The sequence below is a fragment of the Ursus americanus genome, chromosome 22 (assembly GCF_024610735.1).
Source record: "Ursus americanus isolate L20-20 chromosome 22, mUrsAme1.1.p, whole genome shotgun sequence".
NCBI lineage: Eukaryota > Metazoa > Chordata > Mammalia > Carnivora > Ursidae > Ursus > Ursus americanus.
The window spans coordinates 47,409,614-47,697,971 of record NC_142148.1 but is presented as its reverse complement, the minus strand read 5'-3'; the positions used below and the strand labels follow the sequence as shown (position 1 = coordinate 47,697,971).

The window sequence follows — 288,358 nt, the reverse complement described above, 5'->3', positions numbered from 1 at the left end:
GTCACTGTTCAGGGATGGTATGATTGTATGCTTAGGAAAGTCAGGAGAATGGGCTGAGAAGCTACTGAAGGTAAAAAACTCAGGTAGGAAAATTACTATACTCCTTTATAACTTTTCCATGTATAAATAACTAGTTAAAATATTGTGAAAAATATTTCACTTCAGATAGCAGTTAGGTGAGGGGCACCTGGGTGGCTCAGTCAGTTAAGCATCTGCCTTTGGCTCAGGTCATGATCCCAGGGTCCTGGGATGGAGCCCAGTGTCGGGCTCTCTGCTTAGCAGGGAGTCTGCTTCTCTTTCTCCCTCTGCTCCTCCCCACTACTCATGCTCTCTTCTCTCTCTCAAATAAATAAAATCTTCATAAAAAGATAGCAATTAGGTGAGACATTAACAAGATATACATTTTTTAAAAAATATTTTATTTATTTATTTGTCAGAGAGAGAGAGAGAGCACAAGCAGGCTGAGTGGCAGGCTGAGGGAGAGGCAGGCTCCCCACTGAGCAAGGAGCCCTATGCGGGACTTGGTCCTAGGACCCTGGGATCATGACCTGAGCTGAAGACAGACACTTAATGAACTGGGCCACCCAGGCACCCCCCGTATATAACTTTAAAAGGCAAATCGTAAGGCCTACAGAAGGAAAACTTGACAATTCTGCTGAAGAGATTAAATCTAGGTCTAAGCAGATGGGAAGAGAGAAATTGCTACCTACTAGAATGGCTCAATATTATAAAGTTGATCACTAACCCTGAATTATTCATAAATCAGTCTAATTTCAATGCAAATACTGATATGATACATGGGGGGAAGTTGACATGGGGAAAGGAACAGGGAAACTGAGGGAAAAGAAGAATAATGAGGAGGAAAGAGCCCTGTTCAGTATAAAATGAATCATAACTTTTCAGTAACTAAGCCAGGTTCATATTGAAGGTTTTCATGGATTAACAGAGGGTTCCAAAATATATACAAACAAATATTCAAATTTAGTCCATGTGGTAGATGGCCTTTCAAATCAGAGATAAAAGAGAGATTATTCAGTAGATGGTTTAGAAACAATTGGCCATTTGGGGGGGGAAAAAAGCTGAATTCTGACCCAGTGCTTTACTGCTCCGAAAGAAATTTCAGATAAAACAAAACTAAAACTAAAACATTCTGAAGGAAAAAAGGTGAATTTGTTCATAATTGTGAATGGGAAATGCCTTTCTAGGCAGGATATGTATCTGGAAGCTTTGATGTGTAATCTTGATCTACTTGGCTTGAAATATTAAAAAAAAAAATCACCGGTGATGGAAAAGTAAACAAACCGAAGAAAACATTTGCAGCCCAACTGGCATAGAGCTTACATGCTTCTTTGAGCAACGCATTTTACAAAGAGTTCTCATCAATCAATAAGAAAAATGTTTACAAATTCAACTGAAAAACAGGAGGTTCACAGAAATATAAATGAAATTGGTCAACAAGCATATAAAAGAGAGGCTTGCTCAATTTCACTCAGAATTAAAGAAATGCAAATAAAAAACAAAGAGATATAACTTCTCTGCAAGGTTGCAAAAGCTAGAGGTGGGATGATACTCCTTGATGGTGTGGGCGCAGCACAAAGGGCAGGCTTCTAAGCTGTCCGTGCGATCGCACACTGGGCAGGGCTACTCTGGGGCGGGGGGGGGGGGGCGCTCTTGGCACTATCCGTCATAGTAATTAATGCCCCTCACCTTTGACTCAGCAGTCCCCCTCCAGGAATTGACCTGGTGCCTGTACTCACACACGTCAGCCAGGAAACAAGTAGAAATATTGTTGTGATGATGAAAACCAGAAAAAAATGAAGCTGGGTGTCCTTAAGAAATCAACTAATGAGACGCTGACAGCTGCGCATACTAGTAGGATCCGCGCACTTTCCTGAGTGCACACCGCAGTAAAAGGTGAAGCAACAGGAGGTGACTCTGTCTCTGCTAATAAGGGAATATTTCCAAGACATATTATTAAGGGAATAGCAAAAAGGGTATGAAAATAGAATAACAAATGAATAATTAAGCCTTTTGGGAACTTTCAGTTCTTTCAGTATTTTCTTTATGTTTTACTTTTGCTTTTGAATTTTCTTCTGCATTGCCAGGTGTGCGCAAGGACTGCCTCAATCCAGGGCTGGGTGGCACACAGCCTGACATCCCTTCCGCTTTTTGCCCTGTTACTTGTTGGGTCCAGCCTACTTCTCCCAAGTTGGTTGACCCATGTGGCTGGAGCATTGTCCTCTGGGGGTTGACTGGAAGAGGCAGCCCCTAGGACAGCCTGCTTTCCTTCTTCCACAGTGAACAGAGGCTCCCTTGATTTCCCTGTTCAGTGCTTCTCCAATTCCAACTCCAGCCCCCCAACCACCACCCCTGGAGGGCCTGTGTGCTGACATGAGGCCACTCCTCAGAGTTTCTGCGTTGGGAGGCCTGGGGATAGGCCAAGAGTGTCATCTCCAAGAAGTTTCCAGGAGACGCTGGTGCTGCTGGCCCTGGGCCCCACTTTGAGAGCCACTGCCAAAGTCAGTTGCCAGAGTCAGGAGGCTGGGCCTTTTCCTGGATTGCTCCAGAGCACGTCTCTTGGCACAGAACTGATAGTCAGTTTCACTGATGGATGAATGCGTTAGGTGATCCCTAAGATCCTGAGCAGTGGAAAGTCATCCAGAAGCCTGTATGTACATCTTGGCCTGACCCTACTGGCAGGAGGAGGGTTTCATGGAGCATCCCACTCCTGGAACCCAGGAGGCCATGTAATGCCATAGACACCCAACCCAAGCCCTGGGCTCCACACACACCCCCTGGCATCACTGTTCTGGGTCTTGCCCGTGGCTTCCCCTGCATGCTCCACCTCAGGGTCTCTCCCAAGTGCTGCAAAACCAGTGCCTCATGAAGGAGGGTGGGTACCAGCCCATCCTCCTAGGTTTCGGGGGAGCATCCCCCAGACATGCCTCAAAATCCCCAGAGTTCCCAGTGGGTCAGAGCCCCAGCTGGCCTCCATGTTACTGATGCTCTATACTCCCTTGTCCACTTCCCTACCCCTTCCTGCTGCCTCCCAGAATTGCCTTCCAAATAAACCAGATCCCTGTGTCAGGGCCTGCTTCTGAGGACAGACCCTTACCCCAGTTTCCAGGTGACCATCTTCTTTTCTGGCCTTCTCAGTTTGACAGTGATACCCAGAGACTCAGTGCAGACTGGGTGAGGCACAGAGCTTCTGAGCCGGCCATCAGGGGTGACAGGCACCTGCTGCTGGTGGTGGTGCAGCAAGCAAATTGGGCCACTAGCAAATTACCCCTCAGGCCACGTGGCATTTGTGCAAGGCCAGAGACAAGTGCTCCAGAGAAACCTGCCATTTGGCCCTGCTCCTGGAGGACATCTATTGAATGTCTGCAAAGAAGGGTAGAAAGGAAGGGGATTCAATTTCAGGGCTTCTGATTTGGCAGGTAATTCTTGCATAAGGGGCAGGTCTATTCTATTACCAGGGGCATCTGAGGGAGTCCCCATCTCCTGTGCATGGCAGCAGCCACCTCCTTTCTTGGGTGGAAGGATTTGCTTCTACATGTGAAGGGTGAAGGGTTAAAACAGTTGTGCTCTCCCCTGCCCGCTGCCCCTCATCCCCCCAGAAGCCTCCTTTTCAAGGGGTCACTTCTCTACTGACTGCATGAAGAACTGGCAGTTTTGGTGGGGAATTGGTGGGTGGCTTGGGTGAGTTCCCCCAGAAACAGACAAGGAGGAACAAGGGGTTTGAGTGTGGTAGTTTCTGTGGGAGGTGAACTCAGGGGCTCTGGGAGGGGAAGAGGAGTGAGATGGGGAAAGCTGTGGGCATAGGGCTCAGCTCACTGGGACCCCCCTGGGTGACAGTGTGTAGTGACTCCAGAGCTGTTCTGGTCAAGACGCTGTGAAGCTGGGCTCTCTCTCTCCAGCCCCCATTTCTAATCAGTTAAGGGCTGCTTCTGGGGCATTAACTCTCTGTCCCTTGTAGCCTGACCCCACCGTGCCAGGAAAAGCCCTTGGGTAGAGTCTCCAGGGCTTGCAGGGAGGCACTGGTAGGTGGGAACTACAAGAACTGCGGTTTTATGGACAGGTCACCCACAGTATAGGCTCTGGTGAAGACCGCAGGCCCACCATTTTTTATTGGAATATTTGGGAATGGGGTAACTAATATAAAACCTTTTGGAATTAACATGGAGCAGAGTCTATTTACATGAGAACAAAAGTGTATTATCTGTGCTCCAGCTGATTGGACGGCTTGGGGACTAGAGGATGGCACACAGCCCCTGTGTGTGGATTTCTGTTTAATAGAACCAGCACAAGCCAGCATCTTGCAAAGTCACTTGGCAGCACTATTATCTTTAATTGCTAAATACATGTGGATGCTGAAAATATAAAATAATATATTATAAACTCTGTATTTAAAGCAATAAAAGACTTGGTGCTACTAGGAGCTGGGAGAAAATTAGCAATCTTTAAAGACTTTGGTAAACAAAGACTGCATTGCAGTTTCTAAGCACCCAAATTGCAAGGCCTTCTTTATTCATGTCAGAGGAGAGAGCACCCCACACTCGACATCGGTGACAAGATTTTAGACACAGTGGCATTGCATCCCTGGGAAGATGAACCACGATCTCCACAGAGAAGCAGTTCTGGGCCTGGCATGTGTGAGGTGGCAGTGTGCCTGGTAGAAAAGAACAGGATTTGCAATCAAAAGATCATTCTTCCCCTCTCATCGTTCTGTGAATTTGCTATTGTTAGTCAGCATCTATCTTCCCGTCCGGCCCACACCCTGATTTCCTTTTAGGGAATGATATTTTCTCCTTTGGGTTGGATTGATGGGACCAGGCTCTCCCCACGCCCAAGGGGCAGGCCTGTGCGCTGACTCAGGCCAAAGCATCTGTGTGTCTGCATCTCAAGGAAAGTGACGGAGTCAACGGTGGTTGCATTTGTTCACTCCGGATGGCAGCCTGGAGTCCCTTTATTATGATTCCCTCTTTTCCGTTCTCTTTGATGGTCTACGGGGGAGCCTGCTTCCAGGCTGGAATGCACGAGCTTCTGATATCCTTCCTTTGAATTCTCTTTTTCATCTTTTTCCAACTTTTTTTTTTTTTTGAGGAAAAATTGGTATATAACATTACATAAGTTTCAGGTGTGTACGATTATAATTTGATTTCTGTATAAACTACAAAGTGATCACCACCAAACGTCTAGTTACCATGTGTCACCCCTCAACTGATTTACTTCATTCACTGCCCACCTTTGACTCCCCTCCCCTCTGGTAACCAACGATCTGTTCTCCATATCTCTGAGTTTGTTTTTGTATTGTTTTGCTTTTTCATTTGTTTTGTTTTTCAGATTCCGAATATGAGTGAAATCATGCAGTATTTGTCTTTCCAGGTCTGACTTATTTCATTTAGCATAATGCCTTTGAGGTCCATCCAAGTTGTCTCAAATGGCAAGACTTCATTCTTCTTCATGGCTGAGTAGTATCCTAGTGTATATGTATACTACATCTTCATTCACTCATGCATCAGTCAATGAACACTTAAGTTTTTCCCTATCTTGGCTATTGTAAGTAATGCTGCAGAGAACCTGGGGGTGCATACATCTTTTAGAACTAGTGTTTTCATATTCTTTGGATAAATACCCAGAAGTGCAATAATTGGGTCTTATGGTAGATCTAGTCTTCCCCCCCCAGATTTTATTAATTAATTACTTAATTTAGAAAGCAAGCGCAAGTGGGGGGAGGGGTACAGGGAGAGGGAGAGAGAATCTCAAGCAGACTCCACGCTGAGTGCGGAGCCAGTCATGGAACCTGATCTCACAACCCTGAGATCATGATCTGAGCCAAAATTGAGAGGTAAACGCCTAACCAACTGAGCCACCCAGGCACCCTGTGGTTCTTAAGGGTTTGAGGAATCCTCATAGTGTTTTCCGCAGTGGTTGCAGCAACTTATATTCTCACCAACTTGCAGGAGGGTTCTTTTTTCTCCACATCCTTTCTAATACTTATTTCTTTTCTTTTTGATAATTGCCATTCTAACAGCTGTGAGGTGATATCTCATGGTGGCTTTGATTTGCATTTCCCTAATAACTAGTGATGTTGGACATCTTTTCATGTGCCTGCTGGCCATCTGTATGTTTTCCTTAGAAAAATGTCTATTCAGATCCTCTTCCTATTTTTTAATTGTTTTTTTTTTAAATGGTTGAGTTCTATGAGTTCTTTATATATTTTGGTTATTAACACCTTGTCAGATATATGATTTACAAGTATCTTCTCCCATTCAGTGGATTGCCTTTTCATTTTGATGATGGTTTTCTTCCTTGAACAGAGCTTTTTAATTTGATGTAGTCCCATTTGTTTATTTTTGCTTTTGTTTCCTTTGCTTTTGGTGTTAGATCCACAAACAGATCACTAAGAGCAATGTCAAGGAATTTGCCACCTGTGTTTTCTTCTAGGACTCTTCTGGCTTCAGGTCTTGCATTCAAGTCTTTACTCCATATTGGGTTAATTTTTGTGTATGGTGTAATGGTCCAGTTTCATTCTTTTGCATATGGCTGTCCAGTTTTCCTAATACCACTTATTGAAGAGACTGTCCTTTCTCTATTGTGGGTTCTTGGCTCCTTTGTCAGAAATTAATTGCCCATATATGTGAGGGTTATTTCTGGACTCTCTATTCTGTTCCATTGATCTGTGTGTCTGTTTTTATGCCAGTACCATAGTGTTTGTATAACTACAGCTGTGTAGTATAGTTTGAAATCAGGGAGCATGATACCTCCAGCTTTGCTCTTCTTTCTCCAAATTGCCTTGGCAATTAAAGACTTTTTTGTGGTTTCATACAAATTTTAGAATTATTTGTTGTAGTTCTATGAAAAATGCCGTTAGAATTTTGAAAAGGATTGCACTGAATCTGTAAATTGCTGTTGGTAGTGTGGACATTTTAATAATATTAATTCTTCCAGTCCATGATCATAGACTATCACTGTCTATTTGTGTCTTCTTCAGTTTCTTTTATCAATGTCTTATCATCTTTTTAATTTTATTTTTTAATTTTTAATTGTTTTACAGCTTTTTAAAAATTATTTTCAGTACATTAAATTTACTCATAAAAATTCTAAAAATGCATAATTTTTCCTTTTTAACAAAGTGTAATAAAACATAAAAACTTTGAAAACAATACTTAACATTTACAATTCAAAATCAAACTGGTAGAATATTAAATATTTACAAAACTTTATCTTTTAAAAATATTTATAAAGTTACATGCACTTTTGTAGAATTGACATAAAAGAATGGCTCAAAAATGGGAGAATTTTCTTTCATTCCTAAAAAGGAAATCTGTCCAATATAAGCTGTGAAAATTCTTGAGTACATGAGGTCTCTGGTTTTAGTGCCAAAGCCTTCGTCTTTGTGCATGCAAGAACTTAATGCATGTGAAGGGCTTGTTACAAGCCCTGGGACTGACTGATGAAACGTGCTGAGCTCCCTTTTCCCCAGAACAGTGTAGTCAAGTTGACTTTTGGCCTCAACCAGCAAGTATGTGGTTTCTCAAATGTTGATCAAAAGATTTTTTCTTTTTTTTTTTGTTTAAAGATTTTATTTATTTGACAGAGAGCGAGCGAGCAAGTGAGTGAGAGCACAAGCAGGGGGAACAGCAGAGGGAGAGGGAGAAGCAGGCTCCCCACAGAGCAGGGAGCCTGATACCAGGCTTGATCCCAGGATCCTGGGATCAAGACCTGAGCCAAAGGCAGATGCTTAACTAACTGAGCCATCCAGGTGCCACTCAATGTCTTACAGTTTTAAGTCTTTCACCTCCTTGGTTAAATTTATTCCTAGGTGTTTTATTCTTTTGGATGAAATTATAAATTGCTTTCTTACTTTCTCTTTCTTATAGTTTATTATTAATATAATAGAAATACCACAGATTTTTGTATATTGATTTTGTATTCTGCAAGCTTATTGAATTTGTTAGTTATAACAGATTTTTTGGTGGAGACTACAGGATTTTCTGTAGTAGTATCATGTCATCTGCAAAGAGTTGTACCTCTTCTTTTCTGATTTGGATGATTTTATTTCTTTTTCTTGACTTATTTCTGTGATTAGAACTTCCAGTACCATGTTGAATAGAAGTGGTTTCATCTTATTTGGAACTCTTGGGCTTCCTGGATCTTGATGTCTATTTGCTTCCCCAGATTAGGGAAGTTTTCGGCCATTATTTCTCCAAATATGTTTTCTGGCCCATTCTCTCTCTTCTCCTTCTGGGACCCCGGTAATATGAATATTATTCTGCTTGATCTTGTGACAGTGTCTAACCTTCCCAGTAGAATGGGTGCAAAGAAGTAGAAGGTGACTGCTGCAGATGTGCCGGTTGTCACCCAGAACCCCTCCCCTGACCACTGCAGTGTTCACAGCCTGACTGTTAATGCACCGTTAGGTAAGGGCCACCTCTGGACGCTGAAGTCTGCCTCTGTTAGGGCACAGAATCGGGAAGCCCCTGTTTCCATGCCTTAGCTGCACTGTCAGGATCCAATGTATCGGTTATAAAGCAGGCATTTGGTTTCTGATGACTTGGATGGATTGGTATGTCTCACTTGGCATTTGATAGATCTCAATTGGTTTTGAAATTGGTAACTAGCATGTCTCTATTGGTTCTGAACTTGAATATGAAACAGAGGGGCATGATCTATAGACCGCCCCCTCAAAACAACCCATGAGAACTATGGCTTCTTTTCCAGCTTTTCTTGTGGCTAATGGCATGTGGTGTTGGCCTGGGTGGCTTCTGAGACAGGCCAGCCTGTGACTGGAAAACAGAGCAGAGCAGATGATGTCAGCCCAGCAGCTGCGACCTTCGTTTCCACTGGCAAAGTGCACAGAGACAGAAACTAGTAGAAGTATGTCCAGCTCTGCCAAGGCCAAGGCTCCTGGGACTATCACCCAACGACTAGGCTCTGCCCCTCCAGAAGCCACAGGAACCTCTATTCCACAGGCCTGCAGGGAAAGCAGGGCCTTACCGACTTCTTGGAAACTTTTCTAAGAAAGTTCTCTAGGGAATGGATGATTTTTCCTATTCAAGGTGGATAGAGCAGCCCCCAGCCAGCTGGTAGATGGTGCACGAGACGTAAGTCACCAGTGGCATCCTTGTCTCACCCAGCTCACCTGAGATTGTACTGTAAAAACAGGGCCAGAGTTTCGCAAAAAGCAACCAAAATTTTGATGTAAGTGCCATTTTGGAGAACTGATTAATATGTCAAAATATTCAGTTCCCAAGGTATGATAAAAATAACCTGGGTTCTCTCTAATTTTATGATTTAACATTCAAGTGACTGATCTAAATTCCTTTTCATAAAAACCAATTTAAACCTGTCCCCTTCAACCGGGGTTTTGGATGGCTTCTTTGCTGAGCCCTGAATTTGCATGGGCCAGAATTCATGGCAGGAAGCCACAGGTTTTGGAAGACTGGAGGCTCATGGGCTATCCTTATAATGGCACTTGCATCTGTGTAGCTCCTGTTGTTTTTATAACATCAAAGAAAGCAGGCAGCCAGGGACATGATTGCTGGGCAGTCACAGTCTCTGCTGTCCGCTTTAAGGGAAGTGCACTTCCCACACCCAGGCAGAAGTGCTTAGTTAGGTACACTATTGCTCATTTCTTCTGTCCCATGATGGTGAACTTCGGTGTGAATTCATCCTCGCAATTCTGATATTGCTTCTACTCAGCTCTCTGTGGAATTTAGCCTAGCCTGGGCTCCCCAGAAAACAGAGCCCGAGATATACAGAGTACATGTGCTCACCTTTTATTGTGAGTGCAATTCTTAGGAAGGGAGGGGGTGGGGGGGAAGCAAGAAAGTGGGGGGAGTGAATAGGACGTATGCCAGCTGATTTCCGGGTGTGCATGGCATGTTCAGAGAGGCCTTAAGAAGTCTCTGTGCCTCTGCACTGTTGACTCTGGAGAGGGATAGGAGAGGAATGCACCTGTACTTCCCATCATCCATGGGTCAAAGTACCCCTGCCCAGCCCTGACCCTCCTATGTATTTTCATTCCAAACTTTCAAAGAGCCTTGTATGAATCAGATGCCCTAATGCTTCATCAACAACTGGGAAATCCTGGGGTGAGTGTGGAGGGACAAGCTGCGGGTGGAGGTGGGATGCTGCCCTTTTGTGTACCCAGGCAAAGAAGGGACAGAAGCCATTGCTGCAGCCTGTAGCAGCTATGGCAGCAGGTACCCAGCTCTAGACCCAGGGGTTCCACAAGCTAGGGCCAGTTCCTGAGACTGGGTCTGGAGGGGGGTGGTCTGGCTCAGTGTTGTTTTGACACAGGGCTTTGTAAAGACAACACTGAGGACTAGTTGGAAGTACTCAACCCACACAATGGAATAAACCACTAAAAAATTAATTATTAATGGATATGCAAACAAAAGCATCAAGCAGATCTAGTTAATATGGTCCTGATGTGAACTTGACCAATCCCTGAACATGGAGATACTGGAACTGTGAGTGTGGGGCAGGTAAGGGAAGTGTCTTCACTGTGGCCCTTTTATTTTTATTTTTTCATTTCCCCCCAACTTATTAAACAATAATTGAAAAATATAATTGTATATATTTGAAGTGTTCACTGTGGTCCTTTTATGGCTCTGTTTCTGGGAAGTCCATGGGTTACAACACCTCACAGGGTCTATTTCCACTGTATTTGAGATGAGTGATGAGTTGTGAGAATGAGAACATGCAACCTACACATTTCACATACACTCTCTCACACATTCTCACTTATACTCACACACACTCATACACACTCACACAGAAGTGTTAGATTGAATTCCTTGTTTAATTAGCCAAGGAACAACGTTTCATCAGAGGTAAGGCAGCTGTGGGATAGAGGGTGCAGTGCCTCATGCCTCCATTTCGTGGACCTGGCAAACCCCAGAGGGCATACAGCTGCAGGTGATTCTCTGGTCCTGGTAAGGTCTTGCCAGATCTGGACGGCCCAAGTCTTTTTTCTTTTGTAGATTTTAATCTTGACATAATTTCAGACTTACAGAAAAGTTGCAGGTTTAGGATAATGAACTCATATAAAACCGTTTACCCTCATTTACCAATTGTTGACATTTGCCACACCATTTTCTTTGTGCATATCTAATGTTATTTTTTTCTGACACACTTGAGAGAAAGTTGGAATCACTGTGCCCTTTACCCCTAAACATTTCCGTATATGTTCCCAAGAGCAAGAGAATAGACAGTATAATTATGAAAAATCAGTATTAAAATTTTGTTGAAGTATAATTAATATACAGTGTTTTATTAGTATCAGGTATACAACATAACGATTCAACAATTCTATACATTACTCAGATAAGTGTACTCTTAATTCCCTTTGTTTTAACTCACCTCACTGGGTGTTGTGTACTAACATGGGCCAGGAAGAGGAGCTGCTGAGGATTGCCAGAAAGCTGGAGATGATGCGGCCAGGAAGAACATAGAAGGGACCAGAAGAACATCTGAAGAAGCTGAACAGCTGTCAGATGTCCATCCAGCTACTCCAGACAACCAGGATTGGAGTTGCCATTAATGGAGTCTGCAAGTGCTGCTCAGATAAAAAGGTGGTGTGCTTGGCCAAAGTCCTCGTCAAAAACCAAAGCAGCTTTTGAACTCGACTGGGACCCCCAAAGGAGAATGAGGAGAGGAAAGAAAAGGAAAAAGGGCTGACTATTCTGACTGGAAACCAGAGGCAGGCCTTTCTCCACCAAGCCAAAAATAAGGGGTAGAGTCCAAAGACAGGAAACACTCTGTGGACTCCAAGTCTTCAGCCATCTTCTTTCCAAAAAGACCATTGATAGAAAGATCAAACAGCAACAAATCAAAAGCAGAGACTCCCAAAACACCCAGCAGCCCCTCAACCCCCTTTGCCCCCTCCATCTTCCTCCTGGCGCCCTGCTATCTCACAGGGGACTCTGTGTGGGACAAATGTATGGAGATGCTCTCAGCATCCTCGAAGGCCAATGATGGTTACAAGGACTATAGAGTCACCGAGATAAGATGGCTTCAGAAATCGAAGATAATATCTATGAGGAGCTCAAAAGCATGGACATGAAGTACTGGAACTTGGTACACAGCTGAATCAGAAACCTCAAGGACCTAGGAACCCCAGCCTGAGGAGGAATGTGCTCAGTGGGGCCATCTCTGCTGGGCTCATTGCCAAGATGACGGCAGAGGAAATGGCCAGTGATGAGCTGAGGGAATTGAGGAATGCCATGATCTAGGAGGTTACCCATCAGCACCAGATAACCAAGACTGGTGGCACTACCACTGACTTCTTCCAGTGCAGCAAATGCAAGAAGAACTGCACCAATAACCAGGTGCAGTCATGCAGTGCTGATAAGCCCACGACTATGCAATGAATGTGGCAATCACTGGAAGTTCTATTGATAGAAATGCCAGCCAAGATTTCAGTGAACAAAGTGAGGAAGAACAAAGAGAAAGCACTAAGGCATTGTAGTTGAAGGAAACATAAAAATTGAAATGAAGAAAAAAAAATTCCTGTATTTTATCCATCTTCCTACCCATCACCCCTTTGGCAGCCACCAATTTGTTCTCTGTATTTAAGAGTCTGTTTTATTATTCATCTCTTTTTTTCTTTGTTTTGTTTCTTATATTCCACATATGAGTGAAATCATGTGCTATTTTTCTTTCTCTGACCGACTTATTTTACTCAGCATTATAGCCTGTAGGTTGCTGCATGTATTGCAAATGGCAAGAGCTCATCCTCTTTATGGCTGAATAATATTCCATAGTATTTTTATATACCACATCTTCTTTACCCATTCATTTGTCAGTGGGTACATGGGTTGCTTACATATCTTGGCTATTGTAATGATGCTACAATAAACATAGAGGTGATATTGTTTTCAAATTAGAGTTTTTGTTTTCTTTGAGAAAATTCCCAGTAGTACAGCAATTCTAATTTTAATTTATAATTTTTTGAAGAAACTCCATACTGTTTTCTGCAGTGGCTGCACTAGTTTGCATTCCCACCAAGAGTGTAAGAGTGTTCCCCTTTCTTCGCATCCTTGCCAACACTTGGTATTCTTTGGAAAAATGTCTATTACTATCCTCTGTCCATTTTTTTCTTCTGCCCATTTTTAATTGGATTATTTGTTTTTTTTGGTGTTGAGTTGTATAGGTTTTTAAATAATTTTTGGATTTTAACCTCTTATATTGAATGTATCATTTGCAAATATCTTCTCCCATTCAGTAGGTGCCTTTTCTTGTTTTGTTGATGGTTTCCTTCTCTGCAAAAGCCTTTTCTTTTGGTGTAGTCCCCATAGTTTAATTTTGCTTTTGTTTCCCTTGCCTGAGGAGACACATCTAGAAAAATGTTTCTACTGCCAATGTCAAAGAAATTACTGCCTATGTTTTCTTGTAGGGATTTTATGGTTTCCTGTCTCACATTTAGGTCTTTAATCCATTTTGAAGTTATTTTGTGTCTGGTGTAAGAAAGTGGTCCAGTTTCATTCTTTTATATGTAACTGTCCAGTTTTTCCAGCAACATTTGTTAAGGAGACATATTCCCCCTTGTATATTCTTGCCTCCTTTGCCATGGATTAATTGACCATATATGCATGGGTTTACTGGCACAAAATAGATGCATAGATCAATGGAAAATTTTTTAAAAATTACTACTACTGTCTAGTAAATGTCAATGTCTTGGATTATGCTCATTATCAGTCTTTCTTCTCCATCTAGATCCAAGCACAAGGGGCGTGTTGTGTTCGCTTGTCATATTGCTCTCTCCTTTTCTCTAGAGCAGTTTCTCAGTCTTTGACTTTTATCACCCTGACATTTTGGGGGAGAGTAGGCTAGTTATTTGAACAGTGTCCCATATGTTTAGATCACATGTGAATCAGGGACACCCTGGAAGCCCAGCAAATCAGTCCAATGGGTGCAGCGTCCACCAGGAGACTCTATGGTAACTATACATGTAAGAGTTAGGGATTGTTTACCAACTACTCACCCTCACAGTTCCAGAACCACAGTCAATATCTGGAAGATTGTATCCAGTAGGAGGTGGGACTGGGAAGAAAGCACAGCCAGGACAAAGGACCTCTGATGATTATCTCTGCCTCTTGCCTTCCAGCCCTGCACAAGGCCCATCCCTTCACATCATCCCTTCACATTCTGCTTGTCTCAGACTTCATTCCTCTTCTTCTAAGCAGTTCTGAAACAGAATTTGCTCCAATGGCTGCCATGAAAATCTGATCCCTTATAGCATCATGGGTGATCACTTGGGACTGGTTGCTGCCCTGGGTCAGTTCTGACAAACCAAGGATCCCTTTCCACCACTGTTCCTGGTGCAGACTGTAAAACACTGAGCCTTCCGCAGCTATCTGCAGAATTCTAGATATTCACACTCCCATTGCCACTGTAGGGTGCCATGCAAATGCAGACACTTGTGGAGGCAAAGCTACCCTTCATGAGATCTGTGAATCACTTTCCTTTGGAAGGAGAATGACCTTTCCTGGTCTGGATGTTGTCGAAATCTCTCTCTTCTTCATATTTAGATGACCTTCATTTGATGTACACTTTTGTGATATCATGTCCTCTCCCCAATGCCAGGGACACAGGAAGATGAAGACCAGGGCACTGCTACCTCAGCAGGTTTCCTGCTTGACCTCTTAATGCCCATTTGTGTTTCTGACTTTCTTCCCCAAGTCTTGATTTTCTATATTCTAGTTCTGCTTTACTATCTTGTTGACACATCATTAGTTTTAAGTGACCTCAGTCTTTTGTGAAGGATCGTGCATTTTATAATGTTTTCCACTAGTTATGTGCATGGATTTCCTCAGTTCCCCAGGAGACAGACATTCTCACTCTTATTTTCTGAAGAGGAAACAGGTGGGAGAAGACAATATAAGCCCAGTTTTCACAGGGCAGGTTGAAGGGAGAACCAATCTTACCCAAAAGTAGAGTCTTTTCCTCCTCATGCAAGTTATTATGACAAATAAAGTTAAGAGTCTAATGAAGCAAATAGTAAATGACCTTTGAAGTTTGATAGCTGGTGTGCTGACTGATCACCTCTTTGCAGGCTTCCCACTTAGATCATTGCATCTCAGGGAATCAGTTAACGCTTTTGTTTATTCCTCTGTAGGCCACAAGCTTTCTGTCATGCTCACCACAGTATCCCCAGCACATTACAGTCCAGAGCTGTCAAGTGATGTTGGGCAAACATCTGTGATCAGCATTTGTGCTCACTTGCCTTGAACTCTTGGTCAAAGATTCTCCATGATGTAAACCTATCTATACAGGGGACACTGCCCAAGTCAGGTGGAGTGGCTCTCTGGGGTCACATGCTTTTATTTGAATCCATGCACTTCACTGTCTGCATTCTGCTGCAAAGACCAAGAGGCATCGTTTTCATGGTGAAGCCCCAGGTACTTCATGCATCAGAGTTGTGTGAAGGTTCTCACTTGGTAGTGTCTCCTTGTGGCTGGGTCCATTAAGAGCCTCATTCAAACTTCCAGTGGTTTTGGAACAGGAAGGGACCGGGAAAATCATTGCATCCTGGTTGAAAAATATCTCTCTCAGGTTTTCTCTGGTGGCCTGGAATGTTGTTTGGGCGGTTGGTTCAATGAATGCTGTGATTGATTAGTGATGTCTGCCCTGAGCAGGAGTGGGTGGGGGTGGAAAGATGGGTGTAACATAATTGATAGCTCTAACCTGATAGCAAACACTTCATAGTAAAAACTAGAGAATTCTCATCTGGAGAGATGTCTTTCAGAAATACTCAACAGAAATCAATTGCTTGCTACAGAGACAGCATTGAACAAAGCAAAATCCATCATGATGCTTGCATTGTAGTGGGGTGCCCAGTGGTGGTCAACTTCAGATCATCCATGTTTGTTTGTTCCCACGTAGGTGTCTGGGCCACACTGCCCAGACATTCTGACTGAGCTTGTTGTGGACATGTCCCACCATCTTCACTTTTGCAGTAACCTCACGTGCTCTTTAAAGTCTGAGAGGGGCAGCCAGTGGGGCCACACTGTGAGAGGATGTCTGAGGGTTGAATGAGGCCGCAGTTGTGGAGGCTTTAAATTCCAGGATAAAGAGCACTGATCTTGCTCTTTGGACTCAGGCTAGCAGACACCCTCATGCAGGCACCTCACCCAACTCTCAGCGAGAGGATTGCTACTTTATCACTCTATATCCTCTTGCCACACAGCCTGCCTCAGAATCTTTTCCAGGTGCTCCAGGCAGCTGCTTCCAGTTGGCTGGTGTTGGGGTGGGAATGTCATCATGTGCCTGCCCTACTGTCACTCAGGGAGAGCCCTTGTTGGTTTCTCTGCTGAGGAAAAAAAAAATAGAAAAAGCATCCATGAGCCAGAAATAGAAATTGAAGCCATTAAGCAAATGTCCAATTATCTCTCTCGATGGTGCCTAAATGTGCTGTTTGCCTGCTTATCTGCTGCCTTTCTGAGCAGCAGGCTGCCTGCCTTTGGAGGTTCAGTGTATGAGGATGGCCAGTACAGAGTACATGAGGGCTTTACTTTGCTGTCATGAGTCTTTAATTTTTAGTGTGTTAATGTGAATAAAGGGCACTTGCTTCCACATACAGCCAAAGCTGTATTATCAGGCGTCTTTCCTTTCCAGGACAGGAACATCCCCAAGTTTCATGGCATCCCAGCCCTCTGGCCTGAATGTCATTGTGACATGAGCAGAGCTGGGTAGAATTCTGCCTGAAATGCCCAGAACCCTCCCACTGACCTGTCCTCTTCCAGCTGTGATGGCTACTTCTCTCCATTAGATACAGTCATCAAATTGCCATTTCGCAGCAAGGAAGGTCTCTCTCAGGAAGACGAGCAGCAGAAAGTAGGCAGCATTATCCTCACCACATCTGCGAGCTGAGAGATGATGGGGCAGCGTGGGCAGGTGCAGGCAAGAGGGAACAGCCACGTGGCGACTCAGGGAAATCAGCGTGCTTCATTAAAGGACAATGACACTTGGGCGCTGGCCCATGGCTGGCCTTGCAGTGTCAGTGACTTGGGTTCAGCGCCCTCATGGTTAGGGTCATCCATGCTGGCTGTGCTATGTCCTCCCCTGCTCAGTGCACAGCCAGGCCTGTTTTGGCCACCTAGCACTGCAGCCACTGCCCACAGCAACAGACATCACTCTGCAGCACCAGCACCTTGAGGAATGCAGATCTTCAGTGCTCCTCATGCAAACATTGGCACGTGTCTTACAGAGGGCTTTTATGTTGTTTCAAGACAGTTCACAGCCTGTCTGAAAGATGATATTTGGGTCTCAAAATCCTGGGTTAAAATTTCCAGACAGCAAAGGGAATATTTGACTGCTGCACATTTTTAAAAGTCTGAGCTGATTGCTGCTCTAGATGCATGATCCCTGTCATCTTAGTTGCTACAAATAATCGGTCAAGTGAATAGCCAATCTGTATGCGGCACACAGGGGTCAGCTGGGGTCACATAACTGACGGAGGTGACCTCATCTGGCTTCACCAAGTGGCTCTGTGACAAGGCGTGGTACTCCTGCTGCCTGGATGGTGAGGCCGAGGCTCAGAGATGTCAAGCTGCAATTCAAGTTCGACCAGATGAAAGAAGACAACCTGGAATTCAAACCAGGTTTCTGGGGGTGCCCAGCTGGCTCAGTTGGTAGAGCACATGACTCTTGATCTCAGGGCCATGAGTTCAAGTCCCACACTGGTTGTGGAGCCTACTTAAAAAAAATTAAAACAAGTCTCTGGCTCTCATTCCTGCCTCTTACTCAGTTCATTGTGTGCCCCCCCTTCCCTTGCAAGAGCTAACTGCCTACTAAGATCTTTATCTCTGGTTTTCCCTTTGTTCTTTCAGTTCGAGAGTTCTTGTTTTGTTTTGGTTTTGTAAATAATTTAATTGAAAAATAGCCGCTGGATGCTAGAGCCAGCTTGAATCAGCTCCTGAGGCTTGGTTGTTAAATTTTCAGGAATCTTAGGACTGGTTGCTAACACAGCCATTATTAAAAATTAAATTATATAAAATTTACAATTAAATTTTATATTCAAAACAATGGTAATAAACACTCAAACTTGTCACTTCCTATTTGTTTTACTACATTTCATGATATCTGTGCTCTTGAGGGTATTTACATCTGTTGTATCTACCACTCTTCCTAACTCTGTTTGTGAACAACCCATTGGGAGCTTGAAAGTGGCTTTAGTTGGGAATATTTATACCACAGAATTTGTCAAATACTGCAGAGCAGAGCTTTTCTGCCCAGACAGCTGGTTGTTAAACATTTGCCAGCACACCACGGGGCATGACAAACATGAAGTGTGCAGAACTTGAGTGTTGTACCCCCATGAGACCACCATCCAGCTCAAGATATAGAATGTTTGCAGATCTTAGGAGAATTCCTCATGCCCTGTCCCAGCCTACACCACCTACTTCCCTCAAGGTGAATGCTGTTCTGATGTTTCTCACCGTGGTGTAGGTTTTCTGGCTTTGATCTTCATGTAAATAGAATAATACAACATGTTCTCCTTAGTGTACAACTTAGTTTGCTCTACGAGTATCAGTGAGATTCATCATGTTGCAGTGCGTAGAGTGGTTTATTCCTTTTTATTGCTGGACAGTATTCCATTGTATAAATATCCCATAATGTATTTGTCCATTCCCCTGTAGATGGACATTTGAGTTGGTTCCGGTTTGTAGTGCTTACAATTACAACTTCTGCAGAAATTCTCGTCCACGGCTTTTGGCAAACAAAGGCCCTCATTTCTCATGGATACACACTTAGGAGCAGGTGGCTGGGTTTTAGGGTAGTGAACATTACCTGCTAGAGATGTGAGCTGGCAGTTCATTGAATGCTTACTGTATTAAGGTTCTGGGATTGAGACTGTAGTTGATAGAAGACAACGATTTAGAGACATACCCTCTCCTCAAGGCCTATCACTGTCTGGGGAAGATAGACATGTGTGTGCATGATCTGTAGCCTAATAAGATTTTGAGAGTTCAGTGAAGAAAGAAAATGCTTCTTTTGGGGGATGAGAGGGTGGGAGTGGGGGGAGAAGTTTGAGGAAATGTACCAGGACAGGGATTATGAAGAAGTGTATTTGAGCGGGTCTGTGTTGGGACAGGCTAGGCTTGGAGAACATGGGGGTACCGTGATTGAAGCCTCAGGGCCACTGTTGGTGGCACCACAGTGAGTGTTATATCCATTCATACTTGGGGTCTGTGTCTGGGCTAATGTGCTTTGGTCACTATCCCTTGGGAAAGAAAGGAGATGATGTTTCTCAGGACAGTGGGCAGCATGTTTGAATTGGTATGCAAAAGCCACCAAATGAAATTCTGATTCAAAACTTGCTTCACTGAGAGAATCTTTGGCCAAAGCTAATGCACAATCTGGCAAACCTAAGTGACAACAAGCTAGACTCATTTCCCTAGTAAATCCTCCTCTCCTTATCCTCTAGTTGCTTCCCTATATCCAATTCCCTCTCTACCTCCCATCCTTCCGATCTCTGTCCCTCTGTACTTCTACTGCTAGTCCCTCCACTTCCTTTGCCCAGACTCCCTACTTTCTTTTTTTAAGATTTTATTTATTTATTTGACAGAGAGAGAGACAGCCAGTGAGAGAGGGAACACAAGCAGGGGGAGTGGGAGAGGAAGAAGCAGGCTCCCAGCAGAGGAGCCTGATGTGGGGCTTGATCCCAGAACACCAGGATCACACTCTGAGCCTAAGGCAGATGCTTAAAGACTGAGCCACCCAGGCGCCCCAAACCCTACATTTTCTAGACAACTGTCCTAAGACCTCAGAATGCCTGTTGCCTCTAAAGATCCATCCCTCCCATAAGCCAGGTATGCAGACAGCTGCAGAGTTTAAACTTTGGACCCAGGCTGAATTAAGAGCTAAAATTAAGGATTTCCATAAACCCAGGCAAGGCTAGTTATTCAATGAAGAATTTAGGATTCTTTTGGGTATATATGACCCAGGGTTACTGTGATTTTGTCAACCTGACTGGCCTGAGTTGCCCACATATGTGGTTAAACATTACTCTGGATGTGTCTACGAGGGCGTTTATAGGTGAGCTTAACATTTAAATTGGTGGACGTTAAATAAAGCAGATTGCTGATTGCTCCCCATAATGAGCCTAACACAATCAGTTGAAGGCCTGAATAGAACACAAAATCCCTCCCAGCAGGAGGGACTGCTACAGAAGATGACCTTGAAGTGCAACATTAGTTCTTCCTTGGCTCTCCAGCCTGCTGGCCCACCCTGCAGGTTTTGGGACTTGCCAGCCTCCATTATCGTATGAACAGATCCCTTAAGATAAATTTCTTTACACACACACACACACACACACACACACACACACACCACTATTGGTTCTGTTTTCCTAAAGAGGACTGACTAATACAGTTATTTGACCAATACAAATGTGAACACATATTGATCAGAACCTCAGATGCTAAACCCTGGATGTCAAAAGCTGATTGGATTAACCTGGAAAGAGACCCACAAAAATCCCTCTTTCCGCAACAAACCAGAAGGTCAAGAAAAAGCCTATAAATTAGGGCAAATCCTCCTAAAAGCCATGCCTGAAACATTTTCAGTAAAAATCTATTGGACCATAACTGTATAATGCAAACAGAGAAAAGATAAAACGTACAAGAAATTTTAAGGATAGACTAGAAGACACACCGCATCAACATTTGAGACTTAAAGAAGGTGCCAACATGTAAGGATGAGACTTTCGCCTCATTTTGTCAGTGGAGTTAAACTGAAATTGGAGACCTAATTCAAAAACAGAAAATAGAATAGGAAGCAGCCCTTTACCTGAGCTCCAGCACCTGGCCAACCATGTGGGAAGGACTTCAGAACAAACACAACAGAACCCAGAATAGACGTATGCCCCTAGGACCCAACAGCCAGTTCCCAACCAACCACCTGCTGATGAGGACACCGTAGACACTGTAAACAGAAGGGACATTGGAATAATGATTGTCCCATTTTATAAAAGAAACGTATGCCCCTAGGACCCAACAGCCCAGTTCCCAACCAACCACCTGCTGATGAGGACACCGTAGACACTGTAAACAGAAGGGACATTGGAATAATGATTGTCCCATTTTATAAAAGAAAAGCGGAGACAAAGAAAAATCATCAAAATCAAAGCACCCAATATCCTGCCATACCCTTAAACACGCAAGGTGGATAACTGTAAGTATACACGGTCCGCCTCATTGTTCCTGGTAGATAGGGATGCTATTCCTTCTGCGTTCAACCCTGCTGCCTTTCTTCAACCTCCTTCTCGGAGTAAACATAACACCAGGTGGTCACAGATCTTCCCCATTTCCCAGTCTTTAACTGTAACCCTTGGGCATCTGACTGACAAAGGTTTCTTTCTGCTCCGTGATTCTGCTCCCGGCAACTTAACAAAAAGAGACTTTCTGTGCTGTGGAATTGTAATATTAAATCCACTCCAGAGGGACTATTTCTTGAGGTCCCAGAAGACTCCTTTATTCATAGTCAAGTGTCTTCTCTGAATACAACTTTGCCTCCTCTATCATGTTTGATGCATGACCCTGATAAAGATCTTGTCACTGTTTGTGATACTCTATGGGCTATAAGTTCCACTGACAGAGATAAATTAATTTGAGTAGAACCTACCAAAATTCAGATATATTTTATAGAATGTTTACCCAAATTTACCCAATATCACATGAGGCAAGAAACAAAGAAAAGGCTCAAACCTGATTGAAAATCTTATATAGAAAATCTTCTCATACCCTGCACTAGCCCTTAACACTCCTGTCCACCAGTAAACAAACCAAATGGATGAGGATCTCAGTTTGTTCAAGATCTCAGGGCCATCGACAAAGCTCCCCTGTGACACCTAACCCAAATGCCATCCTGCCATCAGTTTCTCCTGAAGCCACTTGCTTCACTGAAGTGGATCTTTGCTCTGCTTTTTTTAGTTGCTTTGAAGCTGGAGGCTGGGAGGACAACAGTGCCTCTGACAGCCATACCCCAGAGACTCACTGAAGCCCCTCCCTACTTCTCTCAGGTCCTCAATCAAGACGTTAAAAGATCTAAATTTTCTTTGTAATTTAGTTCTGATACCATATGTGGGTGATATCTTGTTTTGTTCAGAGAAAGGAAAAGAAGAGAAGCCTATAAAATATTCCACTTACTTGCTCTAGCCATGGCAGAAAACGGACATAAAGTTCCAAAAGATAAATTACAGTTTTGCCAGGACACAGTCCATTATTTAGGGCATGACCTATCTCAAGAGGGAAAAACACTCTGTGATAGACAAAAGGCTATCCAAGCTTATCGTAGACCTGTCACAAAACGGCAGTTGGGAGGATTTCTAGTTTAACTGGACATTGCAGACAATGGGAGACAAATTTTTCTGAGATTGTGATACCTCTTTATCAATTGACTAAGTCTCCCATGAGAGACCCTCTGCTCAGGGACCCTAAACATGAACAGGCTCTGGAACCTGAGGAAGGCTCCTCAACAGCCTCCTTCCCCAGGTATCCTTAACTACAAAAAGCCATTTCATCTACTGTGCATGAGCAACCTGGAGAAACCCTTTGTTGGCTGGAAACCTTGTGAGCTTCCTCGGTGGAATCTGAAATTGACCCCCTCGCACAGAGGGCAGGGAGAGGTGGACGAAAGAGGCAGGTACTCCATAATGGTAGGTGGCTGGTCTAATAAGCAAGGGAACTTACATAAAGGGCTTGTCTTGGGTGGTAGCAAGACAAGTAGATCCCTGCACCTGCCTGCCATAATCTTGAAAGTTTATATTTAAACCTTAACTGAGTTTAGTTATATATACTGTCCAGATGGTCTCAATACCACATCACTATCTCAAGGCTGTGTCCTTTAAGCAGCTCCCATTGTGGAATGCAAAGTGGTGCAGCCACTGTGGAAAAGAGTATGGAAGTTCTTCAACAAATTAAAATAGAATTACCCTATGATCTAGTAATTCCATTACTGGGTATTTACCCAAAGAATTAAAAAACACTAATTCAAAAGGATACATGCACCCCTATGTTTACTGCAGCATTATTTATAATAGCCAAGATATGGAAGCAGCCCAAATGTCCACTGATAGGTGAATGGATATATATATTCCATATATTTATATATTCCACATATATTTATATATTCCACATATATATATGTGGAATGAAAAAGGATTGCACTCGTATGTAGAATTTTTTTTTAAAGATTTTATTTATTTATTTGACAGAGAGACAGCCAGCGAGAGAGTGAACACAGCAGGAGAGTGGGAGAGGAAGAAGCAGGCTCCCAGCAGAGGAGCCCGATGTGGGACTTGATCCTGGAACGCCGGGATCACGCCCTGAGCCGAAGGCAGACGCTTAACGACTGCGCTACCCAGGCGCCCCCACTCGTATGTAGAATTTAAGAAACAAAACAAACAAACCAAAAAAATAGACTCTTAACTATAGAGAGCAAACTGATTGTTATCAGAGGGTAGGTGGGTGGGGGTGTGTGTGAAATATGTGAAGGGAATTGATGGCAGAACATACATTCCAAGGACAGGGGGGGGTGGGGTGGGGCCAGCTCTCAGGTCAACTGGCAGTCATGGCCTCTTGATGACTCCCTTCAACATTCCACCCCTTGTGGCCTTACAATCTCATATGACTCCATCTTCCCCACTGGGCCTGGAGTGGTCAGCAAAGGGTTTCACGAGCATGGAAGTGGCTCCTTTGGCAGCTACCCAGCTGCACCACATACCACAGCAATAGTATAGGTACATGTAAAAGGGAAACAAAGATTTAGATAATGATCCCAAAATAAATAGCAGTTTTTTTCCACCAAGAGCCCTGTAATCTGAACCATGGGGCTCTGGGTGATTTCTTAAGTCCCCTAGCCTAGATGTCGGATCACTCAGGGTATTCAATTATGTCCTCATGTGATTTCATAACGATGACCCATTATCAGAATCATCAGGTATGAACACACAACATTTGGTTGATAATGGCACAGGTGCCTCTCTGTGAGTCAGTAATAATGTTCAAGTCCATTCTATTCTGAAGTATGGCTTCTCTCATTAGAGACATTGTAGTGTTCAGTTAAGACAGGCTTTATCAGCTGATTGCTTTATGGCTTGCTGGCTGAATTTTGTAAGAGATTCTCTTTGTGCTATACTGTTCTCCAGGCCAATGGAGGGGACAAACATGGTGGTCAGATGACTGTACCAGTGGAAAACAGAAAGTATCCTTCTGGCTTTGAGGAGAGGGAGGTTGTGCCTTTAGCAACTTAACCTGCTTGTAATACCATGCATGTTGGCTGGCTGGGGAAGGCAACACTGTCAGGTCTGAGGAGATGGAGTGGGGGCAGGATATGCCAGACCAGGACCCCCACCATCTCACCTCTTTCAGTGATGAAAATTCCATTCCAAGAATAGTGCATTTCAACAGGTCTGATTTGCAGCAGGATGATGGGATCTCTGTGGAGACTGAGTAGTTTCCCCTCAGGGTCCGAAGTAACTTACCATCTGGGTGGGATGTTGCACTCCAAATTCTAGTAGATAATTCCTTTCCCAGGTGTGATGGGGCTTGGGGCTCTCAACAGCCTAGCACATTGACCCACAGGGAGAGTTGGGGCAATGGCTGTTTCCTTGTACTTCCATACCTTCTGGCATTGGGTGTTTTGGCAGGGGTCCCCAATCTGGCGTATGGGGCAACAGTCCCTACTGGTTGACCACTGAAATGTGTTAAAGCCTGGGACAGTACTGTAGTCCACCCAGCCCAGGTGCTTTTACCTGTTAGTAATTTAACCACATGCTTTAATCTTCCATTTTTCCTTTCCACTAACCCTGCTGATTGTGGGTTAGAGGGGGTATGGGACCTCCATTCAATGTCATGTTCTTTTGCCCAGTCTTCACATCATGACCTATGATATGTGACCTCCATTCACTGTCTATTTGATGAGGATATCTGTACATAGTACTCAGCCTCTCTAATCCCCTAATGGTGGAGCCTGGTTTGCTTGGGAACAGGGAAAACTTGGTTTAGGACAAATGCAGAGTCCACACAAACCAAGACATATTTAGAATCCTCATTTGGAGGGAGGGGGGCCAATATGAGCAATTTGTCAATCCTTCCTGCTTGGGAACTCCAGTGGATGTCCCCAGATTTCCTTGGCAAAGTCCTTGAGCATTGTTTAAAACACATAGGACATGCTATTACTGCATTCACTGAGTCACTGTATTTCAATGGCAACCCAGCACCCTTGTCAGGAGGCCACCCCACCTGGGCAGTCAACTTGCTGTTTCCACTGATGGATCAGTTGCAAGGGCTTACACCTGAGCTGGGCATCAGCTTCCGTTTGCCAGGGGATATCAGCACATTAGGAACAATTATGTGGAAAACCGTGAGAATTGCCTTAGGCTTTTTGCAGGTGAACCCAAATGTCTTTCCAACTATCCTGACCCCATGAGGATTTAATTATGTTTATTTGTTCCTCAGCTTCTTATTGTCTAAGCCATAGGGGTAATCACTTTAGAACAGCCCAAATGTCAGAACAAAGGTTTGATGGCCAAGACTCATGAGAGGTCACCAACAAAACCTCTCCGAGTTCAGTCTACTAGTGGCTGTGGTTCCTTCCTGTTTCTAGGAATCTATACACCAAGCATCAGTGAGAATTTCCCCTACTCCCTCCCTGTAGGCCACAGGGGTCACCATAGGAATAGGGGCGGAAGTATTTGGAGGATTTACATGCTCTACAGGGTCTAGTAGTACCTGTATTTCTAGAGACAGTGTGCTGGTAGAGAGGGTGTTTCTCTGCTGCAAATAGGCATGCCACTTAATAAAAAATGGGAGTTTGAGCTATGCCAAAGGTGGGTTAATATTCTCACCCACCCCTTGATAGAAGGGAAGTTCTTGCCATTATACACTCTTCCTCCATGAGAGTTTCTACCTGGAGGAGCACTGCTGGGAGCTGTTGTTCTATGGGGGTATACTGGGTTTCATGATCTTCAACCATGAGGTTCTGTATACCAGAAGAGATACCAGAGAAAAACTATTCTTGAATCTCATTGGAAGATACCTTCTCAGGTACTCAGCCAGAAACTCCAGGGAGTCCACCCTTGGGTTCACATTTTACAACTAAAGAAGCAATAAAAAAATTCTACACAATTGGAAAACTACTCCAATAGGGAACCTCAAACCAAAGATTCTTGGAGATTTTCCAGAAGCAATTGATTTTTGGAAGCAGGCAGCTGACCCAAGACCTTTAGAACCAGCTAATAACCTCAGATAATGGACGGCATCTGCCCAAATCATCAGACCAGGGCCTCTGTCTAATTCCTGTTTTTGTGGACAATGCTGCTATGAACATTGGGGTGCATATGGCCCTTCTCTTCACTATGTCTGTATCTTTATTTTCGTGGAAGGAGCCGAGATGCCCTTCAACAGATGACGGGATTAAGAAGATGTGGTCCATATATACAATGGAATATTACTCAGCTATCAAAAAGAATGATTTCTCAACATTTGCTGCAACATGGACAGCACTGGAGGAGATAATGCTAAGTGAAATAAGTGAAGCAGAGAAAGACAATTATCATATGGTTTCTCTCATCTATGGAACATAAGAACTAGGAAGATCGGTAGGAGAAGAAAGGGATAAAGAAAGGGGGGTAATCAGAAGGGGGAATGAAGCATGAGAGACTATGGACTCTGAGAAACAAACTGAGGGCTTCAGAAGGGAGGGGTTTGGGGAATGGGATAGACTGGTGATGGGTAGTAAGGAGGGCACGTATTGCATGGTGCACTGGGTGTTATACGCAACTAATGAATCATGGAACTTTACATCAAAAAAAATTCCTGTTTTTTTTTTTCCTTGCTTATAATCATTCTCATTTTCTATAGATTCCTGGCTGTCATCCATCCATAGTGACCTATTTCTGTTTTCCCCTTCTTGTTAGAATGTTAGGTCAGGACATACTCACTCTAGTACCATTCTTAGGTTATCCCAAACAGTAGTCCAGCCCTCAATCCTACCTGTTGCTGGATATGCCGTCCATCACAGACCCCATGATGAAAACCTTTGGCAATTCTGACCTCATTAAATAAGACTATAGGGAATTACAGCCAATGGTGTTTCCACTTGAACCTATCTGGACAAATGATCTTAACCAAATAAACCTCTGACTTTGCTGTGATCCCTCTCTCCCTTACAATATATGGATCATACCCTAGATAACCCTAAGTCTGAATTCAACAGCCTTCATAGGGTGATGGGCAAATAAATACTTGCCACCTGGAAAAGACATCTAGAAATCCAGATATGCAACCAGATGTCATGAACAGCGGGCCCTCTTTGGAACTAAAAGGTACTGTTTCCTTTTTTGGACAGGATGCCTGGTCCTGTTTGTCTCAGACAGACACTTCATGTGCTTTAGGAACAGCATCCTGATACTTGTCGATACACAGAGACGTTCATTCTGTAAATCCCCAAGCCTAGAAATTCTAACTCAGAAGAAAGCTGGAAAATCAGGTCTCCTTGATTATTCAGGCACTCTACTCATTGCTTATGCAAAAAAATCAGAGCAAAGTTCCCAACCGTGGGGATTATACAAATAGAAAAGACTAAATCACTAACTCTGGGAGCTGTAAATGGTGCCACCTCTGCCCTACTTGGAATAGAGACAGATCAGTCTCAACGTGTAGGCTGGCACAGTGGTAGCAACCACGATCACATTGTTCTAGATTCTTGTTGGCTGTAATGTGGTGATTGCTACTGCTAATACTACTTTCTGTTCTTGAATCAATAAACAAGCATAATGGAACAGCCTATATTGCTTTAAAGAGAAAGCACTTGGCTCTGTAAGGTTGAACCTCAAGGCCTATGGGATTTGTTCTTTTGGCCTGAGTTGGGCAGTTGGGGTTCCTGGTATATTGATCAGGTTTTTAGCTCCTTGATGCTTTAACATGTGTCCTGCTTGCGTATACTGGATACTCCTTGTTCTGAACAACCCCATGGTATACCTTAGTTACTTTGTCTTGGTCTCCTGGCTGCTCCCCACCCCCACTTCCCAAGCATTCTTCTCCCAGGGGTTCACTTTTCAAATACAAACCAATCAATCCAGAGTCTACACCCCCTCCCCAACAACTAATAAAGGTCATGTCTCTTTTCTTATGCTACCTACAGAAACCATAGTAAAGGCTTGTGGCCACACATCCTCTCTCTCTGGCCTTTCTGGCTCTGTGGCCTGACCCTTCGTGATTCCCTATGTGGCCCCTTGTGGTGAGATGTTCACTTCCTGTATTGGAATTGAGTATAATGAACTACTTTTTCTTTTTTAAAAAAAATTAATGTGTTTTATATAATTTATTTTTTATTTTTCTAAAATAATTTTTTATTATGTCATGTTAGTTACCATACAGTACATCCTTAGTTTTTGATGTAATGTTCCATGATTCATTATTTGCATATAACACCCAGTGCTCCATGCAATATGTGCCCTCCTTAATACTCATCACTGGCCTATCCCAATCCCTCCACCCCCCTCAAAGCCCTCAGTGTGTTTCCCAGAGTCCATAGTCTCTCATGGTTCATTCCCCCTTCTGTTTAACCCCCTTCCTGCTTCCCTTCCTTCTCCTACCAATCTTCCTGCTATTTCTTATGCTCCATAAATGAATGAAACCATATGATAATTGTCTTTCTCTGCTTGACGTATTTCACTTAGCATAATCTCCTCCATCCCTGTCCAAGTTGCTGCAAATGTGTAATCGTTCTTTCTGATGGCTTAGTAATATTCCATTGTAGATATGGACCACATCTTCTTAATCTAGTCATCTGTTGAAGGGCATCTCAGCTCCTTCCACAATTTAGCTATTGTGGACAATGCTGTTATGAACATTGGGGTGCATATAGCCCTTCTCTTCACTATGTCCATATCTTTGGGGTAAATACCCAGTAGTACAATTGCTGGATCATAGGGTAGCTCTATTTTAAACTTTTTGAGGGACCTCCACACTGTTTTCCAAAGTGGCTGTATCAACTTGCATTCCCACCATCAGTGTAAAAGGGATCCCCTTTCTCCACATCCTCTCCAACATTTGTTGGTTCTTGTCTTGCCAATTTTTGCCAATCTAACTGGAGTAAGGTGGTATCTCAATGTGGTTTTGATTTGAATTTCCCTGATGGCTAATGATTTTGAACATTTTTTCATGTGTCTGTTAGCCATTTGTATGTCTTCATTGGAAAAGTGTCTGTTCATATATTCTGCCCATTTTTTGATTTGATTATTTGTTTTTTGTGGATTGAGTTTGAGAAGTTCTTTGTAGATCTCGGATAACAGTCTTTTATCTGTAGTGTCATTTGCAAATATATTCTCCCATTCCGTGGGCTGCCTCTTAGTTTTTCTTGACTGTTTCCCTGGCTGTGCAGAAGCTCTTTATCGTGATGAAGTCCCACAAGTTCATTTTTCTTTTCTTTCTCTTGCCTTTGGAGATGTGTCATGAAAGAAGTTACTGTGGCCGATGTCAAAGAGGTTACAGCCTATGTTCTCCTCTCAGATTTTGATGGATTCCTGTCTCACATCGAGGTCTTTCATCCATTTGGAGTTAATCTTTGTGTATGGTGTGAGAGAGTGGTCAAGTTTCATTCTTTTGCATGTAGCCGTCCAATTTTCCCAGCACTATTTATTGAAGAGACTGTCTTTTTTACACTGGAAGTTTTCTCCTGCTTTGTCAAAGATTTGTTGCCCAAAGAGCCGAGGGTCCATTTCTGGGTTCTCTATTCTGTTCCATTGGTCTATGTGTCTGTTTTTGTGCCAGTACCATGCTGCCTTTGTGATCACAGCTTTGTAGTATAGCTTCAAATCTGGAAATATGATGCTCCCAGCTCTGTTTTTCCTTTTCAACAATTCCTTGGCAATTCGGGGCCTTTTCTGGTTCCACACAAATTTAAGGGCTGTTTGTTCCAGTTCGTTGAAAAATGTCATTGGTATTTTGATCGGGATGGCATTAAAAGTGTACATTGCTCTGGATAGCATAGACATTTTAACTATGTTTATTCTTCCGGTCCATGAGCATGGAAAATTTTTCCATCTTTTTGTGTCTTCTTCAATGTATTTCAAGAGTGATTCATAGTTTCTAGAATATAGATCCTTTACCTATCTGGTTAAGTTAATTTCGAGATATCATATGATTCTTGGTGTTATTGTAGATGGAATGGATTCCCTAATTTCTCTTCCTTCAATCTGATTGTTTGTGTATAGAAATGCAACTGATTTCTGAGCATTGATTTTGTAGCCTGCCACATTACTGAATTGCTCTATAAGTTCTAGTAGTTTGGGGGTGGATTCTTTTGGGTTTTCCATATAGAGTATCATGTCATCTGTGAAGAGAGACAGTTTGACTTCTTCTTCGCTGATTTGAATACCTTTTATCCCTTTTTGTTGTCTGATTGCTGTTGCAAGGACTTCTAGTACTATGTTAAATAATAATGGTGAGAGTGGGCATCCTTGTCGTGTTCCTGATCTTAAGGGAAAGGCCTTCAGCTTTTCCCCATTGAGAATGATATTTGCCACAGACTTTTCATAGATGGTTTTTATGAAATTGAGGAATGTGCCCTCTATCCCTACACTCTGAAGGGTTTTAATTGGGAAAGGATGCTGTGTTTTGTCAAATGCTTTTTCTGCATCAATTGGGAGGATCATATGTCTCTTGACTCTTTTCTTGTTGATATGAACTATCACACTGATGGATTTGCAAATGTTGAACGACCCTTGCATCCCAGGGATGAATCCAAATTGGTCGTGATGGATAATCCTTTTAATGTACTGTTGGATCCTATTAGCTAAGATCTTGTGGAGAATTTTGGCGTCCATATTCATCAGGGATATTGGTCCGTAATTCTCCTTTTTGATGGGGTCTTTGCCTGGTTTGGGGATCAAGATAATACTGGCCTCATAGAATGAGTTTGGTAGTTTTCCTTTTGTTTTTATTTTTTGAAACAGCTTCAGGAGAATAGGTATTATCTCTTCTTTGAATGTTTGGTAGAATTCCCCGGGGAATCCGTCAGGCCACGGACTATTGTGCTTCAGGAGGTTTTTGATCACTGCTTCAATCTCTTCATAATTAATTGGTCTGTTTAAAAAATCAATTTCTTCCTGTTTCAGTCTTGGTAGTTTATAGGTTTCCAGGAAGGGATCCATTTCTTCCAGGTTGTTTAATTTATTGGCATAAAGCTGTTGATAATAGTTTCTAATGATCCTCCCTATTTCATTGCTTTTTGTTGTGATCTCTCCCCTTTCATTCATACTTTTATTAATTTGGGTCCTTTCTCTATTCTTTTGAATAAGTCTTGCCAGTGGCTTATGGATCTTATTTATTCTTTCAAAGAACCAGCTTCTAGTTCTGTTGATCTGCTCTACTGTGCTCCTGGTTTCTAATTCATTGATCTCTGCTCTAATCTTGATCACCTGCCTTCTCGTGCATGGGTTATGCCTGTTCTTCTGTTACAACTCCTGTTTCTTTAGGTGAGAATATATAAACTGCATTTTAGATTTTTCTATTCTTTTGAGTGAGGCTTGGATGGCTATGTATTTTCCCCTTAGGACTGCCTTTGCAGTGTCCTGTAGGTTTTGGACCAATGTGTTTTCATTTTTGTTGGTCTCCAAAAATTGTTTAATCCCCTTTTTAATTCCCTGGTTTACCCAATCATTCTTGAGCAGGATGGTTCTTAGTTTCCAAATGTTTGAGTTTCTTCCAAATTTTTCCTTCTGATAGAGTTCCAGTTTCAAAGCATTGTGGTCTGAGAATATGCAGGGAATAATTTCAGCCTTTTGGTATAGATTGAGACCTGTTTTGTGACCCAGTATATGTTCTATACTGAAGAACGTTCCCTGTGCATTCAAAAAGAATGAGTATTCTGTTGTTCTGGGGTGTAGTGTTCTATATATATCTATGAGGTCCATCTGGTCTAGTATGTCATTCAAAGCTCTTCTTTCTTTGTTGATTTTCTGCTTAGGTGATCTGTCTATTGCTGTTAGTGGAGTGTTGAGGTTCCCTACTATTAACGTATTATTATCTATATGTCTCTTTATTCTGGTTAAGAGTTGGCTTGTGTAGCTAGCTGCTCCCCTGTTGGGAGCATAGATATTTATAATTGTCATATCCACTTGTTGGATACATCCTTTAAGAATAATATAGTGTCCTTCTTTATCTCTAACTACACTCTTCAGTTTAAAATCCAATCTGTCTGATATGAGAATTGCTACACCAGCTTTCTTTTGAGGTCCATTGGCATGAAAAATGGTTTTCTATTCCTTCACTTTCAGTCTGGATGTATCTTTAGGTTCAAAATGAGTCTCTTGTAGACAACAAATGGATGGGTCATGCCTTTTTATCCAATCTGCAACCCTGTGGTGTTTTATGGGAGCATTTAGGCCATTCACATTGAGAATGATAATTGAGAGATATGATTTTAATGATGTCATGTTGCCTGTGAAGTCTTTGTTTCTATAGATTGTAAATTTCTGTTCTGTATCACTCTTGTGACCTTTTTACTTTTATTGAACCCCCCTTAATATCTCCTGTAAGGCTGGTTTGGTGGTTATGAATTCCTTCAATTTCTGCCAATCTTGGAAGGTCCTTATCTGTCCATCAATTCTGAATGACAGCCTTGCTGGATAAAGCATCCTTGGCTGCATGTTCTTCTCAGAGAGAGCTTTGAAAATACCCTGCCGACACTTCCTGGCCTTCCAGTTCTCTGTAGACAGGTCTGACATTCTTCTAATATTTTTGCCTCTGTACGTAAGGATTTTCTTCCCTCTGGCCACTTTCAATACTGTATCCTTGGATCTAATATTTGCGAATTGCAAATTGCGAATGACGTGACCTGGTGTAGGCCTATTCTCATTGATCTTGAGAGGTGTCCTCTCTGCCTCTTGGACACAAATGCTTGTTTCTTTTGTCAGATTAGGGAAGTTCTCAGCTACAATTTGTTTAAATATCTCTTCTAGACCTCTCTCTTTCTCCACCCCCTCGGGGATGCCAATGATTCTGACATTGGAACATTTCATTGAGTCAGTAATCTCCTGTAATCTACATTCTTGAGATTGGATTTTTTTGAGCCAAGTTCCCTTTTTAACTTTTTCTTCTACCATTCCATCTTCCAGTTCACTAATCTTTCTTCTGCCTCATTTACCCTGGCCATCAGAGTGTCTAGTTTAGACTGCATTTGATTCATAGCATTTTTAATTTCTGCCAGATTTGCTCTCATTTCCACCCTTAGAGATTCTATATTCTTGTTAATATTTTCGTTAATATTTTTTTCAAGCCTACAGATCATCTTGACCATTCTTACTCTGAACTCCATTTCTGACAATTTGGTTATATCCACATCCATCAGTTCTGTGGCAGAGGCCACAGTGTTTGTGTCCTTTCTTTGCTGAGGGTTTCTCTTCCTCGTGATTCTGAATAGGAGAGGTTGTGGGGATGAACAGAGCCCAAATTATTGACCAGGACCCAGGCAGTGTGCACTTGTTTTATAGGGACCTTAGAGATGTGGGCTTCTTGATTTTTCAGCCTGCCTTCTGGGGGAGGGGCCTGCTGCACTGATATTCAGGCAACCCTGTTTCAGTAGAGTTGCCCCGTCCCCTGTGAGGGGGTATGGGCCTGGGCACACTGTGAGCTGGTATTTCCGGGCTTTATTCTCTGGTGGCTTTCCCTGGTGGTTTGCTGTGCCTCTTCTGAGAGTCAGAGCAGCAGTGGCTGAATCCTAGCCTCTGTCTCAGAACAGAGAGATTGCAGTCCGCTCTCCACTGAGCTCTCTTGTCCTCTTTAACTCTGTTTCTGTCGGTGCTGCTAAAAACCCCACAGCATCCCAGGTTGTGCGCCCCACAGCCACTCTCCCAGCCCTCGCTTCCCAGGGCATGCACATCTCTGTCCTTTGTGCTTCTAATGCCTCCAGCCACCATGGTTCCCATGTGCGTGCTCTCAGGAGCTCTCTGTTTCAGTGTGGTTTGCTCATGCTCTGGGGAGTCAGTTTTCAGTCTGGTCATTCGCGTGCTCCTGAGCTCCCGGTTTCAGTCTAGTTCGAGTGTGCACTCTGGAGCTCTGGTTTTCAGTCTGGTCCCATGCGTTCCCGGGCTCACCGTCTCAGTCTGCTTCCTTGTGGGTGCCGGTCCGCGGGTCCGGCCACTCCCCAGTGCAGATGGCTACTGCTTCCCGGCACCTGAGTGCGTCAGCTCCCTTCCCCTTCTGTTTATCCTGCGATATCTGTGCATGGATTCACAGCTCCCTGTTTCGTACCTCAATACTCAGCACTGGAGATTTTTGTTTGTAGAGATCCAGGTGTATCTTCCTACATCTCAGGCTGATTTCGTGGGTGTTCAGGATGTTCTGGCAGATATCAGCTCGATTCAGAGGACCAGCTGAAAATAGGTCCCCTACTCTGCCATCTTTTTCTCTGAACTACCTTTTCAATAGCAGTCCTCCTGGTCTGTGGCTTTGCCATACTTAAATAATAATAGAGTATTTTAAAACAGCTGGTTCTTAAGCATTTTACAGGGACTATTAATTGTCCTTGGTTTTTAGTGGTCACAGTGCTGACTCATTGTGTTCTACTCAGAGTATTAAGTGCACAGTATGGTTCTTATTAGATGATTGCCATTATAATACAGCAAACAAAAGTTTGAGAAGGTCTTGAAATATGATTTACTATGGAGATGGCTGGACACGTCTGAGCAACACAGCTCTGATCTCCAGCCTCCCAGAATTGGGCAACCATTTGTAAGTGAGAGAACTGCCCAAGGGGGAGCGGGGACTGAGGAACTGGTTATACAAATGGATAATGGCTGGACCATACATGACCATGGAACCTGACTCATGCTCTGCAGCAACCATCTGGGAAGCAAGGGCACCAACCTGAGGCAGCAATCAGCCTGGGCGTTCAGATCTTAGTAAACAACTGTCAGCTTCCCTGCATCTTGTCTCTGCTTCTGACTCATGACCAACCAGAGAAAGCCAAACATGATATGCAAAGGAACTAAAAAGATATCCCATTTCTAATTGGCCAAAGTCCAGCCCTCCCTGAGGCCAACAACCTTTAATCAAACCATGCCTGAAATCTTCCCCTTTTTCCTTCCACAAAGCTTTCCTGCCTACCACCACCTTCCCCCCATCCCTGCTGCCTGCCTTTGAATCTCTGTCAAATGCAAGTGATGCCAAACTCCTGACATTAGAAAGGAGAGATCTTATTTGAAGTGATTATTTCAAGGGAACTATTGTTATAAGGAGAGAAAGACCATGATAATAGGGGGTGAAGGAGGACTGCCATAGAGAGAGCGCTGTGACCTGAGGTTTGCGGTGTGTCCAGGGTTAGACACTAAGGGTCTTCCTTTCGTAGGGCAGACTGGACAAGGCTGGGAAGAACCAGTGGTACAGTGGGGTGAACGGGTGGAGGTGGCGGGGTGCCACTCCAACATCCACCTGTTCTCAGGAGGGACCACGCAGAGGTCCCTGTGCTGGCTCAGGCTGGGGGTGGGCAAAGTTCAGGGCCTGGGGAAAGGAGAGACTGTTAACCTAAGTTTGACTGAGGAGCATTTTGTTCAAATTGATTAGGAGATATGACACAATTCAATGGGGGTCTGGTGGGCCTGTGCTGGCTTCATCACAGGTAAACAGACAGTGTGAGTCTCACCTAAGTTGTACAGGGAAGTAGTCCTTTGTAGTAAGCCCGTTCCACAAAGGGTGGGGGATTCCTATCTTCCCTGTCTTCCAATAGCACTGGGCTCAGGTAAAAGTCAACATCGTCAGTGCTACATAGCAAGTTCTGGGTAAATCATCTCTACTTGCTCTTCTTTTCTTTTACTTCCATAGTTAGGAGAGCTCAGGGCCCAGGACATACCACTGGTTTCTTCTTCTCCTCTGGTTCCATGCCCTGTTTCCTGCCTCTCAATACTTCCTCTGTCTTTGTTCATACACTCATTTTCCTGGAGGCTAAGTTCCAGTAACTTCCCTAGAAACATAATCTAGGAAGCTGGCATTTTTGAGCCTTTGCATGTCACATGTGTTTTTACTCTTCTTTGGTAAATTTTAGTGGTTTCCATGCAGTAGAATTCTAGATTAGATGTAATTTTCCCTCCAGTTCCTCAATCTCTGTTCTTGGTCTTCTCACCTTCTGGAGGTGGCTGCTGAGATTCTAATAACATTCAAGTAGCTGGTCTTCCATACAACAGTGCAGGCCCTGCGAGGACGAGGCCTGCTGATGGGGCTCAGCCACTAGAGGCCTTTATCTGGTTTCTAATGTAATTAAATTATTTTTTAAATTACCAAGTCATGATAAACACCATTTAGAAAGCATTAAAAGTAGGAGACAAAACACCAAAAATCTTGACACAAAGAGCAATGGTGGTTTTCATCCGACCTACTTCTCCCCTCTCTTCCCATCCATTGTTAAATGTTTGCCTCAGAGATAATACTCATCTATGCTACCACGTGTCCTGCTCTGCTTTAAAAACAGGAACAAAAACAAAGAACAAACTTTAAAAACTTTAAACTGAAGTTTTATGAAGTCCACATCATAAATGAACAGCTCAGGAAATGTTTTCAAGCTGAACTCCCCTTGTAAGCAGCGTTTAGGTCAAGATGCAGCATGTCTCCAAGCACCTGCAGCTCCTGCATAGGAGGCTTCCGGCTGCTGCGTCCCTCAGCATCACTGAGTCAGGGCAATGAGAAACGTCTCAAATCTCCTGCGGAAGCAGGGCAATTGGCCAAGTTACTGCCGAAATTTTGGCCGTGTTGTTTTTTCTCTCGTTCTTCATTTTCTATTGTCACCCCTTTGTTGTTGTTCCAGATAAGGTGCTGTCAGCTGAACCTTCCTGACTGACAGAAACATGATTTAATGGGGTTGGCTATAGCGGCAGCCAGCAGGCTTGCGAGTGTAGCATCATAGGACAGGCAGAGCCTGGGCGCTGGCTGGTCCTTAGAAGAGCTTTGAGGTCAGCTTTTATGGTCAGAGCCACCTGGCATGTCTGCCTGCTGCTAGAATTCTGTTTTGCAGACGCTGCTGAATGGCTTGGTGTTCCCTGCAGCCCAGCGCAGGGCCAGGAAGCATCCTGGGGAGAGGGTCTGCATGGGCACCTTCAGTGGGCCCTGTGCACTCTGGCTCCAGCCACATGGCCCAAACCTCACTGGCAGCAGAGACAGAGCTCCTTGGAAGCCTCGGGGACAGGGCAGTCAATCAACCCCCACGTTCCCTGGCCACCCTGAACCGCAGCGTAGAAATAGCACCTCTCAGCTTGGCATAGGTAGACGTTCTGTGGTCGAGACTGCATAAAGTTCTTTAAAACATCACAACAGAAATGGTTTCTCCTCAGAGGTATCATATGAACAAACAGGACGTCGTGCCCAGTGACACATTCTACCTGGCACACAGGTTCTTTCACATGTACACTTGAGCCTGAGTATGACCTGGGCAGGGAGATGCCTCAGGGTATGCGTCTGAGGCCTCCCTCCTACGAGAACAGCAGGTAATGTGAACAAGGCGTGCTGTCACTCAGTACCTCGAGGCTCTATCTGAAGCTGGACCCAATGGCCCAGCATGAATGATGTCAGCACCCCTAGTGACCAGGAGCAGACTTCACCCCGACAGCACCTCTAGGACAGCTGGCTAACCCTCTGTGTACCCACCCTACCTTTCAGTCTTTTCCCATGGATCACAGTGCTGGTGATACCCTGCTAGTGTTCCCTCAGTGCCCTCTGGAAGTGACCCGCACACTGTTGTTCTGAAAGCCATTGGCCCCTGGCCTGTCTGCCTGAAAATGCTTTCTCTCTCCCTGGACATGCACAGGTGGGCCAGGAGAGTGGCTCTCATAGGCAGGAGTGACTCTCATAAGAACTCGTGTATATGCCTTATTTTACTTTCCTGGCTGTAGACATAAAGTTGGGGTCTGCATCCAGCCCATTTTCATGTCGCCAACAGTGGCTAGCATGTAGTCCCGCAGAAGGTAGGTCTTCAGTAAATGCTGACACACAAACACAGATGTCATTATCTGGGAATTGCCCTTAAATCACCAAATCCCGACAGTGCATTTCCTTATCTGCTTTTCCAGACCCTAGAGATATAGTAAAATTAGTCAAAGGGGCACAGTTCATGCTTCCGCAGCTGATGGGAGCATAATGTACAATTTAAGCATCTGAATCAGAGCCAAAAACGTTAACCTCTAATTAACTTATATCCTCCTGACACCTATAATGTTAGGATTATGCTAATGCATAAGGTTATTAATCATGTCTAATTATTCAATTAAGGAAGAGCAAATACCAGTGGAGATGCAAGCTTGTGAATGATTTACTTGCTATATGCAAGTAATGAATCATCAAACTTTACATCAAAAACTTGGGAGGTACTGTATGGTGACTAACATTACATAATAAAAAATTATTATTAAAAAAAAGAAGGATTGGTAAACTTTTCATTTAACATTGATTTAATGGCCATGTCCTTACCATGCCTGGACTGTAGCCAAAGACTGCAATGCTCTTGACAAGGAGTCTTGTGGGAACAAAACAGAGAGAACATCAATAAGAAACACTGAAATCAATTTTTTTCATGAATTTAAAAGCAACAGCTTCCTCCCTAATCTTGGCAATGCTTTTCATCTTGATGTGTCATTTTACCAGGAAGAAAAGTATCTTTGAACGGTCAGAGCAGTGCTTCTTACACCTTAATAACAACTGTGGTTTAAATGTAATTTGAATTTTGGAAGGAATCACCAATTTTTTTTCTCACCAATTTTGTTTGCAAGACATGCAAGCTAAAGGTTTTTTTAAAATTTTTTATTATGATATGTCATCATTAGTTTTTGATGTAATGTTCCATGATTCATTATTTGCGTATAACACCCAGTGCACCATGCAATACGTGCCCTCCTTACTACCCAGCCCCGGCCTATCCCAGTCCCCTACCCCCCTCCCCTCTGAAGCCCTCAGTTTGTTTCCCAGATTAGAATTTTGTATGCCTTATTCCAAAGGAAGTTAAAACCCATTTTATCAAATTGAAGAGTGAAATATTTATTCAAATTACAATCAATCCTCATCTCTATCAAAATAAATATTTACTACTTTCTTATTTTCATTAACAAAAAATTATATGCAACCACCATACCCTTAGGTTTTTAGCACTTTTACCTTCTTTTTTCTTAAATGTAAGACAAACTTTGGTCATTATGTCTCATAAAGCCGATGAGGTCATTTATGATTTTAATATAAGTACTTAATTCTTCCCAAAGCTTTTATCATATATTTTATTTTGTGAATATTTTTTCCTACATATGTTACCATGTTATAACAAGTTCAATAATGAAAAACAGCATTTAGACTTATTTTTGCAATCTGTTATAGCATAAATACGGAATTAACTATATCAATTTTAAGCTTTCTTTGTTTTTTAATGTACTTTAAAGTATTATACATTGTACTTTAAAAATATGCATTCATTTTTTATTGTGGTAAGATGCACATAACACAAAATGTACCATCTTAAACATTTTTTAAAAGATTTTATTTATTTATTTTGAGAGAACAGGAGAGAGTGAGAGTGAGAGAGAGAGAGCGTGCACGCACAGGAGTAAGGGGGAGGGGCAGAGGGAGAGGGAGAAGTAGACTCCCCAGTGAGCAGGGAACTCAATGTGGGGCTCCATCCCAAGACTGCAAGATCATGACCTGAGCCAAAGGCAGACACTTAACTGACTGAGCCACCCAGGCGCCCCCATCTTAAACATTTTTAAAGTATACAGTTCAGTGGCATTAAATCCATTTACACTGTTGTGCAGCCACCATCACTGTCCATCCCCTAACTCTTTTCATCTTATAAATCTGAAACTCTGTTAAACAATAACTCCTTATTCCCCCTCCTCCCAGCCCCTGGAAACCATCCTGTTACTTTCTGTCTCTGTGAATTTGACTATTACAAGTACCCCAGAGAAGAAGAATCACACAGTGTCAATGTTTTTGTGATGGATTTATTTCACTTACTGTTATGTCCTCATTAATGTTGCAGCATATCACAGAGTTTGCTTGCTTTTGAAGGCTGAATAATATTCCATTGTATGGATATGCCACGGTTTGCTTACCTATCCATCCATTGGTGGACACTTGGGTTGCTTCCATACTTCAGCTATTGTGAATAATGTGGATAGGAACAGGGGTGTACAGATATCTCTTAGAGAGTCTGCATTCAATTTGAGGGGGCTATGTCTAGAAGGAGAGTTTCTGGATCATATGGTAATTCTATTTTCAGTTTTTTGAGGACTCGTTATACTGTTTTCTGAAAGCAGCTGTCCATTTGGCATTCTGACCAACAGTATTAATTCCCATTTCTCCACATCCTGACCAACATGTGTTTTCTGTTTTTTGGTTTTGGTTTTTGGGGTGTTTTTAAAAGTAGCCGTTCTGATGGGTGTGTGGTGGTATCTCATTGTAGTTTTGATTTGAATTTTCCTGATGATCAGGGATGTTAAATATCTTCTTCATGTGCTTCTTGGTCATTTGTATGTCTCTTTGGAGAAATGCTTATTCAGTGTCTTTTACCCATTTTTGAATTGGGCTGTTTTTGCGGTTGTTTTTTTTTTTAATATTAATATTATTTTGTTACATTGTGTTAGGTACCATAGAGTGCATCCCTAGTTTTTGATGTAAAGTTCCATGATTCATTAGTTGCGTATAACACCCAGTGTACCATGCAATATGTGCCCTCCTTACTACCCATCACCAGCGTATCCCATTCCCCCCCTCCCCAAGCCCTCAGTTTGTTTCCCAGAGTCCATAGTCTCTCATGGTTCATTCCTTCAGTTTACCCCCCCCTTTCTTCTTCCCTTTCTTCTCCTACCGATCTTCCTAATTTTTTATTCCATAATTGAGTGAAACCATATGATAACTGTCTTTCTCTGCTTGACTTATTTCACTTACATTATCTCCTCCAGTCCTGTCCATATTGCAGCAAATGTTGAGAAATCGTTCTTTTTGATAGCTGAGTAATATTCCATTGTATATATGGACCATATCTTCTTAATCCAGTCATCTGTTGAAGGGAATCTGGAATCCTTCCAGGATTTAGCTATTGTGGACGATGCTGTTATGAACATTGGGGTGCATATGGCCCTTCTCTGCACTACATCTCTACCTTTGGGGTAAATACCCAGTAGTGCAATGGCTGGGTCATAGGGTAGCTCAAGTTTTAACTTTTTAAGGGACCTCCACACTGTTTTCCAGAGTGCTGTACCAACTTGCATTGCCACCAACAATGTAGGAGGGATCCCCTTTCTCCACATCCTCTCCAACATTTGTTGTTTCCTGCCTTGTCCATTTTTGCCATTCTAACTGGCCTAAGGTGGTATCTCAGTGTGGTTTTGATTTTAATTCCCCTGGTGGCTAATGATTTTTAACTTTTTTTCATGTGTCTGTTAGCCATTTGCATGTCTTCATTGGAAAAGTACCTATTCATATCTTCTTCCTATTTTATGATTTGTTTATTTGTTTCTTGTGCATTGAGTTTGAGAAGTTCTTTGTAGATCTTGGACACCAGTCTTTTATCTGTAGTGTCCTTTGCAAATATATTCTCCCATTCTGTGGGCTGCCTCTTAGTTTTTTTGACTGTTTCTTGGCTGTGCAGAAGCTTTTTATCTTGATGAAGTCCCACAAGTTCATTTTTCTTTACTTTCTCTTGCCTTTGGAGATGTGTCACGAAAAAGGTTGGTTTGGCTGATGTCGTAGAGGTTGCTGCCTATGTTCTCCTCTAGGATTTTGATGGATTCCTGTCTCACATTGTGGTCTTTCATCCATTTGGAGTTTATCTTTGTGTACAGTGTGAAAGAGTGGTCAGGTTTCATTCTTTTGCATGCAGCTGTCCAATTTTGCCAGCACCATTTATTGAAGAGACTGTCTTTTTTTCACTGGATGTTTTTTCCTCCTTTATCAAGATTAGTTGCCCAAAGAGCCTAGGGTCCATTTCTGGGTTCTCTATTCTGTTCCATTGGTCTGTGTGTCTGTTTTTGTGCCAGTACCATGCTGCCTTTGTGATTACAGCTTTGTAGTACAGCTTGAAATCTGGCAATGTGATGCCCCCAGCTTTGTTTTTCCTTTTCAACAGTTCCTTGGCGATTTGGGGCCTTTTCTGGTTCCACACAAATTTAAGGGCTGTTTGTTCCAGTTCTTTGAAAAATGTCATTGTTATTTTGATCGGGATGGCATTGAAAGTGTAGATTGCTCTGGGTAGCATGGACATTTTAACTATGTTAATTCTTCTGATCCATGAGCATGGAATACTTTTCCATCTTTTTGTGTCTTCTTCAATGTCTTTCAAGAGTGATTTGTAGTTTCTAGAATATAGGTCCTTTACGTCTCTGGTTAAGTTAATTCCAAGGTAATGTATGATTTTGGTGCTATTGTAAATGGAATGGATTCTTTAATTTCTCTTTCTTCAGTCTCATTGTTTGTGTATAGAAATGCAACTGATTTCTGAGCATTGATTTTGTATCCCACCACATGACTGAATTGCTTTATAAGTTCTAGTAGTTTGGGGGTGGAGTCTTTTGGGTTTTCCATATAGAGTATCATGTCATCGCGAAGAAAGACAGTTTGACTTCTTTGCCAATTTGGATACCTTTTATCCCCTTCTGTTGTCTGATTGCTGTTGCAAGGACTTCTAGTACTATGTTGAATAATAATGGTGAGCGTGGACATCCTTGTCGTGTTCCTGATCTTAAGGGAAAGGCTTCCAGCTTTTCCCCATTGAGAATAATATTTGCTGTAGGCTTTTCATAGATGGCTTTTATGAGATTGAGAAATGTACTCTCTATTCCTGCACTCTGAAGGGTTTTAATCAGGAAAGGATGCTGTATTTTGTCAAATGCTTTTTCCGCATCAATGGAGAGGATCATATGGTTCTTGACCCTTTTCTTCGTTGATATAATCCATCACACTGATAGATTTGTGAATGTTGAACCACCCTTGCATCCCAGGGATGAATACCACTTGGTCATGATGGATAATACTTTTAATGTACTGTTGGATCCTATTAGCTAGGACCTTGTTGAGAATTTTGGCTTCCATATTCATTAGGGAAATCGGTCTGTAATTCTCCTTTTTAATAGGGTCTTTGCCTGGTTTGGGGATGAAGGTAATACTGGCCTCATAGAATGAGTTTGGAAGTTTCCCTTCTGTTTTTATTTTTTGAAACAGCTTCAGGAGAATAGGTATTATCTCTTCTTTGAATGTTTGGTAGAATTCCCCAGGGAATCCATCAGGCCCTGGACTCTTGTGCTTTGGGAGGTTTTTGATCACTGCTTCAATCTTTTCATAATTAATTGGTCTGTTTAAAAAATCAATTTCTTCCTGTTTCAGTCTTGGTAGTTTATAGGTTTCCAGGAAGGGATCCATTTCTTCCAGGTTGTTTAATTTATTGGCATAAAGCTGGTGATAAGAGTTTCTAATAATCCTTCCTATTTCTTTGGTGCTCTTTGTGACCTCTCCCCTCTCATTCATAATTTTATTAATTTGGGTCCTTTCTCTATTCTTTTGGATAAGTCTTGCCAGTGGCTTATGGATCTTATTTATTCTTTCAAAGAACCAGCTTCTAGTTCTGTTGATCTGCTCTAATGTGCTCCTGGTTTCTAATTCATTGATCTCTGCTCTAATCTTGATCAACTGCTTTCTCGTGCATGGGTTAGGCCTGTTCTTCTGTTCCTGTTCCAGCTTTTTGAGGTGAGATTATAAAAACTGCACTTTAGTTTTTTCTATTCTTTTGGGTGAGGCTTGAGTAGCTATGTATTTTCCCCTTAGGACTGCCATTTCAGTGTCCCATAGGTTTTGGACTGTTGTGTTTTCATTCTTATTGGTCTCCATAAATTGTTTAAATTGATTTTTGATTTCCTGGTTTAACCAATCATTCTTGAGCAGGATGATTCTTAGTTTCCAAATGTTTGAGTTTCTTCCAAATTTTTCCTTCAAATTGAGTTCCAATTTCAAAGCACTCTGGTCTGAGAATATGCAGGGAATAATTTCAGCCTTTTGGTATAGATTGAGACCTGTTTTGTGACCCAGTATATGTTCTATACTGGAGAACGTTCCCTGTGTATTCAAAAAGAATGAGTATTCTGTTGTTCTGGGGTGTAGTGTTCTATATATATCTATGAGGTCCATCTGGTCTAGTATGTCATTCAAAGCTCTTCTTTCTTTGTTGATTTTCTGCTTAGGTGATCTATCTATTGCTGATAGTGGAGTGTTGAGGTCCCCTACTATTAACGTATTTTTATCTATATGTCTCTTTATTCTGGTTGAGAGTTGGCTTGTGTATCTAGCTGCTCCCCTGTTGGGAGCATAGATATTTATAATTTTCATATCCACTTGTTGGATACATCCTTTAAGAATAATATAGTGTGCTTCTGTATCTCTAACTACACTCTTTAGTTTAAAATCTAATCTGTCTGATATGAGAATTGCTACCCCAGCTTTCTTTTGAGGTCCATTGGCATGAACAATGGTTTTCCATCCCTTCACTTTCAGTCTGGATGTATCTTTAGGTTCAAAATGAGTCTCTTGTAGACAACAAATGGATGGGTCATGCCTTTTTATCCAATCTGCATCCCTGTGGTGTTTATGGGAGCATTTAGGCCATTCACATTGAGACTGATTATTGAGAGATATGATTTTAATGATGCCATATTGCCTGTAAAGTCTTTGTTTCTATAGAGTGTAACTTTCTGTTCTGTATCACTCTTGGGGCCTTTTAACTTTTATCAATCCCCCCTTAATATCTCCTGTAGGGCTGGTTTTGTGGTTATGAAATTGGTCAGTGTCTGGCAATCCTGGAAGGTCCTTATCTCTCCATCAATTCTGAATGACAGCCTTGCTGGATAAAGGATCCTTGGCTGCATGTTTTTCTCTGAAAGAGCTTTAAAAATGCCCCCCCCCCAACCCTTTCTCTCATTCCAGGTCTGTGTTGACAGGTCTGACATAATCCTGATACTTTTGCCTTGGTACGTGAGAAATTTCTTAGCCCTGGCCACTTTCAATACTGTATCCTTGGATCTAATATTTGTGAAATGCACTATGACATGACATGACGTAGGTTTGTTGTAATTGAATTTGGGAGGGGTCCTCTCTGCCTCTTGGACACGAATGCTTGTTTCCTTTGCTAGATTAGGGAACTTTTCAGCTACATTTTGTTCAAATATCTCTTCTAGACCTCTCTTTTTCTCCACCCCCTCAGGGATGCCGATGATTCTGATATTGGAACGTTTCATTGAGTCAGTAATCTCCTGTAACCTACATTTTTGAGAATGGATTTTTTTCAGCCAAGTTTCTGATTTAGCTTTCTCTTCTACCATCCCATCCTCCAATTTACTAATTCGTTCTTCTGCCTCATTTACCGTGGCCATCAGAGCATGTAGTTTTGACTGCATTTGATTCATAGGATTTTTAATTTCTGCCAGATTTGCTCTCATTTCCGCCCTTAGAGATTCTATATTCTCATTAATATTTTCGTTAATATTTTTTTCAAGTCTACACATCATCTTGACCATTGTTACTCTGAACTCCATTTCTGATATTTTGGTTATATCCATACCCATCAGTTCTGTGGCAGAGGCCACAGAATCATTATCTTTTCTTTGCTGAGGGGGATTTCTCCTTCTCATCATTTTGATGAGGAGAGTTTGTGGGGATGAACAGAGCCCAAATTATTGACCAGAACCCAGGCAGCATGCTCTTGTTTTATAGGGACCTTAGGGATGTAGGCTTCTTGATTTTTCTGCCTGCTTTCTGGCAGAGGGGCCTGCCACGCTGATGTTCAGGCAACCCTGTTTGGGTAGAGTCTCCCTATCCCCTGCGAGGGGTGACGGGGATTGGCACAATGTGAGCTGGTATTACCGGGGTTTTGCTGTCTGACAGCTTTCCCTGGCAGTTTTCTGTGCCTCTTCTGAGAGTCAGAGCAGCAGTGGCCGTATCCTAGCCTCTGTCTCAGAACAGAGAGATCACAGTCTGCTCTCCACTGACCTTTCCTGGCCTCTTTAACTCTGTTTCTGTTGGTGCTGCTAAAAACCCTGTAATGTCCTGGGTTGTGCACCCCACAGCCGGCGTCCCAGCCCTCCCTTCCAGGGGTGGCAATTCTCTGTCCTTTGTGTTTCTAACACCACCAGCCGCCAGCCACCCCTGTGCATGCTCCCAAGCTCCCTGTTTCAGTATGGTTCGGGGGCGCTCTGGAGCGCCAGTTTTTAGTCGGGTCGCATGCGCATTCCTAGGTTCATGGTCTCAGTCCGCTCTCTTGCGGGTGCTGGTCCCTGAGTCCGGCCTGCTCCCCAGTGCAGGTGGCTACTGCTTCCCGGCGCCCTAGCTCGGAGGCTCCCTCCACCTTCCATTTATCTTCCGATATCTGTGCATGGATTCTTGGCTCCCCGCTTCATACCTCAATACTCAGCGCTGGAGATGTTCATTTGTAGAGATCCAGATGTATCTTCCTACATCTCAGGCTGATTCTGTGGGTTTTCAGGATGGTCTGGTACATATCCAGCTCGACACAGGGGACCAGCTGAAAAAGGGGACCTTACTCCTCTGCCATCTTAACTCCTCTCCCTGTTTTTGTGGTTGTTATTGCTGAGTTTTAGTTCTCTTTATAATTTGGGTATTGCTCTTTTACTAGATTGAAGGATTATATCTTTATTAGATTAAGATTATCATAATTTTAATCTTGATTACTTTTAGTAATATTTTTTACAAGATACATATCACAATTTATTTGTCAATGATTTTTATACTGTTTCTTGAAACACACATCCACACATTTGCTTGAGCTGAGAAATGGCATATGCCTTCAACCTGGCAGGAAGTCCCAACTGGCAGTTGACTTGAGCCAGTCAAAACAGCCATGCTCAGCTTTCTAAGCACCATCATTTGGGCTGGCTTTGCCTCAACCTCAAGGTCTTGATGAAAATATATTTAAAGCCATATGATAAAATAAGATCTAATTCTTTTTCTTCATGGGTTGAACCCAGTGCCTCTGAATGAAAGCAGACAGGCCTGTCCGATGATTCTCCATGAGTCATGTAATGGGGCCTCAACACTGAGTAATGATGATCTGCACAACTTGGTAACAAAAACCTTACTATGGCAGGTGGTTTCTAATTGTTGGCTTTCAACAAAATCAGAAAGAGATCTAATTGCTATAACTTAGAAGGAGTCCCAATAACTGCGTAAGACTTGCTGGTATAACAAAATCCTCACCTACTCTCAGATGTGAACAAAGTTTCTCCATGTTTACAGATATAAAACAAAAACACAAAAAACAAAAGATGACAATAAAATTGATGCTAAGTCTGTCTTACTGAATTCTAGAAATAAGCAAAGTTCATCCACGGCAAGGCCCCTATTGAAAAGACCCTAGCATGGTGAATTTGTTTCTGTATGAAACATAGGAAGAGGGGCTCCAGTGACCTCTAGACAGGTGGGCAAGTCACGCTGTCCCTCCCTTTTCTTTCCTCACCTAGGGGACAGATACAGGAGACAGATCCCCAGGATACAGAACAACTCCAAAATCATCTCCTTAAGAGAAGCATTCCCAATATGATTTCACTTTTTATATATAATAATTCACCAACATCTCTATTCTATAATCTTGAATTGATCAATTATGTGTCAAGAATAATTGTAATGATAATTCAATCTAGAAAAATGTTTTAAACACCTAGAGCCTTTAGTTCATAGGAAATAAAATAATTTCAATTTATATACATGTTTCTGTTGCAGAATTTTATGAGGATGATAATAAAGCACTTTCAAGCATAAAATTTTATGACATTAGAATAAAATTCTGTGAGGGAAGTGGAGTGAAACTATGCTCAGGAAGAAAAAAAGAAGTAGTAAGATTTCAGACTGCTGAAGTGGATATGAGTAATATGTTATTTTTGTTGTTGTTGTTCATGTATTTTAAGAAATGGATAATGGTGGGTTTTAACTTGCCCTAGTAGGTTTTTGTTTTTGTTGTTCTATTGCATAAATTCGAAAGAAAGACCTTAAAGTTTTATTTTGAAGCACAAGTATTTATAGTATATAAGAAATTATTTGTGTGAAAAAGTTAGATGCGATCTTAAAAATATGTGAGGGGAGGTTCACACTTGCGTTAAAATTCTGTTGAGTGAGTGCAATGGTGGGAGAGCTGCTGAGACAGAGAGGTTGGGCAGGGCCCCCTGTTTCCAGGGAACTGCAGGAAGGTCCATCTATTTAGGTATGGTGGAATGACTGAATGAAGAGAAGGGGAAGTGGTGAGCCTGTGGGTGGGGAAGCATCTAATCACAAAGGTCTTGGGTGAGAAGTCAAGGATTCTGGAGTTTAAATGGGATATTTAAGTAGCAGCCTAGTGGTGGTGAGGGCCATTTTAGAAAGTTTGCTTGGTGCTGTGATAATGCAATCTGGCCTATAAAGAGGTAGAGAGACAGGAAGAAGGGATGTGAGGAATTAGGATCTGAGAAATGAGAAAGGCAGACATTAAGCAGGGGTGGCAGCAGGGAGGAAGTGAAGTGGGAGAACACATATTTGGCAAGTAGAAATGATAGGAGTTTGTGACTCATAGGAATGGGATACAGATAAAGGAAGGGGAGAATTCAATCTCAGATTTCTGACTGATTCTCTGGGCACAGATATTGTGGGGGATATCAGAAGAAACCTGAGGTCATTAGATGATAACGCAAACTTTTTTGGGCTTAAAGAAAAACAAAGTCTCATTCCTGTTGCCATTATTTTTCTCAAGGTGAAAAAAATGTGCTTTTCAGTGTCTCAACTGGCTCTCACTAATGGAACCAGGGGGAGAAGTCTGGAATTGAGCTCCTCCCTGGACAGGTGTGCAGTGTGGCATTGCATGTTGACTGTCAAAAGAATAGTAAAAGTCTGTCTTATTTTATAGATGAGGAAGCTGAGACACAGAGAGGGAATGTGATGGAGAAATTGAATAACTGGTTAGTTGGTAGTTTTCTTCAAGATGCCTTAGCAAGGAGTGGAATGAATAATAGTTTATACTGTGTGGGTAAAAGGTAAAATAAGTGTTTTGCTTCTGTTATCTCTAGTGGTGAAGACAGGTTTCAAGGATCAAACTTTTCAATTAAAAGGCAGAGAATGGGGGGCGCCTGGGTGGCTCAGTCGTTTAAACGTCTGCCTTTGGCTCAGGTCATGATCCCTGGGATCGAGTACTGCATCAGGCTCCCTGCTTGGTGGGGAGCCTGCTTCTCCTTCTCCTATCTCCTTCTCTCTCTATCTCTGTCTCTTTCTCTCAAATAAATAAATAGAATCTTTTAAAAAAGCCTGAGAATGGAAGAGTAGATCAAGAAGCACAATGCAACCATATGATAACTAAGAGGTACACCCAAGATTCGAAGACACAAATAGGTGAAAATAAAAGTATGGGAAAAGAGATTCCATGCAAATCATGACCTAAAGAGAGCTGGAGTGGCTATACTAATATTAGCCAAATTGAATTTTTTAAATGATTTATTTATTTATTTGAAGGAGAGAGAGAGCACACATGTGCAAGTGGGGGAAAGGGCAGAGGGAGAGAACTTTTAATCAGATTCGCAGTTGAGCACAGACCCTGATGTGGGGCTTGATCCCATGACCCATGAGATCACTGTCAGCTAAAACCAAGATTTGGACGCTCAATCAACTGAGCCACCCAGGTACCCCCAGACAAAATGGAATTTAAAACAAGAAAAGATGACTAGAGACAAAGAAGGACATTTTATAATGACAAAATATAAAATCCATCAACAAGCTTTAACAATTATAAACACAACAAGAGTCCCAAAATACATGAAGCAAAACTGACAGAAAGAGAGAAATAGACAATTCAAAGTAATAGTTGGAAACTTCAGTCCCCATTTTCATTAATAAATGGAACAATTAGACAGAAGATCAGCAAATAGTAGAAGACTCCCGACACTACCAAAGCTGATACCTAATTAGATAGTCTAACAGCAGAATACGTTCTTCCCGAGCACACATGGAACATTCTCCAGGATAGACCACATATTAGGCCATGAAATGAATCTTAATAAATTTAAGAAGATTGAAATCATACAAAGCATGTTCTCTGAGCACAGTAGAATAAAGTTAGAAATTAATACCAGAAGGGAATTTGAAAAATTCACATGCATATGGAAACTAAAAAATACACTCTTAAATGATCAGTAAGTCAAAAAGAAATCATGAGAAATTGGAAAATATTTTGAGATAAATGAAAATGAAAACACAACATACCAGAATTTATGGGATGCAGTGAAAGCAGTGCTCAGAGGGAAATTTATAGCTGTAAATACCTACATTTAAAAAGAAGAAATATCTAAAGTCAGTAGCCTAGCTATCTGCCTTAAGAAATTAGACAAAGAAGAGCACAAACACAAAGCAACAGCAGGAAGTAAGTAATACAGACAGAGTGGAAATAAATAAATTATAGAGCAGAAAAACAGCAGAGAAAATATACAAAACAAAAAAAAATGGCTCTTTGAAAAGATGAACAAAATTGACAAAGCTGGGGCGCCTGGGTGGCACAGCGGTTAAGCGTCTGCCTTCGGCTCAGGGCGTGATCCCGGCATTATGGGATCGAGCCCCACATCAGGCTCCTCTGCTATGAGCCTGCTTCTTCCTCTCCAACTCCCCCTGCTTGTGTTCCCTCTCTCGCTGGCTGTCTCTATCTCTGTCGAATAAATAAATAAAATCTTTAAAAAAAAAAAATTGACAAAGCTGTAGTGAGACTGATTAAGGATGAAAGAGAATTGACTGAAATTATTAACCAGGAATAAAAAGGAGGACATTACTCTGTATCATACCGAAGTAAAATAGATTATAAGGGAATACTATGAATGATTGAGCACCAACATTTAGATTATCTATATAAAATGGACAAATTGCTAGAAAGAGACAAATTACCAAAACTTACTCAAAAATAAATAGAACATCTGAATATATCTATAACAAGTAATGAGATTAAATTAGCAATAAAAAAAGCTTCCCACAAATAAAAAACAATAACCCAGATGGATTCACTAATAAATGTTATCAAAATTTAAAGTCAAATTAACACCAATTCCTCACAAACTCTTCCAAAAAGTAAAAGAGGACAAAAGACTTCTCATTTCATTGCAGGAAGCCAGTATTACCCTGATACCAAAACCAAATACATCACAAGAAAAGAAAACTATATACCAATTTTTCTTATGAATATAGGTACAAAATATCCTCAAGAAAATACTAGCAATACTAGCAAAATTAATTAATCATTCACCATGTCAGATTTATCCCAGGAATGCCAGGTTGGTTCAATAGACAAAAATCAATCAAGTAACACATAATATTGATAGAATAAAGGGTTAAAAAAATCACATAGTCATCTCAATAGATACAAACTCTTGACAAAATCCAAACCCTTTCATGATAAAAAAACATTCAACAAACTAGGAGTGGAAGGGAATTTCCTCAAGTTAATAAGAGGCATCTATGAAAAACCCACAGCTAATTCATACTTAAAGGCAAAGGACAGAAAACTTTCCCCTAAGATCAAGGATAAGATAAGGATGTCTCCTTTCACCACTTCTTTTCAACACTGTAATAGAAGTTCTATCCAGGCCAATTCGGCCAGGAAAAGAGATAAAAATAAAAGACGTGCAGACTGGAAAGGAAGACGTAAAAGTACATATATTTTCAGCTGACATGATCTTTTACAAAGAAAATCCTAAAGAATGCACAAATAAACTATTGGAGCTAATGAGGGATAGTTGTAGAATATAAAATCAATATACAAGATCAGTTGTATTTCCATACATTACCAATAAACAATTTGAAAATAAAGTTAAGTAAACAATTTCATTTATGATACCATAAAAACATCATTAGCCATCAGGGAAATTCAAATCAAAATCACATTGAGATACCACCTAACACCAGTTAGAATGGCAAAAATTGACAAGGCAAGAAATAACAAATTTTGGAGAGGATATGGAGAAAGGGAACCTTCTCACACTGTTGTTGGGAATGCAAGTTGGTACAGCCACTTTGGAAAACAGTGTGGAGGTTCTTCAAAAATTTAAAAATAGAGCTACCCAATGACCCAGCAACTGCACTACTGGGTATTTACCCCAAAGATACAAATTCAGTGAAAAGAAAGGCCATATGCACCCCAATGTTCATAGCAGCAATGTCCACAATAGCCAAACTGTGGAAGGAGCCGAGATGTCCCGCAACAGACAAATGGTTAAAGATGTGGTCCTTGTGTATAATGGAATATTACTCAGCCATCAGAAAGGATGATTACCCAACATTTGCATCAACATGGATGGAACTGGAGGAGATTATGCTAAGTGAAATAAGTCAAGCAGAGAAAGACAATTATCATATGGTTTCACTTATTTGTGGAACATAAAGAATAGCAGGCAGATCATTAGGAGAAGGAAGGGAAAAATGAAGTGGGGGGGACAGAAGGGGAGATGAATCATGAAAGACTATGGACTCTGGGAAACAAACTGAAGATTTTAGAGGGGAAGGGTGGGGGGATGGGCTAGCATGGTGAAGGGTATTAAGGAGGGCACTTATTGCATGGAGCACTGGGTGTTATATGCAAACAATGAATCATGGAACACTACATCAAAAGCTAATGATGTACTGTATGGTGACTAACATATCATAATAAAAAAAAACTACTGAAATAATCAGGAATAAATTTGACCACAGAAGTATAATGCTTGTATGCTGAAAACTACAAAAAATTGTTGAGAGAAATTAAAAGAACACCTAAGTAAGTGAAAAGAAATCCCATATTCATGGGTTGGATAAATTTGTTAAGATGGCAATACTCTTCAAATTTATTTGCAAATTCTATGCCCTCCTTATCAAAATTCTTTTTTTCCCAAAATGGGCAAGTTGATCTGAAATATTTATGGAAATGGGACATAGAATAGTCAAAACGGTCTTGAAAAAGAACAAAATTAGAAGACTCACACTTTCTTGATTCAAAACTTACTACAAACCTACAGTAATCAAGGCAATATGGTACTGGCACAAGATAAACTTATAGATCGGTGGAATAAAATTGAGATTTCAGAAATAAAACTATGCCTCTATGATCAATTGGTTTTCAACAAAGGTGCCACAACCATTTAATGAAGAAAGAATAATCTTTGCCACAAATGGTGCTGGGACAATTGGATTTAGGTAAAAGAATAAAGTTGGATCCCACTTCAAACAATATAGAAAAATTAGCTCATAATGAATTAAAAATCTTGATATAAAAGCCAAATCTATAAAATTCTCAGAAGAAAACATAGATATAAATCTTTGTGACTTCATATTATGTAATAGTTTTTTTAGATATGACATAAAAATCATAAAAAAGCAAAGAAAATTAAGCTGGACTTTATAAAAATTAAGATTTATGAGCATCAAAGGACATGATCTAGAAAGTGGAAAGACAACTCATAAAGTGGGAGAAAATACTTGCAAATTATATATCTGGTGAGGCTCTAGTATCTAGAATACAAAAAGAGCAAGTAAAAAGACAACAATTGAAAAAATGGGCAAAGGACTTAAATAGCCATTTCTCCAAAGAAGATCTACAAATGGCCAAGCACATGCAAAGATACTTAATGTCATTAGTCATCAGGGAAATGAAAATCAAAACCATGATGATATACCACTTCTTATACATGGGAATAGCTATAATGAGAAAGACAGTCAGTAACAAGTACTGATAAATATGTAGGGAAATTGGAACTCTTGTACACTGCTGATGGGAATGTAAAATGACGCGACTGCTGTGGAAGACAGTTTGGCAGTCCCTAAAAAGGAGTTTCACTTGAAGGTGTATATCCAAGAGATTTGAGAACACATATTCCTCCAAATACCTTGTAAACAAATGTTTATAACAGCATTATTCACAATATCAAAATGGTAGAAGCAACCCAAATGACCATCAAGTGATAATGGATAATTGGAATATGGTATGTTCATACAATGAAATACTATTTAGCTACAAAAAGGAAGAAAGTACTGATACATGCTACCATGGATGAACCTTGAAAATACTATGCTAAGTTGAATATGGCTGACACAAAAGACCACTATTGCATACCCATGCCATTATGGAAATCCCATGATACCTATGGCGTTTATATAAAATGTCCACAATAGGCAAATCCATAGAGACAGAAAGTAGATGAGTAGTTACCAGAGACTGGGGGTAAGGGAGAACTAGAAGTGACTGGTAATGGGTATGTGGCTTTTTTTGGGGAGAGGGGGTTGAAGAAAATATTCTGGAATTGGATAGAGGCTATAGTTGCAAAATCTTGTGAATATACTGAAACCACCTGAATTTTACACTTAGAGTGAATTTTGTGTTGTGTAAAATTTTATGTGAATTATACATCCAAAAAAAAAAAAATCTCTGCATGTTGTGATGATGCCAAATTACATATTCTGAGTTGCTTTTCCCAGTAAGGATCTTGGCTTGCATAGGCTCCAGGAGGATATACGATAGACAAATTTACGATTACTTTTCCCTTTGACCATATGTCATTTTCTTCTCAAAGGGCTCTAAGCCCAATGCTGGGAAATCATCCCATGCCTCTTTGAGTAAAACACCTTGCCCTAAGCCTGGGAAAATGTTTTTTATCCTGAATAAGGAGGATATGGCCATCTCTAGTTCTCCTTTAAGTACCCTGCATGGTATCTGGCACAGAGTAGGTGCTTAATTGCAGGTAATATACCAGATGTCTTCACAACATTCATTCATTTACTCATTTGCTCTGTTCATCCCTCATCATACATTTCAAGTCTTTAACACACGTTATGTGCCAAGCATTGCCATTTTAATTCAATTCAGCCAACACTTATTGAAGCACCTACTGTATACCAGATGTCACGTGTGGGGGCAGTCAGGGAGTACAAAGAAAAGCAGAAATGAGTCCCTGCAGTGGCTCATAACTAAAGAAGGGTAGGCAGTTATAGACCCAGATAGTTTATACCAAAGTTAAGGTGACTAAAAATAATGGTAGACGTTAAAACAAGTGCCATGGAATCTGGGAAAGTCTAGCTCAGGCACACTGGGCCGGTACAAAGAAGGATTCCAGAAGAACCTCTGGGCCCCTGTTATTGAAGTATACAAATCAACAGTTACCAATTGATTACTGAGGACTCGGATCTCCTGAGTTCAATGCTCTGTTGACTATGACCCCCGTGTAAGGCCTTTTTCCGCTGTGCATAGAGGTGAGGCTTCACATTAAATCTTGAGCACACCAGCAGGGGTGGGAATGGTGGCATTTTCTAACCTAGGGAAAGGACAGGAAATATACACAAGGGCACATCTCCCCACAGCATCCTACGAGGAAGATAGCATTACTCATCCTCACTCTACAAGTGAGGGCCTAGAGACTCAATATGACTTGCAGACTTTCACAAGACCCCCCAGCCACAGGTTTCAGTCCTAGTGCAGCAAGTGACACCGGCTAGTCCTGGCCACGCAGAGGAAAGGATGCAAACTGAAGCTCATCAATGTCACTTTCCCTAGCATCTGGCCCAATCTTTGCCTAAAATACCACTACTGAGAAACCTCTTAATTAGCAGTGGGGGACCCTCTTAGGAAAATGTCTGGAGCATTCTTTCAAAGGCTGCAGCATGATATCTACATCTTAAGTAATTGACCCTACTGAATTTTAAAAATTATCATTTATATATTACCTCCTTGCAGACAGGATTTCAAGTGGCATATAAAAAGACTTCAAATAGATATCTACATTATAAAAAAATCAAAATAAGCATTTTGGAGAGTGAATATAAAAACTAGAGATACTAAAAAATAGAGTTACTAAAATTGACCTTTATATATTGTTTGAGCTTCTTAAAAGTTAAAGGAGTAGAAAGGAAACATAATGAATTGCAGAAGAACAGCAGCCTTTTCTTGTGCTCAAAGTATTTAATTACAATGGACCTTGAACAACTGTGATGGATAATGGCTTCAATACCAATTTAATGGTTTGTAGCTGAAAATATCAATGTAAAGTTATTTATATTCTATTACTTGTGAACAAAAAGAGCCCAAAGAAATGAAAAAATTGAAAAAAATCTCCATGTTCAACTAAACTAGAAAAAAAAAAGCCACCAACTCAAACCACACACCACCAAGAACAGCTGGAAAATAGGTAAATTTGGGACCCAAAAAAAATAAAAAGCACAAAGTAATAATGACTACCCAGGTGGGGTAAAGTGGAAGCATACACAGCCATCAGTGGATCAGATTAGCTTAAGTAAAAGCTAAATGACCACAACATGAAACTATGCACCTGTGTTAGATCTTTTACCAGCCCTGGTAAAACATGTCCTTTCCTTCTTTGACCTCTATCCCTTCCTCAGAATGGACCAGAAACTAATGCAGTGACACTATCCCCAAAAGAGAAAAGAACTTAACAACACTAATGAAGGGCACTTGGCTGAAGACTTGAGCTATAACGTAGAAAGGAATTTTGGACAAACACTTGTCAAGTATGTTTCAGCTGTCTCGTCTTGGCTGTGTGCCCCCCGCCACCCCCCGCCGCTCTTTAATGCTAGGGTTGGGACTCTGTAGCCAGCCACATTCCTGATTCATCAGTGGCTCCTCATTGGGCTCTGCCAAGAAGGGGGTGTTAGAGGGAAACTTTAAGGCTATAGGAGGGACAAGGACCTATTCCTTCCCTCCTGAGCACTTCCTGTTCCAGTCAGCATTACCCCAACAATCCTTCTTCAGTCCAGCTGTGGCAATTCCTTCCCATAGCAGAAGAACAGCTGAATCCTATTTACAGTTTTTTCACATACATAGAACCAGTCACCTCCTGCCATAGAGACACAGGCAGTTCTCAGCTGGGACCCCTCCATTGAGTCTGGGTCATAGTACTAGAAGACCCCTCTTTGAGAGCCTGATGTAGCAGAACCAGCCAAGCACTGCCTCTTCTCTGGTCCTTGGTCTCAGCTCATTGGACCTCTCCCTCTGAGGTAAGAGACATCAGCTCCAGACAGGCAGTACCCGCTCATCGGGAGTCTTGGCCCCAGTACCCTCCTCTCAGTTCCTGATTTACTAGCACTGGTCAACCAGTCCCACCCAAAGATATCTGGGCCATAGGCCCTTAGGAACCTCCCATGGTGCTTGGAGACACTAGCATAACCAAGCAACAACCTCCACTCAAAAGTCTAATTTCCAGCTTGAGGAGGTCCCTTTGCCAAAGTTACGTACTTCAATGTTCCAGCATTTTACTTCAGTTCTCTGGCTTAGGGATGGTAGTGGCTTGCAACAGTCATTATCTTCGTGATATCTCGGTGTTTTCCTTTTCAGTTCTCCAATACTTGGTTGACAATGTTTTATACTAAATCCTTTCTGTCAGGATGCCTGAGGTGGTTTATTTTTCCTTATTGAATACTGACTGATGAAATAAGTTGTAAGGAAGAATAGCACAAAAAAGGTACTAGAAATAAGAGAAGAGGTAAGACAACAGAGGGATAATATTGGTCTGGGTGAGTTAAGGAAAGAAATAGAAGTGGAAAAAATGGTAAAAATGAAGTCTCATTAGAAGCACAAAGTGTTAAAAAAAAAGCCAACATTGAAACTATGGGCAGAGGTATAGATCACACACTTGGAAAATAACAGAGAGATACAAATAATTAGAGAAAAAAATTTAAAAGATCCAATCATATATACATATAAATGATAGTCAAGGACATGAAAATTTAAGAAGTAGAAGAGAAAAAAATATGTTGAAAGTATAATAAAAAAAATAGGGGCACCTGGGTGCTTCAGTTAAGTGGCTGCCTTTGGCTCAGGTCATGATCTCAGGGTCCTGGGTTTGAGCCCCACATGGGGCTCCCTATTCAGCAGGGAGCCTGCTTCTCCCTCTCCTCCCTGCTTGTGCTTTCTCTCTCTCTCAAGTAAATAAATAAAATCTTTAAGAAAAAAAGAAGAAAGAAAATACGCCTGGAATGAAGCAACCTGAGTGAACAGAAAGAGAAGGAATGTCATGACTTAGGAAAAACTGATATAGAAAGAATATCTTCCAAGAAAGATCTTGGTGAACATTTCATAATTTGAAGATAAATAATTCTGCAGGGTCTCACACAAAGTATACAAGTAATAGAAAAAAGAGAATATCAGTTTGGTCCCAGGCTTCCCTATAGGAATAGTGAATGCAAGTAGCTGGCAATTGAATATGTTTGGATTTATTAGAGGAAAAAAAAAACCTCAAGAACTAAATTTTTGGAAAATTATTCTGATATAAATGCAAAAGTAGATATTTCCAAATATACCAGAACTTGAGGAACACCATCTGTACATCAACCATTTCTGAAAAAGAAATGACTTTCAGCTTAAAGTGGAAGCTTTTATAAAAATAATTAAGCATGCAGTGAGACGAGATGACATGAACAATAACAATAATATTCACAAAGCATAATAGGAACAGATCCATAGGGGATTCAGACATTGGAGTTATTAGTTACAGACTTCAAAATAAGATTGTTTTCTATGTTAAAGAAGATAAGAGAACAGCATGAGATTTTAGCCAAAGATCAGAAGCTATAAAAGGAATCAAATGCAAATTTTAGTATTGTAAAATTAAAATAACTAAAATTAAGAACTCAATGAGTTTAATGGCAGACTAGACACAGTTAAAAATAGAATTATGAAAGATAAATTCGAGGAGCATATCTAGATTGACGCATGGAGAGGAAGGAATTAAAAATAGAGAAAAGATTTTAGGAAACATAGGACATATGGAAAAGATTTAACATATGTCTAATTGGAGCCTGGAACAAAGAACAAAAAATAGGATAGAAATAATATTAAAGAGATACTTGTGAAAACTTTGCTGAATTGGTTAGACATCAACCCACAGATCCAAGAAGCATAAACCCTAGGTAAAATATATATAAAGAAGACCACATCTAGGCACATCATAGTAAAACTACTGAAAAATAAAAATGAAGACAAAATTTTTGAAGTAGTCTGAGAAAAAAGATATATTTCAATCTGACTTACCAACAGACATAATGGAAGTCAGAATACAATGCAAACAATAAAATGTAAGGTACTGAAAGAGATACCTTCCAATCTAGAATTCTATGTTTAGTGAAAATATCATTTAAAAATTAATGTGAAATAAAGACACATACAGAAACACACACACACAAATGAGCGAATAAATCAAGCGCAAACCTACAATATGATAAATTCTAAAGGGAAGAGAAAAATAATCGTTGGTGAAGATTTTTAAATTTGTGAGAAATCAACACAAAATAGGTAAATTTATGGAAATTTAAGTAAGTATTGACTGCATAAGAATGTCTTGTGCGATTTAAAGTATATAGTGAATTAATAATATACATAGTGAATATAATTAGAGGTTGAGGTAAATAGAATTAAAATGTCCAAGTTCCTTGAATTGTCTAGGAAGAAGTAGAAACAATAAGAATATAAGACTTTGATAATGATATATAATGTAATTTTTATGGCAATCATTAAATAAACATAGTAAAAGAATCTATAATTACCAAAATAATAAAAATAAGATAGTTGGAATAATAAATATAATCTGAAAAAGGCATGAAATGAACACAGAACAAATAGGAGATACAGAGACTAGAAATGTGGTAGATCACATCCAAACATATCAATTATTTCATTATAAATGGAAAAAAATTCTCTAATGGAAAGATGAATAATTTTAGGTTGCCTAAGGAAAATAAAGCATATGTTGCTTATAATAGATTGACCTTAAATATAAAGATTGAAAACAAAAGGATAGAAAGTATATAAATTAAATCATAACCAGAAGAAATCTATATAGTTAATATTAATATCAGTCAATGTGCACTTTAAGGTACAAAACATTTATTAAAGAGAATCATTTCATAATAATAATGGACACAATAAAGGAATACATAATTATTCTTAATTTATATATTTATGTATATATATATAATATAACATCAAAATATAGGGTAAAATTGATAGAACTAAAAGGAAAAAATACACACCCACAATTTAGTGGGAGAATTCAATATGCTTCTCTCCATTGTTGATAGAAGAAGCAGACAAAAAAAAGCAGTAATGCTAAGTGAAATAAGTCAAGCAGAGAAAGACAATTATCATATGGTTTCTCTCATCTATGGAACACAAGAACTAGGAAGATTGGTAGGAAAAGAAAGGGAAGAAGAAAGGGGGGCTAAACAGAAGGGGGAATGAAACATGAGAGACTATGGACTATGAGAAACAAACTGAGGGCCTCAGAGGGGAGGGGGTGGGGGAATGGGATAGGCTGGTGATGGGTAGTAAGGAGGGCACGTATTGCATGGTGCACTGGGTGTTATACGCAACTAATGAGTCATCAGACTTTACATCAAAAACCAGGGATGTACCATATGGTGACTAACATAATATAATAAAAAATATTATTATAAAAAAAAAGCAGTAAGGAAATAGAAGGTTTAAACAACATTGAGAAACCTGGTCTGACTGATATATTCAAGTGCACAGAGAACATTAACATGATTTGCTACAGAGGCACAAACATGTCTCATAAGTTTGAAGGACTGAGATTGTTCAAAGTATGTTTTATGACAAGTGCAGAATTAAGATAGAAAACAATAAACAAGATGACTAGAGAATCCCTGTATATATGGAAGTTAATAAACATCTGAAATAATCCATAGGAACAAAAAAAGATCACAATAAAAATTTGGGTATATTTTGAAATAATTTAAAATTTATAACATATTAAAACTTGTGGGGTAGACCTAAAAATATGAGTAGAGTGAAATTTATAGCTTTAAGTACATTAATTGGGAAAGAAGAAAGGTTGAACTTTATGACATAAATATTTGCCTAAAGAAATTATAAAAGGAGGGGCGACCGGGTGGCTCAGTCAGTTAAGCATCTGCCTTTGGCTCAGGTCATGATTTCCGGGTCCTTGGATCAAGCCCCGTGTCAGGCTCCCTGCTTGGCAGGGAATCTGCTTCTCCCTCCGCTCCTCACCCTGCTTGTGTGCTCTTTCTCGCTCTCTCTCAGATAAATGAACAAAATCTTTAAAAGAAAAAGAAATTATAAAAGGAATAGCAAATTAAACCCAAAATAAGTGAAAGGATCAAAATAATTAAGAAAGTAACAACTACTAAAATAGAAAACATACATACAATAGAAATAATCAACAAAATTAAAGTTACTTTCTTGAAAGATTAATAAAATTAATAAACCCCAGTGAGACTGATAAAAATGAACCATTATCAGGAATAGCAAAGTATGAAACTATAGGTTTTAGAAACTATATACTGAAAACAGAGAAGACCATTATTTTCGATTATTTGTGCAGAGTTTACAAAAATTGTCTATCTGTTAAACTTTAGGGAAAGCACTGTATATATCAAACGTTCTATTTTCTTTCTTACCTTTCTCTTCTTTAAAAAAAAAACACCACCACATTCTTTGACCATAATGCAATCGATTCAACTTTGATGACTATCTAGAAAATAGTAAAAATAATGTCAGGAATGTACTGTATGGTGAATAACATAATATAATAAAAATATTATTATGAAAAAAAAATAAATGTAATCCTCCCAACCAAAAAAAAATAAAATAAAATAAAAATTAAAAAATAAAATCTTTCAAAAAATTGGTATCGTTACCAATTAGGAGCTACTTAAGTGTGTTCTTCTCATGAATAGGAAGAAAATGCTCTTTTTTAAAAAAATTTTATTTATTCATTAGAAAGAGAGCACAAGCAGGGGTGGAGGGGCAGAAGGAGAGGGAGAAGCAGGCAGGAAGCCTGACACAGGGGCTCAATCCCAGGACCCCGGTGTCATGACCTGAGCTGAATGCAGATGCTTAACTAACTAAGCCACCCAGGCTCCCCAAGAGATAAAATACGGAGGAAATTGTAAACATGGGACTATCATATTATCATGGATAATGAACTAAAAACACCAGTCTAATTAAGAAGTTGTGGTCCATATATACAATGGAATACTACTCAGCTATCAGAAAGAACGAGTTCTCAACATTTGCTGCAACATGGACGGCACTGGAGGAGATAATGCTAAGTGAAATAAGTCAAGCAGAGGAAGACAATTATCATATGGTTTCTCTCATTTATGGAACATAAGAAGCAGGAAGATAGGTAGGGGAAGAAAGGGATAAAGAAAGGGGTGTAATCAGAAGGGGGAATGAAGCATGAGAGACTATGGACTCTGAGAAACAAACCGAGGGCTTCAGAGGGGAGGGGTTTGGGGGAATGGTATAGGCTGGTGATGGGTAGTAAGGAGGGCACATATTGCATGGTGCACTGGGTGTTATATGCAACTAATGAATCATCGAACTTTACATCAGAAACCAGGGATGTACTGTATGGTGACTAACATAATATAACAAAAAACATTAAAAACAAACAAACAAACAAAAAAAAAACACACACACAAAAAAAACAAAAAAACCACACCATCTATGACGTCACTGGTTTCTGTAGTATTTAGATAAAGTATAATTTCATCCATGTTTATTTTTGTTTTTATTTTTATTGATTTTTTTATTATGTTGTTAGCCAGCATCATTAGTTTTTGATGTAGTGCTCAATGATTCATTAGTTTCAGCCATTTTTAAAAGTTAAATAAAATCTTGTGACGTGAAAAAAAAATAACGTCAGGTAGGTGAAGCTTTGCTCAGATAAATTTATTTTAGCCTCAATATCTATCTTGGTCACAAGAGTAAAGAAAAACACCCAACAAAGTTAGCCTAAAGAAAAGACAAGGCAGGGAATTTAGTAAAATAAAAGCAGAGATTGATGAATTAAAAACAGAAAATGAGCAGTAGAAAATAATCTCAAGAGCCTATCTGAAAAGGTACATCTGTGTGCACATTCATAAGCTCCCACGTGCACGTATGCTAAACACGGGCAGATAAGCAAGTGTGCACACACAATCAATTCAGCAGCTTAAAATGAGGACAATTCACAAGAAGAAAGTGGAGGGAACCACAGATACAGAAACAATGTTTCAAATTCAAATTCAAAGAATACTTTGCTTAACTCTGTGTAAATAAATTTTAAAATTTATATGTACTGGATGATTGATTTCCAGAACACCCAAGGAATGTAAACAGACAGTGGCCAGTGGCCATGTCTGCAGCTGAGAAATTGCTCAGATTTTCTTCAAGAGGCATCACCTGTGAGAAAGGAGATTATGACCAGGAAGAGGGAGTCGTACGTGTCAGAATGGAAAGGTCTCCAAGGTGCTCTGACAAGTTGAGCCTTTAAGGGCACACAGGAGCACACCCACATTTAGGGGTGAACATGTGCACACACACGTGGATGTTGTTGTGTGTGTATGTACATCTTCTGAGAACCCAAGAACCTGCACTCAGGAATACTGGGGTCTGGCACACAAGCATGTGAGGTGGGAAGAAGCCGATTTTTCATTGCACTTCCTTTCCATCCATCTGGGTCATTTTTACCATACTCTTATTATTTTGTAATGAAATAAAAAGGGGACAAAAAGAGTTTTATAGAAAATGCCAGAGGAATCTCCCCATTTATATTCCTTATAAACAACCTTGGGTACAACCGCAGGAGAACTTTGAAATGTGAGCCGAGGATGCTGAGAGCCAGTCACTGGTACTGTGGCTGTTGGTCTCCTGTGATGACCTCTGAGTGTCCAACCAGGCACGACCCCTGTTGGTAATAATAATAACCCTGGCTGTGAAGCCCTGATTCTCTTTTATCCAATGGCAAATTCTAACCCATTCTTTCACCATGAAATAATAAAATGGAGTTGGCAGGATAGTTTCTGAAACGAGAACAGCGATTAATACCCACAGCTGTCAGTCTGTAGCAAAAATTTGTCATATTATACAAAGAATTAAATTCATCCTCCGTTAAAAAATATGACTAAGAGAATTAATTAATTTTCAATGTAATAACTTAAGCAAGCAAATCTTGCATGACAATGAGAGTTTCTGAACTTCTAATGAACTGTTTAAAAATGTTCGAATGAAGCTGAATTCGAAAAGCAGCTCTCTGATGATAATTGCTAAGATCCAAGACTCCCCTAAATGAGCTATTTGGTGAGATAATTTCCAAGAGAATTGATTTTAAGATAAGGACTGACGAGTAAGGACGAATGAAGAAGAGAATCAGAGGTGGGAGGTGATGGTTGTATTTGTGGCCCACGAACCACGCTGGTGACCTTGCTCTTGTGCGGCCCACTTCCCCTTGCCCCTGGGCTTGGGTGTGTGACTTGTTCAGGATGGGTTATCAGCAAGTGTGACGCCAGCAGAAGCTTCATAAGTACTTGTGTGGGGGGGGTTGTCTTCTTGGAATGCTCCTTCATGGAAGCCAGCTGCCATATAAGAGGTCCAAGCGGCCTGAGGCCACCCTGTTGTTAAGGAGCTCAAACTGGTGTAGGGAAGGTCAGTTGGAGAGAGAGCTGTGTCTCGTCAGCTCCGAGCTGTTCTAGCTCTCCTAGCTGGACTGCCGGATAGGTGAATGTCGGGTGCCACAGCCCTAGCCGTATCCTACTGGCACAGAGGAACAACCCAGACCAGGCCAGATGAAATTCATTATTGTTACTTAAGGTGAGAAGTTTTGAGGTGTCTTGTTGGGCATCAATAGATAACTGAAACAGAGGACTAGGGGTCCGAGTTGGGACACCTTAAGAACAAGGTAGCAGGCACCAGAAATTAATGTACAAAGAGTGATAATCCTTTTATCAATAACGGGGTTAGAGCACCCACTACCTACTTCATGAAAATGACAGTGTAGCACAGATCCTTATGACAAACATATGGTCCCTGCACCAGTAACATGGACATGCCCTGGGGCTTGTTAATTTCAATGAATGAATAAATGAATGAATGAGTAGTTCAGGCCCTGCCCTAGACCTCCCGAGTCAGAACTTGCTTCTTTTTTTTTTTAAAGATTTTATTTATTTATTTATTTATTTATTTATTTATTTGAGAGAGAGAGAGAGACAGCCAGTGAGAGAGGAAACACAAGCAGGGGGAGTGGGAGAGGACGAAGCAGGCTCCCAGCAGAAGAGCCCGATGTGGGGCTCGATCCCAGAACGCCAGGATCACACCCTGAGCCAAAGGCAGACACTTAACGACTGAGCCACCCAGGCACCCCAGAACTTGCTTCTTCACAAGATTTCCAGGAGTTTCATGTGCATGTTCAAGTCTGAGACGCTCCCCCATTTGGATAAAGAACAGCCGTGTGGGTCTGGATCCCCATCTGTGAGCCCTCAGGGATGTTTCGCTCTGAGCAAGAGGCAGGTGGAGGGCTGTGAGTCCCTGCACATGCGCGTGCACACACACGTTTTTGACATGTCTGTCTCCCTTGGAGGCCTCTGAGAGGGAGTCATCCACTGAAGGTATCACTGCCACCTGCACCAGGCCACTGTGGCTGTCCTTAGACAACCAGTAAATGCGGCTCTTCATTAACTGTACAAGCAGAGACACTGTATTGAGCAAGAGAGGGAGGTGAAGGCAAAAGGGACACCATCTGAGCCGGGTCTTGAGGACAGTGGGAAGGACAATGGCTGAAGATTCCATGGTCTCTGAGTCCTAGGAGGTGTGGGATGGGACCTGAATCTGCACGTTCATAAACACATAGTGTCTAAAAGTCAATGCAGGTGACTCCAGGACCATCCTTTCTGATTTAATGTCAGGAGTAAAGAAATTTGACAGGCAGTGGTGTGCTAGTAAACTGGCAATCCAGAAGGAAAATAACCTACAAAGAGACTCTGCTCTGTAGTGTCTTCTAATCTCTGTAGTGTAAACACTCCTACCAACAGTTTAACAATCGGTTCCCTAAATTGCTGACAATTTAACAGTTGGCGCTCAGACTTACCCAAATAAACCATGTGTAAAGTGGTTTTTCTTGTTGCAGTTTTAATGCTGATAGTAACCCTAATGCTGCCTGCTCACTGTGGGCTGGACAGCTTACACACCTCCCCTCCTGTCCCCTGTCCTTGACAATAGCCTACATGGGGCAGGGAGGATGAAGGAAGTCTAGGCTTAACTCATGTTCCCAGGGTTGGTCCCCTGCTAAGTGATGGAGTCCAGGCCTTGGTTTTCCTCTCTACGCACTGGCACTGCTGACCCTCCAGGAAGATCGCCTGGCTCCTGCCCCATCTTCGCAGACCTCAGAGTGGATTACTCTGTCTGCAGCTCCATCGCCACCTGGTGGAGGGGCTGTAGTGCACAGGTGGTCAGCAAAGGACACCTATTTCTTGGGATCTGGCCTCCCTGGTAGGTGCCTGGGGCCCGCCAGGTGGTGCAGTCCACACAGGTGAGAGATGGCTGTCTCATGGGATGACTTTTGATCAATGGGAGATAGAAGCCAGAGGATGATTTCTCCTTTCCTCTGTGTCTGTCCCACTTCCATGAATTCTACCAAGGCAGCAGAACCCAGGCCTCTCTGAAGAAACGGGGAGACCTATGACCTGGACCAGCCCAGTAATGCAGGCCTTTAGTTCTGACCTTCCCCTCCTCACCATCCTCCCTGCTCACGCCCACTTCCCTCAGGTTGTAATTCCCGGGGAAGTGTTAGCAGCCCTTGTCTCAGGCTCTGCTTTATAGGGGACTGAAATTAAGACCAAACCCAATGCTAAATCAGGGTGGTTTTATTAGGAGCCAGGGAAGTAACAGTCCCCCCACTCCTGAAAGTCCCAGGGTTAAGAAACTGACCAAAGCAAAGAAATATTTCTTCCCAAAAAGCCTTTTAATAATGTTTCAAAATCTCAACTATCCAAATATATTTAATATATATGTATATAATTATATATAATAATATATAATATTTAATTTTATAACATAGTAATGTATAATATATAACATATTATGTAGTCCCAGCTTCCCAAATACATACATATCATTATTATTTGGATATGTATTTGGGAAGCTGGGATTTTGAGAAAATATTAAAAGACTTTTAGGAAGAAAGACGTCCCCGCTTAGGAAGCCAGTTGCTAAGTTATGAGAAATGTTCTCTGTAACTTTGCCCAGAGAGAATCCCACGGGTGGTTTAGCTCATATTTCGCTACAACTCCTCTCTTCTCAATAATTTATGTATTCCTATATAATATAAAGTGGTATGACTTTCGCAGCCTCAGATTTCCTTAACTGCTAGTTTCAGAGCATTTCCCGAGGCATTTGAGCACGTGCACCTCAAAGCCTTCAAGGGCTGATGGTGCGCCCTTGAATGAATGCCTGGGATTTATTACCGGTGTGTTCCATCAGTCCCTGCTGGGAGGTGCCTTGCATCTCACTTCCCACTTGCACGTACTATGCTGCTTCCCAAGCAGGCACACCCCAAATCCAGAACCCTAGGCTGGCTCTGTGGTGTCTCACAGGCCAGGCTGGCATCTAGGTTCCCCTGGGGCAAACCCCACAGTGAGGAGATTCGGAGGGGACAGACATGTGTGCAAGCTTGCTCCCATTACCTGCTATAAGCCAGGAACCTGGCATCATGCATTTCTTGTTCATTTTTGCACATTTGTTGTTTTGCGTTACTGACCATCAAGGACTCAGTGACCCAAAGAAAAAGCCCCGTCACACTTGGATTGGGAGATGTGAAACAAGGACCACCAGAGCTGCCCAAGAGAGGTGCTGCTGTCTCCCCCAACGCCCTGTTCAAATCGACTGTAACTCATCCTCGCTCACCACCTGGTGCTTCCCCAGGCCCCAGGCCCAAGCAAAGACGCCCCTGGAGACACACATATTGTGGCAGTAACTGTCTCTACACAGAACCGCCCGCCCTTCTGGAGCCTGTGGGGCAGCTCCCTGGCTTGAGTCTCTGAAGACTTATGCCCTCTAGTCCCCAGGCTCCACCTGGGTCCCCATGGGCCCATGTGCACTGCAGCTGTCCGTGACTTCTTCTTGGGGTTTGGCTTTTGTTCCAACTTCTAGGGTGTTGCATGTCCTCTTGTGACTAGAAGGGACTCTGAAGCTTTGCACAATTTTGGTTCCAGCAAAGCAGCAGCCTTAGTTCACGGTGTAGGAAAGGGAAGGTGGGACCAGCACTAGCCGATCAGTGATGGTTTCGTGAGTGATGTGGATCCATGGTGTGGGGAAAGGGGGCTGCTGGCTCACTTCGAAGGCTGCGCAGTGGGAAGCAGGGAGGCAGGAGAGTGTCAACACAAGGTTCTGAGAACCCCCGTGCCCCCAGCAGGCAGGAGCCTGGGGAGTTGAGCCTGAGCTCTGCCTGCAGGCCCAGCCTCCAGCAACCAACAGCCTTGCCCAGAGCTGAGCCAAATGGTTGGAGAGGGGCCCGTGAAATGCACGTCCCTGCCTGGACATGGAAATGTTTGGACTCTTAATTAATTTAAATGTTCTCTACTCATCCTCAAATGGAGCTGATAAAGGGGTTGCCATGGCCACTGAGCTCTGGTGAGCGAAGAGCCCTCCGTGCTTTCATGCCGTCACTCCACACCCACACGGAGTCAGGCAGCTCACGCTCTGAGCACCGGCCGCCTACGGCAGTTACCGCCGCTTCCCCGGCACCTGTTCCTTCTGGTGTCCCACGGCGAGGAATCAGCGATAGCAGGCAGCGTGGGGCATTTGCAGCCAGCTTCCGTGTATTCTATGTGCCTCGCCACACACCACCAGGCATACCAGGGCAGAGTCACCAGGCAGGAAAGAAGACGGAGCTTCACAGGCGATCAGTGACTCATATCAGCTCAGTCATGAGTTGTCAAGGCCTCATGCCTTGTGAGGGCGCTGAAGCCATGGGCAGTTCCATGGCAGTGGGTGCTGAGCTGGAACGCCATGATCCCACCCAGTATCCCAACAACGTGAGGAATAATGTGCAGATATCATGGTTGCTTTTCAGGTGAGGAGAGACGCCCAGAAATGGTGAGTAACTTGCCTCAGGTCACAGAGCAAGTGAGTGGCTGAGCTGGGATTCCAAGGCTGCCAGTGCCCATGCCTGGGAGCAGAGATGGGCCCAGGGTGTGCTGTTTTCTGTCTGTAGCCCAGTACTGAGAAGTGGCAGTAGCATGGGTGCTTAGCCGCCTGCATCCCCCACCTCCCACCCCCACTGTGTCACCGAGGGCCTTGGCACTGGAGCGGGAAGGCAGGAAAAGGGGGGAGAGAGTTTTACCACGGTCCATGCTTGTGTTTCAAGCACAACCTGCAGCATGTTCCAATCAGTTAAGTACCCCAACCAGTACTCCCCTGGTTTAGAAGTGAATTCTGTCCAGAAGGCTGCCGTGTCTCCTTCCAAAGAGGCTGAGTCTTTCTGGCTTGTGCCAGCCCATGGGGATGGCCCAGGATCAGGCCAGATGTGCGGCGAGTCCTGCACCAGCTGTGGATGTGGTGAGGAGCATAGGGAGTGGGGGAGCAGCGAGCCGCCCACAGCTGTCAGGAGTGGTGCTGGCAGCTGGGCCCCAGGGCCCGGTAATGAATGCCGCTTGCCCTGCTGTTCTGGTCCCCTAATTAGAGCCTTCTCCTGCCGGTTTTTCAGACTTTTTCTCCACCAGGCTAAGTAAGGCTGTTAGACCTAATCATATTACACGATTGTGGGTTACACATGGTCAGACATTTATTCCGGGAAGTTAGGTCTTCAGAGCATGGAACTGTGGCTTACTGCCCTGCCTCTGTGTTCTGGGCTGAACCTGCCAGTTTTAAGGAAGGGCTGTGAGCCCTGGGCTGGGCTGAGCTGGCACAGGGCTTCTCTTGCCTGAAGCATGTGCTTTTCTCAGACTTCACCAGATCAGAGGAGCACAGCCCTCTCTTCTCTTCTGAATCCCCTTGCTTCGTTCACACAGACAGATCTCCCTGATGCCACTCTCCTTGTAAGAAGTTCTGCAGATAATTTGGGTCTGTCTCAGGGTATGCTGGCTGCTAGAGCAAAAAGACCCACAAGTATCCAAAGTCTCAAAGACAGAAGTTTATTGCTTATTCATTGAAAAGTCCACAGTGGTGACTTCCTGGTTGGCAGGTGGCTCACCTCTCTCTGAAGGTTCCTCCCAGGGATCTGTCCTCCATGTCCTCCACTCTTTAGAGCCTCATTGTCCTTCCCTGGATCCAGCTGCAGAAGGGGAAGGAGCATGGAGAAGACATAGCCAATTCTTAAATCCTGGACCAGAGACCGGCTCACCTCCCTCGCCCACATCGGTTTGGCAGGAACTCTGGGGTCACCTGGGCACACCTGCCTGCAAGGAAGGCCACATTCAGTCTGCTGGGCACTGAGGAGGAGGAGGGAAGACATCTGCAGGTAAGCGCACCCTCAGGAGCACCTCTTGGCACAGCTGTGAGTGAAGAAGAGCAGGAGGATGGAAGGTAGCCCGTGGAGGCCTGCTGGGGACCAGCGGCTCTCAGGTCTTCACCTTGCACCTCCTCCTTTCTTCATGATCTGCTCGGCGGGAACTCAGAACACCTCTCCATCCACGGGGGACACAAGATTCAGAGAGCTGCCCGAGTTCACACAGCTAGACATAGCAGAGTGGGATGTGGATGTCTTCTTTCTAGAATACGACCGCCTATAGCCTCGGGGCAACTCTTCACCTACGGAGACAGGACAGTACACTTGTTCAGCCTCTATTCCTTGTATGACCGAAAGTCTGAATCACCAAAGTTAACACAAATCCATTTGGTTACTTTCTGGTGCCTAAATAATTCAAGATAGGCAAATGGATCTCCCTGGATGGCCCACCTGGAACAGGTGGAAAGCCCCTGAGAGCAGGCTGTTGGAGGTAGTGACAAGGCTGATTGTTCCAAAGGCTGCACCATGCAGCTCCCTCCCTGAACCCTTCAGCGCCTCCATGGAATGTCCCTGTGAGGCCCTAAGGCCCAGTCTACAAAGGGAAAGCTCATACAGCACTGCCTCTTCCCAGTTCAGACCCTGGGCAGACAGGCAGCAGATGCCTGCTTGTCAGACTGCCCTCCCACCCCTAGACTCCTTCTTGCGCCCGAGGCCCACCCTGCCCTCGCCACTCCAGCCATGGCACCACACATGGCCCTCACTGTCTTGGGGTGCAGCTCAGAGTCATTGTTGGTGTTCCAGGCCTTCCATCTTCCTTCCCCCCCACACTGTGTCTCCCACTTCATGCCTGCATTTCCCCCATGTTTCTCCCTTCCAGGCAAGTACCCCGACTTAATCACTCCCATGTCTCAGCAGTAGTCATTTCTGATTCCCTTCACTCCTCCATGAAGCCTGCCCCATAGTCCCCCCAAGAAAGGCCTCTTGCTCCTCAGCCTGGAGTACTCACTTGCCCCCCTCCCATGGCCCATTTCACTTCTCTTGGCTGAGAGTGGGTCAGGACCACCTGTTCACTGCATGTATGCCCCAACCCCACCAGGTGGTCCACACCACATGTTCAGCACACACAGAAACAACTGCCTTTGATGTGCAGAATCAAATTCATGTGGGTTCCATAGGCCCCTGGTTCCAGCTATAGGACATTTGGGGGAGGATAAGGGATTAATGGTTGAGGCTGAATTTGGAGGACTGCAGGTAGTTACTGATGGACTCTTCCCTGCCTCTGGCCTCTGACCACTCCCAGCTGTTCCCATCATCCTCCTTTGGGCACCCATGGAGCCCCGTTGTGGTTGGTTGACCTGTGTTTGTCTTGGGGACTGCTCTGGAATGCTGGAATGCTTTCATTTCCCACAGAACATCTAAGCACATCTCTTAGGGCAACAGTCTCTTTTTGCCTAATCATTCATGCTTGCCTCATTATATATGTGTTATATAATTCATATGTAATCATGCCACACACACTCACTCATACATATGACTGACCATTCCTCCTCTTTCCTCTGTAGCAGAATCCACCTAGCACAGTGCCTGGGACATGGCAGGTGCTCAGTGAAGTGTCTGTTCAATGAGATGATACAAGAGTGAGTGAATGAATGAATGCACTTGCCAAGAAACAATGTATTTTTAACTCGATTTTAATATCCAACTGCAACTCAGCAATCGGGGTATATTTAACCTGTTATTTGCTATGCATATTGTGCATTTTCCTGTGCTTGGCTTCACAAGAAAATATTATTTTGGTCATTGAGTTGGCATCTGAATTAAATTACACTACAGCCAGCAGAGCGCCATGTCTGATTATGTCAACCATCAGCTCTGCGGCATTTGGTGATCTCAGTGCTGGTTGGGGGAACTGAAGCAAGCCAGGCATGCAAGGGATTTTTATGGAAATCTAAGAGTAGAAACAGAGGTGAGAAGGTCAGGCTTTGAGAAGCCTTGTTATTAGGAAATGAAAATTGCTTTAGATATGGCTTGGTTTTCTTGTTTTATCTCATCAACATTCATGTGAAGGAGTAAGAGGAAGATGCCATTTCTCGTCGCCCCCACCCGACCCCATCATCCTCATGATGAACATTATTCTTGCAGTCAAGATGACCCGGGCACAGAGAGGTCAGCCGTTTGATGACATCCACACATCAGACGAATGCCCACTGGGACCCGGACTCAAGGACCTCCATCTAGCTCCTTCCCCGGTGTCCTCACTGCCCAAGAAAGTCAAACAGGACACTTGTCTCTGGGAACAGATGTCTTGAAGTTTGCTCATTTTTGCTTTAGTTGCAGTGAGCATACTTTTCTATTTCTCTAAGGTTAAGGAAGAAGTTTGTTATAGCAATGTCACAAAGCAAAGCACATCCAAGGAGACTCTTTTTAATTTTTAAGCGAAGTATTTTCTAAGTGAAGCTAGAGTCTCCCGTTCCCCTTTTAGGAAACTGAGGTTTCTGATGAAGCTGGCGCGTTGGCCTTAATGATGTCCAGCAACGCTGGACTGTCTTCCCCAACGCTTTGAACCCTTTTCTTTTCAAGTGTGTGATTGAATTCTCAGAAGTAGAGAAAAATCCATACTCTTTTAAAAGTAGCTGTCCTGTTTCTGCATTTTTCTTTGTCATAAGAGGAACCGCTCTGTCTGCTGAGAGGAACTTCTATTTGACCTCTTGGAGCCTCAGTTTCCCCACTTATAAAAGAATGCCCCACCCGCTTAATTCACAAGGGCATTTCTTGAGAAGATTAAATTAAGTCAGATTCAAATATATATATATATATATATCACTTTGTTTTTCAAATGACCAATGCAAAGGAAAACAAATGCATACAATAAGACCTCTATTCTCAAGAAAATTGTTAAAAGACAGAGGAAGTTACAGTCACGTCAACAACCACGATGCAGGGCTAGTAATCCTAGTGGCAGCAGCAGCAGCCTGGTGCCGGCTTCTTCCCCGCAGGCCTGTCACCCGCCTCACCTCATCCACTCCTCATGCTGGTTCTGTGGGAGACAATGGGCCCCCAGCTTCATGATGAAATTGAGGCTCAGAGGTGTTCAAGTACATGTCACCTCAGACCCCAGCGCGTTCTGCCAACCTGACACCTGTGAGTGGAACAGCTCTGTTTCCCTGCAGTTCATAGGCTTGGAAGCAAGGAGCCCTGGAGCAGAGGGGCGTTGTCTCCTTAATCTCTTTTGCCTGAAATGCAGCAGCATGCCTGGCACAAACTAGATCTTTGACTTTTTTTTCTTAAACGATGAAAATATCATATATCCAAGTGACATGTATAACATGGACATTGAGAGCACCCACCCATGGAGCCCCAGCCAGCCTGAGAGGGGGACTGGCACCAGCTCCCTCTGCTGACCACCCCTCCCCCATGGGAATAACCACTATCATGAATTGTGTGATTTCCACACTCCAGCTTTTCATTATAGTTTTATCACCGAGGCATCCTTCATTATGGTTCAATTTTTTCCCTTTGAACCAGATCTAAATGGATCACAACATGTATCTTTTGTGAGTTGCATTTTTTGCTTACTGCCATGCTGAGATTTGCTCAGTTGATGTTCTGTTGTTTTCAGGGCCCCAGAGCTCCTCCGGGGCAGGATTAATGGCCTCAAGTCTGCAATAAATGCTGTTGAGTAAACGAATGGATGAAGGTCTACACGTGCCCCAGCATGGAGGAAGGAGAGAGAAGTTCTGAGTTTTCAGTCAGCATGAAGGCAAGGCTTGGTAGATGTCCGCATTTACCTGGACCTCTGGGGATGTGCCCATCTGTGATGTCCCTGTGTGGGCTGGGGGAGGTGGAGGGGATGGTGGGGGATCTGGGCAGGACTGGGCATGCCACACTCAGGGATCAGCCGGGGACAGGGAAAAGTGCAGTGGGCCAAAGCTAGAATTTCAGTTCCCTGTTCAGACACTGCTCCCCACCCTTGCCCCAGAGGAGGCTCCTGGATGATGCTCTGAGGGGAGGAAAGTCAGGCTCTAAGCACCTCCTAATTCCACAGTCTCCCTCACCTCAGAGCAGGAGGGCTGAGGTGCACACTTAAGGCTCACTGATGAGTTCTGATTCACCAAATCGCCAATATTTGTAGGTGGGACCAAGGATGTAACCATTCACAAGGTCTAGAGAGACCCATCCTACATGTTTTCTGTGTTTGCTTCTTGTGCACGCTGATATCCCCAGCTTTCTGCTCACCCATGACTTTCCTCAGGATATCTGTCCACAGAAACAGACTGACAAAAATTCAGGATGGTCCTGGTCAATGCCAGCAAGTGAGGTCCTTTGGAGGACAGCCTCTGGGGCCATGTATCCCCAGCCTCTGTGGGTCTTTTTGTTTTTCTTGTGGGATGGTTTCTGCTTCAGGCCCCATTGCAGCTTGGTGTTTCTGAGGTCAGGGTATGTCCTGGAGAGAGCGGGCCACAGGCTGGCTTAGGGTTAGGTGGGATGGACTTGCCTCTCAGGCCGAGGAGGTGGAACTCCACTCTGCAGGAACTGTAGAAGGTTTCTAGCAGAATTGTGATACGCCACGTGCATAATCTGTTATCTTGCGAGTGTGCCTGTCAGGAGAGAGTGAGAGGCAGTTTGCTTCTGGGCCCCAGGGAAATATTCACTTTTAAGTCACTTATTGAGCAAAAAAGAATTAACCTCAAACTTGAGAAGAGTTAAGGAACAAATTGGTGGCTCAGTGAGCTGGCTTCAGGGGTTTATCAACAGAAAAGCCAGAGGAGGTCAAAGCCACTTCCCCTTTGTTCTCATTGTTCAAGTTCAACAAACACTTGGAGAGAACCATGCAAAATTAGCCCTGGGGTAGGTGAGAAGCACCAGGAGGACGTGTGCTGCACAGTGAGGAGGGGTGTTCAGGCGCTGGGCTCCGCATCACCTGTGTCTGCAAACACATGAGCAGGGCAGGGCTGCCCTGACAGGCAGAGGCCACACACCGGGCCGGGAATTAATCTCACTGCGTTACAGTCCCATCTTGCCCACCTTCCTCTGTAATTATATTAAATACCCTCTCCCCAATGTGTGCACATAAGAAAGAGAAGTGTCTGCACTCGCCCTCACAATACCCCTTGTTGTCTGAGTTTCTCAGTTGGTCAGGATCACTTTCACACGTCCTGCTTTTGCCAATGAGCCACTCAAGTTGCTGAAGGGCTGCCTTGGGAAGCCTGAAACAGAAGTCCCTTCCTAGTGATCTTAGAGTACGTTCATTTTATTTGTAATCATGGGGCTTAGAAAGACCAGAATTCAAACTCCGAGAAACCAGAGCTGAAGGCAGGACCCTAAAGCAACTCCAGAGCATGGGGTGCTCCCAACTCACCCTCCAGGATCCTGACTAGAGGATGGGGCCCAGGGGGCTAACTGTCATGGAAAGGGCCACTGAGGCAGTTCCCGTGATTGATGATCCAGGGCCGTTTCCTGTGATCTTTCATTGCCGAGACCTGCGACCTTCAGTCTTCAGCTCCCAGCTCTTACTCATCTTAAGATGGGCCTCTCATTTTGGTTTAGACAGGCTTAGTGCATCACTCACCTGGAGAGGACAGGCTATGCATAAAATCGCAAATCCAGTTTAATTGAATCCAACAAACATTTAAGGGAAGCCTTCCCTCCACATTATTCTAGACATTACACCGGAGTCCCATCATCAAGGTATTTAATTGACCTGCACTCCGTGGATGCAAAGAAATAGCTCTGGAGGCAGGGCAGAGGGAGGGACACTCCTTAAATAGGTGCGTCCATCAATAAGCATTTATCCAGAGGCCACAATTGCAATCAAGCCTGAAAAAAAATCAGTGCATTTAAAGCCAACTCAAGCAAAGAATACAAATGGTTTTTAGGTTTTCCTGCCACTGATGAGGGGGTGAGAGAGGTTCCGGGGGGAATGGCCAGTGTGTGTGAGGTGGTGATTCCTTCAATATTCTGCAGGAAGAATCAAAAAAGCCACTGGTGGCCTGACAGAAGACTGGCTAAGGGACACTCAGAAAACCTGACGTACTTCCGGGTGAAGGGTAATGACCACCAGGAAGGGCTGGCTTGTTGGAAACTTCCTGCCCTTGGGGCACTCTTACCCGCAGTGACACACCATGATGACCCTCTCGATGAACAGGGGTCCCTCTGTGCAGTGAGATCAGATAGGCCGTGCTGTGCCATGGTGCTGGAGGGGTGCTGTGCAGGGCTCTGAACCCCAACTCATGATATCCACTAAAATCCTGCAAATCTTCTACATTGCACTCTCAGTTTATAAGGTCTCTACATTTCACATTACAAAATGTCCAGGGTAATTTTAACTGCGTGACGTTTTTCCCTTTATGCTCTTTTAGAAACTATTCCAAGATGCATCTCCAAGGTATCACCTGAGCTCTTGTAACACCCAAATATCACCGTCGTCAGCATCTATGTCGTCAGTGGTTTTTGCCAGAGCTGGTATTAGTCACCACTCTGGCATGACAACCTGAACTCACCCCTCGTCCTGGACTTCCTATCTCTTCTCTGCAAGGCTCCCGCATACTTTGCTGATGGGTATAGAAAGAGAGGCAGGGACAACAAGTTATGTCCATGACTTTGTTAGGAAGGGAAGGACACCAGCCGGGGCGGAGGCTATGAGTGAACCCGAGCTGGCCTCAGATGTGTCTGTGTGACGTCCCTGTTACTGATGACACATGAGGCTGAAGACCAGGTTGGAGCATGCCAACCTCATCAGGCTCTCAGCGTCTCACTATCCCAGGACTTCTGTGTGTGTGGTGGCACCTGAGCTGCCTTCAGGGCATCTCAGTGTCACCCCCTTGGATTCACCATCCCTGACACCCCCGACCACCTCCACCTGGCTCCCTCCGCACCCGTTCTGTCACCTGCCTTTGTTTCTTCATGACTTTCTCAAGCTCTACGGTTACTTTATCAGTTGTTGACTTGTGTGATCACTGTCTGTCCCCTGCAAAGACTAGTTCTTTCTCTTACTGATCACTGAGCACTGAAATAAAAGTGTTTTGGATGAGTGCGTGCATAGCTAGTCATGCACACTGAGCATTTGAGGTCTGGGGGCTAATGTTAAATGTTCTAGAGTTCACATCAGGCAGGGGTCCCTGTGTTCCGGGGTCGTGGTCAGAGAAGGCTTTCTGGAGAAGGTGGGCCTTGGCTGGCCCTAAAAGATGGGCAGAGTGGTTCCTGGGCATTGGATGGGGCAGGAAGATGCTTCAGCTGTCTCAGGCGCCAGTGTGCCTGGACCACCATCGGACACCTCCCAACTGCTGCTTACCTCCGGGGGAGGGGGCTGTTGGGAGGATTCTGAGTTCATCTTTGACATTCCAGGGCAGTGGTAACCAGAGTGCTGTGCAGGCTGCTGCAAAACCTTGTCTTTCCAAATCTGAGCCTCAGCATGAGAGCTCTACTGGAAGCCCCGACTTGTGGGGTTGGGGTGGGCAGGGTCCAGGGCAAAGATGTGGGGCTCCTTATGCCTGAAGTTGTGTGCAGAGGGTGCAGAAAATGCTGTCGGGCTGCGGGAGCTGCTGAGGCGGTGTGGGAAGCAGGGCCCGGGACACTCCACTTTCTCACGGCTTCTTTGTTGTGGCACATTCCTCAAGATCCATGCTTCAGGCTCCGTGGCTGAGCTGTGGGTGTGGGAACTGGTCTGGTCCATTTTTCATGGAGTCAAATTTGCTTTTCTAACTTTTAAGCTGAAAAGCATATCTTTTTTTTTCTCTTTGACACACAACTTAGAAGTGGTGAGAATTTTCCTGGCTGCACCACTATAATTCAGCTCTGCTCCCCAAACAATGGAGCTGGGTTTTAGTCCAGAAGGGGATCTCTTTGCGTTGATAAGTGAGTGAAAATTGAGGAAGTTTAACTGCACAAGGAACCACAGAATGAAAAACAGTATAAACTACCATGGCTCTGCAAACCGTGGTTCGGCAACATTTATGCTGACATGAGCTATACCTTCTCTTCGGTTCTGCTAACAGTGGCCTTCTGCAAACAAACACAGGCCTACTGTCTTTTGCAGAGAGAGAAACAGAAGTTTGCACTGTGCTGTGTAGTCTGAGAGGCCTTGCTAAGTTTGACCAACCCGTCGCAATCAGAGTGCATCTGTGAGCGCTGAACACTGCCAGCAGCTGGGGGGCAGGAGCCCAGGGGGAGGAAGGGCACCCCATGGTGGTGAGTTCCAGAGCTGTCTCCCGCCAGAAGAGGGGAGTCTGGGGTGTGTGGGGGCAAAGTGAGGGACATGAAGGCACTTCACAGATGGCCTTGTGGATTGTGGGTGTGATGGTGGGAAGAGGGAGGCACCTGTGGTTAGTCTCTAATGACTCATGAATTCTGGGCGTATCTTTTCACTTCTTTGGACTTCAGCTTCCTAAAATCTGTGTTTTTGTTTCCCAGAACTCACCCACAGGGATTGTTGTCAGCTGGGTTCTCCAGGAAGCAATTCTAAGGGGGGGGGGTGATGTTTCCTGGAGAGTGAGCGTTTGTGTGTGAATAACGGAGGAGGCTGGACCGGGCAGCCATCGGGCACCCTTGGCCAAGTCAAGTGCTCCCCAGGGACATGAGTGCTGGGTAGAAATGGCCAGGCTCTGGGCCACCACCTGGCTCAGCCCTTGGCCAGGGCTGTCCTGGGAATTGTGTGGTCACAGCTCCGATGCTACAGGCTGCCAGCTGGCCACACTCCTCACAGAGGGCAGTCAGGGTCTCAGCAGCAGAGTGTCTGTGTCCTACACGGGGCCACGTGAGAGTAGCTGAAGGGGTCTGGGCTCCTACCATCAGGAGCCAAACTGAAAGTTTGTCCTGCCAAGTATTTCTGGGCATTCCTCAGGGCCACGCCCTCCAGTGCCTGCAGGTGGCCGTCCTTCCAGTTCCCCTCTCTGCCCCCGCCCCCCGGGAATGGCCCTGTTTCCAGGATTCTTTTGTCTGTGTCCTGGTGGGCCCCACCATTCCCACCTGACCCAAACAGTGCCAGTTCCCAAGGGGCTCCACACTGAGGTGAGAGGAGCTCCAGGCTGGGCTCTCTGAGTGTGTCTGGGAGCCCCTGTCTGACAGGGCTCAGCTGTGGCTGGACTGAAGGCAGGCCGAGGGAGACCCATGTAGCCCCTAGCCCGGGGAGATCTGTGGCTGTGTTACGAGCCAAGCCTGGCTCCTTCTCTGTCTCAGGTGCTGGTGCAGCCTCTGCCTGCAGGAGTCGGGGGCCTGGCTCAGTGACACAGCCTTCTCAGGATCCCACAAAGGTACACAGGTTTCCTGTTGAGGGGACAGTGGGGTCTGGGGTCCTGAACGTGGGGGCAGCTTGAGCCTTTGGGCCATCGCACACAGATTTGGTTGAGACCTCCAGGCACACATGGACAGAAGGGCAAACATGGCTGGGGCTGAGGTAGAGGTGAGCGAGGAGTTTGGGATGATTCTGGGAGGTGTATATGCTCGAGGGGTGGCCGTCACAAGGATGGAAGACTCACAGGCTTGGGTGCTGTAAGGTTGAACTGTGTGCCCCCAAGTCCTTGTGTTGAAGCCCGGGGCCCCAGGACCCCAGAATGTGACTAAACGTGGAGATAATGCCTTTAGAAAGGTAAATAAGGTAAAAAGAGGTCTTTGGGGAGGGTCCTAATCCAGTATGACTGGTGTCCTTCTAAAAAGGGAAGATTAGGACACAAACATGTACCGAAGGAGGAGCACGTGGGGACACAGGGAGAAAGCAGCCATCTGCAAGGCAAGGGGAGAGGGCCCGGAGAAACAGCCCTGCCAGCTCCTTGATTTTGAACTGTGACATCCAGGTCTGTGAGGAGTAAGTGTCTGTGGTTTCTGTCACCCCGTCCACATTGCTTTGTCCCTGTGGCCTGAGCACACTCTTCCAGGCAATACGCTCCCTCTCCCAGACATGGGAGTGCAGCCCGGTGTGTATGTTCCCAGGGATGAGCTGCTCACAGCGCATCCATGCCTTCTGTGCAGCCTTACCTCCACTCCCAGCCTGGACAGGGCCCTGGGAGGCACCCAGGCTTTGTTCTCTGACTGATGCACAAGCAGAGGGGCCGCCGGGGAGGAGACAGGGCCTCTCGTCTGAACTCTGGCTCTGGCCTGCTATGGGCCTGCTCTGTCTTACAGGCAAGGTCCTGATCGTCAGACCCTCAGTTGCCCCATCTGTAAAGTGGGAGTGAAGAAACTTCGACCTCCTTGAAGGGTTGGGGGGGATTTCAGAGGGAAGGGGCACATGATGGTGTCTACTCCCCACTGATCATGTGCTGGTCCTAAGGGCACAGCCTTCGTCTTTCCCTAGGGCCACCACCATCTTCCAGAGATGTGGGGACATGGATCTGATTTTCCTAGGCTCAAAATAAAATAGGATCAGTTCTATCCAAGGAAGGGGAGGGGACCAGAAATCTCAGTCCAGGGCAGTGGAGAGAGCATGCCAGACCTCCTTGGTCCTGGGACTTCACATCTGACGCTTGATACTATTGGAAAACTAGAGAGGCCACCCTTTGTTTCTCCTGAGCACTAATTGCAAGCAAATCAGATTTAACCATAAGGCATGGGTTGGGGCATTAAGACCATGAACCTTGGAGTCAGGTAGAACTGTAGCATAAGTCAGATTTTTGTTATTTGTGTGACCCGGGACAAATTCTTTCCCTCTCTAAGCCTTGCTCTTCCTGCCAGGATATGGGGGTCACAATAGTGTGTAGCACCTAGTCCCTGGCATGGACAGAAGTTACATCCCTAGAGCCTGGTGACTGACAAATGTCCTGCTCTAACTCCCTGTTACCTCCAGTGTCACTGTTCCCTTATCCTTGGACTGAGGTGTTACTCTTGACTAACGGGGGATGATCCGAATCAATTCTTCAGCCACTAGATTATTATTTTGTAGGTAGGTGGCCTTCCTATTCTGTGGGAAACGAGGCCTCGGTCTTCAGCTATGCCCAGCATGAACAGGTGTCCAGCGACGACCACCTGATGAACGGATGAGAATACTGTGGCTGCTCACTGACCACATTTGGGAGGTGAGACCATCACCCATGTTCAGTTAGACTTGGAGAATGTCTCCATCTTGTGCATGAGGCTGGGCAGGAGCAGGTGGGAAATCCACCACTCCCACGAGTGTCAGTGATGGTGCCCTGGGCCAAGTGCTACATTTGTGAACAATATCAGTCCAAGTGTAAGAACTGAATGAGCTACCAGGAGTGCAGGACAAAAAGTTGGGTCTTCACTGAGGTTGCTGCCCCAGGCCTGAGGAGCACCCTTGCTGCAACGTGCTTTTGGACTCAGGTGTCCTATGGCCCGGATATCGCCCAACCCCATCCTGTAGCCCATCTTCTGGGGTGCTGCTACCCACCCCACAGTCTTGGCTTCTACTCCTGTACTGTCTCCCAGGAGGCTGTGCACTTCCCCAGATGTGATCCCTTTCTGCCTTTGTCACCCAAGGCCCCATCGCAGCCTTTGCATCCAGTAGAGTGCTCAGCAAATGCTCATGGAGCTCCCCTGACATGAACCAGGCTGCCCCGAGGCATTGAATCTCTGGTGCTGTTCCAAAGCCATGTCTAGGACCTCTGAATGGATGAACCCTGTGGATAACCAAATTAAAGCCCACAGCTCCCCGTGGCCCCTCTGAACTTTGTCCAACCTCCGTTTTCAAACTTGGTCCTCCCCTTCTTCACTGAGATGACACAGCACCCTTTCCATGACCAGCCCTAACCATGTGGCTCTGACTTCCCAGCTACGAGCTGAGGGCTGGAGGAGCGGTGGCTCCCTGGCCACACCTGGACCAGTGTCATGGAATGACAGTACAACTGGCCTGGTGGGACGGGCTCCCTGGCCCGCACCTTGGCAGAGCAGTGAGGGAAGGGAGCTCGGCCACCAAGGAGGAGGCCTGAGTCCTCTACCATGAACTGACCATGCCGAATTAGGTCCCCTCCATGTGGAGCCCACAGCCTCTTCTGAACCGGAGGATTTCTATGGACAGGAAAGCTTCCTTTACAAAGCCCCAAGTCCTGTAAAGTGGGAGAGGTATTATCATTGTTCTGTGACTGTTTTACTGGGACAGCCCCCACTGATAGAGGCAGGCAGATGTGTGGCTGGGCGACTGCAGTGGGGCTGGACTCAGGAGCCTCCTTCCAGGAAATGGGGGTGCATGCCTGTTTCTCTCCCCTGCCTTCCCTGTGTAAAAATCCTAGTGTGACCCCGAGGAGGGGTTGTTAGTGAAGTGTGCCTGTTCTGTGAGTGATTCCAAGCTCACCTGGAGGGTTGGTGCTCCACATGGGGGGTGACTAACTCAGACTCGGTTTTCCAAACGTTCATGCTGTGAGTGACCATCGTGAATAATGGAGTGCAGGGTTCTCGGCCTTGCTGATGTTTGGGGCGGGCTGACTCTCTGTCGTGGGGACTGTCCTGCGCCTTGTAAGATGGTTGCAGCATTCCAGGCCACTACCCACTAGACGGGCAGTTGTGACAGCCAAAAACATCTTCAGACATTGACAAATGCCCCCACTGCGTGGGAAGAGGAAACTACCCTCGTTTTGTTCATTCATTTGCTGCCAGACCTTGACTATCGCTGTCCCCGTGATAGGTGGTCCAGGGCTCTGGCTTCACTCTCTTCAGCCTGTATGCCTTTGGCTTCCTCCACTGCTGTCCCTACTTCCCCATGAATTGGCCTCTGACAGCCCTGGGACTCGGGTCAGGAGAAGTTCCCTCTCTGGTCTGAAAAGCCACTGTGGCTCCAGCTACACGCCCTGCCTGACGTTGGAGGAAGCCTGACTTGCTCAGCTTCCCGGGGGTATCAGTTCTCCCAGCCATGTGCCTCCTTGTCCAGGCTTCCGGGAGACTCGGGCAGAGCCCTGCAATGTCCTGGTTGTGCAGGGGAGGCTGTCGGTGCCAGCGCTGCTTGGCTGACCCAAGGCCAGGTTCTGCTCCTTCCTCGCCAGTGATGTTGGGGTTGAGAGTCTCCTGAGCTCAGCTTCCTCATCATGTCAGGCCTGGCATAGGGCTGCTGTGAATGTGAAGCTGGATCCATTTGCGAAGCCCTCTTCAAATTTAAAGTCCATGTAATATTAAAAAGGCCTATTATCTGAGAATGTACAAGATGCCAGATGGAGATTGGCTTGGGTCACTTGAATAGCTGGATCTCTTTGGGGATGATAATGAGGGGGGGCCTCATCCGGGGACCTCCACACTTCATTCCATTGAGGACAGAAGTGAAGGGTGAGGGATACTGGAGTGGCCTGATTTCTGTTTCTAAATCAGGCACCGTCCCTGGACAGTGACCATCTCTTGCTTCCAGTTGCACAAGGACCTCTTGAGGGAGTAAAGGAAAGTCCTGCCTCAAGGTGCCCCACTGGGAGACTATACAGCTCTTCACCAGCCCTCACCTAATCCAGCCCCTCCACAGCAGCTGACTTTAGCAGACTCTTGCTACGTCATATACCAAGTCAAATAGAAAAATGCATATTTAAGAAAATGAGCTGGGATCACATCCAGGGAATGAAGACATTAGCTGATTGAGAAGAATGCTAAATGTTCCCCATCTTGTTCCATTTATGCCCCTCGATTAGCTTAATAAAATAGTTTGAATCTAAATATGGATTCTCTGGTGTAGACAGGCAACAGACCCAAATCACTGTTTTTTTTCAGCTGAGTTGTGATCTGGATTAGGTGACCTGAGGTGTCATAGCCAAAGGCCCAAGAAAATGGAGAACTGTATGCGGTGTGGCCCCATGAAGTCCTGAGTCCTTCCTCTCTTGAAGATGTAGTGACTATCTATCTATCTATCTATCTATCTATCTATCTATCTATCTATCTATCATCTATCTATCTATCATCATCTATCTATCTATCATCTATCTATCTATCTATCTATCTATCTATCTATCTATCTATCTATCTATCATCTATCTATCTATCTATCTATCTATCTATCTATCTATCATCTATCATCATCTATCTATCTATCTATCTATCTATCTATCTATCTATCTATCATCATCTATCTATCCTCTATCTATCTATCTATCATCTATCTATCTATCATCTATCTATCATCTGTCTATTATCTACTTACCTACCTGCCTGCCTTTTAAATTGGCCCCAAATGATCCGATTTCAGTGAGAAACCAGGCACCATCCCCTAGAAGCCCTAGGGGTGCAGTGGACACAGTCCCCAGCACCTGACCGGCCCCTTGCAGAACTCCCTGCTTTCCATCAGTTCCTGCTGGTCAGTTGGGCACATGGCTGGTGCAGAAGTAAGGCAGGTGAACCTGTTTCACTGGCCTGGGTAAGCACATCCCTGCAGTCACTGTGTGCTAGAGGAAAGGGCATCTGGGTGACAGAGGGCAGTGACGGCTGTGCTCAGTTCAAGGGACAGTCATCTCGCTGCCCAGAGCCTGGATCTGCCACGGTGGCCGTTGCACGGCAGGGCCTGGTGACGCAGCAGTGAGGACCATGGCACATAGGCCAGAGCAGTCACAACGCTGTTGCCAAGCTCAGTGGAGGCAGAAAAGCTGAGACAGCGTATCCGACCATGCCTTGTACCTCTCAGCACTGTCTGGAAGAAGGTCTCCAGCCTGGTGCTCCTCCCTGGAGGCACCCACATTCTGCTCTATAGCCCCAGTGATGCTTCCTGAACCAGCCACACTGTCTTTTCCACCTACTGGCTTTGGGCACATCTTTTGAGTCCCCAAGGGCCTGCCCCTGCCCTAAGATGAACTCTCGAGGACAGAGACCCGTGTGGCGCTCCACTGCCAGTGGTCACCATGCCCTGCTGTGTCGGGCTGCTGTCCTTGCTCTTCTCATTTCCCTGGAGCCTGTTCAGAGCCTGCAGAGGGCCGTGCCCCAACTGTCATCCCTGCAGCACGGGACAGCCACCAGCCCATGGCAGTCTGCTGTGCCCTAAGCACAGGCCCGGCAGCTCCTGCCCCTTCCCTCCTCACTCATGTGGAGTGCTAACCCCTTGCTCTGGCGCTCAGCAAGAGGACAAATTCATTACACGTTTTACATGCTGGTCTGGCAGGGAGCCAGCAGGCTGCAGGCCCCAAGCATCTGTTTGGCGAACACTGTTGCTTTGCTGGGTTGAGCAGAATCTTTAGATGAGAACCCTGCAGGAGTGAGGCCACCACTCCTTGGGCAGCACAGCTCATCCTGAAGACCAGGGAAGGGCTTTTAAGAGGTCATGGGGGTGGGAACATCACATCCACAGCCTCTTTCCACTTAGGCTCTATCTGGGGCTCCCAACTTCAAAAGCAGAACACAGGTGTGAATGTGGCCTCTAGGTAAGAACTGGCACAGCTGCATTTTCTGAGATGGCAGCCCCAGCTCAGGGTCTGAACTTTACATTTCATGGTTTATTGGCAAATTGGGTTACCAGATGTCAACACCCATGACAACAAATGCAGGTGAACATCGGGTGCATGAAATCGTCCTCATAAGGGCTGTTGCTCAAGCCAGTCTGCAAGGCGCCTCTAAGAGACCCTACAGAACTTCAAAGGTAAGGCCCTGACACTCGGGCCAGGCTCAGAAAGGCAGCGCTGGCCCTGGCTCAGCTGCCGTAAGCATTTGGCAACAGCAGCTGTGGGCAAACAGGCAAGCTGATGCATTTTAAACCCAGAGGCTGCTCTGAATGAGATTTCCTCTAACATTTCGACAGGTGCACGGTGACTGGCTGGATGTGAGGAATGCCCTGTCCCAGCTCTTGGAGAGGCTGGTTCTGTCTCCTAGCTTTGGCCATGTGGCCTGACTGTGACATCTGGGGCAGCCTCTGAGGGCACAGTGATGGATGAATACATCCTCTCCTGCCTTGTTCCCCCCGGGAACCACTGTAGTTCCCTGGGGAAAGCTGGACTATCTGGTCAGGTGGGGACACCTGGTGAAGTGGAGATCCTTGGTGAAGCAGGGGACACCTGATGAATCCAGGGATGCCTAGTGAAGCAGGAGCAGAGAGGAGCTCGAGGTGGGTGAGGTAGGCAGGCCAGGGATATCTCTGAGGATGTGGGAGGGAGATGTGTAGAGGAAGCGGACCTGCCCTAACCACGTGTGCCAAGATTTCCTTTTCCAGAGAAGTCACCTCAGCCCCCCTACTCGTTCCCACCACCCTCTGGCAAAGATATGCTGTGAACCACAAACCAAAGTAGCTTTTAAGTTCCCAAGAGTCTTGACCCACAAACAATGTGCTCTGTGCCCAGATGAGACTTTTCTTGCTTTGTAGAGCCACAGCCAAGGCCACGTGGTTTTTAAGAGGAAGCTGAGTGGGCTTAGGATGTGATGGTTGGGGTTGCATCTTGACTTTGCTGTTTCCCTGGCACGTGACTTTGGGGACAATTATAAAATGCTTGTCTTAAGGAGTTTTTGCAAGATTGAAAGGGGTGGCTGTGGACTGGGGAACTCTGTCTGTGGTCAGGGGCAAGGTGGCGGGTTCTACCTGCTGTGTGGGCAGGCTGGTGCCAGGCTGGGGACCCCGTCCTCGCTCTACAGCTGCCACTTACGTGGTGCTGGCTGAGCTACCTTCTCTGAACCTCAGTTCTGTCGCCTGCCTGCTGGGGTTCTTGAGACAACGTGAGCTAACGTGGGTCCAGGCCCTGCAGAGGGCAGTGCCTCATCTCGGTGGCCGCACCAACTAGAGAAATGTGGGTCTAGAAAGGCTCACATGCCCCAGACACACTAAGAAGACTGCTGTGCTAAGCAGCAGTCACTAATAGAGCACCAGGGATGGCATTCAACCACTTTCTCCAATGCCAAGGCCAAGCCAATTGTAGGACAGGCCACACCAGGTCCACCTGTCATAGGAGCTGCAAAACTACACATGCGTCATTAAGTTGTCCTCTGACTGGTTTGGCCTTGACCCTAACACCCTAACATCCTTAGGGCCACCTACAACGTAGGGTCTTGTGCTGGTTCTTGGGAGACTTGGCAGAACCTGAGAAAGTACAGAGAGGCCTGAGCATTTCCATGTGGAAAGACAGGGGGCTGAGAGAAGACGGGAAGATGGTCTAGCAGGAGACAGAGCACCTGGGCACCACGGGGCTGGAATACAGCAGCCATGACAGTGGCAGTGGGGATGGTGGGGAGGACATGTGGGGTGGAGTCTACTTCTTAACCAAATCCAAAGATACAGAACTTTGGGCACCTCTTGAACTTAAAATGGACCAATTTAGGATAAATACAAAGGCCACTTTGCACAAGGTCAGTCATGATGAATACACCCTGAGATACTGGGCCGAGATGATGGGAGGACACAAACAAGTCATGGGATGAGCTATCCAGGACACTGAGAGCAACCACGGCCATCCCACCGCCAGCACACCAATCTGGGCCAGGCACTCTGTGCCCACGAATTCACCAGCAGTCCTCAAAGTGGACATTTGTTATCCTCTCCTAGAGATGAGGTTCAGAGATGTGCACCCATATGGATTACACAGCTGGCTTGACCCCAATCCATGCACTCCATCACCAAGTTACTCTGACTCTTACAGGGAGCTTTGGGCTTCCTCCATATATTCTTCTTCGGGTTAGGGTCTTAGACTATATTTTTGGAGCATCCACTAGAGACGGATTCTAGATGGATCTTGGATTTGGCCTAGAAAGGCAGTGCTAAGCACTTTCAGAACATTAAGCATTTAAGGTCAAGGGAAAGGGGGGCAGGTGAGGGAGATGAAACCTGCGTCCTTATTCTAGGACAGGGCTCCTGACTTGTCTTGCATGTGGGAATGACCAGGCAGTGGCCCTGCTCAGTGACATCGGGATTTCTGGGGCTGGGATCCAGGTAGCAGGGAGTTTTTAAGTGCCATGGATGGAATCACTGTCCTAGAGAGATGGCCTCTGTGTCCCCTAATATTATTATTAGGATAATGACATTAACGGTGTTCAAAGTGAAAACTTAAGCAGCCAGGGGTGTTGTGACCGTTATCTTAGGAGACCCTCCTACTCTTCCACCAGCTGAGTCCTGGGTTGCTCTGTGGTTATTTAACACAAGTGAAAAGTAGAAATGAAACCCAAGAATAGATATTAATCAGAAAAAAAACTCTTAAGCAAGAAAGCTAAAAGATAATTTTTGTTAAGTAATGAACACTCGTAAAACAGCAGTGAAATGGTATTAAAATGTCTGATTACTTATTTCTCAGCATTCGTCTGATAACTTAAGCAGCATGAAGCAGTAGTTGCACTTAAAAAAATGACAAGAAAATAGCTATTCATTTTGTCGACAGGGAAGGTTCATTTCCTTTTAAAGATCACTGGTGTCACCGCTTATCACCAGGGTGAGTGTCAACACAGGCATCTTTATGCTGAGATGGTGTCCACAGTTCCTTTGCCTACAGTTCCCGGAGCAAACCTCAGTCCTTCTAGGAGGGGTCTTGGGAGGGGCTGTGGCCTGCCTCCCACCCTAGATCAACGAGGCCCCAAGACCACATATTGCTGCGTGGTGGCTGCTGGGTTTGGACACGTTCCAAAGGAGGCCCGATGTTCCTAGGCTGGGGGTAGCGTGGAGGGAGTATCCACTGGGCCTGGAGACAGACCCCATGCTATTCATTCTGGCTTTGCGTTCGCAGGGCTGGACCCATCTGAAGACCAGGGACAGCTGGGAGTCCTGCCAGCCGTTTTGTCTCTTCCTGCCAGCCCCATTTTCTTCCTGCAGGGAAGGTTCGTGGATGGGGGAAATGCCGCAGGAGTGAAGCAGGGCCACAGACAAAAGTGATGTGTCCTCTGCCCTCTGCCTATTGCACCATATTCCATAAAAAATAAACACATTTGTACTGTTTGTGTATTGCTAATGCTATGGCATTCCAGGCACTGGCAGGCTGCAGAGACAGCTGCACTGTCATGAATCCACCAGAATCCATCCAAGACAGCCTTGTGGGTCAGGATCTTTGGAGCTTCCCTATGGAAGGGTCAGCAGCGCCCATCTGCCTCGTGCTCTACACAGTGCTGTGAAAATGAAATTAAAGGGTAAAAAAAAAAAAAGAAATCCATGGGTAGAAAATCCCAGGGCTCTATGGAGTCGTTTGGCAATAACTTATAGTGTACAGCATTGCACAGGCGTGTCTGCCTGCGAGTCCAGCCCTTGCCAGCCCTGCCTTTTCTGCATCTGCATACCACTGGCCCCAGGTTCTTCCCCTATGCGCCTGAACGAAGCTCATAGGTGGTTGTTCTTGGAGAGGTAGGCGATGAGGGCCACGGCCACGCCCACGTAGATGCCAGTTCCGATCGTGATGGACAGCACAGCCAGGAACAGGGCCCGCCGGGAGCTGGTGCTGGCCTGGTGGAAGTCTCCCTTGGCTACGGCTTTGTTCGTCTGTTGGAGAGAAAGGAGGGAGGAGAAAAGGAAGTCAAGATGAGCAAGTCAGAGCAAATGAAGTGAGTGCAGTGTTCACCTCTGGCGTCCTTCCGGCCTTGAACTTAGCTGACACCAGATAGGGACCCACTCACAGGTCACCGGGCATGCTCCCAGTGTGACGGCGGCTGTTCCATAACTGGTAAGGAAGAAATGGGGGGGGGGGAGCATTGCTCCCCCAGGCTGCAAGGCAGTCAAAACTTAAAAAAAGAGAAGAAAAGAGCCCCCAAGGAATACCTACGGCTGGCAGCACTCTGCCACCAATGTGGGGCCCAGGGCCTCAGGCACCAGGTTGTGAGGGAGAGAAGAGATATGACACGGCCAGCACCCTCATTTCTACCAAAGGATGACCTTTCTTTCATTTGAATAGCACTGAATTTTTGAAAATATGTTCACACTTACCAGATTTAATATTTACAACATAGTAGGGGCGTGAGGAAGGAAATTATAGTTCGCACTTCCCAGAGAGGAAGCTACGGCAGGCATAAGATCATTAAATCAGTTGTAGGATACTTAACACCGGTCTTCAGCTGGTGGCCATGGAATCATGCATTCGTGCCCATCGTCCTTCCTCACCATAGCTGGAGTTGGTAGAATTCATCCATCAATACAATATTTGATATAAGACAATACGCATATTTCTGTTCACTCAGTTGCTTAACAAAGCGTTGATCTGATAACATTCATGTTTCTCGGGGTCATGGAGTGGATGGGAACATGGAGGCTTTGGATGTTGTATCTAGTTGGGTATTTTGTAGCAGACCCCAGGTACCCATCCCCAACCCCTTCCTTTGCTGTCCCCCTCCACAAGTGAGACTAGAAACGTGACACAAGAGTGTGGGACTGTCATGTGCTTCAGTTGTAACCATCCTGAAGGGACCAGCTTAGGAAAATGGTGAATTTGGCTGATGGGAGTGGAGGTTACCATGGCATCCTGACTCCTGGGAGGGTCAAGTGGTGGTGAGGAGAGCTAACCCCAAGCTGGCCGGGGATTCTCTGTGGTCAGGGTAAAGGCAAAGCCCACTCCCCAGGGAGATGTCCTAGATCGTTCTCTGGCCCACCTCCAGAAAGCCAGATTTTCACCAGCTCCCATCTCGCGTGTTATTGGGGGTATTGCTGCATTGTGTAAGCCAGTAGGGGAGTTGGTATGTTGTTTACTCAAACTAAAATATGCCACCGCGTCTGCCACGGACCAAAGGGTGAGACTCAGAGGTAACTCCTGAAATGAATTTCCACCCTCCACAGTTCTGACCCTGACTGATGAGATGTGGAGCTCTGTGTCGGGCTGAGGAGGGACCCTGGTCCACTTGGTGGCCTCTCTTTCCCTACCTGATGGATCCTGGAGGTCAGTTTTTGTCCTCTTCCCCTCATTTTCTGGCTTGGAAGGGGGCTTGGGAGCTCACTGCCGACAGCTCTTGATGAAGCAGAGCTAAGGGAATGCAGAATGGGAAGCCTCCTAGGACAATACTAATTAATTAATTAAGCCTTAATTAGCTGCATTTCATTATCTAACGCAGTGCTCTCAAACACTCTGGCGTCCCATAACGTCATTCCCTGGAACTGCCCTTCCTTAGCCAGGCGGCCACCCTGCATTAGAATGGGGCTTTGCTGCTCTCTCTCATTATCCCCACCCTGAGCCCCCAGGAGAGGAAGCAGATGTGCAGAGAGGAAGGCAGGGCACCCTGGGCACTCCCTCCTCCTGAACACAGGCCCTGCCCGGAGCGCCTTTGTCCCAACTACCGATCTCATTGGAGCTCACGCGATTCCGTAACTATGCTGGTAGTTGCCTTCCTGGCTCAGCCGCAAGCTCCGGAGGCAGGTCCCTGTCTGCCTTGTCCGTGAGGTCTGCCTGGAGCCTGGAGGAATGCTGATGAATGACCAGGTGAGTGGGCTGTACAAGATCAGCTCCCTTCAAACACTTCCAGATGGTCCTGGCCGCAGGTGCACGCTCCTGGGTTCTCCGGTGGCCTCTATGAGGAAGGTAGCGGCACAGGGCAGCCCTGACCTAAGCTCTGGCCCAACCCCACAAAGCTCCACTCTGGTGGGTGCTGAGCCCACAGAGCCAGCACTCTCATCCCCGGGAGCCAGGAGCATCTGCTGGGGAATCAAGCTCCAGCGTTGCCTCTCACGGTCCGAGCTGGGAGAACTGCAGCTACGATTTGTTTCGTTATAGGGCAACAGTTTCAACAGGAAGCGTGTTGTGTTGTCGATGCTATCAGCTGAGATGCGTAAGAAACAGCAAACAGATAGGCCTCCTTGACAAGCAGGCTGCTTTTCAACAATGCCACTCAGTGTCTGCATTTTGCAGAAGCCCCCATGAGGTAGCTGTGCTGTCTGCACTCAACGGACTGGGCATCCTGGTCTAACGAGGTGGTGTCTGGTGCGTCCTTTGTTTCCAACAATGGATCCCGTGGCTACAAAGCAGGTTGCACATCCTTCTGAGAGGGTGAGACCGCAGAGAAGTAGCTCCATTCTGAAAACCTCTGGGCTAAGTCTCCAGGCTCTTCTTGCTGGGCATGAGGGCAGGGATTCTTGTCCTGCGTCCGGGGGTCTTCGAAGCCCTGATGCTGAAAGTAAGACTGTATGTGCATGTGCATTTTTATGAGATGAGGGTCAGACATGTTTGCTGGATTCCCAAAGCAGCCATGTTCCCCGATGCTCTGACTGCTATGTTGGGGCAGGGGGTGGGGGGAGAAGGAGAGGAGGTACCTAGGAACAGAGCCAACCCGTTGTCTCCTGGTAGGGACAAGAGGACAGCACAGGTGCTTCTTGGCTGGAATGAGCAGATGTTGTTTGCTTGTCCTAATTGCGAATCTAGACTTGTCTACACCCTGGTCTGCACAGGCAGCCCATGGTTTGTAATTGAGCATGCTACAGGCACGCTGAGAGTCCGTACTCAGAATGGTCCACGGGTCTCGTCGGCACCAGCTGCACCTGGTCATATGGCTCTGCAGCAGGAGTTCTCGAACCTGGTGCACATTCCAACTGCCAGGGAGCTTTGAGGACTCCTGATGCCCTGGAGGCACCCCCAACTAGGGAAGTCAGGAAGCTCTGGGCTGGGATCTGGCTTCTGTGCCTTTCATGCTCCCAGGTGATTCCCATGTTCAGGCAAGGTTGAGACCAAGGTGGCCAAATGTCCTGGTTTGCTCAGGACTGAAGGTATTCCCGGGACTTGGGACTTTCAGTGCTAGAATAGGGACAGGCCAGGCAAACCGGGATGAGACTCACTGCTTCGCAGGAAGGCATCCCTGGATCTGGCATGGAGAGCATCCTGGTGACCCACATTTTCTGACAGAAGCATCTTTTCATGTCAGCAGGCCCGTGGTAGAGGGAACGAAGCTGGGTGAGTTGGAGCTCAGGAGTGAACTCAGCCTCCTGGAGGGTATCCCCAACCTAAGGTCCACCCACACATTTGGTTGTGGCAGCCGTGTGCCCTCATGGCCTGATTGGTGTGCAAGGTACTGTTTTGATTCCTGCATGTGGACATTTGCAGGAAGGGAAGCTGCCCACATCCTGGGCACTCATAATTTTGTCTTTAGCTTGTGGGGTGTCATTTCCAAAGCTCATTCCCTCTTGACTGGTTTGTGGCCCCCAGGAGTTTACAATTTGCTGGCATTTTATCTCCTGATTGCTTCCTTTCTAACGGCAGCATCGGGCTCACCCCTGTTTGGCAGGGCCAGCGTGCTCTGCAGGTGGGAGCCCTATCCTTAATCCGAGTCTGTCCTCCTGGGAAGATGCCTTTCGCTGTGGAAGGTGATGTGTGCCGAAGGAAATGGAAGGCTTACAGCCCCTCCTACTTGTTCTGAGACATTCAAATGGCTTACTTGATTGGTCTTGGGCTTGTTGGGGGCCCCTACCTTCTGATTTGCCTGCACCTCTCCCACTCTCTCTAAATGCTGCCCACACAGACCCTTCCACGGCACACCTGCTGTGGTCCCTGCACTCTGCCCTGAACCCTGTTCCTGCTCAGCCTCGTCTCCTCCTACCGTGGGGTGGCCTGCCACCAAGGCCCTCCCATAGTGGGGTCAAGGATACTCCCAGCCCAGGCAGTGTGTGTGACTTCACTTCAAATCAAATGCTCCACTGACTTTAAAAGGAAAAGAGGGAGTCCGAGACTCCATGTTCCCATCTGTGCAGTGGGCCCATGGAAGTGAGGCAGGCCTGCTCAGTGGGGGCTCCAATACTGCCTCCTGCCCTTCGCCCTCCAGACCCACGCTCCTCCCACATTTGCCTGCCTGTGGCCGGGGGAAGCTGACCTGGCTCCTTCTCTCTGACCTGGTCAGCTTCTCCGAGTACTGCCCCGCAGCCCCATCAGCCTGGAGGAAGGGATGGGCTGAGCATTTGGGAGGGCCCCAGCACTGATGCCTCCTGCAGGCTCTAACCCCCCACCCCACTCCCTCAGGCCTCCATGTGGTGGTGGCTCTGATGCACCTGTCCCAGTCACTGCACTGTCCTTTGTGGCCCCATGCCAGCCACCTTTGTAAGTCGACCCTCCCCAAATGATCTCACAGGGGTGAGCCATTTCCTGAAGGAAGCAGCTGCAGCTACAGTGGTGATGAAATGTTTGCATCTGCCATGACCTGGCTGTGGGCCTGGAGCAGGCTGTGAGGACCTGACCCATAAGCTCCTTGTCACGGTGAGATGCTTGCTGGTGTCCAGGCACCCAACCCGGCCTGCTCTCTCCTGATGACTGTGCTCGTCATCCACTGCCGAGAAACACATCATCCTCAACTTGGGGGCTTCAGACAGGAATAAGCACTGACATCTCTACCGGTTTCTGGGCGTCAGGATTTTGAAAACTAACTGCTCAGGGGGCAGCTCTGACCTGACCTCAGGGGGCCTGGGTTGTGTCTCCTCAATGTCCTTGTGTTGTGGACTGAAGCAGGCCAGAGGGCTGGAGGGGAGGCAGGTTTCACTTGGTCACAGGGTCCTCCTGCTGGAACCTTCTGGACTCCATGGCCCTGTTCACCTCCAGTCTGCCCGGAGTCCCCTCCTAGGACAGAGGCCTATCCTTGGGGCATCTGGAGATCTGCTCAGGGGGCCCCTGCACGAAGTGCAGCCATGGCTCAGGCTGGCTCCTGCTTGCACAGGGGAATGTAACCTCCCATGAAGGCACGAGACACACACATGATGTCATAGTCCGGGGCTCCTCCAGCCAGAGCAGAATCAAATCGGCACCAACTGATGGGGCAGTGACCATTCTGGCTCCTGGGACTAGGCTAAGAGGCACTCCTCCCCATGAAGCTCATGTTCCAAGGGCAGTTGCCTACAGACAGCTCTCTCTCAGTGTCACCTCTATAACCCCTGAAGGCCGAACTGTGAGGGTCAGCACACTGGACAGAAGGAGGTGTGACACTGTGAGCTGGCCTCTTGGGTTCAGTCTGCAAAGAGCCCTTCCCATTCAGGTCCCTGCAGAGGATAGGAAATCCACCTGCTCCCACTTTGCTCGGGCCTGGGTTTTCCTTCCCTGGCCTTTCTCCAACAGGTCATGAGAGAAGTTTGTTACTATCTTTTTGGTTCTAACCCTCTATATACTACTCTCTGGTCAGAAAGTACAGGTGGCAGGCAAGGTCCTGAGCAGCACCCAGCTGTATCTTCTGTGAGACCCAGACTTGCACCCCTTGGAAGGTGGCTGAGAGTAAAAGTCACACGGGAGGGGCAGCATAAGGAATCCGATCAGAAGTCAAGAAGTCCTCGGGCCCCATGGGGCACCCTGGGGACAGGGCTCAGCGCAGCCCTGACGAGGGAAACGTCCTCCAAACTGGCACCCGGAGGCGTTTAGCCCTTCAACACCCCGCTGGAACACTTCACACTGAGACATTAAATGTGTGCTCTGGTTCTTTAGCTACACAATTACGCGCACTTATCTGGTTGTGAAGATACATAGAAAACCCGACTTTTAAACTAAAGAGCAAAAGGAAAACATTAGTGCTAAAAGTCATGAAAACCACCAGCTTCCTTTCCTCTCTCTTGAGTGGAGGGATTTACACTGAGGAAACAAAAATCATCTCAACAAAGAATGAGCAACCAGGACAAACATGCTTTGGCTAAGCATGAGGTCGGTCAGATGTGCCACGGGGGTCACACCTCCTGATGCTAGGACAGGCACCAAGTCAAACCACCATGTCAGGGAAACACACCATTTATCACAAGGCAGGATGCTTCTTATGGTCAGTTAAAGCTCACTTTGCTCAGGTTTTCATGAGAATGGCCAGCTTGCAGAGGACTGAAGGCAAATTTACATTTCTTGGGTGGCACTTCTTAATGCGTATGCTTATTTATCTATCACATCTCTCTCTGTTGGTGGTGACAGAACCTGCCAAGTGGTAACTTTTAGGGGCTTTATCTGCAGGGACTGGCTTCTCCTTGTGGTCTCTGACCAGATGGGGGTCCTGCTTTCCTCTGATGTTTCCTGTGTGTCCAGGTCCTGCTGTGGCCAGGGATCAGCCAAGCTGTCTGATTCTCCCCCACTTCCTATATGGCTGCCCTTCTTGATGCCCACTCAGCTCTGGGTTTACCTGAGATTTATCTTGGCTTTTGTTGGCATGACCATGACCTTCTTTGTTCACTTCCGCCTGCCTTCCTTCTTCTGCTCACTCACAACAGCTAGAAGTTCTATCTGAGGCTCAACATCACATGAGACGTGGCCCAGGGATACAGCTGTTCATCAGCATTTGCCAATTTTCAGAACAGGAAAGGAGAATTAGATCAGACCTCTGAAGCCCTGTGCCGCCGTGGAGAGGACAAAGGGGTTGGGTGTTGGGAGGCAGGGAAGGGAATCTGAAGGGACCGTAAGCATGCTGTGAGATCCAGGTTCACTCCAGTAGGAGGGTAGGTGTTTGCCTTTCACTTCAGGAGAGCAGCTTAAATGGGGCACTGGGGGGTCTTGTGTGTCCCCTGCGTGGAGGGCACATGCCAATTCTTGCCTGGAGAATCTCAAAGGCAGAGGTGGGCTGGCCAGTGGCGTCTGGGTCGGAGCTGAAAGAAGTGCTGCTCTGTGGGGACAGGTCAGGCTCAGCCATTGAGGACCGGACACAGTGGGCTGCCACAGGAACTGTCTTAGAGCCTGTCCAACAGAGACCAACTGAGGGGCAACCAGACCTCCACAGAAAATGCTGATGGAAAATGTATGGCTTGTCTTGAGCAAAGTACAGTTTGAGGATGCAGAATGTGTGTGGGGTCTGCTAAGAACCCCCCAGAATGCACAGATGGGAAAGAAAACCAGATACATCCTCCAGGCCCAGAGGGCATGAGGCGTGGCATGACAGGCTGAGCTGGGTAAGACTGCTCTATTCCCTATCTGGCCATGCTCACCACGCCTCACTTCAAAGGGGCAGACACCATGGCTGGCAAGCTGGAAGAAGGGGTGGGGGGTAGAAACTGCACCTCTCCTTCCTGGGCACGCAGGCATGTCCCACCTGAGTACAGCTTTTGAAAGAACAGCGCTGCACACCAACGCCCAGGCTCAAATGGAAAAGAGACGCAGTACCAAGCGTTGGCGAGAATGTGGAAGGGCCAAATTCTCATACAGTCCTGGTAGGAGTGTAAATTCTTATCACTACTTGGGGAAAGGATCAGCACTTCTTACAGCTGAATATATGGGCATATTATCCAACAACAAATCTACTCTTGGTAAATACTTAAAAGATATTATTTATATGTTCACTGAAGGACATCTACAAGAATGTTTGTAACAATAACCATCATAATAGCCCCAAACTGGAAGCCAGCCAAATGTCCAACAGCAATACAAGAACTCAATAATAATGGTACCCTGTAATGGTAAAGAAATAAATCTCAGAAACAAAATGTGGAACAGAAGAAGCTGGACACAGGATTCTCTTTACACAAAGTACAAAATATTCTATGCTGTTGGCATAGAGATCAGGTTACTGGATATCTTTGGGGAGGGTCAGTCACTGGAAGAAAGCATGGTTTAAAAAAATCTCTTTCACCCCAAGATACTTTTAGAAATGATTCTACCAAAAATTAAATGACCAGATAAGAACTATTCATAAAGAATAGAGAAACTCATTTTATGAAACTAGTAAAATCTTGATATCAAAACCAAAAAAAAGGAAGTAAGGGATGAGAAAAAGAGATGCGATCTCTCTATAAACACAGATGCAAATCAAGTGAAGGTGTGTTCTGGCTTCCCTCTCCACACTGCTCTTGGGCCTCTGTATTTGCAGTGGACTTTTAAACCCCTCACTCACCTACTATATCCTCATTGGAGCCTTACCTGACGCTATTGAGAGAGGGGCTCCTGGGGGTCTGCTCACCACCCCGGCGCCCTACAGCTGCACATTTCAGGAGCCTGGACAGACTCAGTGCACATTCGCCCAAAGAACAGAGGACGGCGCAGCCTTTTCTCCCCCTGTTCCCAAGTGCAAACACGCTGTGGTCAGAAACTTTTCCATCTTGTCAAGAACCCCCTGGAGACATCCCCATGGCTGACAATCACTGGCCTTATACAGAGTCTACAAGCTGATAAGGAAGATATAAATCCAGGGTGTCCACAAAGGAAATATTTATAGCCACGGCTCCTTGCTGGGCAAGGGAAAGCCTGCCCGGCTCTGCTGCTGAGCGCCAGGAAGGATGTGGCTGCTTGAGCTTGGGCATGAAGCAGTGCTCTGCATGACAGAGGGAGAGGGGTTTGCTGCCCCTCAGGGAATCCAGGAGAGGAGGGGGACGAGAAGAGCCAGGAAGACGGTCAGAGGCTGGGTCAGAGAGGGACTGTCTAGGTGTGTGCCCTGGAGGAGAGCTTTCTGTGATGATGGAGATGTTTTATGTCTGTGTTGTCCAGCATGGCAGTCCCTAGAACACCTGCCTCGTGTGACTGTGGAATCTCTCATGGGGACGTGCACTGGCCCCCGCTAGGTGGTCATCTCCTCTTCTTGAGATGATCTGCAATGTCCCAAATGATCTGGGCTCTGATACTTCACAGATGGGCCAGGAACCTTGTGCCAACATTTCTCTTAGCTCTGGGTTGAGTTTCTTACAAGCTTTGTCAGCGTCTTCACTTCTTTTGGCTGGAAGTGTTTTTTTTTTAAAGATTTATTTATTTATTAGACAGAGAGAGACAGCCAGCGAGAGAGGGAACACAAGCAGGGGGAGTGGGAGAGGAAGAAGCAGGCTCATAGCGGAGGAGCCTGATGTGGGGCTCGATCCCAGAACACTGGGATCACGCCCTGAGCCGAAGGCAGACGCTTAACCGCTGTGCCACCCAGGCGCCCCTTGGCTGGAAGTGTTTGAGGCTCTAGTAAAATCATGATTTTCTCTAAGAGACACCCTGCCGGTTTGTTTCTCTTACACTTATTTTGAGGGTAAGACTGGGTAAGGTCAGATGTTTCCACATTCCACGTCACCCGTGGATCATTTACTCCATTCCTGTTGAGGAGCGGGGGTTCAGGCACGGCTGGGAGAGACTGAGAAGAAAATGCCAGCACCTGCCACCAGCCTCCAAGATTTGTGACAGGCTCCCAAAGACACATGCTGTCTCCAGAACCATCTCTCTGGATATTTATAGCACTTTGGATACTTTATGGCTCATTTTTCCTCTAGTACCAATATCTGTCTGACTGGATTACATTTCTTTGCATTATTACAAAGGTTGTTTCCATTATTTATTACTGTTAACATTTGCTACGCACTGACAAGGTACTCAGAGCTGTACTTGAAGAAGAGACAGACTCCATGTAACATTCTGAATGAAAGCAGCAACATAATTTGGACTTCAGCCACACAGATGGAGAACCTCCCAGAGGCAGGCGTCTCACACCAATCCTCAACACACGTGTTTCTTTCCTCACATGTACTTTGTTCCACGTACGCTTTTATGATTTCCCCCTTCTAAACAACTGTTCTATTTAAGCCATTTAAGACAATGGGTCTTCTGTTGCAAATTCGGTCCAAACAGCAGAAATGAGACTGGTTATGAAACCAATGTACAAGCTCGTGTGGGGCATGTGAACTACCATCATCTCGCATTCTCCGTGCGGATTAGAGAAGCTGCCAAACTCTGGAGAGCGCCCAGCTCCTGAGAGGCCTTCCCAAGGGCCTCCCAGCCTGCAGCCTCTGGCCAGTTGACACTTTCTCCCCCCTAGGCTGGCCTCCGGTCCCATCTTGAGAGAAGCTTGCTGTGGTTTCCCCACACACCTGTTTTGTTTGCCTGTGAGAGGAGGGCTGGAAGACTGGGACTCCTTCAGTGAGAGCCCGGAGAAACTGAGAGGAACCCAGGCAAAATGGGAGCCTCTGGGGAGGGCGAGGGGGACCGTCCACTCTGCCCCGCCTCCCGGTGCCTCCGACCCCCACTTTCCTGTCCAGGGCGCCCCTCTACACTCCTACCCAGTGCCCCAGCCCCTCCTGCTGCTTCTGGGTCACATGTGCTCAGAATGCAGATTGTTAGGGAATGACAGTGATCACAAGATCATAGGAAATTCTATTATTAGGCAGAATTAAAGATGAAATAAACTAAACTCCATTTTTAAAAACTTACTGTCCACCTTCTGTCCCGGGATCCCATCCAAGATACCACATTGCATTCAGATGTCAGGTCTCCTTAGGCTCCTCTTAGCTGTGACAACTTCCCAGACTTTCCCTGTTTTGGACGACCTTGACAGTGCTGAGGAAAACTGGTAAAATACCTTCTATGATGCCCCTCTATTGGGAGTTATCTAAAGGATTTTGGGGAGGAAGTCCACAGAGATAAAGTACCCTTCTAATCACTTCATGTCAAGGTTACATCCTATCAACAGGGCTTATCACTGGGGCTGCTGACCTTGACTGCCTAGCAGAGGTAATATTTGTCAGGTTTCTCTACCGCACACTCTTCTTCCTGCCTTTCCATACTGTCCTCTGTCATAGGAAGTCACTACGCAGCCCACCCTTATGATATGGGACATATGCTTTACTTTCTTCAGGTGGAGTCCCGACATAAAGTATTTAGAATTCATCTATATGAGAGATTCGTGTGTTCTCCCCAAGAATTGATTCATCCAGACATTTATTTATATCAGTTTGGACCCTTGGATATTTACATTATACTTTGGCTTATAATTCAATAGTACATTATTTATTTTGTCACTTTGACCATTGAAAGCTCTTTTAGGCTGGTTCCCGTGTCCCCTTGACATGCTCCCATCCTTTTGCTTTTGGAGCACTTTTTCCTTTTTGTACGATAGGATGCTGTTCCATATTCATCTTGCATATTTCCTGCCCAAATCCTAGAATCAGCCATTTCCCCATGGAGACCTGATCCCTTTTATTGGAAAATGGTGTTAGAAAATAAGATCTGGGCACTGGGTGTGCTTGTCACTCTAGAGGTCTCATTGATTCTGGGCTTTCCCAGCAACAGACCTAGGAATTTATATATATCATAATACACACACACACACACACACACACACACACACACACACACAAGCATCCAGTCCTTGTTGTCTCAAGCCACTCGATACTTAGCTACAGAGCAATAGATCACCAGAACATTCACTACTCTGTCCTAGGTACTGGGTCTTAGTACCAGGATGCCGTGACATAATGACTCTGGTTATCCTCAGTTACAGAGGAGGAAACTGAAGCACAGGGAAGGACAGAAACTTGTTCGAAGTCACACTACTGTTAAAGTGATGGATTTGAAACCTGTAAGTCTGACTCTAGAGGAATGCTCTTGCATTAAGCTGTGCTGCCTCCCAAAAATGCTCAAAAATACTTTAAAAAGGAAATGAAAGAGAAATTAACCCCCTCAACCACACCACCTGGGATCACTGTAGTCAGATGGATGAAGCTGTGTCAGCGGGCTTCTCTCCTGGTTGGTGGACTGAGCCTCTTGTTAGAACAAGGAAGCCAAACCATCTTTGAGCACCCTTGCTCATTATAGTTCTCATTATTGCTTCAGTTGAAAGCATCTGCACCCTGTGGGATGTGGATCATCTGAATAGGAATGTCGGCCCATTTACCCAAAACACAGATGAGCAGACCAAATAGCCTGCGTTCTAACGGTGAGCCAGCTTTCCCACGCTGCCAGTAGGGATGTTGATGGATGAATAGGCGCCATCTGTTCCTGTGGCTGCAGCTCCCCCGAAGCAGCTCAGCAAGGAAAACCAGCACGGGGCTCCAGAGAGGGTGAGAAAACGGGAAGGAAAGGAAGAAGGAGGGAGAAAGGTCTCCCCATTATGTGAGGTGAGCCCTCAGCCTTGAGCAGTCTCTCTGGCAAATTAGATGTCTGCACTAGCAGATGGTCCTGCTGCCCCTCTGACCTACAAGCTGCAGGTCTACACCTGGGCTCAGAAAGGGGGGCCAGGGGAGAGAGAAGCTCATACCACCAGTATATATTGCTACCACTAAATTTATCTTGTATTTGCAGGGCTGAAAATTCCCAGCAAATCCTCATGTGACGCCATTTCAACAGTCTTAGGAACCAAAATATTCAGACCCTGGGTACCTCCTCCCCAACCCAGTGGGCTGTAATGAGAGCACCTGGTGCTGGTCAGCTGCAGAGGACAGGCTTCTTTCTCCAACACTGGCTGGCAGGAATCAAGGCACCCTCAAGCCAAGCTTGAACCTTAGCTGGGGATGGATCTTAGTGTGTAACCTTGCTGTACACAGAGCTGCTTCCATCTGCCTTAGCCTCCAGGAAGCTCCCCTGTCCACATCTGAGCTCTTTCCAGTCAAATTCGATGTCAGAGTAGAGACCTGACCTTTGAAACCCAGCATCTCATTTTGAAGCCCCAAAATTCATGTCCAAATACTATTCTGAGGAACCCATATGTCCCCTCTGATGCTGGGAGGTCCTGTGGACAGACCAGGGACCGTGTATACACCCCGGTTCACCACTAAGCTGTATTGCCTGCATACAAGGATGGTTTTAAATTACTGGCATTTGGGGACTTTAAAAAATTTCCCCTATTCTTTTAAATCCAATAAAAGCAGATTTTCTGTCTTTGTTTTTGAATCCATTCCAACCAAGCAGATTCTCATTAGCTTGCCTCCGACATCCGGCACTTCATTAGAAGGTCTAATAAAGAAGTTAACATAAGCGAATTTGTGATTTTGCACTCTGCTCCCAGTTGGGGAACCTGGGGGACGAAGGTGAGGAGTTGGTGTGCATGTGGGCAGAGTGAATGATGGTGATTTCTCCACAGCTTGAAATCCATGCATCTGTGCTGAAACGGGGTGATGCAGTGGAATAAAGGGGACTCTGTCTACTGTGTATTCATATCACATCAAATCATGTCTCAGAGGCAAACATTCTCAAAATAGGGAAAGGAAAAGCAGCGTTATAGAAACATCCTCTTTGAACCAAACATTTCCCGAAATGCAGCACAGGGGATGTGGCCCAACAGGCATTTGTGGGAAAGAACAGGCACTTTTTACTTCACGTTGAAATATCAGAATTCTTCTCAAATGATAGCTCTCAAGGACTCAGGGGGAGCAGGAGACATGTGGACACCTTTCAGAAAATAATCCCAGTTATGATGGCTGGTCCAGCTGGAACCTGGTTTCCAAATGGAAATTCCCTTTTTCATTTGGGATTTAAAAAGCAAAACAAAACAAAACGTGGGAAATAAGTGTTTTATACTCGTAATTAGGTACATGCAAGAGAGGCCTGTGGGAGGTTGGGGAGGGACTGGAAATTTGTATCTTAGCTTTGGCTGCTGTAACATAGTACCATAGACCTGGGGCTCATCTTTCTCACAGTTCTGGAGGCTGGAAGTCTGAGATCAGGGTTCTGGTGAGGACTCTTCCTGGTTTGCAGATGGCTGCCTTCTTGCTGTGTCCTTACATGGAGGAGGGAGAGCACTCTAGTCCTTTTATCCCTTTAGGAGGGCACTAATCCCATCACGGGGCTTTAACCCCATGGCCTCATCCCAACCCAATACCTCTAGAAGGCTCCACCTCCCAAATGCCATTGCATTGGGAGTCAGGGCTTCCACATTTGGATGTGGGGACACAAACAGTCTTAGGCAATCTGGTTCACAGGCATGTTGCTGAGGGACGAAGATGCAAAGTCAACCGAACTGAATCCCTTGTCTTGAAGTGGACACTTTTCCTTTCAGCAGAGGTAGTTTGTGGAGGTTCCTGTGTGGTTTACAACTATTGTCCCTTGGGGTATGCCCTGGTGTCATGTCCCAGGGATGCCTGCCATGACCACCTCACCTTCATTCCACTTGACTCAAAAATAAGTTCTGAGACTTGACTCCCTCTCTCCCACTATGTCATCACACATTTGGGGTTGCTTCAGGTCAGGAATTCTTGCAGCAGGAAAATAAAAACAAATTACAGGTCCCTTAGGAAATAATGTTGGAATGCACAACCCCAGCTGGCAGGCCTTGCAGCCAAGCAGAAGGCAGCAAGTTTCCCGGGGAAGAGGCCAGCCGGTTAGGAGTGAACCCCAAACAGGGACCAGCGCGAGCTACTCGCTGGCAGCAGATGCGAAACAGTTTTAGCAACTTCAAATCCAGCTCCTTGTTAAGCAAGCCATCATAAGAGGACTGACTGAATGTTAGAAACAAGGGAGCAAGCCAAATGCAGCAACACAGAGGCCCAGCCGCCAGAGCCAGACGTAATCTCAGCAGCAAACACTGTGATGCTTACAGCTTGGGGTGTGGAGGGGGGCATGTCTGCGGGACACATCATTGCTGCATTCACAAGTCATCATGGTGTTTGAATTCATGATGGAAAAGGTACTGATTCACTCAAGTGTTTGGGATTTAACTGCACAATCGTTCCTTGAAATACTTCATTCATTAAAGGAATATTTTTTAGTTTCATCCTCATGCAAGGTGCTGTTGCATGTTGTGTTGAATGTTGAAGATAAAAGAGTTGAAGATAAAAGGTTGGGGAGCTGAACATTAATGTCATAAATGGTTCCATGAAAACAAGGTACGGAGGAGCATGACCTGACCTGGGGGTCAGGGAAGCCCTCCCTGGGGACTCAGGGCTTGAGCTTGGAGATGTCCTATTGTGGGAATAAGCAGGAGGAGGGGTGCTGCAGGCTGAGGGTGGAGCATAGGGAGAAAGGACCTGTGAGGCCAGAGAAGAGAGAACAGAATGGAGAGACAGAGAGGCCCATTGCATGCAGGTCTGGTGAGCCCCTTAAGGATGGAAGCTACTGTCTGCTTGAAGAAGAGGGAAGGGAGTTTGGGTGGGAGAGCTTGAGATGTGCATCTTTCAGATGCCTCTTCCAGACCAGCACAAGTGAGGGACAGGGATAGAAGAGAGACATCCAAGTAAAGACAAATATTTGTCTATATGCATCTGGGCTGGAGTTATGAAACCAGAAGTTCACTATATATAAGTGGCAGTCAACTATGTGGGTAACTATGAAATGGCGAGGGGTAAAACAGTAAAATAGGGAGATGAACGGCTTTTGTTGCCTTTTGTTGATTCTTCCAATCCATGCTCTAAAGCCACACCATGGTGTGTGTATTTAGCACTTTACAATGTATATTCAGCTTACTTTTTTCTGCTCAGAACTTAGTGACCTACTTCTGTCTGATGATTATTCGGTCTTCACTTTGGACAATTTCCAGCCATTACCATTTTAAATATTACTACTACCTCATTCTGTCCTCAGTTCTCTCCTCCTGGAATTCCTATTGGTTGCATGTTGGAACCCTTCTTTCTGTGTGCTGTGCCTCCTTCCTGTTTCCCACCTCTCTTACCGGGATGATTCCCATGTATCTATCTCCTGGCATACACATTCTTTCTTCAGTTGCATCCAGTCAATTTGATTTTATCACAGGCACTCCATACTTTCCAATTCTAAAAATCCTAGCTGTACATTTTCCAAGTTTGGGTTTTTAAAAACATTTTAAAAAGGATCTCTTATTCTTTCATATGGATTTCTATTCCTTCTTAGTCACTTAAGTGATTTCAATTATTTTAATCTCTTTGAGTTTGTTGTAGAGTTCTATAATAATCTCAGGTTAAAAATGAGTTGTTTTGAGATAATTGAATTCTGGAAGTAATAGTTCTGTTTTGGGAGGTCAATCTGCTGACCACATCCTTGTATGATTCTCCCCCTTGTACAGATTATAATGTTCTATTATGTTTTATCAAGAGCTAGGATTATTTTCCTCCTTGCTGGTTTGTAAAACTGTCAGTCCTTAGAAAGCATCTTTTTATTGTCTGTGGCATAAATCCTGAATCTATGTGTATTTTAATTTCTCAGCAGGGTTCCTGCACCATGCTTATATGTAAATTTGGGGCCCATGCCTAGGATTAGCCTGGTCCTTGAGTTTCTGACTGTGCCCTGATGGTCCAGGACAGACACAGAGCTTTCTCCCTGGTTTCTGAAGCCTAGGGAAAAATTTTCTAGATGGCATGCTCTGAGGCTGTGGATTTGTGCATGGTCCTTCCTGCCCAAACACCATGTTCTCTCTTCCCTCAAGTGAATTAGAAACCCAGCCACAGTCCCCAGACCTATTTCCTGGAAATAAGTTACCCAGGGTCTGCATGGTTCTGTGTCTTGCCATGTTGGACAGCTTGCCATCTTGCTGGAATGCAAGACATATTTCCTTGCATAGATAAACACCGATAACAGTAGCATGTGTTGCAAGGATAAGTATTCCTGAAAGCAGATCTGAAATCCAAGAAACAAAACACAAAGGAATGAAAAGGAACCCCTAAGATGAGATTAAAGGGAGGACATCAAAGAGCAGTGAATTTAAATTAGAGCAGGAGGACAGAAGACCCCAGGAGTGTGGTCTCCAGGAAAATAAGAAGGAATCCATAGTTTATCTGATACGTTTGGTCATATCATGAAAAATTGTATTTAGAGGCTATTGGTGAGTGTGGTAAAGAGAAAGAGTAAGTCCATGAACTAGAGTAATTGATGCTGGGACAAGAGCAACGATACCAGTGCACTTGGCAGAGCAGTGACTGGACGTCCGCTGTAGATAATGAGTTAATGAGACACCGTGATGACTGTATTGGGATGGGCAGAGCTGCCATGGGGGGTGTGGACCGTAGGGACAGAGGAGTTTTCTAAGAAAGCAAGTCTTCGTCCACCACAATAGATGGCCAGTGATAAATAAATTGTAAGCTGACAGATTAAGATTAAGAAATAAAGACCTTTCGTAACTTCTTAAGAAATTACTAAATACCAGACAGAGCCACTAAAACATTCCAAACGTGTCTGTGAAAGGGTCTCAGACGTTGGGAAGGACTGGTAACACCGCCAACGGATGCTTTGTGCTACAGACCTTTGGTACGATGTATTTTATTTACTAGTTGTGATAAATGGACTATACCCTAACATGTCAACAAGAGGAGAGATTGAACAAGGGGTAGATGGGAACTCTCTGTACTGCCTTTGTAAATTTTTATAAATCTAAAACTGTTCTAAAGTAAAAGGTTTATTTAAAAACAAGGCAAGGCTATGGGATGGGAGCAGGTGAGACCAGGAGCGGTGACTACAGATGCAGGTCCCCCTTCCAGCGCTCCACCCTTGGGGACCTGGAGGGCAGGGCAGGGCTGTGAGAGAGGCACTCCTGGCTCAAATCCAGGGCCGAAAGAAGCTAGCTCAGCCCTTGAACTACTCACTAGTTTTTGAGTACCCAATTTTATTCTTCTCCCTAAAACAGAGTTATGATACCTATCTAGCAGGTTGTTGTGACAAATATTAGCAACAATAACAGACTGACTTACTGCTTTATGTGAGACACCACACTGACACTTTACTTGTCTCATCTCATCCCTTCTTTCCACAGCATCATGAAGTATGTGCCATTATTAATACTGTTTTCCCTAACAATGTATTATGAAAATTGTTAAGCATAAGGAGAAGTTGAAAGAACCTACAGCGAACACCTCTATATCCACGATGTCAGCTGGCCATTAGCATTTTGCTCTACTTATGTTATTAGATGTCTGTTCATCTGTACAACTCTATGCCCATCCATCAAGCTGTCTTTCCTGGGGCGCATTTCAACGTAAGTTGCAGATACTTCCTGCTAAACACGTCTGCATATGAATCCATTAATGTGAGCCTGGAAATGTGGGATTAAGTTTCAGTGAGGTGAGCTTTTATCCAAGATCACACAGCCAGTGAGTGACAGCCTCCACCCCAGGACCATAACAGGTGCTCATCAATGGAAACTACTGCCATCATTCTCAATCTCTAGGCAAAAGTCCCTCTACTTTCCTGGAGATAAATGGGTGAGTATGGGGGGTGGGATCAAAGATTTTAAAAGCTAGATGAAGAACAGATCTCTCTCTTAAATACTCATAGGGGACATATAAAAATTCTCAGGAGCACAAACGAATGTTCGGGCACTTTAGAATGATCAGCTGCGTCCGGCTGCACCTGGGGGTTCCTGCGGTGTGTGGGGTGCCTCCCTGACATACGTGCAGCAGCTGGTTGTGCCTGTGGACATCTATCAGGTTCAGTGCCTTCACAGAACTGGGGGTCTACCCCGTGATGTCCAGAAAAGAGAGCCCCAGAACTTGAATTTGTGTGCACAACAAGCTTTCTTGTAATTGCTGTAGTATGGGTGACATGTCAGTTCTCTTGATCTCCTCTTAAATACCCTCCTTCTGGTCCATTTCACAGAAAACCAATTTCATAATAAACAAAACACATTTGTTTTAAAAAGTCTCCCCACAGCAGGGCCACTAGATAACCAAGAATTAAATTGCTTTAATCATCTTAAGTAAAGCTTATTTAAAAAAAAAAAAAAGAAAAGAAAAGCTTTATTTCTTAAGAAGTGACAGTACAGACTAGCAAAAATTTAAGTAAAACATAAAAAGAAAAAAAAAACCCTATAGTATTATTTATTAGACTGGAAAGTTGGGAGAAATCTAAATGCTTTAAAAGGTGAGTAATTAAATAATCATGTTATATCCCTATGGTGGGGTATTAGGTAACAATTATGCTCACTGAGCATTGTTAATTATATGAAAAATGCTCACAATATCAGTTACAAAACAGTAGATTTTAAGACTTAATCTTACTTATATATAGAATAATGCATAGAAAAAGGGACTGGAAGGAACAGTCTAAATTCTTAAATGTAGTTGTTTTTACAGTTTTCCCCATTGTTTTCATAGTTAATGCACCACCCAAAATTTCTGTGGTGGTAGCCAAAATTGATATGCAGGGGCCATTTACTCCTAGACAACCTCAGGCTGACCCCTCAATTCATCTCTGAGTGTGTGTGGCTGAGAGGTATTAGTGTGGGTCCTCGGAGTGGGGGAAGTTCAAGGGCAGTGACCCAAAGATTCCTCCAGCACTGAGGATACTGGGACGCAGCACAGAACCCCGCACTCTGCTGTCTGTGCATTTGATCTGACTGCACACTTCTCCCTCTGATGCAGAGCCCTGCCTGGCTCCTGGGGCGGGCCTCTGCTGGGGATGCAGGTCCCTCGCTGGCCAGCTGACAGCTCTCTCCTGAACCTGGTCACACTCTCCTTGGCCACCACTCACCTCAAAAAGGCAAGTCTTTTGTGCTGCTCTGTACCAACCTGTCCTATCTCCACATTTCAGACGGCTGCAGGTGGCTCTGTTATACTCATGTGAGCATCTCTGTCACTTTTGCCCTGAGGACCACACCTCCTTCACCTCTACTTCCTGGGCCCCCTGTTCATCTTTCTGGACCACCCTTGGAGAGAGGAAGTGTGTGAGGATAGCAGCTGGCTTTCCAGGCCCAGGCGGCCTGTTGCTTCAGTGCAAGGCCTGAGAGCCTGGCCTGTGACCTTGGGCATTTGTGGGCCACTGGGGGGATATTTCATAAATAACACGGTGTGTTCACTCTATGCACTTGGAAAAGGAAAGGATCACAGCCCTGAGCTGAGAGTCGTGGGGGAGCCCAGGGCTCTGGTTTCACATTTACTACGCCATTTATGTTGACAACTGCCCTGCCTTTTTCCATGGATTGGTTTGTTTGTTTTCAGTAGCAATCACATCTATAGATATTCACCCAGGGCCACATTTAAAAAACACACCAATTCTATTTTTACCTTCCACCATATTGCTGTTCTCTTATTTGCATGTTCTTCAGTTGTTGTCCCTTCTTGTAAAAAATCCTGTTTTGCCTCTGGAGCAGAGAGATGAGGGCTGGTGAGCAGGCTCCTGTGCCCCAGGGGATGACCTCACCCCGTGTGCCAGGTTGGGGAGCTGTTCTGCGGCCTCCTGGACCTTCTTCACTGAGGTGGGAGGAAAGGGGTGTGTCTCAAATAGGGTGTTGTCATGGCAACGCAATGCCAAAGGGCCTTAGACAAACCCTTGGCTATGGGCTCCCACTCCTGTGTCCTGTGAGGTGAGGTGAGGTGAGGTGAGCTTTTGGCTTCTGAGGCTCAGAGAGTCGCCTTCCCTGGAAGCCCCGCTACTCCTGGCACGTGGCAGTGTGCTGGGGGCCAATTCAGGCTTCCATGAGTCCAGGTTTCACCCAGGCTTCCACTGGGTATACTGTGACCCCGTTTCCACCAAGTTGGCCAACATGGCCCATCCATCTTGCTTTCTATGGGAGCTGGCTTGCTTGTCCCAGCTGTGTCTGGGTCCCTTTCAGCCTGTGCTGTCCCTGAGGGGCTCAGCATCCGTACGAGGTGGCAGTGCTGGGTTGTGCTGGCGGCTTTTTTCTTCTTTGCTTAGAGGACTTGTTCGCCTTCACGTTTTATGATCCTTGTGAGGTTAAGGAATGTGATGTCTGGAGGGATCACTCTCCCTGACACTGAATAGGCAGGTAGGAGTCCTGGCTTGACCACTAACCAGCTGTGGGCTTGGTCAAAGCATTTAATCCCACAGGGTCTCAGCAGGGTCTAAGATGTTTCCATGATGGCCCTGGATTGTATCCAGGGAGTTATGAGGACACAGAGTCCACAGGAAGTGGAAAGGTTTTCTGGGGAACAGGATGAAGGAACTGCAATGCAGCCCGCCCACAGTCATCCCTGCTCCTGCAGCCCCTCCTCCTGGTGAGACCTGCTGCCTCTGGTGCTGGATCCCTGGATGGTGCTTGCTGGGGAAGCATCTGTTTCGCTCTTTGCTTGTTTGTTTTGTTTCTGGAATAGCTGCCTTCTCCTTTCCTTGATTTGGAATTTAGGACTTTAATGACTTGGTATGTATCACATCAAGGGATATCAGCACTGGAGAAAGCTCTCCCCTGTGGCAGGAGGATAGTGGAGCCCACATTTTCCTGGGTTTTTCCAGGTTAGCAAGAGGCTTCTGAAGAAGATCTGATAGTCAGGTGGGACTGGAGGACACTCCTCTCTGAATTGAGGGATTGTCATTGCAGTTCCACTTTCGCTCCCATCTCGCCAGCACCCTTTTTTTTTTTTTTTTGCTGGGGAGAGATTATTTAATGAGGGAAGGGGGCAGGAGGGCAGAAAGAGGGTCTTGAGGAAAATGTTGCTCTGGGTGGAAGGAATTTTAAGTTACCATATGAAATACACATACGCATAGTGCGTTTTGTTGCTCGCTCTTCATTCACTGGCCTGTTGGCGAGGTATCTGGCACCTCTGCTGTGTGTGGTGGGTCCTGTGGGTGCTGTGCCCTGACTCCTTGACCCCTCCTCAAGGCCAATGCCCCTTCTTCGACTGCAGGAAGGATGGGCTGCCGATGGCTCCCAGGGAATTGTCTGAAGCTGTAGGGAACTGCCTTACTCAAGGTTGACCAATGCCTGGCAGATGTAGAGGGGGACATTCTCTGTACGATTGGCCAAGATAGGGTTCGCTTACAATGCTACATTAAAATTGCTTTCAAAATATGTATGATGAAAAAGAGTTGTTTTCCTCAATAATGGAAGGATCTTACTTCCAGTTTAATCTTATATACCAGTAAATAGGGATACAAACTTTCACCAAAGGCTAAATTTGACTGAAACTTTGTTCATAGTGCCCCCCAAAACCCAGAAAGAGTAAATGCACAGTGATGGAAGACAGTTGAGTAAATTACAAGTATCTTCCTGTAGATTTCTGCATGGATGTTAAAAAGAGTAATAGGGGTTTAGTGAGAAACTTCAAGAGTGTTGTGAAGTATTGTCAGAGAAAACACTGAGATGCAGTAAGTGTGTCAAATCTCATCTAATTTGAAATAAATGATAGGACCCCCACAGGTAGGAGTACTTCATGCAGAAGTACACAGATGTGCACAAATGGCTGAAGATAGAGAGGCCGTTGTGGGCATTTGAGGTTGTTAACATAGTCGCCCAGTGAGGGGAACTCGTGTGGGGACCCAAGCACAACACGGGGGGAGAAAAGATTGTATGAAAAAATAAGGAGCGTGTGTGAATAATTACACTGGTACAATCGTGAAAAATTATGTATGTTTTTTTAAATGCATCAAAAAGAAAGCTATAAAAAGGTATCCCTTTACCCTCCTCACCAAGATGTTTTTCCAATTTAGAAACACAAGTATTTAATAAGAGACAGAAGAAGTGGGGGGAAGACCATGTAGCTCCCAGAAGACACCACATTGTTCATTTAGGAAAACAGGCAATGTCCGCTGGCATCCAACTAGCCTTTATCATGCCCGTCACTTTCTTTCCTCAGCATCCCCGCTAGGAAACTACAAGAGACTACCAACGCATGAAAAAACCGGTCAGAAAAGTGGAAAGTCACAAAACCGGTGAATGACAAGAGGAAGTAGAATAAGTAAAAATAGAAATAGGAAACCGACTTAGTAGGAGGTTCTGTGAAGCCTATGCAGGAGGTGCATGTAGACAGATGTGACCTGAGCAAAGGGTTCTACGGCAGGACGATAGGACTCTTCTGCACACAGTTTTCTCCTCTTCTGCCCTCATCTCATGGCAGGAAGAAAGTACACCTGATTCCACGGGAGTTCATAATTCACCAACGTGAAGAGAGCCCAGCCTGGAATAAGTGGCGATCTTTACCACTTTTCTTTCCATGTGCTGGGGGGGCCTCCTGTTGGCGGGAGGGGGCAGGTGGAAGCCCATTTTTCCTCCCATCTGGGAAACACAGGAGGCCATGGAGTCACGCAGCCAGGCTGCTCTTGCGGTTGCTCTGTAGACACTCGTTCAGATGGTGTCTGTGAGGCACCAGCACTGCTCTCTGCTTTCTGCGAGGTCATGGTGAGGTGCTCCACAATCTGCCTTGGTCAGCTGTGCAGACTGGACCCCGTGCTCTCTGAGTTTCCTTCCAACAACCGCGGAGAGATCCCGGACTTCTCTGTATGGCAAACACCACTAGTGACAAGTCTGCTGGGAGGAAATGGGATGATAAAGCTAACGGCCAACAGGCCAATAGCTATAATATGAAAAGAGTGTCTGCCAATCAATAAAATGTAAAGCCCAATAAAACATAGGCAATGGTATGAACTAGCAATTTATAGAGGAAATAGTAAAAACCGCAAAGATGTTTAACATTGTAGTAACTGATGAAATGCAAATTGAAAAGAGGTAAGCTCTCTATTTTTATCTGTCAGGTGAGTGAAAACTGAACCCTGAGCCCAGGTGGGGAAGCTGGCAATCAAATCATCTTAGTGAGGATAAAAATTGGCACAGACTCCTGGAGGTCAATTTACAGTCTCTATTAAGTTTACACGCGTGTGATCTTTGATTCAATGGGATTTCACTTGTCGGTGTGCTTGCAAAAGGAGAAACTGAAGTGAGTCTTGCGCTCGTTTTTAGGGAAATGATTAGACAGTACACATTCATACAAGAACACCACAGAATCACTAAAAACATTGATGCTAATCTCTACATATCGATACCAAAAGTATTTACATTATTTGGAAACGCAAGTTGCAATGTACGTTGGTCCTCTTGTATTTGTAAACCCAAACTGCACACGTGCACAGGTTTATTAACGCACATACGAGGAGGCCCCCTTGGGATGGCTTTGAGGAACAGGCATGCAGAGCGAGATTCACTTGTATCCTTGCTTCTCTGTTCTCCTCCTGTTCACCATAAGAGTGTGTTGGTCAGGTGTGATGACCGAATGCTGCCATATGTCTGTGGGCTTCCCTGATAATTAAAGGAAGATGAGGCAGAGACTGGGGGGTGCTGGTGAACTTCAAGGGGCTGCACCTGGAAAGTACCAGGTGACAGCGTGATGATGTAAGCCCTCCACCATGACGCAGAACAGGGCATCTGATGCAGGGTAAACCACTCAGCTCCCTCTTCCCATTTCCTCCTGGTGAAATGCGGAAAGCAGAAGAAAGCTCTCCCACTCAAAGGCTCTTTGACAACTTGAACTTTGTTTTTTACTTTCGTCATAATGCACTGGTTTCTTTTTTTACACTTTTGGGCAATCTCTTCAGCTAGAAAGGAAAAAATAACACTACCTCCCCCCACCATATAACCAATAAAACTGACAGAACTCATTTCTCCAACTCAATCCTGAACTGAGTCCCAACCATGTACCAGCCATGGGAGCAGATGGCAGGACATGTGAACAGGTAGGAGCCCACCCCGTCTCAGGTAGCCCACAAGTGAGAGCAGAGAACCACACCCTGCATGGTGGGGCTTTCACATGAGCCCGTGCAGACCACCAGAAGCAGGTGGTGGGGACACCTGACTCAGATGGGGTTGGGGAGGTCAGAAGGCTGCCTGTAAGAGGTGCTGTCTGAGCTGAGTCCCACCCTTCTCATAAGGACCAGCCTGGTGATGAGGGAGAGAAGGCATTCCAGAAGATAGCCCAGCGAGAAAGTCTGGAGGTAAGGGAAGGTCTGGTTGGTTTGACGTCTAGCTAAGAAACTTCAGGGTTGGGCGCAAGGGGAATGCCAAGGGGTGATGTTTGGGGAGGAAGACAGACGACAGCGATCCATATATGCATTTAAGGCTGTAACATCTGCCCAAATCGGCAGGGTAAGGGTGTTTTTGGTCTAGAGATGATCTTTGATCAGCAGGAAACAATTTCCAGGCCTGCCTACTCACCAAAATTTATAACAGCAGTAAACTTGCCACGGGCCACCAAACCACATCCTATTCACATTAAACACAATCCATTCATTGCTTCTGATTGTCCTAGGGAGACAACGACCAGAACAGAACATGAGGAGCCACTGGAAATGATGGAAAGATTATTCTGTGCTACGGAAACTGACAGTAAATTTATTGGCCAAGAAGAAGATAAGAAACATCACATCATCCATGGAAGTATCCTCCAGGGCCTTTGAAATGTTATGGTTTGTTTCACGTTGTTTTAGCTTCTCACAGATTTATTCCAGAAGGGAGGAAACAGTTTGTGAGCCCCTGTTTGTGAGACTCTCCCACGCCTACCTCCTTTCTCAGTGCTCAGCTCCAGGAGAACGGTTTCCTCATAAAGGCACAACTCTTTACGGCCCTCTTCCCTGAAACACTCATGAAATACCTAACAGAAAAGGCAGTTTCCTGATGCTTTTCCTGGCTCACTCTACCCATGGCCAAATTGCCCTCTTGGTACCTGGGCTCCCTATAAAGAAGAGGAGGTTATGCTAAGTGAAATAAGTCAAGCAGAGAAAGACAATTATCATACGGTTTCACACATTTATGGAACATAAGGAATAGCAGGGAGATCATTATGAGAAAGAAGGGAATAATGAAGGGGGGGAGACAGAGGGGGAGACAAACCATGAAAGACTATGGACTCTGGGAAACAAACTGAGGGCTTCAGAGGGGAGGGGGGTGGGGGATTGGGATAGGCCGGTGGTGGGTACTAAGGAGGGCACTTATTGCATGGTGCACTGGGTGTTATATGAAAACAAGGAATCATGGAACATTACATCAAAAATTAAGGATGTACTGTATGGCGACTAACATAACATAAGAAGAAGAAGAAGAAGAAGAAGAAGAAGAAGAAGAAGAAGAAGAAGAAGAAGAAGAAGAAGAAAAAGGAAGAAGAAGAAGAACAGAAGAAGAAGAAGAAGAAGAAGAAGAAGAAGAAGAAGAAGAAGAAGAAGAAGAAGAAGAAGAAGAAGAGGAGGAAAGAGGAGGAGAAGAAGAGCCAGAGTCCCTGGACAATTTTGATAAAAATCTCATTGAAATTGCGCAGTTAGCACCTCCCACATATTTTCACTGGGGTTGTAATGCTGTAATTAAATTAGGCACTACATCCAAGTGGCAAGAAGTCCATATGACTGGGAAGGTTTAAAATGAGCTGATTTCTCAGCTCCTCACTGCCTACACTTCCCTCACCCCACAGGCCAGCAGCCTGCACTCCAGCAGTACATTTGGAGAATGAAGATCCATTCTCCTCTCGTCTGAGGGCAGAGAACAGGACCACAGGGACACAGTGGTGGCTTTTTGTCCACAAGTTTCCAGAATCCTGGTTGGTGTAACTATCAGAAATCTAAGCTGTCATCCAAATGTTGTGCCCCTGGCTCCAGAAACCATCAACACTGCAAGCCCACTGTTCAAAGCCAGCTGATGGTGGGGGTATAGAAAAAGCCAAGGAGGTGTACGTTATTACCATTCTTTAAATCGTCATTGAAAATAGGACTGACTTCACCGTGTATGGTCTTGCATATTATTTACCAAGAAACATGCTGGAGACAAGGGGAATCATTAGGCTCTTTTCTGTAACTTTTACTTGCTTGTTTCTGGGTGAGACACCTAAAGGTCCAGACGTGTCAGCAAATCTTACATCACGAAATTACGCTTTGAGTATACTTTCCAGTATACTCCTGATAAACTAATATTATTTCACCTCAGCCATAATGTAAAAAATCTCTTTCTCTGAAAATAAAAGTTGGGGGAAATTCATTCCAGAATGAGGAATGTGGTGTCGGAGGCTGAGAGTCCTGGGGAGGTGTGGCCAAGGGTGCTGTCTTCTGGATGAGACGATAAGACCACCGTGGCCGTGGGAGTGGGCAGCTGTGGCTGCCAAGGCCTTCCATGGCCCTTCATGACCCTCTTCTGTCCCTCCACCCTCCACAGCCCTCACAGCCACCCAGGGTGATTTCTGCTCCACACCAGGGCAGCTGAGCTGTGGTTGATGCACCATTTCAGCCTCACCTGGGCCCACAGCTTGGAAGTTCTATGAGCCTGTTCTCTGATTGCCCCCCGTGCTGATTACAAGCACCTGCACCATAGCCTCTGCCTGCATTGCCATGTACTTCCTTGTACTTCACGGACAGGTAGAGGCTCACCAGGTGGGACTTTTAGGGACAGTACTGAATTCTCAACACTGTCTTAGAGTAATGCACAGTAATGCACTGTAGATGACACAGGGATCTGTGATAAAACCTCCCCTACTTCCTATCAGCAGCCAAGCTAGTAAATCTTTGGGACCTTGCTCAATCTGGCTATCCTCTAATCCTTATAGTGTTATTTTTGTTGCTCTTGACAGCTTTTTTCCTTAAAGTTTTTGTCTAGTATTAACATCCCTGGAACTGGATGCTTCAGAACCACCTACCTCCTAGACAGGAGCTCCACGATTCATGGGTTCTTCTAGAAAAGCAATGGAAAGGAGGTAGAATGCTCAGCATGGGTGGCCCAAAGTGGTAACAACCAAGGTGCTGATGGATGAAGGCAATGCCAGCCTTGGAGTCCAAGGGCTTCCAGGAAACAGTGTCTCAGAAGTGTGGGCACTTCTGCATGCAGCCCCGGAAGGGATCCTGCTGTCTTTGAAACAGAGGGCCTCAGCTCCCCCAACCAAGCTGATCTGCCGGATAAGCCTTTCTCTAGTCACAGGGGCCTTTAGGTCAACCCTCTGGTGGTTCTTGGCCCTCTAGGTTGTTTCCAGTTTGGGACTATGATGCGTGAAGCTGCTAGGAGTAATCCTATACAGGTCTTTCTGTGGGTGTCCATTTCTCTTGGGCAAAAATCTGGGTGTGAAATACAGAGATTGATGCTTACATTTATAAGAAAATGTCAGACCATTTTCCACAGTGGTTGTAGCAATAACACTCCTACCAGCCATGGGCTTGGGTCCCAGGCCTCCATATCCTCACCAGCTGTAATGTCAGCATTTTAATGTTCACCATTCCACTGGGTGTGCAATGGTGGCTTCCATTTGTACTCCCCTGATGGTAAGTGATTGTAAGCACCTTCTCTTGTGCTACTTGGTCCTTCACATATTCTCCTCTGTGAATGAACTATAAAGATCTGTATCTTTTTATTGTTGAGTTGTTGGCATTCATTCTATAGTCTCCATATTGCTGTTTTTATATAGGCATCATCACCGCCAGCAGCATGTCCCATTTCATGGATGAATAAAATGAAGCATGGAAGGTGAAGCATCCATGCAGCTGGTCCCTGTGGCCCTGGGCTTGCGATCCAGCTTCTGACTGTGGGATTGTGCACGGCCCAAGGTGCAGCCATGCTGACTGCACAGCAGAGTGTCCGGTGCGGAGCTGGGCAGGGGGACGGGTGTCCCTGAGCAGTGGAATTGTCTACCTTGGGTGCTGATGCTGTCAGCTCCTGGAAGCTGCCTGTGCTCCTCACGGTCACCCACTTCCCTGGAAATGATGCTTTAACATGATTTTGCAAAACCTCCACTGTATTCATTCCTCTTTGCTGACATTATGCTGGGCTTCGTAAATCACTTTCAGTTTTGATGTCTCAGTGCTTTACAAATGCATGGAAGGCCCCCAGATCTCATGTGTTCCCATGGCACAGCGTGGCAAAGGCAATGGTGAGCTTCTTTTCTGTGACATGTTTATACACTGTGGACTCTAGAAAGTTCTGGAACACTGGAAGAGCTAGGGTGGATGTCAGTGCCTTTTCCCTGTGGTCCTCATTTTTCTTCCTGCCTGATTTCTTCCTCCTTCCCTCTTCTTCCTGTATCTGTCTTTGTCTTTGGTACACTGTTATTTTAAAACTGCCATCACTCTTTGAAAGGCCCTGACATCAAAGGCATTCTTTTTTTGACGCTCTCGACTAAGAAGTTAGACATAGGACCTATCTTCATCCCAGTACATGGCTCAGGAAGTCTTGCCAAGGCAAGTAGTGGGCGCCATCCATGGAATTCCGGAGGAACGCTTCCCTTGCTTTGGGGAGGTCTTTTTGACTTTGGTGGGGAGATGCAAACACATAGGTAAGTAACAGGGTGAGTCCTCACCTACCCTGCCTTCAGAGTAGCTCATGTAGAAAGGGCTGGAACCCCTCTTCCTCACCCAAGTGCTGTGTACAGCTTCTCATCCAAATGTCCACTGCTACCACAGCTCAAACACCACTTCCATTCTGCCCCCACTGGGCCCTTTACATGACATTCGATGAGGACAGATACAGAAAGTGGTGGTAGGCACAGCTCTGCCTCCCCTCCCCGGGTCCTGCTAAATCCCACAATTGTTTTCTGAGGGGTGGCAGAGGTTTCCTTATCAACCTGATTGGAGCTGTATTTCTAAAGAGTATTTCAATCTCCCTTCAGAATGTGTGCTCGCTCTATTTCAGGCAGGAAGTCAGCCTTTGTGTGTAATGTCAGTCCAGCAGGCCCCCATGGGCCTTCGCCAGCCTCCAAAGCTCTCTGAGGAGGAACGACACAGACAGGGCAGGGCAGATGCTGTCTCAGAGCATCTCTGGTCACGTGGCAGTCACTGATGTCACCTGCTAGGATCTTCTTCCATTGGTGTCTGTGGGCCCTGATCCATCCTCTTCTGCCCCCACCAGGGGCTCTGCTCCAGCAGGTGTGTGAGTGTGGTCTGGGGGGAGTGGGTCCCCAAGCTGCAGAGCAGCGCTCCCTTGCTCACGATGACTACTACCCTCAGAAAATCACCATCCTCTGCCTTTAGGGTCTAGATCTTACAGTCCAAGTGGGGACTTTGAAGAGTGTACAGCAGGGACTTGGTTCCCCTCCTGCCTAAGCTCGGACATCTGAGTCTGGCTTTCACTTTTGGTTCTGGGGTGACCAAGGGAAGGCTGGGAATTCAGCTTCACAGAAATATCCATGAGCCATAGAGAGCCTTCTTCACCTGGAAATCTTTTCAAACTTTCTGCTATAAAGCAATGAACCCTTGAGAGAGGCAGCCCCAATGACGGCTCATACGTTAATACAGAAACATGGCCGTGCTAATTCTTCTGCTTTTTTCTTTTGATCCAAAGATTTTTACATAAGGAAGCAAGGGCTGAGCATGCCAAGGACAGCCTGGTGGGGAGTTATGATGACAGCTTGCCCGCTGTCCTCTACATGCAGTTTCCTTTTCCTGGCTGGCGACCACCCCTCTCTCATCTAGGTGCCCTAAGTACAGATGATCAAAAATGATTTCACATCCACATTGTACACCCACGACATGAATTAAAGATCTGAAGATACTGCCACAGCCAAGAGCGGGTACTCTTCAATTTTTATCACCAACTTTGCTCTCCAGGCCCTGGGGATCCCCGTGCCAAGCAACTGTGAACACTTTATTCCATAATGCCATGTTTATACACGTCTGGGTGAGGAGGTCCTGTTCACAGGGAGTCCCGAGGAGGTGTCCCCTTCTTCATGGTTCCTTCATCCCGTGCTCAGTGCGGTGGCAAGACTATAGAGTTAAATACAGGCTCACAAAGGGCTTCCTTTTTAGTTTGGCAGCAAAGCATTTTGTTGTTGAGAATGCATTATTTCCCATTTCTAAGGCTGGGGATAAAAGTCAGCTCTAGTCACTGGAATTGGGGAGACTTCATATTTTTAGCTATTAACAGATTCACTAAGAGAAAACCTTCTGAAGAGTAGGGAAACACCATTTTGCTCAAAGGATGTCAGAATGTGGAGACACAGGGCAGAAGCAGTTTGGTTGGGCATCTCAATTACACAGGCAGTCCTAACACCAGGATGCCCAGGCCCCACTCCAGCCCCACTCGCCTCATAAAGATCACCAGGAGTAGGATCCAGGCATCAGTAGGTTTTCCAGTTTTCCAGGTGGTTCCAACATGCAGACAAGCCTGAGAATCATGGCTTTCCTGGCTATAGGGCAATTCAAATTCTCCATCAATCTTTCAGTTAGAAAATTTTGACAATTTGTTTTCGAGGAATTTGGTCCCTTTCATCTAAGTTACTGAATTTATGAGCATAAAGTGGTCCACTCTAGATGAATTCTCTTGTTCTCTCTCCAAGGCATCAGTAGTGACAACCCTCTCTCACTCTGATGCAGATCATTTGTGTTACCTTTCTTGCTCTCTTTTCTTGGTTAGCTGGGATAGAGGTTTATTAATTTCATCGATCTTTTAAAATTTTATTGATTTTTCTTTTTAAATCCTTTCATAGAAATGACTTTTAATTTTGTTGATTGTTCTCTACTGTTTGCCTGTTTTCAATGTTATCTTTCTCTTCTCTATTTTTAATTATTTTCTTCATTCTTTTTGCCTTAATTTACTTATTTCTCTAATTTTCTAAGGTCAAAGTTTAGGTTATGAATTTTAGATTCATTTTCTTTGCTTATATATGCATTTCATACTATAAATTTCCCCTATAAGCACGGCTTTAACTGCATCCCACAAATTCTGGCAAGTTTTATTTAGTCAGAATATTTAAAGATTTCTCTTGAAACTTCTTCTTTGACTCATGGGTTCTGGAGAAGTGTGTATTTTTAAGTTCCAAACATCTGGGAAATCCCCATCTATCTTTCTCTTCTTGGTTTCTATTTTCATTTCTGGGTGGTCTAGAATGCATTTTGTATTTTTTTGCATTCTCCAAAAATTTTAGGGGTTGTTCTGTGGCCCAGAATGTGGTCTATCTTATTGAATGCTCTATGTCCACGTGAGAAGAGGTGTGTTCTGCTGTAGTTGGATGGGGTGTTCTTTTAATGTCATTTGGATGAAGGTGGTTGATAATGTTCAGGTCATCTGTGTCTTTACTGATCTTCTATCTGGTTGGTCTATCAAGTACTGATGGGGGTGTTGAAGTCTCCTACTGTAATTACATCCAGTTCTCTATCAGTTTTTTGCCTCAGATTTTGGCTCTGTGCTTAGGTGCATACACATTTAGGGTTGAGTTATTTTCGTGGCGAACTGACCCTTTTACATGAAGCAATGTATTTCTTTATCCCTGATAATCTTCCTTGTTCTGAAGTGAGCCTTGTTTGAAATTCATACAGATACTCCAGCTTTATCTTGGTTTGTGTTAGCTTTCTCTGTATATTTACTTTTAATACTTACTTTTAACCTATCTGGGTTTTTATATTTAAAGTAGGATTCTTAGATTCGGGAGTTAAGATGGTGGAGGAGTAGGGGACCCCTTTTTCAGCCGGTCCCCTGAGTCAAGTTGGACAGGTACCAGACCAGCCTGAACATCCATGGAATCAGGCTGAGACGCAGGAAGATACATCTGGATCTCTACAAATGAACATCTCCAGCGCTGAGTATTGAGGTACGAAGTGGGGAGCCATGAAACCGCGCACAGATATTTGAATATAAACGGAAGGGGGAGGGAGCCGCCATGTTCGGGCGCCGGGAAGTGATAGCCACCTGCATGGGGGAGCAGGCGGACTCGGGACGGCAACCGCGAGAAAACAGACTGTGACCGTGAGCAGGGAGCGTGCACCACCAGGCTTCTCATGGAACTCCAGTGTGCTCACTGGATCCACACTGAGACCAGGAGCTCTGGGAGTGAACGGGGAGGCTAGCGGCTTGTGGCTGGTGGCTGGCAGCTGGCAGTGTTACAAACACAAAGGACTGAGAAGCACCAGCCCTGGAAGTAAGGGCTGGGACGCCCGGTGTGGGGCGCATATCCCAGGACGCTGCAGGGTTGAGCAGCACCAACAGAAACAGAGTTAAACTGGCTAGATCATCAGAGAACAGCCCGCGATCCCCTCTGCTCTGTGACAGAGGCTGAAACTTGGCCACTGCTGCTCTATCTCTCAGAAAAGTCACAGCAAACTGCCAGGAAAAGCCGCCAGAGAACAAAAGCCTGGAAACACTGGCTCACAGAGTGCCCATCCCCATCCCCCCTCGCAGGAGACATGGAGACCCACCCAAACAGGGTTGCCTGAGTATTGCCGCAGCAAGGCCCTCCCCCAGAAGGCAAGCTGAAAAATCAAGAAGCCCACATCCCTAAGGTCCCTATAAAACAAGGGGCACGGCCTGGGTCACGGTCAATAATTTGGGCTCTGGACAGCCCCGCAACCTCTCCTCATCAGAATGACGAGAAGGAGAAACCCCCCCACCAAAGAAAAGACAATGAGTCTGTGGCCTCTGCAATAGAACTAATGGATATGGATATAACCAAATTATCAGAAATGGAATTCAGAGTAACAATGGTCAAGATGATGTGTAGACTTGAAAAAAGTATTAATGAAAATGTTAATGAGAACATAGAATCGCTAGGGGCGGAAATGAGAGCGAATCTGTCAGAAATTAAAAATTCTATAAGCCAAATACAGTCAAAACTAGAGACTCTGACGGCCAGGGTAAATGAGGCAGAGGAACTTATTAGTGAATTGGAGGATGGGTTAGTAGAAGAAAAAACGAAAATGGAAGCTGGACTTAAAAGAATCCATGCCCAAGAATGTAGGTTACGGGAGATTACTGACTCAATGAAACGATCCAATGTCAGAATCATCGGCATCCCCGAGGGGGTAGAGAAAAACAGAGGTCTAGAAGAGATATTTGAACAAATTGTAGCTGAAAACTTGCCTAATCTAGCGAGGGAAACAAATATTCGTGTCCAAGAGGCAGAGAGGACCCCTCCCAAGCTCAACCACGACAAACCTACGCCACGTCACGTCATAGTCCAATTCGCAAATATTAGATCCAAGGATACAGTATTGAAAGTGGCCAGGGCAAAGAAATTTCTCACGTATCAAGGCAAAGGTATCAGAATTACGTCAGACCTGTCTACACAGACCTGGAATGAGAGAAACGGTTGGGGGTGGGGGCATTTTTAAAACTCATTCAGAGAAAAACATGCAGCCAAGGATCCTTTATCCAGCAAGGCTGTCATTCAGAATTGATGGAGAAATAAAGACGTTACAGAAATGCCAGTCATTAACCAATTTCGTAACCACGAAACCAGCCGTACAGGAGATATTAAGGGGGTTCTATAAAGGTAAAAAGGACCCAAGAGTGATACAGAACAGAAAGTCACAACCGATACAAACAAAGACTTTACAGGCAACATGGCATCATTAAAACCATATCTCTCAGTATTCAGTCTCAATGTGAATGGCTTAAATTCTCCCTTAAAACACCACAGGGTTGCAGATTGGATAAAAAGGCATGACCCATCCATTTGCTGCCTAAAAGAGACTCATTTTGAACCCAAAGATACATTCAGACTGAAAGTAAAGGGTTGGAGTGCCATCTTTCACGCAAATGGACATCAAAAGAAAGCAGGGGTAGCAATTCTCATATCAGATAGATTGGATTTTAAACTAAAGACTAGTTAGAGACATAGAAGGGCACCATATTATTCTTAAAGGATGTATGCAACAAGTGGATATGACAATTAGAAATATATATGCCCCCAGCAGGGGAGCAGCAAGATATACAAGCCAACCCTTAACCACAATAAAGAGACATATAGATAAAAATACATTAATAGTAGGGGACCTCAACACTCCACTATCAGAAATAGACAGAACACCCTGGCAAAAACTAAGCAAAGAATCAAAGGCTTTGAATGCCATACTCGGCGAGTTGAACTTCATAGATATATATAGAACACTACACCCCAGAACGAAAGAATACTCATTCTATTCTAATGCCCATGGAACATTCTCAAGAATAGACCATGTTCTGGGACACAAAACAGGTCTCAGCCGATACCACAAGATTGAAATTATCCCCTGCATATTCTCAGACCAAAACACTTTGAAATTGGAACTCAACCACAAGGAAAAATTTGGAAGAAACTCAAACACTTGGAGACTAAGAACCATCCTGCTCAGGAATGACTCAATAAACCAGGAAATCAAAAATCAATTTAAACAATTTATGGAGACCAAGAATGAAAACACAACGGTCCAAAACCTATAGGATACTACAAAGGCGGTCCTAAGGGAGAAATACATAGCCATCCAAGCCTCACTCAAAAGAATAGAAAAATCTAAAATGCAGTTTTTATATTCTCACCTCAAGAAGCTGGAACACCAACAGGGACAGGCCTAATCCACTCACAAGGAAGCAGTTGACCAAGATTAGAGCAGAAATCAATGAATTAAGAACCAGAAGCACAGTAGAGCAGATCAACAGGACTAGAAGCTGGTTCTTTGAGAGAATCAATAAAATTGACAGACCACTGGCAAGCCTTATCCAAAAGAATAGAGGAAGGACCCAAATTAATAAAATTATGAATGAAAAAGGAGAGGTCACAACCAACACCAATGAAATTGGAAGGATTATTAGAAACTTTTATCAACAGCTATATGCAAATAAATTAAGCAATCTGGAAGAGATGGAATCCTTCCTGGAAACCTATAAACTACCAAGACTGAAACAGGAAGAAATTGATTTCTTAAACAGGCCAATTAATTATGAAGAAATTGAGTCAGTGATAAACAACCTTCCAAATAACAAAACTCCAGGCCTGGACGGTTTTCCTGGGGAATTCTACCAAACATTCAAAGAAGAAATAATACCTATTCTCCTAAAGCTATTTCAAAAAATAGAAACAGAAGGAAAGCTACCAAACTCATTCTATGAGGCCAATATTACCTTGATCCCCAAACCAGGCAAAGACCCCCTCAAAAAGGAGAATGACAGACCGATTTCCCTAATGAATATGGACGCCAAAATCCTCAACAAGATACTTGCTAATAGAATCCAACAGTTCATTAAAAGGATTATCCACCACGATCAAGTGGGATTCATACCTGGGATGCAAGCGTGGTTCAATATTCGCAAATCAATCAGCGTGATACATCATATCAACAAGAAAAGACTCAGGAACCATATGATCCTCTCAATCGATGCTGAAAAAGCATTTGACAAAATACAGCATCCTTTCCTGATTAAAACCCTTCAGAGTGTAGGAATAGAAGGTACATTTCTCAATCTCATAAAAGCCATCTATGAAAAGCCTACTGCAAATATTATTCTCAATGGGGAAAAGCTGGAAGCCTTTCCCTTAAGATCAGGAACACGACAAGGATGACCACTCTCACCATTATTATTCAACATAGTACTAGAAGTCCTTGCAACAGCAATCAGACAACAAAAAGGGATCAAAGGTATACAAATCGGCAAAGAAGAAGTGAAACTGTCTCTCTTCGCAGATGACATGATACTCTATATGGAAAACCCAAAAGAAGCCACTCCCAAACTGTTAGAAGTTATAGAGCAATTCAGTAACGTGGCGGGATACAAAATCAATGCTCAGAAATCAGTTGCATTTCTGTACACGAATAACGAGAACGAAGAAAGAGAAATTAGGGAATCCATCCCATTTACAATAGCACCAAAAACCATACGTTACCTTGGAATTAACTTAACCAGAGACGTAAAGGACCTTTATTCTAGAAACTATAAATCACTCTTAAAAGACATTGAGGAAGACATAAAAAGATGGAAAGATATTCCATGCTCATGGATCGGAAGAATTAACATAGTTAAAATGTCCATGCTACCCAGAGCAATCTACACTTTCAATGCTATCCCGATCAAAATACCGAGAACGTTTTTCAAAGAACTGGAACAAATAGTCCTTAAATTTGTATGGAAACAGAAAAGACCCCGAATCTCCAAGGAACTGATGAAAAGGAAAAACAAAGCTGGGGGCATCACAATGCCGGATTTCGAGCTGTACTACAAAGCTGTGATCACAAAGACAGCATGGTACTGGCACAAAAACAGACACATAGACCAATGGAACAGAATAGAGAGCCCAGAAATGGACCCTCGGCTCTTTGGGCAACTAATATTTGATAAAGCAGGAAAAAACATCCGGTGGGAAAAAGACAGTCTCTTCAATAAATGGTGCTGGGAAAACTGGACAGCTACATGCAAAATAATGAAATTGACCACTCTCTAACACCATAAACAAAGATAAACTCCAAATGGATGAAAGAACTCGATGTGAGACAGGAATCCATCAAAATCCTAGAGGAGAACATAGGCACCAACTTATATGAAATTGGCCAAAGCAACCTTTTTCATGATACATCCCCAAAGGCAAGAGAAACAAAAGATAAAATGAATTTATGGGACTTCATCAAGATTAAAAGTTTCTGCACAGCCAAGGAAACAGTCAAAAAAACTAAGAGGCAGCCCACGGAATGGGAGAATATATTTGCAAATGACACTACAGATAAAAGACTGGTATACAAGATCTACAAAGAACTTCTCAAACTCAATACATGAGAAACAAATAAACAAATCAAAAAATGGGCAGAAGATATGAACAGACACTTTTCCAATGAAGACATACAAATGGCTAACAGACACATGAAAAAATGTTCAAAATCATTAGCCATCAGGGAAATTCAAATCAAAACCACACTGAGATACCACCTTACGCCAGTTAGAATGGCAAAAATAGACAAAGCAAGAAATAACAATTGTTGGAGAGGATGTGGAGAAAGGGGATCCCTCCTACATTGTTGGTGGGAATGCAAGTTGGTACAGCCACTCTGGAGAACAGTGTGGAGGTCCCTTAAAAAGTTAAAAATTGAGCTACCCTATGATCCAGCCATTGCACTACTGGGTGTTTACCCCAAAGATACAGACGTAGTGAAGAGAAGGGCCATATGCACCCCAATGTTCATAACAGCATTGTCCACAATAGCTAAATCGTGGAAGGAGCCAAGATGCCCTTCAACAGATGACTGGATTAAGAAATTATGGTCCAGGAACGCCTGGGTGGCGCAGTCGTTAAGCGTCTGCCTTTGGCTCAGGGTGTGATCCCGGCGGTCTGGGATCGAGCCCCACATCGGGCTCCTCTGTTGGGAGCCTGCTTCTTCCTCTCCCACTCCCCCTGCTTGTGTTCCCTTTCTCGCTGGCTGTCTCTCTCTCTGTCAAATAAATAAATAAAATCTTTAAAAAAAAAAGCTGTTATAAAATGCAAGTGAGAATACTCGTTTAAAAATAAAAAAGAAAAGAAATTGTGGTCCATATATACAATGGAATATTACTCAGCCATCAGAAAGAACGAATTCTCAACATTTGCTGCAACATGGACTGCACTGGAGGAGATAATGCTAAGTGAAATAAGTCGAGCAGAGAAAGACAATTATCGTATGATTTCTCTCATCTATGGAATATAAGAACTAGGAAGATCGGTAGGGGAAGAAAGGGATAAAGAAAGGGGGGGTAATCAGAAGGGGTAATGAAACATGAGAGACTATGGACTATGAAAAACAAACTGAGGGCCTCAGAGAGGAGGGGGGTGGGGGAATGGGATAGGCTGGTGATGGGTAGTAAGGAGGGCACGTATTGCATGGTGCACTGGGTGTTATACACAACTAATGAATCATCAAACTTTACATCAGAAACCGGGGATGTACTGTATGGTGACTAACATAATATAATTAAAAAATTAAAAAAATAAAAAACAAAGTAGGATTCTTTAAATGTAGACAGTACATAGTTTACACTGTAGACAGCATACAGTCGGATCTCATTTTTCTTTTTTTTTTAACCAGTCTGACAATCTCTGTTTTGCAACTGGTGTGTTTAAACCACTTACATTTAAGTGGTCAGTAACATAACTGGATTAATATCTGCCATCTTTGCATATTTGTTATATCTGTTGTTTCTATTTTCCTCTTTTGTTAGCTTTCCTGGCTTTAATTGACCATTTTATATGATTGCATTTGATATCCTCTCTTGATTTATCATTTATACTTCTTTTTAAAAACTTATAACTCAGTGCTTGTCTCAAGGGTTACAGTAACAATTTAAACCAATCCAAGTCTACTTTCAAATAACACCACAAGGACCCATGTGTAGTGCTGGTATCTTATTACAGAATCCTCCCAAAGCCTTTCTCTCCTCCCTCGTGACATGTTGTTTGTTACTTCTAACTTTCATGTGTATATAATCATCTGATGCACTGTTACTATTTTTGCTTTAAACAGTGAAACTTGAGATAAATTAAGAAAAATAAAAGACTACATTTATAATGATGTACTGTATGGTGACATAACATAATAAAAAATTTTTTTAAAAAAATCTCATTAAGAAATAAAAAAAGACTACATTTAACTTTTATTTATTCCTTTTATTTATCCTTTTATTTATTTCTTTTTTATTCCTTTTTTATTTATTCCCTTTTAATAATGCAGATCTAATTTTCTAACCTTTATCATCTTCCTGCTGCCGGAAGAATCTTCATAATTCCTGTAGATTCCAGCTCTACAGCATCGAACTTTACATCAGAATCCGGGGATGTACTGTATGGTGACTAACACAATGTAATAAAAAATCATTTAAAAAAAATTAAAAGATTCCAGCTCTACTGTCAATGAATTCCTTCAGTTTTTTGTCTGAAGCAGTTTTTATTTATCCTTGACTTCTGAAGGATATTCTCACAAATATCTTTCTTGTTGGAGGACATACAATTCTAGGTTTGCGGGTTCTGCTAACTTGTTTTAGTCTTTCAACAGTTTAAAAAATTGCACTCACCTTCATTTGTAGTTGCATGGTTCCTGCAATTTTTACCTTTGTTTCTCTATAGCTCAGGTGTTTTTATTCACCTTCAGGGATGTTTAAGATTTTTCTTTTTTTTCAAATTTCTACAGTTTAAATATGTCATATCTGCTTTTTGTTTGCTTTTGTTTGTTTGTTCGGCATTTGTTCAGTTCTGCTTGGTGGCTCTGTACTTCTTGGGACAGTGTCACTGATACTGGAAAACTCCTGCCCATTATTTCTTTAAATATTTCTTCTTCTTTTGGTATTTGAATTACATTACATCATTGTATATGGTCCCACAGTTCTTAGATGTTCTGTTCCTTCTTTTCCCCCATTCTTTTTTCCTCTTTGTGTTTTAGTTTGGACGACTTCTCTTGACCCATCTTCAAGTTCATTGATTCTTTCCTTGTCTGTGTTAAGTCTACCAACAAAAGCATTCTTCATGTTGTGACTGTTTTTAACTTCTACCATTCCTTTTTAGAGATTTCACCTCTGTGTGCTCATTACCCTTCTATACTTGCATATCATCTACCTTTTTCATTATTGCTTTAACATATTGATCACAGTTTTAAGTTCTCTGATAATCTCAACTGACATCTGAGTCATATTTGAGTTTGGTTCTTATGATTGCTTGTCTCTTCAATCTTTTCTGGACTTCCATCATGCTTTGCAATATTTTGTTGTATAGGGCAGTAGATATTGAGGTCAATAAGCCTTTAGTGTGAGAATTTTTGTTAATTTGGCCAGGACTGGAGCATTTTTGGTGTTTGTTGTAGCTTTAGGTATAAAAAGCTTCAAAGTCCTCTAATGTCCTTATTTTCAACTTTCCTCTTGGTTTTGGGGCTTCCCTATATACTGCTCTTCAAACAGAATTTATGCCTTTCATCTCTCCCTGCTCAAATCCATGGTCATTGTACTGGAGGCTTATGTTGTAGTGGCTGGATGTGGGGGGAGGCGATGTTCTCTGATCTTCTGATAAAGTCTCATTTTTGGAGTGCACAGTGGGCCTAAGGTACACTGCACTAAGAATATAAAACTCTTTCTGTCACACATACATGGTAGAGATATCTGCCTTACCAAGAAAATGCCAGAGACCACCTTGTAGCAGATATGAATACAGAGGAAGTCATGAGATCCTCACAGACATATCATCAAAAGTGCTTGGGTCCAAATAGCAAAAGAGTTATTTAAAAATATGAATAAGCAGGGTGCTGATGTAGAAATGCAGTATGTCAACAAATCTGAGATGATATATTTTGTAAATGGCCACTTAAAAACAAGAAAGTGTGCCAAATTGGTGTTAACCTTTACTAAGCCAAGCTCAAATCTTTGAAGCAAAATGCACTAATGATGTGATAAATTATTTACATAAGTAGCAAAAGCAAATAGGACAGGTTTTCCTGGAACTTTGGTTTTAGAATAAAAAATGAGATTCATGTTGAAGATGAAAAAATGCTTTAAGGCAGTCCTTTTGTTGACACAGTTTCTATTTCTTTTCTCTACATACACATAGCATTAGGTGGTAGATATTTAAAAAACTATGCTGGAGGATGAAAAAAGATGGCAGAGGAGTAGTGGACCCCTTTTTCAGCTGGTCCCCTGAGTCGAGCTGGATATATACCAGACCACCCTGAAAACCCACGGAATCAGCCTGAGACACAGGATGATACATCTGGATCTCTACAAACAAACATCTCCAGTGCTGAGTATTGAGGTATGAAACGGGGAACTGTGAATCCACGCACAGATATCGGATGATAAACGGAAGGGGGAGGGAGCCACTGTTCTCCGGTGCTGGGAAGCAGTAGCCACATGCACTGGGGAGTGGGCTGGACTCACAGACCGGCACCTGCGAGAGAGCAGTGGGAGACTGTGAGCTGGGGAACGTGCGGCACCAGACTGAAAACTGGAGCTCTGGAGCGCTCACTGGAACCGGACTAAAACGTGGAGCTGGGGAGCACGCAAGTGTCCAAACGGAAAACCGGAGCTCTGGAGCGCACACTCGAACTTCACTGAAACTGGAAGCTTGGGAGAGGGTGCGCATCCAGACTGAAAACCAGACCTCTGGAGCATTCACTAAAATGGGACTAATACCGGGAGCTCAGGAGAGCGTGACCAGACTGAAACAGGGAGCTCGGGAGCGGGGCCCAGGAACCGGGGGTACCTCACGGTGTTAGAAACACAAAGGACAGAGACGTGCTAGCCCTGGAAGTGAGGGCTGGGACACCAGCTGTGGGACGCACAACCCGGGACACTGCAAGGTTTTTGGCAGCACCGACAGAAACAGAGTTAAGTGGCCAAGAGAGCTCAGTGGAGAGTGGACTGCGATCTCTCTGTTCTAAGACAGAGGCTAGGATATGGCCACTGCTGCTCTGACTCTCAGAAGAGTCACAGAAAACTGGCAGGGAAAGCCACCAGAGAACAAAAGCCCTGAAATACCAGCTCACATTGTGCCCATCTACATCCCCCCTCACAGGGGACAGGGCGAATCTACCCAAAAGGGTTGCCTGGGTATCAGCGTGGCAGGCCTCTCCCACAGAAGGCAAGCTGAAAAATCAAGAAGCCCACATCCCTAAGGTCCCTATAAAACAAGTACACACTGCATGGGTCCTGGTCAATAATTTGAGCTCTGGGCAACCCCACAAACTCTTTTCATCAGAATGACAAGGAGGAGAAACCCTCAGCAAAGAAAGGACACATAGACTGTGGCCTCATCCACAGAACTAATGGATATGGATATAACCAAATTATCAGAAATGGCGTTCTGAGTAACAATGGTCAAGATGATGTGTAGGCTTGAAAAAAATATTAACAAAAATATTAATAAGAATATAGAATCTCTAAGGGTGGAAATGAGAGCGAATCTGGCAGAAATTAAAAATACTATGAATCAAATGAAGTCAAAACTAGATGCTCTGACGGCCAGGGAAATGAGGCAGAAGAAAGAATTAGTGAATTGGAGGATGGGATGGTAGAAGAGAAAGTTAAAACAGAAACTTGCTTCAAAAAAATCCAAACTGAAGAATGTAGGTTACAGGAGATTACTGACTCAATGAAACGTTCCAATGTCAGAATCATCGGCATCCCCGAGGGGATGGAGAAAGAGAGAGGTCTAGAAGAGATATTTGAACAAGTTGTACCTGAAAACGTCCCTAATCTGGCAAAGGAAACAAGCATTCTTGTCCAAGAGGCAGAGAGGACCGCTCCCAAGGTAAACCATGGCAAACCTACACCACATCACGTCATAGTGCAATTCGCAAATATTAGATCCAAGGATACAGTATTGAAAGCGGCCAGGGCAAAGAGATTTCTCATATAGAGAGGCAAAAATATCAGAAAAATGACACACCTGTCTACACAGACCTGGAAAGAGAGGAAAGGTTGGCAGGGTATTTTTAAAGCTCTATCCGAGAAGAACATGCAGACAAAGATCCTTTATCCAGCAAGGCTGTCATTCAGAATTAATGGAGAGATAAGGAACGTCCAGGATCGTCAGAAACTGACCGATTTCGTAACCACAAAACCAGCCCTAAAGGAGATATTAAGGGCGGTTCTATAAAAGTAAAAAGGTCCCAAAAGTGACACAGAACAGAAAGTCACAATCTATATAAATAAAGATTTCACAGGCAACATGACATCATTAAAATCATATCTCTCAATAATCACTCTCAATGTGAATGGCCTAAATGCTCCCATAATATGCCACAGGGTTGCAGATTGGATAATAACACAGGACCCATCCATTTGCTGTCTACAAGAGACTCATTTTGAACATAAATATACATCCAGACTGAAAGTGAAGGGATGGAGAACCATTTTTCATGCCAATGGACCTCAGAAGAGAGCTGGGGTAGCAATTGTCATATCAGAGAGATTGGATTTTAAACTAAAGACTGTAGTTAGAGATACGGAAGGAAACTATATTATTCTTAAAAGATGTATCCAACAAGTGGATATGACAATTATAAATATCTATGCCCCCAACAGGGGAGCAGCAAGATGCACAAGCCAACTCTTAACCAGAATAAAGAGAAATATAGATAATAATACGTTAATAGTACAAGACCTCAACACTCCACTATCAGCAATAGACAGATCATCTACGCAGAAAATCGACAAAGAAACAAAAACTTTGAATGACATACTAGACCAGATGGACCTCATAGATATACACAGAACACTACACCCTAGAACAACAAATACTCATTCTTTTCAAATGCACGTGGAACTTTCTCCAGAATAGACCATATAGTGGGTCACAAAACAGGTCTCAACCGATACCAAGAGACTGAAATTATTCTCTGCATATTCTCAGACCACAATGCTTTGAAATTGGAACTCAATCACAAGAAAAAATTCGGAAGAAACTCAAACACTTGGAAACCAAGAACCATCCTGCTCAAGAATAACTGGGTAAACCAGGAAATTAAAAATCAGTTTAAGCAATTTATGGAGACCAACAACAATGAAAACACATCAGTCCAAAACCTATGGGACACTGCAAAGGCACTCTTAAAGGGAAAATACATAGCCGTCCAAGCCTCACTCAAAAGAATAGAAAAATCTAAAATGCAGTTTTATATTCTCACCTCATGAAGCTGGAGCTGGAATAGAGGAATAGAACTACCCAACGCACAAGAAAGCAGTTGATCAAGATTAGAGCAGAGATCAATGAATTAGAAACCAGGAGCACAGTAGAGCAGATCAACAGAACTAGAAGCTGATTCTTTGAATGAATAAATAAAATTGACAAACCACTGGCAAGACTTATCCAAAAGAATAGAGAAATGACCCAAATTAATAAAATTCTGAATGAAAAGGGAGAGGTCACAACCAACACCAATGAAATAGGAAGGATTATTAGAAACTTTTATCAACAGCTTTTTGCCAATAAATTAAACAACCTGGAAGAAATGGATCCCTTCCTGGAAACCTATAAACTACCAAGACTGAAACAGGAAGAAACTGATTTTTTAAACAGACTGATTAATTATGAAGAGATTGAAGCAGTGATCAAAAACCTCCCGGAAAACAAGAGTCCAGGGCCTGACGGATTCCCTGGGGAATTCTACCAAACATTCAAGGAAGAAATAATACCTATTCTCCTGAAGCTGTTTCAAAAAAATTGAAACAGAAGGAAAACTACCAAACTCATTCTATGAGGCCAGTATTACCTTGATCCCCAAACCAGGCAAGGACCCCATCAAAAAAGAGAATTACAGATTGATATCCCTAATGAATATGAGCCCCAAAATTCTCAACAAGATCCTAGCTAATAGGATCCAACAGAATGTTAAAAGGATTATCCATCATGAACAAGTGGGATTCATCCCTGGGATGCAAGGGTGGTTCAACATTCGCAAATCTATCAGTGTGATGGATTATATCAACAAGAAAAGGGTCAAGAACCATATGATCCTCTCCATTGATGCAGAAAAAGCATTTGACAAAATAGAGCATCCTTTCCTGATTAAACCACTTCAGAGTGTAAGGATAAAGGGTACATTCCTCAATTTCATAAAAACCACCTATGAAAAGCCTACAGTAAATATCACTGTCATTGGGGAAAAGCTGGAAGCCTTTCCCTTAAGATCAGGAACACGACAAGGATGCCCACCCTCGCCATTATTATTCAACATAGTACTGGAAATCCTTGCAACAGCAATCAGACAACAAAAAGGTATCCAAATCAGCAAAGAAGAAGTCAAACCGTATCTCTTCGCAGATGACATGATACTCTATATGGAAAACCCAAAAGAATCCACTCCCAAACTACTAGAACTTATAGAGCAATTCAGTAATGTGGCGGATACAAAATCAATGCTCAGAAATCAATTGCATTTCTATACACGAACAATGAGACTGAAGAAAGAGAAATTAGAGAATCCATTCCATTTACAATAGCACCAAAAATCATAAGTTATCTCAGAATTAACTTAACCAGAGATGTAAAGGATCTATATTCTAGAAACTACAAATCACTCTTGAAAGACATTGAAGAAGACACAAAAAGATGGAAAAATATTCCATTCTCATGGATTGGAAGAATTAACATAGTTAAAATGTCTATGCTACCCAGAGCAATCTCCACTTTCAATGCCATCCCGATCAAAATACCAATGACATTTTTCAAAAGAACTGGAACAAACAGCCCTTAAATTTGTGTGGAACCAGAAAAGGCCCCAAATTGCCAAGGACCTGTTGAAAAGAAAAAACAAAGGTGGGGGCATCACGTTGCCAGATTTCAAGCTATACTACAAAGCTGTGATCACAAAGATAGCATGGTACTGGCACAAAAACAGACACATAGACCAATGGAACAGAATAGAGAACCCAGAAATGGACCCTCGGCTCTTTGGGCAACTAATCTTTGACAAAGCAGGAAAAAACATTCAGTGGACAAAAGACAGTCTCTTCAATAAATGGTGCTGGGAAAATTGGACAGCTATATGCAAAAGAATGAAACATGACCACTCTCTCACACCTTACACAAAGATAAACTCCAAATGGATGAACGACCTCGATGTGAGACAGGAATCCACCAAAATCCTAGAGGAGATCATAGGCAGCAACGTCTTTGACATCGGCCACAGCAACTTTTTTCATGACACATCTTAAAGGCAAGAGAAACAAAAGAACAAATGAACTTGTGGGAGTTCATCTAGATAAAAAGCTTCTGCACACCCAAGGAAACAGTAAAAAAAAAACTGAGAGGCAGCCCACGGAATGGGAGAAGATATTTGCAAATGACACTACAGATAAAAGAGTGGTATCCAAGATCTACAAAGAACTTCTCAAACTCAGTACACGAGAAACAAATAATCAAATGGAAAAATGGGCAGAAGATATGGACACTTTTCCAATGAAGACATACAAATGGCTAACAGACACATGAAAAAATGTTCAAAATCATTAGCCATCAGGGAAATTCAAATCAAAAGAACACTAAGATACCACCTTAGGCCAGTTAGAATGGCAAAAATTGACAAGGCAAGAAACAATTGCTGGAGAGGATGTGGAGAAACGGGATCCCTCCTACATTGTTGGTGGGAATGCAGGTTGGTACAGCCACTCTGGAGAACAGTGTGGAGGTCCCTTAAAAAGTTAAAAATTGAGCTACCCTATGACCCAGCCATTGCACTACTGGGTATTTACCCAAAAGATATTGACGTAGTGAAGAGAAGGGCCATATGCACCCCAATGTTCATAGCAGCATTGTCCACAATAGCTAAATCGTGGAAGGAGCTGAGATGCCCTTCAACAGATGACTGGATTAAGATGTTGTGGTCCATATATACAATGGAATATTACTCAGCTATCAGAAAGAACGATTTCTCAACATTTGCTGCAACATGGACGGCACTGGAGGAGATAATGCTAAGTGAAATAAGTCAAGCAGAGAAAGACAATTATCATATGATCTCTCTCATCTATGGAACATAAGAACTAGGAAGATCGGTAGGGGAAGAAAGGGATAAAGAAAGGGGGGGTAATCAGAAGGGGGAATGAAACATGAGAGACTATGGACTATGAGAAACAAACTGAGGACTTCAGAGGGGAGGGGGGTGGGGGAATGGGATAGGCTGGTGATGGGTAGTAAGGAGGGCACGTATTGCATGGTGCACTGGGTGTTGTACGCAACTAATGAATCATCTGACTTTACATCAGAAACCAGGGATGTACTGTATGGTGACTAACATAATATAATAAAAAAACATTAAAAAAAAAAGATGTGGTCCATATATACAATGGAATATTACTCAGCCATCAAAATAACGATTACCCAATATTTGCAGCAACATGGACGGCACTGGAGGAGATAATGCTAAGTGAAATAAGTCAAGCAGAGAAAGACAATTATCATATGGTTTCACTCATTTTTGGAACCTAAGAAGTAGGAAGATCAGTAGGAGAAGAAAGGGAGGAAGGAAGGGGGGTAAAATGAAGGGAGATGAACCATGAGAGACTATGGACTCTGGGAAACAAACTGAGGGCTTTAGAGGGGAGGGGGGTGGGGGAATGGGATAGACTGGTGGTGGGTATTAAGGAGGGCACGTTTTGCATGGTGCACTGGGTATTATACTCAAGTAATGAATCATGGAACTTTATATCAAGAACTTGGGATGTACTGTATGGTGACTAACCTAACATAATAAAAAATTATTATAAAAATATAATAAAATCCAGGCCATCAAAGGTTTAAAAAAAAAAGAAAGTAAGGAAATATGCCAACTTGGCTTATTTTTTAAATCATTTAAAATATTTAATGATATTATTTAGCCTTACCAGCATAATGCTGTTTGCCTTGCTGATCGAAGATTCACAAGATTCTCCGCCCTTCTCTCTTCATTAGGGGATGTATTTATCATCATTGTTATGCATGTCAACATGTCTTGATAAGTATAATAGCTTCTGAGTAAAGATGCCTGTAACAATGCTGTGACCTCACAAACTAGAAGGGATTTTAGGTCTCAGCAGTATTAATTTGACATATTCTTTTTCAATATAGGAAAGAAAGTTGTTCTGTAATTATTCATTTTCCTATAAACTTGACAATACAAATATGTTGTGTGTCTAATTTTCTTCATCCCTACAAATGTAGCTCCGACAGACTATATTTTCCCCAAAATGGCTGCTACAATATTTTCCATCCCTCATATTCTTCTAGAACCTTGATGTCTACTTTTTTTCCCCATGAGTCTGGATGGAGTGTTAAAGGTCCTACCAGTAGAGCGTGGCAGAAGTGATGCCAGATGGTTTTGATTGGTTCATACAAGGTCTCATGCTCGATCTTGCTAACTTGAGACACTTGCTCTGGGAACCTAGCTGCCATGCTGTGAGGGAGCTCAAATTAGTCCATGTGGAGAGACCACATGGAAAGGCCATGAAGTAGATACTCCTGTGGGCAATCTGGTTAAAGTCCCAGTCGACAGCCAGCATCAATCACCAGATGTGCGTATGAAGACACCACATGTGTTGCCAGCCCAAGCTCTGAAGCCATGTCAGCCTTGAGCCTTCCCCGATATTTAGGAGCAGAGACAAACCATCCAGATGGTGCCTTTGGAGCTCTCTGCGCAGAGAATCCATGAGCATAACGAAAAGGTCATTTTCTGTGACTGGGTATAGGGTGGTTTCTTTTCTAGAAATAACTGGATCAGCATCCTAAGTAAAATGTAGAGGTTTATCAGGAAACTGGGAGCAGTCGTTGCATGTAAAATTCAATTTTCACTGTAAAACTGGAAGAATTACACAGATTGAGGGAATGTGCAGGAACTGATACAAGGACCCCTGAGGTAGAAGAATTCACCTCCTCCTGCAGAAGTCTTAGGGCAATTCTCCTCTTATTAGCTGCTAGGCTTTTGAGTCCATATTTAAATGGCCTGGCCCTCAGCTGCCTCACATGCAGAACCTGACTACATACCAGGCTCATGCAGGCTTCATGAAGCAGAAGGGTTGCTTCCATCCCTTCTCCTCCACCCCAGTGATGCTCTGAACCAGAGAATACAGAACTGTGTGAGTTTAAACAAGAAATCTGGGTTGGGTCACACCACATGGGTTCAGGGATGTTCTGGTCACTATCTAGGAGATGACCTTCCTTTTACCCCTAGAGATTTGTTGTCTGGTTAGCTAATGAAAATATTGTAGCCAGTAAGGGCTATACTATTATAGGACCACAATGCTACATTGATTTGACTTATAAACATTAAAAATAAATACAACGTATGGTAAGATTCTTACATTGTGTGTGTGTGCTCACGTGCAAATGCACATTTCTGTTTATAGATACCAGCTCCCATGAGACTCACCTAGGAATAGGAACACCTGGATGGCAGCTGGAGGAGGAAAGCATTGGAAAGGGGAAGTTGAGAGGTGTCTTGGGCCCCTGAGACTTCCTCCCTGTTCTTCCTTTGTTGTGTGGCTGCCCCTTTCAGAAGCCTCAACATCCTTGCCACCCTCTTTCCCATTGTAAGACACAAGAAAAATCTCCAGAAGTAAAGGTCCCTCCGGCCTGGAGAAGTAATACAGAGAGAATACTTTAAACTTTGCTCCTTCCTTCTTCCCGCTCCCTTCCAGACATTCCTTTTGGTAAGTCCCATGTTGGGGCCAGGTATAAAGAGGCCAACCTCTGTCTTGTTTCTTATCACCTCCTGAACGTTGAGGAACGAAGGAGGCATGATTAATGCTGTACAAGTGACTTGCTGCCTCCAGTTCCCTAAATAACAGCAATATTTAAAGAACAGACTTAACTATGACAAGTGACAGTTAAGCACGGAATGGCCTGGGGGTGCCTGCTTTTCAGAGGAGGCTCAGTCCAGCCTGCTGCCCCGCAAGGAGCATGCAAGGACACGATGCCCCTGCCCGGCCCAGGTCCTTGCTACCCACCCTGGTTAAGGATCCTTGGGCCCCAATAATGGTCAGTTTCAGCTGGGGATTCCAGTAAGTCAGACTTCCAGGCTTAACACAGACTTTTACACTTTTCCTAGCATTCAAACAAGGTGATACATTGTATACTTTAAACATGTCAATTTTATTTGTCAATTATACCTCAATAAAGCTGGAAAGAAAATATGATAAACCCAAGACCCTGTGGGTCCCTCGGACCCTTTTGGCAGATCTAAATTGCAGGAGGCTGACTGAAACAAAAGCCCCCTATCTGGGGTGTGAACTGCCCTCCCAGCTGCTCCCCAAGATCTGAATCTTCTCATGCAAGAGCCTGATATTTTGCAGAGGCCACTAACTGGAGGAAATGAGTGCTTTTGTTTCCCTCTGTATTATCTGATGATTTTCTTTGTTATTGTTGCTTCAGTTGAGGAAATACTAATTCCAGAAGATGCACTGGTTGTTTGGCTATAGGGGACTGACATCTGAAATGGGGGAAAAAAAAAAAAGCAAGGTGGAGGGAAGGAGTGAGAGAGGAAAAAAATAAGAGACTCTTCCAGAAAGAAGAAAAGGTCACTGCATCTATTTTCAGTGTGTAAAATATTCCATTAGCTTTATTATGTGGAGGACATTAGCATTATGCACGGCGGGAAGGAACATTTTAATGCAGAACATCTTTTCCTAGCTTCAAAAGACAAGAGTAAAATATAAAGGTGATGAAACTGCTGTTGGGATGATGTCTTTTTCTCCTCGGGGGCTTTGTAGGTTGGCAAAGTAACAGGCTAGCAGGAGCATAATTTGCTGGGTCAGAAATAACCCTGGCAAGCGAAGGAGAGGCAGGTGGGGCCCTCAGTGCTGGTGAGGCCCAGGGCTTGGATTTGCAGAGGCGCTGCAGGACCACACTCTGGAGCTCCTCTCTGCCCTCGGACAGAAGGAACCAACTAGCTTTCCTGGGCAAGCGCTGGGACTCTGATCCCATCTGGTTCCCTTCCAGTAAATGGGCTTTCCCCTGGGGCTTTTAAATTCACAAAATAGAATGCAGAAGGTTACAATAGCAACCAAATACACTGAAATAAAGCTGTGAAAAAGTCATAACCGTGATTGTATTAATAAATATGCTACTTTATTAAGGCATTAAATAGTAACTAGTACTTGGGTTTTCAAAGTAGTAATGAACATAAATACCATTTTGGGATGTGGAGAGCTACCGTTTCTACTGGTGATGTAGCCACAGCAATGTGGTTTGTAGCCTTCATTCATAATTGAAGGAAATGACACATTTTAGTTAGAGGTTGAAAAATCATGATGTACTTCATTTCCCATCCAAGCTCACACATGCCCCAAATGACCTCCACCAACCTCTTAGGGGTCCAGGGACCTCCCCTCCAGATGAGAGAGGAGAAGGGGGACAAACCTATGCTCTCTGCACTGAGAGGAGGACACTCAGGGCTCTGGAGAGCAGCATGTTGGATGGACCAGGTAAAAGATGAAAGACCCCACTGACCCTCTGTCTCAGGGACAGCAGTGTGGGAGGACCTGTGTCCCATCTGCAAAAGTGCCTGTGAGGAGAGACCACCTGGAGGGGGGCTGGGGTGTGTTTTAGACAGGGAGGAAGCCTGCTGAGCCCTGGACCTTGGGGAGGACGGAGTGGGCATAGCAGTGTCTGGGTGCTCCTGGCCCCCTGCAAGGTGTCAGGAAATTCCGAAGTGGCCTCTCACACTGGGGTAGGAGCCCGATTCAGGAAGAGGAAAGGGCTACAGAGAAGACCCTCAAGGAGGCAGGATCTGGGGTAAGAAGACCTGGCCTGAGTTACCAACCAGGGGACTTTAGGTGGGTCATGTGGTGTCTCTGATTCTCAGAGTTGTGTCTCCCGTCACAGTGGACTGACTCCTGTCCCGGGGTTCATTTCAGATGGGTGTTAGGGTACCTGCAGCTTTGTAAGAGCATCGCGTGGCAGGGGCAGGCTCTTAGGATAAATAGAAAGCTCTGAGGACCAATTAAATGGATGTTAAAGTATTACCAAGGAAGCTGCCTTAACCTACTTCACACTAATGTCTGTAAGAATTTGATAAACATGTACAAATCATTTGTTAATTTCAACGATTAGCTTTCATTTATTAAAGTAGGCCACTGAAAAAACTCCTTTGAAATATAAACTAGGTAATTGCCAGGTGATAGAAGCCCTCGAAAGTAAGAACGCTGCATTAAAAATACCTCACTCATTAAAAGTATCTTTTAGGACTTTTCCTGACACATAGTCCAAACTATAAAATACTGTTACATTCTGTTCATTTCTTTTCCCCATCACATATGTGTTGAAAAGGAGGGCTCGTGTGTTTGGGTTACATTAATTTCCACATGATAAATATTCGAAATACATTCTGAGCATTTAAATAGGCGAAGCAGGACTTCTCCTTGATGACAATTTGTCAGTTAGTACTTTAATCATATTTATGTCTTATTTATACCCTGACAACCTCCAAAAAAGACCCCAGTGGAGGGTTAGCTCATTTCCTGCATGTAAGTGATCCTTTCTCATTGCATTTCCCTAGCCCCAATTTCTAAGGTCTAATTGAATATATTGCATTGATCACTCCAGAATCTTAAATTAGGGTACTTGAAATTAGTTCCCCCAGATTGCCTTTTTCAGCCAATGAGGGTGGAAAGCTTTGGGGAAAAGCACTCTTGCATACCAGGTCCCTTTACTCTTAAGTATTTCCTCCATGTTTTAGTGTTTACACCAACCAATCAAACACAGGGACGAGTATTTATTACACTCTTTTGCTAGGCCACAGAGCCCATGCATACTAAACACTCTAATGATCCATGTTAGGGTTGTAAAGGGATGCATAACTCCCTTGATCACCCTTGCGCTCTCCTTTGTCAACTTGAATCAGCACCGTGAGCAGCCCTCACCCCAAGCCACCCCAAAGCCTCATAAGCGCATCCTCTCCTGCCTCCAGATGCTAAGAATTCAGACTCCAAATCTTATTTACCTCCTTGTCATCTGGGGGACATGGTCCCTTCACATAACTGGAGAACAGCTTCCTGTCCTGGGGGCTACAAGGCAAGGCAGGCAGCTGAACTCAGCACTCAGAGGGTCTTTGGAAAGATGTCAGCAAGGAGGTGACTCACTCCCACATATGCAGGGATTCCTACGTGATGACCAGAGGGCAGGCAAGAAGAGGGAGCCTCTGGGTGGGGGTCTGAGGCAGGGTGGGGCAACTGCAATGGGTGGGAGCACTAGGCGGGTGCAGGCAAGACATCACGGGCAGGCTGCAGACACATCCTCACCGTGGTGGGCTGAGGTGCTTGTGTTCTATCCTGGTGGCCCTGCAGAGCCTCAGTGTTTCTCAGCAGGGGTCCCATGGGCAGTTGTGTGTCTTAGGAAGGGGACCATGGGGCCAGCAAGCAGATTGCATGGGGTTTGGGGGCTGCCTCTCTGTTCACGGAGGCAGATATGGACATGGAGAGGCTGTCCAAGTGTGAGACGGTGCCATTCCACGAACTATAGAGCATGTTCACCTACTTTCTTCCTGGGCACACGACGGCTGTCTGCAGTGCCGGGTTGGCACCATAGCCTTAACTGATCTGGTCTTGTCTTGAAGCCCCCAGAAAGGTGAGTAACTCGCTCTGGGTCACACAGCTGGGAGTGAATGTCACTGAGATGGTCTCCAAAATCCCAATCCCCAGCACCCAGACCCTTTATCTGAATATTATGGAGCTATGCCATCTTCTGGTTTGCTTTGCAGAAAGGCAGGCTGGAGACATGTTGAAAGTGTCTGCTCTGAGGCAGGTGTCCAGCCCAGGTCTGTGTCCTGCTCACTGGCCATTATGGTCTGGGGCCTCAGACAAGTTACCCGATCTCCCTGAGATTCAGTCTCCTGGTCTGTAAAGCATTTCTCCCTGTCAACTAAGAATCGGAAGGGGACATGTGTGATAATGCTCATGAAAGGCCTAGCTTGTGCCTGGCACACACACAGGCTTGGGAGACAATGGCCACTGCCACTATTACTGTCCCTGTGGTGGATGCTGGGTGACATGCTCTGTCTCTGAGTGGCCAACAGTGATGTTTCTGGATCAGGGAACCTCCCCAGACCCTGAGTGCCTAACTCTTACAATCATCTGTTTCGCGACCCCCAGGGGCTGAAACCCTTAATTCACACTTCTTGATGGTGACAAACTACTATTAAAATTCTATGTTAGGAGCTGAGGGGGACTCGTTCTGAGTTAAGATATATTTAGAAGCATAGCTAAGGTTGATTCTGCATTAAGCCTTTCCCCCCTAGCTTTTGAGTTCTGTTAAGTTCCTGGGACAAAAAATCAGCTAAAATCACTTGCAAGCCTGCTCCCAGAGCCCTTCTTTGGTCTTCTGGCTGGCAATGCTCCATGTCACACAGGATGGGCGAGCACTTCTTTCCTCCCCTGCTCTAAGACAGGAGCACCAGGAGGTCTATGTCAGAGGGCTAGTCACCATCTCCCAATCAGATGGGGGCTGGTCCCTGGGGTGCACCTGATCTCTGTCCTGGCCACAAAGGGTTAAAATCCTAACTCAAAGCCACCACCTCTCCATTACCTTCACCTGCAGTCAGGCTGTCCCTTACGGAAAGAATTGGCCTTTCTCATGAAAAGTCAAGAATGGAGGCAAGTAGAACTCAGCTGCACTTAACCAATCATGCGCTTAGAGAACTCGATAAATTAATGCAATATTCGCCGGGGCAATATCTTCTTGCCACTGCTGTGAAGAGGTTATGTAATGCAGCACAGTCATGCGGTGGACTTGGATAAAGCAGGAAGACTCCCATAAAGATGTGGAATTACAGCACAGTGGGGAGGGCTTCGTGTACTCCCTGCATGTTATGCTAGAACTCCTTAATTACAGGTTTATCCCCTCCTGGGGATCATGTCTGACACCCACAGGAAGACGGGTCTGGCCCAATTCCCTGCGAGCCTTGAGTCAAGCTGGGAGCCTTCACCCATCTGAGACAGGCACCAGGGAACAGAAACAGCCAGAAAGTACCAGGGTGTTTTTCTGGAGGGGCCACACTATGTGAAGGCCTGGGTTGCACAAGAAGGAGCTGAGAGAGAGCACACAGCATGGATTTCTGCAGACCAAGTGAGTAGACTACAGGGTTGGAGGGACAAAGGCTCCTAGGGGAGGTGGCATGGGGACCACGAGCAGGTCGTAGGGCTGAGGGGAGGATGGGCTGCTGGAGGTAGAGACCCAGTCCAGGCAGAAGGACTCTGGTCTGCTCTACAGACTAGCAAGAGCCCCTGCTGTCTGAGCTGGGGCCCACATGGGCATATCTGCCTAAGGAATATTCCCTTGAGGCCTTGGCAGATATATTAGAAAGGGAGGCTCTGGAACACGGTCATGAGCTGGAACATGTTTCCTGTCTCAGAAAACAGGTCATGAGGCCCTCGCATCAGGCAAAGGGACTGAGGGAGGCACAATGGGGACAAGAGCTTTGTACGGAGAGGCTCTGAGGATTTCCAGAGGACGTGGTAGGCAACGGCGAGGGAGACTTGTAGGTGGGCAAACACTACTTCCATGAACAGAAATCAAGAGAACTCTCAGGTAGCACCCAGAATATCCTAAGCGTCTTAAGATTCACGCATAGGCGCCGATTCTAGACAATCCATGATTTGTGCCCTGAGAACCAGCCAGGACAGAAAATGTCCCTCTGACCCAAGAACTGAGAGGCCAGCTCCTCCTCCTGCTGTAATTGGGCAGAAAGTCCTTCAGGGAAGAGACAAACCTTCTCTAGAAGGCCAAACCGCCTGCAGCGACTGCCTTTCATCCTTGGGAGGTGACAAGCACACCTCCAGCAAAGAACAGCCACAGGTCCCGGAGCAGGAGAGGCAGGCAGCTGCACTCAGGGCTCTGGCTTCCCTTAGACCTGAGCGTGTCAGCTGACCTTTGGGCAACTCCATTTCTCATGATTCAACATTCCTGCATAATAAATCATGCCACGCTGTGAGTGTTCCTTGTGAGATACCTTGCCAATTACCTAAAAACAAGCTTAAGGGCCGGAGCAATCAGGCGCTGCATAAATCTGAGCTTCCTTTGTGGGCGGTGTGCGTGACTCAGGCACCCTGCTGTGGAATCAGAGATGGCGCTATTACCCGAGGTCTAGCTGATTAGCGCTTGGCTCCCTTGTGGGCAATGCTACATGCATAAACATGCTCCCAAGTGCCCCTGACAGGGTGATCCTAAATTGTTGTGTGGACACAGATGGCTCTGGAAGGGAGATTTGTCACTTGTAAGATTCATTTGGTTTTCAAACTCTGCATGCCATTTCCAAAGGAATGCAAGGCACTATACCAACCAAGCAAAATATTCAAAATCATCTCAGGAATGCAGAGAATTTATTTTATTTTATTTTATTTTATTTTATTTTATTTTATTTTATTATTTTTTTTAAAGATTTTTATTTATTTATTTGAGAGAGAGAGAGCAAATGAGTGAGAGAACTTGAGTGAGGGGGAAGGGCAGAGGGAGTGGAAGAAGCAGAATCCCTGCTAAGTACGGATCCTGATGGAGGCTGGATCCCAGCACCCCAGGATCATAACCTGAGCTGAAGGCAGATGCTTAGCCTACTGAGCCACCCAGGCCCCCCGAGAATTACTTTAAATTGAGCTCTAGGGACAGTCTTAAGATGCTCATCTCTTTACCAACCTATCATGTCTCCACTGCATTTAGAAGGATTTCTGGGATGACCGCAAAGTACTGCCAGTCTGGTTATGGTGCTTTCTGTGCCTGCAAACCATCCCAGGACAGCCTGGAAGCTCCTGTGGCTCCCTTGGTGATAAAGAAGAGACTACCAGAGACCCCCATGTGCTGGTGGTAGGCTGTGCGGACCTGGGAGGGGGCAGGTGGCCTTGGAGGGTAGCATCTTAGCAGGTGCCTGGGGGATAATGGCAGAATAGGGGTAATGGAGAAGCCATGGGGCTCATGCTTACTTTGAAAATGCCCAGTGAGTTTGAATGGAAGGCACAGTACCAGGGAGGCTCCTGTGGGGTGATGTTGTCCAGGTGGAGGTTGGGCCTTGTAAGGGGAGCTTAGGAAAACTAAAGTGGAGAAGCTTTCTGGAGAGCCACAGTTGTGCCAAGATGAATGGCAAGGGTCCAAGGCATGGCCAAAGGATGTGACTGGCCCCAACAGCTGCTGACTCGTACTCATAAATTCACCATGTGCATTTTACTATGCCCCAGTGCATGGCCAGTTCTAGAAGACACCTCTCTCTGCCTGCATCTCTTGCTGTTGCCTAGTCTCCTAAGCAAACTGCAATCACGTCATTCAAGAACTCATTTCTTCATCATTTATCTTGGAATTATTTCTGGGATGGCCAGCCCCACAGCTCTTCCCCACCAGCCCACGAGCTGCACCCGTGGGGCTCTCTGTTCTTGTGTGGGCTTGCACATCGAGGTGACGCAAAGCTCAGGTGGACGGAGATACAGACCAATGTAAACATATTCTGCAGTTGTGCTTCAAAGACTCCTTATTATTTTATATACAACCTAAGACAGATTAAAAATAAAGAGGGCCCCATATAAGAAGACAGAGGGAAAATCGAGATAAGCAGTATAACATGCATGCTCTGCAGGTCATCGTACATGCTGTGCTCAGGGTAATTTTTTTTAGCTCTGAATTCAGCATCTGCTAAGCTCTATGTCTGGGGTTTATATGACTCTCAAAGTTCCAGAAAATGCCAAAGTGCATCATGAAGGCAAGAAAAGAGGGGGACTGCCAAGAAAACCCACCTCCAGAGTTGTCAGGAAGGGTCCTCTCCTCTTTCTGTACCATTTTTTAAAAAAAGATTTCATTTATTTACTTAGAGAGAGAGAATGAGCAGGGGGGAGGAGGCAGAGGGTGACGGAGAAGCAGGGAGCCCAAATGTGGGGCTCGATCTCAGGACCTTGAAATCAGGACCAGAGCTGAAGGCAGACGCTTAACCGACTGAGCCACCCAGGTGGCCTCTTCTGTACCATTTTTTTATGCAGAAGTGCAAATGGTAATGTTATAAGTACCTTTAAAATACCCACCGAGGATTAGCCTGGTGGGTGAGGTAGTCCGGTAAGAGACCATTTTTTTATGCAGAAGTGCAAATGGTAATGTTATAAGTACCTTTAAAATACCCACCGAGGATTAGCCTGGTGGGTGAGGTAGTCCGGTAAGAGACATACCAAAAATGGCCCTAGATTCCCATGAGAATCTAAAATGCGCTCATCAACCAGTGACTCACCACAACCCTTCTTGAATTGGTATGTTCAGCTTGCATCAATGTACATGTGAGCTGAAACAAAGGACATTGCTGCCTTTGTGCAAGCTGGCACTTACTGTTATGAATAGCAAGCTGGATCAATAGCCTTGGCCTGTCCCCAGTTCAGAGGACAGGCAGGGGTATCCCACTGACCATCTCTGACACACGTGGAGCCCTGAGACCTGACTTGAGGCTGTCCATGTAGCTGCCCCTGGAGACACTTGTGGTGACCCTTTGTTGCCTCTGTCATGGACCAGCGCATGCCCAGCCAGGCTGGACTTGGCATTCATCAGCATGGCCAAGGGCCACTGCACAAAACCAGGAGCCCCGGCACTGCACTTTGTTTTAGTTCTCAGAATGTCACAGGACTGGTGTAGGGGCCTTAATCTTAAGAGATGCAAAAGAAATATGAACAACCCTGCTTTTAGAGGCACGCTATATCCTCAAAGCTTTATATACATCATCTAAAAACAAAAAGTTTACATATTTGGAAATGTGTAAATCCATACGGCCAGATGGAAGAATGTAAAATTTAATACATGGAGATTTTAACCCTAGATTCCGAATCTGCAGGCATTGTCTGGGCTCTGTCTTTGGACAACTAACGTGTGGGTTTCTCTGCTACAGAGAAATAAGCACAAAATCAAGATACTAATTACTGAGACAATGAATCTTCTATATCTGAAAAAAAAAATCCCTATAATACACTTCAAGGAACAAAACAGACATGATGTATTTGTTCATTTATACACCAAAACTAGTTAAAAATCAGTAACATATCCAGCATTAGATTCCAGAGGAAAAAAACCCAACAACAACAGATCAGAAATCTGATTTGTCTTGGCTGTCCCAGATCATTAATATTTATATGCAATTGTTTAAAGTTGCAAAACAACTCTCAGAAGTTACAATCAGCATATTAAATGTGCATATGGAGATAGAGATATCCATGGAGCAGGGGAGAGGGAGCGAGGGAGGGAGGGAGAAGAAGAGAGGGAGAGGGAGAGGGAGAGATCGAGATCTTTTAATGGCCATCAAGCTGCCATTGCACATTTTCCTGGTAGTAGAAGTTAAAATATAGACATCTGATATAGTGAGCCCATCCCTCAGTCATGTTTGAAAACCATTTGTCTGCAAAGTCAACTCTATTTCTATACCTGCCTATGCTCTTACAGCACTGGTGCTCCCTCCTCATAACCTTAATTGGCATGGCACTCACCTTGGGAGACTGACATTGACCTGTTCCAAGTCCTTCTGATCCATTCTGTCCCTTGGTAGCATTTTCCTCCCCATGTGGCCCCTTCACTTCTGTTTCTCCGCACCTCCCGGGGCCATGGCATGCTTTGCCAGGTCTTTTTCCTGGACTCCAGCACAGGTTTTGTGGCTTTAGTAGTTACCCTGCTGAGCCAGAAAATCTCTAACTCTCCGCCTATTACCTTGGATGACTGATGATTCTCAAGTGGAAAGTTGGATCCTTTGTTAATTCAGAATCTGCTAGTGTCCACAGATGCGGTCATTAGGTGGTATTCAGTTTACTATGAATCAGGGGACGTTTGAGATGATGAACTTGAGCATAAAAGAGGGGCACGGTGAAGTACATAAAATATGGATTCCAAAACGTGTTGATGATTATGAACAGCACCATTCAGCACGTGTGGAATATGCAAGGGTCCAGTTTTATGTAATTGTACCTGTTCTAAACACACAACTTTGGAGCAAAAAGAATAATGACCATTTCAGAAGTCTGTCCTTGTGACAAGGTTTAGATGGGAGAACATGAAAATGCTGGTTTATTTTGGTAAGAGAAGTGGTTAGAATGATGGACAGGTGACAGCTTCTGGAAACACCCAGAGCATTTTTCTTCAAACATTGGAAAAGGTCCTAGTTCGTTTTCACACCAGTCAAAGGTTTCCTGTGACTAGGCTTCTGGCTGATGGGAAGGTGGAGGGAGATGAATGGCCCTGGGTCTTCCTCCATCTATCTCCAGTGACCCCAAGGGTGTACAGGAGACATCCACAGATACCCCACAGTGCCTGACAAATGGGTCTGCTCACTTCCTTGTGAAATGATTTTTTAATTCAGAGATGAATCTATTTTAGAGCATACTGTTTCCATACTGTGCTTCTTGACTGTTCTTCATGGTGGTATACTTCCAACCCGGTACTCTCTGGCTTAAAATGCTCTGCTAACAGACCGACTCTCTGCTCTGCAGTCAAGGCTCTCTGGCCCTTCCCTGCCTTCTCGTTCTATGTCAGTCAGCTTCCTTCTGCAGCATAAAGTTTATGTTGGCGAGATTTACTCCTCCCCCCACCCTCGGGTCATCTCTGCCTTTAGCATTTCCAGCTATGAAGTGGGAACAAGCCAGATGGGCCAGAGAATTAACACTCCCAGATAGCAGCCCTCAACCCATGACTGACAACCCCTCCCCCCTGTCAGTGGAGCACCTTGGAGGAGCAAGATGGGCTCTGTCTCCCAGAGGTTTCGTGTGGGCTTACTGCCAGTTGTCCACTGTCCTTCATGGGGTATGTCCTCAGAGTACCGTTCGGAGGCCTGATTTGGTCTCTGTCATGGCCAACTTCTCCCAGTTCTGTCTGGACACCCTTAGGTAATACTACATTTACAAGCCACATGGCTCCTCTTTAGGAAATGACCAAGCAGAACATGGGTGTGTACATCTCTACATCAGACACAAATGCAACCAGGACTTGGTGAGCATCTAAGAAGTGCCAGATCCTGTGCTTGGTACCATTTACACAGGGATACTACTTTCTCTGAGTGTGAACGAGACACAGATGGGCTTTGTCCCATTTTCTCACACACCTGTCAACCTCAGTAATTTTGTACTTGGTCACTCATGCAGAGCAAAGAGCCAGTTCAACTTCCTGTTAGCACCAGAAGGAATGGGAATTCAAGCAACAGATAATCTACGTTCTTCAACCAAGCCTTCAATTTCTAATTAAAAAAAATTCCTGTTATGAAATAGATATATTCCTCATATAAACAATTAAGGAAAGAGAGAAATGCAGACTTCTGCTTCTGGTAATGCCTCTAGTAACTTCTCTGCAGAAGACAGATAAAAACCCTAGAGCAAATATTGAAGAACATTTTTAAAAGCAACAAAAAGATAAGAAAATGCAGGGTTATTAGGCCAAGCCAGAGGGAAGGCAAGAATCTGGAGGGGTAGGCCAGGCACGGGGAGACACTTCTGCCCTGGTGATGTTTTCTGACGCACAAGAGGGGTCTGAGAGGGAGTGTTTTGCCTACTTTTGGGGCTCAGAGCCACCAAAAAGGGAGATCCTGGCAAACCAGCCACTGCCATAGGATAGAGCACTAAAGAGCTATCACTGAAGAAACAGTGAAATAAAAGTATACCCGCCCTCTCATGAATTACAGCCTGGCTTCGCATCTACTCAAAACTTGAGCTTGGGAGCCCCTGGGTGGCTCAGTGGGTTAAGCATCTGACTCTTGGTTTCAGCTCAGGTCATGATCCCGGGGTTGTGAGATCGAGCCCCACAGCGGGCTCCATGCTGAGCTCTGCCCTGAGCTGGAGTCTGCTTGAGACTCTCTTCTTCTCCCTCTGCCCCTCCCCAGCTTGTATGGGTAACTCTCTCTCAAAATAAATAAAACTTAAAACAAAAACAAAACTTGAGCTTGGACCAAGGTGATGCTGAATTCTTTGTGCCCCAAGTCCCGACAAAGGCAAAGAAATACCTATCTGAAGGAAGGTGGTATCATTCTTTTCCTCAAAATATTCCATGAATACTTTTTTTTTCCCCAAAAATAATGACCAGCATACAACAACAAAAATCTAAGAACATATGTCATGAGTGAGAACAAAGAGAAATAGAAAAATAGACTCACAGGAGTCCTTGATATTATAATCATCAGGCATAGACTATAAAACATGTCTGCTTACTATATTCAAGAAAACAAGAGGTTTGAAATTTTGACAGGTAATCTCTATAAAAAAAGTGTTATAGCAGATCTGAAAAAGAAGAAACAAATTCTAGAGTTGAGATATTGAAAAAAATATTCTAACTTGGTGAATGGTTTATCAGATGTTTCAACACAACTGAAGACGGAGCCGCCACCCAGAATTCCATATCTGGTGAAAACACCTGCAAGAATCAAAGTAATACAACAATATTTTCAATGACACAAAACAGCATTTCACCAGCAGACCCATATTAAAGGAAATTTTAAAGGATGTTCTCTGGATAAAAGGAAAACTACTCAAGCCAGAAGGTCAAAGATTCAGGAAGGAATGAAGAATGAAGTAAGTGGAGTATGCAGATATATGCAAATAAATACTAACCATGTAAGACAGTAACAATAATATCTTCTTGAAGGTATATATGTCTATCCACCCTTCTATGTATATCTAAAAAAGGAAATAACAGAGGTCCAAATTCATACTTTGAAAAGATTAATAAATTTGATCATGTAGATGAAACTGACAAAACTCTAGAAAAATACAACGTTCCAGAATGCAACCTAACTTATCAATGTTAGATACATTAAATCAGTAACTAAAAATTTTCCTACAAAGAAAGCTCCAGACCCAGATAGCTCCACCAGTGAGTGCCATGAAAGAGAAAACAAATAAATAACTTCAGTATTACATAAACTTTCAGAGAACAGAAAGACAAGGCAATGAATGCAAGGTTGGTTTAACAGTTTCCAATCAACCAATGCAATTCACCTCATTATAGACTGAAGGAAAACACATAATTTTTTCATTAGCACAAAAAGCTTTTGATAAATTCAATATTCTTTCATGATTAAAAAATAAGGTATCTGAAAGATCCTATGTCACTATTAAGGTTGGAAATTTTCCCTTAGATACCTGAGACATGATAAGGATGTCACTTATACTGAACATAGCTTTTGCAAGTAGAGTCAGGAAAGATAAAGCAATGAGGGCTTGGGAATGTAAACTTAGGGTATAAATAAAGATATGCAAAGAAGCGAGCCCTACGGAAGTCACCACAGTGCTCACCAGTGGGGTCAGGGGCCAAGGTCCAGAGGGAGTGTAGCAGAGGGGACACTCGAGATATTGTATTTCTTGACCTAGGTGACGGTTACTTGGCCATGTGCTGTAGACTAATTTGTTACGCTATATAATTATATATGTGTACTGTTTTGAGTATTGTTTTCAAACTAAGAATGTTTTGAAAATCATCTTCACATCAATGGTGTTAAAACAAACACACAAATAGGGGTCCCTGGCTGGCTCAGTAGGTGGAACATGCAACTTTTGATCTTGGGGTTGTGAGTTCGAGCCCCATGTTGGGGGTAAAGACTACTTAAACATAAAATCTTAAAAAAAAAAAAAACCCAAAAAACAGACATGCAAAAAACAAACATGGAAAATAAACACAAACACACTTGTGCAAAGGAGAGAAAAGCCATTCATTGCCTGCATTTGGGGTTATTTTCTTTCTAGTCCCTTTCCATTTTTCTGACTTTCAGAAATGTATAACAATATATCCCACATCTAGAGAGCTCAACATTGTAATAACTGAAGACATAAAAAAGGAATCAATCAACTAATTCTTCCAACAAACAACCATGGGATAATTTTTGAAGCCACAAATTGGCTCTTGTTGGAAGGATAAATGGGGACTGATAAGAAAATTAATAAAAGATAATTTTTACACAGGAACTCAAATCAATCAGCATTAAATTGAAAAAAAAAAGTGTTCATGGATGAGACTGAATTGGAACTTCTGGTACCAAATGGGGGTACAAAGGAACTCTCCTGGTGTCACAGTGTTTCCTTAGAACCTCACCCCCCGGTGATCCTGTTCTGGTGTGCGGTGAGCCTGCTACTGTGATCCTGAAAAAGTCAAGCAAACTTGCTGAGCTCCAGCTTCCTCCTCTGCTGGGCCCGAGAGAACCTGCGTCTTGGCCAGTGGTCTTTGTGAGGATGAAATGCCACTTGCTCCGCAGAAGTGGCTCTGAGTGTATCTGAAGGATTCATACATAGCACAGACCCTGATGTGAACAGGGTCCACCCACCTTTTTCATCTGTGCAATGGTGATAATACTGGTACCTCCTTTTATAGGGTCTTTGTGATAATTAGGGGCCCAAAAAGCACTTGGCACACTGCCCAGCTCGAATTTAAGGCAATGCTCTTACCGTCGTTCTCCTTCCGTGGAGGGGTGCTGCTCTTTCCCGGTGCAGAATAAAGGCTGGATGTCAGCTTATTATATCACCCACTTTCCTTTTGGTGTCAGGTCTGTGCAGATCACAGAGAGTCCTCCTGCTACATTTTCAAGGCTCCTGGGTCCTTGGAGGAGGGGCAGCCCTCAAGGGATACCAGGGATAGCACCTCAGGTTGCTGGATGCCCAGGTGACTAGCTTAGCACTTGTGCTTCCTGGAGGAGGGACATGAGACACATCTCCTGCGCCTCAGCATCCCTCAGCCTCCTGCCTCAGGCTGGTCACCGCCTGCTCAGCCCCAGGCCTCTCCTCCAACGCAGCCCAGGCAGGCATGACCTGTGTGGGGCCGTGGGAGCAGAACAAAACTCTCTCTCCAGTGGCCCCTGCCAGAGAGGTCCTGTGTGCTGGGAGGTGGTGGCCAGTATGGTAAGGCACCTGCATTTCTTTCCTGCCTTCCATGCATCATTTCCATTCTCCCTCAGTTTCATTGGCCTGGGAGTGTACCTCTAAATAAAGCATTAGCCACCCAACCTTGCTGCAGGTTCCATGTCTAGGGAGCCTGGGGCAAGTCCAGGGGGCTGGCAGACGTTTCTGCTTGGTGCCCATCAGCCTGCTGCGGTGGTGTTAGGCATTGCCCGGGGCCCCACAGGGGAAGCAGTGGACTGTGTTCCAGCCCCCATGGGCTGGGCCAGGGCCTCGCTCAGCCACTGCAGCAAGGGCTCGCCCTCTCTCAGCCCAGCATATCCTGGAGAATAAGGCCAAAACTGATACACTGCATAATAACTGTAGTTCTTTGAGAATCAGACATAACAAGGAATGGGGCAGTCCCTGGGGAGGTAGAAATATGTTCTGAAATATTAGAACAGAAACAAGGAAAAGCACATGCAGCCCTTCCCATAACATAAAGCCAAAATCTCTTCGGCACACACTATTTCTTCCTGCCCAGCTTGCACTTTTAGCTGCAGACAAATGCACAGTGGACGTGCATCATCTGTCTCTTGAGCAGTACGGCCAAGACGGCTCGGCTCCTCCAAATGCATCCTGGAAGAGCACAAGAAGGCCTCGGGGGACAGGCTGGGGGTAAGAAAGGAAGGAGGAGGAAATTCAGGGACAATCTCTTCCCAGATCCACGGAAGAATCAATCCCATTGCCTCAGCATGCTCCAGACACCACACGCACCTGTCTGTGGAGCCGTGAAGCTCCCCGCACCCCAGCCACAAGAGCTACTGCTTCCTTGTCTCCTGCTCAAGCCACACGTGTGGGCAGGGAGGGACACCGCTGTGCCCCATCGTTGGCACAGAGACGAATCATGTAAACACAAAGGTGTCCAGTGGATGGTCATTGATATCAGGGTGTGCGCGGGGGAAAGGCAAGGACACAAAACCACAGGTAGGTAAACACATGTGTGCGTGCAGTGGAGAACTAATGTAAAAAAGAAAAAGATGTCTTCACATTTAATCATCTCTCCAGGTTGCTCTTGGCAAAATAAACACACACACACACACACGCATACACACACACACAACACAGGAGTCATTCCAGCAGCAAGAGGTCAGAAGTCTAGGCAATGAGCAGACGTCCTTAACAGTTTTCTGCTTCGTATTTTTAAATCATTTGGCCAAGCTCACATTTCTCTAAGGGCAGATCAGTTTGCTCTTTCGATATCAATGAAGTGGAAGATGGGGCAAGTCATCCAAGTCCCGATGGCCCTACAGGTTGGTTCTTTTGGCTCCAAGAGAGTGGTGGCTCAAGAACAGCTACGAAAGCGAATCCAACAGATGGCATTATTTGGCAGTCTGCAAGGAAGCCATGCTCTCACTCTCTTTGAGAGGCATGTCTTGAGAGTGACTATAGAAAAGTTTGGGGTCTTTCTGGGAAATGGGGTGAAAACAATGACAAGAATCCTATGAATCGGCCATAATCAATTAGTATTAATATCCAAGGTGGAGATTCAGGAGGGAAGCATTTCATTCCCACTGGACAGTGATGGTGTCCTTCATGTCTTCTACCAGGGCTGACCCGAGTGGCAGGTTTTTACACCGCAATGCCATAATTTGCAGAATTTGCCCATTTATTCAGAGGGGAAAAGACAGACTACAATGTCCTTGACTTGTGTTTCTATCTGCTAGAGAAAGTCAAATTCAGGAAAAATAATAAGCACCTTTAGTGTGTATTATTACTCAGGATTGCCTGGTTCTCTCTCATAAGTTACTATCATCCAGTCCTAATGGAGTCAGATGGGGAAAGGACAGACATATCCTTAAGACCTATAATCAGGGTTGTTATTTCACTGAGAAAACAAGAGGAGAGGATTCTAGATGTGGTCTAGACCACCACTGGATGGTCTATTTCTGGATGATTATACCAGCCTCCAGCCAGGTACCCCGGCTTCTACCCTTGCCTTCCACATGCTTCCCTGATAGAGTGTAGACAGGTGGCGTCTTTCCTCTGCTCAAACACCCCAGTGGCTTCTGGGCCCAAAGAAAAAAGCTTGAGTCACTGTTATAATCTAAAAGGCCCTGTGAGGTCTATCCCCACCTGCCCCTCTCTTGGCTCATTTCCTCCTCCACACCCAAAGGCCGTGCTGGCTTCTACATCATTCCCTGTGTACACCAGGCATGTTCCCCACTCAGGGCCTTTGCACTGGCTATCCCTCTGCCTGAGATGCTCTTCTTCAAGAGGTCCTCACGGTTGGTCTATAGTATGAAATGTCACCACCTCAGCAAGCCCTTCCATGGCCACCTATTTAAAAATGTATGCTCCAGGGGCACCTGGGTGGCGCAGTCGTTAAGCGTCTGCCTTCAGCTCAGGGCGTGATCCCGGCCTTCTGGAATTGAGCCCCACATCAGGCTCCTTCCTAGGAGCCTGCTTCTTCCTCTCCTGCTCCCCCTGCTTGTGTTCCCTCTCTAGCTGGCTGTCTCTGTCAAATAAATAAATAAAATCTTAAAAAAAAATATGTATGCTCCATATCCATTTTCCACTTAATTTTTCTCCTGTATCACTATTGGACACTCTATGAGTTTACTTTTGCACGTTCTCTGCTTCTCATGAGAATGTCAGTTCTGTGAAGGTGGAGGTCTGCTTTGTTCACCGCTGCATCCCTGCACCCAGAGCTGGGTTTGGCACATAGTACGTGCTCAATAAATATCAGATGAATGACTGGATTTTAAAGACAGTATTATAGGCCAGGTTGGAATCTCATTCTTCTAGTTTTTACACCATAAAAAGATTCCTCTTTTCTCCCCCCTAATTTGTCCAATTTCCTTTGCTGGTGTTACTCATAAAATTCATATCTGGCTCTTAATACTCTTTTCTTATTTAATTACTGTTACAATGTTGTAGTTAGTAAAAGAAAGGAACATTTTATGAAATGAAATGAAATCAAGACATAATAAATACTGCAATGCAGGAGGTGTTTGCAGCAGACGCAGCACATGCAACCCTCCAGCCTGCCCATTGCTCAGGTCCAGACCCAAGGCCTCCTGAGGGAGGGTCCCCAGCCTCTGTCTTGCTAGCACCTGCCATGTGCTATTGAGTGAAGGTGCTGAGGGCAAGTACCACAATCCTGTCTAGAATGTGCCTTTCTTTCTTATTACAACCCTCTGTAAGTGGGGTGGGAGATGGTGGATTTAGAAACAAGTACAGCACTTCTATTTTTATTTACAAACAGATAAAAGCCAAAATTATATTACAGAAGATTGGATTTTAAGGGTTAGAAATATTGATATTTGCATCATGTACCCATGCTTGCTCCCTCTCCAATTTCTATACATCATTTAATCCATTGAAACTTCGTTTTTCTCATCCATAAAATGAGGATAATAACTGCCCACCTTTCAAACTCACTGCAAAGATTAAGTAAGAAAAAGTGTGCGTAATAACCAGCTCACAGCAGTCACTCAGCAAATTAGGGATTCATTTCTATCCTCCGCATCATTCAGAAGCATCGGTTCCTAGATGGATCTACCAAAATTGCACACACCACGTTCCTCTCTATAGATTGGTTTATAAAACCTGCTTGCATTGAGAGCCGGCTCAAACAATTGATGCAGCTGGAGCAAAATAAGGCTGGACGAATGCCATGCTCATGTCCTCACGGGCCTCCACGTCACGTCTTCCATCCTGACAGGCCCAGGCGGCTGCCTCCGCCAGAGGTGGCTCTGCACCAGGCCATACTGGTGATCTCAGCACACGGCCAGCCACCTCTGGCCTTAGGACGACATCCGACCTCACTGAACCCCGACTTCATGGCCCACAGAGTGATATGACGGCAGTGCTGCGTCACGGATTTCCTGTGTTCAAATGCAGATTCCCGGGCCCCAGCCCCAGATGCTCTGATTGAGCAGGTCTGCGGTGAGGCCAGACAATGTGCATTTCAAACTGTGCTGGCTATGTTGGTGCTGCTAGTCAGAACCATGCCCGGAGAAAGCAGGTGTGCAGTATTTAACGTGGGACCAGCACCTAGGAGGTTCTCAGCGGCTGTCCCCTAGTTTGCTAACACTTAGTACTATTGTTACTATTACTTAACTAACATCTTTTGAATTATTAAATCTGTTATCCTCTGTCTCCTTCCAGGTGTTCCTTCATTAGGGACCCACACGTATGGAGACAAATGAAGTTTCCAGTAGAGCATGGTCAGCCCCTGCTGCTTTGCAGGAACCTTGTGGGGACTATCTCTCTCTAACTTCAGTTCTGTGGCCTGGCTGGCTACATGCTGTAGACTGTTTTGATACCATTTGATGGATTAGGAGACTGAGGTGGTGTAAAGTTGCCTGCTGACCTGGACCCAGTTGGAATAAGGCAGAATAAAAAAATAAGCCAGGTCTTGTAAGTTTAGGGAACCTATTAATTCTCCTCCCTGCTGCCCCATGTCATCTAATCACTGAGATTTGCGTTGTTTTGTTTGCCTGAAATGGACTCTCATGTTCCCGCGTGGTTCGCTGAGTGGTTATTTTGACAATGCACAGACATAATCTAATTGTCGTGACTACACGGAGATCTGATCTATGATAAAAGGAAAAAAATTATCCAAAGTCACACTTAGATGTCAAAGATTTCCTTGTGAAGTGTTTGGAATGTGAGGGGCCCTGTCTTCACAGAAAGGCTGTGACATCACTGCCCCAGCACCCCCACACCTGGGGGCAGCAGGAGGCCCTGGCAGCAGCCCACAGAAGACCACAGAGAAACAGGCTCGGCTCTGGGCTCTCCTCTCTCCAGTGCCCGTGGGGAGAACTCCTAGCTGGCCTTGCCCAAGAAAGCACTGATTTAATTTAGTGTAATGACTCTCAGAGTGTGTCTGTTCTATTGCGTGCCCCATACTCTCCCCTCCAATGCCTGCTGCTGATTCTGTGTCTGCAGCTGGGCTGAAGAAGCACAGAGAATGCCCAGCAGCCTGATGGCTGGGCTGGTTGTCCCCCGGGTCTGCAGGGAAGACCCGAACTGCCAAAGCTGTGGGCTGTCCAGCAGCAAGCATTGTGGGGAAAAGAATCAAGACACAGGCCCTGTGAAGGGCACTCACCTGCAGAGAGTTCTCTATGAAATGCGGTACCCTTCCTTTGCTGGGGTTCCACTGAAGGAAAGCCATGCTCACAGCATCATGAAAAGAGGGACTGAGAGCCTGGAGCCGGAAGGGCTCTGGAGCCCATCTTCGAATTCCAATGCTGCAGGCAATCTCTAAACTCCTCAAAAGTATTTGCTTTTCACTTCAGAGCAGTGTGACCAGAGGCCTCCACAGACACTGCATTTCACAGTCGCCGTGAAACAAATAATCAGCATGGTCTTTACCACTGAAGGTGTTAAACGTCATGACACATCAGGCCCAAGTAAGAGTTCTTAAGGTGTGAAGAATCAAATTACTTTCTGAGAAAGAATCTAAATGCCAGCCTTGCGGTTGTGGCCTTGATATTTATTATAGTTACAATCTTTCAGACAAAGATGCTGTGCACCACTTCTCCTGCTCCAGAGATGGGGCTTCACCTAGGATGTGGAGTAGCCAAGACAGGCAGCCTCTCCATCCCTTCCTTGCGCCCAGCCACTTACCCAGTGCTCACTTCTGCCCAGGACCCTGCCTGCACATTCATGCCAATGTTGGCTGCCATGCCTTTGAACAGGTAACACCTGTCCCCATGGGATTCAAGGGGAAAATATCAATCCCACTGTAAAATTTGGCAATCAAAATAGAGCTCTGACGTCGATGGTACTTCCCCCCAGCCCAGCCAGGGTAGGTAAAGGGCTTTCTCAGTGGGTTGGCCCAGGAGGCCGGGAGTGACCTCGCCCTTGTAGTAGTGCCCATGTCCCCTTCTTGGGCTCCAGGGACACCCAGTCTGACTCCACCCCATAGCCACCCAGGCTCCTGCCAGAACTGGAGTCTTGCTTCCTGGCCCATGCCTGTTCCCCCAGAGAAGGGGGTCTTTGTGGGATCAACTCACAAAAGTGAGGTTCAGACAGACCCTACAGGCCAAGCTGGATTTGCAACGACTGCTCGGCCCAACTCCAGCGATGCAGGACTACACCCCAGTCCTCCATCTCGCCCGCCCATTATCCTCTAGAATCCGGACCACACAGCAGTGCTGGGAGGAGGGCCTGCTTCTTTCCTGCCTGGAAGAATTTCTCCAGAGTCCCTGCTAAGAAGCACCTGCTCTCAGGGGCATTCACTGCTCTCCCCCAATCCTCTGTGATGTCACGAGATGGGGATGGGGAGAAAGGAAAATGTATCAAGGGACTCCCCTCTCACCAAACAAAACGAGGTCAACACAGATACCTGCAAAAAGAAGTGAGAGGCCACTGCTGGGCTCAGCCAGGGGACCTGTTTTCAAGCCAGGAGAAAGAAATGTTTCAAACACAAGACCTGCCAGAGCTTCAGAACCCTAGAAGCTGGAAAGGGAACCCTGACTGCTGAGGGATGCTCAGCATGGCCCAAGGACACACCTGAGTGTGGGCACCACGCTCACCCCGCCGACCCGGGGAGTTGCCTTCCTCTGGCCCAGCTGGGATGATGGTGTGGATGTGGTGATGCTGAGACACTCATGACTGGAAGGTGGAAGTGTATCCCTTGGATTAACAAAAACCAGTACAGAGACTGTTTCTGTATGAATACCCTTCAATTGCTAGAGAACATCTTTCAAAGCCTGGCTTCCATGGAGGCACAACAGGGAGGATGCTTTGCATGAAAAAGGCCCAGAGACCAACCCCCAGAAGCCCTCACACTGGAGGAAGGAGGGCACGATTCACCATAGGGTAGGCCGTTTCCTCCAGCAGAACTTCATCTAGGGAGGACTACACATGGGCTGCTGGAAACTAGAACCTATTTCATATGAATGAGACTGTCCACAGAGAGAATCACCCCCACACCCCCAGCTGCTTTTCCAGCAAGTCTGAAGTCCTTGCCCTGGGCACGGCCGCCTCCCAGCGCTGGGTCAGTCCTGCTGGCATAACCCAAGTGTCTGCTCGAAGGCAGAGCTCCCAGCCTGCTTCTGTCAGGAGGCCCTCTTCCTGAAGATTGCCCGCCTTGCCCTGGGGGCCACAGCACAGTCCCAGCATGCTGACATGAGGCCTCATGGGCCTCTCCTCCAATCATAAAGTGCAGGCCCCGTGGGATAGCCTGAGCTGCACAGGCTTCTTGGGCTCTCCTCCTCAGCAGCCTGGCTGTGCTTCATGTGGGGCCGAAGGAGAGAGGCTTACCTCGTGGGACAAGTAGAAGGCCGCGATGCCCAAAGGCCAGAAGCAGCAGAGCATGGAGAAGACGCTGAGGCCCAAGTGGTCCCTTGGGGGCATCATGAGGAAGTTGTCCTCGCTCTCTGTGTCGCTCGAGTAGTCACTCTGCAAGAGAGAAATGGGCAGGGATGGGACAGAAGAAGAGAGCATTGACAATGGAGTAACTCTACGATGCCTGGGACATGGGTGTCGAGCCTGGCGCAAAGCAAACCCTCCTGGGAAGGTCACTGTTGCTATTGGGCAAGTATACTTCCCCCAAGAAAGGAAGCCCCCAGTTAAGGAGATCTTTATCAAGAATAGGAGGTTTCTCCTATTCCCAAGTACTTGGCTCTTAGGTTGTTCCATAGAAAATAAAATCTTACAGAAGTCCATTATTTCACAGATCTTTGGGATCCAGGGACACACAGTGGGGACAGAGGTTTAATCTATGCGAGGTGGGATGGGCACACTCAGAAGGCACACTCACCAGCATGTGAACTCCTCTCTTTATTCTAAGACTTCAAATTGGCTTACAGGGCTAGGCAGGGCCAGTGTGGGGTAAGGGGACACTCCCTGAACCCCCTTTATTTCCTTAGACTCTGATCTGAATTAGGACATTGTTGGGCCTCGTGTCAAACCCGGGAATTTGTGCTCCTTCCAGAGGAGCTGATGGCTGCTTTGTGAGAAAGCTCCTCTGAGATGAGGCCATTCGGCAGGCCCACAGGCTCAGCACAGCCCTGGCAGAGCCTCCCAGGGAGTCTGGTGCAGGGGGCCGGGGACTGGCACAGGGATTGGTAAAAAGCAGTTCGGAAGACTCCAGCACTCACCAAGCAATGGGAACCATGGACCAAACCTCCCTGCCGGAAGATCATAGCTCCAAGAAGCTAAATCGCTGCTATCCGGCCAGCACCCCCACCTCTAGATGCTGGGCCTAGAGGATGCTTTTTGCCTCATGGGTTATTCCATTTGCTGAGCCCCCATCCTGAATTTTCTCTCCTCATCAAAACACGGCACACTCACACTGACTCATCCAAAAACCAGGGCCAGCCTATCTCCATGCTTATTTTATGCAGAGACGGAACTGCATTTACTCTAGATTTTGTTTCCTAAAAAAGAACCAGAGCATTTCTTCCTGAAAGAGGGTCATTAGCTTCCTCACTCCCTTTGCCAGCGCCAGAGGTGGTTAAACACGTGGCCTCCGGCGGCAGGACGCAGGCATTCGGTGCCCGCAGCAGATGGGCTGGCCGCTTCCTCAGGTGGCTTCAGGGCGGGCGGCGGCCTGAGGCACCAAACACCCAGACGGACACCGTGTGTGAGCATTGTGCTGTGTGGACCGTCGCTGCCGGGACCACCCCCAGCAGTGCCACTGTGTACCTCCCCTGATGTTCCCATGCACAGACAAACAGGCGAAGCCCACAGGGGACCATGGGTCCCTCCCTATTTTGGTTAACTAAATGCACGTGTCACTGCCAGTCAGAGCCTCCAGTCAGCAGGCAGACAGCTGAGGGGCTGCAGGGAATAAATGGAAACTTCCCGTCAAGACTCTGTTTCTGTGTAGTTGAGGGAGAACAGGCATATTCCGATGGTCTCATTCAAACCGCAAACAAAGACCCTCTCCAGAGGGCCTGTGCTTGAAGTGGGCGATGCACTGTCTACATGGCCCCCCTCCGCCCATCACACACTCGCACACATGCACGGCCCCCTGCCCCCACCGTGGGTCAGGGGCTGGCAGACATCCCTTGTCACAGGGGGCTGGCTCCTTCCCACTGGGGCAGGGTCTCCTCCCTGGGAAGCCACTGGCCCCTGGGGTGCCATCCCCTCCATGAATCTGGGATCTCATGGCTTCCCCCCCCCCCCCCCACAGAGCCTGGTCTGCAAAATTTCTATTCTCTTCACTGTGTAGCACTGCTTTCCATATGGTCTCTCAAACAAGGAAGGGAAATGAGAATCATGGTCTCTATGTGTGTCCAGAAAGGGCACTGGGCAGCCCCCGGAATGCACAATTCACAGGTGAGACCTGGAGCTGGAGGGCTGGCCAGGGAGGGATGCATGTGTGCCAGTCCCCTGGGAAGCCAAAATCTTTGATCTCAATGAGAGAGTGCAATGTTCGAGGCTGAGCCTGAGTGTCCTCACGGCTGTGTGTCCCCAGACAAGCAGCCACATGTCAACACCTTGGCCTCTAGACCCTCACTCTGCAAACAGGACAGTGTCAGCACTGCTGGTGGCTTAGCCACCATGCGAAGGGTCCTGTGTATGAGGAGCTAGTGAGGTCTGGGAAGGGAGGCACCTACAGTGACAGTTCCTGGGCAGGTCGTGACAGTGACCAGAGAGCCCCTGGGAGGGGTGGAGGACCACGTATGAAAGAACAGCCACTTCCTCCAGCCTTGGACTCAGACAGGGAGCTAATGAGCTTCACAACCAATCAGGATGATGCAGGGGGGTGTGCTTGCGCAGGGCCCACAACTCTGCCTATGGATATTTTAGCTTCTTGGCTCTTGTGGGGCTTTTTGTTTGCTTTACTAAGAGTTTACTAAGAGTTTTATATACCTGTGCTGGCTGGAGTCTCACAGCAACTCTGGAAGGTGTCGTTACTATTTTTATTATTATTTCTATTTTATGAAAGACAACGCTGGGCTCTGAGAGCAAAGCATCTTGCCGAATCACAGAACTGCCCAGTCATGGGCCACTCCTTCCAGAGCGCTGTAGTGTAAGGTGTGCTGGGCAGGAGCCACGCTAAAAGCAAACCCCATTTTGGCTCAATTGCATCTTGCCAAAGGTCTTCTCTGCCCTGCCCACTCCAGGGATTCCAATGACTGCTCTGGACTAGTGTGTTTCATGGTGGCGACAGGGTGGCCAGTGGCAGTAGTGGGTAGTGAGAGCTTCCCCAGTCACGTGCCATGTGACCTATTGCCACAGACCACATAGGTACACTGAGCTCAGATTTCATTTTGGGAATCTGCTTAGAATTACACCACTATCCCCATGAAGCAAAGAATTAGGTTTTAGGGCACTCCCCCAAAATCTTCACAGATTTTTATTTAGAAGCATAAGGGAACCACACTCCGTAAATTGCAAAGTTGTGGCTACATGGTACCAAAATAATTAGTCAATTTTGATTCAAATAGATTTTAAAAATTCAGGCAAATTACAGGGCAGACAGAAACAGCCCAGTTCATTTTATGTTCTGTCTTCCGTCGGCGGCTGTTCTGTGGGTATAAGCGGCCGTGGGCATCTTGCCACCAACAGGGAGGAGAGGAGATGAGAGGAGACCAGCCTGGGTGAGGCTGCGCAGACACCAATAAACCAAATAGGAAAACACACATAACCACCAGCATCAAGAAATCCATCATGCACAACAGCTGTTTCTAAAATCCTCTTCATCGGTCATCAGATTAGAGAATTGCAAGGCAGACTGCAAGCATTCCAAGGGACTTACAGCTCCTGCGGGGGCCCTCTTCTGCAGCAGCCGGTGCTGAGTGAGCACAGGCAGAGGAAGGGCTGTTGGGTCCCTCAGCTGTGCCTGCTGGTCCACCGGCACCTCACACAATGGGCCCATTCTCTGCCAGGTTCCATCACCTCCACTCAGAATGACAGCTCTTGTCCCCTTGGGGTTTTCTTCCTTAGGGTATTTTACTAAAACGGTCATAATGCCAGACAGGATGTCCCGTGTTTTGCACATCACAATTCATTCGGCTATGTGAGCCTGGGCTGCGAGGATGCCGTTTTCGGGGCACAAACCTGGGCTCAGGCGTGTCATTTGGTGTCACTTGAGGCCTCACATATCCTCCTGCTGACAACCTCTGGGCCTTGCGCTGCCCTCCTGTCCCCCCTGGACGATGCTTGCTTATCTGGAGTGCCGCTCTGCATGGCCCCAAGGAAAGAGTGGAGGCACACAGAGCAGGATGGGACAGCAGTGGGTCTCGGGTGGCTCAAATGCAGGGTTCCCCACGGAGACTCCCTTTCCAGGAATGTAAGGGTGTTTATTCTAGAGTGTTCTTGACAGCACTGTTTAAAAACAGCACAATCACAGAACAGTTCTACATAGAATTCTATAGATTCATGGAAAACGATGATATAAATGTTTATTTGTTGCCCTAGAAAGACGTTTATAAAAACTCAGAAGCAAAACTAGAGTAGAATGTCAGAAATTAGATGCTTCTGGATGGTGAGGATATTGGTGATTTTTTTCTTTTCTGCATTTCTGGGCTTTAGCATGTTTGTACAACAAGCAAGGTCATTTGACAATGAAAATCATAAAGGTGCAGATGTGCTAACAGGTGCAGGGGCTTCCGTCATTCCCACATCTTCACATAGAACCCTGTGGAATATGGTTTCACTGAGAACTGGACAGAGAAATCACATAACGTGGGCCCACTGCACAAATTGCAGCTGGCAGAGCAGGATCGGAACTCCACACAACACCCGAACTTGCTCACTGAGACCCAGGTCAGACCTGACCTCGTCACTGGTCCCTCGGCCTTTTCTCACTGAGGGTCAAGACCAGGGGCCTCCGAGCAGCCCACAACACACATCTGCTCTGACTGGCATGGCAGCCATAGCCATACGGATCTACCTAAACTGAAGTTACCTAAAATCAAATACACCTAATGATTAGTCCCTCAGCCAAACGACCACCTGCCAAGTGCTCAGCTGCCACAGGTGCCTAACGCCCATCACTGACAGCCCATTACAGAACATTTGCAGCATCTCAGAGAGTTCTGTAAGACAGCACTGTTGATAGGATCTGACCCCTATTAACTCTGACCTCACTGTTTTTCACCCACAGGGAACTCTCTGCTATTCCTGCAACATGCTCAGGGAGTACCTGCCTCAGGGCTTTTGCACTTGCTGTTCCCTCAGCCTGGAACTCCCCAAACCAGAGACACCTATGACTGACCTCCTCACTTCATCGGCGGCTTTGCTGAAATGCCATTTCTCATTATACCCTCCCCAGGCACCCAGTAAGACTGCCCCTGCCATCCCCCATTACCATCCCCTTTCCTGCCTGGTGTGTCTCCTTTGCACCACAGGCGGCACTGGCTTCTTGACTGTCTGGCTCTCTTCCTTGAAGTATAAGGAGGGCAGAAAATTTTGCATGTTTTGCTCACAGCTGTATCCTAAGTGCTCAGAACAGTGCCTGGCACATAACAGACACCCAAAGTACATGTGTTGAATGAGAGAAGAGTTCACATGTGCATGTAGCCAGCATGGACAGTACCAACCTTAGCAGTAAAGCTCCCAGGGTTTGTCCAGAGTGCACTGAAGTAACCAGGGGATGAGCTCCATCATGGCACCCATGAAGCTTCCCACCTTGGCTCCTCTCCTTTCCCACCTAAAGTGCCTTCCTTATGCACTCTGGGTGTACATCCTAACTCCATTTAGGTGAGACCACAGGGAAGGTGGGGGAGAAAGATGACTTGGTCAGGTTCAAGGCTGTCTTACTTAGGGCGGCTGATGAGCAGAATGAAGGAGAAGCCAGAACAAGTATGCAGGCAGGTGGATGCAGCTCCCCCAAGCTCCATGTGTCTGTTAGAGGCATACCCAGTGTTCTGTGGTCTGGCAGCCAGCACGCGGAGTGTGAGATCCCCTGTCTACATCAAATTATTAACTAATTATTTTGGGCATACAGTTTCTCCCACTAGGTAGTAATTGTCTTATAGACAGAAGTTACTTGCTACATCAGGGCAATGGGGGCAAGAATAAACTGCCAAAATCTTCTGCTTTAACACTGAAACTGCCTCTTTGGGCCACTTTGGACGTGCTTGTTTGTTGAGTGCATTGTTGCATTTGGATGGCCCAGTGGAGAATGGGGCAAGGGGCTGGAAAGAGCCCCACTACGTCTGGGCTCCCTAGGGAAGCCTGTGTGGGAGGGGCAGAAGGGGGACAGGAAGAGAGGAGACAAGAGTGTCGGGGCAGGAGTGGGCACAGATCTGGGACACTGCTGAGGCAGGCAGCAGGGCCCAGATAGTACCCTTCACCACACAGGTAGAGACCATCCCAGAAAGAATCCCAAGTTCATGTCTGTCACCCCCTTCGCGGTGTGGAGACCATCCCAGAAAGAATCCCAAGTTCATGTCTGTCACCCTCTTCGCGGTGCTCAGCAAGGGCCAAGGATTTTGTGAGTTTAGAATTCGAGAGTCAGCCCAGACAAGGGGCAAAGCAGATTATGAAGGCAGAACCTCAGCCTTGGCCCCAGTCTCTTTCAAGTATGCGATTCTAGGAGCACATGCTTCACAGAGCAGCTCCCTACTGCCCTGCAGGGAGACAGCCCAAGGCACATACGACCAGATTTTCCCCAGCAGCGCTCAGCAGCCGTTGCTCCCAAACTCATGCCCTGGCTCACCTTTGGAAGATGAAACTATGTGCAGTGTCAGTAAAGTATCACATGTACTTTACTCTCTATTCTAATTCCTAAAACCTGGGAATTCCGTTATTTTTTTGTTAATCAACTCCCCAGTGATCAGGCAGTTCAAAGAACAGAAATAGAAGATTTCCTAGTAGATACATATTTTTCACTGCAACATGTTTGATTTTGCTCCAGTAATGACAATCAATGCATTTGTTTTTTTGGGGAACATCACAGTGTGCATGACATTGCAGGTGCTGCATTGTTTTTCACTTAATAGGGGGGTGCTTCCGTGCTGCAATTTATGCAGTGGGCTGGGGGCCTCCCGAAGGACAGTCCTCAGACCCCAAACCACCTGCATCTAAACTGCTCCACCTCTTCCTGTATGCATGCTGGGTTCCCAAGTAAACTTTCATAAAACAAATGACTCTCAATGGAAGGAAGGAAGGAAGGAAGGAAGGAAGGAAGGAAGGAAGGAAGGGGAAGGAGAGAAAGACTGAAAATGAAGGAATTAATGCATCATTCAGAAGTAAACTTTTTTTTTTTTTTTTTGGCCTCCTGGCACAATGTTTCCTTAACGATTTGATATTCCTTGGGGAGGGAGGTATTTTTAGAGGGCAATAATCCGATTAAGAGCATAGAAATATGATCTTTCTTCTGAAGATGGGGGAAAATAAAGTTAACTCAGAAGGGATATCAAATACCGCACTGGTGTCTTGTGTGTTCCGGGATGAATGAGACCCAGTTCCCATGACCCACAGTCCGGGATACCTCTGGGTAAACAGGCACACACAATGCAGGGTCAGCCACCTTTCAGCGCTCACCTCCCACTTTGCTTGTCTCTTTGGGAAGCTCCCATTTTGATTCGAGGTTAGCGTGGATGACCACAATACTGTAAGGAGATAGTTTGCAAGGAGACTCTGCGGAATAGACCGGTGCTGCGTGCAAATGTGAGATGGTGAAAACTAAACAGACACCTGTTGCTGGGTCACCTCTAACAACCATGCTCTTTGTTCTATTTCTTCCAAGTTTATTTTCCCCTTTGTGGTGGGGGCTTCAGGTCTTGGCTCCTACTATAGTCCCATGAAGACTATATTCCCATGATCAATAGGGCAGGCATCAGGTGTCCAGAGGGCAACTCCAGGAGCAGCCCCTGCCAGGCTGCGTCCAGCCTTCATTACCTCAGAGAAGGCAACCGGATGAGGCTAGGGACACACAAGCAAGGTTTCCAGGGCCAGGTCTAGCACTCTGGGGAGACAGGCATTCCTTCACACAGAGCAGTTGTTGAGAGAGAAACTTCAGGTAGTTACTTGTCCTGGACAAAATGCAAACTCATCTCTTGTCTGGGAAGTGTCTAATTATCATCTAAGGGTGGTTGAAGCCTTAAGATCTGTAATGTTCTGGAAACAGGAGTTGAATGAAACAAGGCCCATTAAGATTTACACCTGGGCATTGCTTCTGGTTTGTCCAAAAGTGGGGTGTGCTGGTAAGACACGATCACACTACAGGGCTATTCAATATGGCTGCATTAATTTAAATGCTTGTTTTCTAACTAGATATGGGTGCTTGATCCAATGGTTAGGATAGGAGGACCAGCTCCCTCCATGACTTCCCTCACCAAGTCAGGTCTTCTTGCAGTCTGAAAGTGCTCAGGGGCCCTGGGAAACAACTTGTAGCAAAATGCTTTCTTGAGACACATCGTAGTGTGGCTCCCCCTAGAAGCAGATTTTGAGCAAAAGATTGGGGTGCATTGTTTTCCTGGGAGATGACCACAGGAGATACTGGCAGGAAGAAGAGGGTCCTGTCTGGGAACACAGCTGATAAACAGTGTGTCATTGAGATAGGCACTTGTATGACCTGGAGCCTGGTTCTGCTGGAACCTCAGGGGGCCAGAGTGAGACCATTCCGAAAGTTACCCAACCATCTCCTGGTGGTTAGCAGGTGAGGGTTGCTCCTGGGAACAGAAGTTCTCCCACACTTTGCAGATGGTCCCTCAGGTCCCCAGAGAAAGTCCTCATGTAGGCGGGGGCCAGGCCAGGGGGCTTCTCCGTCCTCTTCTCCTGAGGGGTTATAGAGACCACCTGTTACAGAGCCCATGGAGAAACTGGGGATGTTAGTAGACACCCTAAAAGTTTGAATCAGGGCAATGGTAGATGGAGCAAGACTACCACACTCAGCCAACAGCTGGGAGGGGTGAAGACATGGGGGCCCACAAGGAATGTGGGTATCCAGGATGATAAACCCCATCCCTGCCAAATTAATAAGCACGAAGCACAAATATGCACCCATATGTGTAAGACTTGGTATGCAATAGCACCACACAAATCGGGTAAAGCTGATCTGGGCACAGCAAGTAACCACTGTGTTGGTAATTAGGTTACTTTTTCACTGTCATGTTTTTGTGTTTTATCCACAGTGTGGATGTAACTGAGTTGTACACTGGACCTCAGATTTTGTGAAGAAATTGAGATTCCTGGGGCACCTGGGTGGCTCAGTCATTAAGCATCTGCCTTCGGCTCAGATCATGATCCCAGGGTCCTGGGATCGAGTCCCGCATCGGGCTCCCTGCTCTGCGGGGAGCCTGCTTCTTCCTCTCCCACTCCCCCTGCTTGTGTTCCCTCTCTGCTGGCTTTCTTTCTCTCTGTCAAATAAATAAATAAAATCAAAAAAAAAAAAAGAAAGAAAGAAAGAAAGAAAGAAAGAAAGAAAGAAAGAAAGAAAGAAATTGAGATTCCCATCTGAAGGCCCCTTGCTCAGTTAAGGACCTGGGGGGCAGCATGGGCAAAGCCCCTGGGTCAGGAGCACTGGACACACACAAGGCTCTACACAGTGAGAGAGAAAATGGTGTGAAGTGGGAGCAGAGAGGTGCTCGTAGCCAGACCATGCAGAGTACTGGCCACTTTTCACTGCTTGAGAAAACTAGGGCTTATTCTATATCAAGAAATAAACAGGAACCTAGTCTTTTATGGCTAACCCAGAGGGTTAGTTTACAACTATAAACCAGCCCTAGCATGTCTAGTTATCATTAACTGCTGACCCAGTTCCTAAAGGTTCATCCCTGCTTCTAATCTGTGCTAGTCGCATGTGTGATTTTCTGCACAGAAAAGCTACATACATCATTGCATAAGGTGATGATTGTCCTTTTTAGATTTTGTTGCTTCCCGTCTACATTAACGTTTGAGGAATGCAAAACATAATCCACCCAATTCCTCACTGTTTTCAGATGGAAAGTCCAAGTAGTTGTAGCAAGGTGGATCTGGACTGGTTTGAGGGTAAAGACGGGGACTAGGACTGAATTCCTGGCCCAGCTCCCGTGCCACCGTGGTGCTCCTCACTCAGAGTCCCTCATGCGCATGGCCAGCATCTGAGACGGAGCACCTCCTGAGTTTCATGGCCTGGGCACTCTGCCCGCCTCACCCTGGTCCAGGTGGAATCATGCTCAATCTCACTCCCAGAAAGAACAAGGAAAACAACACCGAGACACCATTTTTCACCTATCGAGTTGTCAAAAATTATAAAGCACAATCAAGGTTATTATTAGGCTGTGGGGAAACAGGCTGATTGGGATGCAAATTGGTGTAAACTTACAAAGCATATTTGTCAATATAACACAATTAAATATATGTTTATTTCTGGACCTGTAATCCCACTTCTAGGAATTTATCCTGAAGATTTACCTCCAATAATATGAAAATACATATGTGTGAGGTTATTTGCCGCAGCATTATAAGTAATTGCAAACTACTGGAAATGACTTAAACGCTCATTCAAAGGAGAGTGTTCACATAATCTGTGATACATCCACACCACGGAATACAATGAAGCTTAAAACAGCATGAAGGGCACCACTGTGAGCTGACCGGACTGGAACTGAGGGTATCTGTTTCCATCTACCGATAACACGCAGTTATATAGATACGTTTATGTAATATCTGCACATAAGTATTTCCCAGCTCAGTCTGCCAAGAGTGCCTGGAAACAGAGATCCCCCTCCCAGGGGCAGTGAGCAGACTTAGCTCCCAGACGTTGGTTCGCCAATAAAAGCAGCCAGGGTTCTTTGGAGAAATGGCTGATTTCAGGGCTAGGATTGCCAACATACAAGATACATCTAAATCAGCCTGTTGTACTAGGAAATAATGATGAAGATGATTAAGGACTGATGAGTTACATCAAAAGGGCACAGAAGCCAAATTGAAAGGGCTGTCGAGTACATGACAAAGTAAGCATCATAATAAATACACAATAAATAAGTGTAATAAATGGAATAGTAACCCACTGAATAAAATAAGAATCGATGACCCAGCCTGAAATAAAGTTCTAAATGAGGGAAACAATAAATATGGGAGAAGAAAAAACTGTTTCACAGTGGAATGCCAACTAATAAATACAGAAGGAACTACGGGATTACTAATTATAGGAGAATGCTAAAACCAGTAAGTGAGTAACGAGTGGGACATAGGATGTCCCCATAGTCTCATAGTACCTCCCTACAAGATACTGATTGATTGCAAAGAAACACCATCTCTTGACAGTGAGAAACTTGGCTAGCACCATCATCAACAGGTGACCAAAGTTATGTGTCACACTGACACCATGGGCCTCCTGATGCCCTGTGCCAGGAAGGGCATGGCCTCACTTCTGTGGGGTCTTGCCAAAAATGCAGGAGATCAAAAACTGTGTGGGACAAATAGCCAAACTGTGAAAGGAGCTGAGATGTCCATTGACAAATGAATGGTTAAAGATGTGGTTCATATATACAACGGAATATTACTCAGCCCTCAGAAAGGATGAATACTTACCATTTACATTGATGTGGATGGAACTGGAGGGTATTATGCTGAGTGAAATAAGTCAAGCAGAGAAAGACAATTATCATATGGTTTCACTCATATGTGGAAAATAAGAAACAGTGCAGAGGATCATAGGAGAAGGGAGGGAAAACTGAATGGGAAGTCATCAGAGAGGGAGACAAACCATGAGAGACTCTTAACTACTGAAACAAACTGAGGATTGCTGGAGGGGAAGTGGGTGGGGGGATGGGGAAATTGGGTGCTGGGCATTAAGGAGGGCATGTGATGTGATGAGCACTGGGTGTTATATGCAACTGATGAATTATTGAACACTACCTCTGAAACTAATGATGTACCATATGTTGGCTAATTGAATTTAAATTTAAAAATGCACAAAAAAAACCAAAAAAACCTATGTGAGTCAAATAGGTGAACTTTTTTTCAATAAATACCGTACTGTAAAATATATTTTTTCTTATGATTTTCCTAGTAAGGTTTTTCTCTAGCTTACTTTATTGTAAGAATACAGTATATAATACATACAACACTCAAAGTACGTGTTGTTTCTGTTACCGGTGAGGCTTCTGGTCAACAGCAGGCTGTTAGTAGTTAGGTTTTGGGGGAGTCAAAAGCTATATGTAAATTTGCGATGATGTGGGGTCAGTGCCCTACCCTCTGTGTTGTTCAAGGGTCATCTGTATATGGATAGAAAGAATGATGAAGGAAGTATGGTGAACTATTGAGACTGAAGAGAGCAGGGTGACAAACATAGAGGAGTTCTTATACTGGTCTTGCAACTTTTCTGTATGTCTAAAATTGTTTCAAAAATAAAAAGTAAAAAAAAAAAATCTTTCCTACCTATGCCATTTTAGGAGGGGAAAATTATACTTTAAATTGATTTTTTTCCCTTTGGGGTTTATGCATTGCGTACATTGTTTTCTTTTTTTGGTTATGCTTTAATGGAAACACTGTGAGCATTATGGGAAAAAATGAAAGAAATATTGAATTCACTTTTTTCATGAAACATGAATGATTCATTTTACACTGCAATTTGGTATTCCATCGAGCTTGTCCTTTTCATGTTTCCACAGAGAAGCTCCTTAGTGGCGTTTTCGTATCACACACCTGCCCACAGGAGCGCGGCACATAAAACACATCAGAGAGCTCTGGCTGAGCTAAACAAGCCCAAGGGGGCTTCCAGAATAAAGCATGGGCATCACGCACAGTCAGAGGTATCATCGCACAGGACAGGGCAAGTGAGTGCCACTGCCAGGGCCCAAGGTAGCAAAAGGCTCCTGGGGGAGTCTGGCAGAGGATGGCTCGTTAGTGCCCACAGTGATGCTATTCACAGGATGCCCAACTTTAGGAGCTCAGAGAAAAACAATGGATGAAATTTCAGGCTGGGGAGGGTGAGGAGGGGCAGGCTAGGAGCCAGAGGAGCCTGGCAGAACGTGAGTCCTCCTAGGCATAACGGGCAAGCTTGGGGGAATGTGACATCATCCATCCACAACTATCCCTCAACCCAGCAAATAGTCTGTAAGTCTCTAGTAAGGGATTCTTCTAGATGCTGTGGGAGGGGTGTAGGCGAACACCACAGTGCCCCCTCTTTTAAGAGATCACTGGTCATCTCTGATCCCCCTACCCTGCCCAGCCCTGTTCTCTACCCCAGGGTACCAGAAACCTCTTTTGCTTGAGTGACAGCCATGCCCGTCTTGCTCCAGGATGGGTAGAATGTGGATCACCCACCTGACTTGTTCAATGTCTCTTCTGTCCTCTCAGAGTTCAGGCACTGGCCAAAGTCACCAGCCCCTCTGTGCTGTGAGACCCCTGAATCCCCATCTTCCATCTCTACAATGAAAAAAGACAACTTCCCGAAACATGAGATGTGGGAGAATCTTGCGTTTACGTGATTACAGAAGCCATCTGCCTGGTGTCTCTTAGCTCACTGAGGGCCCATGGACCATAACCCCATATCTGGAAGCACCTATGGCCCATGTGGGCTTCCTAGTTTGTAAGAATTAGAATATTTTAAAAATCAAAGTTTGCTTCTATTTAAATCCAATTATAGTAAACCTGGGGCTACATGTCAAGGGACTGACTGGGGTGTTCCAGGTAATCAGATATCAGCCATTTAGAAAAAAATCACCAATTCCTCCATTTTCTTTACTGTTCTAAAATATTCTGCTTTACTGAAAGGAAAGCATGTATCTAAGTTGTATTTTTAGTTTTTGAAACCTATAGAGAGAATGTTAAAATTCATTAAAGATGACCTCATACAATATGTATACGTGTATATATGTGTATATATGTATAAACTATTTCAGTGTGTATGCAATTGAAACAATTTTAGACTCACATAAAAGTTTCAGAAATAGAACAGAGTTCCTGTAGAAATTGCAAAGATAGAACAGAGAGTTCCCACATACGCTACAGTGCCTCTTACATAAGTGCAGCACATGATCAAAACCAGGACATTGACACGGGAGCAAGGCTAAACCAGAGACCTAAAGTGGATCTCATAGCTTAGCTATGCCTTCCGTTGCTTGTTGTCTATAGGCCTATGAGTTTGTTGCATGTGTAGATTATGTAACCACGGCAACAAACAGGATGTAAGGAAGGTCCCATCACCTCCAAAAAACTCCTTCTTGTTATTGCTGCCTTTTTATAGTTACCTTCCTTCCTCCAACCTCAACTCCTGACAACCACAGAGCTGCTGCCTGTTGCTACACTTTTGTCTTTTGGAGAACGTCAGAGCAATGGAATCAGACAGTACGCCACCATTAGAGGCTTACCTTTTCTGCTCAGCACAATACCTGGGTGTATCAGTGATGCATTCCTTTTATTCCTGAGTAATATTGTGTGATAAGGTAGTGCCAGCATCCGTGAATGAAGCTCATCCATTCACCCACTGGAGGACATTAGTTTCCAGGTTTTGGTTATTACAAATAAATGCTATGATGAACACATATAGGTTTCTGTGCGGGCCTAACTTTTCATTTCTTTAGAGCAAATACCCAGGAGTGGGATCATGGTACCATATGATACTTGTGTAACTTTACAAGAAAGTGACAAACTTTTCCAGCATGGCTGTACCCTTCTGCATCTCTACCAGTGAGGAATGTGAGTTCATTGCTTAATCCTCCCCAGCACTTGGTAGTGTCCGTGGCTTGTATGTCAGCCATTCTAACAGGTGTGCCCTGCCATCTAATCATGCTTTGAGTCTGTGTGTCCCCGATGGCTAACGATGCTGAACGTTTTTGTGCGCTTACCTGCCATCTGCATACCCCTATTTGATGAAGTGTCTGTTCAAATCTTTTGCCCTTTTAGAAGTTAGATTGTTTGATTTCCTACTTCTGAGTTTAGAGAGTTTTTAAATATACTCTGCATACACATTCTTTGTCAGACATGTGATTTGCAAATATTTTTCTTGCAGTCCTCAGCTTGTCTTTTCATTATTTAAACCACCTTTTTTTCAGGGTACATTTCTAATTTTGATGAAGTCAAATGTATCTATCCTTTCCCTTGGGGATTGTGCTTCTAATTTCACATCTAAAAAGTCTTCACCTAACTCTAGGTTAAAGAGATTTCCTATGTTTTCCTCTAAACCTGCTAGACTTACACATTTTACATTTAAATATTAATGTGACAGCCATTTCTTTTTCAGAGCAATGTTGCCACCATTCGTGCAGTAAATTAACTCAACCATGAAAACACATTGGCCTGTCAACACAAACTCCAGAAATGAAATATGACACTGGGATTGGTGTATGATAATTGTGAAACAGAAGGTTAAAAGTGGATTAGTGAGTAAATGGTGCGGAGACAACAGCTTTCTTATTCCTTGCATCAACATGCACTCCAACAGATAAAATGTATATGACAGTGAAAATAAGTATATAGAGAATGCACACATCCTTCACTCAGATTCTATTAGGATTGCTACTATACTGACTTTATGATACATTTACCAATTTGTTCATTCTTCTATCCATGCATCACTTCATCTAACCTTTGTTTGGATGCATTTCAAAGTAAGCTGCAGACATCAGTATACTCCCCCTGAACACTGCAGCATGCAAGTCACCAACTGAGGTTCAATATTTGTTTTCCAGAGTAAAACTGATAAAAATTGAAATAGAAAAATAGAAAACTGGGGTTTCTGCTTCTGATTTAGATAATTTAAGTTAGTTATTACGGTAGAATAGAAAAAGTACCAGATTTAGACTTCAAGTTTGGTCTGTCTCTCCTAGCTGTGTGACCTTGGGCAAATCATCAATGTCCTGGAGTTTGCCTGTCCTTAGGGGCTCACTTAAGGGCTTCAAGATTCCTGATGCTTGGGACCTCTGAAGTTCTAAGCATCAGGGATTTTATAAGTATTTTATATGTGATTGTAAGTTTTATATGTGATTCTAATATGCAGCCAAGATGGAAAACCACTATTTGGAACCTCAAATTCATGATCTGTAAAATAGGGGAACCACATCTTCCTGATCAAACTAGTGAAAACACCAGGGATGGAAGCACACAGGATGTAAGTCACTCTTCCTTCCATATACTACCTGAGTATTGACTCATTTCTTCTTGCCTTTTTTTGCTCCATATAGAAATTCTCCTCATATGGTCCAAACATAAATATCCTTAAAAAGTTAAGGGTAAGGAGAGGGGAAAACTGTCAGTTTGTAGACATTCCAGAATTAATATTTCTGGTACCAAGAAGTGCCCAAATTCTCTTTCACCAGGTTAGTTCTTGCATGACATGCACATTTTTTGTCTCCTGATAGGAGGTGAGACAGTTTTTATAAGTAGATTTTGTGATGAGCTAGCAGATATTAATCCTGCTGTGCAGGAACCTCCAGCCTGCCACAGTTTCTTGGGTCTTTACAGATCTCAGAGAACTCCAATTTATCAAGCAGTGGTGACTCTTAACACTTCTTTTTTTTATTAAATATTTTATTTGACAAAAAGAGAGAGAGCGCACACAGGCGGGGGAGTGACAGGCAGAGGGAGAAACAGGCTCCCCGCTGAGCAGGGAGCTCGATGCGGGACTTGATCCCAGGACCCTGGGATCATGACCTGAGCTGAAGGCAGATGCTTAACCGACTGACCCACCCAGGAGCCCAGACTCCTGAAACTTCTAAGGAGAAGTGTTACCAGTAGGTCCAGGACCACACCATTGGTTCAACTGAACCAGTTTAAGCTGCAGTCAATCTTCTGAAAGAGGATTACAAAAAGAGTGGTACCCACTGTCTTGTTTCATCCCCAGCCTGGAGACTACCCCTCACTGATACAACAAATACTATGACTACGTTTTATCTTTAGCACATTTTGAGTGTTTATGGAACTACAGGAATTTTTTTAAAGATTTATTTACTTTAGAGACAGAGAACAGGAAGGAGGGAGGGAGGGGCAGAGGGAAAGGGAGAGAGAGTCTTAAGCAGACTCCCCACTGAGCACAGAGCCTGAGATCAGGACCTGAGCCAAAACCAAGAGCTGGATACTTAACCGAATGAGCCACCCAGGCACCTCAATACAGGAATTTTTAATTTTATCATGTTTTAAAAACCCTTTCTGCTGCTTCCAGATCCACAGAGATGACTGGGATGACATGTCCCTCTCCTTTGTTGGGCAGCTGGCTCTTTCCAAACCCTCCTCACAGTCCTATCACTTTATCGTGGGACTCCCGAATACTGAAGTCCTGCCAGCCAGAGTGATTCCAGGTGCAATGAGAAGGACATCAAAATAGACAGATCAGCGGTTGGCCTGGTAAAGAGACAGCCTCCCGAGGGCATTCAGTCCTAGGAGCCTGATACTCACACCTCTTCCCCAGTGCATGCTAACAACAGACAGACGGGGCTGTTAAAAGGGACAATTCCAGCTGGAATAATATGGCCCAATCTGCTAGCAAAGCAAAGAGAGCTGTGTAAGTCCCTTTTAGGAGCACATTTATTTCTTCCAGGTCAATGCCTGAAGCAAAGCTAAAGCTTGAACCTCCAGAAGCCGCTGTGCAAGGTTCTCATCTACTTCTTCCATAAAACTGAACCAGTGGATGGCATTTTTAGAAGCATGCAGAGGAGATACGGTGTAGAGGATCCCATCCCCAGTTATGCCCAATACCTTATCATGGAGGCTGAGTGTCAAGCTGTGTGAGGGGCCCTCCCCCATTGTGGAAAGAGCAGCGGTGGGAGGCAGAAGACGGCAGTGAGGGAGGTAGATCCTGCCCAGATAGGCACAAGGCCCTGGCAGAGCTCAGAGGCCGCAGACTGGGGAGGTGTTCCAAGGAGGGAAGTATCCAGAAGGAGAGGTGGGGGGTGGGTTCCAGTCGGCTTCACACATGTCAGATCACTTCTGGATTATCCATTTTTTGGTTCATTTCAAGAGGGATTCAGAGTGATCCAGATGGCCAGGAGGGTAGAATACTGTCCTAAGATGAAGAGTGGAGACACTGGGGGTGTTCTGTCCAGGGCCCGGCAGCCTTCGCGGGGATGGTGAAGGGTGTGAGAGGCCATCTTAGAAGAAGACAGACATGGATCCCTGGGCTTCCAGAAGGGTGTGTAAGGGGTAGGTCTATCTCTAAAGATGGAAAATATCTCCAGTAAGGGTTGATCTTGAACGTTCTCTGACTGTAAGGGGATTAGGAGGAGCCATCTGGGTCACTGGTCAGGGAAGCTCTCTGTCCTTGCTGCTGAGTGTGGTCCAGGGGCAGCAGCAGCATTGACTAGGAGATGTTAGAAATGCAGACTCCCAGGCCCCACCCTGGACTGCCTGAGCCTGCACCTTAGCAAGGCCTTCACGTTCAGGAGGTGATTCTTTTGCACGCTCAAGCTGACGAGGCTTTGGAGAGGCGTGTGGACGATTAGTCCCCAGGGACGGCTCCTCCCCTGGGAGAGACTCTCCAGTGTGGAGCACCAAGGAGTCCCCCAGCTGGGACACTCCCCAGCTTTCTGCCGAAGCTCCTTGGCTTTCTGTCCAGCCTCCACTTGGGCAGACAAACAGCGGCAACACCAGTGCCATCAACTAAGAACCTCTCCCCTTGCTCTCTGTTCGAGTTCAGATTCCATCCTTCCTCCAGAATGCTCAGGCTCCATGAGCTTCTCCTTCATTTTGCTCATTTTGTTTCGAGACGGAGTCTCTCCAGGTGACAGTGGCCTTCTGGGTCTTGTCTGCACTGACTTCATCCCGCACCATGGTGCAGGTCCTCATGACAGGGCCCAGAACGGCTGTCGCAGGCACTTGGCTGTCACGCAGCTCTCCTGGTGTGGTACCAATTGGCTGGGGAACAGCTGGGCTAGTGTGTGCTTTGGCACACTGGTTCAAGAGGCCAAAATAAATGGTGTTCTGAAAACCAAAAGGCTCAGGGTCAAATTAACCCAGGAATCACTAAATTAGAGTCAGCCATGTGAATTTTGACTCAGTCAAAACTGACGGATAGGACTTGTAGGGCTATAACTTTGTAGGGAGTATCAGGAGTTTCCAAGGGTTGCCACACCCTTTCTGTTTCCCAGGTGAGGGTTCCGTGGAACCCACCTTAGGGAATCTGTGCCAGGGTTGCTGCCTGCCTCCAAATCTACTTGGAACCGGCCCACAGTTCACAGGATAGGGTGTCCAAGAACAGCTGGTCTGATTAAGATCGTGGTATATACAAACATACGAACGCTGTATCACACTGCTGGGGCTTAAATTAGAGCCACTTGTAGGGCTCTATGAAGAATATTTATGCCAGAGATTGTGATTTAATTGGTTTGAGGTGTGACCTCCGAATCACTGGGTTTAAAAGCTAGGGAGCACATGGATGTGAGCTGAGGGTAGGGCTCTGGACTGAGGGCAGGCCTGGGAGAGGTTGGGTGATGTCTGTGCCCCTACCGCCTTTTGGTTTATCCAGCTTTTGTGTTGCTTCTTCCTACTCTACAGCCCACAGAGTAAGAGCTATCCGGGTAAAATCACTGTGGGATTTCTTTTTTTAATGAAACTCCAATGGTGTGTCATTTATAATATTCTTCATGTCATGCTTCCTCCTTATTCCTTATTGGGAGCCTGTCTTTGTTTTTGTGGTTTGTGAAAAACACAATCTGCTCTCGTGTTGCAACACAGTGCTGAACGTTGCCTGGGAGCAGTTTCACATGCACCACTACCCAGCAGTCCCAAGACAGGAAGATTTGCTGATGCTACTGCAGCCAGCTCACTGTGCGCCAGGAGGCCCCCTCTTCTATTTCTGCTTCTTGCACTTGATACGGGTGACTTTGTAAAGAACGTATCAAACAAAGTCAAGGTCATATAAAATTCTTGCCAAGAAAACTCTCAAGGAGCTTGGGTGTTCACACAATTTGGCTTCATTTCTATGAAAAAAAAAAAAATCTTATGAAATTGATCTTGGAATTCTCCTCCCTCTGATAGATTCACTTTTTCATTAATAAATTAGTGAGCACAAACACTAATTACATGTCTACCCTGTAGAGCTGTGGGCTAAGCACTAGAGACATATGCAGGAGTTTATGCCTCTGTTCCTCACCCTGGAGGCTGCAAACCACTCACCTACAGCCCCTGTGGGAGAAGTGGTCCCCAGACCATCAGTCCATGACTCATACTCAGGTCTCCCAGGGCCAGCCTGGGGCCCCCACAGTAGCACTTAGCCTGAAACTCCCCTCCCAGGCTGGCTCTCCCAGCTGGCTGGCTTGTCTTCCCCAAGAGCATTTCCTTAGTCAGTCACTTGGTCATGAGTCCTCATATTGCTGTCTGTTTCTGGTCAACTCAACCTAAGACAGCTGTGGCAAAGAAGACAGAAAATAAAACAGTAAGCAAACGGATAATGAACTAAACTGCAACATAGATGCTGAGAAGAAGCCAGGCCAGTGAAGGGCAAGGGAAAGAAAATTCCAGGCATCAGGAATGGCTGCAGAAGCCCATCTGGTGGTTGAAAGATTGAAGGAGGGCCCTGAGGCTGGAGGTGGTGGGAAGGGAGCAAGGGGTGTGGAGGCCTTGGGAGAGGAGCGCTGCTCATGGCCTCCCTGAAGGCCCGCAGGGAGTCTGTATTTTATTGAACTCTGAGTGATCTGCTACCTAGCAATAGTTTAAAAGAGATAAAAGCAAAAGTCCTAGAAAAGGAGGCTCAGTGATTGATGAATCTATCCAAAGGCTTGATTTTTCCTCTATTTTCTAGAAGAAGCATCGGAGTAAAATTCCCTGCAATCTACCATATTGAAACACATCCAGATTGTACCCAGCCAGCACAACAAGGACAGGTTGCTAGAAAGAGGGCTATCCTCTGGGATCTGACTTCAGTTTACAGATGGCCCACCCCCTCTTGACCTAACCCTTCCACCAGCAAGCCTCCCCGAAACACCTCTATCTCTGCTAACTCATTCTTGAATCTATATTTCACAGTCCAGACCTCAATGGATAATATCTTGTTTAAGGTTGTAAGATTTCAAGCAATGTATTCTATGTCTACATATATTTTTCTTAACTGTGAGGAATGTTCTCTGACTGCACACATTCCACTTGTTTTATGATGGCATAGATTCCACAATGTCCCCTAGTAGCCCTCAACTTCCCAAGCAGGAGATCCTAGTTACTTGTCCTCGGACATGTGACACCACAGTCCACTGTCCACTGTCCACTGTAAGCTGGCTTACATTCTGCTCACAGGTACTCTTGAGGCTCAATGGGAAAACTTACTGAAGACTCAGATTAACCCTACGAAGGGGACGTTTTCAATTAACATTGCTGCACAACAGTATATGCCTCTTATTTTGTTGATGCATTTCTTAAAAACTGGACAGAGGTTATATATCCTAACATAATCTAGCATTTCTCTGGTGACAGGTTCACAGTATATCATGCAATTTTTATCACCTAGGAGAAAGATCTTTTCTTCGGAGACCTTCAGCCAGCGCCAACTTTCAGGACAGCCAAGGTGGCATTAGTCTGCTTCCCTCCACTCACGAGTAAGAAAGATGAGCCTGGCAAGGATCACTCAGCACACTTCCCACAGTGAAGACCTCCTTCTTCCTTTCTTCCCTCTCTGTCTCCTCCATGTGCATAAAGCACAGGCCACGTGCACTACGGTAACTGGTTCCACTGAAGACGGCTGTGCTTGTTCTTCCTCCATGAGGACAGACCCTTCCTCACCCTTGTGATGACTGAACAGGAACAGCTCCTTGAACCCACAAAATGCCTCTTGTCATGGAAATCGCACTGAAAAAAATCCCAGCACACTGAGGGGCCGGAGACCTGCCACGTTATAGTTTTCTTTCTACACATGAACATTGCTGATGCATTCCAGACCACCTGTCTCACTTGTGTGATTTTTTTTTCCTTCTATTTTTAGGAAGCACTGGAATGGTTTGCTGGAGGAAAAAAATGAACAATATGGGTTCAAGTAAAAGTTGGGCTCATCTCAGATTTTAATGCTGTATCTGTCATTGCTTCCTGGTAGCATGATTCATGGATGCTGAGCTGTGCTGCATGTAAGGTCCCTGCTTCTCAGCACATTCTCATCACCGAAACTTCGAATGCAAAGGATACATCTCTTCTAACAAACTTTAACGCTTGTCATTACTTTCTCTTTCTTACGGTATTATGATATGGTAAGAAGGAGATGATGTCTATCAGCATTGATCAGGGTTACACGGTACCCCCAAGGTCTCAAGGCTAATCACCGAGGAAGTCTGCTTTACACACTTATTAAAGAGTCACCAGAATGTCGAAGTTAGTGGAGGCCTGAAGAAGAAATGCTTTCATAAACTATTCTGCAAATCTACATTACATGGATCTCTAAAGGATCCTGTCTGTATGGGATTTCATTCAAATGAGTATTACCAGAGATAAGTGGCCCTTCAGCTAAGCTTGGGGAAACTTTATTAAAATACAATTGGGTTTAGAATAAACATTCTTCTGGTATTTGTTCAAAATGGAGTATGGCAGAAATTCATCAGAAGCTTGAGTCTTCTCTTTGCTGGTATTCAGACTATATTTACCCATGTTAGAAAGCATTTAGCCCACAGCTACACGTAAATATATCAAAGCTGATTTCATTACAAGAAATACCGTCTTACAATGACAGAAGATCCCAGTTCTCTGGCACTGATTCCCTTCATTAAGGCAGCTGTAGATATGACAGGCCCCTCCTCACCCACAATTGTGACTCGTGGCTCAGAAGTCCCAGTCAAGAAATCCGGTCAGCACAAATTTGAAAAATTAAAAAAGGCTTTTATTTATTTGACATAGAAATTCGGTTTGATGCCCCCACGCTTTTATGTATTGAAAACTATTTCAGAGGAATATGAAAAATGATCAGCTTGTATTATTATGACAGATAGATTTATTATCTGGGGAGATTCTCTTCCCATCTAACGGCTATAATTACACACTCCAATGCCTTTTATTGATATATAAGATAGAATATATTAGATGAGAACATAAGAGATTGATTTTTATTTTTTAAGAAACTTTCCTTGAATTCCACATTTAAATGAGTTATCCTTGATTCAGAAAATTGAAACAATAAATGGCATACAATTATGCCAACCACATTTATATTTCACAAAATATTTTTAGACTTTTCTTTGGAAATTGTATTTAGAATGCCCTCACTAGTGGAAAATATTTCATGAAAGTAAATTTAATTTCTAGACGAGTCAAACTTACTCATACAGTGCCCTTTTGGAGAACAAGGTGGTTGCTGCAGTTTGGGCAACACAAAATGAGTTCTGACTAGAAGGAGGTAAAACTACTCCTTTGTGTAAGTGATCCACAGGTGGATTCAAAAGAAACGGAAATATCTAAATATATTTAATTACAGACTGTCCCAAGGGAGGAAAATGATAATTTAATTTTATAATGCTATAAGCAAATGTATGTCATATTATTTAAAGATAATTAATTTGATTAAAATTCTTAACCTAACTGCAAGACATCTGTGGACATTTGAACATATTCTTTGTCTGAATCTAGCGATGCTGGAAAATGCACGTCTAGCACTTCAGGCAATATCCTGGTAGGGGGTGGACGTATCTTGTCTTCTAGAAACAACTGGAAAAAATTGTCAATACGGCCTTATAAAGGCTCTCAACATTGACCAAAGGCCAATAGTATTTGAAAAGTATTTACTTACTAACCACTGGTGAAATCTGAGTAATTATAGTGGGGGTCTGTGCTTGGCCTCCATGCTTGGCCCATGCAGGATTTCTGCTAAGGTGGGGCTAGCCACAGTAACTAGTCACTTCATTGTTGGAAGGTGCTTAATTGATTGGAAGTAGAGTGGAAAACCCATTCCCAGCTATGACTGAGAAAAGCCTACAGCTCTCCCAACCTATGGCTATAGTACTAGTTGGGTCAAATGGCAGAGTGGAGGACAATCCAGGAATTTAACAGGAAGCTCCTGGAAATGAGAGAACCACAGAGGGGCTTAGTAAGCTCTCTTCACATCCCTGGCTGACATGGTGGCTAACACTGAAAAGTCAGTAAGAGGAAAAAAGAAAACAACAACAAATCCAAGAAACAAGTAGAAAACAAAAATCAAAATGGCAGACAGAAATTCAATCATATAAAAATGACATTTTGTGCAAATGGACTAAATATCCCGATCAAATGACAGACTGTAAGACAATAAAAAAAGAAGAAGAAAACAAGATAAACTACATGCTTCCTATAAGAGATATACTTTAAATTCTGAGACAAAAGTAAATTCTAAGCAAAGAGATGGAAAAAGATGTATCACGCAAACAGTAATAATAAGGGAGTGGGAGTAGCTATATTAGTGTCACACAAAATAGACCTGAAGACAAGAAATACTATTAGACATAAAGAGGAACATTGTATGATGATAAAATGGTCAACACTTTAGCAAGATATAATAATAATAGGGGGACCTGGGTGGCTCAGTCAGCTAAGCATCTGACTCTTGGCTTCAGCTGAAATTGTGACCTCATGGATCATGAGACTGAGTCCCTTTCCTGGCTCTGCACTTAGCAGGGAGTCCTGCTTCAAGATTCTTTCCCTCTGCCCTTCCCCCTGCTGTCTCTCTCTTTCTCCTTCTAAAATAAATTAATAAGTCTTTAAAAAAATAACAAATGTGCATGCACCTACCAGTGGAGCCCCAGAATACATAAAGCACAACTGACAAAATCAATGGATTAATTAGTCAAATAAACAGCAAGGACAAAAGACATGAACAACACCATCAGCTAACTTGACCTAACAAACGTTTATGGAATACTTCACACAATGACAAAATACATTCTCTCACAAGTGTGCATGGCACATTTCCCAGAATATATTATCTGTTAGGCTCCGTACCAAGTCTCAATAAATTTAAGAGAGAAATTATACAAGCTATGTTCTTCAACCACATGAAATTAAATGAGTAAATAATAAAAAACATTGGGACACCTCTGAATATTTGAAAAATTAAACAATACTTTTACAAATAACCCATTAGTAAAATAAGAAATCACAATGGATATTAGAAAATTTTTGAACTAAATTAAAAATGAAAACAACACATCAAAATTTGTATTTAAAACAGTGTTTGAGAGAAAGTTATAGCTTTAAACATATATATTATGAAGGAAAAAAAAATCTCAAGTCAGTAACTAAGCCTCATGTAAAGAAACTAAAAAAGGGCAAATTTAACCCAAAGGAAACAGAGAAGGTATCATAAATATCTGAGTGAAAATCAATGAAATGGAAAACTGAAAAGCAAGAGAACAATCAATAAAATCAGCAGTCAGCTACTTGAAAAGATCAACAAAATTTATGAACCTTCAGCTAGACAGACCAAAGAAGTAACAGAAAACCTTGAATTACCAAAAGTAGGCATGAAAGGAGATACCACCAACCATATAGAAAATAAAAAGATTTAAATGGAATATTATGAACAACTGTATACCAGTAAATTACATAATTGGATAAAATGGAAAAATTCCTAGAATGACACAAATCAATAAACTTGAGTCAAGAAGAAAGGAAAATCTTAAGATTTTCTTTAAAACAATAGATTTAAAACAATAAAGAAATCAGAGCAGATCCGTAATCAAAACTCTTCCCACACAGAACAGCCAAGGCCAGATGTCTTCATTGATGACTTCAATAAATATTAAAAAGAAAAGCAAAAACAATACTATGCAGAATCTTTCTGAAAACAGGAAATGGAGCACTTTCTAACTCATTCTGTAAGGCCAGTATTACCCTGATACCAAAGCCAGGAAGAGATACCACAGGAAAAGAACCACAGACTAATATCACTCATGGACACAAAAATAAAAATTCTTAACAAATGATTAGTAAATCAAATCCAGCAATATTTAAAGAGGAGTATATATCATGACCAAGGGGGATTTATCCCCCAAAGTGAGGAGACCTTAATATCTGAAAATCAGTTAATGTAATAGATCATATTAACAGAATAAAGGACAAAAGAAAAACCACCATATGATAATTTAAATAGAGAAGAAGCATTTGTCAAAATTAAACAATGTTTTTTTTATTAAAAAAAAGACCAAATTGTTCAACAAAGTTGTGATGGAAGGGATGCCTGCTGCTCACTATTTCCCTTCAACACCATATTTGAGGTTCTAGCCAGTGCAATGAGGCAAACAAGGAAAATCAACCCCAAATCCCCCTGCCCCAAATCTCTCAAGGGAGACAAAAATATTTTCTATAATGTTGTCGGTCATTTTCTGAATTCTTTCTGTTCCTCTGGGTCAACTTTTCTATTTTTGTTGCTTTGTCTCATTCACACTTTTGAATTTGCTTCAAGTGTTTGTTGAGTCCTCCCTCTTTGTTTATATTTATGAAAGGGGCACATGTCAGTGTTATACCGCAGTTGTGAAATTCTGTCTCTCCTAACAGGTGTCAAGTGTGTAACAGGAGGGCAGACTCCTAGTCTTGGGAAGGCCAATAACAGGATCATGGCAGTGAGTCTGTGACCACCCCAGCTCTACCTCCTCGTGCTTTACCTGTGGACTCTGAAACAGCAGCTTACTGTAACACATATCCCCCCCACCCCTAACGTAGGAGGTACAGCATTACCATTAGGAGGCAAGAGTCTGAAGTCAGCATGTTTCAGTTCCAAGGGCTGCCAGCACAGCCAACTGTGTGACCTTGGATACCTCCCAAGCTTCAGTGTCCTTGTGCACAGGGTAAGGCGGGACCAGCACCTGTGGCCCAGCGCTGCTGTGGGTTACGTGACAAAGGGTGCACGGAGGGCCTGGCACAGACACATCCTCCATCAGTAGGTGCCTACCATCCCCTTCCTTCCTGTGGTGAAGAAAAGGCTTCCCCACCACCTTGGGCACTGTTTCTAAGTGATGACATTCCATGTGCTCTAGGATCCTGAAGGGGTTGCACTATTACAAATAAGTGGGTAATAATTGGCCTTTCAACATTTGATAAGCATCTCTAACAGCAGGGGGGCTATTGGCTTCTCTAGCCGTGAACTTCACCTACATTATTTCATAGCTTCAAATTCAAATTTTCTATTTCATAGAACTGCTTTATTACCAGAGCCTGAAATCTCTGTTTGAGTTTCTCTGTGTGAAAAGGAGAAGTGGTTTCCTGCTGTTGGTATTCCTGAAAGTGCAGTTTTAGCTGTGGTCTGGGCACTGAATGAAGCAGTGGACACACACCAGGGAGGAGGCCCTGGGGGCTGTGGAGCACCAGGCCCAAAATCATGCACCCAGAATGGCCTGAGAGACCCCCACCCCCAGGGAGGCGATTACACTGAGTGCAGTGGGACCGTATGAAGAGGAGCCACCTTGGTGCTCCCGCAATCCCTCAGAGGCTCCCTGAGATCTCCCTATCTAATTCAGAGCCCCAATAATTCAACATGACCAGCAGCTTCCTCTTGGGTAGAGCAGGGCAAATCTCAATTTCGAGGCCTTTCCATAAAGATTCTTGAAATTAGCTATAGAACCTACTCACATTAACACAATCTTGAGGGCCAACCAAAAACACATGTTCTTGCAGAAATGTGCATCAGGTGAGCACACCTCTTTGGACTGGGGACATCTTCCTTATAAATGCCAGGGATGAACCTCTCCAGGTAGAGTGGTAAGGGGACAGGTAAGAGGCAGGTTGTCTGGTACGCAGGGACTCTAGTGACAAGGACCCCTGCTCTTCACCCGCACAATGGCTTTCTGAAAATTTCAACTTTTAGGAAACAGTATCAATTTGCTATAGACCTAATGAAGCTATAGAATTCCCAGAGAAGTTAAATTCTTATTTTTTGTTGTTGTTTTGTCTGAAGTAGTACTGCCTTCTGGGAAGAGCTCCAGATCAATATCTACGGTGTTTTCTGTTTAAGTCACAAAATAACTATGGCTGCTGTCACTCTGTTCATTTAGATGATCTTAAAATATATATATATATATCAAATAGGCCAAACGTTTTTGCTCTGTGGTAGACTACAGTAATTGGTACCCAATTTGTTGGCACTTTCCTATACTGTCAACCTAAAAAGTCCCTCCCACACTGACTTTGGGCTTAGCCATGTATCTTTCTTTGGCCAATAAGACAATAACATGCATTATACAAGCAAAGTTTTGGAAAGGCCTTGGATGCTGGGACTCACCCTCTCTTGCTGCTCCTGGAATCTCTAGCATGACTGCCATGTGACGGAGTGACTTGTTGGATGGTTAGACACATGTGGTCCAGCCACCTCTGTCGTCTCAGCCAGTGGCCAGACAGCATTCCAAGTACAGCTGCAGAGCTGAGCAGCAGCTGCCTACAGACTAGTGAGGGAACCCGAGTGAGACTAGCAGAGCAAGAACCATCCCGCTGAGACCCATTCCAGTTGTTGACCCTAAGAATCATGACCTAAATAAAGAGTTGTGTTAAGCCATTAAGTTTTAGGGTATTTGTTATGCAGCAAATGCTAACTGATATAGGTCCCTTTATTAGTTCATGGACTGGAAAAACAATAAACCTTAGAAAGTTGCTGCATACACACTGACTCTTCTAGCTCCTCATTAGTTTTTCTTCATAAAGACAGACTGCCATGCATACACCATAAGAATGTTGCTGAGAAAATATCTGTTTTTTACAGAATTCCTAATGGACCAAGTCAACCATTTTGAAGGACCCCCTGGAATCCTCCATGGCTGTATTAAACAGTACTGAAGGAGTGACAGCAGCCATAATGTGTCTTGATTCCTTCCCCTCAGAGCCTGTGCAAAGAGCCATTTCTTGGTCTGTGTTTGCCAACCAGTCTCATATGAGACAGCCCAACTTCTGAACAACTTGTTCCACCATGTCATTGGGTGTGCCCTTTCTGGCTAAGGTATAAATGCCAACATGCTCTACCTTACCATTGTAGTCAGAGATGACTATAAACATATTAATACACAGTAGGCATTATAACCATGAGTAAAGATTCCAGCTGCTGTATCACTAAAGTTAACTCTTTCTGATGGGCTATTGCTACTGTTGCCAGGACAGGGAAACAAACTGGGTGGCAGAGCTCACTTCCCCAGAAACCTGCACTACCTGTCAAAGCCTTGGACAGACCAGGTAGAAAAGCCTGTTGCACCAGCCACCCACCTCCTAGCATTTAATGTAAAAGATTGTCTCTAAGTGGGTTCTGGTCCTCTGCAGAGTTCCAAAAGCCACATCTACTGGCTGAGGTCATTATGCGAAAATGTTGCAAAAAAATGGATTCGGTAATTGATTGCCAAAAATGTGGATTAAGACCTACTCTGAAAAGAACACTTGCATTTAAATTACAGCTGTATTTATTTGCAAGCTCAATCTGAAGCCCAAGCAAGTCTTAAAGAAAAAGGAATACGATTCCTTTTAGTGTAGTTCATTATGAAGTCACAGAATGGAAGTAGACTAAGGACTAAGAAGATGTGTTACTCACCTGTTCATCCTCACCTACCCTGGTGGAATGTAGTTATTCAAGGATATGGACCTTAAGTTGATGGATATAAGGAGAGGGAAGGAGGAATGAAGCCCACACAAGTGACAAAGTGATGATGGAAACATTCACGAATTTCTTTTACATTTTCAATCTAGTAACTATCCCAAACTTTTAAATTCTGATGGATATTATATATTGGAACTTATTTTCCAAATATTCCTAACAAAGATGAAAATCCTCCACTGACCAGTTTGACCATTTGAAAGCTTAGGGAAATCTCTGCACAGGACAGTCCTGACCCTTTCCTTCCCATCATCTCTGCACAATGGCAAACTTCACTTTTTAGGTTTTTCTTCACTTCTACTGCTGTCTTGATTCTCTCTCTCACCATCTCTTATGACAGGTCCCAATAGGCTCTGTGAATGCAGTTTGGTCCTAGCCCTATGCCCCCCCCCATCTCCCTACTCTGCCCCACTGTCTTATTCTGCAGCCATAACAGCTTCTGAAAACTCAAATCTGACCCCAGCTCTCCTGCCTGAAACCCCTCAGCAGTTTCCACACCATGACACCCATCAAGGTGTCTAGCAGTATGGCATATGAGATGCAGCAAGCAGTACCCCTATAGCTGAGGGTGGGCCTGGACTCTCCAGTCTCAGGCCACTCCCCTCAATATAGGGTTTCTTCTTGATGTTGTTATCTGTCCTTTCTTTTGTAGGCATCTGGGTTTGTGACCTCGCCTAAATTCCAGCCTCCCTTAGAAGGCTGGTATGGTCCTCAGTTATGGTCCTGTCTCCCCCGACTTCACCATGATCCCTAGGTCTTAGCAATTGCAATCAGTTACTGTTCCCTGCAGACCTAGGCTGGATGCCTCTGTGCTTTATCTGCTCATGATGTCGCCTTGGACCAGAGTTCCCCCACAACCTCCCCATGAGCCTTTTTGCTCACAGTCTGGTTCTCCTCCTCAAGATGTAGTGCAGGGGGTGCTTCCTCTGTGATGACTCCTGACCCCCCACATTATATTTGGAGTCCCATCTCCTCCCCCTTTGGATGCTCTCAGAGCAGGATTGGTACTCCACCGTCTAACTCCTGTGTTTTGTGAAATTTGCATTTTTGTGTATTTGCTTCCTGAACTTCATGCAAGTCAAGTGACATTTATACTTTTGCGTTTAGCAATACCCTCAGGCCTTGGAAAAGAGTGGACACGTGACAGAGGCTTGTGAATGGAAACCAAAGTACTTCTCGCAGCTTTCTAAAAACTTTGGCATTGCCAGAGCTGACACTATCCTGTTCCCCTTAACAGGTGTCACCAGAGGGTGTGAAAGTCTGCTCTGATGGCCTCTCCTACAACTTGACTTCTCTGGACTCCCTGCCAGTTGGTTTTCATGGCTCCAATCACAGGAACTGCTACAAAACATTTCCAATTTCTGAATTTCCTTTCTGATTAAAACCATCTCTTTCCAGCTGCTTCTGGTTCTCACTGCACCTCCAGGCCTGATACTTCTGGTTTTCTTGGCTGCTGTGTTGTGTTATACCATGTCCAATGTGCACGTTTCAAAGCATGTAATCCAAATGCCCTTACCTGCCCTCCAGTCTACTGAAGAATTGACTCTTGTAACAACTCAATTCATCTTCCCTTTAGGCTAGCATTCCTACTATTTCTTCCAGCAGGTTTAGGTATACCAAGGATTCCTTAGTAGAAACTTTGGAATGCCAAATCAAGGAAACTGCTTGTGGTAGCAAAAACTCTTCTCAAATTGTCCCCACACATGTCTTTCCAGCCTCATGTGGCCCTAGGACCAAGTGCCCCCCTCTCACCTTGATCACTTTTGTCAATGACCCCTCTCACTCCTAAGTTAGCAGGAATCCCCAACTGACTTCTGGTGCTGGCAACCATTTAGTCCACCGGTAGCCCCATTCTCACAGCCATTACCTTGGGTCGTCTCTGCCAGCATCCCCGCTGAAGCCCTTACTCGGTTTTGGTCATCTAGTCTTACTCCACTCAATGCCAATGGATATTTAACAATGCTTCAGTTTCTCTACATTTTTGCACACTAGTTGTATTCCCTAACTTTTGCCAGGCACTCATGAGTCCCCACCCGATCCCCATGTCCCATTTGCAAAGGCTCATGATAAACACATCCTCTGACCTCCAGCTCCTGGAATTCCTCCTCCTCCTCCACGTCATAGGAGAGGGTGTGGATTTTGATGTCATCAGCTGAGAGGTCAATGAACTTTCCATCAGGGTACTCCAGACTCTCTTTGGTGGGCGACCGGTCCTCAATGAAGGTGGTCTCGCAACAGTCGGCAGCCACACCGTCCCCCCAAGAGCGCAGCACGCCCTCTGAGTAGAGGATGATGTTGGGTCGGAAATGGGACTCCACAGACTGCTGAAGTGTGTTGGGGTCCAGCAGTTGCTGGACCGGCTCATTCCTGCTGCCATCCAGGCTGGCTGGTGCTGTGCTGCCCACCACTCGGCAGCTCTGGTACTGTGGCGCTGGGTAAACAGACACCAGGCCATCTCTGCTCTCGGCCATGAAGTTTCTTGTGTTAATTAAGCCATTCCTCTTGCCAGCATCACTGATTTTACTGTGCACCAACATGCTCTTCTGTTCAATTATGCCATCCATGGTGTTCTCCCTCCCCAACTGGGCGTCAGGCTGGCGGGCCGCACTTCAGGGTCAAATTTGCCTCATGGGACCCATTTCTCCTAGAGGAGGAGGAAACAGAGATGAGACAAGAAAATCACACCTGAAAAAAAGCTAATCACACAGACCCTTGCTGTTTCAGCGTGCACTAGTCAGCCGATTTGCACAGAAGCTGTGTGCACGGCGGTGGGGGGAGGGGGGGGGCGGTGCAGGTGATATCTAGATATTCTAGTCCTACCTATTCTACCAATTTTTAAAAGGCTCTATCAGGGCAGCCAGTCAGAGAAAGCCAGAAATTGATTACTCATATCCCTATAAAGTCTTTGCTTCCAAATAAAGGAGACTGCAGAAATTGGAACCACTGCAGCTCTAGAGAAACCTGTGATTGCCAGCAAACATCTTGAAACCCATGAGTAAATCCAATCACATTAGCATTGGGCCAGTCCACAGGGAAAATAGGCTGTAAATCTGTAATGGACTCTTCCCAGGTCCATGGCTATTCATTTGAGCAGAAAACATACACCCAAGGAAGAAAAGGTTGAAAATAATGTCCCACATAGATTTAGAAGATAAATGACAAGAAAACCCACACCATTAGTTCTGTATATAGACAAAATTCTCAAAGTATGGAAAAACTCACATGTACATTCTAATCTATGTATTAACATTAGCTCAATATTCACACATGCCTACTGGTCTTCCAACATCGTCCCAGGAATTGAACTAGAAATTCCCCTGCCTTAATGGTACTCAACTTAGAGAAACATCTACATAGGGTACAATTAAAAAGCCTTCTAAATGGTTTCTCCCTAGATCACATACTTTTCTAGGGTTTTGAATGTTCAAAAAAAAGGAAGAGGAGAAAGAAAAAGATACCAAAGGTTAAGATTTTGGAGATAATGCATTTCCTTACACAGCAAAGGAAACCACCAACAAATAAAAAGACAATCTACTGAATGGGAGAAGATACTTGCAAATGATATATCTGATAAAAATATGTATCTGATAAGAGGTTAATATCCAAAATATATGAAGAACTTACACAACTCAATGCCAAACAAAACAAAACAAAATTTTATTAAAAAATCTGATTAAAAAATGGGCAGAGGACCTAAATAGACATTTTTCAAAGAAGACATACAGATGGCAAGCAGACACACGAAAGATGACCAACATCACTGATCATTAGGGAAATGCAAATCAAAACCAAGGTGACCTCACACCAGTCAGAATAGCTAGTATCAAAAAGACAAGTAATAACAAGTACTGGTGAGGATGTGGAGAAAAGGAACCCTCATGCACTTTTGGTGGGAATGTAAATTGGTGCAGCCACTATGGAAAACAGTTCCTCAAAAAATTAAAGATAAAAATACCATATGATCCAAATCCAAATGTTCAGGGTATTTACCCAAAGAAAATGAAAACACTAATTTGAAAATGTATATGCACCCCATATGCTTATTGCTGCATTATTTACAATAGCCAAGAATAGAAGCAACCCAAACGCTCATCAATAGATGAGTGGCTAATGAAGATGTGGTATGCATTCACACACACATATGTGTGGGTGGGTGGGTGTATACACACATATATAGTGGAATATTTCTCAGCCATAAAAGAGAATGAGATCTTGCCATTTACGGCAACATGGATGGACCAGAGCATTAGGAGATGCATCTTCCAGTAATACAATACATAAGTCATGGGGATGAAAACTACAGTAATAGTGTTGTATGGTGACAGGTGATGACTACACTCATCAAGGTGAGCACTGAGTAATGCATAGATTTGTTGAATCACTATGTTGTACACCTAAAACTAACACAGTATGTCAACTATAGTTAAGAAACAAAAATACTGGGGCGCCTGGGTAGCGCAGTCATTAAGCGTCTGCCTTCGGCTCAGGGCATGATCCCGCCGTTCCGGGATCGAGTCCCACATCAGGCTCCTCTGCTGTGAGCCTGCTTCTTCCTCTCCCACTCCCCCTGCTTGTGTTCCCTCTCTGCTGGCTGTCTATCTCTGTCAAATAAATAAATAAAATCTTTAAAAAAAAAAAGAAAAGAAACAAAAATACTTTAAAATTTTAAAATAAAATAATTTAAAAACATTTGAGTAATTTACCTATAAGGAAAAAAAAATTAATGAGGACAACTTTTTCTCAAGATTTATAAATGCTTAGACTTTTCCTAACAACAAAAAGAATGTATTTCCTCAAGCATTTCCTCTTTGCAAGTTAGTAGCTATTACGTATGAAAACTTTTCCATCTTGGGGACTTGGAGTATTCTGGCTTTTTACAAGAGTTCAGAATTTTCTGATATCATAACTGCTTTATTTGGTGGTAGCTACAAGGATTTAAAATTTCAGACCAGCCAAGAGATAGAGAAGTCACTTTTGTGATGAACTGGAAAATAACATTTTAGTAGAATTGACAAATGACTAGTCAAACTATAGCATATGCACAGAGAGATGGTGGGTATTATTTATATGATACCGTGTCAGATTTAAGAGGTCAAAAAACACATGGCCACCTCTGCTGATGTGGAACTAGGAAATACTTAGCACTGGAGACACATTTATAATCTGAGAGCTGAAAACATGAATCAAGCTCTATGGAAAAGATCTTTTCAGCACCTGCAGCATGCAAGGCACAACATGCATGAGCATCATCTCTGGGACTGACCATCTTCAAGGCTAGCACAACATGCTCATTGAGGTGTTTCTGGTCCAAACCCTCAACTTCTCTAATCTTGTCTTTCTACAGGGAAGCCACTCAGAATTGGGCCCTTCGTAGGGTTTGTAATTGCCAGATGTACTACCTAGCTTAGAATAATCTCTTCGAAGTGTAGTTTGGTTTCCCAGGCTGAGCTCTTTCTCCTCAAATCTGTTTTAAGTATCTTACAGAAGACATGTGGTTGCATCTGTTCAAACCCCACCTCTTCAATGGAGTCGCATGCTCTTGCCCAGCCAGAGAGACCTCCCACTTTTCTTGTGTGTTCTCGGCCGCTGTGTTACAGTTTCTGTTATGGTCCCTATTGCATCCTTCTCTGCAAACATGGCAGCTGCTAACGTCAACATCCTCCTCCAGCCCTTGCCCCTGCTCCTGTCCCGGAGCTCCCTGAGACTAAAGAACCCATAGTACCTGTTCCCTTTCTAGCACCCGGTATGCAGTAAGTACTCAATGAACTGTTGAAATAAAGTCTAAAGTGTTATGTAATTAGAATAATCCCCACTTAATGATCTCCTTGAGCTGCACAAGCCCCAAATGTGAATCTGATATTAACAGCATCTTGAGGCAGGCACAGCTTAGGTCTCTGAGGTGCTGTCCACAGTTTGACACCTAAAGTGCCAGCTGAGAACTGGCAGCATCAGCACCACCTGGAAGTTTGTTAGAAACGTGGGATCTTCAATACACCTGGAACCACTGAATCAGAATCTGCATTTTAACACCACAGAAAATGATTATTCTGAACATAAAGTTGAGGGGCCCCGTTCTATTGTATATAGTGCAACTTTGGGCCTGCTGCACTAGTTGGCTCCATCGTACAATGGATTAGTTACTATTTTTTTAAAAAAATTCTTCAAATTAACATATCAAACATTCTTAAAGAACTTTTGTTTTCTTCTTGATGTGAATTTCTCCAACTTTGAGCATCATAAGTTATAATTACATTGGAATGAAAGAGGCTAAAATCAGTGGAATCTTATCTTTATCACTTGCAGCATTCTTCAATATCTCTTTAAACACATACCAGCTTATTATATATATCTTGTATTTCACGACATAATTCCTATTAGCTCATTTCCTCAGTGTTCACTTCTACCCCCTTTTCCCTGAGAGCAGATTTCCACCAGCTGGAGTTTAGCAGCTCAGAGATAACATGGAGAGAAAATGCTGCTAATCATTGGGGTAACCCACCAGCCTTCTCCCCACGCTTTCTGGGGTCCTACCCAGTGACTGTGCTGTTCTTCCCAGGCTCCTTACAACAGATATATATTTATATAATATCACTGGTTATATTGTGTAACAAATAATACTTTGCTTATTTTGTATTTTTTTTCTCAGTCTATGATATTCAGAACCAGTGGCTGCTTCTCACTTCACCCTTTATCTGCTTTAATAGCCTCAACTCTGTCTTGGATATTACCTCCTGTTGACAAAACTCTTTCTGGGCTGCATCAATGGCTAAGCTCCCAATTATGTTCTCTGGATGAAATCTTGGAGGCTGTTTCTATGAGGTCAAATCAGTGAAAAGGTAAGCAATGGCGTAAACCACTGTAATAGTAGTTAGATAATGAGCATACCAGAAAGTCATGCCAATGTGAAACTGGATCTGATATTTCAAAATAAGCTAAAAGCAATTAAGAAAAGGATAGATATTATGAGAGCACAACATGTATCCGAACTGGGGAAAAATCAGAAGCCATGAGAATAGAAAGAGATGTGAACAGAACTTGGGGAAGAATTTGAAAGAAAGCAATTTCAGAAATCAAGGCTAAACCAGTAGGGACATAGGAGTGGAAAAGCACAGTGGGTCACGCCTTAAAAGAAACATAACATGTAAATATAAAAACGTGTTAAATTTAAAAAGCATGAATATTTCAATTTATACGAAATTCTAGAGCAGACAAAGTATTGTAGAAGCAAAGGAAAGTCTGTTTGGCTCAGGGTGGGAAGGGCTCTGTCATGGACAGGGCAAGGGAAAGGTTCTCAGGTAACGCACACAGTCTGCATCTTGGGGGAGCAGAGGTTCCAAAGCAAATCGAACTGTAACACTAAAGATGCATATTTCCCTACTTGCATTTGAAATGCTGAAAACATTCTGAAAGAAAGTAACAAATATAGAATAAAGACAAAGAAAGCAGGTATGTATATAAAAGGAGACCTTAGAAAAGCAAACAAGCAATGGATAAGAGCAAATACTAAAACCATGATTTAAGAAAATTTTCCTGTAATTAATGTTGAAAGGGTACACTAAGAACCTGGGAAAACTGACCCAGAATGACCAAATCCAATATAAATTATAGTAAATCCACCAAACTTTAAAGGAAAACAAACATAAAAACACCTTTGGTTATCCAGGAATTAAAAAACAAAACAAAACAACCTGAGTCACTAAAAAGAATAAGAAAACCAGATTATCATTAGACTGTGAAGTGAGGCATGAAGATACTCATTAAAACGTGAGTTGAGGATTTTAGACCTAGTCACACTGACCTCCAAGTATAGGTAAGCTAACACAAAGAACTAGAGAATGCCATTCACAGGAGATCTTCCTATGGAATGTAAATGAATATAAGCTACACTCAAATAACCAGACAGGTGTTACTATAAGGGCTGATGGTTGCTGATGGCTGCTGGCAGCACAAAAATAAAGCGCACGGACATTACGTGCCTTCTGATGACAATGTGCGCTATCACCCATGATAAAGGAAATTTTCAGCTTTTAATGCCTGTGGGCTCTGCTCCTGGGTTCCCAGGGAAGCTATACTTTAACATTTACCAAGGTCAGATGACTTGGCAAAACCTCAAAGCATGGACTCTGTTTCTGTCCTAAGCACACATTGTACATCTGCTTTAATAAAAAAATAACCAAAAAGGAGTATTCCAAACACAAAGATAAGAAAAACAAAAAAACCTTCCCTGGTTCCCATAAGATTAGAGTCCTACGGCCTTGCACATACGAAAAACATAAGATAAAGCCTATATTGTTCTGGAATGTCCTTTGTCATGATAATTTGTAACTCTTTACATATAAAAAAAAACAAAAACAAAAGCATATATAGCCCTGCACCAAATGTTCCTTCCCTGGTGCACTTTTCTTCTTTGTGAAGATTGTGTATCCCAGGCAGCTGTCTTCACTTGGGTTTTGATAAAATTCCTTAACTCTCTCTTTAAAATTTTTAAAAATGTTCATTCATTTTGCGTCAACACCCACAAAAGTCTTCTTGCCAAACAAAGCAAAATGAAACAAAATACAACCTTATTTTAATAAATCTCTATATCTAACTACTAATTATAGGAAATTCAGAGGATAGGAGAACACGTCAAATGATGTCATGGTTGTACACTATATATATATATATATATACACACACATATATACACATTTTAAAAAATATTTTATTTATTTATTTGACAGAGAGAGTACACAAGCAGGGGGAGTTGCAGGCAGAGGGAAAGGGAAAAGAAGGGCCCCCACTGAACAGGGAGCCCGACATGGGACTTGATCCCAGGACCCTGGGATTATGACCTGAGCCGAAGTCAGATGCTTAACCGACTGAGCCACCCAGGTGCCTCCTAATTATATGTATTAATCTTATTTGGATCTAATCAAACAAATGAACTGACAGGTTATTGTGTGTACATACGTATGTATATGTCTATGTATACACACAAACACATCCATATACTTAGACAAACATATTTATGCATCAATGTCCCTATATTTATACAGATATTCACATACATTTCTATACTAGACATTGGAGAAATGAGAGCACTGGCTAGCTAGTTGATGACACTGAGGAGTTCTTATCATTTTTGTTAGGCATTGTTAATTTTTGAAGGTATATGATGAGGATTAAAAAAGAGCTACCTAAACAAAAGAGCTACCTCCTTTTAGAGCTTCATACTGAAATATATACAGATTTAATACATGATGTGGGGCGCCTGGGTGGCTCAGTCATTAAGCGTCTGCCTTCGGCTCAGGGCGTGATCCCGGAGTCCTGGGATCGAGCCCCACATCAGGCTCCTCCGCTGGGAGCCTGCTTCTTCATCTCCTACTCCCCCTGCTTGTGTTCCCTCTCTCGCTGGCTGTCTCTCTCTGTCAAATAAATAAAATCTTTAAAAAAAAATACATAATGTGATGTCTGGGATTTGTTTAAAAATCATCTGTTTTAGCAGGAGGAGTGGGTAGCATATGCAGAAAACAAGATTGGCCATGGGCTGATAATCAGTGAAGCTGGTTGATGGGTACATGGGGTCCATCCATTGTCCACTTCTTTCTACTTTCATGTGGGTCTAAAATTTTCCATAATAAAGAGTTTTAAAAAAATCAGCAGGTGAAGGTGTATAAGAAAGATGCTGTAGGCAGAGGGAAGAGCATGAGACCAGGCAAAGGGGCAGGGATGCATGTGGGTAGTGTTGGGGCAATTCTGGCAGAAGGGAGCTAGGAGAGAAGTTGAGGTGGGGGGAGAGGCTTCATTAGGAGGATCCTGAATGCCAATGTATAGATAAACTCTACTTTGGCAATGAGCATTGTGGAAGAAAGGCCCTTGAGGGGAATGTGAGGAATACAGAGGCCCTGGGTCTGTGGACAGCATGGGATTGGGTACAGGAGAAAGTGCTGCCAACACTGGGGGTCTGGCTCTGATGCACAGAGCACTCAGGGCAATGGGGAGGGACCAGTGCCCTGCAGGAACCTTTAGGGCGGCCTGAGTCAAGACAGCACTGATGACAATTCCTGGGTTTTGTGTATTTCATCCCTTTGACAAAGTGATCACAAAGAGGCAGTGTGAGCAGTGACATCAGTGGCTGGAGGGTCGCTCAACCACCAGCTCCTGGTTTGCTGCTGTCACAGCAGATGACGAGGCCTCCCTGAGGGGCCTGGGGACCCTGCTGGAAAGCATTCACTTCTCATTGTGAGTCCTTCCGACTTTTTTTAGGTTTTTATTTATTTGAGAGAGAGCACAGAGGGAGAGAGAGAAACAGACCCCCGCTGAGCAGGGAGCCCAATGCAGGGCTGGATCCCAGGACCCTGAGATCATGACCAGAGCTGAAGGCAGATGCTTAACCGACAGAGCCACACAAGCACCCCGTGATCCTTTCTCTTAAACTGAGGAGTTCCTGTGTGGGGGTGTCTGCCGAAAACAGGTGTGCTGTGCCCCTCTCACTCATTCATCACAGGTATGAGTACCACCATTCTCCTGACTGTGGGTGGTTTTTGGTGTTTCAGCTGACATACGGGGTTTCTACCACTGAGATGACTGTGTGCTTAGGCCATCTCCCAGAAGCCCTGGGAGAGCTTGGAGGGGCACAGTGCTCACTGCACAGCCCCCATGACCCAGGAGCACTGCACTGGGTCCCTGGGCTGGCCTCCCACCCTCGAGAGACGGGGCAGCAGGCAGCCTCACTTACTCAGTGCTGTCTCTAAGGTTCACAAGGTGAGTACTAACTGCTGCTCTTTCACTGGTTTGGAGGCAGAGTGGGATTCACCTAGGAGGAGGTGAAGGCAACAAAGCTGGCCCCAACTCCTATCGCTCATAACTCAGGTCAGAGAGACAAGGATTTACCCAAAACTGCTTCTGAACAATTCATGGAAAAATAGTTGTGAATAGCCTCCCAGATAGAGAAGCCACCTAGGAAGAAGAAACAGCCAAAATAAGCAATCATGAGGAAGGGGAGGGACACAAAGATTGGGAGCATGGCTCAGGATAGAGTTCTTGGTCCCCCTGCCCGTTTTGTCGTTGTTTTTTTGTTTGTTTGATTACTTGGTGTTTAATTCTTGGTGCTTCTGCTGCCAATAAACCAAGTTTCAAAACACTCTCCACACAGCTCATCCCTTCAAGTTTAGAAGCCATTCTCAACTTTTTATTCCTCTCCACTGTCCCCTGCAGTCACCAATTCTGTTTTTGTGCCTCAGAGATGCCCCTCAGATTCAAGGCCACCCAGAAAGCCTTCCTCAGCTGGTGGTGAGACCAAGGGCTGCCAGGGCAGGGCCGCCAGGGCCTCCAAGCCAGGCAGGGCACATGGATGTCTCGGGCAGCTGCTGGCTCCTGATACCTGCTGCCTCTGTCCCTGCTGAAATGTGTTTTTATGCTGCCACTTGTAATTTTTCAAAAGATACTGCAAATAGAGATGTTTATGAAAAATCTCCCAAATTTATTTATGCTGACTCGTTTTTGTACAAAAATTATGAATGGTGCTCTCTGTGTTGACAAATACTGCTGCTCACCAAGTCCTTCCCCAGAATTGTTGGTGTGAGGGTTGGGATGACACTGGGACTTGTGATTATGTCTCTCCTGAGAGGCTCATGTGGGCCTACCATCCACACTCCAGGCTTCAGGGTAGACTACAAGGCCTGGTGCCCCATGTCTCACTATACTGAAGACAAATTTATGCTCTGAACTGGCCTGTGCACGTACTCTGCCGACTGGGTCTGTCACACTCTCCTGTCCCTGCTCTCCCCTCCCTGGCTTCCTGCTAACTCCATAAGCAAGACCTTCACTGATGAAAACAAAACCTTCTTTATCAATTGGGAGAAATTACCTGTATAGCCACTAACCTAGAGAGGTGGGTATTTAAAGAGCTCACCTCTCTTAGACTGAATTATTGAATGCTATGGCTTTTCTTGATTTATAAATAATCTTTTCACTTAGGAAGAAGCTATTCCAGCCAGAAATTCTACATTGTAGAGGGGGGAAAGCATATTTCCATACATTTGGTGATGATTTTCATCAAGCGATTTCCTAGAACTTCCTTTGGCACAAAGAGCAAGCATTCTGTTCTCATCTAGAAAGTTTTTGCACATAAGCCAGCAGTAAACCAGCAAACTAGTCTGATCCTTCCCCCAAACAGGTAATGATTCCCATCTTTATCCCCATTTTAATTAAAGATAATGATGTCTACAGATAACAGAAGCACTGTTTTCTTGTCAGTCTGGATGTTGAAGGCTTTCTAAGCTGGACAAGCAAACACTCCCCACCCCAAGTGACAATGATCTCTCAGGGTCTGGGGTTAGAGAATCAGGCTCGGGGGGTCGGGGGGGAGGTGAAAGGCAGTTCTCCAGAGCAGACTATGGCCTGAGCAGAGGTGGCCTCAACTCCTAATGCAACATCACCAGAAAATTTTCAAAATGGAATTTGAACTCCCTCCCCCAAAATGAGGGAAGGAAGGAGGTCGGCATGAATCTAGCACCTGGCCTGTGGTGAGCATGTACCAGGCACTTCCATGCATCCACCTGACAGGCATTTAGTGGGCACAGGAGAAAGACTGTCTGTGAATAAGCACTAAAGTGTACTCAGTGATCTAGACAAGGAGAAGCCTGCCTTTAGAGAATACGCAAGAAACTGGGAGGAATTACCCAGGCTGGGGATTGGGTAAGAGCCTCCCATGGAGTTGTCATTAAAGATAAGATCTGAATGGTGATGAGGAGTTGGGGGTCAAAGCTGTCAAATGCTTTAGGGCTCAAGGCAGGGAACCAGCAGGACAGGGAGCAGTGCAGCTGGATAGAGCAGAGGGTTGGGAGAGACAAGAGGGTGGGGATGGTGGCGGGAGCACTGGAACCTGTCCTGACAACCTTTGGCAGCCAGTGAGGGGCAGGATGGAGAGGGAGGCCCTCCAGGTGTATCTGAGAAGGCTGGAAGTAGGAATCCCAGCTGAGGTGCTGGTGGCTGGACCTCAGGAAGGACCATGAATGGAAAGATGTGTTGAGTCCCAGAGCATGTAGGAGGCAGAGTCAACAGGCCTGAATGCTTCCTTAAATATGTACAATGAGGCTGGGGAGTGGAGAATGTGGGGATGAAGCACCCCTCCTTCTGGCCCAGCACCTGGTAGACTGAGATGCTATTGCCAAAGTAGGAAGCCATGGGTGAGGGATAGGTTTGAGAAAGTAGGGGAGATGATGATGAGTTCACATACGCAAGATGAGCTAAATCTGGGTGTCCTTGCCCATGCCCTGGCTCCCACCATTCTGGGACTGATGGCACCATTTTGGCTATCACGGGCCAGGTCAGAGGGGTAAAGGTCCCGGGTGCAGCTTCAGCTAATGACAGATGGGAAGTGAATGGATGAATGCCCAGTATCTTTGTCCCTTGGTGAGACAGTCTGAGGCAGTTGTCCTGCACACTCTCTCAAGGCCTCAGCAGCCTGTTCCCCGAGTTGCCCAGAAGTTATCTTGCTGTGTAATGCACCATTTGTTGGCAACTTCCCTTCCTGTCTCACTTCCCTTCTCTCCTACTGGTGCTCTTGAATTTTTGTCTTGGAGCCTGCTTCTTGGGAAGGAACCCAAGGCATAGGACTATTGTCCAACAAGCCTGGGAAGTGCTACCACCACTTCTATAGAGAAAAGAGAACCGAGTGAGACACCTTACATATCTACAAGCTCACAAGACTATGATATTATTGAATGACTGAACTTGTTTCTCTTGTCAGAACTTGCAGAAGAGGTACCTATCTGCTTTTACATATCTACACAGAAGCCACTGAAGGAGACAGAAGCCCTCCTAGGCCAGCCAGAGCAAAGGGTAGCATCCTGGTTTGGATGAATGTGTTTTAAAACAAAAGTTAAAAGCAGGCCTATGGCACAGTTAATTCTCCTTGTAAATTCATAAGCCACCTTATTACAGGGATGGGGTGTGTGGGATCATTCATACGGGCTTCATGCCCTCAGTTCCCAACAGAGTGATTCCTCACTGCTAATTGATAAGTTTGCAATCTGGGGCCAGAGAGCAGTCTCAGATAGGATAATGTAAGCCTGCCCTCTAAAAGATGGATTCTCTCACAAGTTGGGAATCAATTAGGTTTTCTGCTCTCTAACACACAGGGTAAGACTAATTTACCAACTCTCTTCGCCAAGAAGATGAATGCCTGCAGTGGCCTCAGGGATTCAGGGGTCATGTCTCTTGTGCTGTCTTTCAAATTCTACAAGGTCCTAAATCCTCACTGTAAATGGTCTAAATACAAACAGGATACTTCAGTGAGGGAGAAGAATAGGTGGGATTTGAACCCAGGGGTATCAGACTCTGGCTTATGGTCTCCTCACTCAGCTGGAGTCACGGTGACACATCACCTGAAAAGCTGGGAAGCACGTCAGACTGTGGGCCTGCACCACCAGCTCTCACATCCAAAAGCAGGAGGTATTTCAGGAAGATCCCGATTCCATTGCTCTCTCTTTTTTTTTTCATCAGTAGTTTTATTCATTTTTTAAAATAACAGCGTTATTCAGATATACTGCACGCTATAAAATTCACCTAACTTTTTTTTTTTTAAAAGATTTTATTCATTTGACAGAGAGAGAGACAGCCAGCGAGAGAGGGAACACAAGCAGGGGGAGTGGGAGAGGAAAAAGCAGGCTCACAGCGGAAGAGCCTGATGTGGGGCTCGATCCCACAACACCAGGATCACGCCCTGAGCCGAACACAGACGATTAACCTCTGTGCCACCCAGGCGCCCCCAAATTCACCTAACTTTTGAAGTGCACAATTCTTTTTTTTTTTTTTTTGTGAATGCCTTTTTTTTTTTTTTAAGATTTATTTATTTATTTGACAGAGATAGAGACAGGCAGCGAGAGAGGGAACACAAGCAGGGGGAGTGGGAGAGGAAGAAGCAGGCTCATAGCAGAGGAGCCTGATGTGGGGCTCGATCCCATAACACCGGGATCACGCCCTGAGCCGAAGGCAGGCGCTTAACCGCTGTGCCACCCAGGCGCCCCTGAAGTGCACAATTCTGAGGGCTGTAGTATATTCGCAGAGTCGTGCAATCCTCACTGTTATCTAATTCCAGAACATTTTCATCATTTCATAGCCGGTAGGCTGCCACTCCCCACTCCTCCCTTCCCTAGCCCCTGCCAACCACTGATCTACCTTCTGTCTCTATGGATTTGATTATTCTGGACATTTTACGTAAATGGAATCATACAATATGTGGTATTTTTGCCTGCCTTCTTCCACTTTGCATGACATTTTCAATGTTGTTGTATGTATCAAAACTTCACCCCTTCTTACAGCGGAATAATAATCCGTTTTAGGAATATACTGCATTTTGTTTACTGCTTTCACTGGGGGATAGTTGTTACCACTGGACTCCTATGTTATATTCGGATAACTACGATGGCTCTCTCTTGTAATGGTTGAAAAAATAGTACATTCTTTTTCTGGCAAATATATCGTAAGAATGAAATTGTCTTAAAAACAAAACAAAGCAAAACAAAATCTCAGTCTGCACCACAGTCTACTCCTCTGGGGTGAGGAAAAGGCATTTCACATATGGCTGGGAAAACCGAAGACATTTGCTAAGCAGAGGCGGGGTCTCTCAAACATTAGCTGGACCAGAGAAGCCTCACTAGCAGGCAGGCCATGTGACCTGCTGATGGCGAAAATACTGCAGGCTAAGCCTGCCGCCTCCTTGTGAAATAGAACACTCAGACACCCAAACGTAGCAGATGCTTTGGTGTATCTGAGTTTCAAATCAGAATAGGCAGCCCATGCTGCAGCCAAAGCCTCCACCTTCCTCACTAAGAACAGGATCTGAGCAATTTTATGTTCTATCTGCTTCTAGCCCATACGACGTACACCCTTTTTAAAGAATCCTAGCACGGAATTATGTATTATGTATATGTAATTATGTATTATGTAATTATGTATAATCCCACCAGGAATTATGTATTATGAATATGGTAGAATTACACATGGACCTATCCATGGAGAAACTGAGATTATACATTACAGGATGCATTTTTCTCAAACTTGTGTCTATGTTTAATAGATGCTTTGTTCTGAGGAATAACTAGAAAAAATCAAATGTAAGTTTTGGGAACCAGTGTCGTAAGTAGAGTGATTTCCAAACAGGCATGCACACAGAAGTAAAGACAAATGGAAGTACTCTGTCTCATATTTTTCTTTTTTCTGAGTCTGTAAACAATTCTAGATTTTTAATAATTCTGTCTCCTGCCCCACCGTCCAGCCACACACCCCTCCCACAGGAAGATTTAAAGATCTGCACTGTTGGGTTTAGGATTTGTTTAGTGTGAAGTAGAAGGAATTTTACAAAGTCGTATCTAATATCCGTACCTCCGTGGCTGATGAACAACCTTATATGTCACAGATTTTGTGTAGTAACAGTTAAATTTAACACATAAAACAACCTTTAGAGCAGCATCTCCAAGTAGAAATAGAACAGAGCAAACCATGCAACTGATGTGGAAAATTCACTCATTAGCAGATTAGTTTAGCCAGAATGCTTGGGATGTGTGACAGGCATGGATTGCTCCTAACACTTTTAATCCCTTCTCATACGGCTCAATTAAGGAAACCATTAGGGCATCAGGTGTTAGGTCTTCCCTAAACCCCAACACTGTTAGATGCCTTTTGTGTAAACAGAAATACTGCCTCCTGCTAAGCAAATGATGTATGTGTTTCCGCCAGTGCCCAAGTGTTGAGAGAAAAGAGCTGCTTGCAAATCCTCATTAAAACAATTAAAATTTGCCTTTGGCAGAAACACATAGAAAAGCCTGTGATTTGGCAGTGGAGACAGTTAATGAAGCATTCAGAACCAGATCAGTTATTGTTATTTAACATTTAAATGGCACATTATAATTGCAAAATGCTGCATCATCGAACTCATCACTTTTGGTAACCTGGGACTTCCTGTGCACGGGCCAATCCAAACTTCTGCTAGTGAAAGAGTCTTTGTCACAGTACCTCCAGGAAAGAGTCCACAGGAATTCTAAATCTGATTCATTAATGATCATAGAAGTGCAGAGGAAATGCCGTGATATTGGAAATGAGAAAACCTGTGTATTAAGGCCATTGCTGCCATAAAGGTTATGCCAACTTGCCTTAACTTTGTGAGTGAGTCTCCATCTCAGTTTTAAGGAAGATGTTAAAGGAAGGTGGATTCTTCACCAATAACATCTACATGTCCACCTCTACCAGTTCCACCACATTTATCACCTTTAGTAATGTCATCATCCTATAATCACTACCACTACCTTCATCACCACTACCTTCACCACCGTAATCACCTCCATCACTACCATCACCACCACCACTACTATCATCACCACCAGCACCATCACCACCACCACCACCATCATCACCACCAGCACCATCACCACCACCACCACCATCATCACCACCAGCACCATCATCACCACGACCACCACCAGCAGCAGCATCACCACCACCATCTCCATCACCACCATCACCACTACCACCTTCACCATCTTCACACCACCATCATCATCACCACCATCATCTCCATCACTACCATCAACACCACCATCATCATGACCACTGCCATCACCACCACCATTATCATCACCACTACCACCACCACTACCATCACCTCCATCACTTTTATCAACAATACCACAACCACTATCATCACCACATCACCATCATCAGCATCATCATCACCACCATCATCTCCATCCCCACCATACCACTACCACCTTTACCATCATCACCACCACCACCATCACCCACCACTACCATCACAATGACTGCCATCACCACCACTGTAACCATCATAATCACCATCATAACCACCACCATCACTGCCACCACCATCACAATGACTGCCATCACCACCACTGTAACCATCATAATCACCATCATAACCACCACCATCACTGCCACCACCATCGCCATCATCATCACCATCAGCATTATCATCACCACCATCATCTCCATCACCACTCATCACCACTACCTTCACCATCATCACCACTACCATTATTTCCAGCCACCACTATCATTGCCACCACCATCACCATCATCATCACCATCAGTAGCATCATCACCATCAGCATCATCATCACCACCATCATCCCCATCATCTCTCATTACCACTGCCATTATTTCCATCACCACTACCATCACATTACCATCTTCATCACCACAACCACCATCATTTTGATCACCACCATGACCACCTCTACCTTCCCCACCTTCTTCACTACTACTTCACCATCTTTATTACCACTACTATCATCATAACCACCATCACAACCACCACCATCACCATCATCCCCAACACTAAAACTACCACCAGGAATTGGCAAACTATAGCCCACAGGACAGTCCAGCACACAAGTCTGTATAGTCCACAAGCTAAGAAAGATTTTTAAAAATATTTTATTTATTCATGAAAAAGAGAGAGAGAGAGAGAACACAAGCAGGGGGAGGGAGAAACAGGCTCCCCTCCAAGCAGGGAGCCCAACGTGGGGCTTGATCTCAGGACTCCAGGATCATGACCTGAGCCGAAGGCAGATGCTTAAGTGACTGAGCCACCCAGGCACCCCCGATTTTTATATTTTTAAGTGGTTGAAGAAAAGAAGTATATTCTAAGATACATGAAAACCATAAGAAATTCAAGTGTCAGTGTCCACAAATAAAGTTTTATTGAACCACACCCGCCTTCATTCATTCATTCATTCATTCATATATGCCTATGGCTATATGTGCACTAGAAAGGCAGAGTTGAGTAGTTGTTCAGAGGCCATATGCTTTGCAAAGCCTGAAATACTTATTAGCTAGAATTTCACAGAAAAAATTGACTAATTCCATAACCGCTGCCATACCACCATCACCACTACCACCACCCACAATCACTACTATCACCACCACTAACACCACCTCTACCATCACCATCAACAGCAGTGACACCCCCACCCTTAACCCACACACCACTTGGAGATACAGAGGCTGCCCATGTCCTGTTGAAGAATTCAGTGAGAAGACTGTGAATGTGGACACAGGCTCAAATAAGAAGTCTTCCTCCCTGTCAGTGAGTGAGAGAGACAGAAAGCCTTGAAGTTATTCTTGTCTCTAAAATTCTTCTGGGTAACCTGTTGTTTCCAGAGAGTGCTAGGGTGACTTCACCTCTAAGAATTACTAACCACAAGCCTACACACACATTCAGGTTTCACACTCTCAATGTGCCTTGAAAAATGCAGTTGAACACTTATTTGGAGTGTTTGGGGCTGGAAATCTCGTACCCTGATTCTTGGCAGAGGCAAATGCAAATCCCTTCTGGAAGAATGTGTTAAAGACAGGCCTCAGAAAATGTCCATAGATACTGTTAAAAGAACTCTCAGTTTGAAATTAAACATATAAGGAAATGAGCCACAATTAGCAAGGGTGAGCAAAATATCACCAAATTAGATCTCAATGACTGCAGCTATTGACATTATCAGGGAAAGGTTATAAAATAAATGTGCTTAATATGTTTAGAAATGAAGAACTTAGAACTTTAGGGATAAAAAATACATTTGTCAAATTAAAACCTCGATGGACAGAGTGTCACTTGTAATATTAAAGCTGACTAGATGCTCTGAGGGTTTCTCTTACTACAAAATAAGACCCTGGATTTAAACACACTTTGAGATATTGTTTTTTGAGAAGGAAAACATCAAGATCACCACCATCCCATAAAACATTACTAGAAGGGGGGGAACTGCATTGATTTAAAATGCCAACAGTAACAAGGAGAGTAAATTATATGGCCTTATTAGAGACACAAGATGAAGAAGTTGAGACTGAACCCCCATGCTCAGCTGAGATTCTTTATGGAAGCTCTCAAATTTAAGCATGCCTTAGAATCACCTAGAGGGCTTGTTAACTGTAGATTCCTAGGCTTCACCAGCAGAGTTTCTTACTCACTGTGGGATGGTATCCAAAATATTTCACTGCTAAGAAGTTCATGGGAGATGCTGATGCTGCTGACTGAGGACCACGCTTTCAGAACTGTAATTCTGAAGGTTCTGACATAGTGTCAAATAAGCAATGGCTCCTGGCTACCAGCTGAAATGGAATCAACACTCTATGGTGAAAACTTCCCAAATTTAACCACATAATAAAATCAAGGAATGAGCTGACAATTAAAGATCACCATGTACAATAGACTGCATGTCACTGTGAGTGAGAATCAGTAGGAAAAACATAGCTTTGAGCAATTGAGGATTTCAGGTATTGGAATAGTATGACTACAGAACACTTATTCAAAAAATATTTATGGAAATATTTGTAGAAATATAGAAAACAGGTGAGAGTTAAGATGGCAGAGGAGTAGGGTCCCCTGAGTCGAGTTGGATAGGTACCAGACCATCCTGAACACCCACAGAATCAGCCTGAGACGCAGGAAGATATATCTGGATCTCTACAAATGAACAACTCGAGGGCTGAGTATTGAGGTACAGGGCAGGGAGCCGTGAATCCATGCACAGATACGGGAAGATAAACGGAAGGGGGAGGGAGCCGCTGAGCTCAGGCGCCGGGAAGCAGTAGCCACCTGCACTGGGGAGCGGGCTGACTCGAGGACCTGCGCGGCACAGCGAGAGAGCAGACTGAGACCGTGAGCCGGGGAACGTGCGCGACCAGTCTGAAAACCGGAGCTCCGGGATGCACGCGAACCACACTGAAATGGAGCTCTGGAGCGTGCAGGGGCGGCTGGCGGCTGGCGGTGTTAGAAACACAAAAGACAGAGACATGCCGGCCCTGGAAGTGAGGGCTGGGACGCCGGCCGTGGGGCGCACATCCCGGGACGGTGTAGGGTTTAGCAGCACCAACAGAAACAGAGTTAAAGTGGCCAGAAGACCCCAGTGGAGAGCGGTCTGCGATCCCTATGTTCTGAGACAGATGCTGGGATTTGGCTACTGCTGCTCTGACTCTCAAAAGAGGCACAGCAAACCACCAGGGAAAGCCTCCAAAGAACAAAAGGCTGGAAATACCTGCTCACAGTGTGCCCATCCCCATCCCCCCTCGCAGGAGACACGAGACCCTACCCAAACAGGGTTGCCTGAGTATCAGCACGGCAGGCCCCACCCCCAGAAGGCAGGCTGAAAAATCAAGAAGCCCACTACCCTAAGATCCCTACAAAACAAAGGCGCACGGCCTGGGTCCCGGTCAATAATTTGGCTCTGGACAACCCCGCAACCTCTCCTCAGCAGAACAACAAGAAGGAGAAATCCCCCTCAGGAAAGAAAAGACAATGAGTCTGTGGCCTCTGCCACAGAACTAATGGATATGGATATAACCAAATTATCAGAAATGGAATTCAGAGTAACAATGGTCAAGATGATGTGTAGACTTGAAAAAAATATTAACGAAAATATTAATGAGATTATATAGAATCTCTAAGGGCAGAAATGAGAGCAAATCTGGCAGAAATTAAAAATGCTATGAATCAAATGCAGTCAAAACTAGAGGCTCTGATGGCCGGGGTGAATGAGGCAGAAGAAAAAATCGGCGAATTGGAGGATGGGTTCATAGAAGAGAAAGCTAAGACAGAAACTTGGATCAAAAAAACCCAATCTCAAGAATGTAGGTTACAGGAAATTACTGACTCAATGAAACCTTCCAATGTCAGAATCATCGGCATCCCCGAGGGGGTGGAGAAAAACAGAGGTCTAGAAGACATATTTGAACAAATTGTGGCAAAAAACCTCCCTAATCTAGCAAAGGAAACAAGCATTCATGTCCAAGACGCAGAGAGGACCCCTCCAAAGCTCAACCACGACAAACCTATGCCACATCACGTCATAGTGCATTTCGCAAATATTAGATCCAAGGATACAGTATTGAGAGCGGCCAGGGCAAAGAAATTTCTCACATACCAAGGCAAAGGGATCAGAATTACGTCAGACCTGTCTACACAGACCTGGAAGGAGAGAAAGGGTTGGGGGGGGGGGGGCATTTTTAAAGCTCTTTCAGAGAAAAACATGCAGCCAGGGATCCTTTATCCAGCAAGGCTGTCATTCAGAATTGATGGAGAGATAAAGACCTTCCAGAATCACCAGTCACTGACCAATTTCGTAACCACAAAACCAGCCCTACAGGAGATATTAAGGAGGGTTCTATAAAAGTAAAAAGGCCCCAAGAGGAATAGAGAACAGAAAGTCACAATCTATAGAAACAAAGACTTTACAGGCAACATGACATCATTAAAATCATATCTCTCAATAATCAGTCTCAATGTAAATGGACTAAATGCTCCCATAAAACACCACAGGGATGCAGATTGGATAAAAAGACATGACCCATCCATTTGCTGTCTACAAGAGACTCATTTTGAACCTAAAGATACATCCAGACTGAAAGTAAAGGGATGGAAAACCATCTTTCATGCCAATGGACCTCAAAAGAAAGCTGGGGTAGCAATTCTCATATCAGACAGATTGGATTTTAAACTAAAGACTATAGTTAGTGATACAGAAGGACACTATATTATTCTTAAAGGATGTATCCAACAAGTGGATATGATGATTATAAATATATATGCCCCCAACAGGGGAGCAACAAGATACACAAGCCAACTCTTAACCAGAATAAAGAGACATATAGATAAAAATACGTTAATAGTAGGGGACCTCAACACTCCACTATCAGCAATAGATAGATCACCTAAGCAGAAAATCAACAGAGAAACAAGAGCTTTGAATGCCATACTCGACGAGTTGGACCTCACAGATATATATATAGAACACTAAATCCCAGAACGAAAGAATACTCATTCTATTCAAATGCCCATGGAACATTCACAAGACTAGACCATGTTCTGGGTCACAAAAAAGGTCTCAAGCGATACCAAAAGACTGAAATTATTCCTTGCATATTCTCAGACCACAATGCTTTGAAAGTGGAACTCAACCACAATGAAAAATTTGGAAGAAACTCAAACACTTGGAGACTAAGAACAATCCTGCTCAAGAATGATTCGATAAACCAGGAAATCAAAAATCAATTTAAACAATTTATGGAACCAAGGAGAATGAAAACACAACGGTCCAAAACCTATGGGACGCTGCAAAGGCAGTCCTAAGGGGGAAATACATAGCCATCCAAGCCTCACTCAAAAGAATAGAAAAACCTATAACACAGTTTTTATATTCTCACCTCAAGAAGCTGGAACGGCAACAGAAGAAAAGGCCTAATCCACACACAAGAAAGCAGTTGATCAAGATTAGAGCAGAGATCAATGAATTAGAAACCAGGAGCACAGTAGAGCAGATCAACAGAACTAGAAGCTGGTTCTTTGAAAGAGTAAATGAAATTGACAAACCACTGGAAAGACTTATCCAAAAGAATAGAGAAAGGACCCAAATTAATAAAATTATGAATGAAAAGGGAGAGGTCACAGCCAACACCAATGAAATAGGAAGGATTATTAGAAACTTTTATCAACAGCTTTATGCCAATAAATTAAGCAATCTGGAAGAGATGGAGGCCTTCCTGGAAACCTATAAACTACCAAGACTGAAACAGGAAGAAATTGATTTTTTAAACGGAAAAATTAATTATGAAGAGATTGAAACAGTGATTAAAAACCTTCCAAAAAACAAAACACCAGGGCCTGATGGATTCCCAGGGGAATTCTACCAAACATTCAAAGAAGAAATAATATCTATTCTCCTAAAGCTATTTCAAAAAATAGAAACAGAAGGAAAGCTACCAGACTCATTCTATGAGGCCAATATTACCTTGATCCTCAAACCAGGCAAAGACCCCATCAAAAAGGAGAATTACAGACCAATTTCCCTGGTGAATATTGATGCCGAAATTCTCAGTAAGACCCTTGCTAACAGGATCCAACAGTACATTAAAAGGATTATCCATCATGACCAAGTGGGAATCATCCCTGGGATGCAAGCGTGGTTCAACATTCGCAAATCTATCAGTGTGATAGATTATATCAACAAGAAAAAAGCCAAAAATCATATGATCCTCTCAATAGATGCAGAAAAAGCATTTGACAAAATACAGCATCCTTTCCTGATTAAAACCCTTCAGAGTGTAGGGATAGAGGGTACATTCCTCAATCTCATAAAAACCATCTATGAAAAGCCTACAGCAAATATCATTCTCAATGGGGAAAAGCTGGAATCCTTTCCCTTAAGATCAGGAACATGACAAGAATGCCCACTCTTGCCATTATTATTCAACATAGTACTAGAAGTCCTTGCAACAGCAATCAGACAACAAAAAGGGATAAAAGGTATCCAAATAGGCACAGAAGAAGTCAAACTGTCTCTCCTCGCAGATGACATGGTACTCTATATGGAAAACCCAAAAGAATCCACCCCCAAACTACTAGAACTTAAAGAGCAATTCAGTCATGTGGTGGGATACAAAAACAATGCTCAGAAATCAGTTGCATTTCTATACACGAACAATGAGACTGAAGAAAAATTAATTAGGGAATCAATCCCATTTACAATAGCACCAAAAAATCATATGTTATCTCAGAATTAACTTAACCAGAGATGTAAAGGATCTAATTCTAGAAACTACAAATCACTCTTGAAAGACATTGAAGAGACACAAAAAGATGGAAAAATATTCCGTGCTCATGGATCAGAAGAATTAACATAGTTAAAATGTCCATGCTACCCAGAGTAATCTACACTTTCAATGCTATCCTGATCAAAATACCAATGACATTTTTCAAAGAACTGGAACAAACAGCCTTTAAATTTGTACGAAACCAGAAAAGGCCACGAATTGCCAAGGAATTGTTCAAAAGGAAAAATGAAGCTGGGGGCATCACAATGCCAGAGCTCAAGCTGTACTACAAAGATGTGATCACAAACACAGCATGGTGCTGGCACAAAAACAGACACATAGACCAACGGAACAGAATAGAGAACCCAGAAATGGACCCTCGGCTCTTTGGGCAACTAATCTTTGATAAAGCAGGAAAAAACATCCAGTGGAAAAAAGCCAGTCTCTTCAATAAATGGTGCTGGGAAAATTGGACAGCTACATGCAAAGGAATGTGACCACTCTCTCACACCATACACAAAGATAAACTCTAAATGGATGAAAGACCTCAATGTGAGACAGGAATCCATCAAAATCCTAGAGGAGAACATAGGCAGCAACTTCTACAAAATCGGCCACAGCAACATTTTTCATGACACACCTCCAAAGGCAAGAAAAACAAAAGATAAAATGAACTTGTGGGACTTCATCAAGATAAAAAGTCTCTGGGGCGCCTGGGTGGCACAGCGGTTAAGCGTCTGCCTTCGGCTCAGGGCGTGATCCCGGCGTTCTGGGATCGAGCCCAACATAAGGCTCCTCCGCTATGAGCCTGCTTCTTCCTCTCCCACTCCCCCTGCTTGTGTTCCCTCTCTCACTGGCTGTCTCTATCTCTGTCAAATAAATAAATAAAATCTTTAAAAAAAAAAAAAAAGAAAGAAAGAAATTAAAAAAAAAAAAAAGATAAAAAGTCTCTGCACAGCCAAAGAAACAGTCAAAAAAAACTAAGAGGCAGCCCACGGAATGGGAGAAGATATTTCCAAATGACACTACAGATAAAAGACTGGTATCCAAGATCTACATAGAACTTCTCAAACTCAATAAGCGAGAAACAAATAAACAAATCAAAAAATGGGCAGAAGATATGAACACTTTTCCAATGAAGGCATGCAAATGGCTAACAGACACATGAAAAAATGTTCAAAATCATTAGCCATCAGGGAAATTCAAATCAAAACCACACTGATACCACCTTACGCCAGTTAGAATGGCAAAAATAGACAAGGCAAGAAACAACAATTGTTGGAGAGGATGTGGAGAAAGGGGATCCCTCCTACATTGTTGGTGGGAATGCAATTTGGTACAGCCACTCTGGAAAACAGTGTGGAGGTCCCTTAAAGAGTTAAATATTGAGCTACCCTATGATCCACCCATTGCACTACTGCGTATTTACCCCAAAGATACGGACGTAGTAAAGAGAAGGGCCATATGCACCCCAATGTTCATAGCAGCATTGTCCACAATAACCAAATCGTGGAAGGAGCCGAGATGGCCTTCAACAGATGACTGGATTAAGAAGTTGTGGTCCATATATACAATGGAATATTATTCAGCTATCAAAAAGAACGATTTCTCAACATTTGCTGCAACATGGATGGCACTGGAGGAGATAATGCTAAGTGAAATAAGTCAAGCAGAGAAAGACAATTGTCATATGTTTTCTCTCATCTATGGAACATAAGAACTAGGAAGATCGGTAGGGGAAGAAAGGGATAAAGAAAGGGGGGGTAATCACAAGGGGTAATGAAGCATGAGAGACTATGGACTCTGGGAAACAAACTGAAGCCCTCAGAGGGGAGGCTGTGGGGGAATGGGATAGGCTGGTGATGGGTAGTAAGGAGGGCACATATTGCATGGTGCACTGGGTGTTATACGTAACTAATGAATCAACGAACTTTACATCAAAAACCAAGGATGTACTGTATGGTGACTAACATAATATAATAAAAAATATTATTAAAAAATAATAAATAAATAAATAAAAAGAAAGAAATATAGAAAACATTATAGAAATATAAATATAATTTACAAAATATTTACAGAAATAGATAAATAGAGATACTTAAGGATGAGGAAGTAACAAGACTATCAGATGTAGAAAAAATGAAAGAGTGAATTTTAAAAACAAAAATTTTTGGTTGAAATAAAGACATAAAGGAATAATTAAAATTTAAAGATCAGTCGATTGGGTGTCTCCCTTCAGTTTGGGTCGTGGTCCCAGGGTCCTGTGGTAGAGCCTCGCATCAGGCTCCCTGCTCACCATGGGAGCCTGCCTTGCCCTCTCCCACTCCCCTGCTTATGCACTCACACACACTCTCTCTCTCTTCTCTCTGTCAAATAGATGATAAAATATTTTTTTAAAAAAATTAAAGAGCAAAATAGACATAGCTCGAGAAAAAAAAATAAGCTAAGGTAGATTTATGAAAAATGTAGGCAGACCTCATAGATATTGTGGGTTTAGTTTCAGACCACTGCAAAAAAATATAGATGCAAAAAAGTGAGTCAAATGAATTGTTTGGTTTCCTAGTGCATACAAAAGTTATACTTACACTGTACTACGGTCTATTAAATATGTGATAGCATTTTCTCTAAGCAAAATACAAAGTGTATACTCTAAAAATACTTCATTGCTAAAAAATGCTAACCATCATCTGAACTCAGCAAGTCACAGTCCTTCTGCTGGTGGAGGGTCTTCCCTTGATGTTGGTGGCTGCTGACTGATCAGTGTGATGGTTGCTGAAGGCTGGGGTGGCTGAGGCAAATGTCTTAAAATAAGATGATAGTGAAATTTGTTACATTGATTGACTCTTTGTTTCATGAATGATTTATTTGTAACAGGTGATGCTGTTTGATAGCATTTTACCCAAAGGAGAATTTCTTTCACAAATGGACTCAATCCTCTTAAACCTGACTGCTGCTTTATCAACTCAGCTTATGTAAAACTTTAAATCCTTTATTGTCATTTCAGCAATCTTCAGAGCCTCTTCACTAGCAGTAGATTCCAAAGGCAGAACTTCCTTTGTTCATCCGAAAGAAGCAACGCTCATCTGTTCAGGTTTTATCATGAAATGCAGCAATTCAGTCCCATCTTCAGGCTCCAGTTCTGATTCTTGCTCTCTTGCTGTTTATACCACATCTGAAGTCTCAATCCCCTCAACGTCATCCAAGGGGGCTGGAATCAACTTCTCACAACTCCTGATAATGTTGATATTTTGACCCCTTCCATAAATCACCAATGTTCTCAGTGGCATCTAGAGTGGTCAAGGCTTTCCAGAAAGTTTGCTATTTACTTTGCCCAGATCCATCAGAGAAATCAGTATCTATGGCAGAAATATTTCTTAAATTATAAAACTTAAAGGTTGACATTACTCATTGATCCATGGATGTTGTGTTAGCAGGCATTAAAACATTAATATTGTATATCTGCATCAGAGGTCTTGTGTGGTTCGGTGTGTTGTCAATGAGCAATAATATTTTGAGAGGAATCTGTTTTGTTTTGTTTTGTTTTTTGAGCAGTAGGTCTCAACAGTGTGCTTAAAATAAACCAGAAGTGTGTTAGAATATTCAGGTTTAGACTTAGGTAAAGTGCAAGATGAATTTCAAGGATAACTAAAAAATGAACAGAAAGAGTTATGTACATTTCAAACTAGGAGAGAGAAAAACTGACTAAGGATAAAAACAAAAAGCAGAACAAAAGTGAAAATAAAAATAAGATAATAAGAAGTAAAATATATCTGGATTCACACTGGGCAAATACCAATTAAAATCACCAGTTAAAATAAATTTTTAGTCTGGATTTAAAACAACATCCAGAAATACGTTATTTATAAGAGACACACCTAAAACATAAGGGCATTGAAGTACTGAAAGCAGGGGCGCCTGAGTGGCTCAGTCGTTAAGCGTCTGCCTTCGGCTCAGGGTGTGATCCCGGCGTTATGGGATCGAGCCCCACATCAGGCTCCTCCGCTATGAGCCTGCTTCTTCCTCTTCCACTCCCCCTGCTTGTGTTCCCTCTCTCGCTGGCTGTCTCTATCTCTCTGTCAAGTAAATAAATAAAATCTTTAAAAAAAAAAAAAGTACTGAAAGCAAAAGGATGGAAAACACACATACAAGAACAACAAAAAATCCTAAGCAAAGGAAAAGGAATCCAGCAGAGTTTAATGGACCTAAAACAAAGTAGACATTAAGGAGCAGAAGATGTTACTGCATAATTGCTACATAATAAGAGGTTCAATTCATTAGATTGAATTCTCAACTTCTATGCACATCATCCATTCGGATCATAGTATATATACAAAGCAAAATTGATAGAATACATGGATTATGTGACATCTTCACCACCAGAACAAGAGACTGCAAAACACGCTCTCAATTACGTTGGAAATAAAGAGGCCAAAAATAATAAAGTCATAGAATATTCAAAAAACAGAAATAACAATTTTCAGCAAATTAGTGCCTATAAAACTCTGGATTAGAGACTAAAGATTCTTCTAGGCACCTGAGTTTCCTTTTTTTTTTTTTTTTTTCCTGTTTCTCTTTAACTTTCCTTCCTCCCTTTCCTCTGTCCAGAGATTCCTCCCTCCCTTCCTTTCAAGATTGATTAAGTAGTAGACCATGGAGTGCCAATGAATTTCAAATTGTTTTCTTATAGACCATTTTCTCTAATCACAGCACAGTTGATATACAAGTCAATACATTTCATAAAAATTATATTCATTTGCAAATGAAGAACAAATGTTTTCTTAATAGCCACTGGACCAAAAAAGAATAAAAACAAAATGTAAAATTATTTAGAACTGAACCATATGGAAAAACTACATATGAAAACAAAATGCATATCAAAACCAATGGATGCAACTGAAGCAATACAAGAAAAAAACATAGAGGCTTAAATGCACATGTTATGGAAATAAAGGCTAAAAAGAGGTGGACATACAAATAAATAAATTAGCTAAAATAATAATAAAGGCAGAGAATACGTGTGACAGGTGGTAATAAAGATAAGAGCAGAAACTAGTGTGATACAAAGCAAAGCTACAACATGGAGAATCAACAAAGCCAGAAGTTTGTTCTCTAAAAGCAAGCCTCTGATGAAACTAATCAGAGGGACAGGGAACCATATCCATAAAGAAGCCGTGCTTCTGATGCAAAAGGGAGAACTGAGTACACGTTACTTTCCTTCCCTCTCTTAAAGACCTCATTAAAAGGTTCATAAAAGAATAAACAAAGATTTTAATAGAAGGGAAAATAGTAACAAATACTTAACAAAATAAAGAATTTTAAAATGCCATAGTAGATGTAGTGAAAAGAAGGGGCACCTGCACCCCAGTGTTCATAGCAGCAATATCCACAATAGCCAGACTGTGGAAGGAGCTGAGATGTCCTTCAACAGATGAATGGATAAAGATGATGTGTTTCATATATGCAATGGAATATTACTCAGCCATCAGAAAGGATGAATATCTACTATTTACATCGACATGGATGGAACTGGAGGGTATTATGCTAAGTCAAATAAGTCAGTCACAGAAACATAATTATCATATAGTTTCACTCACATGTGGAACATAAGGAATAGTGTAGAGGACAATAGGGATGGGGGAGAAAACTGAATGGAAAGAAATCAGAGAGGGAGATAAACCATATGAGACTCTTGACCCTGGGAAACAAACTGAAGGTTGCGAAAAGGAAGGGGGTGTGGGGATGGCATAACTGGGTGATGGGCAATAAGGAGGGCACGGAATGTGATGAGCACTGTGTGTTATACTGAACTGATGAATCATTGACATTATATCAAAAACCAATGATGTACTATACCTTGGCTAATTGAATTAAAAAAAAAATAAAGCCACAGTAGATGCTGAGTCACACAAACTGTTGGAGAAGGAAAGTCAGGGGAAGCCCAACAAGGGAGCTGCAGCCCAGACTTGGTGAGGGAGGTGGATTGTGGCTGAGAGCACAGAGGCATACAGCCTGACAGGGGACTTTCTGTTACAACAACCCATGCTGGAAAGACAACTGGGTAATGCCTTGAGAGCTGGCAGAAAAATCTGTTAAGTTATGCACTCAACCAAGCAATCATTCGAGTGTGAGCAAAAGCAAAAAAGGAAACAAATAACAACAATGACAAATGTTTTCAGCACTCAGAAAATTTATCTCACACATACTCTCCCTAAATAAGTAACTTACAAATTTACTTCAGAAAAACAAACAAACAAACAAACAAACAAACCGGTTAACAGACACCAAGGAAGTGGAAAATCAGGGATAAAATAAACAGTGAATAATTCCAGAAATGAATAAAAAGGAATCCCTGTATGGAAGGTGTCTATCAACAGTCTGTCCAATTTATAACAAACATCTGTGGTCTTCACAAAAGCCATCTTCTTGAATAGGAAAGACCAAACAAATGTGAAGCTGGAAAGAAAGTCATTTAGAAACTCCAGAAAACACACACATGTGCACGTGCGCATGGGAAAATTGTGTATGAATTCTGTATATCTAAATACAAAGCAAACCAAAATTTCCCATTATTTTGAGCAACCATGAAATGTAAGACAGAATCCACTTGACCTAGACACTAAAAACATTTTCTTACTTTTGGTATAGGGGGTCATGATACTGGAAACCAGAACTGAAGAAATATTTAATCACTACAACTCGGGTTTACAGCCTTAGTGTTTATAGAATCATGATGATAACTGCTTAATAATTTAACATTTGGAATTGACACAACTAAAAAACAGATTTTAAAGGTTATGAGTCCTGACAAAGTCACCATCATCACCATCATCATCATCATTTTGACCAGACACCTAAATGCCAGACAGAGACTGTGGCATCTTTATGAGGATTGCCTTGTTTAATTTTCATAATAACCCCATGAGGTAGCTGTCGCTGTTACCTTCATTTCACTGATGTGCAAACTGAGGCACCAGGAAGCTAAGTATCTTGCTCAATGTCTTCCTCCGGCAAGCAGCAGAGACAAATTCGTTTCCGGGAAGCCTGATTTAAGGTCTGACTCATAACCAGTAAGCTAGACTCACTCATCCTAATGTAAAAGTGAGGACACAGCCAACCTTGATGGGAAGGCCAACAGGAACAAAGGAAGCAAGTGAACAAGCCTGCCACCCACAGCTTCATCCTGCCTGGTAGGAAGACAGGAGATGTAAGTTTAATGATGTTCACTTAAAGATATAATAGGAACCTATGGGAGAACTCAAAATTATACAACCCCGAAAAGTTTGAGGAGATAGGAGATGGGCAGTGGTGTTAGTGAGCTACGTGCTAACTTTGAGTAAGCTAAATTCTACCCTTTCGAAGGAGGAAACCCATTGGACAGAATCTAAAGTCAACAGATCAAGAAATAACTGGACTGTGTTCACAGTAGTCAAGGTATGGCAGTAACTGTCAAAAGAGAAAGGTGCACAGGAGTTGCCTCCGGGGAGCAGGTTGGGGATATGGAAAAGTACATGAGAGCTGAGGTGAGAGATTTGGAATTTTCATTACGATTTTGTGTACCATTTAATTTTTTACCACTTTCTTATCCTAGCCAAAATAACCACACACACACACACACACACACACACACGTTTTTTATTTTTATTTTTTAATAATAATTTTATATTATGTTATGTTAGTCACCATACAGTACATTGCTAGTCTTTGATGTAATGTTCCATGATTCATTACCTGCGTATAACACCCAGTGCTCCATGCAATATGTGCCCTCCTTAATACCCATCACGAGTCTATCCCAATCCCCCATCCCCCCCTCTGAAGCCCTCAGTTTGTTTTCCAGAGTCCACAGTCTCTCATGCTTCATTCCCCCTTCTGTTTACCCCCCCTTCATTCTTCCCTTCCTTCTCCTACCAATCTTCCTATTTCTTATGTTCCATAAATGAGTGAAATCATATGGTAATTGTCTTTCTCTGCTTGACTTATTTCACTTAGCATTATCTCCTCCAGTCCCATCCATGTTGCTGCAAATGTTGTGAAATCGTTCTTTTTGATGGCTGAGTAATATTCCATTGTATATATGGACCACAACTTCTTAATCCAGTCATCTGTTGAAGGGCATGTCGGCTCCTTCCACGATTTAGCTATTGTGGACAATGCTGCTATGAACATTGGGGTGCATATGGCCCTTCTCTTCACTACGTCTGTATCTTTGGGGTAAATACCCAGTAGTGCAATGGCTGGATCATAGGGTAGCTCAATTTTTAACTCTTTAAGGGACCTCCATACTGTTTTCCAAAGTGGCTATACCAACTTGCATTCCCACCAACAGTGTAAGAGGGATCCCCTTTCTCCACATCCTCTCCAACAACTGTTGTTTCCTGTCTTGCCCATTTTTGCCATTCTAACTGGCATAAGGTGGTATCTCAATATGGTTTTGATTTGAATTTCCCTGATGGGTAATAATTTTGAACATTTTTTCATGTGTCTGTTAGCCATTTGTATGTCTTCATTGGAAAAGTGTCTGTTCATATCTTCTGCCCATTTTATGATTTGTTTATTTGTTTCTTGTGTATTGAGTTTGAGAAGTTCTTTGTAGATCTCGGATACCAGTCTTTTATCTGTAGTGTCATTTGGAAATATCTTCTCCCATTCCGTGGGCTGCCTCTTAGTTTTTTTTGACTGTTTCTTTGGCTGTGCAGAAGCTTTTTATCTTGATGAAGTCCCACAAGTTCATTTTATCTTTTGTTTCTCTTGCCTTTGGAGATATGTCATGAAAAATGTTGCTGTAGCCGATGTCGTAGAGGTTGCTGCCTATGTTCCCTCTAGGATTTTGATGGATTCCTGTCTCACATAGAGGTCTTTCATCCATTTGGAGGAAAAAATACATGAGTTTTTTAAATTGCTTCATCATGGACAAATTGGAAGCCTCATCCATTGTTGGTATATAAACGGAAATGGAAAATGGCACAGCCCCTGTGGAAAATAGTCTGATAGTTCCTCAAAAATGAAACATAGAATTTCCCTAAGACCCAGTAATTCCATTTCAGGACATATACCCCAAATAATTGAAAGCAGGGTCTCAAAGAGATATTTGTAGACCCTTGTTCATAGCAGCATTATTCACAATAGCTACAAGATAGAAGCAACTTAACTTCCTATCAACAGATGAATGGATAAATACAATGTGAGATATCCATACCAGGGAATATTATTCAGCCTTAAAAAGGAAGGAACTTATGACACATGTTACAATATGGATGAACCTTGAAAACATTATGCTAAGTGAAATAAACCAGACACAAAGCAAATACTGTATGATTCCACTTACATGAGGTATCCAAATTATCAAATTTATAACACAGAAAACAGAATGGTTGCCAGGGACTGGAGCAAGGGAGAAATGGGGAGTTATTATTTAATGAGGACACAGTTTCAGTTTGAAATGATGAAAAAGTTCTAGAGATGGTCAGTGGAGATGGCTGTACAATGGTGTGAATGTTCTTAATGTCACTGAACTGTACACTTTGAAATGGCTAAAATGGTCAATTTTATGTTACATATATTTTACCACAATAAAAAAATCACTTTGTTCAAAAAAGGAAAAAATGACTTTGGCATCCAAGCCATAAGATATGGTACCTTTGAACTTATTTGAGTTTAATATAAATTGGTTCTTTTACCATTTTCTGAAAAATACAAGAACCTTAAAGCATGTTAATTCTTACTTCAATCTTTCAACTTAGCACTGTTGTTGTCCTTATTTTAGATTATATATAATATATAAAATATATTAAATAGATATATAATTATATTAAATACATATAGTTAAGCACTATAATAATTTATTGTTATTTCTTTATGTAGCCAATATTCATGTAGATTTACCCATGTGCATAAGGATATGCTCAAGGAAAACCTTGTCATGTCTCATAAAGCCTCAGTAGCCTTTGATTTTAAGATGCATCCCTATTTCAGAATTTCAGAAATGTTAAAATGTGAAAGGAATGTTCATGGTCCAATTGGAGAAATATGATCTTAATTTTTTTTTAAGATTTTATTTATTTATTTGACAGAGATCGAGACAGCCAGCGAGAGAAGGGACACAAGCAGGGGGAGTGGGAGAGGAAGAAGCAAGCTCATAGCGGAGGAGCCTGATGTGGGGCTCGATCCCAGAATGCCGGGATCACGCCCTGAGCCGAAGGCAGACGCTTAACCGCTGTGCCACCCAGGCGCCCCGAGAAATATGATCTTAAAAAGAAAATAAGCTAAGAGAGAGAGCCTCAGACTGTAACATTTCCTCAGAAAATAAGTTAGTTACTAAATGGGTGTAATCTTAGCAATTATAGTCTATGTTTTGTGTGGCGGTAGGTGTGAGTGTGTGTTTGTGTGCACATGTCTGTGTGCATGTGTGTGTGTGTGTGTGCACCTGCAGGAGAGACAGAGAGGAAGAGGGAGACAGACGGGAGAAGGAGAGAGGAATCCACTGTGTACCAAGGGTTTCTCATAGATCAGAGTTTCATAAGGAATATAAACTATCAAAGGATCAAAGAAACCACTTAGCCTTCTCTCTGTATCAATAGTAAAGACACAGAACAGAACTGGGATAGGGATTGGTTGTTGCTAGGATCCATTCCATGGAAAAGGGTAAAAAAGAAAACTGTAAGAATAATATGCTTCTTATCTTCCCAAGTTCACATAAGTGAACCCCAAAGTAAAAACATGTCCAGCTTATCATCCACATCATAAATCATCTACTAAAAGATACTTAGGATGCCACCTAATTAATCCCAAGTACCCACAAAAACAAAATGGTAGAGTGATTTGCTACTTCCCATGTACTGGCTTTACTAAACCTCAGATTTACTAAAATAAAATAAAAGCATAAAAACTAAAAATGATATCTCCTCTCAGTTTTTCAATAACTAAGTGTTTCTTCAATATAGAAACACAATTTCTTTACTACGAAGATTCAGAAATGAATGCACAATCTAATGGGTGGCATCCATGGCCTACCTTTCCAATTAATTAGCAGAATAAACTCTCAGGCTGCTTCCTGAACTTTCATGCAACAGAGGGCCAGCTCAGCCTGAGAAACACATAAGAAAAATCAGTAGCTGAAATTAATTCATCAGAGTTCTGACATAGAAAATGAGTCACATTTCAACCAAGAGTCCCTATGCTAATATCTCAAGTTTATTCTCATGGCCATTCACTCTTCAGTTATTCTCTGCCTGTCAGTGTTGGCTTTCACAAACCTAGTGAAGGTCAAGAAACACAAATTGGAATGAGGCACACGCTCCAGGGACCCTGCTGGGCCAGCCTTGGTTCACAGTGGGGTGTTTGGACTGACAAAGGGTAAATAAAGTCTTTAGGAGAATGGGGTGGAGATGGCCCTCACCAGAGGTCACCTGGCTGCTTCGTCTATTTCGTTGCATTGTCAACAGGAGCTGGTGTTTTCTTAGGTTAATTCCTTAGTGTTCTGTGGACTGTGCTTTAAAGAGTGAAAACACAGCGTCAAGCAGTGAATATGGTGAGTCACATATATGACAGCTTTATGGCCCTTATGAATCAGAACTCGGCAGGAAACCAGAGACTGGGACATGGGCAGGGCCAAGCAGCTAGTTACTCCTGCTGCAGGAACTTCGGAAGAGCTGTGCTTTCATTTGGAACAGGGATTTCTCTTTGACAGAAACCGTTCACCCCAAGAGGTTGGAAAACTGAAAATCAGCCCTGCTGATGGCTGGTGCTATAATGTTCAGGATAGGACATGGAGAACCCCCACAACAGGACATGGAGAACCTCCACAAACCATGTTTCTGCATAAGAAACCTATTGCAGCTATAAAAGTGCCTTCAATCTTTGCTTCTGAGCAAGTGCTGGTTTTACCAGTGGTGGTCCCAGCTCCGCTTAGTTCTTCTGCCTCCTGAACACAGGTTACTGAGATATTCAATTATCTAACTGCATGTACTTCTCCACAGTATCACACCCATGGCTGCTCCCTCCCCAACTGCTCCTGAGAATCAATTAGCACAGCCCCAATCCTTTAAGAAGCTTCTCCTCCCCACTGAGGATGCTCCCAAGATTTTATGTTGTCCATTTGACTTGCTCCAGCAGCTAAATATAAGCAATTTCATTTGACTATAGGTGCTCCTGTTGGTCTTTGGCTGGTGGGCTTTGACAGAAGTAAGCCTCAAAGTTAGAAATAGTAGGCACCATACAATGCTGGATCATAAGTGCCAACACAGGGATGAGAATATATTGCAAGTGACAACTTAGAGAGTGAACACAGAGCACACTCCCCCGCCTAAGGTTCTAGCCTATTTCAGTCCTGCTGAAACAGACCTGGTGTTGCCAGATCTTAAGATTTCTCAGGAGAAATCTACTTTAATCATGGAAGCTGACTATGCAATATGAAACTCCAGCAACACAGTATCTAAGCATGTTACATAATACAGCAAAGATGCCTTTAAAAGCATAGATGAGCTCACAAGAAAGCTAGGGAAATATTCAGAGGCAAAAATTAAAGAGAGATGTGAAATGTAGAGCCTGAAATGCAAGCTTCTGCATCCTTGGGGAGAGAGGTCAGTTTTGGTTAAAACAAAACAAAACAAAAACCCTCAAAAACCCACATTGGATTTTAGTGGTCATGTAGAGAGGGGAGACAGGCCTTAGGTCTCCTCAGAGAGGGAGTAGGACCTGAGATCCCACATAAAAATGGGAACCCCAACAGATGACATATCTATTGTAAGTGCTCACTTTGCCCCATCAGCACAATTAGGGAGAAAACAGGGCTTGGTCCACTTGGCCTGAGACTGCGGAAAGTTTTCTGCTGGAAACTCAATATCATGTGGCATTGGGGTTTGAAATTTTAATGTGCTCAATCAGGAAACTATAAACTGAGAAACTACCATGAAAAAGTGGTCTCAAGCCAGTGATCCCCAGGGGCACCTGTGCCACATACCTTCACCTCAGGAAATCCTCAACCAGAATTTTCAGCCTGAGTTCCAGTGAAGAGGGTCACAATTCAGAAATCTAAAATTTACTAAGAAACAATCTACCATGAGCCTGAGTCAGCAGACAGACTAGCCACCCAGGAACTTCAAATAATAAACACTAAGACAGAGGTGACAAAATAAGTCTCTTTGAAGATATTCAAGAAATACAGGATGGAATTAAGTCTATATAGGGAAAAAACACATGATCAAGAGTCAAGGTAGGGGCGCCTGGGTGGCGCAGTCGTTAAGCGTCTGCCTTTGGCTCAGGGCGTGATCCCAGCGTTCTGGGATCGAGCCCCACGTCAGGCTTCTCCGCTGGGAGCCTGCTTCTTCCTCTCCCACTCCCCCTGCTTGTGTTCCTCTCTCGCTAGCTGTCTCTATCTCTGTCAAATAAATAAATAAAATCTTAAAAAAAAAAAAAGAGTCAAGGTAAATTGGAGTTTCCAGAAATAAAAAAATATATATTTAATTTAAAACATTATGGACAAGTGAATGAGCAAACAGGAACTAAAGAACTGGAACGTGGAACTAATGATACCTGGAATTCAGCATAAGATAGAAAACACGAAACAAACATTAAAATGTAGGAAGATAAAAATGGCATTGTCCCTCAGTCAACCAGTAGAAATTCTAGAATAGACTGGGGATTCCAGAATGAGAGAACACTAAGATTGGGGGAGAGGCAATGTCTAAAGTGATTTGAGAATTTATCAGAACTAATGAAAGATGTGCATTTGCAGATCCAGAAACACATAATGCAAATTAAATGAAAGAGATTCCATACCTGTAGATCTTGTAGTAACACTATACAAAAATATGATCTTAACTGGAGAAAAATTACATAGATTCCCTATAGAAAAAAGCAAACCAAGAGTAGATTTCTCAACAACAGCCATATGAATCATACAAAAATCAAAAATAGTTTCAAAGTTCCGGAGAGAAAAAACACTTTCAGCTAGAATTCTATACCTAGTTAAGCTATTAATTCACCAGTAAGGGGGCGCCTGGGTGGCACAGCAGTTAAGCGTCTGCCTTCGGCTCAGGGTGTGATCCCGGCGTTCTCGGATCGAGCCCCACATCAGGCTCCTCCGCTAGGAGCCTGTTTCTTCCTCTCCCACTCCCCCTGCTTGTGTTCCCTCTCTCGCTGGCTGTCTCTATCTCTGTCGAATAAATAAATAAATTCTTTTAAAAAAAAAATTCACCAGTAAGAATAAAGTCTTGGCTAAAGACTGGGAGAATGAACTACTAAGAGATCTTCACTAAAAGGACTATGAAAGCATGTCTTCCAGACCAGAGGAGATCCATCACAGAAGGCAGAAATAGATGCAAATATAAGGTAATTGAGGAATACGAGTAATCTTTAATAAGCATTGACTATAGAAAATAATAGGAACAAGAGTGACAATAATTATGATGAATTCTGGTATGACAAAAGTGAGAAGGGAACTAAAATACTGAACAATAATGTATCACGGAAAAGAGATTCTAAGATCCTTATACTCTTAAGGAGAAAGTATGGTGATGGCATTAACTCTGGAATTTGTACATTAAGAAATGCATATTAAAAATTTAAGAGTAATATCTAACGATATAAATAAAAAGTATACATTTTAAATAAGTTGAGGGAGAAGAGGGGAGCCTGAGGGGCTCTGTTGGTTAGGCAGCTGACTCTTGGTTTCAACTCAGGGATCTCCGGGTTCTGGAATCAAGCCCTGAGTCAGGCTCCATGCTTACCCGGGGAGTCTGCTTGTAGATTCAATTTCTCCCTCTCCCTCTACCCCTTCCCCTTCTCTCTTTCTCTCTAAAATAAACAAATAAATAAATCTTTAATAAGTTGAGGGAGAAGAAAACAATAGTTCAAGAGAAAGTAGGCTCTAGATTTATTTTAAAACAATTGAAGTATGTGTGTGAGCCCATGAGTGTGTGTGCACACGTGTGTGAACACAGCTCTTGAATCCCTCTAGGGACAAAATAAAACACACCTAGAGCACATCAGGTCGTAAACTCTAAGTGACAGGTGTTTGTGCCAGGGGTCTCTGCAAAAATTACAGGGACCCAAGGACATCACACAGGAAACATACTCCAGAGAGATTTATTTACACATCAAGCCAGTGAAACCTTTCATATATTTTATTTCCAGTCTTTTTACAATCTGTTAGCTTCTTAAATCACTGTGAATTCATTCTATTGCAGGACTTGGCATCTAGGCAATTGTGTTTTTATTTCTTATTGACCTGATAGCAATACTCTTAATTTAATCTTTAGGCTCCTTACTTCTACATCTATTTATTTCCTTTCTCCTTCAATTCTACAATTATTCCACTGTGTGCCTATGGGGCAGGTGGGCTGGGAGCTGGAGCAATCCTACCTTTTTTTTTTAAATTATTTTGAAGAACTGTATGTATTTAGTTTCCAATTCTTAGTCTTGTTTTAACATTTATTTCCTCATTTGATTTTTGTTTTTACTTTAAAATGCAATCTTTAATTTCTGCCTCTCCCCTTTGTTGTTTTTGTGGGTTTTTTTTTTTTTTTTTAAAGATTTTATTTATTTATTTATTTATGTGACAGAGAGACAGCCAGTGAGAGAGGGAACACAGCAGGCGAGTGAGAGAGGAAGAAGCAGGCTCCCAGCAGAGGAGCCCGATGTGGGACTCGATCCCGGAACGCCGGGATCACGCCCTGAGCCGAAGGCAGACGCTTTAACGACTGCGCTACCCAGGCGCCCCTGTGGGTTTTTTTTTAACATTTATTTTAAATCTCTTTATTTCATACACCTTTTTCTTCATTAGAGCTTTTAAATTATCTGATTTAAATATCATCCCCTTTAATTTTAACTTTCTACTCACCCATTGTTACCATTGTGTTAATCTCTTAACTTTCTCCCACCTTTCTTTATCCCCTCCTCCTCTCAGGCAGTTTTTCCTCTTTTGCTAGCTTTATTTATTTATTTTTTTAAAGCACACATTAAATGCCTTGAGGAGATTGAGATCCTTCTCTCTACTTGTGCCTGAATGTCCCCTTTACGCTGAGGTTCTTATGAGGGACCACAGTATCCTGCTGACCTACTTCTTGCTTAGTGATTCTTGGATTTGTGGGAACAGTTCACCTCTTCACTGTCCCCCTGGCCCTTCTTGTCAATGAGCTCCTTGTGTGGGATCCACAAATTCTGGACAAACTGTGCCCACAGTGTGTCCTGGACAAGGAGGAGACAGGCAGCTGACGGAGGCCAGGGCAGTCTGTTTCTCTCCCTGTTAGGATGGTGGAGAAGACTTGGCCAGGCTGCAGGTGTCCTGCTCATACCTGCTACTGGCTCCCTTTCTTTGCTCCATCATAAAAGTCCTCAGAAGCCACAGGAGGAAACTATAGCCTCACTGACGCCTCTCCTGTGTGTTGAGTAGATGCTCCCTTATGGGCTCTGCAGCTGCCTTCCCTCTGCTCTCATGCTCACCACAGTCCAACCATGGCAAAGTTTGGGTTCCTGCTGGTGCCCAGGGATGGACTAGGAATAGGCCTTCATACAAAGTAAGGGCCTACGTAGTGAGCTCCAACAGCATCTTCCAGAAAAGCCTGGGCTCTCACCAGCCAGGGGTAAAGTGACACTATTATTCCCTCCTTCCTGCAGAACTACTTGGGAATATAAATAGTGAATCAGAAAAGGTTGAGGCATTTCTGGTGTTGCAGGCTCATGGTCCCTGCCTGTACACCCTCAACACTCATCCCCACTGCAGGCATTGATGCATCCTACTGCAAGCAGTTGAAGGCACTGTCTTGATTCACATGCTTGGTGAGCTTGGAGGGAGTCAGTACACCCCGGGGCAGCCTCAGCCACTGTGGACTGAGAGGTGGAGAATGAATCCACCAGCCCTGAACTGCAGGTGTGAAAACCTCTAAAGAGGTCCTACTCCATCTCTCAGAACTCACCCAGTAGGACTGACCCCAGCTACCACTCACCCGTGCCGTTGGTGACTCCAGATATACAACCATTAATTGGCCCTCCCTTTCCTGCTCACTTTTCCACTCTCCCCAGAATCACCTTCTAAGAAAACCACACACACACACAAACCCTTATCCTAGAGTCCTTTAGCCCAGTCTCTGCTCTGGACTGGATGAGGGGCCAGGCTGCAGGTTGCTTCGTCCTCTACCCAGCTGCTCTCCTCATGCAGCACACTTGCATCTGCCCCTCCCATGTGACCTGGATGACAAGGCGCAATCTCTCAGTTCTGGGAACTGTGTGGTCTGCTGTGGACCATGCGAATTTGGCTTGGTAGGTTGAGGAAGAGCCATTGTCCCGAAGATCACAGTATAGCAGATTTTAAACAAGCCAGAGTGAAACCAACAGGTATTTTAGTTTAGTGAGGACAATTTCTGGATGGCTGGCCACAGATCCTCTGCAGCAATACGGCCAGACTGGAGCTTCCAGATAAGGGCCTTTCCTGGTAGTTGTTAATGTTATGTGACTTTCAGAGACTTGAATTCTGGAAAGTTTATAGTTTGAGATCTCATTTCTCCAGCTTTCAAGGGGCAAAAACGTGGCAGTACACCAGATATTGGCCACACTGGTGGCATCAGGAGGACTGCTGTTGCATTCTCCATATCTCCAAGGGGATTTCTTTCTTTCAAAGCTGGCTTGGTTTGCTGACAACTCGGATGTGCCACCTCACTTGCATTTTTTCTTTCTGGGTATGTGACTTTGCTGCTGTTTGGACACATGGCATGTTTAGGATAAAGGCTTCACTTTACCTTGTCCCATGTGCCCTTGGTCTCAAAACCTGCTAAAAATAGGGATACCTAGATGATGGACCCCTAGCTGGGTGTGCTTCTAGGCATAGCTGCATCAACCTAGATGGAAAATTCCTCCCGGGGGTTATTGATGAATGGAACCAGGTGGTGCCAAATTGAAACACTTGGGATAAATTGAGGGTGTGGGGGTCTAAATCATGGCCCAAGCCCCATGGTCAGAATTGAAATAATGTCATAGCTCTCTTATTTCTGCCATGCTGGGACACTTACTCTGGACTGGTTAAAAAAATCATATCCCTGTAGCAACGTTCTGAAGCTGGCCTCTGGCTGGTTACCACTGGACCATGACATTCAGCAGGATATGGAGACCGAGGTTATTGAGAAACGGCAAAACTTTTAATGATGTGTCACTATCTACACACTTAAAAACTTGCTTCAAGTGCTAAAAGGTAAGGTCTAGCCTCTTACATCCTGTGCTGGGATTTCTGATCCCCTCAAAAAACCCTGGTCTCACTATGCTGTGATGTCTAAAGTCTGGTCTCCTCAGAAGGATGCTTTGTTCGGCCATAAGCAGACACACCTTAGCCTGGTAGATGGAGTACTGTATGAAACAACAGATATGCATAGAGGCCACCTGGGATTCTACTAAATTTAAATTTTATTAAAAATCTTGCAGTGCCACTGAAAACTGAATCCCATGGTATAAGAAACCAATGTGGATATCTCATTTCTACCCAAATTTAGCTTCAAGGTTGAGTGAAGAGGGAAGATCTGGGACAGAGGTGTGTAGGAACCAATCTGGTCCCCTCCTCACCATTCCACTGGGAGAACCCAAGGCCTAGATGTCAATGAGCCAGGAGGATACTTTCACACCTCACAGTGCTTGACTTCTCAGAAACATGACCCCTTGGCAACTTCCTTCTCTAGATAATTTTGCCCATGGCTTGCCTGGCTACACCTTCTCCTGTGTTTCCTGCTCTCTCCTCAGGTCTTCCCACCCACTCTCTGCCAGGTCATCCTTCTCTGTCCAGCCTTCAGATGTTGGGTTTAAATCCTTTCTTACTCACTCATTGTCACTCATGGTGCCAGTGACCACCAGACCCACTAGAATCCCCACCAGGACCTCTCAAAAGCATCAGACTCAAGGAGCACCAAACCCTCGACTGGTTCTTCACTCCACCCTGTGTCCATGAACCATTACGTATCCAAGTCCCAAACTTTGCAGTCTTTGTTACCACTACCTCCTCAAAATCATGCCATTGACAAGTCCTGCTGATTCTTCCACTTGTCTCCCATGTCATCCTAAACCAAGCTGTCACCATCTCTCACCCAGACCATCTCAATATCTCCTAGATCCTCCCTGACAACTATCACTGTGCAGCAACATAGGGGCCTTCAGACATATAATCGATCTTGTGACACCCCTGTGTATATTCCTTCAGTGACACTCCTCTTGGAGTTCAGTTCAAAGGCCTCAGTGTACCTTAGGAGGCCCAGAATAAGCCAACCCGTCTTTCTACCTCCATCTCACCCCCTTTGGCTCCACCCCATCCCCAACTTTCTGTTGGCCCCCACTGGCCTTCTTTTACTTCTTCAAGTGAAAGATAATCTTTATGAACTATAGATTTCAAGTTTAGAGCTTGATTACCCTGAAGAAAATTAAAAACTAAGAATTTCCATGCTTCACAACAGGGCAAATAAACCCCAGGACCCAGCTCACCAGTAGCCTCAGAGCCACAGATGGAGGCCCGCAGCCAAGGTTAGGGCTGGTCAGCACACAGGTGGCTGATGGTGGCCCAGCCTAGCTTATACGGGACTCTTCCCTTTGTTTCAATCTCCAATATCCTCCATTTTCTTTCAATGGGCTTTTAAAAACATTTTTGTCATTTATGTGCTCCCTTTACATATGTGCATCTATTTGATCCTTGGATGAGACACACCACAATCTACAGTGCACTGAAACAAGCCATCAGAGACCCATGCACCATCAATGTCTACAGAATATAAAACTTCCCTCACTGAATCCCATGGATCCACTTTGTAAGGAAAACTCCTGATGAAATTTCTTCAATCCAATTATTCAACAAATACACACTGACCACCTGCCCTGTACCAGACTCTGTTCTCCATACTGGGGGTGCATCAGGAAGCCAGCTAGGAGTCTCTGTCATTGCCAAGCTTATGCTCTACCTAAGGATGGGATGCAGACCATGAATTTAATTAGTGAGTTACGTAGATAAGGGTCATGGAAAAGCTAGAGCAGGGTAAGGGAGACTGGAGAATTGGGGGAGGTATTCCCAGTGGGGTATTTTTGGGGATGCTGCTTAGTGCAGTGCAGTGTTGCTTCAATGAGAACTTTGCATCTCATCTCAGGAACAGAAATAGATGAGCTTCTCATGAGTCCTTGGTCTATTTTTACCATTTGGACACTGTGAGTCATGTTGCTGATTGTGTCTCCTTTTTTGCATTGCTGCTGGTGAGCTTACAGCCAGTTCTGGACATCAAAATATATATTTGGAGTACTGACCTCTCTCCTGGTTTTATCTCATTTTTTTCCCCTAATTTTTCCCCTTCACTTTGTTAGCATCACCTACGTATTTAGTTGGCTGGTTAACTCATCTTGTTATATTGCCACATGTCTTTGTCATGCCCTGGGTGAAAAATACCATGTGTTAGCAACCCACTCTTGAGGTAGATTTCCATAAATCAGCAGCCCTTTTTCTGGCAGAAGAAGTAACTTCTTCCACCATACTCAGAAAGGAGGCACTGAGAGGAAGGGAAGAGGCCCTGGTTTGCTCATCAGCCTCACTTGACCACAGAGTTTCTGAGACCTGACCATGAATCTGGGGCAAAGGATCATTCACATATCTGGGATGAAGGATCTTTGAAATTTGGAGCACAAGTGTGATATGCCTAATGCTATGACTTCCAAATGAGCATTGAGCATAATTTTGTAAAAGTCCATATCCACTGAAGTTCTTAACTACTCAGAATTTAAAGTAGATAAATACAGATAAAACTCTCTTGAAGGTGCTTTCCAGATACATCAGAAACAGATCTGATGACACTGTATAACATGGTTGCTGGCCCGCTATCTCACTTCAATGACCTTTGTATATTATCATATTTATTGGCAGAAGACAGCTCTACAGGCCTTCACACCTTTCTGATCAGAAGCCAGATGGCAATGCACTGTGGTGGATATGCATTTGATCTGGAAATGCAAATTAATATGTTCTTAAGAGATTTTGGATGATACATCCATGGAATGACACTCTTAAAAGTCATTAAGAAAGCTGCCAAGATCAAATGAATAAAATGTTTCAAAGTCAGATTCTTTCCTATTAGATTCTACAGGGGAACACTCATTTGTGAGGATCCAGAGAGATTCTGTCTCCCTGAGAGATTCTGTCTTTTGTGTGTCTCGGATGTGATTCACGCTGAAGATTGTGAATCGAAGCAACATCAATGCATGAACAAAGCCACGTGAAGTGTCTCCCACTGTGACAAATTAGTCCCTTCTTTCCACTGGTCCTGGGACAGAACTCACTTAGCGAGTAGAAGAGAAGCACATATGCAGAACAGTCCTATCATTTCAATAAGGCTATGATTTCTATGTCCATGGTGATACCCAAGACTTGCCATTAGCAGCCCTGAAACAAGGATTAGAATAGAAATTGTTTATTTGGAGGGTGGTTCCAGGAAGCTCTGGACAGGTAATGATGAGTAAGGCAGGGAACAGAGAGAAGCCAAGAAAGTATGTCCTATTAAAAAGCCAGTTTCTGCTGTAGGCAGCTAGGGCTCAATCTTTTGGAGGAAGTCTGAGAGACCATGTCAAACATGTACTCAGAGTAATCTTATCTGAGGAGCAAGGGAACTGGGGCATTTGTATACCAACTCCCTGTCCATCATTGGTCAAGACCTGATCCCAGGGCATTCACTCTCTGGCCCTTGAAGCTTGCCCTGGTGTAGGCTGAGTGGTCTTCTACTGCTAGGAAAGTGGTAGAAAGTTGGAGGTGTTAGCCTGTAAGAAGCTTTGGGCTTGCGGAGGTAAGTGTACAGAAGATACACTGGGCATAAAACTCCTGGATGAGACATGATGAGTGGAATTCTTCTTTAACTCCCAAAGGATGGATAACGTCAAAGGCAACATGGACCAAGCACCTCACAGTTCAGTATGTCACAACCGTCCTGTAAAATGGTCCTTATTATTACCACCGCCATTTTCAGAAGAGGGAACCGAGGTACAGAGAGGTCAAGTCAGGTCTGACAGTCAGACAGCTAATAAGTAACAAAGCTGGGATTTGAACCTGGCAAGCCTGGCCTCAGAACCCCTGCCCCAGCCTCTGCTCCATACTGTTTCTCATCAGAAACACAGTAGGCAATGCAACAGCCTAGCCATGCACAGCCTAGCTTAGGACTGAAATAAATGGAATCCAGCAAATGGGTGGGAAAAACCTTCACTGCTACTTCTCAGCAGTGTCACATATTTGACACCTTAGCCACTACCCAGGGCCAGTGCACTGTGGGTAATGGAAAGTCCTCTTGAGCTGCCATCGAAACACCACAGAGTGGGCAACTGAAACAGCAGACATTTATTTTCTCACAGTTTTGGAGGTTGGGAAGCCCAAGGTCAAGGTGCTGGATGATTTGATTTCTGGTGAGGGCCTTTATCCTGGCCAGCAGAAGGCCTCTTCCTCCCTCAGTCCTCACATAGCCTTTCCTAGATGTATACCCATGGGGAGACAACAGCAGCTCTCTCCCTTCCTCCTGTTATAAAAGGCACCAATCCTATCATGAGGACCGCACATTCATGACTCAACTAATCCTACTCACCTCCCAAAGGCTCCATCTCAAAATATCATCACATTGAGGGCTAGGGCTTCAACATAGAATTATGGGGGGACAAAAACCATTCAGCCCATAGTGCAACGGGATAAGGACTTTCAAGAGTCTTAGTACAGCATCTACAGAAGTACAGTTTTCAAAGCAAAGAACATACTACTATGTAAAGTACAAAACAATTCACAACATAATCAAATATATGAAATACGCAAATATGTTATTTACCTAGATTTGTAGATAAAGAGATATATTTCTTTTCCTAAAAGCTTCAAATTATTTCAGATTCTTGCTAGCTTGAAGAAATCTTTTTTTTTCCCATTTTAAAAAAATGTTTGTATAGTAGAGTGGGTAAGCCACCTGATTCCGTTTTCGATTTATCTTCACTAATTAGAAAATCCTCCCTTGGGTCCCCTCGTTGGGGTCTGGAGCACATGTCCTAACTGTCAGCATCAAATGATGAGCATAATTCATTTTGCCTTACGGGAAATGGATCTCCCACAGCACAGACTTCTGAGTAGAGACCCCATATTCTTTGTGTCTTGCTCCTCTGGGGCAGTGCTCATGCTCTGATAGACAGGTCTGATATGATCAGCATTTTAAAAGCTGTGCTTTAACTAAGCCTGTGGTAGAGCTGGACAACAAAGCCTTATAAATAACAGGAAGGGTGCACATTGCTTCAATCAAGACAGAGGCAAAAAAAAAAGAATATTTGCTTTTGTTTGCCAACTAGAAACATCAGATTCTCTAAGTTGATACAGAAATGCCCAAATAGCCCAACATCCTGTGAAAATTCACAGAAAAGGGATTAAAAACAGAACTTGGGGGAAAGGAAGGTGCTGGATCCCTTTTTTTTTTTTTTTGTAGCTTATGAGGTGTTTCTAGTTTTTCTGGCATTTTCTTCCAATTGAATTTATTCCAGTTGCAATAAAATCTTCAAGTAGTATTTGTTCATTTCTAAAGAAACATTACTGTCACCATTTGGCATCTTTTAAAATGCCATTTGTGGGGCGCATGGGTGAGTCAGGCGGTTAAGTGTCTGCCTTTGGTTCAGGTCACGATCTCAGGGTCCTGGGATTGAACCCCACATCATCAGGCTCCCTGCCCAGCGGGAAGTCTGCTTCTCCCTCTGCCTCTGCTGCTGCCCCTGCTTGTGCTCTCTCTCCCTCTTGCTTACTCTCTCTCTCTCAAAAAAATAAATAAGATCTTTAAAAGAAATAAATGAAATGCCATTTGTGAGCTATAAATGGGCAAACTGAAACACTATTTGGAGGACGGGGATGACATGCAGCCCCTGAGCTTCTCTCTGCAGAGCCACAGACACTGGCCCCTCAGCCCGGCTGGTCCGTGTGGTCTTCCTGACACGTGCCGGCCATCTGACTTCCTGCCTGACCTCGGGAGAGGAATGGGCATGCACTGCGAGTGACTGTGGCATTTCTAATGGCAGCTATTTGTAGTAGGAACATGCTTTGCTCAGAATCATTAAAATGAATGGCACGATTCTCATGGCATCTATTATCCCTGTTCCCTCAGCTGATACTCAGAAATCAGCTGTTTATTTTTCAACCATTCTTAAAGAATTGCACCTCATTCTAGAGATTTTTTTAAATGACAGGAAAGGGGTCACTCTTTGCTTTACCAGGAATGCTTCTTTCCCTTGTTTCTCTTCTGCCAGTGAGCAAGGCCTGCCTGCACAAGGCAGGAGGAACGGCTGTTTGCACGGTTAAGATTCTCTGCAAAGCTCATAAATCTAGACTGGTACCTACCCATCCTTTACATGTGACTTCTAATTATTAACACTAAGTGACATAAAGGTTTATGTCACATTGGTGGTTCTCATGTGCTCATATGGCCACTTACTGCAGCCTTGCCTGGGGCAGCAAAGGTGAGCGCTGGAGAAGGTGAACCCATTACCCTTCACTTCTACCTGCAATTAAACCTGAGTCAGGAGGGGTGAGACACCTCATTCTTCTGTCCCTCTTCTGACCACGCTTGCCTGCAGATTGATCAGGAAGGCCTTCCATCTCTCCCCGACAGGGTAATGCTCAATGCTCATCAGCATGCTCCTTCAAGGTCTAGGCTGTGATGTCCCCATGTGGGGACACCATCTGCAAATGAGGCTGTAAGAGCATCAGGTGTCTCAGGCTGATGACAAGCTCCACCCCACAGGACAGCGTGTACTTTTTCCACAGTGCCATTTGGAAAAGCCATTTCTGATTGAACTTAGCTGTCATTTTACGTGTAGCAGAAGTGAACTCACGTGTCACACTTAAAATCGGCATGGCGTGTATCTTCAAATTCTCAGCAGGATTGTTAGCCAAACTCGGCATGCCGGCCCGTTGCTGATATTCTTCACTAGGCGAGGGTTTTCTAACAGCAACAGTCCCCAGTGTTGATTAAAAGCCCCTGTTTCTATTTGACTTTGGAAAAGAGACCCCGAGTTCCTGAAGAGGTTTTGCTTTTCCAATTCCATCCCACTGAGTGCCGGTGGAACACACACTCCACCATGCTGAGCGCAGCGTGGCACACTCGGGGAGACGGCTTGTCCCTTCAAGGCCAGGTCATCAGCCCGTTACTAGGTTTTGAAACCTGAGTCCCATGTACAACAGAAAGCACTGAACTGAAGGAAGTGGGGGGTGGGCGGGGGGAGCTTGCTTGATTTACAGGCACTGGGCATCAATCATCTCAGGTATTAAATGTGATAAAATATATTTAAAGATAGAAGAATGAAAGAACTCTGATAAAATTCCATGCTTCTAAGAACATATGAGCTGGTAATGAGATAATAAATGAACTGAATTGCGTTAGTGTGACTTTGGGGAGAGAAAATTCTTTAATAAGCCCACAAAAGCCCGATGTAGGTCAAAGAATCTCAAGGGGATTTTTTTTTTTGAGGGTGGAAATTGAGAATTAGAAATTGATAAAAATTGTATCACTGAAGAGAAAAGAAGGGTGAAGAAATAGTTTTAAATATCTAAAGTACAAAAGTAGGCAGACGTGTGTCCCCCAACCACATGGGTGGTATTTTGATACAGCACAAACACAATGTCATGTGTGGAACAAGAACGGGTCTTCCTGCAGATTTAGCAAAGGAAGGAATACAAGCAATCTTTACTAGCACTGTGCTGTGTGCTTTCCTGTGCATTACCCGAGGTGATCAGCTTACCTGCCCCGGCAAGAATGAACTGGGATGCCTACTCTGTAGATGAGGAAACAGATGTTCAGAGAACATCCGTATCTTGCCCAAGGTGCAACACTAGTCAGTTAACAGAGCCAGAATTTACACCCAGGTCTGCTAGGTGCTGATGATCCTTCCATTATTGAAAACGTCACACTTTCGGAATCCGGGAGAATAAAATACTCGGGAATACATTTAACAAAAGACATGTAAAACTTGTACACCAAAGCTATAAGATGTCATTGAAAGAAAAGAGTTAAATAAATAGAAAGGCGTATTCATGAATCGGTAAACAACATTGCTAAAACGGCAATAATCTTCAAATTGATCTACGGATACCATGTAATCCCATCAACATTCCAGCTGGCATTTTGGCAGAAATGGAAAAGCTTACCTTAAAATTCACAGAGAAATGCAAGAGACAGGATTCCTTTCTTGCTGCTCCTGCAACATGCAGTTAACCTAACAGATTCTGAATATAAAAATAGTGACAAATCCCCATTTGTCAGGCAGTTACTATTAGCCTAGGGGGTTAGCACACTTTACCAATGTGTTCTTGTTCAAATCTCCCCTAACCTTGGGATTATATTATTCATTTTATGTTTAAAGAAAGTGTGGTTCAAGTCCCTGGATTTGATCCTAGTTCTGTCCAAATAAATTCCCACTGGCATTGTTACAGAAGGACATTCTCTGGTGTCTATTCCAACTTGTGACTAGCACCGTCTAACGTTTGGACTGTCAATTTGGTATGTCTCAGAGGAAAGCCGTGTATCAAGACTGCCCCTCTTGTTCTGCCCATGTGATACTCGCAGCCTCACCATCATTACCCTACAGGGAATCAGTCAGTTTGGGGATTACAAACAAGGGTTATGTCTGAGACATAAGCAGGGACAGGGGCAGGTGTGGCAATAAGAGATGGTTGTTTTGTGTCTCTTCCCCTGCAAAAGAGCGGAGGGGGCTTGCTAATGGCCATCAAGTGGCTGACCTTCAGCAATAATGGAGGGCTGATCTGAAGTAGGTTTACTGTGTACTGGGGGCAGACCTATCATCTAAAACATATGACGAGGAACCCACCCTATCTCTCCATGTCTCTGAGCATGTTGTTAAAATCCAGGCCCCAAAATTTAACTGGCAAATCCCATCCTAGTAGGGGAGATATATCTGTATCTCCTGTGTCCCAGGCCATGCCCTGGAACATTCCCCAAAACTCTTTTTTTTAACCAATCAGTTTAAGTGTTATGTAACAAATGAGAATCAACATTTGTGGGACCTTGAAGAGGTGTAAACCGTTCTTAGTCGGGGAGGGGGGGAGGGGTAGGCTAAACAGACCCAGAAAGAACACTGAGCAGGACCTCCATGGGGTTATCAGCAGGATCTGCAGCAGGATAAAGGGCATTTGTAGGTCACATCAGAGAGGGTATGAGGGCTGCCAAGTGCTTCCCTCAGGCATGGCATGAAAGCAAGGACTACATGATGTCGGCCATGTCCATGGTCCTCTCAACCAGCGCAGTGGGGGCTCTGCTGGGGCGGCCACTCTGGCCCTCCCTAGGCAAAGGAGCAGGGGCAACCAGATGGAACCCTCAGGGTCCCAGGCCACCCATGTGACTAGTCCTTCTCCTTCCACTTGGAACCTCTCAGAGTTGGGTCTTCCTTCCTCCATCGTGGCCTACTGATCCTCCAGGGCTCAAGCTCAAGGATACTTTCAGCAGGAATCACTCACAAATGGACAATGACAGCACCCGGTCTCTGCCTCTTCACCCTCCAACACTTATAGCACTGTTTTGTGACTTCACTGCTCACCCCCGTCCCTGGCTTCTCAAGGTCTTCACCTTCCCTCCATCACTCCTCTGCCATCCATGCACAGGGCATTCCTCTACCTGTGCCAGTTCCCCTGCATTCCCCTACCTTCCCTATGCCCCCCAAGCCCCACATCCTAATGAACAGACAGTGTGGCTGAGTTACCCTAGCTGAGCTTCCACAGGGCCCTCCAGATGCAGATGTCCACAGGAACACTGCCATGTCTCCCTCTGAACATGTGGCTGCCTGGCACTCTGCTGGGAGAGAGCCCCTAACTCTCAGAGCCACACGACAAAACCTCTTTCTCCCTCCACCACTCACCAACTCCACACAAGCATTGAGCACCTGCTGCATGCCAGGAGCAATCCCAGGCCCTGGCATAAGGCAGTGAGCAAACCAGACAGAATCCCTGCCCCATGGAGCTTACAAGTAACTCTGTCAACCCCAAACCCAAGAGTCATCCTCCATTCTTCTCTTTCTATACGGATTCTCAGCAGCCCAATTCTACCCCACCCATCCCCAGCATCCACAGCACCTCGCTTCACCCACAGCCATGCCCTACCTGGACCATGGTAGTCACCCTCCACCTGCTTCCCCTTGTGCCTTCACATCTGAAGGATGGCTCTAGAAATGCTAACCAGACCCTGTCCCACCTCTGCTTATGGCCTGCAAGGGCCTCTGTATGTATATAGAATAAAGTCCAAACCCGTCAGCCTGGTCTAAACTTCTACACAATCCAGCCTCTGCCAGTTGCCCGAGGCCCACCTCCTATTTCTGTAACCCCTGCACTTGGAGATTCTCCAACACCAGCACCCACACAACTGGCCTCTTGGAGCCTGCTCCCAGAATACTGGTTTGTTTCTGGTTGGGTCTCATCTCACTCCACAGCCTTTACATTTGTGCCTGGGCCTTTTGCACATGTCTTGGCATGGTTGGGTCCTTCTTGTTTCAGGATTTTAGCTCCAAAATAATTTTCTTAAAGATGCTGTTCCTGACTACTACATACAGTGTTCCACTCTCCCCCAGTCAACCTGCCACTTGAACCTGTTTTCTTCATAGCACTCACCACAGTCTACAACTTGTTTGTTTTCTGTGCCTGCCTGTTTTTGTCTACCTACCCCAAGGGAGTGTGCACTCCCTGACAGCCGAGACCTTGTCTGACCCACTGTATCCTGTGCACCCAGAACAGAGCTTGGCACATAAAAATGCTCAACTGTTCGTCAGATGAAAACTACCAGCCCACACGTTTCTAGATGCCTCTTTCACTTACACTTTTACTTCATACCCTGAACATTGATTGACTCTGGCATGTTCATAATCTATCATCCAGACTGGTCACTTCTGGGCATGGAAAGAAACACTAGGCATACAAGGGGCCATAAGGTCACCCGTTTGGGTCTGCTCTCAGCCAGTCTAGTTACACACGTGAGTGTTCATCATGTCTTTGATGGCAGCAGCACTGGCTTTACTTCCTCACGATTCTCCTGGGCTCGGCATGCCATCAGGATGGAGTGGGAGCTCACAGCCCCTTCTCCAGCAGAGGAGGTGAGGAAATCACAGACCAAAGTAGCCCCATATGTGAGACTTTTATGAAAGATGGTCTGAAAATCTCCAGGAACCAATGTTAATATGAGAGATTATTGTTTCCAAAGAATATTTGAAATCGAGAGAAAATCCAGTTAAAATAAATCCACTTAACCCAGGAACCAAACTTCACAATAGTGTGCATGTCCACATGTGGGCTTTGTGCCAAAATAGGAAACCCAAAACTGTGTAAGTGAGTTCATTCAACCTTTAACAAGATTTAGATTATAATTACGAATGTGTGCTAATTCTCAGAGCAAAGAATGATTAGAGTGTTGTTTAGGTTTGCTGGTGTAATTAATTCTTCCAGTGAAACTGACTTTGATAATAATTGGAAAGAGAATGATTTTGGGGAAAGTATTCAAGGCTTCCCTAACTTCTGTGAGGATATCTCAACACTTGGATAGCTTTGTATTACAAAGTGCCTAACCTGTCTGAAACCGGGTAGATTGTCTCTTCCATTAATGGGTTAGCACAGTGGGACTATCATAATCACTGCTTTGCCAGTGCCCAGAGTCACCCACACCGACACCGTGAACTCCTGTCACTGTGGAAGTTATGTGGTTTCCCTTAGCTCGGAGGATCTGGCTGGCAGCAGGAAGCTCCCGCCGGATGGCAGGGAGAGGCGCTGGTATGGGAAGGGCAGGTGTGCTTGAGGGTGCTCACAGGCACTCACAGCAAGCCCTTCCCTGTGCAGCCCCGTGTCCAGGGAGGATCTTCATACTCCTCCCTGTGGGAGGAGGTGGGGAGGCCACGATCTAGTGGTCCTACTGCCACTGTATAAACTCTCTGTACTCTGTGGTATGGAATAAGGGACTGTGCAAAATCTGACTCAGCCCATTCTGTGAAGAAAACAGAAGGCATTTCTGTCCTTTATCCTGCAAGGGGGTGATGGTGACATTTTATTGTTTGTTTTTTCTTTGGGACTTGGAGGTTTACCAAAGTCTCCGGAGCCAGGATGGAAATACACATGTCCCCTGGGGTGACCAGCAGCAGATCTCAGATCAGACAATGGACAGGCATCTGGCCCCAAGCTACAGCTTAGCTTAGCTGCACCTGCCCTTCCTCTCCTGTCTAGCAATTGCCCACCTTTGACCTCTTTCTCAAGGCAGAGCTGGGGGGCTGCTTCCTAGGTTCAGTGTCACTCTTGTCAGGGCACTAACACTGACAAAACCACAATGCCTACCAGGAACCAGCAAACGGGGTGGGAACATTCTGAGGGGCATGGACAGAGAAGTTGCTACTCAGTGTCCATGTGGGTGCCTGGAAGTTCACCACCATCACAAAGGCAGAAAAGCACAGTGGTCAACAGCATCAGCTCTAGCTGGGACCCCTGTTACCTGGGTCTCCCGAGCAGACCTGTGCCTTGCTGAGCATTAAACAAAAGTAGCAGCATCTCCTATCATGCCCACAATGGAGTATCTATTCTAGCCCTGTTTTTGTTCCCTTTGCCCATCCTTGGCATTTCTTATTCTTATTTTTTATACTTTTTTTTTTTTTTTGGTTTTGTTTTTGTTTTGGTTTCTTTCGATGTATTTGCATCAAAGAAAACTATCAGCTTCCCAAAGGAAGGTACCACATCTTCTATTCTCTTGTGTTCCCAGAAAGCACATAATAGGTAGTGGGTGCCCAATGACTTGGGACTCTGAACAAATGAATTGAACCATCTTTACTCATAACCATACTCCTAATTTTCTTCAAATATTCTCAAATGCTGTCAAGTTGTTGTCCTTTGTCAACATTTAATTACATTTGATCTTAACATAAATGTTAACATTGGGTGCCCATCTGGGAGCCACTCCTGGGATGTACCCCACACGTGTCTGTACCCCCAGGCTTCAGGAATGGATTTTGCCTGAGTCCACCATGGGAACAATGCCAAAAACACCTCCCCGTGCAGTGCCCCCGTGACTAGCCCTGCATGCCACCCTGCTGCAGGCCTGCCTCTGTGATGACTGCCTCTGTCAGAATCAGCTGCTGATAACATTCAGGCGATAGCATCTGAGACGTCCCCCATTTAATCCACTGTACCTGTCAACCTGTCAATCTGCTGAGAAAGAGTATGCATTGTTCTGACATGACTTGTTCTGCACAAAGACTTCGCGAGTGTCCTGCCTTCTCCCAGTTGTTTGCAAACCGTATTCTCCCAGCCCGTAGAGATCTCAAATCTCCGGGGGCATCCTTTACTTTGCTTTATTTAGTATTCCACTAGCCACCACCTGCACGTTCAAAAAGTCGCCTAACTGACTATAACTGACCTCACATTCACTCCAGCCAATGGGCTGGCATCTTAAGGACCAAATCCACAGGGCCTGTTAAAACCTTATTTTTCTGTGAGTTTTGTGATCTTGGCCCCCTGAACGGCTCCACCTACCCTCACCTGCTGCAGCAATCAGACCCACAAGGCCATGAGTGTGGCACCTCACTACGGGGCCCGGCCCTCTCTGTTGGGCTCGGGAAGGTTGGTCTGGGCCAGCTGCTCTGGGATTTGCTTCCTCTCTGGCTCTGCTCCCACTTGGATGGTCGGAGTTTATGGAATGTAGGTGTGGAATCTACCGCCTCGTCCTCTGTGCCCCCCTGGAACCTGGCCTCCCAGGCCCCAGCACTGCCTCATCCACCATAGCGAGGCTTCTGACCAGCCCATCCTCCAGAGCGGGCCTCTGCTAAGGCCCCATAGAAGCAAACACTAGTGACAGCTATGGCATGCTAGCCCCAAGTTGGCAGATCCTGCAGAGGGCTACACCCTGTGTAATCTCCATGACAACACATGCCTGGGCAACTGGTGCCTCCTCTTCATTCACAGGGAAACTGAGGTACAGAGAGGTTCAACGATTTCCCAGAAAGTAAGGGATAAGCCAGATTCACACCTGAGCAGACTGACTGCAAAGGCTCCAGCCACAGACTCATTTACTCCCCCACCCCTTTCCCCCTCTCTGCGCCCAGCCCTCAGCTGAGCGTCCCCCAAGCCACTGTGACTTGGTTCCCCTCCTCTCAGCCTCTCTCCATTTCCCAAATGCCACAAGCAAATCCCATCCTTTCAGGCTCATAGGCAAAGCATAACTAGTATTTTAGGTGAAATAACTCTCTATAAATAAAAATCAAGAAGCCACAAAGACAACTTTTTCATAAACTACTCCAGGAACTGTAACCTTTGTGCTTCTTGTTCAGGCATGGAAACAAACTGACCCACCCAAAAGAACCAAGCACAACAGAAGAGCTCCCTATTGTCACCTGCGCCAGTCATTACCAGGAGCAAAATGGAAAGAATCCACTTATATACAAAAGCCTAGAGCCCCTCACTTACCCCATGGTCCTCATCTGACAGTCTATGTTCTCAGGCTGCTGGTCGCCTCCCTCCCTCCCTGCCACCCCTCTGCTGTTATTTATGGGCAGGGATGCAATGGACCCATCTCTGGGGGCTGTGTCTGGATCCTGAACCAGGGACTCACATGCACCCAGGGCAGGAGGTGCTGCTTGGTGAAGACATGTAACATGCCATGAGGCTTTTTAACACAGTCCAGAAACTGTGGTCAGAAAGTCTAAAGCTCAACTAGGTACATACAGCTACCTGTGTCCCCAAGTACTGCCCACTGGCTTGCTACCTGCCAGGCTCCCCAGGAGCAGCTCAGGGCAGCAGTGATGTCCGCGGTGGCTGCGTTGGCTGCTCAGGGTATTTGTGTGTCCATGTGACTGTTATGTGTATCTGTGTGTCTGTGTGTATGGGAGCAGATGTACCTGCACATGTGTGTTGGTATGTGAGTGTGAGTGCCCATGTAAATATTGTGTGCATATGTGTGTCTGTGTGAAGGAACGGGAATGGGAAGGTGATCTCCATATGTTGAGGCTATTGTCTCATAAAAGAAGCTGGACATCCAGTTCTAGGTCAGGGCACCTGCAGGAATCTTGGCCTCCACAGGCAGCTTAGACTTGCCAAGACCATGAACAGCACTGAGTCACTGCAGGAGATATGAGGATTAACACAAAAAAAGGTTTTTTTATGTACTACAGGGGGGACATCCTGACCCAAGGATCAATGCCCTATTCTAAAATACCAGAGTGATGTTGAGCCTTTCATCCCAGACCCCAGTAATGCCCTGACACAGGCCTGGCATTAAGGGCAGTGGCAAGTACAGGAGTGATGTCTTTAGCTGAGAATCCTGGAGGAGAGTCTTATTCCATATTTACCTCCTATTCTGCAAAACACTCACCCCTTGGTCTCACTTAGCTCGTTGATATGACACCTTTGGTCTGCCTGAGGAATAGAGAGTTCTCAGCAAAGGCTGAATAAATGGGGATTCATCTTTCCTAAGCAGAAACCTGTGCAGTGCACAGGGAAGGGCTCCTTGCACCCCCATCTACAGGTCCCAGGACAGACGAAGTCTGCCTCTCTTCAGCTTATTGCTGGAGTTTGGGAATGGTCTGGAGCCTGGAGAAGGGCTCAAAGTAGGTGATTAATCATCACTCCGCTCAAGTGCTTATCCATCTGGTCTACCCTGTTCTCAACACACCATCAAGCAGTGCAAACCACAATTAGGTGACAGTGGACATCAAATGTGGATGAGAAGAACAATTACTCTGCAAGGCACTGTTTTTAAGCACTTTGAATGTAGGAAAGATGAGAAATGTCAGTTTGGCTCTCCCGGGTCTGGTTTAGTGTGAAGGCAGCAGTTTGCATGGTCCCAGCTTGGACTCTTTCACAAGCTGGCAGAAGAGGTCCAAACAAGTGAGTTCAAGTGGTGAAGGCTTCGTGAATCCTGGACTCAGAACTGATGCACTCCCACTCCCAGTTCACTGTATTGATCAAAGTCAGACATACAGCCAGTCCAGATTTAAGGTGGGGAAAATGGACTCTTCTTAAGGGGAGGTGTGAGCATGTCACAGTACAAAGCAGGGTATGTGGAGAGATAAAAGGAGTCACTGCAGCCCATGTTTGCTAACAATCTACCACAACTCACAGGGGCAAAATACTATGGAGGGAAGGAGATAGTGACGGGAGGTTGGCATGCATATGTTCATACATGTACTCACATATTTACATGTGCACATGTGTGTGCATGCAGATACATACATAAACATATTTATGTAGACAGATACGTAGTCATTTATTCATTTAGCCTCATGCATACCCAGAAGTGTGCTGGACCCTCTGCAAACTTCACGTTCTTTGAGATAACAGCACTTGTCTCTAATTTAGAAGTGGAGAAACCAGAGTGTAGAGGTTAAGTAGCTCAGGAGAGTCATGGACTAGTCCCTTCTGAGCCTGGGCTCTGATCACGTGTCCTTGCAACACACCCCAATAACCCCAAAGACACAGTAGTCACCAACTCTTGCATCTGTTTTGTACTTCTGAAGATTTAAATAAAAGGGAAGCCGAGAATTTGTTTTTATTATGTATTACATAAGACAAACTTTAAGCATATTATATTTCTTGACCCCAAATCCAGGTTATGTAAGTTTACTTAAGTAAAACCATATGTAAAAGCCCTCAGCAAGCCTACACTGTTGGCATCTCGAGCTGAACAGCTGCTTCCCTCTCTTGACTCAGACCAGTGACAACAGAAGTAGTCCTTCTCTTCTGTGCCCCAAATATCCCCCTTCTCCTCCTCCTATCCAGTACCATCACCTCAGCCCTTTACTACCTGGATGCTTAAAGTGTGACTCAGGAATCAGTAGCACCGTCATCACCTGACACTTGCTAGAAATGCAGGCTCTCAGGCTCCAGCCCAGACCTGCTGAGCCAGAATCTGTGTGTCTGCAAATCCCCAGGTGTTTTGTGCATGCATCTGAGTTTGAGGAACACAGCTTTTTTTCTTTTTTTTAAGATTTTTTTTTTAATGTATTCATTTGAGAGAGAGAGAGAGAGAGGCAGTGAGAGCACTAGCAGGGGGAGAGTCAGAGGGAGAGAGAAAAGCAGACTCCCTCCTGAGCAGGGAGCCTGACACAGGGCTCGATCCCAGGACCCCAGGATCATGACCTGAGCCGAAGACAAACACTTAACCGACCGAGCCATCCAGGCACCCCAGGAAACAGCCTTAACAGATAGTTCAGTAAGCAAAAGTGATTCAACTGCTCCTCTAGTATGCTTGACCCAACTCAATTTACATTCTTTGCAGTATTTTGTGCAAACCAATTTTTCAATATCCCCAGATGAATCTACTGTGCAGTCAAGTCTGAGCACCGCCTGGACCTGGGCTACTCAGAGTGAGGCAAGAGCACGAGCTAGGGGTGTGGAGTGGGTGTAGGACCGCCCCCCCAACCCCTTTATCAGAACCTGCATCTACCGGTGCCCCAGATGTGCTCACTTAAGCTGAGCAGTTCTCTCGGCCTCAGTCCAGGTCCTCTGTTTGGCTCCCCAGCCTAAGCTCAAGGTTTGCCACCTCTCTTTTACAGATGACTGGCTGCCATCCCTCCCACACACACTAGCCATCCCTCCCACACACACTATACAAAATTTCAGTGTCACCAGCAAACCATGGACTGTTCTTTGTGTTCACAAACACATGTGTTGTGGACTTCCCATGCCACATCTATCCCATAATGTGCCTTGGGGTAGGTGACAGTCACAGGCTGAGTAGAGAACCCACCCTAGGATATCACCTTTGCCCACCTTCACCTGGAGGCAGGATAGTTAAATCCTCATCCTTACCCCAGGCATTCTTATAACCAACAGTGGCTGCAGACACAGCTCTAGCCAAAGAAAGCTGTGGACAAATGTTCTGGGGGGAGCTCTGTCTTCCTCTCCCACTTCTTGCCTTGATTTCAGACCTGATGTCTTGGGTTGCAGCAGTCATCTGGGGCCCAGGACAATGGAAGCGCTGCAGCCCTGACTGCACTGAGCTGCTGAGTCTGCACATCCCACCTCCAGCATCTTCATCTGAACAACTGCTACCCTCCCTTGACTCAGGCAGGGACAGCTGATGCAGTCCTCCTCTCGTAGGCTGGTATCACATCATATTAATAAACCCCATAGTTCAGCCCCTGTGTCCCTGGTTTTCTGTTATTGCTGCTGTTTCAGTTTGTGAAACTGAGTAAAAGAAACCTCATTTAAAATAGAGCTGATGGTGCACTGGGTGTTATACACAACTAATGAATCATCGAGCCTTACATCGGAAACTGGGGATGTACTGTATGGTGACTAACATAATATAATAAAAAATCATTATAAAAAAAATTATACTTCAATAAATAAATGTATATGTATGGATAAGTCACAGAGATGCAATGTGCATCATGGTAACTATAGTTAATACCATATTGTATATTTGAAAATTGCTAAAAGAGTAGATCTTCAAAGTTCTCATCACAAGAAAATTCTGTAACTATGGTGACAGATGTTAACTAGATTTACTGTGGTGACCATTTTATCATATTTACAAGTATTGAATCATTACCCTGTACACCTGAAACTAATGTTCTATGACAGTTACACCTCAATAAAAAAAAAAAAAGCAAAAAAATAAAATTAAAAAAAAATAAAATAAATAAAATAGAGCTGAGAAAAAAGCAAACTACAGAATGGGAGAAGATATTTGCAAATGACATAATCAATAAAGGGTTAGTATCCAAAATATATGAAAAAACTGATACAATGCAGCACCCCCAAAACAAATAATCCAACTTAAAAACGGGCTGACAACATGAACAGATGTTTCTTTAAAGAAGACATCCAAATGGCCAACAGATACATGAAAAGATGCTCAATATAACTCATCATCAGGGAAATACAAATCAAAACACAGTGCGATACCACCTCACACCTGTCAGAAGGGCTAAAATCAAAAACACAAGAAACAACAAGTGCTGACAAGGATGTGGAGAAAAAGGAACTTTTTTGCACTATTACTAGGGATGCAAACTGGTGCACCTACTGTGGAAAACAGTATGGAGGTTCCTCAAAAAGTTAAAAATAAAACCACCCTACAATCCAACAATTACACTATTAAGTACCTCCCTCCAAAATACAAAAACACTAATTCAAAGGGATACATGCATCTCTGTGTTTATTGCAGCGTTATCTACAATAGTCAAACTATGGAAGCAGCCCAAACGTCCACTGAGAGATGAATGGATAAAGAAGATGTGGTGTGTATATATATATATATACACACACACAATAGAATATAAAAAAAAAGAGTGAAATCTTGCCATTTGCAACAACGTGGATGGAGCTAGAGAGTATTATGCTAAGCAAAAGAAGTTGGTCAGAGAAAGACAAATACCATATGATTTCACTCATGTGTGGAATTTAAGAAACAAAATAAATGAGCAAAAGAAGAAAAAGAGAAAGAGACAAACCAAGAAACAGACTCTTAAATATAGAGAAAAAACTGATGGTTACCAGAGGGGAAGGGGGTGGGGGATGGGAGAAATAGGTGATGTGGATTAAACAGTACACTTATCATGATGAAAAATTAAATTCAATTAAATTTAAAAGGTAAAAAAAAAAAGGAGACTGGCAGCATTATTTTAATAAGTGGTAGCATAATCATAATTTGATCTGAATTTGTAAATGACCATTTGTGTAATATTTTCTTTTTTATGAAAAAGCTACACAATTGGAAAAGCCAACTGACAATAACTTGTTTTTCTAGGCAAATTCCAGGAGAAGTTAGAGCATCATAGCACAGTGTGTGACCCGCGGGTCTTCTATCCCTTCCAGAGCTTCAATACTGTAAGTGATGTCTATCATTACAAGCCAAACACAGTGTGAGACGGTCAGAGTTTTCTGAATTGCTGCTGTATTAGGAATCATTTTAGTTTAGCTGTATTTAATTGTTTTCTAATGGTTCTTCACCAGATTCCAGATAAATAAATACTCGTTTGCTGTATGAAAGTTTAGAGAAGTACTTATTAATTCTAATGAGGTAGAATACTACTGGCATGCTAACAACCTACAGGACAACTATCAGAATGCATGTCATCATAAACAAGAAAAAAAAATAAAATAAAATACAGCCAAGAGGCCAGAACTGGGAGCACTCATGCCTTCACACTCCTAAGCTTCAGACCCCAAAAGGAAGGTACCTTGCATTTTCCACTAGTAACAAGTCTACTTTACTAGATCCAGAAGGAGTAGGGAAGATTTTCTCCTTGCTCGACGACAGTCCCACCAGTGAGAAATTGCCACAACTCAGCCAATGAGAAATCATCACCACTGTAAACTCTCATCCTCCCTCAATGGACTTTCATAAAAGCAGCCCCTCCCAACATCTTCCTTTTTCTGTACAAAGTAATGGTTCCTCTCCTTGTCCTTCAGACCTGTCTTTAGTTTGGCCATAGCCTGCATGTCTCAAATTGCAATTTCTCTGCCATTCTCAAATAAATCTATTTTGCTGGTAAAATAACTGGCTGTTTCATTTTCAAGCTTGACAATTTCTAACCTATGTACTCACACAATTGCATAAAGAGATCTCTGTATTTTGCATGTCAATAAAAAAGACACACACACAAAAAAGGTTGAAAAGCAAAGAAAAAAAAAAAAAGCTAGACCCAAATCAGCTTTCCCACTGATTTCTGTGTAAATCTGGAGAAGTTATTAGACATATAAGGATATGAAACTTCCATTTTTTCCTTCTATTTCTTCAATAAAAATACTGGAGAAAGATGGAATTGAACCAAATTCCTAAAACTTATAATTCACTTATGTAAAAACTAACCCATATAATGTACAATATTGGTGCTATTAACCTATGCCCCAGTTTCTGACTATGGACCTAACAGAGCATCACACTCTACAGTTTAACACACTAAGAATTTATATTGATATTGGAAAATAAGTAAGAAGCTATGGAAGAACCCACATAGTAAAAAGATGGATCTAGATCATTTGCTGTTGAGAAAGGGTTCCACTTTTCATTTATCTGCCATCTAAAGACCCCACGTAGAAAGCACGTCATTTGTGTATTTTACTTTTCAGTATTTGTGTCAGATCATATATTCCAAAAGCGGACACAACAGTATTTCCCATCCCACAACTATTTCACAATGTGTCCTTGGTGCTTCTGTCATTGGGAGGTGGGGGCCCCGTTCCCCTTCCTGAATTCAGACAGGCTTGTGACTCACATGTAGTTGATGAATGTGGCAGGAGTGTCATTACGTGACTCCTGAGACTATGTCAGAAAAGTCTGTGTGACTTGTGTCTTCTTCTGAAGACTCACGCTGGAGCCCTGAGCAGTCATTGAGGAAGCCCAGCACCTTGAGGTTGCCATGCTGCAAGGAAGCCCAATGCAGCCCACATGGAGAGGCCACACGGAGAGTTCCTGAGGTTTAATAGAGCTTCCCAGCTGCTGCCAAGCTGCCCAAATTCCCTAATCTTCCAGTTCTAGATACTCTCTGACTGCACCCTAACAATAGACCAGAGTTGGACATACCCAGCTGTCTTCTTCCAAATTGCCAACTCTCAGAAACTGTTAGCATTTTATGCTAGTAAATTTTGGGGCAATCTGCATGTAGCAATAGGGAGCCACAGCTGTCTGTGACTTAATCTGACTGTCTACAGTTCCACATCCAGTCTTCTAGATCCCAGTAAACACCACTGGTGCAGATCAGGTTCTAAGGCCATACAGAAATGTCATATCTGACCTCTGATCCTTATCCTGAACTCTCTGCTTAGAAGATCCCTTCTTTCTACTTCTTCTCCGGTCTAACCATTCCATTTTTTGAGTCCTGGCTGAACCTTGCTGCAGCACCCCCACCCCCTGCTCTGACTGAGGTCTCTCCAAGCCCCACAGCCCCTGTACCCACCTGTATCATCCTGCTTGCATGCATGTAAAGCAAGTGAAGCCCCTTCCCATCAGACAAGCCCTTGAGGTACAGTGAAGGTCCCCAGGTTTTCCTCTTATCTCCGACATCTAACACAAAATAGAGCACATGGTAGGCACTTGAGATATGTTGAATGAATTACTTCTAAAGAGTCTCCACTGTTGTGGGCTGTAGAGCCATGGGAGAGGGCCTGAATGAGTGTGTGTAGAGGAGAGGGTGGGAACTCATTCAAGCTGGGGATGCTGTGCAGGAGGCTTTTTCCAGAGGAGGACAAGGGGCTGACAGGAAGTCAAGGAAGGGCAAACACTGACTGAACACCTCCTACTGTGTGCCAGGCTGTAGGCATGGGACGTAAGAATACAAAATAGAGAAAGAACAAAATAACATTTTTTCTAAAATTTTTAGTTTGCTCTAACCCACATGGTAATAAATCAATTAGAACATTAGAAAAGTATGTAAGGAAAGAAATAAAATCTGCATATAAGATTGGGGTCTCTTCTCCAGTCTTTTCCAAATACACATGAATTATTCTCCCTCCGCACATAAGTACATGCAGTTTTGAGTCCTGCTTCATCACTGGAACCTGAGTGTGCACCACTCACTTGGCATGAACACCCTTTACTCCATTTTTAGAAGGCCCCAAGTTTCCCACTTCCCCCAAAGCATGTATGAACATGTAAACAAAAACTTAATCCAGACATCTGATTATTTCCATAGGATAGATTTTTATTTTTTTTTATTGCAAAAGCAGCACGTTTATTTTTATAAATTTATTTTTTTCTAGCTCATTTATTTGCTTTATTTCAGAGTTAGTCAGATGTCATGGGACTCACAGTTCTAGTGTTTTAAACTTTTGGATGTTTGTGACCCAGTGCTCCCAGAGAGAAGGGGGAGGCACAGTCTAGATCCATAGGCACTCTTTGGGCTGCTACTGCTGCCCTCCCTCTAGGGGCTTCTTCTGATGTGCCCTTTCTTGCAGCTGTTCATCTTGTTCCTGACATTTTGTCTCTTCTAAATACCTAGCTATCTTTCTATAGGTAGGAAGTTAGTTCATTCTCATGACCAGAGTCCAAAGAAATTTCTACATCCCACTTTTTCTTCCTTTGCAGTTCCTTATATGTAATCATGCAGAAAATAGTGTTCACCAAAAATATAAATTTAAACCATACCAGTGTGTATAATAAAAAAAAAGAAAGAGAGAGAGAAAAAGAAAGAAAGAAAGAAAGAAAGAAAGAAAGAAAGAAAGAAAGAAAGAAAGAAAGAAAAAAGAAAGAAAAAAGAAAGAAAGAAAGAAAGAAAAAAAGAGAGAAAAAAAGAAAGAAAGAAAAAAAGAAAGAAAAAAGAAAGAAAGAAAGAAAGAAAAAGAAAGAAAGAAAGAAAGAAAGAAAAAAAGAAAGAAAAAAAGAAAGAAAAAAAGAAAGAAAGAAAAAAAGAAAGAAAGAAAGAGAACTTACTCCTGCCCTATTCCTCATAGCTACTATTGATAATTTGGGGAACAGCCTTCCAACATATTTTGAATGAATATATGAACCACACTCCCCACACACAGAATATCACACAATTTTTAACATATTTCTCTCTAGATTTCTATCTTTATTAGCTTGTCATAGACATGCATCTGTATAAATACATACCAGGCATGTCCTAGTCAATGGACCAAGTATTGAGTCTGTCTTATTATTTATTGGAGGAACTTCATTATTTTACATATTTAATCCCTTCATGACAGACATTTAGGGTTTTTTTCCCCTGATATTTCATTACTTCAAGTCTAGATGCACGTATTTTGCAGGTATCTTAGAACTGCTGAAATCCAGGAGGTAACAGAAGGACTTGGATGAACATTTCACAATAGATTTTGAGAGCAGAGCTGACTCAACTCTCCCGCACAGAGAACCAGAGAGCTCACGTCTGCCTCGGGTGTCCTTACTGACCTGAGCAGCACCATCTTTGAATCCATGCAACTGTTTTGGAAGGAAGATGTATCTTCCCAAACTAAATTGTGTATTTTCACAAGTAAGGATAAACACTTTTGCATATATTTTTATATTAGTCATTTCCATTTCTTCTCAACCTCTTCTCTATGGCACGTGCTCAGTTTTTGATGAGGTCGTTTGGGTTCTTACTGCTTGCTCTACGGGGATGAAACATTTGTTACATTTGTCACAAATGTTTATTTCCAGGTTATTTTATGCTTTTTAATTTTGCTCACAGAGTTTGTTGCACAGAATGAATAACATATATTTGGTTAATCTTTATCAATATTCTCCTCATTTAGAAATGCTGCTAAAATATCCAACTGCAGGCTGAATTTATTTATGCTTTTTATATTTATTTATCAGTGCTTCTCTTTTTATATTCATTCAGAAATTTTTTTATGATGTGGAGAGATATAATCCAACTTCATACCCAAACAGCCAACTTCCTAAATTCTAATTATTGACCAGTCTAACTCTTCCCTTGATTGTCATGCTGCCTTTGCCAATATAATGACCTCTGGGGGGGTCAGAATCTATTCCAGAGTTCTCTAACTTACCTATCATGGCAGACTGAATGTGATCACAAATTCTTTGATGTGTTTCCCTTCAGGAAGTTGGACCTAACTCGTCTCTCCTTTAACATGGGCTGGCTTAAAGACTTGCCTCTAACTAACAAAATGGGGTTGGGCTGAATAAGCCTGTACACTGTGCCTCATTCATGCTCACTCTTGGAGTACCAGCCAGGACACATGAAATTTGTCTACCTTGAGCCTACCATGCTGTGAGGAAGCCCCAGGGAGAGGCAAGGTGTAGGCACTCCAACTGACAGTTCCAGCTAGGTCCAGCATTCAAGTGAGCCCAGGCCAGTCACCTGAGATATGAAGTGAAGAAGTCCTCAGTGACTATAGCCCCAGCCATCAGAGTCTTCAGAGCTGAAGCCCCAAACATTATGGAGCAGAGACGAGGCATCTCTGCTGTGCCTTCTCTGAATTTCTGACCCACATATCCATGAGCACTAAGTTCTGGGGCAGTTTATTATGAATAATAGATAACCAAACAATCTGTCAATTATTTGCTAGTAATTAGAATCTTAGAGCTCCAACGAATGTGAGGCTGTCTTTATTGTGATAAAAAGACACAACATAAAAGTTACCATCTTAACCATTTTCATGTGCATAGTTCAGTAGTGTTAAGTAATATTCACACTGTGAATTAGATCTCCAGAACTTATTTTTAGCACTGATAAGTAATAACAAAGGATGGATCCTTTATTTGCATTTTGCAATAACTCCGTAAAGGAGGTAGGTAGGTAGCTTCTCCATTTTACAGATGAGAAAGCACCAGAGTCAATGGCCTCATCCTATCCCCTGGGCTCTTAAGTGGAGGACATCTGGATCATCTGGTACCCATCCCACAGTTCTTGCCCAGCAATGGGGTGATTGTGAGCATGAGAAGCAGCCAAGCAACTAGTCTCACCATTATGGGTTTTTTAATTAAGATATAATTGATAAATTACATTAGTTTCAAGTGTACAACATAATGATTCAAAATTTGTATATATTGCAAAATGATCACCACAATAAGTCTAGTTAACATCCATCACCATGCATAGTTACACTTCTTTTTCTTGTAATGAGAACTTTTAAGATCTACTCTCTTAGCGACTTTTAAATATTCAACACAGTATCATTAACTATAGTCACCATGTTGTACATTACATTCCCTAGAACTTACTAATTTTATAACTGGGACTTTGTACTTTTTGACCATCTTCACCCATTTACTGCACCTACCCAACCCCTTCTTCTGACAACCACCAATCTGTTTTCAGTACCTATGAGTTCAGTGTTTGTTTAGTTAGTTTAGTTTTGGTTTTTGTTCTTTTTAGATTTCACATATAAGTAAAATCATACAGTATTCATTTGTTTGTTTATTTTTAAAAGATTTTATGTATTTATTCGACAGAGAGACAGCCAGTGAGAGAGGGAACACAGGCAGGGAGAGTGGGAGAGGAAGAAGCAGGCTCCCAGTGGAGGAGCCCAATGTGGGGCTCGATCCCAGGACTCTGGGATCACGCCCTGAGCCAAAGGCAGACGCTTAATGACTGAGCCACCCAGGCGCCCCTGTTTTTCTATGTCTTATTTCACCTAGCATAATTCCCTCAAGTTTCCTCCATGTTGTCACAAATGTCAGGATTTCCTTCTTTTTTATGGCAGAATAATATTCATCTGTGTGTGTGTGTGTGTGTGTGTGTGTGTGTGTGTGTGTGTGTGTGTGTGTGTGAGTGTGTACAACTTTTTTATCCATTCATTCATTGATGGACACTTGGGTTGCTTTCCATGTCCTGGTTACTGTAAATAATGCTTCAATGAACATGGGGATGCAGATATCTTTTTGAGTTATAACCTAACTCATTTCAATTCCCAGAAGTGGAATTGCTAGATTACATGGTAATTCTATTTTTTTTTTGAGGGATCTCTATACTGCTTCCTATAGTAGTTGCCCAATTTTCATTCCCAGCAATAGTGCACAAGGATTCTCTTTTCTCTACATGCTATTTCTTGCCTTTTTGATAACAGCCATTCTAACAGGTATGAGGTGGTATCTCATTATGGATTTGATTTATATTTCCCTGATGATCAGTGATATTGAACACCTAATCATGTACCTGTTGACCTTTGTATGTCTTCTTTGGAAAAATGCCTATTCAGATCTTCTGACCATTTTTTATTTATTTATTTATTTATTTATTTATTTATTTATTTATTTAAGATTTTATTTATTTATTCGACAGAGATAGAGACAGCCAGCGAGAGAGGGAACACAAGCAGGGGGGGTGGGAGAGGAAGAAGCAGGCTCACAGCGGAAGAGCCTGATGTGGGGCTCGATCCCAAAACGCCAGGATCACGCCCTGAGCTGAAGGCAGGCGCTTAACCACTGTGCCACCCAGGCGCCCCCTTCTGACCATTTTTAATCAAATTGTTTGTTTTTTTGTTATTGTGTTCTATGAGTCCTTTATATTTTGGATATAACCCCTCATCAGATATATGATTTGCAAATGTTTTCTCCCATTTTTTAGGTTTCTTTTTCATTTTGTTGATGATTTCCTTTACTGTGCAGAAACTTTTAAGTTTGATATAGTGCCACTTACTGTTTGCTTTTGTTGACTTTGCTTTTGGTGTTAAATCCAAAAATCATTGCCAAAACCAATGTCAAGGAGGTACTACTTATATTTTCTTCTAGGAATTTTATAGTTTCAGGTTTTATATTCAAATCTTTGGCCCATTTGAGTTAATTCCCATGTATGGGATAAGACACTGGTCCAGTTTTTCCAACACCATTTATCGAAGAGATAGTTCTTTTGCCATTATATATTCTTGGCTCCTTTGTCATAAATTAATGGACCAAATATGCATGGTTTTATTTCTGGGCTCTCTATTCTGTTCCATTGATCCACACACCTTTTTGTGCCAATGTCATACTGTTTTAATTATTATAACTTTGTAACAGAGTTTGAAATCAGGAAGCATGATGCTTCTAGCTTTGTTCCTTTCTCAAGATTGCTTTGGCTCTTCAGGATCTTTTGTAGTTCCATACAAATTTTAGGATTGTTTGATCTCTATGTGACAAATGCCATTGGAATCTGATAGGGATTTCATTATCTGTAGGTTGCTTTGGGTAGTATGGACATTTTAACAACACTAATTCTTTAAATCCATTTGCACAGAATATCCTTCCATTTATTTGTGTCTTCTTCAATTTTTATCATCAATGTCTTATAGTTCTTAGTGTACAGGTCTTTCACTTACTTGGTTAAATTCATTCCTAGGCATTTTATTTTTTTTGGTACAAATGTAAATCAATTTTTTTCTTAATTTCTCTTTCTGATAGTTTGTCATTAGTGTATAGAAAAGCAACAGATTTTTGTATCCTACGACTTTACTGATTTTGAATGTGTGTATGTGGAGTCTTTAGTGTTTTATCTGCAAGTAGTGACAATTTTACTTCTCTCCAATTTGGATGCCTTTTATTTCTTTTTCTTACCTAATTGCTCTTGTTAGGACATCCACTACTATGTTGAATAAAAGTGGTGAGAATGGGAATCCCTGTCTTATTCCTGATCTTAGAAGAAAAGCTTTCAGCTTTTCACTGTTGAGTATGATGTTAGAAGTGGGTTCACCATATATTGGTCTTTAATATGTTGAAATACATTCTCCTTACACCCACTTTGTTGAGTTTTTATCATAAACGTATGTTGAATTTTGCCAAATACATCTGTCTCTTTCTGCATCTATTGAGATTATCATATAATTTTTCTCCTTCATTTTGTTAATGTGATGTAACACATTGATCTGTAGATGCTAAAACATCCTTGCATCCAGGGATGAATCCCACTTAATCATGGTGTGTGATCCTTTTAATGTATTGTTGATTTTGGTTTGCTAATAATTCTGTTGAGAATCTTTGCCTCTAAGTTCATCAGGGATATTGTGATTTTTTTTTTTTTTTCTTGTGGCATCCTTGCCTAGTTTTGGCATCAGGGTAGTGCTGGCCTTATACAATGAGTTTGGAACTGTTCCCTCTTCTTGCTTTTTTTGGAAGAGTTTGGGAAGGATGGGCATTAATACTTCCTTAAATGTTTGGTAGAATTATCAGTGAAGTTATCTGGTCTTGGACTTCTGCTTGCTGGGAGATTCTAGAATCTTTTCATTTTGCAAATCTGAAACTCCACACCCATTAAACATTTCCCTCTTTTCCCTCTCTCCCATCTCCTAGTAACCACTGATCTATATTTTGTATCTATGTATTTGACTCCTTTAGAAACCTCATACAAGTAGAATCATACAGTATTTGTCTTATGACTGACTTATTTCACTTAGTAAAATTCTTCAAGGTTCATCCATGTTGTGGCATGGATCAGAATTTTCTTCCTTCTTAAGGCTGAATAATATTCCGCTGTATGTATATACCACATCCTTTTAAATCAATTCATCCATCAATGGACATTTGGGCTGCATCTGTGGGCTCCACCTGTAGGCTCTCATGAATAATGCTATTAACATGAGTGTGCAAATATCTCTTCAAGATTCCACTTAATTTAATTTAATATATCCAAAGATATATTTAGTTTATATTTATTTATAAATATATAATATATTTAATTCTTTTGGATATACACTCAGAAATGAGATTGCTGGATCATATAGTAATTCTTTGTTTTTTGTTTTTTTGGGTTTTGTTTTTTGAGGAACCTCCCTACTATTTTCCATAACAACTGCACCATTTTAAAGTCTCACCAACAGTGCACAAGAGCTCCAATTTCTTCACATGGTCTCCAACACTTACTATTTGTTTCGTTTTGTTTTTAAATTTTATAGCAGCCATCCTAATGGGTGCCGTTCTGATGCTCAGTTTCATTATCTGGGAGGACAAGTCTTCCCTTATTCCTCTTCACTTAAAACAAAACAAAACCTTAGCAACACAGCCTGATTATTCTTTCATGAAGTTTTGAATAACTGAGTCAAGTTCAAAAGGCAATTATAACATCAGGATTCTGACTTAAATGGCATTTAACTTATAAATTAACTTGGTGAAAATAATGTCATCTTGTTACTATTGAGTGTTCTTAACCAAGAGCACGGTATTTCTTTCCACTTGTTCAAGTTTTTTCTTATTCCATGAGTAAAATTCTACAGTTTATTTTGTATGGCTCCTATATATTTCTTGCCATAATTATTTCGAGATATCTCTTACTTTGGTTGTCTTGCTAATGCCATACCAGAACGAGGTGGGCCCAGGTAACGAGGAAGCCCAGGGGCGGGACACTCAGCTCTGAGGGAAGGCACCAGTAACCGCCACGCTGAGCCCTGAAGAAGATTAGCTGGAGGCGCCAACCAAGACAGGGAGAGGCATGAAAGCACGTAGCACGGGTGCATGTGTGTTGGGGGCAGGAATGGCCCAGTGTTCTGGGAACCTAGACAGGTGGGGATGAAACTGGAGGGTGGGTAGGATGTCATGGACAGCCTGTTATCCTCCCCAGGCAGCCTGTCTTATTTCCCTGGAGATGAGAAACAGATGAAGGGCTTTCAGAGGAGGATCACTGAGGCAGAGGTGTGTTCTACATTGCTCACTCTTCCAACAGTCCTGGAGGCTGGAAGTGAGAAGCACATGGAAGCCAGTAAAGAGACCTTGCAGGCAACTGCTGACAGAACCTGGAAGGAGGTGAGTATCTAGACGGGGCTGAGGTAGAAGAGATGCAAGGAAGAGGTAAAAAATACTGAGAAGAAAAGAAATCTGGTGATGAGAAACAGGCAGTAGCCTAAGAAGCAAGCAGTTTTCTGGTGTGGATATCTGGGTCACTGTGTGTCATCACCAGGAATGGCATGGGCAGGGAGTGAGAGGGCCTGGGGAAGACCAAGGGGGTGTTTTCTGAGGCTGATGCCCTCAAGGGAGATGCTAGCGGGCACGTGGATAGACAAAGCTGAGCCTTGGGTGGGTTTAGGGATAGAGAAAGAAATTTGGGAGCCAGCTGCATAGAAATCACAGCCAAAAGAGAGACCACAGGATAGTCTGGTTAGTTAGCATATAGGCAGTATGAAAAACAGCGGCCTCCTGCCACGGCTCAGCCCATTCTGTCAGAAAAGTCCTGGTCAGTGAAATCAAGCAGGGTCAAGGAGGGGAAGGAAGAGTCAGAGAAAAGAGAAGTACATGGTCAGGATGGTGCTCCCAAGACATCCTCCAGGGCTAAGCCACACCGCAGTGGAGACAGAGACCCTTTGATTTGTGCCCCAAGAAACAATGAAGTTCATCTGTGTTTCACTCTCTAAGAAAGGCACCAACTTAGTCTTAAGAAGAAAGACATAAACAATGGGGAGAGCCCAGCTTCCTGAAATATATTTTTGAAATATATAGAGTTCTGAATACAAATTCCAGGAAGACCAGCATTTTGGGGCAGTGGTGAAGGAGACAGGACATTTCCATCTTCTGGGAAAAGCCTCATGCTGAGAGCAACAAGAGAGCAGAGTGCCCACAAGGTCTTCCTGGGTGACCTGCTGTCCTATTTAGTTTATTTTGATGCTCTCTATAAATGTCTGGGGCCCATGGCATTTAGAGGAAACAGGTTTTCCCCTCTGACTGCTATGTGTTCTGCAGGAGATTTCTGTTCTGGACTTTTCTAGGCACACAACTCCCTGGCCTGGCCTAACTCAGCTTTCCCTTCCCCCACACCATGGGTCACAGTTTGCTGACTTGGTGTGGGCCCTATCCTCCAAGGAAACCACCAAAAAGCACAGATGGAGAAATGACCTAATTACATTTTGTACTCCTTGGTCTTTGTTGCAAAGTGGAAGTGTCTGCATCTGTTTGTCTGTCCAACTATTACACAGGATATATTATTGTCCTAAGCATTACACCAGATACTAGCAATGCCAAGAAAACGGAGTGTCATGGGTGAGAAAGCACGAACTTTAGAGACAAACACAGATACAAAACCTAAAGATTTGGATCCATGCAGAGAGGCCCTACAACTAGCAGTAAAAGGTCACAGAGCAGGCTGAGTAAACCCTCTGGGTCTCAGCCCACCAAGTATATTATGGGGGCATCTCAGGAGGTTGCCAAGAAAATGAAATGGAGTAATACACACATTAAAAATCTTCATCCCTCCCCTTCCTTGTTCTTCCCTTCCTCTTCTTTCCTGGGAGAGAGATAGTGAACAGTATAGTAAAACACAAGCAGTAGAAGGCATCCATTGGTTATCCTGGTAACCTTCATGACAAGTTACAAACAAGTTCTGCAAACTTTAATCTGGCCTCCAGACTTGAGCGCACTCTGCTTCTCCAAATTCATTCAATCCCCTCCATTTCATCCAGAAACCAGAACAGTGAGGCTGCCCCTTTCAATGCAGCCAGCCCAGCTTTGCTGTGAGGAGCCAGTGGGTGCAACACCTTCCCTCAGAAAGAGTGGAAAGTAAAGGTCTACAACTCATGGAGTGTTCATGTCCAGCCCTGAGAGCCAAATCCTGAGGTCAGGAAGGCTGGAAGACTGAATTGGTGTCATAGGTCCAGACGGGCCAGCCCCTGGCATCTGGAATATCGTAGCCATGCAGAAATGAGGTCATTCCTCGGCCCGGTTATGGGCCTGGGCTCGGCTCTCCATGAGCTCCTGCATTACTCACCTCTCACCTCCCACCCCAACAGCCTCAATTTCCACTTAAGTGCTAATGCTTCCAGAGCCCATGGCTGCCTCCAATCCACTTCTCTGGTGCCCAAGACACACTGCAGCCAAGGGAAAGTGGGGTGCCATGTGCCCCATGAAGACTCATCATCCCCTGCTATCCCAGCTGAATAGGTCTCTGCTACCTGCCACAACCACAGTCTGGAAACTCATGCTCATCCCTGGGCACTTCCTCTGCTTCTAATGTAGGCCAATTTCACGTTGACACTGCCACTCCTCAGTCCTCAGTATGCAGAGAGCTCACATGCATACACAGGCCTCTGAGCCCCCACCTGGAAGATGGAGAGACCCTTTCTAGGTCTGAGGATGACGTTCCAGAGAGGTCACACGGCTTTCTCCAAGGAGTGCACAGGACAAGCCTAGGAGCATGAATCCTGAGTTGGGGGCGGGGGGCTGTCAAATATGGAAGCTGAGCTCCCATTCTGCGGAAGCAGAGAAGCTCGAGGCATGGGGACTGGGGCTAGAGTCAGGAACTGTTCTATGGGAAGGCCCTCAGATTCTACCAGAAAGATCTACTGGTTCATCTGGGTGCCTGAGGGCCTGTGGTCGCTCCCACCAGGCAAAGTTTCTCCAGCCCCAGAGGTAAGCCTAAAATTGGACATAACTTGCAATTCTAAATTGGAGTAGGCAATTTCTGAAGGTCACCAGAAACCTTTGCAGGTACCAAGGGACACTGGAATAGCTAGAGCACAACATATGGGGAGGTAGGGCAGTTCTAGATGGGTTACAGCTCAGCTAATTCATCCCTTATCAAGGGGTCCTCAGGAAGCCCTTTGCTTGTACCATCTGTGAGTTCGGTTGCTGTAGTCCTGGGTGCACAGAGCAGCTGGAGACAGGCAGTGCTGAATTCTAATTCTGAGTGGGACAGAAGGGCAGCGGACCATCAATGGGAGATAGCCTTGGCCCGCAGAGGAGCTTCCAACTGGAGGAATGTAAAAAGGTGAACAGGAAGGGAGGAGAGAGGTGCCAGCCAGGCGTGGCGTTCCAAAGCATGAACTTTCCAAAACAGAATGCTGGTGTTATGAAGTTCTCGAACATGGACAAAACATCTCTGTTCTGGCAAAGAAAGAGGGTGTTTGAGGCTGGACCACAGTCAAACGCCAATGGAGAAAGGGCGCTGCCATGCTGGTCACACGTTGCACTAGAGCCACTCACAGATTGACAGGTGCTGCGTGGCCCTGTTGGCCTGCAGTGCACAACCTCAGAGCAATTCCTGGAATCTGGGATGGAAGTATATGTTTGGGACCCAAAAGTCTGCAGGATGTTTTTCCTGGAAAGTTCTTGCCAAATCAGCTGCTCAAGGTCAAGTATCAGGAAAGGAAACTGCACTATTTTGCACATTTTGAATCAACAAATGTATTTCTCCTCTTGCTTTAGAATAGAATCTGATGCTCCAAAATGCTCCTATTCACAGCTAATATACCTACACCAAGAAATATTCAGATTAACCATCGTGCCAATGAATATTATGCAAGAGAATCCCAACGCAGGGTCAAAGGGAATAACAGAAGGATCAAGACTGTCGAATCAGTGGTCCCCCTTATTCTGAATCGCTGAGTGGGATGCTGTTGCAGGTTGGAGGGCCTTCCCCTCCCAGGAGCAGTTAGAAGAGAATTCCAACAACAGCCTTGATGATCTAATTCTGAATAAAGAACAACAATGTGGTTGCCCGATGTGTAAATGTGGGACACTTATGTCCACAGCTTTAAAAAAAAAATCAATATAAGAATAAAAGGCAGGGAATGAACTTAGAAACAACAAAACAGATCATTCCCCTTTACATAAAATCAGCTTTTACCAGGAATCCACGTTTGTGAGGGAGTTTAGGGCACTGTACTACACTGGAGTGCTGATAAGGAATGTGCTGTGTCTCTGGGTTTAGTGTAGAAAGAAAAGCTGTGAAATAGTATGCATATTAATTAATCCGTTCATAGCTCTTTGTGAAGGAACTGCTTGTGCCCAAGGGCACTATGGGAAAGGAAAGAGACTGGGGGAGAAAAGTGAACACAGGATTGCATGCAGGCAAGAGACACCGGTATGCATTTCAGGACTGGGCTGCGAGTAGCGGGACTGGCCAGTGCAAGGGTCCTGTCCACCGTCTCTGTGCACGTGGGGGCTCAGAAAAGCTGGAGCAGCCGAGTGCCTCTTAAGATACATCTACGAGTCTCTGAGCTGCTAGCACAGGCCAGACCCTGTGCTTAGATGGTGTCCAGCCCCAGTGCACACTGTTTACCTGTCACATCTCAACTTTCCTGACTGCCCTACGGGACATGGCCCCACGACCCCAACTAGTAAGCACAAGGTAGCTTCTAAAGGAAACACAGAGGAGAGGGGGCTAAGACCAAGATTTCAGATATTAAGGTTGTCTATAGAAATGCTCCCGCTTATCCGTGGTTTTGCTTTCCGAAGTTTTAGTAACCCAGTGTTAGCTGAGGTCCACCTCTGACATGAGGTAAGGTCAACAGCAGCCTACATCACAATGCCTACCCCACTCACCTCACTTCACTTCATCACGTGGGCATTTCATCATCTCACATCATCACCAGAAGGGTGAGTACAGTTCAGTAAGATATTTTAAGAGAGAGAGAGGGAGACCACATCCACATAACTGTTACTACAGTGTATTGTTATAATTATTCTATTTTATTATTAGCTATTGTTGTTAATCTCTTACTGTACCTAACTGATAAATTAAACTTTACCATAGATATGTATGTATAGGAAAAAACATAGTTTATATACAGTTCGGTACTATCTGCTGTTTCAGGCACCCACTGGGTGTGGTGGAACACATCCCCTGCAGATAAAGGGAAACTACTGTACTTTATTTAAAGGCAAGTTTAGGCACTGCAAATAACAAAATAATTGGTAGGAATCTATGGTAGGTGGAGTTGGGCATCCCCAGGGTTCCCTCTAATGCTACACACAGCCTGAGCCCGCCCCTCAGCAAAGCTACTGGCTTTCCTAACCCTGTCCCAGGACTTAAGCCCATCAGGACCCCAAAAGCAAGTCCTCTTATTTCAAACACCTACACCAACTGAGAGCCTGTGCCACCAAGGTCTGAGGATAAGGTGGTAAGAATAAGTTAAAAACTGCATATTGTAGGGGTGCCTGGGTGGCAGTCGGTTAAGTGTCTGACTCTTAATTTCAGCTCAGGTCACAATCTCAGGGTCATGAGACCCTGCGTCGGGCTACACGCTGGGTGTGGAGCCTGCTTGAGATTCTCTCTCTCCCTCTCCTTCTGCCCCCTTCCCCCCTTGCTCACACTACCGCGCTCTCTCTCTCTCTCTCTCTCAAAAACAAACAAAAACCCTGAATATTGTACACATGACAGAAAGGTGAGTTTATTTAACATTTTATTTTTCCTTGCTCCCCTGGGCAGAAGTGAGCCTCCAGATATTGGAGGTAAAATATTTTTTCTCTTTCAGAAGTTATCTTTAGTTTAAAGTTGAGGCAATGAAATAAAACATTTGTAGTTCTAATTGTCTGAAATGTTTGTTTGCTTTTTTGTTTTGTTTTGGACACTGACATTCCCCAATCAAGAAGATTAAAGAAGGAACAGATGGGAGGCATGTTTGAAAGTGGCTACCCGATGAGGATGAAGGTTTGAAAAGCAATGATTTTTTATAATATGAGTTTAAACTAAGCAGGCCTTTCCTGAAAGACTCACCATGCAATCAGGAAATGCCTCCATTCCCTCTTCCACAGAGTCACACCCCCTAAATGCCACCAGATTATAGCATCATCAAGACCTAAGTTTCAAATGACTGTGAACAACACAAGAATCGATTGAGAACGAAAAACTCAAAATGTTTCACACCGACTGAACATTGATTTGAACCTCCAGGGCAAAACGCCCCATCTCTCCAGAATAATGTTAATTGAACTCCTGGATAAATTCTTCTCATGTGAGTAAATATGCAAAGCTGTCCCCTGGGCTGGTGTAAAGTATGCTTCCAGAAGCAGCTTCTATCTTCCATATTTTCTACGCATATATCCAGTTTCCTGTTCGTGTTATGCTTGGTTCTGACCGTTATCTCGGATCCCAATGCTTATCTGTTGCTGTTGGTCTTCAGTATTTTATGTAATGCAACTAACAGGTTATTTATCATAAATGATTTAAGATAACTTGGATTTTTGATCTAAGCAAAGTTTGTAACTTAAATGGCCATGTGCTTTGGTGCTTTGTGGCTTGTTGATAATCTATTAAAATGTTTTCTCCTAGAGAACATGCATCATGTAATTTTTATAATGTGATATGAGTCAAAATTGAGTTGTGCTAAGGATATATTTCTGCTCACATGCCTTTCCTGTATAGTCCCTGTAAACTCCCCCTAACATGAATGTCTGCACCACTCAGGCACGTTCCTACATGAGGACGCACGCCCATGTGGACGAGCGCACGCTGTTATCACTCTGACTCTTGCTGATGGCGCAAGTGCAGAGCAGGGTCTGTTCTGCGCTCTCAGAGGGCCACGGGGATGCAAACTGCACCTGAAGAGACTTGCAGTTAAGACACTACAATGTTCTCAGTCCCAAGTCTTCCTGTTTAAAAAAACTGTGCCAACCATAACCATTTTGTTTTCAAAATCCTGGAAAGAACACAGATGACAAGAAACAGAAGCTCAGAAAAGCTAAGGGAGCAGTCTAAGACCAACCAAAATGCAAGTGGCAGAACCCAGAGTTTGAAACCTAAGTCTCCTCAACGGCCCTCCAGAAAAGGCAGTGGGTGGGCAGCCACAGACTTGGGAAAATCCCAAATGCGTATCCCTCCCACCTCCCCCTGTACACTCCGCTGAAATTCAGTACACTGGGTGGCAAATAAAACCACCACGGAGGCACTGATTGTAGCCCAGTGCCTGAAAGAGTTACTCAGACCCTTTTAACAACACATTTATGAACTCTCAGGAATAACTGGAAATGTCTAGGCATCTTGCAAAGAGAATGTTGAAAAATCACATTTGTTAAAACCACCTGCGACTACCTTCATTATTCCAATTTTGGTGACATCGGCAGGAACTGGTCAGCCTATCTTTAATGTTTGGAATTTTTAATGTATGCACATCTTCAACGTTTTGCTGTTTTAACATTTTGGCTTAACATCTCCAGTATAGTGATCCTGGGTCAACAGCTATGGCTCCAATACCACTTCACATCTGGGTGTTTCGGCAAAATAGCCTCAGGACTTCCCATTGAACGAACAGGTTGTTTTGCTACTGATTTAGCCCCACCGCTTTGCTGATGCCGACAAATGAACACCCCCCCCCCTTCAATCCTTGCCACCTTCACCCACTCACTCAAAGAATCTTGCTGGTAACATGAAGTCTGCTCAAGCTACAGGTCACTGTATTGCAATTAGTCGGTGTTGGTCATGAGACTCTCCAGTGTGCATGGGGGGCCTGCAAGGGCCAAAATGAGGGGCTCAGGGCCACGCTGGTTTCATGGAAAGATAAGACTTTATTTAAAACTGCTCACTTACAGGCTGGTTATTCATCTTGCAAAAGGTTAACTAAGGATGCCTTTAAATAATGCAGTTTATAAAGGTATTCAAAAGTCTGACTGAATCCTCTAAGAACGTTGACAATTTTTAGGAGCAGCTTTTATATAAAGGAAGACACAGAGGTGGCAGGGTGGGAGGGAGCCATGTAAGAATGGGGAAGGGGGGATCACTCTCCCACTGTCTCTGGAAGCCTCACCATGCTATTCCTCTCCAGCCAATAGAAACCACAATTGGACTCAAATCTTTGCAAGCAGAGTATCTCCCTAGAGGGTGTATCAGATGTGACTGGTGTGATGACCAAACATTTTCTAATTGAGAGATGAAATATTCAGTACTGCTCATGAACCCCAGAATAGCACCGACTAGTGTCTTGGATAGAAAACTTACATAAGAAAATACCTTTTTGTTCTCTTAAAATAGAAATAACTCCCTAGAAAAATACGGGTCAGAGTTAATGAGAAAGATGAGTCAAGTCCAGTGTGTAGCACTTTTAATTTATGTCACGCTAAACGTGGAATAAATTAATTGCTTCTGATTTATGGACTGAGTTTAAACTTTTTACCAAAAAAAATATATATATATATAATTCTTTTGCGTCTTATGGTTCAGCTGGAATCCTGTTTATTCCCTGCACATCAACCAGTATAAGTCGAATCTAATAGTTTCAAATGTCTTTTTTTCTCAGGATCTGGATTTCTCTTTCCTTCTTCAAACCCCCCTATGTCTCAAGAAACATCAGCAGGTTTTCTTTTACTACCCCAACAGAACTGGAGGTGCCTTCATTTCTGTTTTAACATCACCTAGGCTCTAATAGAATCATTTAAAGCACATTTTTTCTTTCTTTTTCTTTCTTTCTTTCTTTCTTTCTTTCTTTCTTTCTTTCTTTCTTTTCTTTCTTTCTTTCTTTCTTTCTTTTCTTTCTTTTTCTTTCTTTCTTTCTTTCTTTCTTTCTTTCTTTCTTTCTTTCTTTCTTTTTTTATGATAGGTGAAAACGGAACAAAATGTCATTAGCTGGAGATACACAGGGATGTGTTTAGAGATGAGGTGGGCTTGGAATGGGTTTTTAAATCCTTTATCAAACATGGCTTCCAAAATTCTGAGGAGGGGTGATTAAAAAGAGGTCAGGACTAAGGGTCAGTGAATGTGGTACTGGATGAAGGATGCACTGGGGTTCAGTGTATTATTCTCTCAACTTTGGTGTACCATTGAAATTTTCCATCATAAAAAAAAAACCCCACAAAACTTTAAACACATTTTCCCATTTCCCCCCTTTATTTAACAAGGCCCTCTTGGTTATGGCGGTTCCATTTTCATGCAGTAGGTGGGGGCGCCGTGGGAGAGGGCACCAGACCAGCTACAAACCAACATTTGCTCCTTGCAAAGGGACGGGGGTGTTGGGAGAGAGGTAAGGGAAGGAAGGAGGTGAAGGGCTCTTCCTCACACCCTCTCACAGGCTTGGCACCTGTGGTCTGATCTCCGAAAAGACACTCCACACAACCACCAGGCACACAGTATGCAATAATTCATCCGAAAATTTGGCTCCCGTTACTTCCTGTCCTAGCCAGAAGGGACATCAGACTGCCGCGCGGCCACCTCGGTGGCTCATCGTCAGTTGTGTGAGGATTTTGGAGTCGGACCCCTCGCGGAGGACCACCTCCAGCACCAACGCAGACTGTCCTGGCAATCACACCTCAGCAAGGAAAAGTTGGCTCGCTCTGGGGTTTGTTACCAGGCTGCTCGCCCCACAGGCTGCAGGTCTGCGCAGCACGCCTCTCCCTTTGGGCTCTGACTAAACACGCCGGCCAGTAGGAGGGAGACGGACAGATACACAGACAAGCCCGCACGCACCACCGCCTGAGACCGATTCTAACTAGAAAACGGAGCCACCCACCCATCCTCAATCCCTCAAATCAGCAAAGCCCTCAGCTGGTGTCTGCCGTACTGAACACTGGGACAGGGCCGGGGAAGGCGCAGACAGGAGTCCGGGCCACTAGCCCGGTGGCCCCCGCGCATCTGACGCCGCAGAAGGGCTGCGCTCACCTGAAGTCTGGGTGCCAGAAGCCCAAGCCTCTGCGTGCAAGGAAACCCCCCGCCCCAAGGAAATGAAAGCGACCAGATGATGCCTTCTTCTAGTCTTTCAGAAAAGCCAAGCGACCCCACTGGCATTCTCCCCAAAGCAAGACTGCAAGCGCCCACTTTATTGGAGTCTGGCAGAAAACGCACAAGCGATCAAAGCCCCTTCCCTCAGAAAAGTGCCCAACTCTGCCGGTAATCCATTCCTCTCTGTCCGCAGCTCAGAAAGCGCACACTAAGAGGCAGAAATCATATCTAGGGAAATCGAGACAGAACTTGATCCCCCAAAGCGTGTCCACTCGTTCCCCTCTCTGAGCCGGGGCTGGCGACTCCCAAGGGCTGCGGGCTGTCGCGGCTGCCAGGAACCAGACAGCTCTCGGAAGCAGGGGGCTCCAGGAGTCCCCGCCTTCGTCCTGGTTCGGGGTTGGGAGTCCCCATCCCAGCGCGCTCGCTCCCTCGCCTTCCTTTTCCCCTTTGCTTGGCGAAGGCAATCCAAGCCGGTTTCCCTTCCCGGTCCCATTTGGACCTCGGTCCCCAGCTTCGCGGCTGCCCCGCTCACCAGCCCCAGCCGGTCTCCTTTGGGTCGCTTCAGGGGGTCGCCCGAACCCGCAGAGCCAATTCCTGCCGCGCGCCGTCACGGCCTCGGGCAGTTCCGCTCCTCTGCGCTCCCAGGTCTGGGTCTCACTAGCTCCCAGCGACTTTGCACAACAGCCCCTCCGCGTCGCCGGGGCTCCTGGGGTGGCGAGGCGCCAAGCTGCAGCCGGGGCTGACAGCAGCCGGCCCCTTCCTCCGCATCTTCCTCGCCCGCTCTGCTCTCCCCGTGTTCCTGGCGACCCCGCGCCTCCCAGGTCCCGCCGCTGCGACCACCAGGACTCACCGCGGGCGTCGCGCCGCCGCTGGGTCTGCGCGCTCCGAGGCGGAGCCAGGGCGCCCTCCCGCGCCCGCCCGCGGCCCCCGCCCCGCTCCTGTCGGCCCCTCTGCCCGCCCGCGCTGCCGGGGCGGTCGGGACTTACCTCCCGGACAAGGTGACCCGGCCAGTGCGCCCAGGCGGCCGCCCGCGCGTCTCCGGAGTCGGCGAGCGTGCCGGGCGCTGGGCGGTGCGGCGCCCGCCTCTGCTCCCCAGCTCCTCAGCTCTCTCCTCCTCTACCCTCCTCCCCCTCCGCGCCGCTCCCCGCCCTGCGCTCGCCTCCAGCGCCCCCGGCTGCCCCGCGCGTGCTGGAGCGCCGGGCTAGGGGCAGCGGCGGCAGCCCAGGGCGGCCGGGAGCTCGCGCGCGGCGGCAATGGGGCGGAGCCCGGCCCGCCAGCCCCCGGGAAAGGAAAGGGTGCGGGGAGACTCCCGCGGCGTGTGCCTGCCTGGCGGGTTGGGCGGGGGGCGTCCCGGGACGCGCCACTAGGGTAGCCAAAGCTGGCGACACGCGTGCTGGAGGCGATGACCACGGGCTCCGGGGGAGGATGGCAGCGAGGAGAAGGGAACGGCCTCGTGCGAAGGCGGCCGCCAACTTTGCCCCAAGCTGCCCGGGCCCCCGGAGGTGATCGCGTCTGGCGGGTGGCCCGGGGTCGGTGTCTGGGAATGTGAAAGCGACAGAGACTGGGGGAGGGGGTTAGCCGCAGGGACAGGAATTTGCAGCCGAGCTCTGAGAAGAGACGGTTCCCCTCGGTCCTAAAGGCCTCCCCAAGGCTCCTATATGGTTTTGAGGTTCAAAAGGACCCACTTTATAGGTCTCTTCAAGTCTGACCAGCCAGCTATCCAGACGAAAGAGGTGAGGGCCCAGATTCTGAGACACCCTGCCCAGCCCCAAACCGGTCTGTTTTCTTCCAATGGCTGCGCAGCCCCTTGGCAGTTGGAATTAAAAGGAAACTAAGGTTGTGGGGGAAGGCGGTTGAGGGGCATAATCCTGGTGAGGAGCGTGGGTATAGGGGAACGGAGTCCAGGGAGGGCCACCTCCCAAGATATTCTGCATTTGAAGTGTTGGGGGAAGGGGAGAATAGTGTTTTTAGTTTGAATTCCATAGAGAAAGAACCTGAATGAAAACCGTATCAGAAAGGGGGTCACAAGTGATTTAGGAAAACATTCTGTGAGCCCATTTCTACCCCAGGCGCAGAGCTGCCTTAGGCTCCAGCCTTGCTAGCCCAGGCTGGTTATGCGCCCAAAATAGTCAAGGCTGGTTATGCCCCCTGAAACCCTCCTTGGCGTAGAGCCCTCCCTCCTGCCCTAGTAACCAACTCTTTGCCCCTGAGAAGGAACTTCTTCCACTGGCAAGCTGCCTCTAGCAGAGTTTCCAAAGGGCAGGAGTTGGAGGTGGTGCCAGAACCATGGGTCCCTCCTGTGCTCCCTTTGTGGGGGGTTTGGCGGCTGTGGAACATCAGCAGCCCAAAGAGAATGCTGAAGTCAGAGTGGGACTGTAAAAGGGCATTTGGGTGGAGGAACAAGTCAGCAGAACCAGCACCATCTGTGGTTTGCCTTTATCCACCTGAATTGCATCCCAACTCCATCTCTTCAGCACGGCAAAGCACAACTGGGGGTTCTTCCCCTAGATCCTCAGAGCTTCAAGTTGATGGTTTGGTACATTTGTCTCATCTAGGAGAACTTCTCAAAAGGGAAGAAAATGCTTTCCCCACCTTACCTTAGTAAAGTTGCTCCTTGCTCCTAGAGTCCTTTCCTGAACAGAAAACGCTCTCATCTGAACCACTGAGATGTTGCTAGACTCATTTGAGGTGGAGAATCATTCCCATTTATCAGATGAAGAAGCTGAAGTTTTTCTTTACACATGTTAACTGAGATTTTTGTAGCTACTGAATGTACAGATGTAGCCTGGAACTCAGGTTCCTGCCTTTTAGCCGGCACGCTTTTGCTTATCTGGGCTTTGGGTTGGATTTTGGAGGGCAGTTTTGTTTTGCCAAGAGAACACTTTGACTCTAGGTACTGTCTGAATTTTAAATTGGATTTTTCCTAACAGAGTAGGCAGGCACCTTCTTTTGTGCAGTATAAGAGGTGGTCACTGGTCACCACGGGTTGCCTGTGGAGTGTTCCCTCCAGAAGTGGGGATTGCAGAAGTTAAAGGAAGAAAACATCTTTGTACTGAGTTTTGTGGACTGTCTTTATGTCCTAAGGTACTTTGAAATTTTTCCGGGTGATAATTTGGAACTGGGTACCCTGCTCATCTGGGTGATGCGTTGAGCATGGATATGTTGGTGGGGGTGAGGGGTGGGATTGCATTTCCTAATATTTTCTAAGAGTTAGTTTTCAGAACATGCCCCATTCAGTTTAGCATCTAAATATTCACATTTTCTTTTTTTGTGGAATGAATATGTAACTTCTCTCTGTCAGTTATATGGGTGGACTCCCTTAAGTCACTATCTTCTATATTTGTAAAGCTCTTTGCTTGGACACTTGCAGGTACTGAAGAAATACTCAGTGATTGGTAGTTATTGAAAAAACCACATTGGATTGTAAGGTCAAAAAACAGATGTCTCTGAAAAAAGAGGGTAATTTGAAAGAAATGGAATAGTTCACAATGTGGTGCGAACACTCCTCTTCCTCCTCCTCCTTTTCTTCTTATTAATTTCTCCCATGCCACACACATAGCTTCAAGATCCCCAGGTATACATTGTGTTTTCTCAACACTACCCCATACACACACACACACACACACACACACACACACACACACACACACACATTTTAGTGTTTCTGCAATCCTAATGTACCTTACACTTCACTGCAAAAGAAACTTGCCAGGACCAGGAATCTAAAACTTGAAGAGAGGAGTGTCACCTGCTCCCAGCAAATGTTGCAGCTCAGGGAGAGATCCAGGGCTCCTGGTGGACACCTCAGTTGATCTGAAATGATAGGTGTGCACATAGGGCACTTTGTCTTACATGTGGTTCCCTACTTGTTGATGGGAGTGCTATCATAACTATTACATGTGGTGTAACGTTGAAATGAAAAAGTAAATGAGTGGTTACCACATGTTGGGCAGTGGGACACAGTAGAAATTCTCAAATCTTCTAGAAACTGGGTAACTTTCTCAATAATGCTTATCTCTTACAAGAGATTAGAGAACTTTTCAGAGCTAGGAGAGGTCAGTGGCCAATTCATGTGATGTGAAGAACATCACTAAAGCACCAAGCCAGCTGTCAGGCTTCTCAACAACTTTCAGGAGAGGCTATTACCCGCCCAGAGTTGGGTGGACTTGAAAAGAAACACAGATTTGAGTTTTTCAAGTAAGAAATATTCTATACAATGTCTTGAACTGAAAGGCTTTACCCCAGGGCCTGTAGTGCTGTGCACAGTGTCTGGAGGTCAACAGGGTCATTCAGAAACCATCTTTAGGGGCGCATGGGTGGCGCAGTCGTTAAGCGCCTGCCTTTGGCTCAGGGCGTGATCCCGGCGTTATGGGATCGAGCCCCACATCAGGCTTCTCCGCTGAGAGCCTGCTTCTTCCTCTCCCACTCCCCATGCTTGTGTTCCCTCTCTCTCTGGCTGTCTCTGTCAAATAAATAAATAAAATCTTAAAAAAAAAAAAAAAGAAAGAAACCATCTTTAGATCAAACGTGTAAAATGCTCTGCTCCAAATGTTGATTGTAGTATTAAAGATGAAGAATGGTATATGCAATTTTAAATCAATCTAACTAATATAATACAGTGTTTTCTTTTCTCTCCCCAAAATCTATTACTAAATTGTTTATCTTAAGTCAATGACATTCAGGAATTGAAAAGCTGCAATGTCTTATGACAGTAGAATCTTTTTGACTTAGAAGGACAGGAAAATGAGCATTCAGATGTTCAATGTAGACGTGATAGGCAAGGTTCTAAGAAAATACATGAATTGAATCAGTAATAAAGGGAGAAAAAGCCAAAACCTAGGGAAATTTCTGAGGCCATGTTGACATATGAGAGTTTAGACCATGAAAAAAGATGCAGTAGAATGTCCTAATGTTGAAGCAGAGGAATTCTTGGTGAACTCCTAGGCCCACCTTCTGATTCTCCCCCTAAGGAGACAGGTCCAGAATGGCTGTGTGGAGGGATAGGCAAGCCACGTCTGGGTTCCTGATTTCCAAATTAGCGGTCCTGCTTCTACATCCGTTATATCAGTTTGGAAAGAATCAAAGAGAGAAAGTTAATGTGTTAATAAGCAACCTCTATAGTACCAGAATATCCCTTATTTATTGCTGCATAACAAGCTTTCCCCAAACTCAGTGGTTTAAAATGATAACCCCTTATTTGCTCATGATTCTGAGGGTTGGCAAAGAAAGCTAAGCCTGCCGGGATGGATTGCCTCTGTTTTACACGGTGTTGCTGGACTCACCAGACATCTGTGGTCAGCTGGCAGTCAAAAGCCTTACTCACCTATCTGGGGGTTGGTTGGTTGTGGACTTGGTGATGGGCCGACAGGGCCATGTCTGCCATCCAGAAGGCTGGCCCAGCATTCCTTACAAAATGGTGGCTACAGGGCACCCAATGAGAATGTATTCAATGTACATAGACTTCAAGCTGACTTCACATTAATTAAGGTCGCATTGACCATAGCAGGTCAGGTGCCTGGCTTCAATGCAGGAGATGGGGAAATAACTTTCCCCTTTTGATGGATGGAGCCATAAAGTCACATTGGAAATGGGCATGTATGTGATGAAGGGCGGAAGGAATTGGAGGGTGATTTTTGCTATTGACTGCACCTGGAAATGAGATAAATTCCTTATACACATCACCTCATTGAATTCTGAGCTCAGTGGGGTTGGCAGGAGTGATCCCAGGAGCTGAAGAGGCTGAGGGCTGGGGACTGAGCAGCATTCCTGTCATCACATAGCTAGTGAGAGGAGGGATGAGGTACAGATCCAGCCTGTCTTCTACTTCCCCAGTAGCCAACATTAACAGAGGGAGACTGTTCAGAGTCGGCAGAATGCTTACCATTGAAGTTAGGAGCTCAGGTGTTTACCTGGGCTCCAAGTAAGCATCTGCCACTTCCTATCACTCTCTGTCCTCACTCACAGAGCCTGGATTTCTGCATATCTAAAATGAGTATAATTATAATATCTGCTACCTGGTATGAGGCATGAATGTATTTAATACACTCAGCATGTTTTCCTGACCAGAATTGCCTGGTTCTTGTTCTCAAAGATAGTTGGCAAGACAAGGTTGCTGGCTAACTTTTTCCAAGATAGTTGAAGGGAATGGCAAATTCTGGATTTTTGGTACAAAACTGATGCTGGTGCTTGGAAGGCCCCCAGAATGCTACATAAGAGGGGTGATTGATGTTATCTCTCTCCTTCAAGGTGCTTGTTTCATGGGGGCAGAGGCAGGGTGTGGTCACACCATTGTGTCCCTTCAGATCCCCCTAGATCCCTTGGGCTGATTCCATCTGCCTACTCTCCAGCTTCTGAAGAGCTCACTGCTTATGACTCATACCTACATATTTCTTTGACATTATGCTAATTCCTGGGACAGCCTTAATTTCTCTTGTAAGAGCATGAAAACATGAGTTTTCTGCTCCACTCTGCCCCAGGCCTTTAAAGCCAGAGACTGAGAGACATATGAGCACGTCTAGGACCACGGGGCACACCATGGTATAGTGGACATGCAGCCAGCTCTTCAACCTCTTGAAATATCAGTTTCTCCATCTACAAAATGGGTATAACAACATTTGTCATGGACTTCTAGTCTGGGACACTTATAGGAGTAGAGATGTAAGGAAGATCTGTGGTTATTAGGGGTTTGGAGATGTGCCAGCAAGGTACACTCCAGAGTTCTCCCTTCTTCCTTCAAGACCTACTAAGTCGAATAGCAGGTTTTGCTAACTATTCTCTTGCTGTCCTGATGCCCGTCCTCTGTTGGCATGCTTTTCCTCAGTGGAGCTCATGATTGTGCATACCTGAGTAGAAAGCTGTCACGCCTCAATGAACAGAGATGCTGCAATATTCAGAACGGTACCTTGGCCTGGGTCTCCTTTTCTGAAACTAGAGCATGAGGGTGCAGTCAGGCTTTTACTGGGGGAACTAATCCCAGGGACAGGATGTGAAGGACCACCCGCATGGTCCATGGGGAGGCAGGGGGAACCAGTCCAAGGAGAAACTTCTGAGGTGGTCACAGTGGGTGATAACCAGCTGTCCATCCCCTGGGACCATCTGATGAATGAAGAGGGTTTCTCAGAATCACCCAGGAGGGGGATGAAGAGGATATGCATGTCCATGGGTCCAGGAGGCATTTGGCACCGCACATTTCTGGACGGTGTCTCAATGTGTGTCAAACAAGCTTCCTCTGGCACAAGGGAGGCATCTAAGTAGGATCCTGGAAAATTTTGCTGCATGATTTACTGTGTGAAATTCCTGTATCATTCATGTCTACTTTAAGGATCTGCCTTTTTCTTCAAGATGTTAGGTGCTCCTTCTTTGACTGTGGCCCTGTGTTAAGACTCAGCCACAGGCTGCTCGTGTTTGTGGATTACATCAGATAAACACAGAGGTGGGTTTGGCTATGCTAACCAGTTGAGATAGTTCCTGTACGTCTCCCAGCAAACAGGCCATACACATTCAGCCAGAGATCAGTCAGTTAAGAGAGGTCAAGTTCAAGTGCCCCTTCTGTGCTCAATGCAAAAATTGTGGATCCTTCCCACTGTTATCTGCTTGTCTCCCACCCTGAATTTATTCCCTCTCCCAACTTTGAGAATTCATTTCTTCTTCCTAGACTATCACACATTGTCTTGGCATTTCTGGAGATGTCAGGTAACAACCCAGCCTGTTCACACCAGAGCCTCCAGCCCCTGCTCCCTGTGTGCCCGATGTGGCTGGTTCTCATATCCCCCAATACCGCCTCACCCCTGTCCTGCCTTGGCAGATGGCTCCTACTTGAATTTCATCTAGTTACTAATTTCCATGATCTGGTTAATGATCCATAACACAAATCTATTATTATGACAGAGTGCAGTATCAGAATAATCAGTATCTTTGAGAAAACGCAGTTGCCAAACATTAGAAAATATGGCTGCTTCCAGGACTGTTAAAGAGAAGAAAAATTAGAATAAGCTTAGCTTTACAAAACCTTGCTACCAGGATTGACTGTGAGGCCAGAATTTGCAGCAAGTGCTCAGAACACTAGTCTCAAAAAATAGATTCAGATGTCCACTTCAATCTCCGTGCTGAAGTGGACAGGGCAATGTACCTTCTTCACTGAAAGGGAAGGAGAGCATGTTTTCCTTGCTGTACAAAAGGACTACATGTACTGGTGCATAACGACAAACTAAGAGGCTGGGATCATTGAAAACATTGCTGGTGCACAACTAAGCATTTAAAGATATCATTAATTATTAGTATGATTTCTGGCATTTTCTAAAAGGCCTAAGAACTTGTTTTTGGCACAAGAAAATACATTTTTTGCTGCATGTGCTCTTTCTTTTCTGCAAAAAGAAAAAAAAAAGATTCTATTGTAAAAAGAACCACTTCTGTAATTTTGCAGGATGTGGAAGTGGAGGGAAAAAGCCCAAAGGTAAGCAATTTCACTTTTGTGATTCCCGGTTTATCACTCATAGTTCAAGAAAAGAATGTCTCTTAAACAAAGAACCTCAGTCAGGCACGTGCCAGAACCAAGTTGCCTGGAGTTTTCCTCTGTACTCTAGGCGTGTTCACTGGGTGATTGTCATGCACGCGAGCAGGATCCCAGAGAAGCAGGGCTTGGCAGTGCCACAGCTGTCCCAGCAGCCAGTCCTTCCCACTTACATGTGGTTGGCTTGATGTCAGGGCACCAGAAGGCCATGAGGATCTCCTCCCATAGCAGGCAGTGAACATGGCCACACAGAATCTATTCCATTTGGGGGTGCAGAACTAATAAGCCCTGGCTGTCAGCATGAAGGAAAGAGCTCCCTCGGTCTGAAGACCACCTGACAATCCAAAATATACTCAAAAGGGTTTTGTCAGCTAAGGTATAGCTTGTCAAATGTACTTAAATTAGGTCCCCACAGACATGGAGGGAATAGCAAAATAAAATGTTTAATAAATAATGGAAAGCTGGAATATCTGAAAGAGTAGACTGCTTTGGGCAACCAAGTGCCTGGATGGGTCTTTCCTGGCCTGTGTGCTTGTCATTGTTTCAGCAATGTTTGCTGGTGTCCACTACTGGGCAGGTATGAGCGGTGATGGTGGGGAACCATGATAGGGGGGCCCTTCCCTTAAGGACAATGGACAGTGGCTCTGTAGATCCATGGTTGCTCTGATGGGGAAATGCAGGGGCCCAGTGGAGCAGAGAGGGAGGGCAGCCCAAGGAAGCTGGAAGTAATCAAGACCGCTGAGCCCTGAGTGAGGAGCAGGAATGAAGGGCCTCTGTATGGGCGCTTGTGCACGCTGGGGACTAGGGAAGGGGTCCTCCGGGGGCTGAGTAGCTTTTATAGGTTTTTAGGTCAGAAGAAGTACGGAGTACAGGTGTAAGCTGGGTGAGGTCAGGACGTCAGGCTGGGGACAGAAGCAGTGGCCTGATCACTAAAGGCCTCACAGCAGGTTTAAGGAGGTTAGCCCTCATCTTGGGGCCACAAGCAGCCTTTGAGTAGAAGAATGACAGAATCAGATTTGTATATGTAAATTGTGAGTGGATCTTTTACAGCCAGCAAAGGAGGACAGTAAGCTTTGAAGAATCTTCAGATGGCTTTGAGATCATCACATATGATTTTCTCATACTTTTTGCTATGTGTTTCTCATAGAAAAATATCTGAAGGCAAATTTCGTGACTTCCCTTGTTCAAGGTCATAGCAGGAATTCCCATCACTTTGTACTTTTGGCCAGGCATGCATCTCCACCTGCCCCCTCAACTGCCTCACCACTGGCTGCATGGCCATGCTACCCACAGGCAGGCTTCTCTCCAACATCAGCACTCCCAGAACACAAAATCGGGGCCATGGCCTTTTTTAAGAAGGGAATCACCTTTCTGTCTCCCTTGGCTGGACTGCTTCCTGCCTGGAGCACTGTTCTTTATTTGCTGTATTGCACTTACTGGACAGGAAACTCTTCACACATGTGTGCACGTGCACGTGTGAAGGTGGGTGTGCGGGGGGAGGGGTACTCTGGACTCTCTGTGCTGTGCACCTGCACATTCCCAGCAGCAGCCGCCCTAAACGCTGTTTATGGTAAGAGCTAAAATGCATTACAGAACTGAGTGCAGGCCATTTGAAAACTGGGGGACATTCTGGCTACAAACAAACAAATTTACTTATTTCCTAGAACTTATATATATTTTGTGGCTTTTTCTTTCCTACACAAATGTATTTGATAATTAAACACTTGGATTACCTGTAACAATATAATTGCTACAAAAAAATATTTTTGTCAAGGTTTTCACTGCTGTAGGCTTTCAGCAGGGGCAACTGGGTCTCACACTAACCGGGCAGCTAGTAGTTCATGGCTGGAGATATGGCACTGGAAGAGTCAGCAGGGTCTGCTGGGGTCAGGCCTGCCCCCTCCTACTCACGCATGCAGACTAGCTGTGTCCACAGTGATGTATTCTGTCTTGTCAAGAAATCGTGTCTAGGCACCAAAAATGTCAACAGGTAGAAAAATACATTTTATTGCTTCACTAAAGACACTGAAAACACACTTTGCAAAAGAAACATGTCTTTTTCCTGCTAATCAACTGTTCCCTAATTATCCAGACAAAGGCAAATTCTGGAGGAGCAACAGAGATGCCTCGGTTGCATGGGAGCGGCACCTGTAAGCCGGCATCCCGTGGCCGCCCTCTCCTTTGGGCCTGTTCTCAGGACAACGTGCGGATGGAGGCGCAGTCTGGCACCCGCGATGGTCTCATGGCACAGAAACTGTACCACAACATGGGGGGGCCAGAGGCCTGGGTGGCATCATGCAGAGAGAAAGCAGCTGTGCCACTTCTCAGGCTGGCAGGCCTCCCCACTCCTTCCAAAACTAGCAGCAATTTGTGCTTAGGCAGGGCGTTCTAATCTCTGTCTCCCTCCAGAATCTAGTCTGATTATTTCTGCTCTGGTGCTCTCTCACTCCAGCCTCTTGGCATCACCTTACCGCCCCTCACTGCCCTTCTGACAGTTCAAGGGTAAAAGGAAGGGAAAAGTCAGGATATGTCAAGTGGCCTCGATGTCCCTCCCGCCCTGGGGGCACAATAGGCTAAAACTCCCAGCTGAGTGGATGGGGGTTTTAAAGAAGCAAAACACAAAATGCAAAGGATGTTTGCATTTTTCCTTGACACAGTCTTCAGGCCCCTGAGCTCTCACTGTCAGAGAAATAGCTGCTAGCCAAAACTAAAATAGTAACAGGAGAGCCAGCCAGTATCTTCAGACTCAAATGCCCATGATAATTTGCACTATAATTTAAACGGCAGGCTCTGATGGGGATCCCTTGCAGCTTGACCATGTCCTCCTTGCAGGAGGCAGGAAGGGCCGTGAGGGGGCGAGCTGCCTGGTGGCCAGAGCAGGGTTGCCTGCTGTAGAGATGCCTTAGGTGAGGCAGCTCTTTCCCTTCCTGCGTTCTTCATTGCTGTGAAGAGTGAGTGAGTCCACAGAATAAGAAAGTAGAAGAGCCCACGGAAAGCAATTGAGAACATCTGCAGCTCATGGGAGTGGCTGGGAGGTGACAGGAAAGTGTCTGCCTTCCCCGAGGCACCCCGAGCCTCCCTGTCCACCAGCACTTAGCAGAGGCTCCCCATGCCTGTTCTCTCCATTCCTCTGGGTGGCCCCTTTCACGGGTATCATTAGCCCTGTTTACAGAAGAGGCCTGGGTCCTGGGAGCTGCCCTGCTGTATGAGGGGCTCGGCTCTGAACTGCACTCCAAAATCTGTTTTTGCCCCGACTCCCCTTGGCATTTACTTCCCTAGTTACTGATCTAGCTACTTGCTTCCATTCCCCTCATTGGGAAGTCTTTGAACTTAACACCATTCTTCCTTTTCAGGCCTCAGCTTCTCCCAGCCACAGTTCTGATGCTGGACCCTGACTGTCCTGCTTTGGCCAACCCCTCTCACTTGGGAGCAGGAACTCCATTCCCCCAGTCCCTGTGAGCAGGGGAGGGGGCAGAACTCAGACCTTGCCTTAGCCATAGCCCAGGGACCCAGAGCTGGGGACTCCAAAGGTTACATTTGGAAAGTGGCAGGGATGTTATTTGCATCCAAACCTCCAAACTGGTTTTCTCTTATCCTCAGCCTCACTTGTACTCACTCACCTTAGAGGGCTGTGCTTAAGACTGAGAAGTCCCTTCAGTTGACACCTGGGCTTGCACCCAGGGAGCTGACTGTGTGGGTGATAATGTGCCTGACCTACTCTATGCCATTTGTTTCCTGCTCCTGGAGCAGTGCCTGAGGTGTGAATCAGGGCACAATGTCAGCTTCTGTATGCCAGAACCCCTGCCTGAGTTCTGAGATTTCTGTACCTCTCCTCTGTGCTCATCTGTCACTCCTTTCAAAGAAAGATCCATTCATTTTTATGAAAACATGAAGAAAGAAAAAAATACATATCAGAGCAGGCTGAGGAACAAAGTGCCTTATAGGCTTGGCTCATGGAGTGGAAACTAGAGATTCGAGGAAGGAAACCAGCAGCAAAGTCTGCTTTTGCTCCACATTCAGAAACTGGAGATTGATCCATTTCTCAGTTTCCATGTCTGCAAAATGGAGATGCTAATTTACCGGGTTTAGTTCACACCCTAGGACTCTGAGAGGATGAGCGAACTTGCATTTCCACACGGCACTGATGTGATGGAAGGTGCTATGTCCATAGTTGGCAGAAATATAAATAGTATGAACCGGATATTCAGGACACTTGGGTGTCCCTTGATGATGACTCAAAATAAATTCTGCTACAACAGATGAGTGTTTTAAGCAGCAAACGTCACCTTTCCACGAGGCATGAGCATGCATTCACGTTTAAAGAACCCTCCTAGCTCTTCTGTTATTTGTTCCCAGCTCTAGTGTGTCTGTGCCCACTGATGGCACCTGGCAGCCGCCCGATGAGGCCGGGACTGGAGCCGCTGCCATTGCTCGCACAAGAGAGGGCGCTGAGGTCCACAGAGTGTAAGTAATGTCCTGAAGTCACTCAGCTGGCGAGGGATGTGACCTGGAGCATCCTGATGCCAGGCCCATGCTTGGAAAGGTGAAACTCCTTCGGGTCCCCTCACTCAGGGCTGAGGGGCGTGGAAGGTCTAATGTCCCTGGCTTTGCTGCATCCTTGTCTTCACATACCTCTACTCCCAAATACGCATCCTTCAGAGAAGCTCAGAAGTGTTCTTTCCTGTCATGCTGCACATGTTTGGAGCCAATCACTTCAGGAGGGACCCCGTGCAACCCTGCCCAACAGACCCCAGGCATGATGAATGCCCTTCTCTGAGGCTGGTCATTCTCATGTCACATATTTTCTTGTAACATCTAGTTATGCATCCTGGTTGTTGAATTAGTTGTTACTCTCCTTGTAGTAAGCCTCTGTTTGCCTGCATGTCACTATTAGTCTGCTCTTGAGGCTACTAAATATTTAAATTCTGTCAACCTTTCTTTCAAAATCTATTTCCAGTCTTCTTTTTTTTTAGTTGGTTTTTTTTTTAGGATTTTATTTATTTATTTGACAGAGAGAACGAAAGAGCACAAGCGGGGAGAGAGGCAGAGGGAGAGGGAGAAGCAGACTCCCCGCTGAGCAGGGAGCCTGACATGGGGCTCGATCCTCACGCTCTGAACTGAAGGCAGAGGGTTAACCAACTGAGCTACCCAGGCACCCGTCTATTTCCAATTTTCTTTTCTTTCTTTCTTTTTTTTTTTTTAAGATTTTATTTATTTATTTGATAGAGATAGAGACAGCCAGCGAGAGAGGGAACACAAGCAGGGGGAGTGGGAGAGGAAGAAGCAGGCTCCCAGCGGAGGAGCCTGATGTGGGGCTCGATCCCATAACACCGGGATCACACCCTGAGCCAAAGGCAGACGCTTAACGAAAGAGCCACCCAGGCGCCCCTATTTCCAATTTTCTTAATCAGTTTCTCTGCATTCTTTTGGACATCCTTCCAGTTCCTTCCCACTCCCTCGTGAGGCCTGCCTCTGGCTCCGTGAGAAAGCACCGTACTATCCACCAGGGGCCCAGTGCCATGGATCTTGGCAGTCTCCACCTGGATACACCCTGACTCCTTTATCTCTCCTCACTCTGGGATGTGTACTGTCTTCAGAGGACTTGGGTCACGGGAGCTGCTTGCCCTCAGGCTCAGAGAGCTGGGGACACCTGTGGGTTGATGTCCTCCCTGGTGGCCAGTAACCAGTGACGCACTGGTAGCGGTGTAGACGTCCAGCTCCCTTGCTTCAAGGCAGGAGAAACTCAGAGTCATCGCTTACCCTCCAGAGCCCTCTCTGGGGTCAGGTTGAAGCTCCCCTCTGGGATTTCCCTGATGTACTGCCCAGGCTTGCATTCCTTTGTTCCTGTCATCCCCTCCTGCTCCCTTACTGCCTGGCCGCCACCCTTGGGGGTAAATCTTTGTACCTTGGGGTCTGATTCTGGGAGAACCTGGGTAAGACACTTGGGTTCCAAGACTGGCTCGAGGTCCAGAAGACTGTGTGGGTAACCTCACCAGTGTGACCCTGGGCACACTGTTCAGTGCTGCTGTGCTCAGATTTCTCACTTGAACTAGAGTCTGCCAGTTGTAACTTCCTGACACTCTACACCTAAGGTCCATAAAGGGAGGCTGCTCTAAGGAGGCATCATGACATCCTGCTCTGGAGCTAGGTCTCCGGGACAAAAGGCTGCTCTGCCACTTATTAAGGCTGTGTGTGCATACGTGCACACATGTGTACATGTATGTGTGTCTGTGAAAGTGAGAGAGAGACCTTGGGCAAGCTGCTTAATCTCTTCAGGCCTCTGGTCTAAACTGTACAATGAGGACAATAATAGCATCTTCATCATTTGGAAGGATTACAAGGATTCACCCATGTAACGTGTGTGTGGTATGGAGCCTCATGCTTGAATTCAAGGTGCTTTAAACAGTCTGTCCTTTATGCTTTTCCCATTGAAGTCATAGCCTTGAAGACATCTGGGAAAGCTTCTTGGGGAACTCTCTCCCAATCATGAATCTCAGAGGCCCTCTCCTGTTCCCTGGGGTTGGAACAGGTGGAGAGACTCCTACATCAAGAGGCTGCCGTCCTTGGCATTCCACAAAGGCACACAGGGAGCTAGGAGATGCACAGCCAGTTTCCAAGGTGAAGGAGCCTCAACTCGTGGGCTGTGGGGTGGGCACAAGCACCTGGCACTGGCCTTTGCAAAGGGTCAGAAGAAGGATGGCTTCAGCTCTGAGAGGGACAAGAAGACATTCATCTCTGGGGTCAACAGTAAAAAAAAAAAAAAGTGAAGCAATTTACCCTTGCCTTTGGCTCACACAGCAAGCAGTGCTTTATAATTAGAGGATTTTGCCAGGGAAGGAATGTCAGAAATTTACGGCACCAGTGCCTGCTCATTGGATGCCCGCATACAAGAGGAAAAAGGACAAAACACTTAGGAAAATTAGAAACCATTTAGAAAATAAATCCCTGGGGAATCTGTTGAATTTCAATTGGCAGAGGAACACTGCTACTTTTTCTACTATCTTTCCTGTCTCTTTTCTCTGTCCCAGTCAGGCCACACTTTTGAAGGGATGTCTGAGTCCTTGGCTGT

The 288,358-nt window shown here is 44.5% G+C and overlaps 1 protein-coding gene and 1 pseudogene across 2 annotated transcripts; one reads left to right on the top strand and one right to left on the bottom strand.

Annotated features, from left to right (window-relative positions):
• Window positions 1-11,393: 11,393 nt before the first annotated feature.
• LOC123775602 (transcription elongation factor A protein 3 pseudogene) lies at window positions 11,394-12,408 on the top strand (annotated as a pseudogene).
• Window positions 12,409-88,288: 75,880 nt separating this feature from the next.
• Window positions 88,289-273,889, bottom strand: SYNDIG1 (synapse differentiation inducing 1). 2 transcript variants are annotated; one of them, XM_045770939.2, is made up of 4 exons: window positions 273,767-273,889; window positions 192,578-193,137; window positions 161,429-161,566; window positions 88,289-89,534 (listed from the first exon to the last, which is right to left on the bottom strand). In XM_045770939.2, exons 2-4 carry the CDS (start codon window positions 193,055-193,057, stop codon window positions 89,376-89,378), a joined length of 777 nt encoding a protein of 258 aa, XP_045626895.1. In that variant the 5' UTR covers window positions 193,058-193,137; window positions 273,767-273,889; the 3' UTR covers window positions 88,289-89,375. The 2 variants fall into 2 exon arrangements, with proteins under 2 accessions (XP_045626895.1, XP_087709908.1); XM_087853782.1 differs by lacking the exon at window positions 273,767-273,889 and adding an exon at window positions 273,313-273,631.
• Window positions 273,890-288,358: the final 14,469 nt, after the last annotated feature.

What these genes read in the sequence shown, in the direction of transcription:
- SYNDIG1 (XM_045770939.2), bottom strand. Translation starts at nt 193,057, where the DNA reads ATGGATGGCATAATTGAACAGAAGAGCATGTTGGTGCACAGTAAAATC. An exon ending in AGGAATTCCAGGAGCTGGAG is followed by an intron (nt 161,567 to 192,577) that starts GTCAGAGGATGT and finishes TCTCTCTTGCAG; the next exon opens with AGTGACTACTCGAGCGACAC. An exon ending in CCTTCTACTTGTCCCACGAG is followed by an intron (nt 89,535 to 161,428) that starts GTAAGCCTCTCT and finishes TCTCTCCAACAG; the next exon opens with ACGAACAAAGCCGTAGCCAA.